This window comes from Carettochelys insculpta, chromosome 17, assembly GCF_033958435.1.
Source record: "Carettochelys insculpta isolate YL-2023 chromosome 17, ASM3395843v1, whole genome shotgun sequence".
Classification (NCBI taxonomy): domain Eukaryota; kingdom Metazoa; phylum Chordata; order Testudines; family Carettochelyidae; genus Carettochelys; species Carettochelys insculpta.
Window position 1 is genome coordinate 29972508 of NC_134153.1, and position 254366 is coordinate 30226873.

General features: G+C 51.4%; 7 protein-coding genes across 14 annotated transcripts; 4 read left to right on the plus strand and 3 right to left on the minus strand.

Moving 5' to 3' along the window:
• Positions 1-83255: 83255 nt before the first annotated feature.
• CHMP4B (charged multivesicular body protein 4B) lies at positions 83256-107315 on the minus strand. Its single transcript, XM_075011589.1, has 5 exons — positions 106915-107315; positions 87945-88122; positions 85949-86063; positions 85468-85594; positions 83256-84068 (listed from the first exon to the last, which is right to left on the minus strand). The coding sequence occupies exons 1-5, from the start codon at positions 107102-107104 to the stop codon at positions 84001-84003; spliced, it is 678 nt and encodes a 225-aa protein (XP_074867690.1). The 5' UTR covers positions 107105-107315; the 3' UTR covers positions 83256-84000.
• A 5579-nt stretch (positions 107316-112894) lies between these two features.
• On the minus strand, positions 112895-143543 carry ZNF341 (zinc finger protein 341). 5 transcript variants are annotated; one of them, XR_012647955.1, is made up of 16 exons: positions 143502-143543; positions 137735-137845; positions 136534-136721; positions 134191-134343; positions 131790-132020; positions 130078-130273; positions 129615-129699; positions 128585-128775; positions 127172-127365; positions 125115-125323; positions 124352-124448; positions 122303-122435; positions 121095-121206; positions 120809-120914; positions 119209-119279; positions 117597-117732 (listed from the first exon to the last, which is right to left on the minus strand). XR_012647955.1 is itself a non-coding variant. In XM_075012235.1 (15 exons), exons 1-15 carry the CDS (start codon positions 143530-143532, stop codon positions 117221-117223), a joined length of 2514 nt encoding a protein of 837 aa, XP_074868336.1. In that variant the 5' UTR covers positions 143533-143543; the 3' UTR covers positions 112895-117220. The 5 variants fall into 5 exon arrangements, 4 of the variants coding, with proteins under 4 accessions (XP_074868336.1, XP_074868337.1, XP_074868339.1 ...); XM_075012235.1 differs by lacking the exon at positions 120809-120914 and having other exon boundaries at positions 112895-117732; XM_075012236.1 differs by lacking the exons at positions 120809-120914; positions 130078-130273 and having other exon boundaries at positions 112895-117732; positions 131790-132015.
• A 2020-nt stretch (positions 143544-145563) lies between these two features.
• On the plus strand, positions 145564-156131 carry PXMP4 (peroxisomal membrane protein 4). Of its 3 annotated transcripts, none has more exons than XM_075012240.1 (4): positions 145564-145661; positions 150783-150845; positions 151837-152035; positions 153343-156131. In XM_075012240.1, exons 1-4 carry the CDS (start codon positions 145579-145581, stop codon positions 153604-153606), a joined length of 609 nt encoding a protein of 202 aa, XP_074868341.1. In that variant the 5' UTR covers positions 145564-145578; the 3' UTR covers positions 153607-156131. The 3 variants fall into 3 exon arrangements, with proteins under 3 accessions (XP_074868341.1, XP_074868342.1, XP_074868340.1); XM_075012241.1 differs by lacking the exon at positions 145564-145661 and adding an exon at positions 147128-147177; XM_075012239.1 differs by lacking the exon at positions 145564-145661 and adding an exon at positions 147184-147387.
• A 4459-nt stretch (positions 156132-160590) lies between these two features.
• E2F1 (E2F transcription factor 1) lies at positions 160591-184470 on the plus strand. The gene is made up of 7 exons (XM_075011606.1): positions 160591-161026; positions 170867-170957; positions 171923-172142; positions 173924-174076; positions 176809-176923; positions 177381-177585; positions 180782-184470. The coding sequence occupies exons 1-7, from the start codon at positions 160799-160801 to the stop codon at positions 181030-181032; spliced, it is 1263 nt and encodes a 420-aa protein (XP_074867707.1). The 5' UTR covers positions 160591-160798; the 3' UTR covers positions 181033-184470.
• Positions 184471-185980: 1510 nt separating this feature from the next.
• Positions 185981-234760, plus strand: NECAB3 (N-terminal EF-hand calcium binding protein 3). Of its 2 annotated transcripts, none has more exons than XM_075011654.1 (13): positions 185981-186173; positions 198122-198146; positions 199451-199559; positions 207631-207656; positions 208722-208819; positions 221533-221669; positions 224496-224617; positions 225356-225435; positions 226061-226114; positions 227068-227180; positions 230453-230530; positions 231714-231805; positions 233609-234760. In XM_075011654.1, exons 1-13 carry the CDS (start codon positions 186072-186074, stop codon positions 233635-233637), a joined length of 1065 nt encoding a protein of 354 aa, XP_074867755.1. In that variant the 5' UTR covers positions 185981-186071; the 3' UTR covers positions 233638-234760. The 2 variants fall into 2 exon arrangements, with proteins under 2 accessions (XP_074867755.1, XP_074867756.1); XM_075011655.1 differs by having other exon boundaries at positions 207634-207656.
• On the minus strand, positions 210228-211349 carry ACTL10 (actin like 10). The gene has a single exon (XM_075012195.1). It carries the CDS (start codon positions 211347-211349, stop codon positions 210228-210230), a length of 1122 nt encoding a protein of 373 aa, XP_074868296.1.
• A 2971-nt stretch (positions 234761-237731) lies between the features above and the next one.
• Positions 237732-243193, plus strand: LOC142022208 (interleukin-17C-like). Its single transcript, XM_075011801.1, has 3 exons — positions 237732-237922; positions 240585-240832; positions 241883-243193. The coding sequence occupies exons 1-3, from the start codon at positions 237911-237913 to the stop codon at positions 242103-242105; spliced, it is 483 nt and encodes a 160-aa protein (XP_074867902.1). The 5' UTR covers positions 237732-237910; the 3' UTR covers positions 242106-243193.
• The last annotated feature ends 11173 nt before the right edge of the window (positions 243194-254366 follow it).

Sequence of the window (254366 nt, forward strand, 5' to 3'; positions counted from 1 at the left end):
CAGTGTTCCCTCTATTATTTTCCCATCCATGTGCATGACTAGTAGAAACACATGGATGGGAGCTCTGCTAATCAGCTGGGAGGCACCTGAATCTCTCCTAAGCAGCTGCCCAAGCGCTCAGCTTCCAGGGAACACTGCTGGACAGACAGACTGGTGCTAACGGGGCTCGTGTGGGTGCATTAAATGCGTCTAATGCACTCTTGGCTGTGGCACCCGATACCCACATGGACACGGGTGCAATGAGAAACATGCGAAGAGGCGAAGAAAGAACCAGCAAATGAACATAACGCTTCCCTACCCCCTAACCGGTGACTGCGAAACTAAATCTCACGTAGCATGTGCCTTGAGCACACATGAAAAATTAGACTAAATCCTAACTGGGGATGGAGGCATTAATCTCTCCCCACCCCGACTGCCACCTCCAAAACAAGTCGTTCAGCCACCTCCTGACCTAGATTGGCTGCTACTGGATGCAAAGGCTGAAATTCCAGAGAGAATTTCCAAACGTAAAAAAACCCTCCCTATGACCAGCTTCCAGAAAACCAGGAACTGATTTCCTCTCTGCTCCACAAGACAGCAGTTTTCTTTCCGAGAGTTTGGTTCGGCTCCTCCTCCCGCTCTTCCCTGGAAAGCTTTTCACCCCTTGCACTACCTTGCAGGCAGGCAACGCCTAGGCTCCCAGGAGGAGAGTGCTGGAGCAGAAGCGTGCTAAGGATGCGGTTCTCCTCCTAGGCAAGAGAAGATGTAGGAAAGCCGCCCCCTTTGGAGGGATCAGCCGCTCCACCAGCTGTAACATTCCATTTTACAACTAGCCACTTGTTTAAGCTGCCAGCAAACAAAGCCCTGGAAACCACAGCAAAGAGGGCTGTGATTGGAAAAGCCTTATGTGTTTTGGCTCCCGCCAGGGATGGAAGAACTAGCTGCTAATTAGAAAGCAGGCCAGGGTGGGCTCTGTCCTGGAAACGCCTTTCTGGAGAGCCCAGCACTGGGCTGGGGGTACAGCAGAGGGTTGGGCTCTCAGGTGCTGTCTCATCAGAGGAGGAAGGGAGCATGGGGCTGTGACAGATGTCTCAGCCCTGTGCATAGACAACTGTTCCCACTGGTTCTAGAGAAATGGCTAATTAATTGTGACAGCTCCCCTGGCACCCTGCCCATTTCACAGCTGAGGAGCACCCAGCAGAGGGTTTGGAAGGCCACCTTTTCAAGAGCACTGTGTCACTTTTGGTGCCTCCCTTTTTGGACACCTCCCTGGAGGCACTTGGGGGCCTGATCATCAGAGGTGCTGAGCCCCCTTGACTTGGAACTGGACAGTGGAGGCACCCCAGCTTTGGAGAGGGCTGATCCTAGGCCCTGAGTTTTCAGGGGACCAAAGCACCTGCAACACCACTGCACATCAGCAAAACCCTAGCCTATAACTTCCCAGTTACCAGCAAGGGCTTTGAGACCTTCAGTTCCCAGAGACGTAGAAGCCATTTCCCATCCCCCGGCCCCATCCATTGCTGCACGGACACCTCACAGGTTGGTTGGCAAGGGCTCTGAGCATCGGGATGTCTCTGTCCGGGGAATGGGGTACTGCTACTTGCTCATTAGTCTATTTTCATTGCTCAAAGGATAACAACACCCAGAGCTACAATAGAAAGGGTGAAAAAACCCAGGACTCTGGGAAGAAGCATAGATTCTGAGTCTTGGTGGTATAAGCAACCCCCCGTACTGGGCTAGGAAGACTTTTTCTCTGGAGAAGGTCCAGAGAAGAGCAATAAAAATCATTAAAGGTCTAGAACATCTGACCTGTCAGGGATGATTAAAAGAAACTGCTTAGAAAAGAGAAGGGTGAGAGTGGGACATGATAGCAGCTTTCAAGTACCTAAAAGGCTGTAGCAAGGAGGAGGGAGAAAAATTATTCTCCTTACCTCTGAGGGTAGGACAAGAAGCAATGGGCTTAAACTGCAGCAAGGGAGGGTTGGGCTGCACATTAGGAAAAACTTCATAATTATCAGGGTGGTTAAGCACAGGAGTAAATTGCCTGGGGAAGTTGTGGAATCTCCATCGCAGGAAATATTTAAGAACAGGTTAGATATACGTCCGTCAGGGGTGATCTAGAAGATGGTGCTTGGTCCCACTGTGAGGGAAGGGAACTGGACTGGATGATCCTTCGAGTTCTAGTGTTGTGATTCCTTGTCGACAGGTTTGTCTGTTAATGCCTAGTGCAAGGCTTCTTACCTCTTCCTCTGAAGCAGCTGGTACTGGTCACTGTCAAAAACAGGAGACTGGATTAGATGGACCATGGGTCTGAATCATAGATTCAGTCTTGAAGGGACCTCAAGAGGTCACCTAGTTCAGTCCCCTAAGCTCATGGTAGGGCTAAGTATTACTTAGACAGTCCCTGACAGGTGTTTATCTAACCTGCTTTTAAAAATCTCCAGTGATGGAGATTCTACAACCTCCCTAGGCAATTTATTCCACTGCTGAATCGCACTGATAGTGAGGAAGTTTTTCCTAATACCCAACCTTACCTCCCTTGCTGCATTGTTTCTTATCCAATCCGAACAGATTACAGGTAACAGATTTGCTCCCTCACCCTTGGAACAGCCTTGTATGTACATGAACACTGTTCTTGTTTTCTTATCCAGACTAAACAAACCCAGTTTTTTCAACCTCTTTTCATGGCTCGTGTTTGCTAGACCTTTAATTGTTTTTGTTGCTCATTCCTAGGCCTTCTCCAATTTCGCCACATCTTTCCTAAATGTGGTACCCAGAACTGGACACAATGGTATATCTGAGATCTAGTCAGAGCAGAGCAGAGTTGAGTGGCTTCTCACGTCTTGCTTACAACAGTACTGCTAATACATCCCAGAATGAGTTTGGTTTTGTTTTTTTTTTTGCAACAGTAGCACTGTTGACTTATATGTAGCTTGTGCTTCACTCTGGACCCTGGATCCCTTTCTGCAGGACTCCTTCCTAGACAGTCACTTCCCATTTTGTGTGTGTTCCTTCCTGAGTGGGGTACTTTGCATTTGCCCTTATTGATTTTCATCCTATTACTTCAGATCATTTCTCCAGTTTGTCCAGGTCATTTTTCATTTTAACCTGAAGCCTCCAAAGCACTCCCAGGCTGGTATCATTTGCAAACGTTAGAAACGTACTCTCTCTGTGCCATTATCTGAATCACGTGAGCTAGTGTGAGCTATTCAGGCAGCTGGCATGGCCTTCTCTGCGATTAGCAAAACAGAAAATACCCGAACAAAGGTACATTCAGAGATTTACTGACAAAGACAATCCGCTTATCACTGCTACAGTTTCTACCAGATCATTTAGCCCCTGAACATGATACTGCATTACTGGCCATCGTGCAGCACCAGACCAAGAAGCAAATATACAGCTGTATTAAGCCGACCATTTGGCAGCATTTTGTACAGGGGAAATCTCAGCAAATGTTATAAAATCCACATAGAACTGCTTAGATAATTACATTGCTGTAAGCCCCGAGATATAAATAGCCCAAAGGATGTCTCCTGGCTTTGCGAGGCTGTTCATCTGACTGTGTGTCTGAAAGTTTTGAGGGGAGGTGGCTCTCGGAAAGGGAATAAAAGTCACCGATCGAAACATTCTCTGGAGGTTCTAGACTGCAGCATTGATATATTGCTGAATATAGGATTAATATATTGGGGGAAATGAACTGAAGGATGACATCCAGGAATAGTTAATGCCCACACACTCTGGAGGACAGGAGAATTCAAATCTGGAGTAGGGCATTTTCTTGGAGGCTCTTCATTTGATGATGCAGAACTGCTTAGATTTCTATCCCCAAAATGGCAAAAATGTGTTTGAATTTTGAGCATAAGAACAGCAAGATTGGGTCAGACCAGCGGTTCCTCCAGCCCGGTGTCCTGTCGTCCGACAGCGGCCAAAGCCAGGTGTCCAGAGAAATGAACAGAACAGAGAGTATTCACGTGATTCCTTTCCTGTCATCCATTTTGAGCCAATGACAAACAGAGGCCAGGGACACCATTCCTACCCATCTTGGCTAAGAGCTGCTAATGGACCGAACCTCCATGAATGTATCTAAAGTCCTTTTTCGAACCCTGTTGAAGTCCTGATCTTCACAAAATCTTCTGGCAAGGAGTTCCACAGGCAAGGAGTTGCACTTTCTTGTCCCTGGTTGTAGTTGCTTTCCATATACAATTGTGAGCTTGAGACTAACAATTACAGATAGCGGCTGCTGGAGAAGACCAACTTTTGAGCCCAGGAATGTGAATACTCAAGAACGGTGATAGAAACACAAGCTTTTACACCAGAAATCCATGTCTAAGAATGAATGGTTCCCTGGTACATGTTATGCTTAACAATTTCTTCCACTACTGCCACTACTGCCAGACAGAGTCTCCCCAAAGGAAGATGGGACTTTTTGGAGGACTCTCCGTTTCCCCTGGAATGGGTGGGTTAGTGACTTGGCCAGAGTGCTAGGCCGCCAGACAAAGAGAATGACCACAGGTTGGAACGGCTGTTTGACTGAAACATGGAGGAAAAGGCCCTGCAACACTACACCTGTCCCGGAGGGGGAGGGCTGGCGGTGAGTCACATTGTCACGTTCGGTCCAGAGAAAATGAAGGCCCAGCACTTTCAAGATGATTTTTTCTCTTTCCCTGGCCCCCTCCTCCTTTCCTCAGCCACAAGAAAATTCCACCAAAGCCCTAATCCTCCCTGGAGAGGATGGGATTGTGCATAATCAGCGAGGGACAAAGGAGACATTCTGAGGAGAGACCAACTGAACCAGCATGTGATCCACCAGCCTCTAACCTGATGCGTTTACTGCCGTCTCTGAGACCAACAAGATCAGGACTGCTGGGTGGGGTGGAGGGGGCGGAGGGAGTTGAGGGACCAGAAGAAACTGCTTCTTTCTCCTGCCCCACTAATGGCTCTTCAACAGTCCTCTACCTACCTCTTCGGCCCACCTGTTTATACATCAGTGGCTGGATCCCTTCCTACAGGGTACACGGAACTCCCTCTGCAGCCAGCGCCTAGGGAGTGAAATCCCAGCAGGCCTCCCTGACAGAACTATCTCAGAGCTCACTCTGTGAGGGACAGAACAAAGCCTCCGCCCCAATCAGCAAGCCCCTACTCACGGAGCTGCTTCTTCAGACCCTGCCCTCTAGCTTGGAGGGCACCGGGGGCCTCGGCTCCCTTTGGCTTTTCCGAGCAGCCTCCCTATCCAGCCATGATATCAAATTTCTCAGAGCACCTCGCCATGTGTCCAGGCCAAGGCACAGAAGCCCACCTGCTGGTATCTCCTATTCAATCAATCCCACCCTGCCGTATTGCTGTTTCCACACCAGCTCGGTTGTTCTCAGTTGTACCCAGGCTGGAGGAGGGTCGGGCTTGGATTTGGATGGCAATCCCTGGGAATCAGTGTATGGCACCTGCTGGGAATCAGACAATACTGTGGGTAGCAATCTTCCAGAGATGGAAACCTGCTGTTCATCTGATCCAGAGAACTTCGGACCCTCACTCACAGTGACCAGGCTGCCAGGCTTGTGAGGGAAGAAGATAAGACATCCTGGTCTCTATTCCCCTGACTAGGTCTCAGGACCACGCAGCCTGTGAACTCGTCATGTGGGGCTGGCTAGGGCCAAATCCCATGGCTTAGCTGAGCTGATCGCATCCCAGGACTAGAGCCACAGAGGGCAGGAAGGGGAATCTGGTCAGACCGTCCATGTGCTCCAGACAGGTTCCCTGTACTGCATGGAGGATCTGCTAGGCAGCTAGCTGGCGGGGGACGGGGGGGGGCAGGAATCCCCAAAGGACTGGTGAAGCTAGATCTGAGACTGGGGCATAGTGGAGTGGCCAGATGAAGGTTGGCATTACAGCCCACCAGGCTGTCCTCCAAGGCGTAGCCATTTCTCCCCTGAAAGAACTCCCCGACCTGCCTTTCTTGTTGGGCAGCTTTTATGCTACTCTAGTCCTCATGGGCGTTGCTCCTGACTTACCCCAGCAGAGCTGGGATCAGAATCCACCCCAGCTGTGTACATGGCCCCAGCCAGCAGCTGGCCTGATCCAACTGAGAAAGTCCCGGGCCACCAGAATGCTCCTCCTTGGTCTGCTGATCAGTTGTGAGCAAGGCCCTAGAATGACAAAGAGGGAGCTGCTGACAGGGCGTTTGGTGACTTTAATTTTCTCCCCCCTCCACGCCTCACTCCAGTGTCACCAAGGGGCCAATGCCTCTCGCCCCTCCTTCTGCTCCAGTTCTGACAAACCCGGGAGGATCTGGGGGGCCCCTCGGGGGATCTTTGACTGGAAGGATGCCTCAGTTCAGTCCAAGAAGCTGAACCCTCCTTGGTAAGGCACTTCTCATAAAGGGAGGGCAGCTGACTCCCATCTCTGCAACAAGGACTCTAGCCATCCCTGATGATTTATTGTGGAGAATTACTGCCTGGCAGATGGACAGAAATAAATGGCTTAAATATTAGAAGAGGAATCCAGAGCCCGGCACTTATTCTAGACAGATACTGCAGGCAGTTGGGTGCAGCCGCCAAATGCCGGCGTTGCACAGACAGCTTTCTCCCCCTGCGCGGCCGTCTGCCTGCGGCCCAGCCAGGCTCAGCATTTCAAATAAATATTTAAAATAAACATAAACAAAGATCTCGCGCAAGAATGAGAGGGGGAAAGCGCTTTCATTTCTCCCGGATGCTGTAAAGCTTCTCCATGTGGCCCTGAGGCTTAGACAAAAATTAATGTGCCCAGAGCTTCCCAGAGCAGCATCAGGAAATTGGAGAGAAGTTAGCCAGTCACATAACCCACGCCAAGACCCTCTGAGGCTGTAGCATGTGGTGCCTCATCCTCTCACCAACAATCAGCCCATGCCCCTAGCAGACAACCAGGCCTGCTGACGGGCGGGGGCCCTAAAGGGGGAAGTTACCCCGGGGCCCAGCTGTTCAGAGGGACCTGGAGCTCCCAGCTGATGCTGAGCCGTCTAAATGGCCACTGGTGAGTGGTGCAAGGGGGCAGGGGGCAGTCCTGGCAGCCCTGTGGGTTGGCTGCCCCCAGCCCTGCCCCTTCTGCTGAGGCCACACCCCTTCCGGAAGCGTGGGGACAGCCCTCTCACACAGTGCCTGGGGGCCTGTGGGGGCTGTCAACTCCTCAGCACACAACTCCCCCAACCAACAGCCTCCTGCTGTACCCCTCCCCCACACCAGCAGCTCCTGCTCTGTGTTTGTACAGTGCCTAGCGCAATGGGGCCACGTCTTATTTGGCACCACTATGATAAACATTATTAATAATAGACCCTAGCCCAGGAAATCTGATAGCCCCTTTTCCCCGTAAGTGACGCCCACCCTCCCCGAACCAAGCTCACCTACTTTGCCAGCACCTCTCAATTTCCCCTGCCCCGGGGTGAGCGCACTTTTTACATCAGGCCCCACTTTTCATCCCTGCAGATAGCAGGGCCCCAGCCTGTCTAATGTCATCCAAAGGGATGGAAATTTCGCTTATGTTCATATGGGAACAAAAAGCCCTTTCAGGACGTGTAAGAAAATAAGTGTGTAGAATGTAAGAACTTCAGGAGCCGGAATAGCAGTGTGAATACACAGACATTAGAGCAACAACAGATTTCAACATTTGTAACGAGATGGATGAGCCTCAGACTCAGCAGCCGATCATGCTGCAGCTCCCCCTTACGAAATTTCACACACACATATCCCAAGAGGGCCTGCTTTGCACACCCTATCCTACCCATCTCCTCCAGACCCCAGGCACCTCCAGTCCTGGCCCACTGTGACAGGGTCTCTTCTGTTCCCTCCAACCACAGCCCTACCTACCTTTGGGCTGAAAGGCAAAGGCCCGTGTAATGAAGAGAAGGAGATCAGACTTACTATGCTTTTTTATTTATTTATTTTTTCAGAACAGTGCTTTATTGCTCTCTGCAGTGCTCACTATGCTTAGAAACCCCATTTTTCCTTCCAGCACACGGTGGGGCAACATATTTTTAAACCAATCGCTTCATTTTTATGAGCCCAGAGGGCTTAGGGTTATTACACACAGGGGGTGGTGTGCGGGGACGGGGGGGTGGGTGTTGTTCTTGACTGAGCTATTTATTTATTTATTTGCTTTATAGGATATTACCTAATCCCTTCTGTTTTCCATAGCTGTCACATTCCCAATACCATGCCTGGGACATGATGGAAAATAAGCTTGTTTTAATTCCTGGCAAAGGATTTTTTTTGCAAAGTCCAGTGATCCGTCTGGCTTTTTATTCCTTCTTTTCCGTCCCGACCCTGGGCAAGAGAGTAGTTGGCAGGCCTCAACCTGGCTTCCTACCAGTTGGGCTGGGGGCTGGGCCCTTGGCACAGTGAGCTTCTTTTGAGGAATAAAGTGCAGTACTTCAGAATGTGTGTCGAAAAGGAAAGCTATTGTCTTCTGTTTATTGGCTGAACATCCCATACTGCCAAGAGGGGCAGCATCCCTCCAGGGGTTAGTCACTGGAAGCCAGAAACAGTTTTTTTCTCCCTCTTAATGAGATGATCCAAGGTAATTAAGTTTGTCTCGTGATTTTTGTATGATCAAACAAGCAAAAACATCTGTCACACTCTAATTCAGGGTTCCTCTCTTCAGCCTTTCAGAAAAAATTAAAACAAAACAAAACAAAACAAAAACCCTCTCTCTAATGTTTTTCCCTGTGAAATCATGGCTGTCCTGTGCTGCCAATGGGCTGTTCTGATTAAACATGGAGGGCCAGATCATCAGCTGGTGTAAATCAGGGTGGCTCCAGTCACTTCACCAATTTACACCAGCTCAAAGCTGGCCCTGATGGCATAATATGGACCCGTCTTTCTACGTTTTTCTAAGTGTAGTAATTTCATGGCCCTGTTACCATCAGAGCATCTCCATCTTTAATGGATTTGTGCTCATCTTTCTGTGGCTGGGCAGTGATGTTATCCCCATTTTACAGATGGGGAACTGAAGCACAAAAAGGCAAAGAGATTTGACCTCGGCGAAACAGGAAGTCTGTAGCAGAGGATGGACCTGATCCTAGCTCACCAAAGCGGGCTCCCTAACCACTGGACCATCCTGTCTCTGTTTTTCAATGGCACTGATTTTGAATTTTTGCTGTCAAACAACAGCAGTCACTAGCTATCACTTGTCGCTATAACTGTACTGTAGCGTCCACATGCCTCAGCTCCAAGGGGCATCTGAATTGGAGCCTAACCTTGTGCTGACTGATGTCTGTGGCGGTTTTGTCAATGGACTGCAATGGGTGACACTGAGCTCCAAGAAGGCATTGCTTGCTTACTCCCACTAATTCAGAAATTATATGGGGCTCTTGCTGAGAGAGACGTACCAGCAATCTGCTCTTCCAGGCTAGGTTTACGCTGTGCCCTTAACTCAAAATAAGAGCATTCAGCTGGGAATCTGCTGACAGCACTCTGCCGGAGGACTCATAATCAAGGTCACAGCGCGTAGGTAGATTTAAAAAAAAAAACTGGTATGAACTTTAATCGAAATGAAACCAAACCCATACTGTTATTATGCCTGATAAGGATAATGCCATTTATTGAAAGTAACAGAGAGGTAGCCGTGTTAGTCTGTACTTCAACAGAACAAAGCAGCAGAAATGTAGCACTTTAAAGACTAACAAAATGATTTATCTGGTGATAAGCTTTTGTGGGACAGACCCACTTCATAAGGTCCGAAGAATCTGAAGGATCTGAAGAAGTGGGTCTGTCCCACAAAAGCTCATCACTGAATAAATCATTTTATTAGTCTGTAAAGTGCTGCATTTCTGCTGCTTTGTTTTATTTATTGAAAGTGTGATTTATTTTTCCCTTCAAACGTTTGTGACTTTCGGTCAGCCCTAGTCATTTACTTTGAAAGTAAACAGATGACAGAAGATGTCAAAACAAAACTCAGCATTTTGGGTTTCCATTTCACTTTCCCCCACCTTGTCTCCATTCTTATACAGGCCATGAACAGGGGCTCCCCCACTCCCAAGCCTTTGGGTACCACACAGGGAATGTCTCATCTCTGAATCTGGCAAAGTAATGGACTGAACAGGTACCCTGCCTGGTTATTTTTGCTTTTTGATGGCATCTGTGAGGAACCCAGGCCATTAGGAATTTGTAAGCAAATAATTGCTGGATAAATGGCCTGAACTATTCATCTCTTTGTATAAGTAATTTTATATGCCAGTCAGGGGCAGAATTTGCTCACCTACCACATTGGAAAATCTGGCCTGCAAAAAGCTCACGCTTCCAGAAGCTGTACTGGTCCATCTAGTACAATGGGTACCCCATCACTGGCAAGAATTCAATACAAATTATAAATCATACTACTGAGGGCAATAGACTATCTGCTCGCTCTCTGCGTGTCCATCCATTGAGCCATAGACTTTAGCCTTTCGTAGCCAAGTTGTCCAAATTACTTCCTAGTAAAAGCCAGCAAATTGAAGGAAAATGTAGCAACTGTTATGTATTTGCTGCTAGATGGAACTCCACCTCCAGCCTCGGATGTTAGCCCCTCTTCAGTCTGGTGCTTTATCAGCTCCACCTACCACCTAAGGTATTTTAGGGCACCCAGCACATTGCCAATCTCTCAGTTCATGTTGGCTTTCAAGCATCTTGCCTCCACACATCCACTCACCCCCGACGCTCACACACTGTGTTCCTCACTAACTGCTCTAGTCTCTCATTTGTATATGTAAATGAAGATGCAAATACAAACCAGAAAGCCCAGGCTTTATCTTGCTTTTTCACCCAGCACAAGGGAGGTTGCATGGATCTGAAGATTCCAATTCCCATCCTCACATCCAGTGGGGCATGCATTCAGATGTAAGGAGGAGCTGAAGGAGTGTGTCCCTGGCCACTAGCTGGAAGTGGGGAGAGACCCTGAGCGTGTGTCAAGGCTGATCCCCACTCTGACTCTCCAAGTGCAGAAGGTGGGGGCCTGAAGAGACCTGAAAAATACCTTGCCTCTGTAGGCTTCTACTTAAAGCTTCCCAGACTCAGACTCCCTGGCCCTGGGAGGTAGCTTCCACCACCCAAGTGGGAAAATCCCTGTTAAGACCCAGAAAGACACACTTGGGATGTCTCCCTGTGAGGCAGCCCCAAGCTTTTAATCCTCCCTTAGGAGAGAGAGCTTGAAACCCAAGAGGAAGAAATTAAGCCGCAGTCTGATAGCTGGCCTTTCAGTCTTAGACATGCATATACACAGAGCCATCTCTAGCACACAGGAACCAAATCATTGCCTTTAAACAAAAAAGGCGATTAATTAACAAAACAAAAGATAAAGTATACCAAGAAAGCAATAAAACTTACTTGGTTGCTAGGTATTACAGAGCAACTAAAAGAAAGGTAGATAAGAGCACAGCGAATCACTTCCCTGGCATTCAGTTTAGAAGTTACAGGGTACAGGGGGAACACCAGCCAGCCTGAGAAGACCCACACCAAACCCCAAATAAACAACTACCTGATCTTGTCTGATGAAATGTTTCCTTTCTACTTACATATCTGTATGCCCAGATCTTGTGGCCTGGCCATTTACTGAATTCATTAAGCCTGCTCAGGATTAAACATCTGTTTCTCTCCTCCTGCCACATGCAAGAAAGACCCCTCCCACTTCAGGAGGTAACTGCTTCAATTCAAAGGATCCCTCTCTCGTCCCATTGGCTCTCCTGGCTGCTTGCTAATAGAGAACTCCCTCTCTCTGGGTTTAACCCTTTACAGGCATTCGTTCATGACATCATGTCTATGTAAATGCAGCTGGCTCCTACTATGTTTAGATTTGTTAGCTCTTAGCAGATATAATGGTATTTTGCTCATTGTGATCAATTTAATGTGTGACCTAACACCAGCTAGGTTTGTATTACTTGAAGGGATGGCTGAAATAGGGTTACCAATATTTGTAACTTTGGTGGACTACAGAAAAGCAGAGCTGTGCTAAATTGTCCTACGTGGAAGGGCCCATCGTTAGCAGAAAAAATCTTGGTAATGTAGGGGCTTGACTTTCCATGTCCTACAAGAGAGAAGAGTGAGGCCCAAGGGAAGATTATTCTGGTTAGGAGAATGTATGGCACAAGAAGGCCCCAAAAGCTTTTTAATGTGGCTGGCCCCTCAGCACAGAGCAGTGCTGCTCCCTGGGGCTCTCTGCACTGCACGGGGTCAGGTAAAGCCTTTGTCTGCTGCCACAACACCGGGCTGGGTGCCCCTGGGCCCTGCTGCCTGCAGGCTGTGCATGGGGCGGGCTGGCTCCTGCTGCTGTCCCAGCTTCACTCTGGTCAAGGCATTGAAGCTGGGGCTCCAGCCCTGGAGACTGCAGCCCTGGCCCTGTGTTGTGACAGAGGCCTCCTGGCAGGGGCTCTGGCCCTGTGCTGCTGCAGAGGTCTCACAGCCGGGCTCCAGCCCTGATCCCACAATGCAGTGGAGGCTCAGGCCTGGGGCTGTCTGTATCGGGGAGGGAGGGGCGGGGCTCAGCTCCCACCTCACATGCCAGGAGTGGTCCACATGCTGGGGGTTGCCAAGCCCGGTTTACAGCCTCTGCTAAAAGAGATTCAAAGGAACACAAGTGAGGGGCAACGGGACTGTGCCCCCGCATTTAGCTTGTCAGTATGATGCCTGAAAGCTCCGTCTGTCTTTGCATCCCCTCCGTTCTTCAGCCAGGGCTCCAGGGTATCGCGCCCCATCCTGCTCTGCTCTGAGAGGCCTGTTCGCTCATATGAGTTGAGTCACCCAAACCGTCACCTGCTTTGGCTGACTTCAGGAATGCTCTGACTTCGTTTGGAAAAACACTTTAAATCTTGGCGCGTGGACGGCAAGGTACTTTTACAGCCTGTGATGAAGGGCTGTGTCAGTGGCCTAATGTCACGGCAGAGATCTTGTCTTCTGGCCACCAATTACCAGGTATTACTGCAAGGCACCTCGGACCTGTCCTTGTAAATTACTTGCTTGGCACATGGTTTTGATGACAGCCAAGTCTCCAGAAATCAGTATCTTTTAGATGCAATGGTTTAAGGCTGATAGTATCTACTCATGCTAAGGCAACATCCTGCCCAGTTCCTCACCCTACTCAGGAAAGCATAGGACAATTGACTGTTTGCATAAACACCTTCAGGGTGGTCCTTGTATTTCCTTTCCCATCCCAGCTGATTATACCTGATGTGTCTATAAAGACCTTGAGCCAGCTCCTGAGCTCAGTCACCCTGCTTTGATTCGGGAGATTCCACATCACTGGAATCTCGTGGGTGGAAGGGCTGAGAATCTGGCCTCTATTTTCATATGCCTGGGTTGCTTTTGAAGCTCAGTCCCCCTGTCTGAGTGCAACTGTTAGCCGTTCAGCCCCAGGGTGTGTGTAAGCATTCTCCAACATTCCCGCTGCAGGCACCCATCACTGTGCTTCTCAACAAACATGGTAGGAAGGGATTGCTAAGGGATTGAATTGGGCCTCCCTTCAGAGCTTTCAGACAATACCAGAATCTCTCATTTCTTCCCTGGAGCCAAACAAAATCCCAGTCCCACTGGCCAAACGGGGGCTTAGGTTTCCATTCACTGGGATTCTGCAGCTGGGAACGTGGAGCAGGGAGATTGCAGGAGGAGGGTTTGTGTCCGGTTACATGTGAAACTCAGACAATTTCTCTGCTGCTGATTGAAAAGCAAAGGAGGGAGAGAATCACTGACCGGGGAAGAACTGTCTGGGTATTTAGCAGCTGAAGGAAAGACGGAAACCTCTGGGGCATTGAGAGGCCTTGCTCTTTTCTTTCTCAGGGTGAGTTACCCCAGTGGGCTCTCCTGGGAGAGGGGTTTTCTCCTCCCTGCAGACAGCCTAGGCAGGGGGAAGAAATAAGGACTGGGGTGGTGGGGAGTGGCTGCTTTGTGAGCTGCAGCAGCACCTGTTTTTCTAAAGTAAAAATAGAGAGTTTAATCCTGTTTTTTCCAGTTGATTGGGGACTGGGAGAGTCCATCAAACTCCGAGGCTGGGGAGGGAGACAAAACACATTCCATTGCTGTGTCTGGGTTACGGGAGTCACTGATGTTCAACAAAGAGTTTGCAATGGAAAGAAAGAAAGGAAGAAAGAAAGGGGGAGAGCTGAGAGAGAAAAAAGAGCACCAGGGATGTCAGAAGGGATGGGGTTTGGGTCCCTTTGTTCTCTTCAGTTAAGTGGGTTAAAATTAAGCCTGGGTTGTAGATGTAGGCAACAGGGGTAGGAAAAACAAGGACTGATCTTTAAAATTCATTGCAATGGACAAAAGGCAATAGTCTCGCCAGGCTCTGTGTATCCCAGGAGTCTCTGGAGGTGGAATTTACCACCCTGTCTTTCCCTGCCTGCCGAATCCTGCTGGAGTCCCACAGCCAAAATCTGTGCTGGGAGCTGTCCTCCTTGTAGTGCAAGTCACTTTAAAAATAAACTGGGTGCAAAGCCTCATGTGTTGAAGTCACTTGCTCGTTGAGCAGCTGGGACTGAATGCATGGGGCAGCGTGGGATGCTTCTGTCACAAACCCCCATTTCATCCTGGGCCATTGGTAGCACCTACTGCTGATGTATCCAGGTGGCTCATCTAAATACAAACAGATGATACTAAGCTGGGAGGGGTTGCAACTGCTTTCAAGGAGAGGGTCAGAATTCAGAATGACCTGGACAAACTGGAGAAATGGTCTGAAGTAAACAGGATGAAGCTTAATAAAGGCAAATGCAAAGTAGTCCACGTAGGAAGGAACAATCAGCTTCATATATATAGAATGGGAAACAACTGTCTAGGAAGGAGTTCTATGGAAAGCGGGCTTAGGGGTCATAGTGGACCACAAGCCAAATATGAGTCAACAGTGTGATGCTGTTGCAAAAAAAGCAAACATGATTCTGGGAGGCATCAACAGGAGTGTTGTGACGAAGACACGAGAAGTCATTCTTCCGCTCTATTCAGTACTCATTAGGCCTCAGTTGAAGTGTTCTGTCCAGTTCCGGGGACCACATTTCAAGAAAGATGTGGAGAAATTGGAGAAGGTCCATAGAAGAGCAACGAGAATGATCAAAGGTCTAGAGAACTTGAGCTATGAGGGAAGACTGAAAGAAGTGGGCTTGTTTAGTTTAGAAAAGAGAAGACTGAGAGAGGACATGAGAGGGGTTTTCAAGTACCTCAAAAGGGTCACAGGGAGGAGGGAGAAAAATTGTTCTCCTTGGCCTCTGAGCACAGGACAAGGAGCAATGGGTTTAAACTGCAGCAAGGGTTGCACATTGGGAAAAGCTTCCTACCTGTCAGAGTGGTTAAGCACTGGGATAAATTGCCTGGGGGGGCGGGTTGTGGAATCTCCATCACTGGAGATATTTAGGAGCAGGTTATACAAATATCTAACCGGGATGGTCCCTAGATGGTGCTCGGCCCTGCTGTGAGGGCAGGGGACTGGACTCAATGACCTCTCGAGGTCCCTGCCAGCTCTAGGATCCTATGATTCTGTGAATCTCTCTCCTGGCAGATGTTCCTTCAAAACCAGCGGTGGGCAACACGGCTTGGGGGGGTGCTCGGTGTGCCTGTGAGACGTGTGGTTCACCGTTGCCCATGTGCAGAGTTGCCTGATTTTGCCGGTTTCCATCCCCATGGGGCTGGTTTCCTCTACTGGTTTTACCGAAGTGCGGCTTGCATGCAGGGAGGGCCTGTGGGGCGAGGTGCGTGCAGATGGCCCACAGCAGTGCCTACGTACGCCAGCGCAGTTATCAGACCGGCCCTGTGCCGGGGCACCGTCTTGGTTCCGGCCCAGTGCGATGAAGGAGGACCAGTAATGCAGCCCGCTCGCCAGCCGAGGCTCCCCACTGCTGCTCTAAATGGACGTGCAGGTTCTCGTGAGAGTGCTTTTGACAGAGACGCTAGTGAGCCAGGGCTACGCCCCGCTGCCCGGCCGGAGCAGGAACCATAGCAAAGGCGACATGCCGTAACTTTAGCAACCCAAGGACCCTCATTTTGACTCCAGCCCTGCCCCTTCCCTCAGGCCCAGGCCCTTCGTCAAGCCCCCACCCCCACTTTCTCCAGTCCCTGGCCTTCCGTTGCTCCATCTCCCCTGTCCTCACTCACTTTCACTGGGCTGAGGCAGGGGGCTGGGGTGCGGGAAGCGCATACCACATTCCCAGGAAGCAGCTGCCAGCTCCCTGTGGGCCCTACACTCTTGGGCAGCCAGAGCAACTCTGTATGCCGCCCGCACGCCTGCAGGCATTGCCTCCTGCGGTGGCCAGCTCCCAGGCAGTGGGAGCTGCGGAGCCAGCACTCAGGCAGGGGCGGTGTGTGGAACCTCCCTCGCCCACCGTGTGCTTAGGGGCTGCAGGAACATGGTGGCCTCTTCTGGGAGCTGCGCAGAAGCGGGGCAGGTAGGGCTGGGCACCTGCTTGGGAAGGAGTCAATGGAGGCAGGAGGAAGAGTTGCTAAGCAGGGCCTGCAAAGCCCCAGAAGGTCCCTCGCCGTTTGAGAAATGCTGCCGCCAGCGATCAGAGATGGCAGATGTCATCCGTCCCTCACCTCCCCCCGGCCCAGGCGGGTTCTCTAGGATGCGCTGGCACCTCCAGGGTATAGTGTTGTTCTTGGCCCCACAGAGCAGAAGTTCGTGTGTGAGGAGGAAGGGAGAGCTTGTGTTCCCCTTATTGTAACTGTGACCTGTGGAACAATCCCTAATCCCTGCAGCGGGGGTAGCAGGGCCTGCTTGGTGTTCACCCTTCACTGTGGTCTGTGGCCTGGGAAGTCAAACATCCCAGAGCTCAATAATCCCTTTTCCGCATGGGTCGTCCTGCCCACTGTCCCATTCAGACCCAGTTACACAAAAGCAAAGCAAAGTGTGTCTCTCCTTTAGCAGCCCAGCTGAGGCCCCAGATGTCTCTTCACTTGTGACCCTTACAGCAGCTTTTGAAGGTCTAACACTAAACCTTCCAACCCACGCGTGGCTGAGGGCAACTCCCTCTCTATGGGGGTGCCCCCTGGCACAGAGGGAAGAAGGGGATTTCTGGCTAGCTTAAGGGGGAAAATGTGCAGATACTTTTCTCTTTTTTGCAGCTCCTGGCCAACAGCTGTGCACAGCTCCGCCAACATCTGGAGCCTCTTGGTGGCTGCTGGGGCAATCAGAGGATCTCAGCCATGCCCCAGTCCCCAAATGACGACAGCACTCTGGGTTAGGAGGTGGCTGAAATCAGAAATGGCTGAGTGTTCAGCACACATCCCAGTGCTCTCGCATCAGCCATCTGGGTTGGGCTGGAACACAGCTCAGCCAGAAAGCTGCTCTTTGAAGGCTTTGTGCCGAAGCAGCCTTCTGGAGTTCCCAAGGCAACGGACCTTCTTCCAGGGCCTGCAGGACACGGACCCGTGAGGCCGACTAGCAGGGACCAGACCAAGTTTCCATTCCCTCGCTCCATTCCAATTGCACGCTCCTCCTTTTATGGTTTCCTTTCTTTCTCGTGGTGCCAGAGAGTTGCTGCCGTATGTTGGACAAAGGGTGACTCGGACAGTGTGTAATGAGCACTTGTGTACTTCTGGGCTTGGGAGCAGCACGAGGGCTGGATAATGCAATGCCTGGGGACAGGACGGGACGGTGGGCCAGAGCACTTCTGCCATTTCCGGCATCCCCTGGAGTGCTGCAGCAATTCTGTGACTGTCCTCTGCTAATTGCTCTCCAGGGACTCTAGTGATTTCCCTAGACAATCTAAATGCAGGGAGGGGGGAATCCGCCCCCCACTGTCTGGGCCTCTGCTGTCTTTCATTGGCAGCAAAGCTCTGGAAGTATCTAGTCATGTGAACACAATGCAACATTCCCATAGACCTTCTGCATAAGCCCAGGCAAATCCTCTGGCTGTAGGCAATGACTGGCAGTACTCCCCACCCCAGAATAACAGCCCAGTGCCATAGGCTGTGTCTACACAGCAGAGCTAGTTCAGGGTGCCTCCTCCGCCCTTGCAGCACGATTGACTCTGCCATGGAATTTGAATGAGAGCCTTCCGGTGACAGATCTGCTTTAAAGGCCTGTGGCTAACTTCAGCCCTGCCTGGACAGAGCCATGCAAATTGCTGCCAGGGAAAGGGCCTGCAGGAATCTATTGCTTTGCAACCAACACAAAGAAGCCTCAGCCAGCGTGGTTTGTTACAAGTCTGCAAGGCAAGGTTGGGGGTGGCTGGCAGGCCAATGGCTTTCTATGCTAACTGGTGCAGGCATCACCTCTCTGCCTTCCCCGTTACCACTGCGTCCAAAGAAACGCTGGCCACTTGAACTTTGGCTGGGGCGTGGGACTGGCTTTAGAAGTGCTCGAGCCATCCAGGGAGGGAGAAAAGGAGACTCCCTTTTCTTTGATTCACAGATAAGGTTGTCTTTATTTTATTTTATTTTATTTTATTTACAGTGTATCACTAGCTCTAAAAACTCCCATTTGGAGCACCTAAATAAGGACCAGATTCTCAGACATTCTCTGCCACTGTCCTTTTGCACAACCCTGAGCAAGTCACTTTTCCTCACTGTGCCTTGGTTTCATCTCCCAGCCTTTGTCTGTGTTCCCTAGCTGGGTTATAACTGTGCTGTCACCCTCTAGTCAGGGACAGCAGAAGGGGACAGAGAATGGAGGGGCCTGATTTCTGACCTCATGCTGCTGTCAATCAGGGATAGCTTAGTTACTGCCAATGAAATTACACAGCAGGTAAAAAGGTGTCAAGTGAGACCGGAACTAGGCCCCAGTCTAGAGGGTTTTCCTGAGCTGTCCCTTGTGCATGTGCAATGAGTTAACAAAACCACAGCAGTCTGAGTAGTTTACACACAGATGGGAGGGCTGAGCTGCTCTTCACATAGGCTGGCCTGTCGCCAGGCCATGGAGTTTCTTCTGATTTATACAACTGTGAGTGGCAAGCCAGGCCCTCAGAGCCTGAGGGAGTGAAGAATGGATTTCTCCATGCTGTCTAGGGGTGGCTAGTGCCCAGAGCAGCCCAGGCAGCTTTCCCTTGCTTGTTTCTCCTGCTAACGTAGCGGTGGCGTTTCTCTCAGCTATTCCTGTCTGAGTAAGCGCGGAGGAACTTACAGCATTTCTCGCAGGCGCAGGGGATTAGCTCAGGCCTGCTGGCCATATTCCACCCCCCTCATTTGCAAGCAGGTAGTTGGGCTCCTCCTTTTGCTTGATTCTTTCATGGGCGTAGGATTTTTCTACAATTGACATCCCACCCTGCTGGGTGGCGCAGCTGTGAATTGCTATGCAGCTGCAGTGTTCCAGCCCAGAGGTGGCTGCACTTGCGGAGCGGGGTGTGATCCCTGCCTGCATGGACTGTATAGAACCAGGAGATCTCTAAGGGAAGATGAGTCTTTAAAGATAAACCTGTACCCAAGCGCATTAGGTAGGTGTAACACCTGCAGGTGGGGGGTGTAGGTACATGTCCTGGGGGGGAGGTGCTGGCAGACTGGACTGTCCCTAGGGGGAGTACAAGGCCTAGGGCAACCCCCGCTCAGTGTCCAACCTTCAGGCTGCAGGCCCAGATGCCCCACCCCCGCCCTACCTCTTCTTCCAAGCTCCAGCCATGAGCTGCCCCCACCCGGCCCCGAGCAGCACAAGCCAGGGGATTACCTGGGGGCCTGGCAGGGGGTGGCAGAAGGGGTCAGGCCCCTTTCGCTCTCCACGCTGGCAGGAGCTGGAGTGACCCAACAGCCTGCTCTGCTGTACCCTATCCCCCCCGCCCAGCCGGCTGCACCCCACTTCTGTGCAGCAGCAGGAAGCAGAGAGCCCTGGGCGGGACACTCTGCTGCCCACTGCCGTGGAAGGGCGGCGTTCAACGGGCTCAGAGCAGATGGCGCGACAGAGCAGAGCATGCTGTTGGGGCACCCCGGCTTCCGCCACCATGGTGAATGTGGGGGGCCTGACCCTTGCTGTCACCCTGTGCCAGGCCACTTCCACCAGGCAATCCCCCCGCCCATCCTGGGACCCAGCCATAGGACAGTTGAGGTGGCAGCTGTGGGGGAGCCCAAAGTGCAGAGCTTGGGGCAGCTGCCCCGAATGACTGTCTGGACAGAGCAGCTCTGCTGGCTGTTGTGGGCTGCAGCCTCTCCAAAAGGAAAGGGCAACAAGAAATGAGCAGTGCTCTGCGCAGATACAAAATGGGTATCTACACCCACATCGGCAACTGCCAAAACGATCCATGAAGATCTGCATCCACCGCCGGGCTCAGGCTGCTCACCGGGAAAAGAGCAGAGACCCACAGGTTTGAGATAGAAAATTTGTATCTGCATCAGCAATAATGAGCCACTGCTCCTTGCATCCAGAGCCGCAGATGTGGATACCTGTGGCTCTAGAAGGGATATTTGCAGATCTCCGGGGCTCTAGCCTTAAGGCTCCCCTGTTCCATCCCCCAGAAGAGGACTGTGTGACACACTGAAAGCGTTTATTTCACTGCATGGAAATGGACAAACAGCCCAGCCCAGGCACTGGAACAAACCCCCCAAAACCTCTGGATGGGAGGTGCCAGCTGATTTCCACTCTGCTTCCGTCCCGCTCACCTCACCTGTGGGGACCACCCTTCCAGCTCCCCCGAAGGCGTTTGCAAGCAGGGGATGAGGAACAGGGAGGGTCAGGCATGAGGGTGGGGAGGGGGAGGTTCCTCCAGCTTGACACTGGCGTAATGGCGAGTAGAGCTTGGCCCTGGGTAAGGACAAGGCTGACAGACTATTGGAATCTGACTGTGTCGCAGCACCAGTGGCCTGGCTGCCGCATGATGTGTGAGCGCTGGGCTGTGTCTGACTTTGGCCTGGCCCCAGGTCTGGCGGGCCATGTGCCCCAGGCCAGGTGGCGTTCTTGTGCAGCTCAAGCCACTTCCTGCACACTCGTGGACCTCCCCGGCAGCAAACGGAGGCCAGACAGGACAACCCAGGGTACAATCTACCTCCCCCCCACAAAGCCTGAGGCAATGGGGAGGCGTAATGAAGGGTGTGTCCCCACTGCAGGCTGAGGTGGGACTGGAGCTGGGGTAGATATACCTCTGCTAGTTTTACCTGCACTGCCATCACCAAGTGGCACATCACACCTGGGCCACTGGGTCCATTTGAGACTTCGCCTGTGCCCAGACAACACCCTGCAGAGCAGGCCAGGAGGACCCCAAAGTAAATTCCAGCAGCTGATCTTGCCTGGGATCACAGCATGGGCCGAGCGGCTTCCCAAACCTAACTGTGTGCGTGAATGTGAAAATCTCCCCTGAATCTGAACCTTACTGCGTTCTTCCAAGGGCAGAGAGTGGGGACAGGACATGGCAACGAGCCTGCAGGGCAACAGCAGGAACAAGCGTGGAAAACTAACAGCAAGCGGGGAAAGGAAAAGAGAACAATGCACAAACACCCTGAGCCCTTCTGTGCGAGCTGGCATCCAGCTGGAGTAACTGCACAGAACTCAGTGGAATCATGGGCCTCAGTCCTCAGCTAGGGAACCAGACAGAGCTCTACTGAAGTCAGGGGAGTTGGGCACGCTTGCACCAGGAGTGTTGTAGTTACTGGTGTAAGAGAACAGAATCTGACCCATTGCGTACACCAGCTGCTGCTCCAGCCAGCCTCACTTTGCAACCTCTGTCCCCAGTGCAAAGCCCAGATGTTTTGTTCGTCTGTCTCTCTGATGGGGAATGGGAAATGTAAGAGTTGTTCTGCCACTGTCCACTGCGTCCTACGCTCCACTGCATGAGGGATACGCTCGCCATCCCACACATGACAGGGCCAGGAAGGGGAGCCAGAGTCCTGGAAGCTCCTCATGATAGATAGCAGGCTAACAGGGCTTTCACGACTGAAGCCACCCAGGACAAACGCAAGGGCCAAGCACGTGTGGTCTGGTCTCCACAAATTAAAACTATCTGTTGGTTTTAAAGGGCTTTTCCATGGAGCAAAATAGGGACTATTTCACTGAGCGTGGTCAGGTAGGCCCCAGTGCTGAGAACAGAGGATGCTGGCATTTAGTTAAGTTGTTCATCAGTTATAATAGGATAAGTAGCTAAGTAAAATCTTTCCTGACATGTTCTCTGGAGATTTCCCTCCTGCTTCCCCCTCAATTCCCCCTAGTGATAGATCCCCTGTCAACACACACACTTGTCCTGACGTCTGCTAGCAAAAGAGAAAAGTCTCCAGAAGTAGCAGGTGTCCTTAAGACCTGTCAAAATACATCACTGCATCTTTGGAGCATGGCTGGCCCTCAGCCTGACCCCTGGCTCCAGCAGCGCCAGCCTGGTCCCTGCAGCACTGAGGTAATTAGGGCTTGGGAATGAACAGGGGGTGGGGGCAGGGAGGGACTTCTAATGTCAGACCTAGTTAGAAATGTCTTCCCTACCCAACTCTTCCTCAGAGGATGTCCCACCCTGCCTCTTATTCTCAGGTGTATGAGTCAAGAGTTGGTGCACATAGTCTTAGTATGGTCTTGAAATATACTCCAAAGGCTGGGGACTGTCCAACGATGACCTGAAGTAGGGGGTGAAACAAACCACCCAACTCTTCCCTTTACAATAATACTAGACTAGATTCAGGTGTAGCCTGGACAAGCCCAATATATTTCACTTCTTGGTACCTGGGGTCCTTCTCTGTGTCAGGGCCTCACGGACCCTCTCAGATACTCCCGTGTTAGTCTGGGAGGATCACCCCACCAAGAAAGGTCTGATGGATGCAATATTAGCAGCAAGGTTCATGAATTCAAATGAATCCACTGACACAAGACAAGTGGCTAGCCCTGTTACATGCTCTACTGTGCCTCAGAGAGGGTGGCTATTAGACAGAGCAGCTCATCGGAATGTACTGGCTTGAAAGGGGTCGCATAATAGGCCAAATTCTTCTGTTACCCTTGTGTCATGGATGTCAAGGGAGAGTAACTGAGTGGGGGACATGGGCCACCCACTAAAAGGAGCAAACCATGTTAATGATTCAAATGCTCCCAATCAAGGAAGTCGCAAGCTTGCCTTGTCCTGGGAGACAATTGTCCTGATTGGTATGTCTTTGTGGGGCCTGGTGAATGCAGAGGAGCCAGGCTGGCCTGGAATGGCTGGTGGGAGGCAGTCTGCTCGCAGAAGCAAGGGAGAGGGAAAACTCAGTAGTAAACCAGAGCAATACTACCTTGGAGGTGGGCGGGGGGTGAGTGGCAACCTCCCGAAGTCAGTCATCAAATGGCTGCTGGAGGGTCTCACAGAAAAGCCTCACTGCTGGAAGAGAGCACACTGGAAAAGGTCCCTCTATTAAAACAGTCCCTCTGCACTCGCACGCTGATGACAAGGAAGCCAAAGGGCCTGAATTCTCCCCTCTCTGAGACCTCGGGACTCTGGTGTAAATGGCAGGGAGGTTTTCCAAAGAGTGAGCATTTTAAGACTCTGGGATGGTTTTTCCCTATTCAGTTGCTGGTATCATGTTTATTATATCAGTGTTTCTCAACAATGCTATGCCATGGACTGGCTCTGCAGCCGGAGATGTCTCTGACACAGTTTAAGAAGGTAGAAAGCCAGTCTCTACTATCGTAAAGGCTGAGAAACACAGTATTATTATATTAGCAGACTCCGGATCACTTTCTGACACATCTTCTGCCTCTAGAGTAATACCACCACATCTGTCCAGCTGGGAGTAAATCCTAACTGAGCTTCATGGAGACGGGCCACTCCCACCTGTTTTCTCCTCCCAGCCAAGAGCCGTAGAGGGGAGCATCAACAAGACACAGAAGGAAGCAGATTCGTGTTAGTGTTATCAAATGAAAGGCACCGATGGCTTCAGTTAGGGTACAATTCTGTGCTGAGAAGTAGAGTTAAGCAACCCGTGACATGAAGGATGAACAGCTTGAGCCAAAGCTGCTTCTGAGTATTATTCAGCAGTCTAGAGGTCCCACAATTTCCCCTGACTGAAAGCTCGTTTTTAAAAAAGGAACATTACTGTAACAGTGTTCAGGCAGCTACGTTTGCTCAGCGCATCAGGAAGATTTTTAAGATCCCTTTGGCCAGAATAGCTCGTTTTAGGGACAATAGATTGCAGGCGAGCACAATGGGTTGTGTAATGTTCCAGTACAGACTGATTTTTCGCAAAGCTCAGGCATGGCCGTTCTGGGAGTGCACGCACAGATTGACGGTTGTGTTTGCCAAAAGGGTAACTACAGAGACACATGGCTGAAGCTGGGTGTTTGCAAACACAGTTACCATAATGCCATGTGACAGGGTAATTGCACACACAGGGCCAGTATTTCTCAACCTTTGCAGGCTGACGACCCCGTGTTCAAAATCAACAATTATTGCCACCCCCTTACATTTGCTATTAGAGTGAAACTTTATTAGTGACGACAGTGAGAGCGTGTGTGGAGTGGCTGAGGGAGAATGCCTGACTTCAAAGGGTAAGAGGATGTAGGGTGTGTGGGAGTGAGATTTTCTTTGCTTCAGATTGTAATAAAAATGTCAACGCCTCGTGACCTCCCTGGCTGATTTCTGTGCCTCCTTCAGGGTTTGCAACCCACCCACGAGCGACATCAGGCCAAACTGTGCTCTCACTTGCATGTGTACAATATCATTGCCTGTCCATCTTTACTCAACACCCCTTTTACCAGACCACCCATCTACGCCCCTTCTGTTAGCTTTATATAGAAGTTGTTCAGTGTTTTGCTGATGCTTCCTCTTTTATAGGCTGAGCTCTGCTTCTGTGAGCAGCATGCCTGTCCTTGGTGGCTGACTCTCTCCATACCCGTACTGTGCCACTCCGGCCTCCTTGCAGCACCGCGTAAGGGTCGGAATCACAGCCCTTCTCATTCCTGACCCTTCTGCTTCTTTCGGGTCAGTCGGTTTTTTTCTCTGCCTAATTAACAGGACCCCTGAAGAGTGATGGATTGCTAGATTCAACAGCTTGATCACTCTCTTGGAACTGTGTGGCAAATTCTTGGTGGAGTGTCAATTAAAAACACCTCTGGTTGGATGCTATGCCTAGACTTGCACGAAACTGCATGGAAAGATAATAGATCAACTTCAGTCTTCCTTTACGCTGACACCAATTTGGAACATCCCCACTTAAATTAATGGCGAATTGGGTCCATTCACCTAGAGCATGGCCAGAAAAAACCTCAGTTGAGTCTCACAGCCTAAAGCCACATCTCCCTCAGCCAGCCAGCAAGGCCAGCCTGGGAAGTCCCAGGTCATGTTCTCGCGGACTTGTTCGACTTGTCAGCTTACATTAAACAGCATCTTTCCTAATTCCAAACCTATATTTATATGCGGCGGTGGTATCATTTCCAAACCCAGTCCAGCAGGTTTGCTTCCCAGATACATAAGCTTCCTACTCATGTCTGTCTCTCAGGGGGTCAAACTCAACCGTCCTTTACACGGGTGAAGTCCAATGTGACTCTACTGACTTTGTTAGTTACATCAGATTTAAACTAGAATAAAGGGAGAATTTGGCCTATCCTGTAGAGAATGGGCTGAGTATAATCCACAAAGAGAATCTAATTCTGTGCACGTGAGCACCAAACTGAGCAGGAAAAATGAACTCACACTCTGGAAAATGATTCACAATCAGCAATTAACGAGGAAAACTTTTAGAACTCGCAGGTTCTTCTTGACGAGAGAAGTGAGGAAAGGATGTGAATATTCCTGGTATCTTTTAAAACATCCATCACACTCCCAAATAACTCGACCCCCCTCAAACTGTGCTTATCCCCAAAAGTTTGTTGATTGAGCAAGTTGGTTAGTCTGTCCGTGCCTCAGTTTCCCTATCTGTAATGGGGGGGGGTAATATTTCCTGGCTTTAACAAAGCTTTCACCCCTTAGAGGAGCGTTCTAATGTAAAGTGCCAGCTAGTATCACCAATATGGAAAAATTCATTTTTCATAGATTTTTCTTTTCTGTTTGGAGACGGGTTTAAACCACAGCCTTCAGAACCAGAACCAAGCGCCTGTCAAGGTCAGTGCTGTTGTGGGCCTAGGCTTTGAGCTCCTTTTTGCTATTACACCTGTGAATGCACAAATGAGTCCCTCCCTGATACTGCTTTCAAGGGCATTGCCTTGGAGAATTGAAGGACAATGTCTGTGTCCTTTGTAATGGTGCAGACCAAGAAATGCTCATTATATACACAATGATTTCAGTGGCACACGTTCCCAACCTGTTCAGAACATCTCCAAAGCACAGACTACCCCCGAGTTAAAGGGGGAACTCAGCTTGCAGCAGTAGTACACTCTCATGCTCCACGGGAACCAGCCATTAGAGGGGGATACAACATGCTTAGAGTGTGCCTTCACCACAGGGAAGATCACCCCTGCCACAATCAATCCTCTAGAGTTTGATTTAGCACATCTAATAGGGACCCCTATGCTAGAGAGGAAGACCTTGGACAACGTGGGGAAGATCTACTGAAACTGAAGGAGAACTGGGGTACTTCTGGGGTTAGCTAGAAGCTTTGTCCCAAGACAGAGTGAAGTGGAGATGACCTCTGCTCCACCTGGAATACAAGGGTTTAAGTCAAGTAAACCAAGTCAGTAGAGCTCCCATATTAGTGTCCACGTTTGGTGCTCACCTGATTCTCCGGAAACTGAAGCTCTCTGTTTATCTGCAGAACAGGCACTGCAAGGGCATCAGCAGCTAACTTCCGTGATTCTTCCCCACAGGGGTACCACAAGGAGAGCAGCTCACTCCTTGGCCTCTCTGCAGAGACTGCTAGCAGTGGGGCCCCTTCGGTGCAATTGCACTGATGGCTCTGATACAGTGGCAGCTGGTCGGCATTTCTGACGCCTTCGCTCACCTGTAACCGAGGGTACACAGAGGCTGCTGTGGGATGAGTTATCTTCCTTTTCACTCGATAATTAGAAAAACAAATCTAAACTTAGTTGCCTATAGGAATAGTCTGAAGTACAGGTTGAACCGCTCTTGTCCAGCACACTTGGGACCTGACTGGCGTTGGATGAGAGAAGTTGCCAGACCATGGGAGGTCAATATTGTCTAGCAGAATTACCAACACTTCTGCTGTTTACTGGGCTCTTAGAAGACATTTAGGGGTAAAGAGCAGCACAGAGCACTGAGAGCCAGGGCTGGTGGCTGGAAATAAACTTGATGGGACCACAGGAAGCTTGGCCATGCCCATGATAAGTGGTCATCCAGCTAACTAAAATTATGGTGGGTTACAGATGTTGCTGGAGGAGGGCGTTCCAGGCTAGAGAGGTTCAGCTTGTACTTGGTTCTCAGATGTGCCCATGAGAAGATGGTCATCACGCAAAATGAGTGAATGGTTTTGTGATTCTTGGACCAGAATGGGATTAGGAGCATGGCCAACTGATGTACTCACCTTCTGAGTGGAGTGGCCAGGGCTCCCCATTGGTGAAAACTCTCACTCCCCTATATGAAGGGGCCACCAGAGCAATTCAGGAGTCACTGATGAGTCAAAATGAAGGTGGGGGATCTGGCAGCCCATGATTAATCTGGGACTCCTCTGGTATCTGCAAGGATGGTGGCATAGGTGATTGGTGCCGGCAAGGGGAGGAGTTGCAGGGAGGGGACATAGGGGAGCACCCCATTTAGCTATCAATATGTTGGCAGGGATCCGGGGGGCAGTGTACCTCCACAAGTTGCCCATGCACAATGATGAGAAGAGAAAGCAACAAGCTACTCAGCGGGAGCAGCTAAGCAGAGAGCAGCTTCTCTGCGCTCTGGAGAGAACTGGAGCTTTGCTTGGGCATGGATTGAACGCAGCCGCAGCCGGATGGGACAGCTGTGCTCACATCACACCTCTTGGTCTGTGACAGGCCCAGGGGTAAATAAACAGCTCCAGCTTCCTGCCGGTACTTTAACCTTTACAGGCAGAAACTTTTACTCAAAGTAAGCAAACACTCAGCGGCATTCTGACTCTTTAATGTCTTACTGCAGGGAAAACTTGGCACTGGAGCAAAGAGCAGCTGGGACTGAGCCAAAGCCAGCTCTTGCCTGTATCCGGAGTAACTCTACTGAAGGCAATTCATTAATTCAACTGCATTGAAATGGCTGATATTGGCCTGGTGTAAGTGAGAGCAGCAGTTGGCCCACTGGGTTCAAACTCATACAGCTCCTTTTATACACAGGGCTTTGTACTCCACAGCCCTGGGTTGGCAGCCTGATTCCCAGCTCGCTGACTGCCAATGCCTCTCCCACCAATGGAATTGCGCTGCTTTCTGCATGAGGGAGAATCCGTCCCTTCGTGATCCGTAGCACTACTCTGCGAAGCACAAACTTGAACTTGCCACCCTTGGAGCAGGGATGCTGCCCAAATACAGTTGTGATAACATTTAGAGACCCTTCAGAAGCCAGGGCTCTATGCAGTCCCCTGGTTTAGTTTGGCACAGCTGTACTTTTAACCCCTCAGTTACTGGCTTTCCTGTTTCTGTGGCTGTAGCATGCTGACTCCCTGTTGCTTGTGGCAGACTCAGTGCCTCAGAGGAAGCCTCATTAATGAATGTTTTGGGAGAAGCTATGCAGGTATTAAAACACTCCAGGCCCACCAGCGGGGGAGGACTGACCATGGAGTGGAGGGCATACGCTTGGTCTTGCTGCACTGACGTCATGATTTTCGGTTAGCTTGGTCGATTAAAGCAGGGGACAGCAACCCCTGACACGAGTGCCAAGAGTGGGACACAAGCCGATTTTCCTCAGCACGCGAGGCAGAAGCTCAGCCCCCCTTCCTTCCCCCAGGCAGCTGGGAGCTTGCTCAAACCCAGGCCACCTGTGGATCAACAAAAGGCCAGCTAATGCTCCTGACCACCACCTCAACGGTAAAGCTCTGGATCTTCATTTATTTATTAACGAAGCTGTTGTAAGTAGGACTGTTAGTGACTTTTAAAAGTATCACCGCCATTCGGACTGTACATACAGGCCAAAAGGTCAAATGCTGGCACTCCACCTCAGAAAGGTTGCTGACCCTCTGGATTAAAGCCTGAGGTTTTGCTTTGTTTTTGTTCTCAGAGAGATAGTAAAACTGAGATACTCCAGATAAATGCTACGAGGGGCAATCTTATCAGCGTCTCCATTCCTACAGTCTGAATGGAGGTTGGGAAATTTTCTGTGGTGAGTTCTACCAAGACTGAAGGCAAAGAATAAAAATAATCTTTTTCCAGGGTAAGGCTGATTCTTGTTATGCCAACATAAATTCAGAGTAACTCTATTGAGTTGAAAATAACTCTAGATTTATGTCAATGTAGCTATGTCCCTAGAGCTATGTGAAAACCGGAAACTACATGAAACATTCAAAGCTTGACTGGTTTTGGGTTTCATTATAAATTCAAACCTTAGACCAGGCTCATCAAGAGATTCCTTAAGGTTCATGAACCTTTCAGTCAAACTTTGGCCAAGATTCAAGCCAATTGTGGACTGATTTATGGCTTTGTGTTGAAATGATGTGAAATCTGTGGTTTTATTTACTCTTAATGCTGAAACTTGATGGGTTTTAGCAGAGCTTGGCTGCAAGATTTTGCTTTGGCTTGAACATGAAGCTCAAAACCAGATTCGTGGTTGTGGGCTGGCCACAAGAGAACCAACGCAGATGAAGAGTGAAGGAACTCGTTTCACAAACCTGTCTCCAGTGAGAAGGGTCAATCCCTCCCACTCCTCCTGAGCCTATGATGAGGATGGCCCACTAGGCTGTGACCCTGGCCTCTAGTGAATGCAAGGCTGTGTGGAGGGTCACAGCGAGCCTCTGAAGCAAGCACTACCCACCAGACGCACAAGAGCTTCAGGGTGTGGCCAGAGCTTTGCCACAAGGTACTGCCACTGAGCGGAGAGCCACCCAGTGATGGCTGGACCTCCCAGGGGCTGACTTGAGAGGCCCCACTGCCCCAGCGCAATGATGCAGAACTTTTCCTTAATCTTGGGGACGTGGAAAAGTGGCCCTGGGCCCACAGGCTGTACTAGGCCAGCTTGTCTGAGCAGCTAGTCTCCCCTCCTCAGCAATTCATGATCCTGGACCAAGCACTTTGCCTCCCTGGACATCAGTCTTCCCGTCTGTAGAGTGGGGCTAAGGACACTGACATCCTCTGTAAAGTGCTGTTGGATCTACTGGCGAGTGATCTATAAGACATGGATGTCAAACATGCAGCCCCCATCAAATTTTTTTGCAGCCTCAGGACTGAGAACCAGCCGGGGTGTGGAGTCCACTGGCAGCTCCAGCCCCCGGGAACCGGCCAGGGCCGGGGGAACCCAGCAGCTTCAGCCCCAGGGACCCATCCCAGGGCCGGGGGAACCCAGCAGCTCCAGCCCCAGGGACCCATCCCAGGTCCGGGGAACCCAGCAGCCCGAGGGCTGGGAGCCTGCCAGAGCGGGAGTACCTTAAATTTATATCTAAATTAAATGTTTTATACGTGAGCAAATAACAATTTTACACATCAAATGTTATGAACTACTAATAAAACAATACGAGTCATGTTACGTATTAAATTCTCAATCATAATTATTGTATTACAGTAAACCCTCCATGTAACGGACCCCAGTATAAGGACTTCACAAATAACAGACGCTGTCTGCCAGCCCCTCGGCCCCAAGTAAATGCTGAAGACTCACCAGAGCCGCCGCGGGAGCTGGAGGAGCTGTTGGACCCACTGGGGCCAGAGGAGCCAGGTTGAGGCAGGGCCCAGGAGCTCTCCTCCCCCAGCCCCGGGTGTGTGGAGCATGTCGGCATCCGGCCACCTCTGCCTGCAGCGGTGCCGAGCAGCAGCTGTGGTGTCTGCGGCTGGTGCCCATTGGCAGGCTGGGGGCGGCCACGCTCTCCCTTCACGCAGGCGGCTCGGAGCCGGGGGCTGGGGGAGCCGCAGCGCTGAGAGCTGCAGGAGGTGGAAGGAGCCAGGCCGGCATTCAGCTCCTCCCCTGGTAATTGGGAGAGGGAGCCGGAGGTGTGGGGGAAGAATGGGGCAGGAGGGGGGAAGGGAAGTGGGGGCAGAGGACAGGAGTGAGTGATGGGCTGGGAAGGTCAGCGCATCGTTATACAGTATAACCATTCGGATATAACGGACTTTCAGCATTAACGGACACCCCTTCCCCCCACTAGTCGGTCAAATGGAGGGTTTACTGAATATTTAAACAAGACCTGAAAACATATTATAAAATACACCTTAAACGTAATCTATAAGAAATAATTACGATTTTCCCACCGAAGCACATTTTCTTTGGTGGCCCTGAAAGCGCTCGGTCTTTGAGCTTGACAAGCCTGCTATGAAGAATCATAACATCACAGAACGCTAGGACTGGAAGGCACCTTGAGAGGCCATCGAGTCCAGCCCCCTGCCCTCATGGCAGGACCAAGTACTGTCTGGACTGTCCCTGATAGTCACTTATCTAACCTGTTCTTAAATATCTCCAGAGATGGCGATTCCGCAACATCCCCAGGCAACCTCCATACAGTACACGGGGACAGGAGCCGTCAGCCCTAGAGGCTGGCTGAAGGACCGGTATTGCCTTAGGACTCTCCTTCACCCCCGGGGATAAAATCCCTGCAGCAGACTAAGACAAACAACCCCGGGGCTGGGCCGCCACTGAGTGGGCAGCTCCTTGGTGGAGGCAGCTGATAGCTACCAGCTCCCTCCTGTACCGTTCAAACAGCACCTTAGCTCTGGCTGCAGCCCTTCCGCTGCTGGGACAGCTGCAGACACAGGGTGGCCCTCACAGAGGCACTGTGTCGAGTGGCCACAGCTGTGTGGCTAGGAATGTTTAAAACCCAGCTACGCCAGCCCTGGAGCGTGACCTGCCAGGGCAGCTGCCCCCACCCTGAGCTATGGGGAAAGGGCTGTTTGTACTGCACCCCACTCGCCGGAGTCATGGGCCTGGCAAGGAAAGCAGCAATGCAGGATCTCTGGGTCTTAGACCCAAGCCGAGCAGACTGCAGCCAAGGAGGTGGGAGTGGCAGGCCAGGCTGGCACTGTACCAGGCTTTAATAGTGTTTCTCTTACAGCTCTCCTGAGTTGGGCACCAGTTCGATCTAGTGTCATTGGTACCGATTATTACAAAGCAGCGGCAGCGCCCCGAGCTCACCCTCCTCCCAGCAGAGTCCAGGCCTTGCCCACGCAGACCTGCTGCAGGCACCTGTCCCGCCATGGCTCGAGGTCTGGTCCCAGCCGGTGAACCTCCCCGGCCCACATGCACCCAGCCTCGCTGCCAAAGTAACGGCTGTAACCTCCCTTTCCACAGGAAAAACTCTCACCCTGGAATACGGCCTCCCACTCGGCTCACCATATGAATGTCATCCACTGTGGTTCCTATTCCCCTTCCTGGCACGCACAACCCCCCCGAAGTCTCTCCATCAGCTGTGCCCTTGGGCAGCTGCTCAGATGCAGTTCCTATGCTGCCCAGCTGATGAGCAGAGCGCCTCAGCTAGGGGGTTTGTTTTACGGGTGGTGCACAGTCACACGTATTCTACACCTGGATGCCAAAGCTTAGCGGGAATGTTGCTCAGCACTGCTCCGTGTCGCACAAGAGCTCAATGTGGCCCAATGCGGGGGGGGGGGGGCGTGACAAATGGTGCATCTTGCCAGCAGGAAGCTGGAAGGAGCCCTGCAAGGAGGAAGCCTCATCCCCACACCAAGCAAAACAGCAGTGACCCCAGTCCAAGGCTGCAGGCTCCCCTCAGAGGTGCCTTTTCACCGAGCGTCGTGGAGACAAGCAATTCAGCCTCCCCTCTGGGCTTCCTCTCCAGGGGATGTCACGCTGAGGGGTGGTCAGCTTTTGACTGAGGGCTGGATTACGTGGTTCCCTGGGGAGACCTGCATGGCACATTAGACTTTTCTGTTGGCCGGTTATGTCTGTTCTGCCAGTTGGCCGCATGAAAGAACGCCATGAGGTTAAAAACCGTACATCTAAAAAGCCTGACCTGGGGGTTTCCTTAGCTAACTGTCTGTTTGCTTGTCCTTTGCTCAGATGTTAATTGACTTGGGCTACTTAGTCACTGGTTAGTTATCTAGTCTGGGGTTTCGTCCTCTTGCAGTTGTATCATGGGAGTGTCTATGAACACCAGCCGAGATCAAGACTCCGTTGTGACAAGTATCATACAAACCCAGTGAAAAGCAACCACTGTCCCCAAAGAACTCACTGCCTAAATAGACAGGACAAGTAGAAGGTGGGGAGAAGGAAGTGCTGTTTATCCCCCCTTTGCAGCCAAGGGATGAAGTGACTGGCCCAAGGTTACCGAGGAAGTCTATAGCAGAGTTTGGAACTGAACCCAGCGCTCCCACACTTGAACTGCAGAGCAGATGTTCCTCATTCTTCCTGACTGTGCAGTGGGCTATTTATTGGAACAACTTGTTTATTGGCTGGTTAATTAGTCAGTTTGCTTGACTTTTTGTTTGAACAACATAGTTATTATATCCTGCTCGATTAATGTCTCAGCTGTAGTGCTAGGTGAATTGCTTAGTCATGTTCTCTTTCTGCAAGCATTTCAGTGATTTGAGGTTTACTGGCAAAATAACGCTTATCCAGTCAGAACAGAAACAATAACGTGTAACTTACCTGATGAGTCACAACTAATCAGCACAGTGCACATTGTAAGTTCCTGCCATTAATAATAAACAAGTCAAAAATACTCAGAAAATCCGTTCAAAGGACTCCCCCTTTGCCTACAGATATGCCCTGAGCAGAAAGAGACCAAATTTGTCAGAGAACTAACTCCTTGTGAATTATTTGTGCAGTTCTAGTTAAGTGGTTGATTATGCGGGTCTTTGGTTAATTGACTTATTGAGCGCCTGGCATAGGGTTTTGGCTGCTCATTCGCTCACTGCACATTTTTGCTATTAACTCAGCTGTTGGATGGAACAAGGAGTCTATTGTCAGTTTTGTGCTGGCTAGCCTGGTGCTTAGCTGGATATTGGCCCTTGGGCTAATTGACTACATCTGCTGGATGGCTGTTTGGGCTGTTTGGTTCAGTGCTGGCTGACTCTTGGTTTTGTTGCCTGCCGGATATCGATGGCCCCATTTGTCACTCAGTGATCAGATGCTTGTTTGGTTCGGTGGTCCAGAGTACAGTCACTCATTGATTTCCTGGTTTTATCTCCACTCCCCTTGGTAAGGCAACCAACATCTCATCAGCAACCTTCAGCCTGATAAAGGGGAACACCCACTCACTTCACCTCTCCTCCCATTGCCAAGCTGGATTCAGTGCACTGTCTCCAGGATGCTTGGAAAGTGGGGGCCAATGTCTTCCCACTTGCAGCTGAGCCTTAGACCCTGGTATTAACCCACCTTGACTTTTTTATTTCTCTGTTAAATTCTCCACTCTCTCATCCACCGGGAAATAGGGCACGAGAGCTCTAGGTTTAGAAACAGGTGCGCTGGTAGCTCAGTATTCAGCTTGAACTCAGACCCTGAAAAGTGGGGAGAAGAGGGAGAGGCAGAAGAACTGGCAGAAAATGGTCTTTGGAAATCTATTCAATAGTTTAATCGATTGCAACTGGCCTCTTGCTGCTCTTTCTTTGTCTCTGGCCAAGGCCTAGCTTTGCTTCGCTAGGAAACAGATTTCTCTACGGCAGCATGACCCTGTCTCTCTCAGTGTTGGACGGCCCAGAAATTCGCATGGTATGGGAAGTGGTGTCTTAGAGAGTGGAGATTGAAACCATAGTAAGTGACCTTATGATGGACCAGTTTTGCTTGTGTGCCTGTGTGTAGTCTCCAAGCCCTCTCCATATCCGCCTGGCCGAAGCACCTGAAAGCTATTTAACACTCTCCTCCCACAAGGCGGGAATGGCCTGGCAGTTCTCTGGTTGACAAGGGAGGTGTTGACTGTAGCTGATGTTGGCTGACAGAACCCTGGGGAGATGCTCAAATTAGCTTGTTTACAGCTCGCCTGTTCTTTCATTTCATCTGGCGCTGGTTGTAAAACTTTCTCAAAGAAAACACACTGGAGCATCTGTCCTCTCCAGCTTCCTGTTTATCTGAAGGGGGGCCTTGCCCAGCTGGATGGATCAGGGGATACTGGACAGAGCTGCTGATGGTGTCTCTGTTCAGGCAGGCGGTGGGTGTTCCAAATGAATGGATGGTGCAGCTCTCGGCCCTCCCAAAATTGTGTCCTTGTGTAACCCACAGGCTCTGCAGCCCCCCTGTCCCCAGAGTCCAGGCCACCAGCCCCCTGGAGGCTCTGCTGCTGCTAAGGGTCTTGCCACCAGCCTGGGGCTCAGCAGCTGCCTCCAGCTGTGGCTTGGTTGCCAACTCTCCTGGACTGCACGGGCTGGATACCATTTGTGGAAATGGCCTCCTGTCTGGCCAGTCCAGGAGAGCTCGCAATGGTAGGTATGACCTCCCAGCCTGGGGCAATGAGGTGAGTGGGGCAAGGAGGGGTGCAGCTTTGCAACCCCACTCTAGAAATAGTGCCAGCGCTGCTGTCTGCAAAAGGTGGTTGGTCTGGCATTACTGCATTCGTTTTTGGCAAATCCATACTGGCCATTCCTTATAATCCTTGTAAATTGACTAGCAATTTGTTCCAGTGTCACTTCAGTTTCAGACTTATTCTAATTCCTTGTGTCCTCTTTGTTTCCCTTTGCAAAGCTAGATATTATGTTTGCCTTCTCAAGTCCTCTGGGACCTTACCAGTCATCTACTAGTGCTCAAAGATCATTAATAATGGTTCTGTGATTGCTTCAGCTAGTTCCTTAAATACCCTTGGGTGAATTTCATCAGGCCCTGCTGATTTGAAAATGACTACCTTATCTAAATAGCCTTAACCCTGTCTTCTCCACTTCTCAAAAGAAACCAAGCAGTGCTGCAGCACCTTAAAGACTAACAATATTATTTATTAGGTGATGAGCTTTCAGGGAAAGACCCACTTGTCCCAGACACTGAAGCTACAGACTAACACACCTACCTCATGGAGGCTTTTCCTACTTAGTTTGTGTTCCTCCCCCTTGTTAATGTTAACAGTGTTAAGTCTTTCGTCACAGTTTACCCATTCAATGCTGATTGATGCAAAACAGGCATTAATCAGCTCAGCTTTCTTGAGGGCCATTCGTAGCTCTCCTTCCCCACTAAGCAGAGGCCCCACATTTTTCCTTCATCTTTCACTCGGTGCCAATGTATTTATAGAATCTCTTCCAATTTGTCTTTTCTGCCTCTTCCCAGGTGTGACTCCTTTTGTCTCTGCCTGTCCGTCTTTGTCCCTATGCGGCTGCACTGCTCATGTGGTCATGCTTAGCAATTCATCCATGTTTTCTCTTTATGTAGGGTTGCTTTCTGACCTGGTCATTAGAGGGCTCTTGACAGAGCTGTATCAGCCTCTTGCTGTCTTTCCTTTGTCTTCCGTCCCAGGTGCCTGGTGCTTTAGGCATCACAAAGCAGTTCTGGGATAACCCAGCTGAGATGGCAGAGTTCTTCTATGAAGGGAGAGGAGACCCCATGTTTCTCTGGTGGAACAATCTTCTGTGGGGTGGTTGGGTACCAGCAGAGAACCCCCAGGACAGCAGCAATGACCTTGCTCTCTACAGTCGGAACGCCTTCCCCGCCAAATACCATTTTTCTAAATGCAAAACACAGGGCCTGCTGCCTTGCTGAGATGAAATAAGCTAGGGCTAGAATAGGCCAATGGTGTTTAGTACTGACCCAGTGAGGGGAAGGATAACTCCCTCGGATAACTCAGTGGCAACCTGATGCACTTGAGACAGAAGACCAGACTGAGGCCAGCGCCAGCTGTGGAGCTCTCCAGACGTGCAATGACCCCAGTCTTCTGGCCAAACAGGAGGAATGAGGACTCAAAACTGATTTCTCCCTAGGAGCTGGGTTCCTATTGGGATTAGAGGTTTACATTCCTGAGCAGAGAATGTTTAGGCCAGAGCAGTTTGAGGGTAGCTGATTTCTAGTCTTAGCTGCTCAGAAATCTTCTAAATGCGTCATGCCAGCTTCTGCACCTGAACATGGGCGTCTGGCACAGACATGCTGCTTATATTTGCATTTAGCTGGTTCGTTCATTCTTTCTCCTTTTCTCTTCTGCACTTTTTTGGCCTTGTTCTGCAGCCATCCAGCTAAGGTAATTGGTCAGGAAGCTCTCCCAGGGCATAAAATGAGGTGGGAGTACACACCACTAAAGCTCACCAAAGGTCACTGAAAGATGAGAACAGAACAGACGGAATTCTGTGCATTTTTGCCGTTGCCTGAAGTTTCTCCTGTAGTGGAAAAGGCCTGCAGGGATACTACATTGCAGTCCTGTGAAAAAACAAGGGACTTTGCAACTGCAGAGGAAAGTTGGAGTGGGAGGGCACAAGTTTGGAGAAGGAGATAAACACCCCTTCCGGAAGCGTGGGGACAGCCCTCTCACACAGTGCCTGGGGGCCCGTGGGGGCTATCAACTCCCCAGCACACAATTCCTCCAACCAACAGCCCCCCCGCTGTACCCCTCCCCCACACCAGCAGCTCCTGCTGTGTGTTTGTGAAGTGCCTAGCGCAATGGGGCCACGTCTATGATAAACATTGATTAAACGATGATAAACAGTATTAATAATAGACCCTAGCCCAGGAAATCTGATAGCCCCTTTTCCCCGTAAGTGATGCCCATCACCCCCGAACCAAGCTAACCTACTTTGCCAGCACCTCTCAATTTCCCCTGCCCCAGGGGTGAGTGCACTTTTTACATCAGGCCCCACTTTTCATCCCTGCAAATAGCAGGGCCCCAGCCTGTCTAATGTCATCCAAAGGGCTGGAAATTTTGTTTACATTACAGGTTAGATGTCTATCAGAGATGGTTTAGAGAGTACTTGGTCCTGCCATTGGGGCAGGGGGCTCGACTCGATGGCCTCTCAAGGTCCCTTCCAGTCCTAGTATTCTGTGATTCTACATGCATATGGGAACAAAAAGCCCTTTCAGCATGTGTAAGAAAATAAGTGTGTGGAATGTAAGAACTTTAGTAATTGGAATATCAATGTGAATACACAGACATTAAAACAACAACAACGTTACAAGGCAAGTGATTTCTGGACACCCTACACTTCCAGCTTTTAGCATGTCTTGGCCTTGGTAACAATGGTAAATATCAGTTTATTTCTGGGAACCAGAAGTCCTTGGTGTAAAATTCTCCTGTAATATGTTTTGCAAATAATGAGCTGTCTGTGGTGCCAGGCCTGGGCCTGACTGCAAATGACAAGCACCATGAACAATGTGGGTTTCAGTGCTCACTAGACCAGCCCCTCGCATGTGCCAGAGCTGCTCCGAGTGCAGCTGCAGTAGAGGTGAAATCTGACCATGGAGAGGAATCAGCCCCCATGGAATCTATGGTAGTTTCAAGGTGAGACTGCAAGCTGCAGCCACATTCTGACCGCTCCTGGACACACCCCTGACATTCTGGCTGCACCAGGTCTGGGAAGACCTGGGCTGTAGTCGCCAGCTGACAAGTTACACACAATTGGCTGGAGGAAGGGTGAGCGGGCAGAAACAGAGGCAAAGGAGACCATGAAGAGCTTCAAAAGAACCTGACAAAAGTAGGCAACTGGGCAACAAAATTGAAAATGAATTTTAATGTAGATAAATGCAAAGTAACATGCTTTGGAAAACATAATCCCAAACATATGTACAAAATGATGGGAAATTAGCTATTACCATTCAAGAGAAAGATCTTGGAGTCATTATGGATAGTTCTCTGAAAACAGCCATGCAATGTGTAACAGCAGTCGAAAAAGCAAACAGAGTGTTAGGAATCATCTAAAAAGAGATAGAGAATAAGACAAAAAGTATCTTATTGCCTCTGTGTAAACCCATGGTGTACGCACATCTTGAATACTGCATACAGATGTGGTTGCCTCATCTCAAAAAGGCATCTTTGCATTGGAAAAAGTTCAGAAAAGGGGAACAAAAAGTGAGGATTTGGAACAGCTGCCATATGAGGAAAGAGTAAAAAGGGACTTTTCTTCTTAGAAAACAGAAGGCTAGGCGGGGCTATGACAGAGGTCTATAAAATCGTAATTGGTGTAGAGAAAGTAAATAACTAAGGGTCACGAAATTAATAAGTAGCAGGTTTAAAACAAAAGGAAGAATTTCTTCATGTAATGCACAGTTAACCTGTGGAACTCCTCGCTGGAGGATGTTGAGAAGACCAGGATTTTAACAGGGTTCATAAAAGAACTGGGTACATTCATGGCGGTTCAGTCCATCAGTGGCTCTTAGCCAGGATGGGTAGGAATGGTGTCCCTGGCCTGTTTGTCAGACGCTGGAAATGGATGACAGGAGAGGGGTCACTCAATGACCACCTGTTCTGTTCACTTCCTCTGGGGCATCTGGCATTGGCCACTGTTGGGAGGCAGGACACTGGGCTAGATAGACCTTTGGTCTGACCTGTTCTTATGGTTTCTCATGCGTCTGACAATGCGGGTCTTTGCCCATGAAAGCTTCTGCTCCAATAAATCAGTTAGTCTATAAGGTGCCACAGGACTTCTCGTTGGATTTGCAGATACGGACTAACACAGCTACTCCTCTGGTACTTGTTTGCTCAAAGTAACTGACACTCTCGCACCAGTGAGCAGGGCTGATGTGACTGGAACCGTACACACGTAACTGGAGCAAAACTGGCTCCCACCTGTCAGACTTCTGAACCCACATATTTTGTGCTGTGTGTCCCCTTTGTACAGATTAGCACACCATATGGCCAGTTAGGAGCAAAAGACTCCTAGGGGTGGCCTTTAATTTTAAGACTCACAGCCTGACCTGGTAGGCAGGCGAATAACTCTTCGTAACACTAAATCACAAACAGCGGAGGGTGACACTCCGAAGCTACAGACATTACTTGGCAATGTCCTTTACAGCACCTGGGTTCCCGTGGAGGCAGCGATTTGTCTGCAGTGCCCTCTGGCGGTAGGTAGCGTGTAGTGGAGGTGAGCCACATCCACCCAGATTTAATTAACCCTGATGTTACGCTCCCCTCTCTGTGTCACTCTCTGCCTTTCGCTTCAAGCACCTGAGGAAGTGAGTTGTATCTCACGGAAGGGTATGGCCTAATGCACTTGTCAACCTTCCGGGGGCCCCTGGCGTCCTTGTTTCTTCAAGCAGTGCAGCTCTTGGGCAACCTTCTTCCTTCCACCTGCAAGCGTGCCGGCTGTGATGCAGAGATACTGCTGCGAAGTCATGTGAGAGGATGCCATAGGTGAAAATCTACTCAGATTTGTGTCAAGCTGCCATTTACTGCCATGGAGAGGGCTGTAAAGCTATCCCCTGAACAGGCTCCAGACGTGGCAGTGCGGTGTAGTGGGTGGGGCACTGGATGGCAGAGATAGGTGGACTCGGCAACCTGGCTTCTCTTCACAGTTCTGCCAGGAACCTGCTGGGTGACTTAGGACAAGCCACTTCTCTCTCAATCTCCGCTTTCCCCCTCCCATGTAGTGTTCATGTCACCTGTGCTCTCTTCAGGACGGGCCTGCCTCTCCGTGGGGGTCACAGCTGCCCTGAGCGTGTGGGGCTTTCAGCGCAAATGAAACCTAGGGGCTGCTGTGATCTTGCACCTAATGATGAATGCAGGGGCCTAAGGCACCAGTGCAGTTTTCCTGCACAGATGGCCTCATTGATTTGTTCTCCACAGCTGTGGGCTCCCAGCCTTCCCAAGCAGCACAGCAGTAACAGCAAGGGCGCGCCCTGCTCCTCCCCGCAGCCCTGTCCCCTCACTGAGTTCATGGCTCGTTACAGCCATGACCTCCTGTCAAAGGCCCCGGCTGAGAGCAGGGAAGGGAACCTTTGCTACTCGCCAGTCGTTGGCGGTGCCGGGCACTGCTCCCGTCAGAGGAAGCGAACAGCTGAGCGTGTGAAGCAGCAAGTGTTGAAATGAGGCAGGTGGGTGGGGGTGATACCCTGTCTCATCTGCCGGTGATGCTAACGGTTTGGCTCTGAAGTGCCGACGGTGGGGCGAATCCTGGCGTCGCTCCTCTGCCCCAACCCTTCCCTTTTGGGCAGGTAGGCTGCTGCAGCCATTTTGACTCTAGGGGACACGGGTGACTGACCACAAGCTTCATTACGTGCGTGACAAGTCGACACGCTAGACTTGCTTGTGCGGTCAGGCAGTGAGATTTGGTTCTCAGAGCGCTGGGGGAGGCTGAGACAAGCCGGTTTTGGGGCTTTTTAGCCCAAGGGAAGGGTGATTGAATGTGATGTTTCAGCGAAACAAGGGCCCTCGCCCCACCATCTCCACCCAGAACTGCCTGCGTGGAGCAGGGCGTGGTAGCAGACTGGGGCGTACCTGCGACTGTCAAAGGGAGCGCGAGGGGGAGAGAGGCCCTATGAAGCTCTGCTCGTGGATGGTAAACCTTCGTCCCAGCAGCGCTGTCTCCATGGTATCACACATCAGAAAGTGACTGCCCCAGTTAGACGTGCAAAGGCCCAGTACTCCTCTCATGTGGGCCCGGTTCTCCATTGCCCCCAGGGCAGAGCAGGCGCAGAGCACCACCACCCTGCTTTGTTAGCCTGGCCCAGACACTGCCCCGGTGGAAATGATCACACACCAGGCCAGCCGATGGGGGATCAGGCCCACCCCTCATGTCAGAGAGCAGAGCAGCCACCCCTTTCCTTCAGGCCCCCTCACTGCAGCCCCCAGCGCTGGCCTGTGCATGAGAGGGGAGGGCCACGCAGAGGGAACCGTGGCAGGTCTGCCTCAGAGGGGGGAAGAAACCTTTGCCGTTAGCCAAATATTCCAGGGGGTGGGTTACTTTCTCGGCCTGTCCGCTCTAGACACTTCTCAGGTTTCCATTCCCGCTGGCTCCGAGCACCTCGCAAATGCTCAGTACCAGCAGATGGACCCGGCGCTGCTCAGCTTGTTAACTGACGGGTTTTCTGAACACGACCCAAGAGTGGCCCTGCTTTGTTCAGTGCCCGTACTTGTCAGAGACGCAGACAAGTGAAGGCTGGAGGGACGCTCAGGCTGAGGAGGGGCCAGGTGTGTGGCTTGGCACAGAGGATTGGTGGGGGCTCAAGGCTGTGGGGTGGAGCAGACGTTGGGGCAGGGGCTCAGGTGGGGTCTGGGAGGTGGGGTGGGGTAACTGGGGCCACTTGTGGCAGTGAGGGTGATGCTGCTACTGTGGGAGCTCCTCCTGGGGGCCAGGGCAGTGCTTCCCAGCCAGGGATCCCTCCTGCTGACTGGGTGAGGGCTGGGCTGCCCCCCAGGCCTGCAGTCTGTGGGGTGGCAGCACGCTAGGGGCAGCACCCAGCCACTCTCTCACCCCCCAGGCCTGCAGCTTCTCCAGGGGGCTTTACTTAGGGTAGTGGCTGACCCAGCCTGCAGCCTGTTGGGGTGGGGCAGCACCTCCAGCTGCCCTCGCTGTCCCTGCACTGGGAGTGCTGGGGCGGTTACCCCAGTCTCCAGTAGTCGCCTCCATGCTGCAGCCAGCTTGGTGGGATGGTCCAGGGGCTGATCAGACTCCAAAGGATGCCCCCCACCTCCAGTGCTCCCTGCAGCCTACAGGCTGTTGGGGGGAGCTGGGGGAAGACCAGACTCTGGGACTTCCCTTCTGCAGACCCTCTCCCACCGTCTGTAGGCTGAAGTGGGGATGACGCTCTGGGGGCCCCGTTTGGCCTGCAGGTTGTCTGGGAAGGGCCTGGCTCCAGCTTCCCTTCCTGTGGCCTGCAAGCTCTCCGTATGGGGGGGCAGGCTTTGGGTTTGGGACAGGGGAGCTATTTACCTGGTCTTTGCAGTGGCAAGACGGTGGAGCCCCAGCCCTGCTGGCCTCTCTTTTGGTGAAGCAGCTGCCCCCCAATGGCCATTCAGTATTGCGCCCCTCCTGTCCGTGATCCTCCCTTTCCCCTCCCTCCTCCTTCTGCCCCCTCCCGTCCCACGTTCTGGGAAACCTTGGGAGTTCAGGCAGTTCCCACTTCCCAGGCACAACCAACCCCTGGCCTTGCTTTAAGTGAGGGTCAGAGGAAGCTGCTGCCGAATTCTGTGGCTGCAGCTCTTTCATTTTAAGAGGAGTTCTTGAACAAATGTAGCACGGACAGCTCTATAGCCTGGGCCAGCTGACTTGGGTTGCCAGGCTAAAAATTGCTGTGTAGACATCCAGGCTGAGGCTGGAGCCTGGGCTCTGGGACTCTCCCTGTATGTCCTGGTCAGCTGACCCAGGCCAGCTGGCTGTTTAGTGCTGTGTTCACACACCCTAAGTGACCTACCAAAACTCATATGGGTAGAACAGGGACTTCAAGGTAGATCTGTAAATTCCTAGGTTTGGGCCATAACCATCAGGCCAGCGGAGAACCAGGCCCAGCCAAGAAAAGAATCGGGCCCTTCCACATCTAAAATGGGACAGTCAGCTTCTGATGTGAGACACCTTAACCCCTGGGCCATCCCTAATGCTTATCCTGTTACCGTGGCCAGGCCAGGAATACGTACCTTGTAAGGATCTCATAGAATGCTCCACACCCCTTGGCCAGTTTATAGCATCTCGAGTTTAGCTATGCCTCCCGTTCGTTTGTTGGCTGAAGATCATGGCTGGCTGGATGCAAGTCAGAACCCACCTGTGGCCTTTGCCAGGAAATTCTCAAATGCACCTTGAACTCCATTGTCTCCAGGTGTGTCTGTGGAAGTTGGTGCCATAGGCACCAGGGTAGAGCCTAATGGGGGAGGAGAGGATCATAGACCTCCCATTGCGTCTTCTCCTCACGCCCCGCTGGGAGGCATTCCTGAGATGTTTCACGGGACTTTTCTAGGCCGGCAGCATCTGAAACCATTCTGCTGCAATGACCTGGTCTGCTCTGAATTAAGTAGTGAGCGTCTTTGAGTTCAGAGCCATCCAGCAGGACAGCTGGAGTGAGGCAAGTGGCAGCAGGAGGAGAAGGAAGAAGAAGAAACTGCATGATTTGTTAGGAGCCTGAGTGTGCTGTCAAACAGATGCCAGCCTCCCGGGTGAACTCTTAATCCCCCTTTTCTGTAGATGCAAATATTGATAACCCCTTGCAATTACATAGCATCTTCTAGCCACGTCTCACAACCCTTCAGAAAGGAGCAGTGAGCAGTAACATCCTTCTTAGAGAGCAAGGGACCACTGTGTTCCACCAAACCTGTGAGGAGGTCGGTTTGGCTTGTGGCCACCTCCCTCTCTTGTGTTCGCTCTCTGCTAATAGGTCAGTTCCCCGGCAGGAAAGCTGGTGCAAACCTCAAAAGTAGGGCCAGCTCCTCCCCTGGGGTCGAAGAGTGGCGCAGTACTCGAGGTGGCCGAGCTCTGCTGGCTGATAGCAGGTGCACCCCTGGCTCTGTCAATGGATGTTGGCACAACGGTCAAGGAAAGGGAGCTTTGGAGTAAAAAGTTCCAGCACAGACGTGCACACACGACCCAAAGGCAGGGGCCCGCAGGCCAGATCAGGCACACCAAGCATTTGGATTCGGCCCTCTAGGCTGCTAATGTCCCACAGCTCAGCAGGGTGCTCCGGCTGCCTGCAATGGCCCCACAAGCCGTTACAATAGGCCGGCTGCTGGGGCAAGGTGGGGAGGCAGCAGGGCCCTGTGTACTACCCCTACCCCCAGCACCATCCTCACAGCTCCCCTTAGCTGGAAACTGGCCAATGGGAGCTGCAGGGGTGGTGCTTGTGGGCGCAGGTGGCGCATGGTGATTGGCTACCCTCCTTCCCCCAAGGGGGCAAGGTGAGCTATGCCAGCCAGAGGAGCCAGACGCTCTGAGTGGTGAGTGGGGCCGCAGCAAGCAAGCAGCCTGCCTGCCTCAGTGCCCCACCTCTGGTGAGTGCCTCCTGGCCGGGGCCTGCACCAAGCACCTCCTCCTGCACCCCAACCCCCTGCTGCAGGTCACAGCCCCTCCTTGCCCCAACTCCCTCCAAGGCTCTACAGCCAGTCCTGCACCCCTGCTCCAAGTCAGAACACCCTCCTGCACCCCACCTCCCTCCTGCACCCTGCTCCCCTCTGAACCTCCATCCCCAGCCCTGGGCTCCCTCCTGCACCCCACCTCCCTCCTGCACCCTGCTCCCCTCTGAACCTCCATCCCCAGCCCTGGGCTCCCTCCTGCACCCCACCTCCTTCCCACACCCTGCTCCCCTCTGAACCTCCATCCCCAGCCCTGGGTTCCCTCCTGCCTCCCACATCCTGCACCCCTCTGAACCTCAATACCCAGCCCTGGGCTCCCTCCTGCACCCCACATCCTGCACCCCTCTGAACCTCAATACCCAGCCCTGGGCTCCCTCCTGCACCCCACCTCCTTCCCACACCCTGCTCCCCTCTGAACCTCCATCCCCAGCCCTGGGCTCCCTCCTGCACCCCACATCCTGCACCCCTCTGAACCTCAATACCCAGCCCTGGGCTCCCTCCTGCACCCCACCTCCTTCCCACACCCTGCTCCCCTCTGAACCTCCATCCCCAGCCCTGGGCTCCCTCCTGCACCCCACCTCCCTCCTGCACCCTGCTCCCCTCTGAACCTCCATCCCCAGCCCTGGGCTCCCTCCTGCACCCCACCTCCTTCCCACACCCTGCTCCCCTCTGAACCTCCATCCCCAGCCCTGGGTTCCCTCCTGCCTCCCACATCCTGCACCCCTCTGAACCTCAATACCCAGCCCTGGGCTCCCTCCTGCACCCCACCTCCTTCCCACACCCTGCTCCCCTCTGAACCTCCATCCCCAGCCCTGGGTTCCCTCCTGCCTCCCACATCCTGCACCCCTCTGAACCTCAATACCCAGCCCTGGGCTCCCTCCTGCACCCCACATCCTGCACCCCTCTGAACCTCAATACCCAGCCCTGGGCTCCCTCCTGCACCCCACCTCCTTCCCACACCCTGCTCCCCTCTGAACCTCCGTCCCCAGCCCTGGGTTCCCTCCTGCACCCCACATCCTGCACCCCTCTGAACCTCAATACCCAGCCCTGGGCTCCCTCCTGCACCCCACCTCCCTCCCACACCCTGCTCCCCTCTGAACCTCCATCCCCAGCCCTGGGTTCCCTCCTGCACCCCACATCCTGCACCCCTCTGAACCTCAATACCCAGCCCTGGGCTCCCTCCTGCACCCCACCTCCTTCCCACACCCTGCTCCCCTCTGAACCTCCGTCCCCAGCCCTGGGTTCCCTCCTGCACCCCACATCCTGCACCCCTCTGAACCTCAATACCCAGCCCTGGGCTCCCTCCTGCACCCCACCTCCCTCCCACACCCTGCTCCCCTCTGAACCTCCATCCCCAGCCCTGGGTTCCCTCCTGCACCCCACATCCTGCACCCCTCTGAACCTCAATACCCAGCCCTGGGCTCCCTCCTGCACCCCACCTCCTTCCCACACCCTGCTCCCCTCTGAACCTCTGTCCCCAGCCCTGGGCTCCCTCCCACACCCCGCACCCCTCCATGAATAGAGAAGTAAAATGTGGTCTGTGATCATGTACCAAACTCTTGGGAATGCTCCCCCTGCAAAAACCATTGCCCACCCCTGCATGGCGGCACTGCAGCTGTGCCTCTAGAGTGCCTATGCGGATGGGAGTGGTTGCTACATGGATGTACATCTGTAGTCCACCTCGCCACCGTCTGAGTGACAGCTGGAGTCCTTGGTTGACCAGGTGAAGGTTAGATTGGCCTAACTACATCCCACAGCGCATGGCCTGTTTCGCAGCCTGGAGCAAGGCAGCTGGATCCGTCCAGGGTTAGGTGCAGACCGGCTCTGGCTGTTGCACGGTTCCAGGCAGCGAAGAGGATTGTACAGTGTGAGCTCTGTATCCAGTCTAAACTGATCAGCACGGCTCGACCGCTGTCAGCGAGCTGCTCCCCGTCACCCTGCGCTTCACTGTTAGCAGCAAGAAAGACTTGGTGGCTCATTTGCTCTTTGCAATCCATCTGAAGCTGCTTGCGGACAGTTCACAATATGAAATCAATAATTTGGGGTCCAGGGCCTCAAACCCCCTAAGCGCCGAACTCTGACTTCACAAAGTTATGTGCCTAAAGCCCGTTTGAGCGCTGGCCCTGTGTGATTGATGAGGCACATTTGCCTTGCTGTGACTATGCCCGTTTTATATGGGGAACCTGAGGCAGAGACACGCGTGATGTGACGCTGAGGCCATGCAGTGAGTCAAGGTGAGAGCTTAGCTCTTCTGACCACTAGTCCTTTCTCTAACCATTAGACAATACTGCCTCTGGTTGCAGTGGCTCGTGTCACCCACTTAGTCCGCCAACCCTCCCACCCACCAGCGGGCTGACTTTGAGCTCCGGATCATTACATTTGTTTCAACAGGATCTCAGCAGCAGGGGTGTCTGACAGCTTTTGTTCTGACCAAGTTGCTGCCTCTCCCCCAAGGGTCTGGTTTCCCCCTGCATCCATTCCTGGACCACTGCTGGCAGTGGCTGGTGCACCGTGGTCTGTGCGGTGTGTCTGGCACCAGCAGCAGCTCAGGTGCTTTACCAGTAAGGAGAAGGCCCTGCCCCAAGGAGCTGACAGCCAGAGTCGTCCTACCAGCTGGGGTCACGTTGTCCAGCTCATGTTGCTTTAAGCAATTACCCGTGCCCTGCCAGTGCCCCACCCCATCAGCAGGGGCTGAGCACAGCCGAGGCCCTCCGTGCCCACCCCAGCGCTGCCACTGCCATCTGGGTCTGGACTGCCTGTGTGAAAGCGAGCACACAGCCATTTCTCCCACCAGTCTGTGGCACGCGCTGGCTGTGAGCCTCTGCCCTCGCTGTGCTGCTGTTTGGGCTGGGGGAGAGGTTTTCAGGGCTGGAAAGTTGGGGGGAACCTCCAGCTTCTCTCTCACTCGGTCGCGGATGGTTTGTGACTTAGGATTAAACAGCAGGCGCCGGGTTGCTGGCACAGCCGCCTCTCCAATGGCGAGACTCTGCTGGATCCCTTTTGACCTGGGGGACCTCTTAAACTTTCCCAAGTCTGGGCTGTCTGTGAGCCAGGCCTGCCCAGGCTGTCTAGTCCCTGGCTCCTCTCGGCTTGTGGTGGCACCAAAACCAACAGCTTCCTGCCAGTGGGGAGTGAGGGCCACTTCAGCCAACGCTGGCAAACCGGCAGTCCTGGGAGCACCCAAGTCCAGAGGCCTACAAACTACTAAGGCTCGGCTGAGAGTGAGGGGGAAGTGAATTACCATGAGTGGAAGGTGGATGCTCTGAGGGGAGCATGATCCTCTGGTAGATTCAGAGCCTCTTCCCCAGCGAGGTCCTGTCGGGACAAAACTCCTGGCCATGATCCTTCTAGCACTTTCCATAGGCACCAATTCTAGACACCAACCTCTGCTTTCTTCTAGGCCACTTGGCACCCAGCCCCTGTCCCACAGCCAAAGGGCCTGTGGTGGGCAGGGAAGCAGGAGGAGCAGGTTTCACACTGGATACGGAGCCTTGCTGCCCTGAAACCCTGTAGAACATCTGGGCTCATGGTCCCAGGTTTGCCGCGTGGAGCCCTATGTCACTGCTACCTCCAGAGGAGAGCGAGAGGACACATTGCCAGCACTGGGCTGCCAGGATGGGCTCAGCCACCCTGGGCCTTCAGCACTGAGAGGATAGGGTCTGGAAGTCCACCAGGGATCTCTGGGAAAAGGGGACATGGAAAAGGAGGCAGGGTGTGAGGAGGACTGCAAAGGAGCGTCAATGGGGCTTTGGCAGCAGGGCCCCCAGAAGTTGGGGGGAAGGACAGGGCAGCTGACAGACAATGGCGCAGGGCCAGTGAGAGGAGCTACAGGGCAGGGTACTTGGAAGCAGAGAAAGAGCGAAGGGACGCAGACCCGGGATGGGAGAGGCCCAGCACTTGGACACAGTGGAATTGTCCTTGCTCATCAGCGGTGTTCTGAAAGGAATGACACCAGAGAGGGGCGCAGGGCTGGACACCCTTATGGCAGGAGCAGTGGGATACGTGACCATGGAGCAGGAGCAGAGGCTACCACGCACTCAGTTCGAGCAAAAGCACAATGTACGATTATGTTAAATTGCTGACGAAAAACCCATCTGACAACGGTTGCCTCCTCCCAGCTCTGAGCCTCTCCTGCCAACGCTGCGAAGCCTGAGACTCCAAGCTAGACAGGTGGTGAGTGACCTTCCTAGCCATCCCCAGGCATTTCTCCTCCACGGTGACGTTGCCTGTAAATTGCCGTTTACGGAGCAGAGCAAAGCAGAAGGCCCCAGTGGATTAGCACGGCAGCCTGCCACCTCGGAAGACGAGTGTATGTCTTTAGTTGAAATGGGCACCACCTGAATTCCTCTTGCATGCCAGCAGGAGTGCGTGCATGGGTCCAGGCGCAAGTTCAGCCCGGGAGCCTGCAGAGAATCCAGGCACAGCGTCCTGTTTTCTGGGCTACAGGCAGTAGGGCTGTAGGGTGGGTGCTGCAGTGGGGTCTGTGCATCATTCTCCCTGCCAGGGCCAAAGAGCCCAGAAAGAAACCATCACATCGTCATCCGTGACACGAGAGGTTTGGCTGTGTAGCTCTAAGCACGCGTGTGTCTGCCGGCCCACGTGTTCCCCACACGGGTTATTGTCTGTGTCAGCCCACGAGGGGGACAGATTGTTTATCTTCACAACAGCTCTGCTCTGAGAGTGCAAAATGTGAAAAAACCACATTTACATCCCCAGGGAAACCAAGAAAGGGAGTTCAAGTTGCTGTTTCCTCCTGAATGGGAGGCTGAGCTACAAAACACAGGGGAGCCAAAGCAGAGAGTGGTCTGCGTTCAGAAGGGGACAACGCAAAGCTTGGATGCACAGAGAGGGGGTTCTCATCCAGAAGAAGAGGTTTTACTCTAGGCAAGTTCACTCTAGGCAAGTTCAAGGTTTTACTCTAGGCAAGGGACAGGGGCCTGTTCTGAAAATGCTCAGATGAGATCCATGCTGGAGCGGTTAAATCCAGGGATTTGGTTGAACCCAGATCTATTGTTCCTGCTGTCTCCTGCTATTGTGGTTGGAGAGGGCTCACAAGTTCCCACCAATGCAAAGAGTCTTGTTATGTAAGCCCTTCGCTCGGCAGCCCAAACCAGCCTCGGCTCATCTACCAGCCAACTTATTATATGTGAGGGCGAGTTGCAGGTTTGCAAAGTTTTGCTTTAAAAGCAGTTGAATCGCCGTCGGCTTGCTTGCGGTACGCTTGGAGTTTTAGGGTTCAGCCTCTGACCTAAACTCAGGCATGTGATTCCCTGGGAACCAAAACCAAAGCAAATAGTTACACAACCTCTGCGGCTTTCCTGATGCCTCATTCTCCTCCCCACCCCCACCCCCCCTTTTCTGATGGCCACCAGCACGTGGGGACAGAAGGTACCATTCCAGGGGGTTCCAGTGGAATCCTGAAAATGGGATTTGACATGGAGTAATGGGATGAAGTTAAGAATTCGGCAGGTTAGGGTGAGTCTCAAAAATGTCCTAACAATGACTCGTGACCAGCTCTGCAGTACCTCCCAAGGGACGTGATGGGCACTGCATTGCTTCAGCCATTGACAACTGGACTAGCTAGTGTAGTGGAAGGAGCAGTCCCTGACTGGCCGTGGGGGTGGCAGGGGAGGGAATAGAGGGGACCTGGCAGTGCTTTTCCTACTTTACCCCACCAAACGCCTTTTCTCCTGGCCTGCCTCAGCACAGCAGCTTGGTTTGACTCACAATGCCTGTGGGTGTGCACTTCTACTTGGGGGCAGGGCTGGTGGGGAACAGGAAGCCAGGTGTTCCATGGACTTCTGCTGGGCAGGTTACAAGCAAAACTAAACTGGGGCGAGTAAAGAGGGGAGTGCTCAAAGCACAACCCCCAGGACTCTAGCCTGGAAAGCAGCCTTTTCACAGCAGGCAGTTAAAAGAGAGCTCAAGGTTGACTAGGCAGGGAGATTAATGGCCTGTCCCCCATGCAGAAGGGCCTTCCAGGTCAAGCTTGAGTTGCATTAGGAGGGAAGGGGAAACCCCGGCCTGTTGGGCAGTTTATGCACAGACCCCTGCGAACTCTAGGAATCCGTCTCTCTCTGTCCCCTGCCATGTCTAGAATCAAGGTTGAAATACTGTGACGGAGAAATAGGATTGAAGCCAGGCCTGGATATAATGTGCATAGCAACAGGATTCCCAGAGTCACCTCTCCCTCCCTTCCCCATCCCCATCCCCGACAGGGCCGTGGTACAGTACGTTAACACTCCAGTGTGTGGGAAAGTCTCTGCCTCCCCAGCCTTTACTGTCCCCCCGGCCGTGACCTCTGCAGAAGACAAGCAGGTGGGATTAAACAGAGATCGGCCAAATTGCAACTCAGAAGCTGCCAAGGTTTGTAATTTGCCAGTGCTCACGTTTCTATTTTCTGACATGTCCCTGCAGGTTCCTGTTCCTGATCTCTGTTACACTTCAGTGACGCTACTCAGGGGTGACTGAGCTTGGAAGCTGGCCCAATGCACTCAGCTTTTCAGGCTTCCGGGGCACAGTTCTAAGCCAGATGGGAAGGAAAGACCGTGCTGTAATCATGTGCAGATGTAATAGGGATTTAGGAAGGTCTCTTTTTGTGTGACCCTTTCCTTCTGTGCTTGGAAACAGCCACAACAAGTTGACTGTCACAAGGCTAAGTTCTCTGCTCAGTCACGCTGAACTACTTCGCTTGAGATACAGCTGTGGAAATAGGCCCAGCAGTGAGTGGCAGTGTAAAACCCCAAGATATGATAGAAATTAAGCCTAGCGAGACGTCTTTGAGAACTACCTGCATGCTCCCTGTCTCATCTTTATTGATATAGCTGTACTCAACCTAACAACTAGGTGCTGAGATGTCAGATCCAGCCCCCTCTTATGCGAACATGCATACATGAGGGGATGAATAGTTTGCAGAAGACATGCCTGATTTCTACAGGGTAGTGGCCTTTGGGTGCGGGGTCAGGGCCTGGAGAAGCAGGCACAGAGAAGTACCCGGTGGACACAGAAATCCAGGCCAGCACCTGCTTGTCATTATCCATCACCAGGAGAAAACAAAATGGGCCCTCGAGTCAGAGGGGTAAAGGACTCCAGTAGTCTGTTCAGTCACACAGAATAAAAAGAAGAAGAATGTGGAGTTGATTTCTGAGCTGAAGGGAAATAGATTCGGGGGTAACACTAAGCAACAGAGGCGGGTACGTTGAAAAATATCTGCATCAGAAATAATTGTGTGGTAATAATTTGGGGGTAACACTAGGCAACAGGGCTGAACAGGACATACTATAGACAATGAGAAACCTAAAGGCACCATTCTGATACCAGCTTCACTTCTCCCTCCCTCCCACCATCCCCAGACCCAATAATAGGAGCCATTGACTCTGTTTTCTTTTGTATTTTGGAAAATAAAAGCTGTATCGGAAGAGCTGAGCTCCAAAATGAGCTGCTGTAGAGGGTTTGTGGGACCATATGGAAGCTGGTAGGGAGAGGCTGACTTACCCAGGCACAGAGCAACAGATCGGCATGCAGAAGAGCTGGCCTACGAGGGGACTTTGGGTAAGTCATGGCCCCTCCTTTGTAAAGTGCTTTGGGATCTACTGATGGGAAGTGCTGTATCAGAGCTGGGCATGATGAATGGAGCAGAAGCCATTGGGAAACTAAGGACAAGCAGAAGGACTGGGTGTGGTATATGGGGTTTTTTGTTTGTTTCCCCTGGTGTGCTGTGGAACCTGCAGCTGGTGTATTTGGGTGATGACTTGTCCAGCATGAAACTCTGCCCCGATGCTGATTTTAATGACATTCTATTATTTTCTCCACCGCATATGTTCGTAGTGGTGGGGTGGGGGGTGGGGGTCTCAGCACTGTCACACCAGGCACTGCACAGCTGCAGTGATGCTCTTCAATTCAGACAGGCTGGTCCTGCCCCCAGAAACGGGTGCCACGGCCTCGAACAAGAACAATCAATAATATTTTTGGCCACCTAAAGTGCCTCCATCTCTGGACAAGCCAGGCAGGTTTAGAAAACCTTCAGCTGCTGCCAGTTTTGCCCCTGAGTCACCATGCACAGGTGTGTGGCCTAGAAATCTTCAGGCTGACTTGTCCTGGGCTGTTTGATGGAACAGGTAGGCAGCCAGTTTCTGGGGACTGGGACACTGCACCAGACCAGATGGCCTTTGCACACTAGTGTTGCAGCACAGTGAAACTCTGGTGAGTTCTGGAAATTCAGCCTCTTGGATTTCCACAGTAACTTCTTGGACTGTCAGGTACCAGGTGGGTAAGTGCTAGGCCTGTCTGTGCATTTCTACCAGATAGATGGATGAAAGCATAAAAAAGAGGTTTATTTACAGGGAAAAAAGACTGACCTTCCTAATGGTAGCAGCTTTGAGGCTGTTGGAAACTCTCTCAAGCTCCATTACTTCCGAGATGCTCAACAGCTAGTCGACAAGCTCCATTCTCAAATGTTTGCCGAGTGCCATTAAAAATAATACATGCTAAGGACCAAATTATGAAGAGTTTTTCCACACTGATGAGCAGTAACTTAAATGGGTGACTCCAATGACCTCAGTGGGTCTGCTTGTGTGAGAAACTGCTCTCCAGTTGGAGTAACATGATGACTATCTGGCCCTAACCATTTAACCCCTTTTATGGTGAGTGAATTGTCCTGCTTGTCCTCTGCATGTGTTTAATGGGCAAATAATTTTCAGCACAGATTGTTTAAAGGCTGCTATTTCTCTCCACCATTAGTTGATCATGTGGTGTGATTGATCCCATAAATCACATGGTAGTTTTGCTCCTTGATTGGATGGCAGCCATTATTAAATGGAAGAATAACAAGTAACAGAGTTTCCAGGTCTAATTTTCACAAGCATCCTTCATGTAAAATTTATTAAACTTTTGGGAGCACAGACACCCTTGTGAACAGCTGCTGGTTGATGCTTTATGAATAAAATTTGCAAATCAAACTCCTAGAACCGCAGAAGCTGAAACTGAGACTTTTTTAATCACAGAAACATTGACCAATCTTTAACAGCAACGAAGGGTCCTGTGGCACCTTATAGACTAACAGAAAAGTTTTGAGCTTGAGCTTTCGTGAGCACAGACTCACTGCATCAGATGCATCTGATGAAGTGAGTCTGTGCTCACGAAAGCTCATGCTCAAAACTTTTCTGTTAGTCTATAAGGTGCCACAGGACCCTTCGTTGCTGTTACAGATCCAGACTAACACGGCTACCCCTCCGATACTTGACCAATCTTTGTTTTCCCTATCTGACCAGCTGTTGGGTAGAAGTGATGTTGCAGTGACGGCAAAGTAAGGCCATAAGGGTGACCAAATAATTAGTAAGTCGTTTGCAGCCCACTCTGTGTGGGATTGCATCTTTAATTGGTGCAGCAGTGCTGATTTCCATCAACTGAGAATCTGTCCCTATTACGCTAATCAATTGCAGTTTCTTCTTTGGTGTCTTCTGGAAGATCAGCCATTTCCTGCCTTTCCCAGCATCTTTGGCGTACTGAGTGCAATATTATTTTCTCATTTCTAATGTACAGCCAGAAACAAAGCAGCTGTGAGAAAGTGTTATGTTGGAATCTTCAGCCCATTGACAGTTTGGGGATCCCTGCAGCTGTTGGTTACTGAGTCTATGGTGAATTTGCATGAATCCCCCATCATTTTCCTTCTTGGTCAGTGTTTGGCTCCGTCCCCGGGGTTTCCTGTGTCTGGTCAGCATTTGGTTGGAGCTGGGGAATGAGACTGGAACAGTTCTAAAGACACGTACGAGACTGACACTTAGAGCCAATGGCATCTGCTGTGACCCCAAGGTCGACAAGAATGGAAAGAAGCCTTTACAAACCCTCCCAGGGCAGCAGATTCTTCAACAGCTGGGAGGAAAATGACTGTATTCATAGAGAGAAGTTGAGTTCATGTCATTGTATTCCATTAATAATGGCAGGCACAGAGAATTCAGTTTTGTGGCTTCCTACCACCGCAGTCCTGCAATGAGTGTCTGGGGTCCTCAGCTGGGGTTGATTCAGACAGGGCAGTGCCATCTAGCACTTTAATCAATGGGAGCTTGGCAGCCGACATCAGCCAGAGCAGCACTGGACCCTTTGGCAGCATGGCATGGTTCTGCAAAACCTTCTCAGACAAATGCCAGGGGCCGAACCTCCTACCATGTGCAGGAGGAAGCTCAAATGGGCAGACCTAGGGTGGGGAAGGGACTTCAGTGGCTCAGCTGCATCGTCTTCTTTTCTCCCATCCTACAAAATGCCTCTGTACAGGTGCGTGGTAGGGTCAGGTTCCGTACATTAGGGCAGCAGCCTGACAAGGGGCCCGGCTCCTCCGCACCATCCTCCACAGCAGGGGGAACGGATCCACCAGGTGACATGACTGCCAGCATTCCCCTGTGCTGCTGGCATCTTTACACACTGACTCCCCCGTAAGGGTGCCAGGGCAGCGACGCGTGAGTGTGACCCACACACCTCCCGGGGGTGGTATATTGTCCTGGGGCCAAGACCACAGACTGAGGGAATGATGAGTCTTCTCTACAGCCTTAGCATCGCTCTCCTCCCCAGGGAACTCCAGCAGCGGGGAGAAGTTTAAGCTGCGCCTGGAGTCCTGCTGGCAAAGGTGGATGGCCTACAAGACGCACCGAATCCAGTGCGTCGCGTGGGCACCTGGGGGGCAATGCCCTTCTCTTGGCCAGGACTGCCCCTAGGAAGGCAGCCTGTGCTCCCTGGCAGAGTAGAATTTGCAGGTGCTGTGGGCCACTGTAAGCTCCTCGATAGTCAACTTTCTCCTGGTGGGCTCTCCAGGCCCTGAGGGGTAGCCCAAGCCGACCCGAGATATACTCGCCCCACCTCTGGGGTATTTGTCAGGCAATGACAGTACTGGAGGGCACAGCCAGGCAATGGTCTATTCCAGGTAACAGCAGGTGACATTGAGGCATGCAAGGGAGATACAGAATCCATGAAGGGCTTAGGCTGCCACTGAGTACAGCTACTGTGGCTGAAAACCTTCCTGCTCCCTAGGCTGGGACTCCCTATCCTCCTTCAGCAAAGCATCTTTGGTTTCCAGCCCTGGGACTGCCTCGTGGGGGGGGGGTCAGCGTGGGGAAGGGCTGGCAGACAGCACACGCAGCCAAAGCCCAGCAGACGGACTCTGTCTTGTCAATCACCTCACATTTATTTTATTGTAATTATTTTCTCATTTCTCTGAATGTTCCCTGGGGACCTTTCCCGTGTTTCTGAGCTCGTGCAAAGCCCCTGCAGAAGAGCAATATCACAGGCCAGGCAGGGTTATTTACCACCTGCAGCAGTTTTATGGAGGGCTCCCTCTGTCAGCACCCACCCTTTCCTCCTCACTCACCATTGCTGTTCATCTTTTTCTGGGCCAGCCCTGCTTCCCTTGGTAATCGCGTGTTGGGCAGCGGGCGACAGCTCTTCGGGGAGACGCTGATTCAGAGTGGTGTTGAATCTCCACAGTGCTAGTGGGTATAAGCTGGTGCTTTCGCTGAATTGGGGCCCTGCTGGCTGGGGACGCAACCAGGAAAAAGGCTTATTCACTGTGGTTAGCCCTGTGACACCCAGCCCTCCAGCCACAGACCAAACATGGCCCTGGCTGGGGCCACTGCACTGCTGTGGAAGGACCACCACTGGCCAGAAGGGAGTTCAGTCTCCAGAGCTTTCTCAGTCCTTGGCCTGTCAGCTGCCAGCCTCAGTACCAACAATGGCAGGGGGCTCTGGGACTTGGACACCCATCCACTAGGCCGGTGGTCCCCAACTTTTTACCTCACCACAGTCAGGGCTGGGGTCACAGCTGGGAGTGGGGCTGTGGTCAGGGCCGAGGCTGAGACCAGGGCTGGGGGCTGATTCAGAAGGCAGACTGGGATCACAACCAGCGGCCAGGGCTGCAGGTAGGTGAGTAGCCAGGCCAGCCCAGGAGTCAAGACCGAGGCCAGGGCTGCAGCCCATGGCAGGACCAGAGCAGATCTGGGGGGCAGAGTGGGACTGGGTGGTGCTCCCTCACTGCCTACCCAGTGGACTGGCCTGGGTCCAGCAGAGCCCCTGCTCTGATTGTTCCTCTGCACCACTTTAGGGGGGGCACACCCCAGTTTGGGGGCCACTAGTGAGGCACTGAATTGGGCCCCACCAGCTCACTGCCCAGAGGCAACCCAAATCTGTGAGGTGATGTGAGGGGCATACCAACCCATGGTAGCGCCCTGCTGGAGGCCTCACAGCTCCACCACACCTTGCCCCAGCAAAGGAGCCGCGAAAGTGGCACCGTCCATGGAAGCAGCCAATCAGAGCCCAGCAGGCACAGCTAAAAGGAGCTGCAGCACCTGCTCAGGGCAGGCTCCAGGCAGAGGAGGGTTGAGGAAGGGTGTGTCTGCTGGTCTCAGGAACTCAACCGGCTGCGGTTATTGGCCCTGGGAGAGAGAGGATATGAGACTGTAACCTTAAGGTAATGGGCAAAGGAAAAAGGCTCAGGGAAACAGCAGCAACTAATTAAAGGCACCTGCATGAGGTGGCTGTTTATAAGGTCCCTGGGCTGGACCGTAGTAGGTGAACGTGGGTTCTCCCACTGGCCGCTGCCGAAGGGCTGGATTTAAGGGCCCAGAGATGGGGCGGAAGACTCCAGGTGAGAGCAGAGATTTCATTGAACTCTTTGCTACCCATGAAGGGGTGCTTTTTTTTCCTGGGATGGAGGGTGGAGCCACAGGGAGTGGGGGGAAGGGGGTCCCCCATCACAGATGGTATCAACTGTTGAGCATGTGCTGGCTTGGAGCCATTCAAGTCTTACTTCCGACTCCCTGGTCCAGTTCCTCACTGTATTGGCTCTCTAGGTTAACGCTGGGGACATTCTTGTTATCAGTCCAATTTACGAAGGTTTGGCTCCCGAACTGTGTGTGGCTCCAGCTTCCTGGACCTTGGAGAGCACCATAAGAGACCCTCTGCCTCAGTGAGGCCTTTGTTCAGTGACACCCCATGGCTGGGCAGGACAAACAATTCCGCAAATCACCTTGTGAGAGGCAGCGTGGTGTAGTGGCTGGAGAGACGACTTGGGAGCCAGCAGATGTGTTTGCTTCCTGGCTTGGCTTCTACTTAACTTGCCCAACGTTACCCAGTGACTTAATCTTTGCCTCTGTTTACATATCTGCACAGTAATGATCGCGGTCTGAGGTTTCCTGACTCAAAGGGTGAATGCCTTGAGACCCCGGGATGAGCACATCAGGAGTCTATCCATTCATCTGAAACATCTCTCCATGCCCTGGCCATCTCCCACCTTGGCTACAGCAACACCCCCCTTGTTTCCTGTCTCAGTTACTCTCCACCACGTAGCAGCCAGAATCACCTGCATCCCCTGCCATGTGGACTGGACCGCCCCACTCCCCGTGCAGATTTCTTGCATCCCTTCCTGGGCCCCCGCCCCTCTGCCTAGTGAATCACATACAGGATGCTTGGCTCTGAACGGCTCTGCCCCTTCCTCCCTTGCTGCTCCTGTTCCTGCTCCGCCATGGACGCCTCTCTCTCATCTCTGCTCTAGTCTCCAGATCTCATTTTAGCACTTTCCAAACCTGCGAGCTCCTCCCTCTGCCTGTTGGCCATCCTCCCACCACCTTCACGCAGATCCTTCCTGAAAACAGTCTGTATCCACAAGGCCTGCAAGCAGGAGCCCCTAGTTATGCAGAGCCACCACCATCTCCAGCTGTCGAATGGTGCTGGTCGAAGTTACTGCCAGCCGCTGGCTCGCACGGTGCAGCTCAGCTGATCTCTGAGTCCATCCTTGAGGGCTTTGGAAGCTCCCATCCCAGATCTGCTAGGCCGTGAACTCAAGCAGCTGCGCTCAGAGGTTATGTGTGGGAGTCCCAGCCCCTTGGAGCGAGAGGATGTGGGTTCCTGTTGATTGCCAAGTTTTAGTGCATCTAGCGCAAATCCCAAACTCGTTCTTGGGTTGGCTTTTTGGCTCAGAGTCCCTCCTATTCCCAGCTTGTCTGTTTAGCATTGGGCAGGCGCCTTGGCCAGCTCCTGAGCGCATTCCCCAGCCAGCCTGGGCCTGCTGCTGCTGGCGCCATGTGGAATTTCAGTATCTGGGGAGGAGAGTAGCTGCCAAGGAGTCACATGACTAGGCCATGCGGGGAGGGCCGGGGAGGCGGCCCAGGAGGAATCGGCCATTGCTAAGCGCAGATTCCTTCTGGGTGAGGGTGTGCTTGCTGTCTTCTACTGCTTCTGTCCATGTCTGGGCCTCTGGGCTCCCTCCTTTCACCTCTGCCCATGCACAGACCTGAGCAGGGGCCCTCCATCTTTTGCCTGGGGTCGGGCATGAGTCAGCCATAACTCAGTCGTTGTGAGTGCCCAGCCTGGGCTGCGGAAGTTAATGGCCCAATCAACAGACCAAATGTGGTGGCTAATCCTGATCACAGGCCACCTGAGGCCATGGCACATTCACTGAGAACCTTTTCCCATCCACCAGTCTCCAAACCGTTCCACTTACTCTTTCCCAGAATCCTTTGTGTCGCATCCCAGAATGAGGCTTTGGACTCTTTCTGCCAATACAGAGTGATGTAGTTCAGATTATTCTTTTAATCCCTTTTGCAAAGGATGCACTCAGAGCCTGGTCCAACCTCAGCTGACAGCTGTGAGCACACAAATGCACAGCTGCTTTGTGCATGACCCTCTAGGTGAGCCTGGCCCAACTGCAGATTTCTGCACCCGTCTGGCTAGGTAGGTTTCTAGCCAAACGCACATCCGAATTGGGGATTTGTGTCTGCGTATGCACAGGGCAGGAAAGCTCCTGAACATCTGCAAATGCACATCCCCACTGTTCAGAAAAGAGGCTCTTGGTGTGTTTAAGAATGTATATGTTCCTACTGGAATTGCACATGTCCCCATCGCTATAGATTCAATTAATCTAATTACTGCAGTTGTTCCCATACCAAACATCTTCTCTGAAGCTTCGAAAGGGAAAGTCTACAGGCACTAACTGGGGAGTAATTTGCTTTGCTTAAGATATTGTTTGATTGGATTGAGTCTTGGGTCTCTGAATGAGTCTGATTCCTTGTACCCAGAAACCTCTGAGAGATGGAGGCCTTCCAGTCTGTCTCCTGCTAAGGAGCTGAGACCAAGAGTCAGAATGCAGTCTTACGGCACCCTCAGCACTCTAAAAGGGAAGTTTAAACTCTGCAGATTCCACCGCTGGAATCTGTCTTCATGTTGCACATCAGGGTGGCGATTCCTCAGCTGAGATCCCTTGCACCTGCGAACTATGGAGATCTGTAGGAGTCTCTCCCTGGCGCACAGAAGAATAGAGGTGGGAGTGAGTCCTGAGGCCCTTCATCTTTTCTCATAGATCCTGGTCTGGTCCACAGAGGCGGCAGGGTGATCACATTGCTCTCCTTGTAACACAGGGAGACTAGCTGTTAGCAGGACCTCAGGACCCTGTAGAGTATCTCTGCAGTTCTGGGGACTTGCTTCATCCTGTTCTCTCCCATCTGCTATTTACTTTGCTGGCCTGTTCACAGTTACAAAAAATAAAACCCAGAACTGTTAAACTTTCAACAGCTGCCCTGTCCTGGGCAAGTCCCCTCCTTTCTTGGGGCTAGAAGAGCCAGGGGAGGGCTCACAGTTAGCTTCTCCATGACCAAGTGATCGTTCTACATCTCCCTACTGACACATCTGCCTGTTGAGATGCCTTAGCCCCAGATCCCACAGACTGGGCCCAATACACTCCAATATTCAGGGCTGAGTCTCATCTGCACAAGAAGCCCTTGCCCCTTGTGCAGGAGATGAGCAGAGATGCCCCCTTTGACCTGGGCTTTGGCATAGTGGAAATGAGAATGAGGCCCACAAACTAGCCTACATCAGAAAAACCCCGGTGCACCCTCAGAGTCTGTGGATGGATGCACGTCCCCACAGCACACGTGAGCTCCCCTGCTCCCAGCTGCTGCTCTCACAGCCAGCCCAGGCTCTGTGGAGCCCCTGCCTCCTCCAGAAGGCAAGTCCATCTCTCCCAGGCCTCCGGGGGGCATGCTGAGGAGAGGGGAGGGGAGGCAAAAGCTGCACAAGCTGGTTTCAATTTCCCTGGGCTGCCAGCTGGTCTCTGATGAATGGGGCAAGCTCGAATTCCTTTCTGAGGGAAAAGAAGTCACCTGTGTCGCAGGCTGGGTTGGAGATGCAGGAACCTGGGCCGTGTCCCTCCCTCCCTGCCCCTGGTCCATCTACGGAGGAGGCAGGCAGGGATGTGCAAAGCCAGGGTCACACCTCCCAGTCACAGCCACGCGCCTGGTCTAGCAGGAGACATACAGGGCCACTTTGCAGCCTGCAAGCCCCTGCAGGCTGGTGCTCTCAACGCATTTGCAGAGGTCTGTGAACTGAGGCTCGCCGCACCCTGGTGAGTGTTGTTACCCCCAGGAGAGGGGACGCAGAGGGCCTGAGTGGTTCAGGGCCTGAGCACCTCCATGGTCCAGGCATTCTAGTTACCCTGACGGGGCAGTTGGTCACCCAGGCGTGGAACACCAGCTGTGAGACTCGCCACTGCGGCGCCTCCTGCTGGTAGGTGGGGGAATTAGCTCCTCAGCCTTTGGCGTGCCCTCCTCTGGCCCGAGTCTCACCTGCTGTTACCTGCCTGTTCTCCACCTCGTCCCAGGACCTTCATCCCTCCCAGACTGCAGAACCCTGCCCACCCCGGTGCCCTCTCTCTCTGGGGTAATCCCCTCCCAGGGAACCCCAAAGCCCCCTATATCCACCTTGCCTTGGTGATCCACCACTCACCCTGGCCAGCCATCTCTTTTATAGAGGCCCCCCTGGGCTCTGATTCGCTGCCACAAGCCGTACTCCTGACTGGCTCCCAGACAGCCCTGGGAGAAGGCTGCTTTTAACCTTTTCTGTACCATGTGGCGCAACCACCCGGTCACACAGGCCCATGGGTGGACAGCTGCAAATAGTCTGATTGCCCACACTTGTGCAAATGAAATTGGTGGGTGTGCAAATGAAATTGGTGGGTGTGCAAATCTGGAGGACTGGGCTCAACAGGAGGATTTGAGGGGTGTGATGGCAGAAGGGCGCCTCTCTGGCAGCTTGGGGTTTCTTCCTCATGCGTGTGTTTTCCTTGCGTTCGCACCTTTGTTCTTTCTGAGCTGCTGAAGAAAATCGTTAGCATCTCTGTTCAGGCTCTTCAGCTCCTTCCTGTCTGGTAGCCCCTGCGGCAGGCCTGCCCACCCAAGCCTGGGTGTCAAACTGCCAGCATGTGGGGGGGGCTAGAGCCTGTGAGGGTCCCATGCAGCTCAAAGGCTGTTACACGGAGCTAAGGCAGAGGGCTGTTCAGAATCGTACAGCCTCTGGTGCTCTTGGCCTGCCAAGTCTCAGCTCTGGGGGGATGGAGAGATGGAGACAGGGATGTGAGGAAAATCAAGTCTGCAGGAAGCTGCACAATAGCTGGAAGGAGTTTTTTTCACAGGGCAATTTCTGTCACCTCAGTTTCCTGAGTGAGTGGTTCCGCTGGGAGATTGCGGATGCGACTGGACACTCGATGAGTACGAGGTGTGGGTACGAGCGTGAGACCTGCTTCAGGACGATGGTGTGTGCCAAGGCGTGGCATGCTCGGAGCAAAGAGAAGGGGACGGTCACCCAGCACAATGTCAGGGGGTGACTGAGCCCCAAGAGGACTATGGAAAATCCAGCCCGGATGAGGAAGAGATTGGCTCAGCTGCCCCGTCCATTACACACGTTTGTCTGTGTAACTGGTATGTAGATCAGTCTCAACAGGTGCAGTGGGGGGGGCAAAAGTCAGAGTCGTCTTCTGACTCCTGTTACTGGGTACTGGCAGGAGACCTGGTGAATCACAGCTGGGTTGCAGTGGAGGCTGGGTGGCCTGCTAGATAAACAAACTCTGCCCTGAGAGCTGTGCTAGCTTCACGTCAGTCGGCCTGAGGTGCAACAAGTAGGACGTTCTTGGCTCTAGTGGAAACCAGTCTGCACATCAGTCGCCTCATTCAGGGAGCCTCGAGGCAGATTCTCCTCTGGGTACTCTTATTCCAGGGCACAGTAGGAACGGCAACATCCCAGGGCAAGATGCCTCGGCTCTGAGGGACCTCACGGGCAAACTGGAGAACCCTGGAGCCCTGGTTTTCCACCTGTTCAGGGCTCGTGGTCAATGAGCAAAGAAGCAGTCAACATACCCCTGTGATGTCTCTTTTCTTTGTCCCTCTCCTGTTCCCTGCTGAAATGGGCACCAGTATCGCTTGTGGGTGCAGAGCTGGGGCCTGTGTGCTCTAAGGAGGTGCACGCCCAGTCGGGTGAGAAGGAAATGCCTAAAATGTGGTCCCAGGAGCTGCGCCATGGTGGCTGGAGGCAGGACTTCAGCAAGTTCAGCAATGAACAGCTTGTCGTGCTCGTGCTGGAGAGCCTCTGATTCCACCCCTGAGCTCCTCTCTCTGCTCTCCATCCTCTCCAGAATCCCTCCAGCTGGGAAAGGCACCATGGTCCCTTTGATCGCTCCAAACCTGTATTTATTTTGCTATCAGCCCCTCCGTCACACTCCTTCCCAGCTGTGCAGGAGGGAGGCTGCCGAAGCACAGCTGACTTGGCATTGTGGGTAAAAACAGGAGCCTTTTGCAAATGGCTCTAGCCAAAGGCCGTCTACCTGTCTGCAGGCCCCCTTTCATCTCAGCAGGCGCGCTGGGAGTGTCAGCCTCATGCTGCTCCGTGGAGCGTCTGGGAAGGGGAGCAGGCCCCCCAGCAAGGCACGTGTGATGTTTTCCTGCAGCGGGGAAAGTGAAATAGAACACCGAAAGGCCCTCCCCCCTCTGGTGCGCCCCAGTTCATTAGGCAGGGTGGCAGATGTGCAGCAGATGTTAGCAGGTTATCTGGAAGACAGCCCGGGCGTGCTCGGGCAGCGGGTACTGGCAAGGAGGCTGCTGTCTTTGAAGAAAAGGAGAAGCTGGTGTGGTGGGGTGAAGAACGAGCGGTTCGCCGCTGGCCTGTGTGCGCTGTGCTGAATTCCTCCCGAGACGCATAGCTAATCAACCAGGCCCCCGGCTGCGTGTGGCTTGCTTGCGTTGTGGAGTATGGTCTCCCAGTACCATCAGCACTGGCAATAGAAACACAGGCTACAGACCCCGCCTCTTTGGGCCTCCTTGGCTGGCAATGACATCGGTGCCCCAAGTGTCACCTTTCCTGGGGCAATGCCGGACTGCATTTGTGTTACTGAGGCCAGGCTGTGACTGAGAATGGGGAAGTTCTCTGAGGTCCCCCGTGGGGGAGCTACGATCTGCCTTGTCCCCCTCCCAGGCTTCCAGTGAGCTGGGCTGGGCCCTCACCAGGAAAAAGGAGATGGTGGTGGCTCTGTGCTAACTTCAGACACGGGCCAATTCCAAGGTCTCTTCATCCCACTACTTGCCCATGCGTGGCTTCCAGTGGGGGCCATCTAGAAGGCTGTGTGGTGTGAGTGTGCCTGGACCTGGGACTTGCGATCTGGTGTCTCTTGGAATGGCCGCAATTATGGAGTGCCTGGGACAAGTCCCTTCTCTGTACAGCAATTTTCCCACCTGTACAAAAAGCTGAGACTGACCTGCTTTGCGATCCCTGCTCTGCAGGCCAGCCTTGGGGGGCGGGCACCTAGCTCTTGGAGTGCAGGGGATTATGCACCCTTGTCACATGGGTCCACGTCAGGGCATGTGTTGTGGTGTAGCCGGGCCCTAATCACTTCCCCAAAACACGGCTAAACCCACGGTCACTCCTTGGACTTCACCTGCTGTTTGAAGTCTGACATTTGAACTCAGTCACAGTTGGTCCTGTCTGTGGTAGCTCTTTAAGTGTGCGGTAACCAGACCGCAGAGCAGCCATGCTACAGCCAGGGCTCCTGGCACGGGTGGAGGCGTACGGCAGGCTGAGTTTGAGAGTGAGCTGGTAGAAGCTATTGTTGGGTAACGCCAGTGGCAACTGACTTGCTTTTCAGCAAGACAGCCCATTGCTTCCCAGCTGGTGCTGGCCAGGCAGATTGTCACAGGGCAGGGTGACCTTCCTTGGGGATTCCAGGCCTAGCTGGGATGCGTGTGTGTGACTCACAGTCAGTATTCCCTGGATGGAAAAGAAATGACTGCGCAGCACCACCAGACAGACACGCTGCCCTCCGCGGGCATGGTGCATTCGCTGCTGATCAGCTGCTGGGCACCTGAAGTCCTCCTGGGCGGTTGGCCGCTTGCAGGGAACATGGCTCATAGTCCAGAGGGCTTCAGGGAATCCGGGGCCAGCCAGGAAAGCTGGGAAGGGTGCTTGCTATGTATCTGAGCCTTTCCTTGGTAGACAGGGAGCTTGGTAGAATAGAGGTTGTGGGTCTTTCCTTACCCTGGGTGACCCGTGAAAGAGGTGTCGAGAGCTGGCTGGACAGAGAGGGGAAAGCTGCTGGTGGGCGAAGCTACCGAGGCGTGGATGCTAGAAAGGATGGAGCACTGGGAGCAAGGGGCAGAGAGGAAGCAGAGGGGCTAGGATAACAAGACCAAATGTTTCCCTCCTTCGCTGGGGACCAGCATGTGTGTGTGAGACGCCCCCTCCCGTACCCCGAGTGAAAGAGTAAAATCCTCTGAGCCACTGGGTGATAGCTGGTGGCCAGAGCAGGGTGGATTCTTGTTCCCATTTCTCCTGACTGGGTGGTGTCTGAAGTTCTGTTCCCAAAGGAAGAGGCAGTTTAGCAAGAGAGCTGCACGACCAGACCCACCAGAGGAAACTGAGGCAGCAGCTGACTTCATGCAGGAGCAGCTAAGGGCCCCTTGCAGAGGGAAGCAGAACTCTGCACAGCTCAGGGTGTGCAGCTTCCTTTGCCCTGGTGTGAGCGCCACTGTAAAGTAACCCTTCATGTAACTGTCCCCCCTCTCCTGCTCCCCATGGCACAATAAACCTCTGCTGCAGGGCAGTGTCTGACTCCAGCAGCATTTCTGCCTGCGGCCAGGGGCTGGTGCATTCCTGCTGGCAGCGCGCGGAGCCTGGGGGTATTGCTGCCCCTTCTGCCTTCCCCAACAAACCGAGCCAGATGCCTCCAATGAGGCCACAGGAACAATGAATCCTTTCTTCCCGTTATCCGCTCCCAAAGCCATTCCAGCCGGCTGCATTGCTGGGATTCCAGCCCCCCGACATGAGCCCTCATTACTGCCCTGGAGAGAGATGTGGGGCCTCTCACACAGGAATCACAAGGGGTCTGGGCCTTCCTTCCTACTTATTCCGCCCCCGCCCCCCCCTGCAGCACCCCACTTGGAAGGACAAACAGCAGGCATCAGAGTAGCTGGGATGGCTTCCCTTAGGACGGTGACTGTCAGGCCAGCATCTGGGAGGGAGGGTTCTCTTGGCAGCTGAATTCAAGCTTTGCGCTGACCGTGAGCATGGGGAGCTGCTTGTGCTTGGCCATGGGTGTGGAGTGGCCACTTTAGAGTAACATCCACTTGGCATGAAAGCCAGACGCGGCTCTGGCGCATGCTTCTGCCTGGCACTCACTGCATGGGAGCTGTGTTTGCAGGCGCACCATCTCCACTCTGGCAGGACAGAGGCTGCCAAGGCATATGACTCCGAAGGTACATGGCACTGGCCACTCCTGGGCATTGGCTGCTTAATGGCTGAGTTGGCCCAGGTCTTCGTCTGGCAGGGGGTGCACAGCGGTCGTGTTGGCACAAGCGTCTCTCTGGCACTGGGCTTCAAGCACCAACTTCAACAACCTGCCCAGGGCGCATGCGAGTACAAAATGCATGTGTGCACTCACAGATCTGACTTCCGAACCCCTCCGAAGGCCGAAAGGGGTGGAGCTCAACAACGCAAACAGGCAGCAACAGCAGCTTGCTCTAGTTCTGTGTGCGAACAGATCAGCAGCCTTCCTGCTTCCAGACTGAGCTGACTCTAGCTGTGGAAGGGGTATGGCCAGGAAAATAACTTCACACCTAATCAGTAGGCAGTGAGTCATCAGGAGAATCTCATGCACATGTTCGGCAGGGAAAGCTGGAAAGCCCTCGACAGTTATTAAACCCACCACCTTGGCACTCCTACCACCGCGCCAGCCCTTGCCGTGAATGGAAGGGCCAGTTGTCCCCTTGGCACGATCCTGCAATGGGAAATAATAGCAATACCAGCCCAAGCTGACACAGCTCACAAGACCAGCCGTCAGTGCCAGAAACAGCAAGAGGCCGACCAGGTTAATTCATTAGTAAGAGCGGGAGGGATTGAGGAAGGAGCCCTCCAAGGTGCTATATCCAGGCTGAGTCTGATTCTCTTTCCATCTTCCTCCTCTCCCCTTTCCCCCTGTACCTTCCATCAGAAACAAGACTCGGGTTAGCGAAGCGCTCGGAGCCAGCGTCCCCCAGCTGACATCAGCCCAAGAGAGGCAAGTTTCAACATGTGCGACGGGAACCGAGCAAACACATCCCATCTGTTTGAGTCCCGGAATGACTTCCTGGCCCCACTTCCAGCTCTGCATTTATCGTGCCGAACACAGGGAGGAGTTGGATAAGATCCTTGCTGCTTCCCTCCCCTGCCTGCTGTAGTGGTCTTTCCGGGAACCGCAGAGAGCTCGGGCTGGGTGGGATCAGCCCAAGAACTCGTTCGATAGCGCCAGCTAATGGGATGAGGGCACTGGATGCAAGGAGCTCACGGCTAATTCAGTCCCCTATGTCTCCCTGTAGAGGACAGCACAGAAGCACTAGCTGGCCGGGGGGCAAGAGTGGGTGTACTGGAAGCAGCAAAGGGCTTCAGCTCTTTTCCAGTTCCAGCTTTTCCCAGCACAAGTTGCTTTAAGGGGAGTTAGAGGGTGCTGGATTGACTAGAGTAACTCAGCTGCTCAGCAGGGGTCACTGTACGAAATTGCCCTGTTCCTCAGGGCCTGGCTGCAGCTTGTCTCTCAGTAGCACACAGCGCTGCCTCCTGCCCGGAGCAGACTTGCGTGCGTGAAGCTCACACGTGGCACTTAGTTTCCAGCACAAGTACAGGTTGAACCTCTCTCATCCAGCACCTTCTGGGACCTGACTGGTGCCAAACGAGAAAATTTGCCAGGCCAAATATTGGCCAGGGAGGTCAATATTATCTAGCACGTTACCAGCACGTCCACTGCTGGCTGGGCTCTTAGACATTTAGGGGTACGTTACAGCTAAATAACAGCCCAGAACGTAGAGAGCCGGGACTGGTAGCTGGAAACAAACTGGATGGGACTGTGGAAAACTTGACCACACCCATGATAAATGGTCATCTGGCTAACTAAAATCAGAAGCTGCCGGACAAGAGAGGTCCAACCTGTAGGGGAAGCAGTGATGGAGGCTGGGGGTGCTGGAATCCAGGTGTCCTTAGCAGATCTGATTCTCCTTTTACACTCCAGGGGGCCAAACAGAATTTTAAAATAGCAAAATGTAAACGATTGCCTCAAAAAAAACCCGGCAGCTGGGATTCATCACGGAGACGTTCCCTGTGTTGTAACACAGCGAGCCGAGTCAGGCCAGTGCAATAAAACCCTTGTGTTGGCCGAGAAAAAGGTACAGTACCCTGGAAAATGGGTTTAGTAACATGACCTATAGTGGCAAAGCATTAGGGCTGCCTGCGAACAAAAGGTGTCTTTCATAGCCCCTTACATGACAGAAAACACATTGTCTCTGTCTCTTTCCTGCCCTGCCTCTTAGGTAACTACAGTTGCTTACGGTCTTGAACCCACTGAAGAGGCCAGGCCAGAGTCAGTGCCTGAAGCCCACAGGCGAGCACACCCTGGAAAATGGGGGTCTTGAAAACCCATTTGGAGCCTGTCCTGGGAAAACTCGGTTACCCCAGCAGCAAGGGTGGCTGCGTGCTCTCTGTGCACGCGCAGCTCTTCCAGTGCCGGAAGGGGACTTCGGGTGGGGCGGGGGCTCACATTCCTTCATGGGACTAGTGTTATTGAGCCTAAAAAGGGAATTGTTGGAGGCTTTCACCAAGCAGGGCCCATGTTCTGCCTGACCCACTGTGAGAGAACGGGGAGGGAGCTATAAAACGACACATTCCAAAAGATTTGGAGCCCAGTTCTGCACTCCTCACTCAGGCAAAGCTCCCAGTGAAGTCAGTGGGGCAGGTTCATCCCCAAGCCAGTGCTAAGGCCAGAGCAAGGCCTGAAGGGCTGCAACTCTCCTGGTCGGGGACTGCTAGGGGCAAATTCAGCCTGTCACACGTTAGAACAGCCTGGGGAGCTGCTGTAACTCGGTCCCCAGGAATCAGTGACTGCTGCGGTTCACTGGAACCCTGCAGAATTGCCAGGGGCAGGCCTAGTCCATCCACACCCAGGCGTGCACTAGGACACGCACTTACATGGGGCTTGCTGAGGACAATGGGCTGTAGACCTGACCCTGTATGTGTCTGATCCTACAGAGGATCTGCTACATCTGAGACGCCCCAGGGATTTAACATGGTTTTGGCCAGCACAAAGGGACGCTGGTGTGGGGCTGGAGTCCCTTGAACGGGAGCTCTGTCTTCTGCACGCAGAACTCCCTTTGGCTTCCGTGGGCTTTCTGCTTGTGAAGGGCTGCCGTCCTCCTGCCCCCACACCAGGACATCCTACTGGCTTATTTGTAGCTTGGGGAAGAGGGGACAGAATAGGACGCCAGGAGAATTAGCCAACGTAGGTCTGGGAAGGGCCTGCAGGAAAAGGTCTGTGTGGGTCACTGCAGTGACTTGGACTCATTTCACTTCTCTTCATTCTTCAGTCACTGTCACTTGGTGCTGGACACCCAAATACCTCAGCAGCATTCAGGGAGGAGAGCACTAGAATTCAGGCAACCTGCGAGTATCTATGGCCAGTAAATCAGGGTGGGCAAGTCAAGACTAAATTGAAACACAGCTGGCAAATCCTTCCTTCTGACCTGTGGGCTTCTTCTGTCCTTTGAGCGTCACGTGCAGAGACCGCAAGGCAACGAGCATGTGGGGAGAAGTTGAGCTTGAGAAACCTACTTCCAGCAGGAAAGGGGTGAAGCGTGAGCGTGGGAAGTCCCCAGAGCTCAGAGGGGTTGAGTTGGGAGGGTCAGTTCAGGTTTATCCTAATTCATCCCCTTGAACAGGCAGCATTTTTTTCCATAGATCCCAGCTAGACAGGGCCGAACTCAAAGTCATTGCCCAGCATTGCTTGGCTCGCCCACTGACTTTGGGGTCTGCTAAAAGAGCCCGAGTTCAACCAATCCTGGATCTGGATTGCGTGTGGCAGAAAGAAATTCCAACCAACCAAGTTTTGTAAAATTATTTAAACCCTTGGTCTTTGCTTAGCCCCGATCCCAAGCTAGAAATGCTGATTATAAAGAATGTAGGAGGCACCAAGCCACCATGCACGGAGATGCTGAGACAAAGCACATGCAAACAGGCCTCTACTCCACTTTGGTCTGGCCCAAGCCTTCTCTGCAGTCCTGTCTCCCTGTTTGTGTGCAGTCATCGAGACACACAACAGCATCTCCAGTGGCATGCAGTTCTTCTAGACCACCGCGTTCCTTGACAATAGGCATCATTGTCTGTGTTGTGCCACAGCTGCACAGAGGGCTGGTGCAAAGGCCCCAGAGAGACTGGCTGACTATGGAGAAACCGCGCCTGGTCCAGAACTGTTCATCAGGGGCTATTGGTGAAGGGTAGGTACAAGGCAGGCGGGCAGATTATGGGATCAGTGACAAGGGGTGGTGGGGATTGTAACAGATATCTATTCTTCTTGCCAAAATGCTTCCGCCCTAAGATCCGTAGGTGGTGGATGAGACCATAATGGGTGATGTGATGGCAAACTGGCAGTTTAGAAAGGTCATTGTGCAGCGGCAGGCTTGGGTTTGCTGGCTCGTACTGTCTCCAGTGACATGCTAGTGGCAGCCTCTTGTTAGATCTGAGGAGGAGCAATTTTGCTCAGAACCGGGAGTGGAGTTGGACACAGGGTGTCGGGGATAATGCATGTGACAGCGCATCTCCTTGTTGGCATTGTCCTTCCACCTCCTCCCAGCCACACTGTCCTCTTCATAACCACTTCTTCTCCTGGATCCCGCTACCAGCAAGAAGCTTTTCCACACAGATCTGCACTCATCGCATCTTCTCTGTCTCACCCTAGAAGAGTAGGTGGCCTGTTCAGTGAAACTGGGCTCAGTGCTGCTGTTCCAGTCCAGGAGCTTGCCAAGGACAGTGGGGTCGGGGTGGAGTGTTGAAACTTTCAATGCAGTCCAGCCACCACCCAAAACCTTACCTACAGAGCTCTTCCTGCCCCTCCCACAGCACAATAATTCAGCCAGTACTCCATGCAACATCTTAATATGGCAGTAACTGAAGAACCTAGACAGACAGTTGAAAGCAACTCAGGCAATTAAATTTAATAATGTACAGCATCTTCAAAGAGCTCTGCAGCTACTTATTAAACTTCACCAGGTCTCCAGGAGGCAGGTGGACATTAGCATCCCCATTTTACAGCTAGGGAAAGTAAGAGGTTAATGTTCTGACCCTGCAGCCACAAGGAGGTCTGCTGTACTCTGGCTAGCTTTGATCTTGCTAGCCCACTGAAGCTAGCAGTGAAGTTATGGCAGCACAGGCCAGACCCCTGAGAACAAGTCAGCTCAGGATCAACCTGCTCCTGTCCTGTTGGGGCTTCATGGATATGTTAGTGAGCTGGATCAATGCTAGTTCGGACATGCCCACAACCATGCCATAAAAGTCAGCATAAAAGACGATGCAGTCCCCAGCAGCACCAGGCTCCTGGTCAGACCCCAAGACCACACTGTACCTTGAGGGAGGGTGTAAACAGGAGGCAGACGGCAGAATGACTGTAACAGTGATGCCCTGGCAGTGCACCGGGCAGGGAGTGATGTTGTGATTATGAAGTGAAAGGTAAGCACACTGAGACACAATGAGCTTACTGGGTATTATTGCCATGGGTATGACCTCATCAAGAGCCAATCAGAAAGCTCCAGTTGTGGGCCGGGCGCAGAGGCTAGTCCGTAAGGAGGTTTAGCAGCTCTGTAATAGACTGCAGATAAGTAATGTTATTAAAACTTAGTAAATAAGGTTTTAACAAGCTGGCACTTACTTTATATGCACTCGCCATCCCATTACATCAAAAGGAAGTCTGCATTTGAGGCCCTTGATTGCACAAGTGGCCTTTGGGTTTTTCTCTCTCAGCTCATAAAAGGCTCCGTTCACGCCAGGGCGGGTGGAGGAATGCAATGGTGGTATTTTTTTTAAATCCCCCTCTCATGCATAGGCCATCAGCTCATTTGGCACTTGTACCCAGCAAGGAGCCCCAGCTGGACTGCAAGAATAGGAAATGGATTTAGAGGTGACACACACGTCACCCTCCTGACAATACTGCTGCTTTCAGAACTCAAGGTTCATCAAAACCCAAGGCCCAGCTGAGGAGAGGTCGTGCGTGTTGCAGACTGAAGCTTTCAAATGAGCGCAGAACTGTGTGGGTGTGTTGTGGGGAGGGGGTGTCCTATTTTAATAAACTGGGGGGGTAGATGTAGTTAGCAGTGATGAAACATGCTGGAGTAGCAGTCGTCTAGACTGCGGTTCTCACAAAACAGCTAGCCAGCCTGCAAGTTCACGTAGTCTGCACCCTGCTAAAGGGTCTCAAAGCCCAGCTGAGGCAAACAGTGCGAGAGAGCAGATTTGTCTGCATGACCAGCCAGTCTGTTCCCTGTGTGCTGAGACTCCTAGCAGCAAGGCTAATGCTCACTGAGTGGGTTTTGTGGTTGTGGACGTCTAGCTACTAAAAAGAGAGCTGAGACAGCTCCCTCATTTCACACAGTCTAGTGAGCAGCACGCAGCTGATAAATCTGGCTATCTACTCCCTTAGCGTGGGATCAAACTAGTGTCTAAAACCCTAGTTCCCCATCCCAGTCAAGCTATCACATTGCCAGAATGGGATTTATTAAAAATGACTCCAAATCAAAGTTGAGCTTTTCCAGTTCTCCTCCTGAGTGGCACCTGACTGCAGGCCCACCTTGGATAGCACCGTGAAAACTTCTCTGGCAGGGCCTGAGACTGAGTCAGCAAGGGTGGAAAGACCACAGCTTATGTCTCAGATCCCAGAGCTGTATGGTGCAGGAGACGCTCCACTTGGACAGAAGTTTGCAGTGAAGAAGGAATAAATATGGAACCTGACGCTCTCCCTCGGTGGAAGTGTAATCCCCTGCAATGGGTTTACCACCCCCATGCTGGGCAAGGACAGCAGGAAGCAGAGATCTACACCCTCCGATACGTCTGTGCCCCAGGAACTTTGGGCTTGGTTCAGAGAGGGTCCTTCACTGTGACATAACTATGCGGCGTAGTTTTAAGATGTGACACAGGTCAATGAAAGTGCATTGCATCAGCAGCAGCGGGAGAGAGCCCATCAGGAAGCCAGTCTCTCTCCTCAGTCTAGCCAGGTGAACGATCTGTGAGGCAGAAGAAAAGTGGAGCAGAATAAAGTTAGGAAAAGAAGGGCTCTGCCTTTCCCACTGGCTGCGTTTCACACTTGAATTACTTCAGGGCCGTTTTCTAAAGGAGCAAACGCATCATCCACCGTGCCGAGAGTAACAGCCTCTGGAATCTGATGAAAGGTAGATGCCTTTTAAGCTGAGGGCACATGCGAAACAGGCATTTGGAACAGTAGGTCTGTGAATAAATAGTGTGGGAAACAACAGCAAAAGATAAAGGTTCCAGCGCCCTTTGACTAGGTTGTGTTCTGCAGGGCTCTCTGTGATCCTGTCCCTGAGTCTGGCTCACTCCCTACAATCCCATCTTAGAGACAGGCTTGTTCTCTGAGCTCCTGTCTCAGACGGTCTCCTTCCCTGTAGTCAGTCCTGTCTCAGAGACTGCGTGCTTCCCTCTGGGGCTCTCTCTGCCTGGCTCGTTCCCGGTTATCCAGTCTCAGGGACTGGCTTGCTCCCTGAGATGCTACACAGTGGGTGGTGTGGTCAACATGCAGTGAAGCAGCCCTAATACTGAGCTTTCTCTGCAAGTGTGCAGAGGTGGAGGGGGAAGAGGAGGCAGAACAGAGCTACAGCAGCCTCATGTTCCACGGTCTCAGCAGCAGATGATTCCTGCTCTGTCACAGGGCCTGTGCTCCAGGCACCATCACTTCTAGACCAGGGAGACCAGCATGGCGTGGCGGGATCGCATTGTCCTGCAGGTATGGGGTGATGACCAGTAGCTACAGAACTTCAGGATGCAGAAAGCCACCTTCCTTCAGCTCTGTGAAGAGCTGTCACCAGAACTGTGCCACACGGACACCCGAGTGACAGCTGCTGTCTCCGGGGAGAAGCGAGTTCCCTTTGCTCTGTGGAAGCTGGTGACCCCGATTGCTACTGCTCAGTCACCAACCAGTGTGGAGTGGGGAAGTCTGCTATTGGGACAGTGCTGCTGTGTGTGTGCAGGGCAGTCACTCGCCTTTAGCTGTGCCAGGTTGTGACGCTGGAGAATGCGGATGAGATTGCGGCTGGCTTTGCAGCAATGGGAGTTCCCTAAATGGGGAGAGGCGATCAGTGGGACTCATATTCCAAACCTCACCCCCTGCCACCCTGCCTCCGAGTACATCTGCTGAAAGGGGCACTTCTCAATGGTGCTCGAAGCACATGCACATCCCCATGGCCATTTCACAGACATAAAGGCGGGTGTCTGGGAAGGTGCATGACACACCCATTTTGAGACACACTGCCCCACACAGAAAGCTAAAGGAAGGCACTTTCTTTGCAGGTTGCAAAATAAGTGTGGGAAAGGGGGTGGAAATGCCCATTGCAATCCTAGGGGGACCTTGCCTACCCCTTACAGCCCTGGCACATGAAGCCTTACACCAGGCAGCTTCATGCAGCAAGGAGCCATTCAATAACACACTCAGCAGATGCTGCATGGTTGTTGAGTGCACTTTGGGCCGTTGAAAGTCAGGTGGCGTATCTTATATGGGAGGATGGACCTGCTTCAGGGCCATATTCTCATGGCCCTAGCCACTGTTGCTGCCCTCACAACCTGTGAGAGAAGGGGAAAGCATTTTCTCAAGGCTGGAGTGTAGAGGCAGAGCATCTGGCCAATGAGTTTGAGCAGCCAGACATTCGTGCTGTCAGGGTAGCCCATAAGGTGGCCCTGAGAAACCAATCTGACAAGGAGGAACATACTGGAGCAGCAGTGGATTAGGGAGGATTGTTGGAAGCCAAGGGTGGGGGTGACGAAAACACCTGAGTTTTCCTGGTGTGCAAGCTAGAAATGGAGCAGCAATGGATACGGGCAGTGGATGATGGAAGCAGACAGGTGAGGGACAGCAGCTCAGCTGTGTCAGGGAACAGCTCTCACCCTGGCCCTAGCTGGGGTGAGGTGTGGAATAACAGGGGAAACGCATGAGGTGGGAGAAGCCAGCATCACGCCACGGGAGGCTTTGCACTGGGGCACTAGGAGGGGCCATGGCAGCAGAATTACGCAGGTTGTGCATGTGGCCAAACCTTTGGCAGTGAGGGAGGTCATTGTTCTGAGCTACCAGGCAGCATGTGATGGTAGCCTGGTCCTCTACACCACACCAAAGTTTGTCTGTGGCCTCCTCTCCCCTGCGCATGTGCACTGCCCTCATGGCTCACTTGGAATCTCTTCCTGCCCTCCAGTCTTCTCTGTCCTCCTTCCACATCAGTGACACTGCCTGGTTCCTGCTCTTCACAAGGTCCTTCAGGAACTCTTCCTACGCTGCCTTAGTCTGGCCAAGCAGCTACCAGGCTCTGTGGTGGAACATTGGACAGCTGAGCATGGAGCTGGTATAAAGCAAAGTTAACCCACTAAATTCAGAACAAACTCTGCCTGTTATGGGAGATCTTGGAGCCTGGAGAGACTGTCTTTTCAAGACCCTGTTCCAGCCCTCAGCAGACAGGCTAAGTTCACATTTGAGAGAAAAAGCCATCCTTTAAGATGGTGAGTACTTAGCCCTGCTTTTGGGGGGGGCTCTGGGGGAACAGGAAGAGATTGGGGTTAGGCTTGCTGAGGTTGGGGGGGTACAGGGGGATGAGGGGATTTGACTGGTGTTAACGCTGGGCAATTCAGCAGTCACACACCAGCCACTAACACTCCGCGCCCCTTCCCATTGTCCACAGGCTGCTATATCTCAGGGGGATGCTTTTATGCTGAAAGTTGCCAAGAGAAAAATGCAGCATCACCTTTAGACCAGTGAGTTGAGAATTGCCAGCTATGTTGCTTCACTTTGTGCAGCCCTGGTCCCACCATGGCACCTGTAGGAGGGGGTTGGCATGGTAATGTACCCCTGGGAGACCCTTGCACTCCTCTGGAGCGCAGTGCAGGAGCTGCTAACCTTTGAGCTAAATGCCAGCTGGCACTCAGCAGAGGCTGTAGAGACTCTTTCTTCCTCTGGGTGCCCCTGCCTGGGACAGTGACCCACAGCCCTAGCTGCATGGGTCACATGAGCACAGGGAAGTGGTTTCCCAACCTGAAGTGCAATACCACAGGAGTTGCTAGTTAGCATGAAATCAGTGTGTGAACTGAGACTCCGTTCACATTACTCCCTTGGGTTTAGTGCTGTGAAAGGGCAGCTGCTTGCACTTCTTTTGTTGTATAGTAACAGAGAGGGAACCGTGCTAGTCTATATACTACCAAAACAAAAAAGCACTCAAGTAGCACTTTAAAGACTGACAAAAGAATTTATTAGGTGAGCTTTCATGAGACGGACACACTGAAGAAGTGGGTCTGTCCCACAAAAGCTCACCTGATAAATTATTTTGTTAGTTTTTAAAGTGCTACTTGACTGCTTTTTTTCTCTCTTTTGTTGTGGTGTGATGCAGCTTCCTAAACCCCTCGGACTTCCATTATTGCACTGCCACCTTCTGGTGAGTGTGGGGAATCAACTCTTCCCCTTGCATGACAGGCAGCACAGCGCAAAAACATTAACAAAAATTGTCATAAAAAATGAACGTTTTTTGCAGTTTGGGTCAATTGTGCTGAATTGTTTTGGTTGGGGGAAAAACTAAGATCAACATTCAGAAAAAATGTGAAATAGCTCGTTTCAACAGATTAAATCCAAAAGACTGAATTATTTGAAACGGCTTCTCATTTTCAAATTGTTTTCGAATCATTTTTTAAAATTTAAAAGGAAAAATAAAATCATCAAGATGCCAAGTTTTGTGTCACCTGAATTGATTTTACTTTACTTTATGATTTACCAAAAATATCAAAAAGCATGTTTTGGATTTGACTCAAACCTATGTTTTTATTTTTTGGAAGCGCCAGCAAGCTGAAACATCCAGTCTTCTCCCAGGTCTGCTTATAGCCTTGCAACACCACCGGCTCTGTTAAAGAAGAATGCCTCTTGCTCCAATGGAGGATTCTTCTCTTGCTTGCGTTGGTCCAAGTCCACATGCTGCTGGGGTACATAAGAGGAGCAGCAGGCTGGGCCTGCAATAGTAATGGGCACTGCAGAACCTCGCTTTGGGGCACAACATACAAGTGTTCAGGTGTTCCTCTGTTCCTTTTTGAACTAAAACTCATAAAATCAAGTGCCTGTGTGAGATCCCCTCATTTCAGCCAAGCCACAAGTAGGGGGACAACAGCTTTCTTATACTATGCTTTACACTATTAGGCCTCTCAATGCCCCTTTTATGTAGTAGACTGTTTATTATCTTCATTTTACAGCTGTGGAAACTGAGGCACAGTGAAGGTTAAGTAACTTGCCCAAGGCCATGTAACAGCAGTAGAGCAGATCTTAGGACTTGGGAGCCCTACACTCAGCACTCTCAGTGAATGCCACTGTGACAGCCTGAAAGCAGAAGGGTAAAGGGGAACCATTTTTTATTGAACTGAACTTCCCTCACAAGAGATTGCAGGTTCAAGGCTGTCAACAGCAGGGTTCAGGATGTTAGCAGATTCCTACTCCAGCTGCTTGTTAGATTTCCTGATACAGGTCTGCTAAGATGCTAGGCAGGATGGCTCAGCTCAGACAGCACCTGTGGACATCAGATCAGGCTGGAGGGAAACTGCCAGGATACCAGTCTTACAGGGGTAGCAGTGTTCGTCTGTAGCTTCACAGAAAGAGACAAGCAGTCTTGTAGCACCATAAAAACTAACCCTTTTATTTATGAGGCAGTGAGCTTTCATGGGTAAGACTCACTTCATCACTTAGGAAAGTGAAGAACTAGTCTCTCTCCTACACATTAACCACAGACAGGCTGAATCCAGGTACAGCTCAGACAGTTCTTTTTAACTCAGCTAGATCATCTGCCTCTATTACTCAGCAGCAGAACACAACTTCTCTGCTGGAGCCAGGGGCTGTCACACAACTGGGGCTGGAAGGAGAATCAGAAATGGAGGTAGAGGCACAGGGCTTGCATGGATAGCGACAAAGGCTTCATGTTGGATATATCAACAAAGTCTGCCCAGCCTGCTGAACTCAAGTCAGTTCTGCCCATATATGGGGGAAGGGAGAAAAGGGGAACACCACAAACTGGGGCCACCAAACACTGTCTCTACCACCCAAGCCCACAACTGCAAAAGTTTTTCTACAACTGTATTGAAAGGCCGAAAGCCTTCCTCTGTAGCCAGAATGAAGAGCAGATTCCATTAACTGTAAAACTGGGAGTCATATTTCATCTAAATGTCATTACAATAGTGCCACACCAGGCTGTAAAGGATTCCCTGTCCTAATGCCACCCACTCTCACCAGATAAAGAAAGAGATCTCAAGATGGGTAGAGAGAACTTAGTTAACAGCAATTCATCTGGCAACAAGCTATTTAGCAATAGCTGAGGTTGTGGGATCCTCATTCTGTGAGGCTACGTCTACACAGAGCCCTGTTCCAAATACTGAATAGTCTGCCAGCCTGGTGCTTATTTCAAAATCAGCACTAACCTGCATCTTAACAGTGCCTATTTCAAAATAATATTTATTTCAGAATAGGCACTATTCCTCCTGCAATAAGGTTCTGATTTAAAAACGCATCCGCTATTTCAAATTTATTTCAAAATTGCATGTGTGTACTGTAGACAAAGTTATTTCTAAATGACATCTCGAAATGACTTGGCTGTGTGGCTGTAGCTCGAGTGTCCTCACTTTCCTATTATTTGTCTGTATGATCTTTGTCCGGTTTGTAATTGTTTGTCTGCTGTATAATTAATTTTGCGAGGTGTAAATCAACTAAGGTAGTGGGGTAGAACTAGTTAAATAATTCTGTTACAGTAAGTTACAATTGGTTAGTAAAATGACACTAAAATAATAGCCCAAGCTATAGCTCAGCAGGACTCGTTTCAATACATAAAATGGGGTCTAAGAAGGAAAACAGCAGAGAAGGAAGGAACAAGAACAGCAAGAAGAAGGAAAAGACCTGAAAGAAGAACTCACCTCCAAGACGCAGCTTAAGACCAGAGCTGATAGGACTCCTCCGTACGACCTTGAGGTGCAGCAACCAGCATCCAGAGAATGACTTTGTCAGGCCAATGGGGGAAGTCTGCCTGCTTTTATCAGGATTGGTGAGCATGATGCTGTGCGCTTACATGTGTTCTGCTTGCCTGGTAATTGTTAGGGGGTTTTGGAGGTGGGGGGGGGTCTCAGGAGTCAGGACGGGGTGGGGGACTGAAGGCAAAGGGTGAGGGCAGCCAAAATCTGCTCCTGAGAGCCAGCTCAGGGTGGCTGGGGTCATGCAGGCAGGCTGCTTCACAGCTCACTGGGGCATTTGGGGATATATTTACTCTGCCTACCTGTGGTCATTCTGGAGTAGAGTTGTCCCTCATACCAGACCCCTCCCTTTTCCATTTGATGAGAAACAATCGCATTCCAGGCACATCCCTTTGTCCTGGTACAACCCAACACTGAACTTGTTTGAATTAGAGGAGGAAGTGGCATACCAAATTTGGTGGTCCTATTTCTAACTGTTTAGGAGGCAAAAAGCAGTCAAGTAGCACTTCAAAGACTAGCAAAATAGTTTATTAGGTGAGCTTTCGTGGGACAGACCCACTTCTTCAGACCATAGCCAGACCAGAACAGACTCAATATTTAAGGCACAGAGAACCAAAAACAGTAAGCAAGGAGGACAAATCAGAAAAAGATAATCAAGGTGAGCAAATCAGAGAGTGGAGGGGTGGGGGGGAAGGTCAAGAATTAGGTTGAGCCAAGTCTGCAGACCTCCACCCCTCCACTCTCTGATTTGCTCACCTTGATTATCTTTTTCTGATTTGTCCTCCTTGCTTACTGTTTTTGGTTCTCTGTGCCTTAAATATTGAGTCTGTTCTGGTCTGGCTATGGTCTGAAGAAGTGGGTCTGTCCCACAAAAGCTCACCTAATAAACTATTTTGCTAGTCTTTGAAGTGCTACTTGACTGCTTTTTGTTTTGATAGTGTATAGACTAACACAGCTTCCTCTCTGTTACTGTTTAGGAGGCATTCTTGATCAGACAGGTGGACACAAACTCTCTCAAACAGTCAATGTGGTTGAGTGTAATCTGAATCTCTGGCTTCACTGGGGGAGCAGAAGAGAAACAAATTTAGTCACGGAGAAAAGGAACCCATCTTTTTCAAAAAGCTGTGGAGCCAGCATGGAGATGGGGCTTCCAAGTCTCTCAGGAGGAGCAGTAATAGCAGGGGTTAGCCTATTACATTGATTAGTAGGATCACAGCTCTCTGATTAAAACAAAACTCACTCCAAAAGGCAGGCTAATTTCACAACTATTCGGCAGACAGAGCTTTCAAAAGGCTGATCAGTTTTAATAACAGGGCTGGGGTTTAAACATGCAGCTGCAAAGAGATTAGCGAGAGCTACATGGGTAAACAATCTCTGCTGATTCAGTGATGTCGGCACAGTAACCAGCTCATTCAAAAGAGAAGAAAAAAGACAAGGCTTTTTTCAGACAACTAAATAGAAGCTTCCAGATCACAGACCCTGGTTCTCACAAGACACTTCAGCCACCCTGACTTCTTCTGGGAAACCAGTACAGCAGTACACAGGCAATCCAGGACATGTTTGAAGAAAGTCGGGGACAATTTCCTGGTACAACTGTTGAAGGAACCAACCAGAGGCCGTGCTCAAAAACCAGGAGAAACTAATAGGGGAAATAGATGCAGGTGGCAACCCAGGCAGCAGTGATCATGAGATGGTTGAGTTCAAGATCCTGACCAAAGTGAGAAAGGAGACCAGCAAAACACAGACCCTAGACTTCAGAAAAGCAGACTGACTCCTCAGGCAAAGTTACAAAGAGGAGGGAGAGTGGCTGTTATCGGAGGTGACAGATGACAGAATGAGGCACAATGGTCTCACATTGCTGTGGGGCCGGGGGGAAGGTCTAGGATGGATATTTGGAAATATCCTACATTGGTGAAGCTCTGGAATGGGTTACCTAAGGAGATGGTAGAATCTCCTTCCCATGAGGTCTTTGAATCCCACCTAGATAAAGCCCGGGCTGCAATGATTTAGTTGAGATTGGTCCTGCTTTCAGCATTTTCTAATGAAAAGCGCTATGAGGGAAAACATCAGCCATCTACCATTTTGGTTCCCCTACTGCAAACCTTGGTAGGTTCTTTGCTGATAGTGTGTACATACAATAAAGCAACTAAGCTTTAGCTAGTTCAACTGTTTATATTGGAAAAATTGAGGCCTAAATTGCATACTTAAGGAGAGAATCAATGTATTTAAACAGCATTCTCAGCATGTTTGGCTACCGTAAAGTAGTGCAGTGGATACGCAAGGCAAAGCTGGCACAAGTCTGCTAAAATTTCAAATTCTTCTAAGACAAAACATGACCCTCATTTCAGATTACAAATGGCGCGTTTTGTAACTAGCACTGGGAATTAGCTTTGTCAGGAAAAAAGGCAATTACGAGCATCTTGTTTACAGCCACAGATTAACACTCACTTGGCTGATTTTAGAGAATGACTTATCCATAGAATGAGCCTGGACTTGTTAATAAAAGTAGAAGCAAGTGATGTCGGTGTCCTTGTTTTATTCTTTAAGAGCCTTGGTTTTCAATTCTGATGGAGGCAGGAAAAAAGGCAAGAAAAGTCAGGAATACAACCCAGAAATGAGGCTACTGACCAGTAACTAAAAAACCACACATGCTAGATCAGGGACAGGCAAGATCTAGCCTGCCAAGCCATTTAATCCAGCTTGTGTCCTGCCCCCCAGCTTCAAGAGGGGAGAGCACTGGGTGCTAATAGCTGAGATTTTTGCTTGTGCAGGGGCAGTGCAGCACAATCTCTCAGCTCCCATTGGTTTCCAGCCAAACACAACCTAAGAGGTTTTGCTGGGGCAGGAGCAATACAGCACAATTTCTTCGTTCCCATTGGTTGGTTCCTAATGGGAAAGGAAAAATTTTTTCCTGGGGTGGAGGCAGTGCCCAAAGCTCTCCCCAACTTCCAGCAAAGAGAGCCAAACAGAACAAGCAGGTGGGCAGTGGCTGCTGGAAGACTGGGAAGCCTGGACTCAGAGTGCTGCATGCCAGGAGCTGCTTAGGGGTAAACTCTTCCCAGCCACAGCCTGCTTGACACCACACTCCAATTCCCTCCCAGACCCTGCACCCACTCAACGCCACTCCTCCAGGTCAGAATCCTCTCCTCTCCTGCACCTAGACCCCCTCCTGGATCCTACATCCCAGTCCCCTGTGCCAGGTCACCTCTTGCCTTCAACAAAACTAATTCCCACCGTGCTATCCTGCCCCAAGGTCCCTTACACACCCAACCTCCATCCCAGACACCACACTTTCCCCTCTAGAAAGGTGCAGCCCTTCATTTACCAAAATCTTGGACCGGCCCCTTATCAAAAATTGTCCCCCACCACCCCAACCCCTCATGCTAGGTAGAGACATAGTAATGACCAAAAAAAGGCTTCAATAACCTGTTGTCCTTCAGAGAAGGCTCCTCAAGGTGAAGGCAAATGTGCATGGCTGCAAGAGAAAAAGCTGCCTGACTAGCAAAAAAAAACCCAACAAACAGGAGTTGTGGTGGTCCGTTCCAAATCTTTGTCATTCCTTATTACAAAATTTGTATTCTTGTCTTGTCTGAAGAAAGAGGGTGGTACAGACAGGAACATGATACTGACTCAGCGCCACCCTCCACAACCTTGGGAGCAGTGAATAGTTCTGCCACCCCATGCCTCTTCACCTTCTTTCCAATTAGGATAATTGCATGTGAGTGTCAGTAACTGAGGTAACAATACTGATAAGGTTACTAAACTTTGAGACAGGCTTGCAGATTACCAGCAAGAAGTTTCACTGCATTTCATGGTCAAAACAAAAAAAACTAATGGAAATCACAGTGCTGCAAAATACAGTATCTTCTTATTAGCACAAAATATGCAAGAAATTGTGACCGTTAAAGATCATTTCTCTGATAATTTACATTAGGGTAGGCAGAGAAATACAAAAATGAATGCTCAGTTGCTTCTACCTCAAATACAGCACCTCCTAGGTCCCACTGGTTGGAGTCTCAACCTGGTGTTCCAGTATACAACTGCACTAAAACAGAGTAACAGGAACCTCTCCCCCAGCATTCTGCTCTGCTAAGATTGGAGTGTACACAGTAAATGACCTGCCCATACCAGTAACCCTACTGGACATAGCTACAATTGTAGACTCAAAGATAAACTGAAGCCAGAGTTGCTCTACTCCTCTAATCAGGCAGGAGTAGAAATCAGATTTAATATAAATTAAATTTCTTTTAATCAATAAAAATAATTGACAAGACTACCTGAGACTGAAAAAGTAATCAGTATTTAATACAGTGCAAACCATAATTTCTTAATTAAAATAGATGTGCGCGTGTACCTGAATGGGTTATTAGTTATCACGAATAGCAATGAACACTGCACTGCCACACAGAAAAAATGTACAGCTGGATTTTAAGTGTAACTCCTCCTTACTTTCAAGGTAGTGCTTCTCGATTTCAAATCGGTTTCACTAACGAAAAGTGGAAACAGTAACTAGGTAAGTGCAGTGATAGAAAGGTGATCACAGTCAATGAAAATAAATACAGATCGCAATGAACTAAAAACCTAACACAGTCTTATACCTAAACATGTGAAGCCAGTGGTGGCTTAAGACTTTTCCTTTTTACAAGACTACTGGACACACTGTCAAATGACTTAAAATTACAGGCTGCATTTCAGGTCATTTAGATTAAATATGCTCCAAACCCTAGAAGAGGAAGATCCAGCAGTGACATTAGCATAGTCTGGAACCTGAACGTTGGATTTTGCAAATATATTTTATTTTACAGAAATTCAACATTATCAACTGCAGGCAACTTTCTCTGGCCTCCTTTGTTTCCTTTGTACAAACCATGCTTTGCAGAGTACAGCAATGTAGTGCCCACTGCTATGGATTAAAATGAAAGAGATAAAGACATTTTGCTTAATGTTTTGTCCCAACACACTACACGTGCACCTGTAACAGGTGACCAAAGTCCATGTTATTTTTTCCTGCCAGGGGCTGTTGTAGTTACATGTTTCCAGCCCAAGCTTCCAGCTCTTTCATGTCATCATCATCTTCTTCTTCTTTCTTCTTGGCTGTAGCACAAAGTGTTAAAAATTAGCAGCTGATACCTTGATGCAACCCCATAATGTCCCACTTACACCGGACAGGGAGCCCTGCACCACACAAGGCATTAGGTCCCACAGAAAAGCCAATCTGCTATATGTGGGTTTCCATTACAAGAGTCATACGCCTTTTTAGAAGCCAGAAAGGTTAAACTTCCTGAGGCCATATTCCAAAATGAAAAAAGAAAATGGTCTTGAAAAAAGCAAATGTGCATTTTAATCAAATGGATACACAAGCATTGTCCGTATTTGTGTCAGTCACCACATCTCAAAGCATGGGAAGATCCAGACCTAGTTTAGGAGCCCCTTTGGAGCCATGTAACGCTTACTTAGCTAAGTAGTGGTATGTTGACAATGGATGCAAATACCTGTTGCTTTCTTGTTGGTCAGCATGCTTAAACCAGTCGTTGTGGATTTAGATTGATTTCTAATAATACAAAGCTGGAACAAATGGGAACTCTAAGTACAACCCTCAAAAGGGAAGGAACCAAGGAATGTTGTTTCAAGGTTTCTCCTCTCTCTCTCTTTTTTTTTTTTTTTTTTTTTTTTTGTGCAGAGTCCCCCATATTAGACATGGCAGAGTAGAAATCAGAACAGATAAAAACTGATTTTTAAAAACAGAAACATATATTTAAATATATATTCTCTTTTTAAAATAAGTCAGTTAAAAGTAAACATGAGACTGGAAAAATATAAGCCTAATACTATAATCTATTAAAATAATTTAAATGTACTGCAATCATCACTCAAACTGTAATGAATTAAGGTGCTGCTTCTTTAATGATATACAAAATTGGGTAAACAACTTTTACGTTCAGCTCAAGCTTTTATAAATATGACATTAACTATCTATATCATTTTCAGTTTTGATAATGGACCAAATGCTGGTACAAGCCGATCCTCTCTAGTCCAGCACCCTTGGGACCTGACTGGTGCAGAACAGGAGAATTTGCCAGACCACAGGAAGTCAATATTGTCTAGCAACATTACCAACACTGCCACTGCTTTCTGGTCTCTTAAAAGATATTGCTTCCAGTTACATCAGCTACCATTAGTACAAGCTGGCACTTCCTTCTCTTCCATCTCCATTCTATGCTGAACCTTATTTTTAAGATAATATAACAATGTAACATTCCTGAAAGTGCAAGAATACATGCGAACTGCTCCCGTTACAGCTATTAATTTTCATAGATCTAATGACAGGTCAGAGCAGATCCCTTGAGAACATGTGATTCATGAAGCAATTCCGTCTAACTCTGCAAGCTGCTCATAGCAAGAAAATTCAAAATTCAAATTCTCATTGAGTTGCTGATTTGATTGATGGACATGTTAATAAACCAAGCTAGCTTTGACAAAGGAAGACAAATACCTGGCTTTGATGGTAATGATATTGATGGCACGTTTGGTAGTGGTACTGTCTCGGGACCACTGATCTCCAGCAGGTTTTTGTCTAATTCCTCCTGTTCTAGTTCCTCCAATTCTGCCATCAGTTCATCCTAATATTAAATGGAAATAGAATTATGCACATCATACTTGCCACCAAGTAGCACAGAGACAGATTTGGCTAGGTGCATTATTACAGGAGCTGGCCCAAATGACCCCAACACATGACCCTCAAACTGTGACTAAAGAGTCTGGATCCATTACAAAAGTCACCAGAACATTGGAGATTTGAAGCCCCATGAGAGTTTTGCAGCTGCCATATACACAATTATCTGCAATGAAGACATCTATTCCTAGGCAAGATCTGTAAGCTCGACCTTGCACTGTGTCTGAATGCATGCAGCACACAGATCACTAAGAGATGTAAAAGAGTAAATTGTTAACTGTCTGACCTCCTGCACCCTTACCTCGTCAAAGTCTTCCCCAAATCCTACAGGCTTTGAAATAGCTGTTGAAATCTCATCAGCCAGCTCCTGCTGTTCAGCAATATCCTGCATCAATTCATCTACTTTATCGATATCCCTGCAAAGAGACGAACATAACATAGTAGGTCATTAACCTGGCTTGCAATGCCTACTGACTACATTTGCTGACTCTGTGGGAATACAAACTCCACTCTGTGATGGCATTTGAGCTGTGCATAATCTCACATACCCAGCTAGGACAGATCTTTCCCGATCTCCCTTCCCTGCCAATGAACTGCTGTCATTCAATTTCTTGGCATTTTTATCCATTGCAGGAAAGAATGAAGCTTCCTCTGCAGCACATGCCATTTCTGCTGAGTGGACTGGGCAGGAGGTAGGGCTTGTTTCCTTTCCTTCCTCATTTCCAGCCTACTGCCTCCCTAATGATTCTAGAAATCACGTGTAAGAAAAGCAAACTTTTCTCTTCAGCAGAAATTTAGGGCTAAAAGATGGTCTGAGAGCCCCAGAGGGCAAAGGAGTTCCATTTACTCTCAGAACAGTCATAAAACACATGGCAAGATGGACTGGTCCCACAAAAACATTTCACACAGGTAGCCAAGCAGCCAACGGCTGGCAACTACTTTCGGTTATTCCCATAGATCAGTTATTCCCATAGGTCAGCTTCAACTTGTTAGGGGTGAAAGACTCCTTATCCTATAATCAATCCCTTAAGCCATCAAGATCCAACGGTCAGTGTGTTTTGAACTGTAATTCTCAATGCAAGTCAGACGTATTTGTTTTAGGCAAGGTTGGAAGAAAAAAATACCTGTACAGAACACAAAGTTATCGCTGTTAGTGCTAACTCCACAGTGCACCAAGGGTGAGGCGAATTTTGCACTTGAAGTGGGGATTCAACCTCTTCTATAAGAAAAATCCAAGATGTTTGTGCCAAAATTATACTGCTTACTCTGAGCACAGAATGACTTCTAAAATTTACAACAAATTGACTAATTACTGGACAGTGGCTGCTCCAGCCAGGCTGGAGTGCTCCTGCTCACAGCACACCAGGGCGAAGAAAGCTACTTTGGCCCAGCCAGAGCGCTCCTACCTGCGATGACCCTGCCGGGCTGGAGCAAGCTCCTGTTCACAGAGGGCGAGGGCTGCTCCAGCCTATACCAGTTACTCTTTAATATCCCTAGTATCCATCTCAGAAATTGTAAGGGATAAGGGAGAGAAGAGAAATCTAAGGCACATGTGACATCCTGAAGGGTAAAAGTACCTCAACAGTCTCATAGCTTTTAAAAAAAGATGTTAATTTAATCTAGAACTGCAAACACTGAAATACCCTAATCACATGGGGTCACTCTATGGCTGAGTTAAGGCTGTTCAGGTGCTTAACTAAGCATTCCTATACCCAAACTGATTTGGATTTCTTTTCAATTTAACTTTAGTTCAGCTTTGTGTTGACTACAACATCTCTAATGTAATTTTTCTTTAAATACTGATACGTAATCTCGACCATAAATGCCATCTTGATGTAATTCTGGCTGCAAATTACTTAGAGCTAAAAAAACTGAAAAGAAAAAATCTTTTAAACAAGGCTTTTAAAAAAATTGAGCAGGTAGTAGGATGGATCTCTGACAGGTGTATCTCTGAAGTCACTGCAGACTGTTATTGAAACTATACTTTAGCTTGACAATTGTGTGTGCTATTAAGGGCCTTGCCTTGTACCCCATGAATATTTCTGAGATCAAAAATCCCAGTCTTTTGTAGCTTGATCAAGAAGCAAATGAATCTAGTGTTCTGTTTTAAATGTTATTAAAACTATTTCACTGCTTTGTCTGCAATCTCTGCAAAATAGCAGTTTTTTCCTGGCAAGATGATATAGAGCGATTTAGCAGATTGCATGGGACTCAGTTCCTTACTCTCTTTATATAATTTCTGGTTTTATTTTGATAGTGTGGACACTCACTCAGGGATACAATATGTAATTACTTACATGTTGTCATGAGCCGCTTTCATAGCTTTAGCAGCCAAACCCATATTCTTGAGCACTTCAGTATTGGTATTGGCATTTTCCAGGGCTTCCCTCTGGAATTCAATTGTTGATAATGTGCCATCTATCTGCGCAAGCTGCTTCTCGTACCTCTTCTTGCGTTTTAAGGCTTGAAGAGCAGCTAGACAAAATAAAAACAAAATTGGATGTATATGATATGTCCAAAATAGTCATTCAAATGTGTACAAAATTCCACTCACAAAACTATTGCTCATACCTTCTGCTCTTCTTTCTAGTTTAAAATCTGTTACCATTGCGTGTTCCTGCCTCAAAAAAAATGTAATGGTAGCCAAGTCTCTGATGTCCACTTCATGTCAAAATACAGATTATATGACAGCAGCTACAACATTGGCAGTCTAGATTCTCAGCATAGATGACACTATTTACCACGGTTTTATAGCAAACACGTCTTAAAATGTTAGTATACCTATTTCAAACAGTAACATCTTCTTCCATCTTTTCCCATGAAAGATGCTGTGGGCCATGTTACAGTAACCTTCAAAGATAGAACTACACTGCAGGCTCAGGAAGCAGACCCTGGGAGAGATCATGTGTATACAGTGCAACACTGGAATTGTGAACAGGTCAATTAACCACATGCCTCATTTGGAACCAGAACTACGTAATGAGGCAGCTGCAGACTCCCCCCACCTCCCCCCACCCAAAAAAAAAAAGGCAAATACAGTAAAGTACTTAACATAAGTTACTGAAAGAAATAAAGGGAAGGCACCATTTTTCTTCTGCACAATAAAGTTTCAGAACTATATTAAGTCAATGTTTAATCATAAATGTTTGAACCATAACATTTCGTTCAGAGTTACGAACATTCAGAGTTAAGAACAACCTCCATTTCTAAAGCGTTCGTAACTGAAGTTCTACTACATATCTCACTCCTGTTTGACTAAGAGCAGTGATAAAGCAAACTCATACAAACACTCTTTGCATCTTTTCATGTAAGGCAATGGCCAAATGGAGCCTTCTAAAGATGAGTTGGAACCTTCTAAGCATCATGGTCTTTGTAACCAAGGGAGGTGCTGTCTCCTTATGTGCAACCCTGCTCAGTTTGAGTCGGCACAGCAGTTTTTCTGCCATGTTTGTTTCTAGGTCTATGGAAATATGAATAGTTGTCAAAGAAAAACTACCTCAGTTAGCAGTTGGTACATTTAGCAACAGTGCAGCAATTAAGCATATTTAAGACAACAAGGTATAGGTAGCAAGCAAAAGGTTTCAATCATCCCATAAAATCACCACCACAGATGGGTATGTAATAAGGACCAGCAAATACCAATAAGACAGCATACATGAAAAGATCACTCAGATCATTTATACCACAAATACTCCTTTTTGCATTGTTAACAATAAACACCTTCACTGACACGGCTCAGTCATTACAACAAGAGTCTCAAATGCCCAGCCTGCATGCCACACCTGGATGAATCAGTTTTGCAATTCAACGCAGGAGTACAGTTAGCTCAAAAAATTATACAAAGTACATAAACTCTTTCATATCTGGCAGCCCCAGGACCATGAGTTTACTGGCTATTCAAAGATTCTGGACAATAAAAAGGTATACCTAGCAATGCATTAACACTAAAGAAAAACAGGATTAAACATTAAGAAACAAAAATGTTTGCAGAGTATTTTATTTACCAACAACAGTAGTATTGTATACTAACTTAACACTGTATTTATCTGTATTTACCTTCTACTGTACTTATGGAAAACATAACTAAAGTTTACTTATGGTTAAAATGTCAGTTACCCGACAGATCCAGATGATAGAATGCCGGATACGGTGCAATCTCTCAAGTAAGCTTTAGTGGACACTTTGGTTCTGTTGGCAATCTGTAATGTCCTGATATGGGACAGTCCATTCCCCAAGCATTAGCTCTACTTTCCCATATTACCCCTTGTCATTTTGTTTAACAGCATGACTGTTCTTATACCCAGTAGTGGTTATGACCTTGTTTTAAATCTCACTACCTGAGTTATCCATAGTTCCTTCCATTTTACCTGCTGCAGGATTACACTATGGCTATATCTACACTAGAGTTTTGTAGACAAAACTTGTGGTGCATCTACACACAAAATATATTTTGTCTACAGAAATTGTTGACAAAAAAGCTGTGTAGACACTGTGGGGGGGGCCCTTTTATCAGAGCGTGTCAAAAGATCGATCCGCTTTTATGTGTAGACGTGATCTGTCAACACAAGCTTTGTCGGAACATCTCTTCTGACAGTAACGTCTGCAGATAGATGGTTCTCTAGTGTAGACACAGCCTATGAGAAAAAGGTATAAAAGCAGCACTTTTTTGTGCCAGTATGTGCTGGTACTGCATACTAGTGCCTTGGCAGCCCCAGTAGCAGAATCCCCAGCTGGAGGGCAGGGAGCTGGCTGAGGTGACCTTGGCAGCAGGAACCCCAACTGGAGATCCCCAGAAGCTCTGTGGTCAGAAAATGGCTGAATACTGACTCCTCCTCTTCTAGAAAAAATACCCTGTATAAAAGACTTCTATGTTTAAGTGATGTTAAGGTTGGAAGGAATACCTAAAAGGCTACTACTACACACACCTCTAGTGCCAGCAGCTTGATGCAAATCAGCAGTCTTGAAAATGCAAAATGGACACTCATTTGCATATTTACAGCAGAAAATAAGCACGGAAGACGTGGTTCTGCCAGCAAAAGCCTGCTCTGTCGCCAGCCCCTTATACCTGGGAAAAAAAATCCCGCCATCAGGGGCTAGAGACAGAGGAGGTTTTTGCTGGCAGAACCATGTCTTCACTGCTTATTTTCTGCTGTAGATATGCAAATGATCCACTTGTATAGGCAAATAAGTGGCCATTTTTTATTTTTGGCACTGCTCATTTGCATCAAACTGCTGGCACTAGCAGTGAGTGTAGCACTAGCCAGAATGTAAGAGAAAACATGCTATCCTACCCATATACAAATGTACCACACTTTCTACCCGTCGACAATTCAGAGTAATATTTACCTAGTCAATTAATTAATGTTTTCTTGAAATGAAAACAGATTTTCTACAACTAATTAAATCTTATTACACCTGGCATTAAAAAAGTAACAGAGACCAAAAAAAGAGAGAATATAAATTAGGGATATAAAAAAAAAAAAATCACATTTAATTAGTTACCTGGTTAATCAAGTCACACAAGTCAGACTGCGAATACAAGCAAAAGGGAACATTCTGTCCTATACAAGAATATCGCCACCAGATATTTCATGCTATTATCATTGCAACTTCCAAGCAGACATGCTCACCAATTATTTATCTTGGGTACTGAACGAAAATTTAGATGGAATTAAAATAACCTTATCACCTCTGATCTGAATTGAGATCTTTTTACTTTTGTCCTCTAACATACAAATAGCCATCAAGATACAAATGAGCCACTAATCTTTTTTACTTGATGTTCCTGGGCTGCTTAATAGCTCAGATGCAGTGGCAGCCAAAACTTAAGTCTAATTCACAGCACACTAAAGTTCTATCCTGTGCCCCAAATCCATTCAGAAATCTGTGTACTGTGAATAGGAATACTTCACTTAGAAGTGAGAGGCAGCAAATGAAATATGGCAGCAAGGGAGGCCAACTGTTTGGCTAGTCATTTTCCAGTAACTCCATATGTACGTTTATAGGACAAAAATACAAAGAAAGGAGATGACTTGTTAGACTAGTAAAAACGAAACAGCAGAAATGTAGCACTTTAAACGCTAACAACATTATTTATTCGGTGATGAGTTTTCGTGGGACAGGCGCACTTCATCATAATCAGAAGCAATTAGAAAGCAACGTGCATCTCAGAACAGTTTCCTGACCTTAAGGTCCACAGATGTGTGGTACTGGGGTGGTGAGAGGAACAATGTGTGCTGCCTGCACCATAAGTACCAGCTCCACAAAGTCAATTGGCCAGGAAATGCAGCCAATATGAGCTAAGGAGGCAACGCCTGCAGGCAGGGGCAATGCATGGGGCCACGTGGCCATCCCTTCACCTAGGAATCAGAGGGAGAAGTCGACACTTCCAGGAGCTGCCTGAGGTCAGTGCTAACACCCTTGTGCACACCAGCCCCGGATCCCGCTTCCTGCACTCTGAACCCTTTTGTAACAACACTGAGCCCACTCCTATACTCCAAACACCTTGCCCTCAGCCCCATGCTGGGGCTTGCATCCAAGCTGGAGCCCTCATTCCCTCCGGCACCCTGGCCTTCTGCCCCAGCTTGCAGCTCCCTCCCCCACACCAAACTCCTCATCTCTGGCCTCAGCCCAGAGCCCACAACCCCAGCCAGACCCCTTACCATCTCTTGCAACCTCTTCCCAGGCCAGTGAAAATGAGTGAGCAAGGATGAGGGAGAGCAAGCGACGGAAGAAAGGGAGATAGAAAGAGCTGGACGAAGCCTCAGAGAAGGGACAGGCAGAACAAGGGTGTTGAGTTTTCTGCAAATAGAAAGTTTGCAACCGTATATACATGATATGATATACAGCTGCCCTTTTTACTCGTGCTCGAGTGTCCCTCCTCTTGAGATGCCTTAATAGGTTCTATGTCCCTTTTGGGGTTTTGTACTTTTAATGTTTTATGTATGCTTGTATTGTTTTTAAAAATTCTGTAAGCGGTCTTGAATATTTTAAATAGAGGGGTAGGGTAAAAATATTTTTTTAAAAATTAATAAATATATGTATATGAGATACATGGTAAGCTCTTTGGGACAGGGACCTGACATGTTTTCTAGGAAGTGTTTAGCACACAGGGGTTCTATACAAAGAGGTAATATTAACATTTGCTTTGTAGATTATAAAGCTTCATGATATGTGCTTGAGTGCATAACTGCGTTAATACAGCAGGTGGGCCTGCAGACATAAATGCAAGATTAAATAGGTTTGTAAATCCAGTTGGTTTGGGAAAGCAGATGCTGGAGCAGAGGGTGTTTGTTTACACGATTATCACTGAGTGGTTTTGTTTCTGTGCAAAGATTTCTGAAGAAAAATGACATTTGCATTTACTAACAGAGCAATGCTTCCATCCTTCTGCACGCAGAGCTTCCACTGACTTCAACTGCTCTGTGCACAGAAGAATGCTGGGAACAGGCTTAGAAAGATGCTATAACACAAATTTGTTTGGTGACCATTTTAAATAATTTTTAGCTTAATGTACCACTATCACACTGAAAGCGCTGACAGATTTCCATATGCACCTGCTGAAAAAGAGGCCTGGGCTACTCTGTGCAGATATAAGAAGAGCTGGTTACTGGTGGGTTTAGAATTTAGCTATTTACACACACACACACACACACACACACACACACACACAACCAACAACCCACAGAACAAAGTCAACTGAGATCAAAGATTCATTCACATGGCCATGACAGTTTCTCTTCACAGAGAATTAAACCAAAGAACAGCAAAAATAATCTAATTCTATGATGATTCTTGTGTGATGTAGAGGACCATAACAGCAATCCATCTATTAGGGTCTTATTTCAGATAGTGGCAATTGCTACAGAAAAGTTTTGCAGCCTCCATAATTATGTACCAACAATGCTTACAAAAAACATTTCTTCCTAACCCTTGGCAGTTTGTGCTTTGGCTTAGGATCTAATGCAGGAGGACTTTGATTCTTTGTAAAACTATCCCATATAATGGTAAATAGAATTCAGATAAAATCCTTATCATTCATACCCAATTCTTTTTAAATTTTATTAAGTTCCTTGGTTCAGTAAAACTTCACAGCAACAAGTGCCATTGGTTAATTATGCAAAAAAAGCATGACCTCTTGTTTTAAATGTACAGTAAACCCTTGATTTAACAGACCCTGATATAACAGACTTTGGAGGAGCTGCTGGAGTGGCTGGGGCTGCTAGAGCTGGAGAAGTTGCTGGAGCAGCTGGAGCTGCCAGAGCCAGAGGTGACAGGGAGAAGGACTGCATCGGGGTGCAATAGTTTTCTTCCCCCAGCCCTGTGTGCATGGAGTATGTCAGCACCCGGCTGCTGCTACCTGCACTGGCGCTGACCTTTGCACTGGCGGTTCAGAGGTGCGGGAGCCACTGCGCTGAGAGCTGCAGGAAGTAGAAGGAACTAGGCTGGCATTCAGCTCCTCTCCTGGTAACTGAGAAAGGGAGCTGGAGGTATGAGAAGGGAAGGGCGGGGCAGAGAACAGGCATGAGTGATGCATTGGAAAGGTCAGTGCATCATCATACTGTATAACCATTCGGATATAATTGACTTTAGACATTAACGGACACCCCTTCCCCCATTAGTCCATTAAATTGAGGGTCTTCTTTCTTCCCTTTAATTTAACTGGCTGACTCCCTGCTCTTATTATGCTACACAGTAAACAGGAGCAGTGACTTTTTTATACCATTATTTTAACATATCTATCATCCTGTTACCTCTCCAAACTTATTAAACATAAGGCCTGCATTTCATTCCCACGGACCCATTTACACTGATCTCCCAGAGGGAAAGCAAGACCAATGAAAAAGCAGCTGTGTCAGAGGTAGCTAGATTTGAAATGTCAGTTTCGACTGCTTGAAAAAAAAATTTTTTTTAAAAGAGGCAGGTCTTTAAATGTGAAGTCAGATTTATTAGTATATTATTAGCTCTACTTTTTTGGGTTTGAAATTGCAAAGCAAACAGTTACTTTCCCACCTCTGAAGAGAATTCCAGTTTCTACTACTATAATTTTTTCTACTAAAGTTTCTCATTTAATGCTCCATGGTGACCAAAAAAAAAAAAAAAAAAAAGATGAATCCAGGACCTCATCAACAATCTCGTCCAGTGATAATGCTACAAAACTGATAAGCATAATGCTATATTATCTCTGCACCCACCCCTACCTTGTTTCACTACAGAACTTTCCACAAAAAAAAAAAACATACACAACAAGAAGTGCTTCAGTCAGGCTACCCTCTTCTACCCAGCGTTGCAGCTGGAAGTTAATACAACAGGTGATTCTCTGTCACACAGGTACTTTCAAAAACCCCCCCTTTAAAAACCTAAATGTTGGCCATGTGCAAAAAGTTTACAATAGCTTTTTTTTTTTTTTTATCATAACAGAAATCTCAAGTTTCACACCTATTTTTTATGTGGAAAAGAAAAGGGTATTGATAAACATAGTTTGAGCCCCAGATGCTGCAAATATTGATCCACAAAACTTGCCTGTGACTGAATAGCCCCACTGCACATGAAGTTAGGGGCCTGCCTCTGCTTAGCATTTTAACTTTTATTTTTTGTACACAGCAGTTTAAAACTACCTTATTTGAATTTTATTCAGTGTCCCATTGGCAGTATATTACAATTTCCAACAAAAACCTGAAGAATTTAAGAATATACAGAGTTCCACATACCCACAAATTCCAAGTTTCATATTTGAAATGAAAATGTATCAGGATTGGGGACAACAAGATCTAGCTGCATTAAGTACAGTAAAAAACCTGGAATAAAATTCTATTATTTTAATTAAAACAGAAACAGATACACTGTAAAAAAAAAAAAAGTTCTAAAGCCAACTTACAGGATTCTCGCATCCCACCCAGTCCTTCATGATTTTATCTGTCTTCTTGTCATCCAAGTTCCCACCTCTGGCTCTACAGCTACCATTCTTTACCACAGATACTTGATACAAAAACTAAGTCATCTGGCCTGGCAGAAACCCAAGGTATAAGAGCTCTAGTCATCAAGAGAAACTGAAAACTTGAACCTATTTGTTACTTCACTTTAGGAAGAGTGTTAAATTCACTAAGCCATGTCTACGCTTGCCCCCTCCTTTCGGAAAAGGCATGTTAATGAGGCTGTTTGGAAGATGCTAGTAAGGCACTGGCATGAATATGCAGCGCTTCATTAGCGCAATGACAGCCACAGGCGCCTATTTTGTTTTAGGGAGAAGGGCTTTTTGAAGTCAGGGGCTCCTTTCGAAAGGCCGCTGTCTGCAGGGGGCGGTGTGCACTCTGAAAGAGGCGCTTTCGAATTGCCCGCAGCTGCTATTATGCCTCCTTCCAAAAGGAGGGGACAAGTGTAGACACCACCTAAGAATCTTATCACAAACAGCCATCCCATTAAAGGAAAGGAGGGGAATGTATATAGATTTGGAAGGGAAAAATATCTAAAAGCAATTTCAGGAGTATAACAACTGTCATACATTCAGAAAGAATATAAGGTGAGTTATTTATGAAACTAATTTATCTGATTAACCTGTCTTTTCTGGACAGATACTATATTTTCTATAATCCAGATAAGCCTCAAATACTTGAGCAAAGAATACTTGAAAAAATATCTAAAAGACTATTGATAGTTTAAAATATCTGACAATTATATTGCTGTATGACTGCCTTCTACACAGATACTTAACCTAACTTAGGCAACTGAAACAGCGCAAATTAATTTAGCTGTTTCAGCACACGTGTGTCCATATTCTGGGTACTCACATCACATACAAGAGCCTGAATCATCAACAGATTAGTATTTCAAAGAAAGCACGGATAAACAAGTGTGTGTGTCTCACACTGTGGAGGTCTGATGGAGTTAAGAGCATGTTTTAAAATCTCAGACTAATATCCTGGATCTCTCACTCTAGCAAGACCCAGCAATTTATCTTCAACATGTCAAAATCCTGAGAGGAGATACAAATTAAAACAAATCTTGATATAATCTCCAACACAACATTAAAAAACAAATCAGATTCCAAGACCAAGGGGAACACTGGAATCATGTGGCCTAATCTTCTGTTCAACAAAGGCCACAGAACTTCACCAACGTTGTATAAAACCCAAGAGCAACAAGTTATAAACAAAGTGATTGGATTGGGTTGATTTTCTCTCACCCCCGAGAACAATCCTTATTTAAATATGATTTTATAGGACACCAGATGGCTCTGGGGATTAGTAAAAGAGACACAGAACATCCACTTTGGCATAACTGGTCATTCAGTGACATACTCCAATCAGTGTTTACATAGTATACAGATAGATCAACTTTAGAATAAAGCTACAAATTCTAAGAATATAAAGACAACTCTAGCACCGAAAAGCCATGTCACTTTGTTTAACTGCATTGTTGGACACAAATATTCCTTTTCCCACTGCTAACTCAGAGTGAGCTACTAACTACTGTGCAAAAGAAAAGTCCTTGCAAAGAAATGAAGATTGTTTTAAATGAATCCTATAAAAACTTCTCGTCAGAACAAACTGCAACATAAATCGCAGACAATTTTAGTACTTCACTCTTGTATACCTTCCAAGGTCTGCAAAGCATTTCAAACCACTGGTTTAATTAAACGTAACATTTATTCTTATAGAAGGCTTGACAAAAAACCCTCATCTACTGGATGGTCACCCCCTCAAAATCCCCATGGACATCAACAATTGCTGGGGGTGGGGAGGGCTATTTTGAGACCGTTCCAAAAGTTAAGGACTTAGGCAACCTGATTAAAGTGGTGACTTCCTAGGTATGCAGAAGCCAAGACAGTGTCATCTGCTGCTCCCAGCCTTGATAAAAAGCAGGAGGGGACTGGTCCATTTCCCTACTGCATCTGAGAATCCAATGTGTAACAGTGCTACTAATTAGAATCATGCCAATTTTGAACCCAGCAAATCTAGAAAATAGCAACGTTTGTCACTAAGGCTATTTAGAGGCGACTACCACCCTAAAGGCTAGCTAGCAGTAGAGCAGCAGATGCCCAGACTCCTCAAACAGCAGCCAAGTAGATGTGCACTAGTAGGAAAAAAAACTCTCCTCCTTCCAACTGGCTGGGGCATCTGTCTATCACTCTATGCAGAAGGCCAATACATGAGAATGCCCCATCAGGTCCCAGAGACAGCACTTTTGTAAGAATCCAAGCAAGCACAGACGCTCCCCCACCTTGCAGCTACAGGAAGTGCTAAGCCTTCCCAAGGAAGCTGCTAATAGCATTTAGTGGTGGGGCCTCGATTTTTTTTTCACTTCGCTTTGGTCTACTAAGATTTTCCACAGACCTTCCTTGTAAGATAGGCAATGACTGCATTTCAAAGAAATTAAGTAATTTGCCCAAGACTAAACAGTGAGGCTATGACACCACAAATATGGGGAGAAAGGAGAGTTGGTTTCTAATCCTGATTATGAATACCAGATACTACTGTAACTTAAATACACTAGAGCTCAGTCAGAAGTTATGAGCCTAATGAAGAAACTACTGGCTGAGGTTCTTCAGTTTGTTTTATGCAGAAGGTCCTTTTTGGACTTAAGTTCTACCAATCTACAGAAAAACAGTAAAGCAATATAAAAATATGTTTGTGAAGTACTGACAGGCATCAAAGCTTGGACGCATAGGTGGGCAGAAATGCTGCTAAACGAGAAACTTCCTCGTTTCTGTGTAGTTCCTCTTTCTGAAATTAAATGCTACCATAGCAGATGGTTATGGTGTTGTCCTCCCTTCCTTTCCCACACTGCTGGCATGGTCATTATTACCAGGCAATTCAGCCACATTAAGCCCTGTGACCAGATCCTGTGCTCGACTTAAGTCAAAATCAGGAACTGCCTCTAAGCTAAGCAGACATTTAGCAATATTGCCCAGTTTCCCAGTATGAGCTGTTGAATCTTCAGCTGTCTGACATGACTGTAGCAGATTCTTATAGCTCTTATGTTTGCTCCAAGTCAGACGTAAACACATTCATTCTGTAACTCCTTAGTACACACACTGTTAAGCAGTGAACCACCAATTTACATACCAAGGACAGAAAGTTTGTTCCTGAGGCTACAAATTATGATTATTCAGCTATTATTAATTTCTGACATATACTTGGTGGTTAAACCACCCAGGCCTTATAAATCCTAAAGTGTAATATAACCACAAAGGTCAACTTAGTAAATGGAATCACTTTTTCCACTACAGCTAGCTGCCTATAGGGCACTAGATGTGATGCTTTCACGACAGAAGAAAGTCTTCTGCACCAAAATTCAACTCCTGTTCACTAGAACGAAATCAACCCTCTCATCCAGTCTGCTGATCTCCAGATCACCTCTGGGACAGTTGTGTGAGAAATTAACCGGCGAAGAGGACAAAGAAACAAAGGGAGAGAACATAGTTATGCAGAAAGATTTGGTTGCAGAGTATTGAGGAAGTCTGTATACAAGAGTGAAGCTAGCCTATGATGTCTCAAATTCACATCCAGCCTGGAGAACTTGTGCTTAGGTGGGTGAGACAACAGAAATGTTAATAGTTTTCCCACACTGGAAAAAAATGAACACAAAAGTATTCATGCTGAATCTGTGACAACGATTAGAGCACTGTGACTCTGTACACCATGGAAGCACTGCACTAACCATTTATTAAAACTTCCTCACATCCTTGTGAAGTAAAGTCAGCATTATCCCCATTATGAGGATAGGCTGAGGGATTTGGGCTTGTTTAGTTTACAGACGAGAAGACTTAGAGGTGATTTAATAGCAGCCTTCAACTTCCTGAAGGGGAGCTCTAAAAAGGAGGGTGAGAAACTGTTCTCAGCGGTGTCAGATGGCAGAACAAGGAGCAATGGTCTGAAGTTGAAGAGGGAGAGATGTAGGTTAGATATTAGGAAAAACTACTTCATCAGGTGGGTGGTGAAGGATTGGAATCTGTTGCCTAGAGAGGTGGTGGATTTTCCGTCCCTCGAGGTTTTTAAGTCCTGGCTGGACAAGGTCCTGGCTGGGATGACTCAGCAGGGGTTGATCCTGCTTGAAGCAGGGGGCTGGACTAAATGACCTCCTGAGGTCCCTTCCAGCCCTGTGATTATACAGATAAAAAAATGGAGATGGGCAAACATTAAGTGCTTTGACCCTCAAGTCAGTGGTTACAGCTGGGTTTAGAAATCAGTCCTTCCCACGTCCCAGTTCTGTGCTGTCCCCAGGGAACATTTAATTCGTATGTGTTCATATTTTAAATCTCACATTAAAACATAACACTTCCTAAACTGACTGCCTGCTATCACAAAAACCTAAGCCACAAAGCAGTTTTGCTCTTTCCATAAGAGACTTTTGGAGTACATACCTAAAAGGAGATTCAGGGCAAGGATGGAAAATTGTAATAAAGATCAGTATTAAAAGCATATTGAGCAACACAAAAAATAAAAAAAATCTTCTTAATGATCATCTTAATACAATTCTATCAAAACGTCTCAATTTTGGCACACTAGCCCCATCCCAGTCACAGCACTAATTATCCATATTAGCACATCCTCGCTCAGCTGGCTGGGGTTATTCCTGTAAAGAGCTGAACACTTTGACCTACTGACTTTAACCAGAATGGACGTGGTCAGTACCTCATTGGATAAAGCTCTCAGTTTGCACCATGAAAAAGTGGTTTTGTGTGGATTTTCATCAACTAACCAGCTGCAAGCTTGGGCTGTTGACACAAGGATGAGGGGAGCACAGCGCCAGGCTGAATGCCAACAGGCAGCATAAATAATCCAGTGTCTATAGTGCGTAGTCAACGGGCAGACTGTGGTCTGAATTCAGAGCTCCAGCTCCTTTCCAGTGGTTTATGAAGGAACAAGTAACGTATGAGCAGGGCATGCAGGGGTGACACCCTTTTCACCCCTCCTCTCCCCCGATTCCCTGGATGTTTGTGGAGTTACACTCAGAAGCGTAGGGAGCAGAGTTGTTCTGCCTGGCAGCAGCACTCTCCATGCTTGGAGCTGGCTGAACTCCTTACCTGCCTCCATGCATATATGGAGCTGGTCAATCTTTCTTGTTGCTAGAGTTGCAATACTGCTGCCTGCTTTGCAGACCATCCACTGAGGTCAGAGGCAAATTGGCAATGAGAGGGACTCCAGCAGCAGCAAAGCCAGAGGAGTAGAGGAGCAAAACCAGCCACCTTGCTGCTTCCTTCCCATGGTTTTTGGGATGTTGAGAAATTGGGGGTGAGTGGGAGGGGGCACATTCCCCATTGGCCAAAGTTACAGATCACCTCTTCATGAGGGCTGCAGCTGGAGGTATGCAGAACTGTGTTTGTGATCTTAGCAGTACCCACCATCCCATCCTGTGCTCCCACTCCCCAATGCCCAGTCACCTCAGTCTCTTCTCCCCTGCACCTGAGCCATTCCCAGAGCCCATTTTGGGCTCTTTCCCTACCACCATACTGCGCCCCTGCAGCTTCCTAGCCTGGCCTCATGTCCTCCCTATCCCTCATCCTTCAGGGCCAATTCAAAGAGTCACAGAAGATTACAGTTGAAAAAGACCGAGGAGTCATCTAGTCCAATCCCCTGCTCAAAGCAGGACCCCAACTAAATCATTCTAACTGGGGCTCTGACAAGCCCGGCTTTTAAAGCCTCTAAGGATGGAGATTCCACCAACTCCTTAGGTAACCTATTCTAGTACTTCACAACTCTCAGCAAAATTACTTTTGCCCACAGCCAACACAGACTTCACCCACTACAACTTGAGACCATTGCCTCTTATTCTGTCATCTATCACCAGTGAGAATAGCCTTGTTCAATCCTCTTGAGAAACCTCTTCAAGTAGCTGAAGACTGCTATCAACTCCCTCCACTTCCCCAATATTTCTCTTCTGAAGACTAAATGAGCCCAGCTCCCTCAGCCTCTACTCATAAGTCATGTACCACATCCCCAAATAATTTTTGTTACCCTCTGCTGGACTCTCTCAAATACGTCCACATCCTTTCTGTAGTAGGATGCCCAAAATTGGACACAGTACTCCAGATGTGGCCTCCACAAGTGCTGGACAGAGAAATAATCACTTCCCTTGTTCTGCTGGCAATGCTCTTACTAATGCCAAGAAAGCGAACATCATACTAGGCTGCAACAAGGGCACACCTTTATAACAAATCCTGCTTCTTGTCTATTGTAATCCCAAGGTACTTTTCTGCAGAACTACTGCTTAACTCAGTTGGTCTCCAGCCTGTAGGACGAGCATGGGATTCTTCTGTCCTATGTGCAGGACTCTGCACTTGATCTTGTTGAACCTCAGATTTCCTTAGGCCCAAGCCTCCAATTGGTTTAGGTCACCCCCATGCCTACCCTCTAATGTATGTATCTACCTTTAGTTCCAGTTTAGCGTAATCCGTGAACTTGTTGAGGGTACAGTCCATCTCACCATCCAGACCATTAATGACGATGTTGAACAAAAACCACCCCAGGACCAAACACCCTGCTTAATATGGGTTGTCGACTAGACATTGAGCCATTGATCACTACTTGTTGCACCAGACAATCCAGCCAGCTTTATAACCATCTTCGAGTCCATTCATCCATACCATACATATGTCTTTAACCTGATGGCGAGAATCCTATGGACGACCATATGCAAAGCTTTGCAAAAGTCAAGGTGCATCACATCTACCCCTTTCCTCATAGCCACAGAGCCAGTTATATCACAGAAGGCCTTTCTCAAATTATGACTGAGGTTAATGGAACCGCAGAAAGTTCACAAGGTTATTTCAGGGGGGTTGTGGTATTGCCACCCTCACATCTACACTGCTTTCAGAGCTGAGCAGAAGAAGAGTAATGGCTGTTGGCAGGGCACCCAACTATGAAAGCAGTGCGCCACCAGCAGTGCAGAAGCAAGGGTGGCAGTACTGTAATCCCTCCCACAATAACCTTGTAACCCTTCTCACCCTGCCCCCTCTGTCCCCCACAGACAGACAACTCCTTTTTAGGCCAGGACTTCTACAATTACAGTACAATATGTGGTGTACCTCATCCACTGCCTTCAGTGTCCCAACAACACAACACGGATGAAACCAGACTATCACCATGCTTTTGAAAGAACCCACACAGGAAAAAAAAAAAAAAAGACATCCTGTCATCCATGGACCAAAGACCACTCAATAGCTGACTTCTCAGCCCTCATCCTCAAAGGAAATCTGAGCAACAACCTCAGAAGATGAGCCTGGGAGCTTAAATTCATAACTCTGCTAGACAACAAAAACCATGATCTTAATAAAGATACTGAGTTTATGACTTTTTGAAACACTGGAATCAATTAATCCCTTTTTTTGTCCTGTGACTGCAGGCCACTTCATCTTGAATGATCCCTTAATAATTTGTGCCTACTTATGCTCAACAATATGTTTGACCTTATATTTAACCATAACTCTGAGTACTCTCCCCAAAGAAGAGCTCGGTGTAGCTCAGAAGATTGTGTCTTTCACCAACATGAGCTGGAACAGTAAGAGATGTTGCCTGACCCATCTTACCTCTCTAAGACAAAATTTTAGATATATGTTCCTGGAAGCACTTTAAACTGCCAATAAACACACTTAAGCTAGAAACAGACTTCACATTTGCTGTCTCGTTTGTAACATTCCTAGCAGGGCCTACTCCTTTGCGGGGGCTACAGCTGAAGCACTTATTTGCACAGGTTTAATTGGCTGTTTCTAATATGCAAGCCAATGCATATCCTGTTGGTTTTTCAATCAAATGTTATTTTGTCCCATATACAAGCACTACATCAATCTTTCCTATAAGCACTCACTACATCTCTATAAATTTCTGTATACACAACATTTCAGAAAAGCACATTCTTAGACCTAACTTGTCCATTCCGCTTTGGTGTCCTATGGAAAGGTTGCTGATACTCATACATCTTGAGGTTTCCAGGGTTGCTTAACCTACTCACAGCCACATAATAGGCCATGAGAGAAAACTGATCAGGTAAACATATTCCACAGTTCTCTAGACTCTGTCCCTGACTTTTGTTTATACTCATTGAAGATGCTGGCTTGATGGGACACTGTTGGTTCTGCCTGACAAATGGGAATATTCTAGAACATCGCCTCCCCATCCTATGACTGGACAGCTGGAGACCAGCAGCAAAGTAGTGCAACTCCCACTCCAGGGGCCACCACAAAGGTGGGAGGGAGGGACTGCTCCTCCTTCTTTCCCCAGCTATGGGACCCACTGCCAGCAGCTACTTCCCTGGAGCCACAGTGCGGGGGCTGCCCTGCAGTCGGGGGGCAGTGTGAGGGGCCAAGAAAAGAGGGAGGGAGCAGAGAGGTGCAGTGAGAAGACGGGAAGGGGGAGGAGCTGCGGGGCAGAGGAAGTGCGGTGGATGGGCAAGAAGGCTGTGAGAGGGGGTCCCTACGGTATGAGGTTGGTGCAGCATAGGGACTGCAGGAGGGAGGCATGGGATGGGGACAGTTCCTTTCCAAGAACTGCCACTTCAGCCCCACAGTTTCTCTTTTCCTTTCTTTGGTAGCCTCCTTCCTTCCTGGGGTGTAGAGAGGTAGGCAGGGGATCTTCCCTCATGCGAGTCCTGCCCGGGCACAGAGGTGGAGTCCCCCTGCGCCCACTGCTCTGTAGCCTTGCATGCAACAAGACAGCCCTGAGGATATGCATGACTATACTGGGCTGGACAGACAACTATTATAATAGTATAGATTGTTCTCCAAGAACACACAATCCCACTTAGCAAACAACTTAATGATAGCCCAAAAGAAGCAACAGATACCTGCAATTTTTATTTACTTTTTAAAGTCTGTTCTAAAGGAGCAGGGACCTTTATAATAGTAAGATTTGTACTTTTCTGGATACTTGAGATTAAGTTTCTCAGCTGTACGATGCTGCCAATAATGCACCTAAGCATAAACTCTGCCTTCTCCCTCTGACATTCCAGTAAGCTATCTTCTACAAGGAAATTGAAGTCAGCATTATACCAGCCACACCCACCCACCCATCATTACATAATCATCATGTGACAAAGCATATACTTTACAAAAACTTCCCACATAAAAACCCTGCCCTTTCCTGGTCACTGTTACAGAAGAAAATCTATTAATACACTGGCTACATCTACACGTGCACCCAACTTCGAAATAGTTTATTTCGATGTTGAGACATCGAAATAGGCTATTTCTATGAATAACGTCTACACGTCCTCCAGGGCTGGCAACGTCGATGTTCAACTTCGACGTTGCTCAGCCCAACATCGAAATAGGCACAGCGAGGGAACGTCTACACGCCAAAGTAGCACACATCGAAATAAGGGAGCCAGGCACAGCTGCAGACAGGGTCACGGGGCGGACTCAACAGCAAGTCGCTCCCTTAAAGGGCCCCTCCCAGACACACTTTCATTAAACAGTGCAAGATACACAGAGCCAACAACTAGTTGCAGACCCTGTATATGCAGCACGGACCCCCAGCTGCAGCAGCAGCAGCCAGAAGCCCTGGGCTAAGGGCTGCTGCCCACGGTGACCACAGAGCCCCGCAAGGGCTGGAGAGAGAGTATCTCTCAACCCCCCAGCTGATGGCCGCCATGGAGGACCTCGCTATTTCGATGTTGCGGGACGCGGATCGTCTACACGTCCCTACTTCGATGTTGAACGTCGAAGTAGGGCGCTATCCCCATCCGCTCATGGGGTTAGCGACTTCGACGTCTCGCCGCCTAACGTCGATTTCAACTTCGAAATAGCGCCCAACACGTGTAGACGTGACGGGCGCTATTTCGAAGTTACTGCCGCTACTTCGAAGTAGCGTGCACGTGTAGACGCAGCCACTGTGAGTTTTATACTTTCAGATTCTCCACCTCAAGCAGAACCATGGCAGTCTAACTTACTTCCCTCTCCCTTAAACTCTTAGGTAGGGAGTGGGGCTCTTGTACAGCTTTATTTGTCTATTACAGCTTTATAACCTCCTAGTTATTCACAAATTAAAACAAGTTGAAAAATTATTAATAAATAAGAACTCAAGGACCTACATAGTACCCTTGATCACAGAATCTTCAATCATGTTATAAGTTTCATGATGCTTTTATTAGGTTCTATCCCCATTTTCAAGAAAGGGAACTAAAGCAAGAAGAGGGAAGGTTACTAGCTCAGGATCACACAAGACAACCAGAACTAGGACTAGACCTGACAACCAGCCTCACAGTGAAACCACTAGATCATGCTAGTCACTGTGGGTTTTACACCTACCATATCAAAAAGGGATGTTTACACCTGACAGTTTTAGAGAACAGCTATCAGTGAGCTGTAAGTCACATTGCACAGAAGATAAATATAATTCTGTCTCCTTTTCACCAGTGGATAATGTTTGCAGAATCAGGTGCAGGGAGACCCACCGCTGATAACTTGTGTCAGCAATAGGTCTTCTGTCAGAGTATAAATTTAACACTTCCACTAGTAAGGCACATATAGAATGATAAGTAAAATGTACTGAATGCAAACAGTGTTTGATGCTGCTCAGAAAGACAGTTATACATAATCTGCAACAGAAACTCTAACTTACTCCTTCATGCCCTCTACAGAAAATGGGTCCAGTGAACTCAGGGTAGACTGTGGTGCGTTTTGTTCTGTCTCCAGCCATTGACAGCAGGGAAAACAGCCTATATAAACTGAACTTACAGTCACCACTTGATAGGGACTGCCCACCCGTGCTGCTCAAACGAGCTGCTCTTGTAGTTACCTGAGAGGACTGCCAACGGCAACAGTATGTGGAACTTAATCCTATAACCCACTAGTCTGTTCAGCGGATCAAGAGCCAAGTTAAGCCTAACCAGGGCAGAAACAAAGCTAGTCTGTCCACCTTCCCACCCGCTGAAGACAAAGCATTCGTTCCGCAGTTCCCCGAGCTGAGCCTTGGCCAGAAAGAAGTGACAGAGTGGCAGGGGCTTCAGCCGTGTCAAGGGCCTCGGGAGCCACAGTCCTCACCCCCCCGGCCCATTCTACTCCAGGGCATTTGGTCTCATTCATACAGCCAACCCGCTCGGCTCTCGCCGCTCGCCCGCAGACTCACCCCACCCCAGGCCAGGCCCCTCAGCCGCAGGCTCCCCCACCCCACCCCGCGCTCCAGGCCCGGCCCCGGCCGCGGCCCCCCAGCCGCAGGCTCCCCCAACCCACCCCGGGCCCTCGCGCGCAGACTCCCCGCGCTCCAGGCCCGGCCCCGGCCCTGGCCCCGGCCGCGGCCCCCCAGCCGCAGGCCCCCCGGCCCGGCCCCTCACCCCGCTTGTTCTTGGTGCCGTGCTTGCGGGCCGCCACCAGCTCCTGCTCGATCTTCTTCTCCAGGAACTCCTGCTTCTTGCTGAGCATCTCCTCGGTGTCGCGCAGCCGCTGGATGGCCTCCTGCGGGGACGGGCCCTTCCCGGCGCCCTTGCCGCCCGTCCCGAAGAGCTTCCCCAGCATGCCCGCCATGGCCGAGCCGAGCCGGGCCGGGCTGGGCCGCGCCGCGCGGCAGCGAGCGGGAGGAGAACGGGGCAGGCCCGGCCGCGCGAGGAGACAGGCGGAGACCGACGAGAGCCTGGACCGAGACCTGGCGAGAGCCGCTCCCCGCACCTCAGCCTGGGCTGCGCCCTCCTGACTCACCGCCTCGCCCGCAGCCGTCACCTCGCACCACGGCAACGGCGGCGCCCCGCCCCCCACACGCCACGTCTCCCAGGCCCACCCGCGGCCCGACCATGGAAGGGCATGCTGGGAGCTGAAGTCCGCACCTCCGCTCTCGCCTTAGGGGTGTAGTGCATTCTGGGAGCCGTAGTCCTCACTCCCCGACAGCAGTGCATACTGGGAGTTGTAGTCCTCACCTGAACGCTCGCCCGAAGGCAGCAGTGTATGCTGGGAGTTGTAGTCCTCACGGCAGCTCTCGCCCCGAGGCAGCACTGCATGCTGGGAGCTAAGTGTCTCAAGCTCTCCGCTTGCCCTAATGGAGCTGAAGTTTTTGTTGACGCATGACATCATCGCCACGCGCTGAGCCTACCTCAGTAAACATCGTGACGTCAGCGGTGGAGCCATAGCAAGCGTCACTGGCCGGAGCTCTTCGTCACGGGCCGCGCCCGGCCTAGCCCTCACCGAGCGCCCGCCTGGCTAGCAGCGCAGCGCAGCCCCGGGCCGGGCCGGGCCGGGCCGCCTCTCACTCCAGGCCTCTCCTCAGCCCTGAACCATTCCTGCCGCCCTGGCCGCGCCCGAGGCCGGGGGCTCGCAAGCCGGGAACCCGGGCACCCCGCCAGGCAGTGCGCGCCGCCCGGCTGACTGCGGGCCACCACTGGGCTGCGTCACTCGCTCCCTGCTGCAGGAGCGATTGCTGTCGTCTTGTTCCTCATCCCACCCTCTGCCTAGGACAGGGCTCGGCCACCTGCAGCTCGTTGAGGACTTCTTTGGGGCTCCCCCCAAAAGTAAAAAACCAGCCCCGCTCCTGGTTATTTTTAATATATGGTGCACGCCTCAAAGCCCCCCTTTGAACAACTCACATCCAGACAGCTAAGGATATGTGCTCTCACAGCAGCAGCTAACCCCCGCAGCATCCTCCAGAGCCAGGGAAGGTTCAGGAGTAAAAGTCAGGGAGACAGTGGGACAAACTGATGTGAAGCATGAGGACATAGAACGTGCACAGAGTTTGTGAATGTCCTGCAGGAATCATATATTACATTACAGATCACTGTGTGTGCACTGTTCTTAAAATAGGGGTTATAAAAAGTATGGTTTGACATTTATTAAGGACCTGCTCATAGTCACGTGCATTGCAGCTGTTGAATTATTGAGGTTTTTACCAAACTGGAAAATATGGCTCTTCTTGCTACCTTGGTTGCTCACCGCTGGCCTAGGACATCGTAAGTGGTGGCTGGAGAAAACAAGCAAAGGATTATGTTCAGACAACCCTCGCTGGTCTGTTTCATAGTAGCCAACACAGGAGATTTAGGAAAGAATAGATATCAAGTAGCCACATAACTGACAGTGATCACTCTTTCATGGGAGCTATGGATCCTCAGGTGCCTGACAGGGCCTCTCCTTGAAACACGAATTCTGTTACAGTGAAAACAGATGTCTAGGTGTGACAGGAGGCTGTGGACCATGACTGAAAACCAGTCTCTTCTTCCTCCTGCACTTCTTGTCCTCTTCAGCTTCTTGACAGGCAAGCTCAAAATGCAGGGGACCATTGTGTAGTAGTTCTCTCCATTTTGAGCACTCCTGGGTGGGTATCACCCCCATGTCAATGTCAGTATCGCACTCCTTTAAGTCTTTCAGTAAGTCCTTGCTTACTGAATGCTTCCATTTTCCTCCTACATTACATTATCTTCTTTCAGCTGAGGGAACAAGACCTGTTTTTGGGAGCTGATGTTCTAACATTTGGACAATGTGATCAGTCCTGTGAAGCTGCAGAAGGATGATCATTGCTGTGATACTGGTGGTTTTTATCTCTTCCAGAACACTAATGTTGGTGTGTTTGTTTGCTATTTGAAATTCAAGATCTTATGAAGGCAGTGTTGGTGATACCTCTCAAAGACTTTCAAGTGATGTCTGTAGGTTGTCCAGTTTGCAGACCCATACAGCAATGTTGGGAGACTAATGGCTTGATAAACAAGATGCTTGGTGTCTGTTCTAATGTCATCTTCAAAAAATCCTGTGGTGTAAATGAGCAACAGCTGCCCTGGCACGGCTGCCCTGGCACAGCTTAGATGCTGTTGGATTTCTACATCAATATCTGCCTCAGGTGAGAGATGACTTCCAAGGTAGAGGAAATGTTCAGTATTCTCCAGTGCTTAGATGTAGCATGTGGTACCTCAGTCACAGAGGGTTCATGGAGCAGGTTGGTCTTCTTAATGTTGAGCATGAGACCAAGGCAGTTGTAAGCATCAGCAAACACATCCAGGATAGTTTGAAGATCTTTCTCAGTAGGCAACAGCTGCATTGTCATCAGCATACTGAAGTTCCAAGATAGATGTGGTAGAAATCTTGCTCAGCTTTCAGTCTGCTAAGCCTGAACAGCTTTCCTTCTATTCTGTACATGATTTCAACATTAGCTGGGAGCTTCCCAGCAATTAGGTAAAGAATGCTAGCCATTGTGGCACAGATTTATCCCTAAATCAGTCTGGAGCCTAACCCTGCCGCACAGAAAAGACCGAATGGTAGGTAGGGAAAGGTAAACCACACCATCTCTGGAAGTTCACCACCTAGTTATTAATATATCCTTCAGGGAGTGGGCAGTTAGTTCTTTAAACTGGTTCCTGTTTTCATTCTAATATTGCCATATTAATAACATGCAAAAGTTAGATCACTTACCACTCTGGTGTTGGCTATCTCAATAGACTGGGGCCAAGTCAATAATACCAAGAAAAACTTCCCATAAAGAAATGCATGTGCTAAAAAAAGTGATCCAGGAAGATCATTGTGACTCTCTATTGAACTGGTGCCCAAACATGGTGCTAAGTAGAGTGGCCCTCCTTCACCTCAGTTGTTTGCAGCAGCCCCATGGCCCATTGGGGTTCCACCTGCAGCCCCACTGCACCCTCTATCCCCCACATCTCTTGTGCACTGGGGCACCAGAGCCCTGCACTTACCTGGTCCTTCCCCTCCTTTCCAGCACTTTTAGTACATGTGAATCACCTGATTTGTGCTGCATCCCTGCTCTTCTCACTCACTTCCAGAGCTGGAACAGCTATGAACAGCTGACTCATGGCATTCCAGCTCTGGGAGGGTGGAGCAGAAACAGCATGCAAAGTAGGTGATTTCTGTGCTCCAAAGGTGCTGGGTGGGAGCAGGAGTAGCAAAGAGGTGCAGGCTCTGGTGCCTTGGTACGCAAAAGGGTCCAGGGGCCACAGGTGGAGCACTAATGGGCTGCACGCAGCCCACAGGCTGGTTACCCACCTCTGGGCTGGGGAGCATTGGTGGTGTAGGATGGGACCATCCTTCAGCTGTGATATAACACTGATGCCCTGCCCCAAACTGTCCTGTCCATAGGATGATTCAGGGTGGCCACCCCAGGCCCTGAACTTTGGGAGGCCCCACAGCATCCACCTCAACTCTCCTATGGCCAGAGGGGACCTGAAGGATTGTGAGGGATTGGGGTAGGGTGGCCGGGTCCAGAGTGGCCAGGCAATCTGCTTGGTTCTACCATACTGCCCTCTCCCAGCCTGCTGCGGTCTGTTTTACTGTGGTGGCAGGAATCATGCATACATATACACTCATCCCTCGCTATACAAGCACAATTTGTTCACAAATTTCTGCTTGTAGGTGAAAACTCATAAAAGTGACATTAAATTCCCATTAAAATATATGTAAAAGTCTCCAATTCATTCCAAGTGCTTGTAACTTGACATAAACCATTGAGTTTAGGTACTTTTCTGATGTATTTGAATAGTTTGGCACCAGAAATAGGATGTAATATATGTATGTAGAGCAGGGATACATGGGTCCCATTAGATTTGTTAGAAGGTCACCAGCTGGGCAGTTCCTAGCTGCACGTGGCTGTTAAAGGAGCCATTTGCAGTTTCTTAACACTGCTGCCTCAGGCAGGTATCAATAGAGATGGCTGCTGGAGATGGCAGCTATCACTATCACTAGGAATAGCAATTACCTTATGCCTAGGTGCTGAAACCTTAACACGAGAGTTAATTGGTTTTATTGACTGTTACCGTCTGGGAGCAGGAGGGCTGGGGGAGCCACCCAGCCGAGTAGCCACTGCGAAGAGTCTGCAGGAATAGGAGTGTCTAAGGCTGGGGCTGTTTAGGGATGCAGGGGGGCCTAAGACTGGGGGAGGTTTGGGGCTGCAGGCAGGGGTGTATGGCTGGAGGCAGTTTGGGGCTGCAGAGAGAGTCTAAGGCTGGGGGTGGTTTGCGGCTCCAGGGGGGTGCAAAACTGGTGGCAGTTTGGGGCTGCTGAGGGGCTCTAAGGCTGGGGGTGGTTTGGGGCTGCTGGGGGGAGTTTAAGGATAGGGACAGTTGTGGGGGGGTGTTAAAACCTGGCCAAGGGTGAGGTCTGCAGAGTGGATGGGGGGACTAATACAGTAAACCCTTGAGTTACCCAGGGGTTGTTCCTGCACCCCCTGCATAACTTGAATTTTCCTGCAAGGGGAGGGGAGCCAGGAACCACCAGGGCTGGTCAGTTTCCTGGCTCCCAGAGTGGCAGGCTGGTTCCAGTCTCCCCATGGCTTGGGGGACCTGGAAACCGACCAGCTCATGGCTGGTCAGTTTCATGTTTCTGCCAGCCCAGGGAAGGGAACCAGGCCAAGAGCCTTCTCCCTCTCTTCCCCCAGCCGCAGGCCTGTCAAACAGCTGCACGTTTGAGGGAAGGGAGTGAGAAGGCTCCAGCCGCGGCGCTGCAGGTCTCTCCGGCCCTGGCCAGGGACCCCATGGATGGCTCCGCTCCAGTCACGGGACTGCGGGTTTCCCTGCCCCCAGGGCCAGTGACCCCACGGCTAGCTCATATAAGTGGAGGAAGTTCACTCATTTAGTGAACAACGGTTGGGTATGTAAGTCCCTCGTTTTAGCAAGTACTCACAAGTAAAGTACTCGTTAGATGAGGGATGAGTGTACATATCTCATAGAGCTGGAAGGAACCTTAAGAGGTCATGGAGCAAAGTGCTCCTTTGTTTCCTGATGCCACAGGGAAGCAGGGCACAGCAGACCAGGAGATGGTGGCAGGTTGGAGTGAGCAGGCTGCCTGGCTGCTTGTGATCCAGCTGCCATGCTGAATGCAGGGGCAGGGGGAGTGAAACCCCACTGCTGCATTGTGCTAGGCGGCTTTAATTTCCCAAGTTGCATTGCTTGACGGAGGGGGCAAAGGGCCAGAGCAGAGGCAGGACATAGGAGAGCAATGGTGGGGCTTGGAGAAGAGGTGGGTGCAGGGCAGAGCATAGAGAGTGAGGGTGTGGCCTGCTGTAAATTTGTTGCCCTGAGCATGTATAATAAAGTGCCCCAGACACTTTTCTAGGAAGGGAACTAGAACAAGTTTTGTGATCTAATTTAAATTTTTATGAATCCTTAAACTTTCCTATCACATTCTTCAGATATCAAAACAAAAAAGCAGTCAAGTAGCACTTTAAAGACTAACAAAATAATTTATTAGGTGAGCTTTCGTGGGACAGACCAACTTCTTTAGACCAACAGATCACCTAATTATTTTGTTAGTCTTTAAAGTGCTACTTGACTGTTTTTTTGTTTGATAGTATATAGCCTAGCACGGCTTTCTCTCTCTTCTCTTAGGGCTTGTCTATACAACCGCCCTACTTCGAAGGAGGAGTAAAGGGACTTCGAAGTTGCCCAGGCACTTTGAAGTACCGGTGAGTTAGCTGTGGCTACACGCAAGCTGGCACTTGGAAGTTTAACACTTTGAAGTTGTCATGGGGGAGAATTAGCTTAATTAGCACAGCACTTCATTAATAATCTCCCGACACCCTACTTACCATCCTCCCTTCAAAGTAGGGAGGTAGTGTAGACAAGCCCTTAGTGCCTTACATTATACTGCTAAACAGCGGCCGTGTTCCACACTAGAGGCAGATGCATTTCAAGGATGGATGACACAATTCTGGTGTACATTTAACATTTCACTTTCTTCAGTGTCTTTGGGACAAAAGACAATTTAAATAACAACAATACATTGCATTTGCTTGGTGCTTATGCACAATACAGATATTAATCTGATCCTCATGCTAGGCCTGTGAGGTAAGCATCAGTTCCATTTTGCAGATGGAAAGTTGACAGAATGGCTCATATTCATCACTGCTAACTCCAGAGAAGTGTGAAAGCTTAGTTTAAGAAACTTCAGTAGGGCCACACACCAAATAAGAGGTTATTGGAACTGAGACCACTGTGTAGCATGTTGTCCATAGCGTTGGTTTCTTGTACCTCCCCTAAGTATTTAGACTGTTAAGCTCCTGGAGCTGGGGACCAGCTTTTTGTTCTTGTTTGTAGAGCACCTAGCACAATGGTCTTTAAAATGCTATGGTTATACACTGCACTGTGCCAGCCTCTCTCCTGCTCTACATATTTGTGGAACATTATTAAAAATAAAGATAATTAGGGATTACATTTTCCCTGTAGCAGCAGCAGATTTTTGTCAAACCAAACCATAGATCTCTTCTGGCAGACCTTTTTCAGTGTCTGAGTTTAAACTTCAGGCAGCAGAGCTGGAGGCACATGCGACTGGTTTTTTTTTTTTTTAAATCACAACTCAGTCATTTTTGTAAACCCCTGTCTACTAGAAAGAAATAGGATTCACCTATGTCTCAACAGGGCATTACAGCAGCTTATGGAACCAGCTGTTGTAGATCCTGCTTGCTACCATGCAGCCTGAGACATGACAAAGACTGCTGCTCTGCCAGCCACTCTTTGTCTCTCCTGAGATGTAATGGGATTTCACATGCAAGATATTCACATGCTCAGAGCTTCCAAGACAGAAGATCCACCATGAACGCAGCTGCTTTTCTATCTTGCTCCAAGACCTCTATAAACCCCTTTATCTTTTCCAGCATTTAGACGTCCCCACTAGAAGAGCAATCACGCCAGCCAAGCTAGGTGGGAGCTGGTACATGGAAGCCAGTACTAGTTTTTGGAAGTAATAAGGCAGCTTTCCAAAATGCAGGCAAGTGAAAAATAACGAAGAATCCCTGAGCCTCTGACTTTTCAAAATCATGTTACTCAAAATCCTGTTTATATTGTCTCTCTAAGACCTGGATTACTTTTCAGAAGGCAGAGTGGAAAACTGCTTTTATCATCTCTCTGGACAGGACTGGGTACCCTATGATCCCAGTGGTTGAAAATAGAGATTAAAGTGGAAGGCCATCCCCAGAATGCCATAATACATACAGCAAGAATGAGATGCCCACACAGCAGTCTCACACTAGGGATGAGAGTAATGCTGCAAAAGGTGCTAGCAGCCACATAATTATACCTTACAATGTAGGCGGATAGAGGGGGAAGGTGGGAGAGGTATATTTAGCAAACCATTTCCTGGTGGTTGTTCTGCTGTCTGAAAAGCTGGGAGTTTCAAACAAACTTTTAGGCAAATAAAATCTGGCCCTCTGAAATGGATGAAAAGTTTCATACAAAATGTGTAACGGCAGTATGACCAAAGCAGCAACATATACTGAAAAGGTGTGGTCTGGGAGTACTTCAGAAGGATGGAAACAACAAAGGGGACCTGTAGGATGAGAAGCAGGGAACACTGTAACAGGGGATGCATTAGATTGTTCAAGTCTGCCAAGGGAGCAGGTAGAGGTTGAATCATCTCATGCTGCCCTGGAGGGACTGTGATGGACCAGTCTTACACAGGTTGCCCTGAGACGGACAAGACATCTGTGCTCTATCTACGATGCCAATGCATCATTGCATCTGGTTTCACATAACACATTACAAGGAGACAGGAAGGATGTCTCTATACCACTCTCTGTGAGCAAGCTGCTGCATGCAGGACAGGATGCTTGCGGTCAGCTAGGTCCAGAGACCATTGCACCATAACATTATTACTGCACTGGTTGCCAGAAACTGGTGCACAATTTCAGCATGTTTTCTAAAATGTATAAGACATTTTCTTCTACTGGTATAAGACAAGAAGGGGGCAGGAGAAGGAGATTTTCTGACCACTGGACAGCCCCAGAATGAGAACCTACAACACCCCAGCTTTCCTACAGTATAACAGTGAGCAGCTACAGTAAGTGCAACATCTCAGGCTCTTTGGTACACTGCAGCACTAGAGAGGGCAAGCCTTGCTGCTGCAAATGCTGGCCATTGTCCAGTTCACTTTTACTTTGACTCCAGGGCCCATTGTTAAAAAAAAAGATATCCAGGAAGGAAGCTCTAGCACTGGAGTGATTTAAAATGGCATTAGACAAAGTAATGGAGAACCTGGTGTACGAGTTAATCCCAAAGGAAGCTCGGGTAGGAGGTAAGAGGGTGCTCTTTTTCAAGATTCCCTTCCTAATGATCAAGTGTCTATTTCAGGTGTGTGTCGCCATTGTCAGTACAAGGAGGCTGGCGACTGGCTGAGCAATGGAAACTCATCTGCAGAGGACAACCCAGCAGGTTGGGGAAGGAGGGAGTCGTTGCTCTTGCTGCCAAACTCCTACCTGCTCCATGGTGGCAGAACTTCAGTTTTCTGCACTCTCCATGTATAAATTTTTCACCAGCACTACATAAAGTTCATTTCAAATTAATTTTCCACTTGCCTGCACTGAAGTTCTCTTTGTCGGGGAAGGATTGCCAGGAGAATCCCTCTGATGCCCATCAATCCCAATTCATTATCATAGCATCAGATGGGGGGGTTGGGAGAAGTTCAGTTGCCACATAAGGCACTGAGAGGATACACCTGCTCCAGGGTTTCACTGACCGCTACACTGAACTTCCAACAAGCTGCCCTGACTCAGTACTGACTGTGGAGTTTGGTCACTCTGGCAACAGCAGTGAATCTTGCAACTCAAATAGTTAGCAAGGAAAGGAAAGCAGAGGTGCTGGAAAATTTGTACAGCAGGAATGCTGAGAGTCACTGAACCAAACTGTAAATCCTGTCTCTCACAGAAACCACTTCCAGCCACGGGGCGCAGGAACACTCTAAGTACCCTGAGCTCCAGCACGTATGAGAAAAAGTGTGGAGAAACACAAGTCAGCACATTGACATGCAGACTGGGAAGCAGGCACTCTGGCTTCAAGCCCTAGCTCTGTACATCCTGTGTACGCTGTGATAGTTCTCTCAAATGCTGTGGTCATGGTTTCCCATGAGACCACAAGAGAAATATTTAGCAGCTGTGAAGATTAACTCATTTGTGTCTAATGCATTTTGAGATCTTTGTGACATAGAAGAGCTAAAATACAACAACCCTCCTGGCAAGAACGTCATATGGAAGAGAACACACATGTACCGCCGCTCAGCCACACAACTGTCAGCACAATGCCCCAGCTGCTAGCCACCCCGATTTCATACAGAGCAACTGCAAAATCAGGGCCATTTTGTTTATACACACACACTGCAGATAACACAGGCTTTCTGCTAACATATACAGATGAGAGAGAGAGCCTGACAGTTTCTGTGAGGGTATTTATGAGCAGTGTCCCAAAGGATATCAAGATGAACTTGCTTCCCGTAAGAAGACCCATGTGTTTGCACTTGAACATGCTCCTCCCAATCTATGGGGCAACATGAATTTTAAAATAAAAAATTGGATGAGGCAGAGGGTGATTTGCAAAGCCTCCTGCTCATGGAAGCATTTAGCATTTGTTGCAATGGTCACCATTCTTCCAGCCCTGATTCAGGGCTCCTCATCACCCCTCCCCTGCATAGATAAGTACTGAACGGGGAAAATAAAATGTAAACATTTCCCTCCAGGCCTGCTGGACATCACTGGGTTCCATGGAATCATGTCTGTGGGTAGGTGAAGATGAAAGCCACTATCCTCCTACCCATCTCCATCCTTCAGAATTTTGGTCTCTGTACCACTGTGACCCAAGCACATCTGCCCATCTCACCTTGAGTCTGGCAACACTACCAGTGCATGAGGAAAATGTAGCTCCCCTACCACTCACCAAGCACACAAAGGTCACAGTATTGTCAGTCTGTAGTCTGAATGTAAACAGGAACAGCCAGCATTGTGCATGACACATCTGTGCCAGTCTGCAACTCTGCCAGGGCAAGACTAGATGTGATGCTGCTGGGCTGACTGGGGACGACAAGGTCTGAATCTGCAGCTGCTGACCCACCAACTACGATGGACAGGACTGCGTCTGACTCCCGAAATGGTTCTTTGTTGGGGCCACTCTCCTGGGGGTTCTCCCCCTCTGCACTGTCCTTCAGCTCTGCCAGGGTCAGCTGGCTGGGAAGAGAAAGGCCCCCCTTCCGTCGAGCTCCCCGCTTCTTCTGGGTCTTTCTGATCTGCAACTGTTTGTCCTTGGGTGAGTTCAGCCGGCACTTGTGGTCCTTCATGTACTTCTGACGTGTGAAGCCCTTGCTGCAGGTGGGGCAGCGGTACTTGTAGTTTCCAGTGTGTGAGCGCTGATGTTCTACCATGTGGGCCCTCCGACTAAAGGACTTGTTACAGTACTGGCACTTGTGGATCTTCATCCCTATGTCAAACACAATAAGAGAAAGAGGTTAGTTACCAGACCCCAGGGGGTGGGGAGGGAGGAGGAATGGACTCATACTGCAGTGGAGCTCGACAGTTACACCTGCTCTTCAAAGCGAAGGCATTTTTAAATTATTACTTGGTAAAAACAAGACAGAAATCCCCACCCAAAACTCTCAAAACATTTCTGGTGCTGTTTTACTGCTTAAACCCATCAACTCCCCAAGAGGTCAGATTTCTTCATTTTTGATTTTTAAAAAATTACACATTAGCAGAGTGTGTGTGTGGCAGGTAGGAGCCTGAAGTGATTTGGAACCCTAACTTCAGGGTTTATCATAAGGACAGCATTGTCCTTACCTCTAAAGGGAGTTCTTAAAAGCTAAGCAATGTACCATGAAAGCAATTTCAGGAGAACACAGTGAAAAGTGGAACGCGTGCTCTTTCACTTCTAGTTTAGAAACTATAAAAACAGTGAACTGGTTTTTTAAAACTCCCTAATTTCATTGAAGGTACAAAGTGATGGCCCCCATCAACTGCATCTTGAGTGCTTACTCCTTCCAGCTGCTCCATTCAGGGCTCTGGACCTGACAGAGACAGGAGGAGAGATCTACAGTTGTGCTACTTGTCAGAAAAAAATTGCAGAGCCCTCACGGAGCTTGTTTCTAGGAGTGTGGCTGTGGAACTCAGACAAATGCTCATCGGAATCCCAAGAGATTACTTTTGACATGGGCCATTGTTGGGTACAAGGCAGAAGGGGCATTCTGGCTATGCGTATGCAAATGAGCACACCTCATATCCTGGTTCTGCTTCAGAATTCCAGTATCCCAACGTGGCCACATTATTATTTACACAGCCTCAAATAGGCATGGATTTTAGAACTGCAAACTGTGAGGGCTGGGGATTGGACTTGATGACCTCTTGAGGTCCCCCTGTTCTAGTGTTCTCTGAACGAGAGCACTTCCAGGTAGGCCCACAGTAGCAGACAGAGAAATCCCAAAGCCAGGGGCTGTTTGCAGAGCCAGTGAGTGACACTATTAATTTTATTGCACCGGAAGATCTTTATATTAGACTGCAGAAAATCTGCTGTGGGAAACGATGGACCTGTCATCACTTAAGTACTAGCTGGGCAAAGCAGGAGAGTATTCCTGAGGGAGGAACCCTGCAGTGTGAGGGGAAAGGAGCAGGTTGATTAATTCCAGGACAACGTACTTAGTGGATAGAATCAATGTAAACAAGTGGTAACCAGCAACAGGGCAAAAAGGGTGAGATTCTTATTAATCACAGCTGTAAGTGGGGGTGGGTAGTAATCCGCTCACTTGAGAGTTCTTAGGCATCTTACCCCTACGGCTGCTCTACTTGGAAAATAAAGCCAAAAGATGCATGCTGGCCTCTGGCCTAACAGCACTTAGGCTGAACTGAAGCAGCAGTTTCACTCACAGCTATGGGCAAGCAGGGGTAAACCCACAGTCTCACTTACCTGAATGGGAGAGTATATGAGCTTTCAGCTTGTCTGGCCTGTTGAACTCCTTGTTACAGCCGGTGTGGCTTCTGTAAGAAAAAAATCCCAGTAACCAGCCTGAATCAGCTGTGGGGGAGGGAGGACAGAAGGAAGTACACACATTAGCTCTTAGGCACAATCTCTTACCACCTCCATGCCAGGGACAGCTCTGAGTACATCCACTGGGTGCCACGACAGGGCCCCGCAGTTTCAGCCTCCTGACTGTGGTACAAGGTGAGTGCACTGCAAGGTGGATGCACATGGCTTCCACTGGAAAGTCACATGGCCCACTCACAGAGTGAGACTGACAGGGCTTCAAAGCAGCCGCCTGCAGGAGGTGTTGCAAACTGACTGGGATGGGACAGGAGTGGAGAGAAGTCATGTGAATTGAGGCCAGGGAAGAAAGACAAGGCTATGCCAACAGCCGTTCTCTTGTACGTGAAACATGCCCATTGGTGCTGGGATGTGCACAGGCCTATGGCTGGAGTTCTGGCCCCAGCGTTACTAAGGCTCTGAGTCCATCTTGGTCCATATTACCTGGGAGATAGGCTCTCTCTCGGTATCGAGTGTCATGTGCTAGTAACTGATACCATTTTAATTACCGTTCAGGGCATGGGACTCCTCCAGTCCATGCAGTGAGCATACCTATTCCCCACATTCCAGCCAGACACCCCGCACCCCAGGGACCTGGAACAGGTATTGAGAGGCTCTACATTTTTTAAACAGGGCTGTTGTGAGCAAGACAGGAGAAATCATTCTTCTGCTCCACTCAGCGCTCATTAGGCCTCATTTGGAGTGTTGTGTCCAGTTCTGGGCACCACATTTCAAGAAAAATAGGAGAAATTGGAGAAGGCCCAAAGAAGAGTAACAAGAATGATTAAAGGTCTAGAGAACATGAGCTTTGAGGGACAACTGAAAGAACTGGGCTTGTTTAGTTTAGAAAAGAGAAGATTGACAGGGGACATGATAGTGGTTTACAAGTACATAAAAAGGTGTTACAAGGAGAAGCAAGAAAAAATGTTCTCCTTGGCCTCAGGATAGGACAAGGAGCAATGGGCTTCAACTACAGCAAGTAAGGTTTTGGTTGCACATCAGGAAAAACTTCCTACCTGTCTGGGTGGTTAAGCACTGGGATAAATTGCCTGGAGAGCTTGTGGAATCTCCATCACTGGAGATATTTAGGAGCAGGTTAGTCAGTCACCTATTGGGGTGGTCTAGATGGTGTTTGGTCCTGCAGTGAGGGAAGGGTATTGGATTCGATGATCTCTTGAGGTCCCTCCCAGTTCTAGTGTTCTAGGATTGTATGCTCCAAAACAGAAGATGCTTTCAGAGAATGCACTGCCAGCTAAAGGCATTAGACGGTTCCCCAAGGTCTCAATCTAAATAGAGAGCCAGGGGCAGCTTGCCCTCCCTGTCCTGCCAAGACAGTGTAGCCCTGGGTGTTGCAGGCCATATCCCAGATAAAGGTTTAAAGGAGTACTGAAGTAGAACTAAGAAACCTTCCCAAGTGCCTCATGCAGTAGACAACAATGCCTTTGAGGGCAGAGCACATGGGATTTCTACATATCCAGGCACACACCTTCAGATGAAGGGACTTTGGCAAGCCAGTGACAGGAACTGGGATGGAACACGGGACTTGCTGGTTCCCAGCTCCCTGCTTGTAATCAGTAGCGCATGGAGCCTCCCTAGAAAACAGTGGGTGGATTGGTAACACATGACATGGGCTGTCCATGCACTCTGAAAACCTATAATAGCCCTTTCCCTGGTCAGACAGAGGGAGACCTTCCTTCTCAAAGACCAGTGGGTTCTCAGGACCAGACAAAGGCAACTCTGTGTCTGGCTGCCAGGGACCACTTGGTACATACGAGAAGGGACATTTGTACTTCTTGAAGGGCTCGTGGATCAGCATGTGTCGCTTCAGCTTATCTTTCCGGTTGAAGGCTGCGTCGCACACAGAGCACTTAAAGGGCTTTTCACCTGCGCAGGACAGGACAGAAACACACGGTCAGGGACGTGCAGGCTGCATATGGCTCCACAGCTTCTCATTGCTCCAATAAACCTCCACATGACCCCCAGCATCAGTCTCCGCTCCACTGCTCTGTGACGTCCCCTGCTTTCCCTACAAGTTGGGTTACCCCTGTTGGCTCAGGGACTTTATGGCCTTTCCTGTAGCTAAGTCTCTTCCAGTAGCAAAAGGATGGCCTGCTGCTGATGGAGCCAAGCGTACTTCCTCCTTGCTGGGGCTGACAAGTGTGCCCAGCCCCAGACGAGGAGACTGCAGGAGATCACCTCTGGCCAGAGGACTCAGGGTAGGAGACACCATAGACTACGATGAATCTCCATTTCCCTCCCCAAAGGGCATGTCCACCTGCCACTGCTGAAGACAGCCCAGCTTATCCAACCTGCCAGCATCACTTGCTCCTCATGCTGACTGGACAAGCAGAGGAATCACAGGAAAACACCATCGTTCAGTCCAATCAAAACAGAGGTAAGCCTGAGGCGGCAAATCACCTCCAGCCTGCCCCCATGTAGCAGTGCTCCCCAGACAGAGCCCCCAGGGCCAAGCATGATTAGGTGTGTTCCGATTCTGAAGGGCAGGAAGGCCCAAATTATGAGCAAAGGAAGTTGTGACATCTTCCCACTCCCACAACTACCTCTGCAAGTCCTCCCTGAAAGGTCCCATGTCAGCAACACTCTCACTGGCCACTAGGTAGATGGCCACAGTGCCCGCTGAGCGCTCCTCACTAGGTCAGCACAGCTAGCCCCAGCAAGCCTGAGAAGGGACGGGGCCAACTGTGCTGCACTCCTGTAGCCCAGCCAGTGCCGACAGGAGATGGCCAAGCTGGCCTAACAGCTGACGCTATCTCAGCAGCATAGCATTACTCTGAGAAGCATCTGGTACCAGAGGGTGTGTAATACATAACTTACACTGGCTGGACTGGAGTGGAATCAGAAGAGCACCCAGTGCTGATCCGTGCTAAATCCTATCCAGGCAGCTCTGCCCCTGGGGGGATTGCCCAGAGAGAGAAAGGCGGCCCAAAGCAGTGGAGAGGACACAAAAGGAAGCATGTACCTGAGTGGATATGGGCATGCAGCTTGAGGTAGTGCTCCCGGCGGAAGAACTTCTTACAGATCTGGCACTTGAACTTGCCCCCTCCTCCGTGTGTAGGCAGGTGTCGTCGCAGGTACCGCTCACAGGGGAACACCTGTGAACATTGAAAAGGAGGGTACTGTACAGGATGGCCCACCACAGACAGCCTGGTTCTGTGGCAGAGCCCCATTAAGAAGATTGAAGGTTGTCAGTGCAAACAATGAATGGTGCCCTGAAGAAATGCGTGACCAGACTGAGCGTAGAATTAATCCCTCCTGGGCTAGGGGCCAGGCCAGCAGCTCACAGAGACCCAGAGCCAGCTGGGAACACTCTTAGGGCGTGCAAGCACGTGCAAGGGGTGAGGGATTTTTACCTAGAGAGGTGTTCTACTGCCCTCAGTAACAAAATCCTATAGTGAGGCTCTCTGCTCAGGAGAGAAGCTTAGAAGACGCTTGTAGAACTTCATGAGGAGGACATAACTGCAGCTTTGAAACCGTTTCAGGTGCTAAAGCAGCACAGGTTGCTACCTCTGCACATAGCTTGTATAACAAGAAGGAAACGTCAGAGACACATGCACTCTAACCACTTCCTGGAGGTAGGATGGAGACCAGTGGTGGGAGAAGCCCATTGCACATTGGACTAACAGTACTGTGCATTCCTCCCTCCCCATACTGGTCGTAAGTTTCCAAAGCACTTGTCCATGAAAGGGCGACGTTTGCCACGTCGACATTAACAACACTTCATTTCACACAGGAGGAAGCTAAAACACACTGGTCCAATAATTTGCTGACGACAGTGCCACCAGTTCGCTCGAGAGCTGGGCAGAGAACTCTGAACTCCCAGCACCCAGTGCTGTGCTCTGACCACTATGTTACACTGCCTCCGTACAGAAGCAATCTTAGTAATGCTCAAACACAGAAGCAAAAACCAGCTTCCCAACTACAGTGCTTTCTTAGAGCAGGAGACAGGCTGCTGTCCCCGCAAGTTGGGAAGTCCCCCACAATCAATGGGAGGAGAGAATAAACAACCCGACCAGTAGGTGTAAAAATCAACATGCTTAGCCTAACACAGCTGTACCCTTGCACAGGGAGCGCCTGTCTCTCTGGGGGACTAGACAACATGTAAAGAGATATGGGTTACTAACCATGGAGGGAGTGCATTGCCCCTTCCTGAGCTACCTCAATACAAAGTGGTCACTTCGCTGAGACTGTTCCTCCCCCCACTGCAGGATTTTCACCTCCTTAGCTATAAAAAAGGAGCCAGGGTCCATACTTTCATCTAGATTGTCAAACACAATGTGTTAGAATTCAACGCCTGCAATTCTGCCCCTCAACCCCGAACATCCCCAGCCAAAGGCTGCCCGCTGTCCAGCTCCAGTCATGCTATCAGGACATGTCTTTACAGCTTCCATCCAAAACAAGAAAGGCAACAGTGGGACTGGCACACAGAGAGTTATCTGGATGGGAGACAAGTAATGGGGTAGCAAAGTGGGAGGCTACAAGACGTGTTAGCAAGGCTGGGGCTCTCCATACTTCCTGTAGGCAGCGTGTGCCCAGTAGTTCCATGAGAGAACAAGCTCATGGTCACAATGGGGGCTGAAGTAGTAGTCAAGGAAACACCAAAACCACCCCAAGGCTGGCCTTGCTCCTCTTGGCATCCCTGATTCTGGGAGGTGAAGCAACCCACCCTGATGCCCAATGTTCCTGTTCTGTAAAAGGGCCAGATCCTGTCAGAATAACTGGTCTCAGGGTGCTCAGCACTCTGTGGGACTGGGGCTGAGGAGAGGGAATGGCAGGAAATTGTAGAACATTTATCGATTAGTGAATGGGGCGCTGGAGGGAGGACAGACTCGGCGCTAGAGACAAAGGAGCCAGAGGCCAGAACACTCCCTCCACCCGTTTTGAGACGTTCCAGTGGACTTGCCAGGATGTAATGAGGTAGGAAGGGAGAGAAAAGGGAGACACATTCCCCACCTCCTTCAGAAGCGCAAACATCTCAGCAGGGACAATCTCTGTAAAAAGCCCCACCCACCTTCTGGCAGTGAGGGCAGGGGAAGTTGTGTGTTGCCGTCTGCAGATGGTATTCCAATGCTTCTGGGGTGGAGTATTTATTTACACACTTGACACACCTGAATGAGGAGAGAGAGGCAGGAATGTGAGCATGGACCATCCTTTACACTCAGACCTCACTCCTTGCAGACAGTGATTCACCACGTACCTCCTCTCTTCCGGTTTCCCCAATGTTTTTAAAAACAGTAACAAACTGCAGTGTTCAGAGAACAGAACTAACCTTCCCCACCCAACCCCAGGAGTTTGCAAACCCAGATGTTCACTTAATGGCCTCTGCTAATTTACAAACCCTTTCCCTAGGCAGTTACAATACAGAACGTGGGAGTGAGGGAACTGAACCCTAACGGAGCCCAGCCAGCTCAGAAAATTGCTCCTCTCTTAACTCCCGATGAATCCCAGCCTCTCTACAAGTGCAAGGACTAGCAATTACAAGCCTTTCTCAGGAGCAGCAGTCACTTCATAAAACAGCACGTAATCCAGGAGCATCTCCCAGGTGTGTCACAGGAAGTCACTGTGCTCCTTAATCTACTTGCAGTCTCCCCCATCAGCAGCTCCCTAGCACTTACACAGAGAAAAACCGAGTCTTCTCTGCAGCCTGAGCTGAGAGCCAGCTGCCTTCTAGCTCAAACCGTAGCAGCTCCCGCACTAGGCTCCAGAGGTCCCAGGTTTGAGCCCACCTGTGTGACTCGCATGCTTAGTAACCACTGTTCTGATTGCTACCATACTTGTACACGGCCACCTCCTTCTTGGGACTGTGCTGGGGCAGCAGGCTGTGGGAGTACTGGTGGACACCCAGTTCATACAGGGAGGGGAAGTCCTTGCTGCACAGGTGGCAGCGATAGCTCAGCTCCTCCTGGTGGTTCTTGATATGTTCTAGAAAGGACTCCAGCTTCTGGAATGTCTGAGCACAGCTTTTCACCACACACTTGTACACCTGGAGGAAGAGGCAGGCAGAATTACTAGAGTGATATGCATTGGCCAGTGTGATTCCTCTGCCAGCAGCCAGAGTACACTCCATAGGACTCAGAGCCAGGACTTCTGTATGCTGTCGCAGGCTCCAATCCTGCCTCCTTCAGCAAGCCAGTGACTCAGGAGTTCAGATTTCACCCAAGATCACTATGAATAATGCTCCTAAATCACCAAGGCTCTTTTCAATACCCCACCTTGAACCTCAGCTTTCTCCCTCTGTAACAAGGGAGTGGTGACATTTACTTACTCCTTGGCCTGGGAAGGGGGCGGCTGGGGGGAGGTGTTACTTAAATCAGTGCACGATCCATGAATTAAAGAGAGCAGAGTAGATTCCAGAGCCACAAACAGCAGTCAGGTGCCTAATCCTCTCTGACTTCCACAGGCATCTGGGGCCCCTACCTTCCCCCGTCCCTTTGAATATCTCTCCCCCTTGATACATGGTTAAATTATTATTGTTACTCATCTTGTCCTCTCTCCCTGGACCTATGGCTTTGCCCCTATTTTGAACAGTGCTAAATTAGCCTGGCTGTCTTTACACACAACAGCAGCAACTTCAGATGCCACAGTGTCTCTTTGTACCACCAGCTGCCGGCTATGCACCATCAGTTAAAGGAGCAGCACTCCCAAAGCAGCACCCATTTGTCAACCCCTGTCTGAAGCCAGCAGCAGGCGCACACACCATTGGTAAATGTGCTAACTTCCTTGAGCTGAGAGGTTCTTAGATGTGGTGGTAAAAGATTTTCTCCTATGTATTTTAGAAACTGTCTGTCTGTCCATCCGTGAGTGTGTTTGTTCAAGAACTCCTCCTAAATGGTAGGTTCACCAAATCTGGTATGCAGCTGCCTCTTATCACAGCTTTAAGCTAGGTAAGGGGTTGGCTGTGCCAGAACAATGGGATGTACCTGGAATGTGGGTGTTTCACAAAAGGGAAAGGAAGGGGTCTGGCTGGAGGGACAGGTATACTGCAGAATGCCCCGGGGGCCAGCAATGGGCCAGAGATGGGAACCAGGACTGCTCGAACCCTACTGGCCCAGAAGGAGTGCAGAAAGGGAAAGCTGTCTATTCTATATTTCAGAGGGTTTGTCTGTCTGTCTGTTACCCAGCCAAGGGACATAAACCCCTCCCTCACCCATGCCTGCTGGAGTTGCAGGGGCTATGAAAGGTGCTTCTCACCTGGCCTCAAGCTGCTGCAGTGAGAGAGGGTTGGGGATGTCCCCTCTGCCCTGGGGCACCAGCATACTGAACCCTTCACATCCCCAGCTCCTGTCAACCTCCCTCTGTGAAGTCGGCCCAGTACGTCGATTGCAGATACGTCAGTTCTAGCTACGCAACTGCCATAGCTAGAATTACGTATCTGCAATTGACTTACCTGCCTAGTGTAGACCAACCCTTAGAGTAATGGAAATAAAATCACATGGCTCCATAGGCAGCTACTCCACAACTCGACAGTCGCTGATCATGTTAATCATATTCTGGATTTGATCTTTCCAGCTCTCCCTGGGTGTCAACTAGCCCACTTTTTGGTTGACTCTTCCAGGCAACACAGCAGGGCTGGGGCACAGCTGGCAGTTGCTCTTTTCCAATCCAGACCAAGACAAGGAGGGCGAAGAAGCACAATGGGGAAGGTTTAATTATAACAGAGCCACAGACGCACTATAAAGACAGGCATCTCTGGGTGCTGGGAAGAGCCGGCCTCAGAATCCACCATATTCATTCCACATCTCCCTGACCCTCACCACTCAGAGCCTAAGTAACATCTCGGTCTGATTACCAATGCAGGCCCCCCAAGCACGAGCGTCCACATGTCACTCACCTGCTCATTCTTGTGCTGCGTCATGTGTGATTTGAGCTGGAAGTAGGTGTTGAACTTGCTGGAGCAGAACTGGCACTGGTAAGAACTATCAATCAGGACAACCTGCTTGGCTTCCAGTTTGCCAACCTCACTCTCTTCCGAGGGGGCCATGGCCTGAGGCTGCGGGGGAGAGTTTCTGGAGGCCTGGCTTAAGCCTGGAGGAATAGGCAGAGGCAAACACAGAAAGACAAATCGAAGCATCCCAAGGTCAGTTGCTGAACAGCTCTGACAACTGACCAAGGCTGTGTGACCCCAGTTTTGATCCTTGGGCCAGCCTCCTGGTCCCATCCCAGGTGCCAATTCTGCAGGCTAGACAACTCCATTCCCCTGACCTTTCCTTGGCAGCTGATTATCAAGGGCCCCAATTACTCCAGCTGCCCTTCCATGATCCACTGTTCTTACCTGTCATGCTTGTAGCTATGTGCCTGCCATCTCACTGAACAGAAAGCTCAGCAGGTCCCTGACAATCTAAGGCCACAGTCGTGCCTCCTTCAACACTTGCTCAGTGCAGGAGATGAGAGGCATCAGCAAAGCCAGTTATGCATCCCTGATTCAGTTGCTGCCTCACTTCAGTGTACTTCAGACAAGCCCCTAGACATCTGTAACTTATGGGATCATACACACTCATTGAGAACCAGCAGAGTGGAGTCATGCTCCACCCCACCCTCCATGCCACGCTTTGGGGGCAGTTGGTATAAGCATCAGCTTCACCACCGGACACCGTAGCACGAGAATTCTGAACTGGCCTGCTTACAGTGACCATATGGCCCACTTTGGCCAGGGCACTCGCTTTTCTAAGCCCTGTCCTCACCTTTTTGACCTAAGTGGGTGGGTGTCTTGTGTGCTCTTGCCAAATTGATCAAATGGGACAAATAGACATTTTGGGCAGAAAAGCGAGGTGAGGAAGAACACATCAACAACAGTGATGCCAGCCCCTTGCAGGGAGAAGGGCAGGGCTCAGGCAGAGGGCAGCAGGGTTCAAGAAAGCAGCAACACCAGCTCTTGCCCTGTGCAGGGGACAGACAGGGCTTGGGCAAACAGTGGAGCCAGCCCCATACGGGAGGCGGGAGGCAGCTTAGGGGAGCAAAGTGAGCCAGTCCCATGTGGTGTTCTGTTTTATCTTTGGGAGCTACAGTCCCTGTAGGCCTGTTAGACCAAACTTCAGCACCCTGAGCAAAGCAGAATGGCCAGAGCACACAGGTTGCATTAATCTATTAGAGGCTGCTAAAGGCTCAGTCTCTAGAAGGTGGGAGCACTGGTGCTAACGCTAGAGGACATTAACATGGGAGAGACCTGGGTGGGAAGGAGCTGGGAAAATGAGGAGCATTCAGAGATCCTGGAACTGATATTCCATCTTCTAGAATGGCAGCACACCTGTGTTCTCCTCGTCCTCCTGCTGGTTGGGGTTCAATGCCATGACCTGCACAGTGATGGAATTGCGTGAGATGGTGCACCCAAGCCCTGGCGGCCACACCTTATGGGTCTGCATGTGCTTCTTCACATTGGACTTCTGCGCAAAGGCTCGGCCACACACGATGCACTGGAATGGTTTCTCACCTGTGTGGCTGCAGGGCAGATGGCAGCGCATCAGGGACACCGCAAGACAAGAGCTGATGGTCTGCAAGCATGGATCACAAGGGGCAGCTGTCCTATGAGTGAACTAAGAATCTTGCTAGCCCCTGGGCATCTTCAGCAAAAGGCTGGAAACATGATCAAATGGCACAATGGATTTTGTGGGCCAGCAGGAGAAACAGGAGTAATTTGGGGCATGGGGAGCGGGGAGCAGCTGTGCAATGGAGTCTGAACATTCATCATGTTTTTCTGCACTGACCCAACAAGTCACTTAACCATTTTTGTTTGACTTAGAATAAAACCCCTTTCTTCTGCTTCAGCATAAGGTGGATCTCGTCTTGTGTCCTCACTCTGCTTTCAGCCTGGCAAGAGGAGAACCCTGTTTTTTTCATCTCTCTCTTTCCCCCACCCCAAATTACAGAGATGGAGATCCTTCCACTCTCCCTTCCTGTTCCAGGCCCAGAAACTACTTCTGATGCTAGATGGTCACCACAAACAGGGCCTCAGGATGGACTTGGCATTTAAAGGACTCCTACTCGCTGCTCATCAGGCTATTACATCTTTGCTCAGAGGCTGAGCCTAGAACTTCCTCTTCAGGCATCACTCTGGATTTTCACTCCCACCGGTGGGCGGGGGGGCAGCTGAGAAGATGAAGGTGCTCAGGCATCCGGACAACAGGAACCACTGAGGTTATCATCAGCCACTGAGCAAAGAGGACTCCAAAACCAGCTTGCACACAAGAAAATGCAATGACAGCTCACACTTCATATACAGTCAGCAACCTCCCCACTCAGCCATCCCCTTGGCATCTGGGTTAGCATCTCAATATTACCTTCTGATGTGCTGCTGCAAGTCAAAGTTCTTGGTGAAGGCCTTGTCACAATACGTGCACTTCAGTTTGGGAGACTTCGGTTTCCCTGAAACAGACATGCATAATAAGAATTAGCTCCCTCCACTTCAGTTGCACTGAAGACCAAAGAACATTTGGTGGGATAGGACACACCACAAAACAAGAGCTTGTCCCAGAGGACAATACAGATGCCAGTCCTACTGTATGTGCTCATTATGGAGGATTACAGAATAGTACAGACAGATGGCAATATGACAGCTTAGGTGTGTCTATGTTTCAAAGTGCTATCAGTCCTGGTCTGAGTAAAGTATTTTTGTGTAGCAGGGTAAGAGTACATTGCTATGTGTTTGCTAACAAGGCCTCAAGTGCTTCCTGTTTAAAAGTGCAATGCAGTGGAGGCACAATGGGCTAGGGGACTGAGCAGGCAGGCTGTAAGGAGACCTACCTTCTTGCAGCCCACTGTCGTTTTTGGAATGCTTATTTTTGGCAGTCGAGGTGGAATCAAAACTGGCCACGTTTCCTCCTGCCACATTGGTCAAAGGAGCAACAGTGCTAGCGCTTTTGGATTTGAAGCTCTGCTTCCCGGGGCTGTACACTGGAGGGGAGGGATACACAGGACTTTCCACACACTGGCTTGGCACCTGGAATAATGCAGTCACCAGTGAGAACATGCTTGCTAATTCCATGCCAAGTGCAACCCCCTCTGCCCCGTCACTTCTGATGAAGCAAGATACACATGTCTAACTGGAGAAGTGGCCATACCAGATCATTAGTCCGCTTAGTACAGCTCCTGCCTAACTTGGCCAAGCAGTCAATGGTTATTAACAAGACCCAGACACCAAAGTACAAACTTTCATAACCAAGAGCTAGCTAGTCCCCACTTAACCCCTGGATCTGCATTTCTGCTCTCCAGAGCTGATCACTGTCAGCCTGGTCTGGAAAGCTCTATCTCCTGTTACCAAACCCAAGGACGCTCTGCTGAACAGGTTCGTTACACACCCTAAGGCTGTGGCAACACTTGGCCAAAATTTCGAAGGGGCCATGCTAATGGCCAAATCGGAGAATACTAATGAGCTGCTGAAATGAATATTCAGCGCTTCATTAGCATGCTGCCAGCCGTGGCACTTCGAAAGTGCCACGTTTTGATCGCACACGGCTCGGCTACATGGGGGCCCTTTTCGAAAGGACCCCGCAGACTTCGAAATCTCCTTATTCCTATCAGCTGAAAAGGGTCCTGTGTAGCCAAGCCGTGTGCAATCGAAAGGTGGCACTTTTGAAATGCTGTGGCTGGCAGCATGCTAATGAGGCGCTGAATATTTATTTCAGCACCTCATTAGTATTCTCCAATTCGGCCATTAGCATGGCCCTTTTGAAATTTTGGCCAAGCGTGGCCACAGCTTAACAGTGTTACTGGAGCAGTGAAGGGGGCTGTTAGCAAAGCAAACTGAGCCATCAGCATGGACTAACAGTCTGAGGCCTTTGCGAAGACATGCCCTGCAAAAATAACATCAGTGACTCACCTCTATTTACCAGCACATCAACAGAAAAGGGCATCTGGAGAAGTTCGTCAAGCCCTCTCCGACTGGGTAGTCTCCAGGCCCACTTCTAGATGCTGCCACCATTTCACCTGAGAGACTATTTAGCTACCTGATGAATCTCACTGGTGGGTTTTTTTTTTTGATCTTCAGATGAACCTTCCCTGTGCAGAGTTTCACCCCACTGCTCCCAGCTTGATACCTTTGTGAGGTTCTTTGTTGCCAGCTCACATCCCTTCCAATACTCGCAGGCAGTTACAGATCCCTCCTTAATCACCTCTACGTGTGGTCAGCTCTTCTACTCTGACCTCTTATATCAAACTCTCCAGCCCCTTAGTCTTTTCACATGCTCCCTGGATTCCCTTCAGCTTGTTGGCATCTTTCCTATCATTACTGTCCTGCAGAGGAAATGCCCTGTGATTACGAGACAACCTAACACATCTTTGCTTGACTCTCATTTCTATGACAAACTACATTTCTAATCCATCTGACTCATAGGTCGCATCTTCTCCCCAGCTTGTGCAAGAGGCTTGCAGGAGTCTTAAGTGTCAGACAGCAGAGCAGCCTCTGAGGGCTGACCCCTGGCCATGGCTGCAGTACAAGGCCAGGGACACGGCTTTACCTCTATGGGCGGATAGGGCTGCATTCCCAGTGTCTGCATCTCCACTGTTCCATTTCCTGCTATGGGAGCCGGTGTGCTGTACACTTCTACACCCCGGCTGCTGCTGGTGCTGGGCTGTCCTGGTGCTCCCAGGGTCTGAGCAGAAGGAGGTGGTGGCTGAGGTGGGGGCGGCGGTGGTGGAGGTGGGGGCTGGGAAAGGTACCCAGTTCCAGTGTGCATACTCAAACTACTCTGAAAGCAGGAACAAGAGACAGACAGCGAAAGCACTGAAAATGCAGGATGGGCCCAGCAACCTCCAGCTGGAGCTGCAGAAGCCTCACTTGTGACATCATTTATGATTCATTGTCAGATCAGCAGGCAAACCACACTCTGGGCAAAACACACTTTTAGAACACAGATTCGAGCACCTGACTAAACACAGTAGCTAATCTCTAAGGAAAGAAAGAGCAATCCAACCACCTTTGTACCATGCAGGAATCAGACGGGGTATGCAGCAGCTCAAAATACTGCCACATTTCCCCGTCAATAGTCATCTTAGACACAAGAATCCAAGCATTTGCTTCATTTTCTTTGTAGCCCTCCAGGGTACAAGAAAAATCCTCAGAATATGAAGGGGTTAATGAGTGCAGGAACACTTGCCTAAGTCTGCAAAGAGCATTAAACAACAGTTCAGAGAGAGGTGTACCACTGATTTCCCTGCTCGTTACATGGTGCCTGATGGTTACACTGCAACATACATATTATTTCACAAGGAATCACAGCACACAATTAAGAAGCAGTCTCAGAGGGCTAGCCATGTTACTCTGTAGCTTCATGAAAAACAAAACAAAACAAAGCAAAAACAAAGCAAAACACCCAAGCAGTTCTATAGCACACTCACTTCATCAGATTCTGGAGCAAAAATGAGGAAATGGGGTAGGGGTAGGGCGGCAAAGAAAAGATGAAAAAAGCAAAAGAAAAATGGGGGGGGGAGTCATCCCATTAATAGGACCTCTGGAAGAGTAAATTAAGTGATGTGGGATGGTGCCATTCCTGTGAATATCAAAGGTGGTGAAATTGTCCTTGTAATGTGTCAGACAGTTGAGATCCCTGTTAAGCCCCAGGTTAAATGGATCAAACTTGTAGCTGAATTCCAATTCAGATGTTTCACTCTGTAATCTGGTGGTAAAATCCCTTTGTAAGAAGACTTTGTTTTATATATATGTATCTCTTATAAGGTCCATTATTGTATATCCTGCCAGATTAAAGTGTTCCCCTAAAGGTTTATGTGTATTCTGATACCTGATGTCTCATTTATGCCCATTTATCCTTTGGCACAGAGACCGTCCATTTTGTCCAACGTACATGACAGAGGGGCATTGCTGGCATATATCGCATTAGTGGATGTGCAGGTGTATGAGCCCCGATGGCGTGGGCTGACATGGTGTAGGTTCGGTGATGGTGTCTCTAGCACAGATATGTGGACAGAGCTGGCAATGCGGTTTGTTGCAGGGATAGGTTCCAGGTCTAGTAGGGTGACCATATTTCCCTATGCCAAATACACGGACACTTGGTAAACTTGCTCAGATTGCAGGGAGTTCAAGGGAAACCAATCAGATCTATGCAGTACAAATGTTCAAAATCACATTCTTTACTGTAGCCCTGCCTGGGGGAGGAGCTCCCCAGCTGCGGAAGGTGGCTGCCCCACAGGGAATTCCCTGGCTCCGTGGGCGGCTGGCCTGAAGCGCTGCAGGGATGGAGCTACCTCTCTGCAGTGGTCTCCCTGACTGGAGGGGCACCAGGTCCCCTGAAAGTCTTAAAGAAGGAGTGAGTGGGGGGGCACACACTACCTCCCTCCCCGCCCCAACATATCCTGCCTTATCGTATGGCAGGGCCCCAAGTTCCCTGCACACCTGGCCAGTCAGTATGTGTTGCACATGCTCTCCAGCCAGCACCTGGTATTTGCAACTGCGGCTGCACTGACGTGGTGGGCAGGTCAGATCAGTGGGGGGTGAATATGGGACAATTAGCCCTTTTGATACAATAAGTCGGGATGCCTTCTCGACACCTGAAATACGGGACTGCCCCGGCAAAAACGGGACAGATGGTCACTGCAGGGGCTAGTGTTTTTGTGGGCTGTTATAGCTGTTAGACAATGAAGAAGCAAGAAGGATTGCATTACAAATTGCAGCATGATTTGCTATGAGATGCAGTCTGAGGGCAGATCTGGGCATAAGTCAGTCACTTTTTTTCCCCCCCCCCCAACCTGATCTCTGCTGTTGTCTTTAAGAAGCTGGCCATGCCCCACTATCAAAGTAGCTCTCCGAACCGTGCAGGCAACACTGCCACCCAGAACTCTTGGCTTGCTCTGCTATTCAGTCACTGTCTTTTGGGGCCTGTTTGAGAAGCACATGCCCCTTACCTGCACAGACGGCTGGACTGCAGGCATGGGTTGGTCCAAGGATGTAAAAGCAGACATGGCTGACATCAGCACCTCATCACTGACTAAGATATTCCCCTGCACAAGCGTCTGGATCAGCGGAGATGGGGGGACTGTGATATACGTGGATATTTGCTGAAAGAAGAGGAAAACAGCATTGGGGCTCAATACTAGAACAACAGAAATAATCTCTGAAATGAGCAGATATGCCACAAGGATGAATCATAGAATCCTGGAGGGGACCTCAGGTGGTCATCGAATCCAGCCCGCTGCCCAAAGCAGGACCAACATTGACTAAATCCTTCCAGCCAGGGATTTGTCAAGCCAGGACTTAAAAACCTTTCATCACCTCTCTTGGTAATGCATTTCAGTGCTTCCCCCCACCTCCTAGTGAAATACATTTTCCTAATATCCAACCTAGACATCCCCCACTGTAACTTGAGACCATTGCTCCTTGTTCTGCCATCTGGCACTACTGAGAAGAGCCTCTCTGGAACCCCCCTTCATAAAGTTGAAGGCTGCTATCAAATCACCCTTCTTCTATTATAAGGTGAGTGGAAAAACTAGCTAAAAGAGCAGTTATCACTGGTTCTCTGTGAGACTAGGAAGGCATAGCTAGTGGGGTTCCTACTGGGGTCAATTTTGGGTCTGAGCCTATTCAGTATTTTCATTAATGACAGGATTGTGGAGTAAAAAGTATGCTTCTAAAATCTGTAAATGACACAATACTAGCTGGGAAGGGTTGCAATTATTTTGGAGGACAGGATGAGAATTTAAAAGGAGCTGGATAAATTAGAGCAATGGTCTGAAATCAAGAAAATGAAATTAAATAAAGACACAAGCAAAATACTTTCAGAAGGAAAAATCATGTGCACAGCTATAAAATGGGAAGAAACTGAGTAGGTGATCATAATGCTGAAAAGGATCTGGAGGTTTTAGTGGTTTACATGTTCAGTATGAGTTAATGTGATAAAGTTGCTAAAAAGCTAATAATATTTTGTGGTATGTAAGACAAGTAAGTAACTGTCCAACTCTACTTGGCTCTGCTAGGATTTTAGCTGGAGAACTATGTCCAATTTTGGGTGCCACACTCTAGAAAGAAGAAATGCCATATAAAGAAAGATTAAAAAGCCTGGGACTTTTCAACTTAGAAAAGAGGAGACTAAAGGGAGATATGACAGAGGTCTACAAAATCATGACTGGTGTGGAAAAATTGAGTAAGGAAAAGTTATTGACTTGCTGAAACAACATAAGAACTAGGGGCCACCAAATGAAATTAATGGGGAGCAGGTTTAAAACTTACAAAAGGCAGTATTTTTTCACACAGACACCTGGTCGGCCTGTGGAACTCCTTGTCCGAGAAGGTTGTGAAGACCAGGACTTTAACAGGGTTCAAAAAGGAATTATATAAATTCATGGCAGGTAAGTCCATTAACGGCTCTTAGCCAGGATGGGCAGGAATGGCGCTCCTGGCCTCTGTTTGCCAGAGGCTGGAAATGGATGACAGAGGTGGGATCTCTCAATGATCACCTGTTCTGTTCACTGCCTCTGGGGTATCTGGCCCTGGCCACTGTTGGAAGACAGGATACTAGATATTTGGTCTGACCCAGCACGGCCGTTCTTATGTTGGAAAGATGTGGACAAACTGCAGAGAGCCCAGAGGAGAGCAACAAGACCAATAAAAGGTTCATAAAACTTGACCTATGAGAAAAAGCTAAAAAAACTGGACATGTTGAGTCTTGAGAAAGGAAGATGAAGACTATTATCTGGACCCTCCCTCCAAATGCTGTTATAAAAAGGGCCATGATCAATGGTTTTCTGTGTGTGTTAAAAGTAGCACAAGAAGTAACTGGTTTAATCTGAAACAAAGGAACTTTTGATTAGATAATAGGAAAAACTGTCTAACTCTACTGGTAGGTAAGCGCTGGAACTGGTTTCCAAGGGAGGTTCTGAAATCCCTTTCATTGGAGGTTTTTCAGAACAGGTTCATTTGGTCCTGCCTTTGTGTGCAGAGAGCGCAGAAGGGGGCTGCACTTTGTGCTCTCTTGAGGATGCTTCCAGCCCTACCTTTCTACGATTCCATAACAAGAGATCCAACTCCTTCCTGAACTACTGTTCGAGAACAGTGACACATTTGTTTTGAAGGAAAGCCCATAATAAATGGATTATATAGACTTCACAAATAGATTCCAAGAGGTAAGGACAGGGTGGGTTGAACCTTGGCCTCCTTAGGTGAGCTTGCTAATTAGGTGGAACTGGACTCAGTAATTGTTCACCCCAAGGCACTTTTCTTGCCCTCCAAAGTCAATGGCACAGTGTAGCTACCTGCCGACTGGCACTCTGTGTCTGCTGCACGGACGTAATGGAGGGTGTGTACACACTGTTGGTAGCCAATGAGACGGTGGCCAGCGAAGGGGTGTTTCCCTGGCATTGCTCCCTCTTGTGGGTCATGAATGCTGGCAGTGAGTTGAACTGCTTCTTGCACTTTCCACACAGGAACACGTCCTCGTCATCTGCAATCAGAAGGGTTCAGATCATTACTCTGGCTTTATGATCCTTCTCCTACTCAGATTACAGAGTGACCTTCACCTATAGTTCAAGTCAGAGAAGGGATGATACAGAAGGGAGCCTTCCTGCTGCTAGCCCTGCTGAGTTACCATAGCTAGATGACCATGAGCTGAATTGTTCTGCCTTATGCAGCTTTACGTACATTGTCAGCTGAGCTGTAGCTGCAGCTGCAGGCTGATTTACTGAGGCTGAGAAAAAAATAGCTGAACTCTGCATGCCCCAAGTTCCTTCCATTTGAGTCCATCAGAAAAGCTCATATGCATCAGTCTGGGCTCAGCCTTTAGACAGAGGAATCAGCTGCTAGGCATGGAGGAGGGAGAGGCTGACCGCCAAGTGTTCACTTGCATGCATGTGGGGAAAGATCATAGAAAAATTTGGCATCTCCCAAGTGAGCTCAGATAAAGTACTGGCTGGCCTATGCCTTCCTGGTCTGGGGAGGGTGGCTTCAGAGAAGGGTAAGCCGACGAAGGTCTGAAATGAACAGCCAGACTTGCATGAGCTTCTACGCCAGCAATTACCATAATATGCTCACCTAAATTAGCTACACAATGATCTGATTGAAAATTTGTCCTCAAATAACTGAGTTAACCTTGCTGCAGCCAAGGGACATTTGTGTGAAACAGAAAGTGCTCCCTCCCTCCTGCTATAGTTTTATTGATGTGCATGGCCTGGGCCTGTTTCTGAGACCAGCTCCAACCCACCCTCTCTTGCTCTGGGCAATCACATCAAGTTTGTAACAGGCGGCAAACAGTACATACGTTCTTCTCCTTACATTCTGCCTGGTTTAACTAAACATGCCAGGAGCCCTTTGGAATTAACACACAACAGTGACTGTCCACCAAAGGACAACTGTTCTGCCAAACCATTTCTGATGGTCTCTGGGAGTTAGGGTGCAGCAGGAAAGTCCATCCGCAAGAGTCTACATCTACTTCCACATGCAATGACAAGAGGCACTCACCCATGGACTGAATGGGGGTGGAGGTGTTAACATTTTGAGCAGATGGATCTGTAACTGCTCCTTGGCCATCCAGCAGTGACTGAACAGCCAGCACTGTCTGATTGTCCATTCCTGAAAGGGAGACAGAAGCAAGAGTTAATAGGCAAGCATACCCCTACCCTGAGGCATCCAAGCAGGTGCACCAGGAGAAGAACTGGGCCACTAAGGGTATGTCAATACTACGCAGAAGATCAATCTGGTCAGGGTCAATCTTCCAGGGTTCAATTTCATGCACCTAGTAGGGACATGTGAAATCAAACTACCTGGGGTCAGCAATCAACCCCTGTATTCCTCAGTCTTACAAGAAGTAAGGGAGGTTGAAGGGTGAGTTTCTCCCATCAGTCTCCCTCTCTGAGGACACCAGGTAAGTTGACTATAAATAAGTTGATTACAGCTATGCAAGTGCTGTCGCTAGAATTGTGTATCTACAATTGACTGCAATGTCTAGAGTAGACCTGGCCTAAGTCTGAAACTTCACTCTGTGCTACCTGCATGTCTGTTATAGTAAACACTTCAGCAACTCTGAAAAGTGGCTCTCTCCTCAGGGCCCACTGCCTTTTGTTTAGTTCTTCCTTCACTGGCTTCCCTCCAACACACCTACGCCATGTGCCAGTCATCCTAACAGAGACACCAGATGCTAAAAGCCAAAGCCAGTTTATCTTTCTTTATATCAAGGGTTCCCAAACTCCTGACTTATTTTGACTGGCCCAATATGTCCAGTGCCATTACAATTGCACAAGGCCAATCCGAGAAATCCACTGGGGGTTGCAAGAATTTGTTTACCTTGACCACCTGTGGGTCGCTGTTCCCTGCCAATGGGAACTGCAGGAAGCAGTGCAGGCCACAGGGAAGTGCTGGTTCCTGTTTCCACAGCTCCCGTCGGCTGGGAACAGTGAAGTATGGTCATTGGGAGTTGCAGGCACCTGTGCCTGCGGACAAGTCAGGACAGAACTCTGGACTTGGTGCACTCCAGAGAGATTCAGAAATTGACCTTGTGCAAGCTGGGTTTGCTTTCTGGAGTCCAAGCTGAAGACAACTCCAATTTTAAAACACACTGGTGCATTTCATACAACTTTTAATCACTGCTCACTTGCCTTTCAGGATAGGCTGCTGCTGCAAACACTGTTTTCACTGTCCACTAGAACCGCAGTAGTAGGACGTGATGCTCCCGCAAGGAACACAATCAAACAAGTGTGTGCAAACATCTACAGAAAAGCACACTCCAGGACATGACACAGCAAAGATGAAACTAACCTGTAAGATGGACTCTTCTCCATCTTCCTTCCTCTGGCCCTGTGCTACTCCCACCTCATCTTCCCTCTGCATTGCCCTTTCCACCTATCTTCCCACCACACCACCACTACCTCTCATTCTGCTTTTCCCTGAGCTCCTACCTACCTCACTGTGCACAGTCCTAAAATAAAATGACTACACACACACCCAATCTCCCTCTCGCTCTGCTGTCTTGTCTATATTAACTACAGGGTGCACCTTGCTTGTCTGGTACCCTCGGCACCTGACAGGCCCCAAATGAGGGAATTTGCCAGATGAAGGGAGGTCTCCCTGCACCCCCCAGCCTGCTGTTCCTCTCTGCTGGCACCTCTGTGCCCCACTGCCCCCCCACCTCTCCCCACACCTCAAGCCCCTGCCATCCCCTTACCTATACAGGCTGGCCAGCACCAGTCCCATCCCAGATATGGCTGGGCTGCTGACCGTGGCCCCAGGTGCTGGCCCTGCAGAGGTGATGGACAGACTCACTTCTTCACATCTGGAAATTCTGGAAATCTGAAGAAATGGGCCTGCCCCATGAAAGCTCATCACCTAATAATTCATTTTGTTAGTCTTTAAAGTGCTACAGGCCTGCTTTTTTTGTTTTGTGAAGATACAGATTAACATGGCTAACTCTCTGTGACTACACACAAATGAGAAAGGTAGTTAAACAGAAATAAAAAGGTACAATTTCAAAAGTAAAATCCTTACAAGATGCATGGAAACTTTTCAAAGACACCATAATAGAGGTCCAGTTTAAATGTATGTCCCAGATTTGGGGGGGGAAAAAAAAAAAGAGAGAGAACCAAAAAAGTGCCACCTGCAGCTTAACAACAAAGCAAAAGAAGCAATGAAAGATAAAAAGGCATTATTTAAAAAGTAGAAGCTAAATCCTAGTGAGAAAATTAGAAACAAGCATAAATTCTATCAAATGTAGGGCAAAAATATAATACAGAAGGCCAAAAAGGAGTCTGCAGGAGAGCTAGCCAAAAACTCAAAAAGTAACCGCACAATGTTTTTCAAGTACATCAGAAGCAAGACAACTGTTAAACAGTGGGGCCACTGGAAGACTGAGATACTAAAGAAGCATTCAAAGACAATAAGGTCATTCCCAAATCTGAACCATTCTTTTTAGGTGACAACTCTGAGGAACAGTCACAGACTGAGGTGTTATTAGAGGAGGTTTTGGAACAAAGTGATAACAAAAGAAACAAGTCACTGGGACCAGATGATTTTCAACCAAGAGTTCTGAAAGAAATCAAATGTGAAATTGAAAACCTATTAACTGTGGTTTTTAATCTATCCCTTCAATCATCTTCTATATCTAATGACTGGAAGATAGCTAATATGATGCCAATATTTAAAAAGGACTCTAGAGGTGATCCTGGTAATTAAAGACTGATAAATCTAATGTCAGTACTGGCAAATTAGTTGAAACTATAGTAAAAAATAGAAATGTCACACACACAATTTATTGGAGAAAAGTCAGTATGGTTTCTGTAAAGGGAAATCATGCCTCACTAATCTACTGGAGTTCTTTCATAAATTCATAGGGTTGGAAGAGACCTCAGGTCATCAAGTCCAACCCCCAGCTAAAAGCAGCACCAACCCCAACTAAATCATCCCAGCAAGAGCTTTGTCAAGCTGGGACTTAAAAACCTCTAGGGATGGAGATTCCACCACCTTCCTTGGTAACCCATTTCAGTGTTTCATGACCATCCTAGGGAATTTTTTTTTCCTAATATCCAACTTAGACATCCCGCACTGGAACTTGAGATCATTGCTCCTCGTTCTGTATTCTGTCACCACTGAGAACAGCCTCTCTCTATCCTCTTTAGAAGCCCCCTGCAGGTAGTTGAAAGCTGCTATCAAATTCCCCCCACAACTCTTTTCTCTAGATTAAATTAACCTAATCCCCTCAGCCTCTCCTCGTAAGTCATGTGCTCCAGTCCCCTCATCATTTTTGTTGACTTCCACTGGACTCTTACCAATGCAGCCACATCCTTTCTGTAATGGAGGGCCCAGAACTGGATGCAGTACTACAGATGTGGCCTCACCAGTGCCAAATAAAAGGGAGTAGTCACTTCCCTAGATCTGCCAGCAGTGCTCCTACTAATGCACCCCAGTATGCCATTAGCCACCTTGGCTACAAGTGCACGCTGTTGACTCATATCTAGTTTCTCATCCTCTGTATTCCCCAGGTCCTTCTCTGCCAGTTGCTGTTTAGCCTGGTGGCCCCCAGCTTGTAGCAGTGCTTGGGATTCTTCTGTCCCAAGTGCAAGACTCTGCACTTGTTCTTGTTGAACCTCATCAGATTTCTTTTGACCCGATTCTCCAATTTGTCTAGGTCACTCTAGACCCTATCCCTACCCTACAGTGTATCTACCTCTCCCCAGCTTAGTGTTATCTATGATCTTGCTATGACTGCAATTCATCTACTCATCCAGGTCATTAATAAAAATGTTGAATAAAATCAGCCCCAAAACCAACCTTCGGTGACTGGTATCAAGTGGAGTGTCCCAATCAGACTTCCAGCTGTCGACCACCACCTGTTGAGCTCATGATCTATTGAGCTTTCTATTCACTGCACAGTCTATTTATCCAATCCATACTTCTTTAACTTCCTGGGAAGAATACTGTGGGAGACTGTGTCAAAGGCTTTGCTAAAATCAAGGTATGTCACCATTTTCCTCATATCCACAGAGCCAGTTACATTATCACAGAAGACAATCTGGTTGGTCAGGCATGACATGCCCCTGATGAATTCATGTTGACTATACTTGATCACTTTCTCTTCATCCAAGTGCTTCAGAAAGGATGCCTTGAGTATTCCCTCCAAGATTTTTCTGAGGACTCAGGTGAAGCTGACTGGTCTGTAGTTCCCCATATTCTCCTTGTCTGTGTGAAACTGATTGTGACCCCATAAGTGGAGTACTTTGCATTTGTCCTTACTGAACTTCATCCTATTTTCCTCAGACATTTTCTCCAGTCTGTAAAGGCCATTTTGAATTCAGACTCTCTCTTCCAAAGCACTTTAAACCCCTCCCAGTGTGGTATCATATGCAAACTTGATAAGAGTACTCTCTATGCCAATATCTACATCACTGATAAAGCCTAATGAACAGAACTGGCCCCAAAACTGACCCCTGTGAAACCCCACTTGTTATTCCCTTCCAGCATGACTGTGAACCATTAATAACTACTGTCTGTGAAGGATTCTCCAACCAGTTATGCACCCATCTGATAGTAACCCCACCTAGACTGCATTTCTTTAGTTTACAGATAAGGATTACTAGAGTTCCTAGATTAGTGAATATAATTGCTGTCATGTCACAAATATATCTAAATTACCTGAAAATCTGACTCAAAATTTCATCAATAATCTTATTAATACCCAGTTGAATCTCTCCTGAGAGACCGCCCAAGCGCTCAGCTTATCGGGAACGCTGCTAACGTCATATAACACATCAGCATCACAGGAAAAAATGAAATGAAAGATCACATTTATTATTAAGGGGCTGAAAGGGAACTGGGTCGCAGCCCTGCCGGGAGAGAGGAGGTACATCTCCGGGGGTAAGTCCTGTTCTCGGCACCCCAGTAGGTCTTTTAGGAAGAGGATGGGGTGAAACCCCACTGGAAACAAGAACTCCCCTGGGCAAGGGGACTGGAAGGAGGGGCAAGAGGAAGCCCTGGGCCCTGTCGGCTGGGTCCATCAGGAAGTGAGGCTGGGAAATACAGGGGCAGGGTCTCCCTCTCCCTGGGCTGTTTCGGAAGAGGAAAGGGTCTGCCCGGCCCTGGGCGCTCCAAGGTGCAGACGCGCGCGCGGGGGTAACTCTTATTTAACCTGCTGCTACGTAGGAGGGGGCACGAATCCGGGCAGGGGAGGTCTGGCTGGGCGTTCCCAGAGCGGCTCTGCTCCGGGCCCGCTGGGTCTCTGGGGGGGTCACTGCACTGGGCAGCCAGGTGGATGGGACCCCGGGCGCGGGGGCGGGGCCCGCGCGAGCCAGGGCAGGCGGGCGGGAAAGGACCCCGGGGCTCGTCCCGGGCGGGTGGGCTGTCGGCAGTGGGGGGCAGGGCTGCGCCCTGGGGTGCGGGCCCTGCTCCGGCCGGGCTCTCGGGGTGGGTCCCCTGGCAGGCCGAGGGGCACTCGGGGCGGGGAGCCGGGGGGCTCGAGGCTGACGGGGCTGCGCAGCGGGTTCCCCTGACGACGGGGGAGGGGGGAGCGGCTCGGGCGGCTGCGGAGGGAGGGCGGCCCTGCCTCCTGCCTGTGTGCGCGGCTGTTCCAGGAACCCTCCCCCGGCCGGCCGGTCGGGCTGCCTGGGGCGGCCCCGCGGCCGCCGAGCCCCTGTGCAGCGGAGGGAGGGGAGACGCCCGGCGCGGAAGAGCCCGGCCCTGCCTGGCGCTGCGGCGCCCCCAGGACGTGTCGGCCCCGCGCCCCGCCCGGCCCCGCGCCCGCTACCTTCCAGCGCCTCGAAGATCGCCTGCGCCATCTTGGAGCCGCGCGGCCGGGCCCGAGCCCCCTGAACGGGCATTGTGGGAAGGGAGGCGCCGGGCCGCCGCCAGGGGGAGCTCGGGCCCGGGGTGGGCGGGGGAGCGGGGCGGGCACGGGGGGAAGTGCCCCGGCGGGGGTAGGATGTCCCTCCCGCGGGGGGAATGTGCCCGGGAGGGTGGGGAGTTTATCTGGGGGGTGATGCCCCGTCAGGGGATCGGGTGTCCCCGTGGGGGGTAATTACCGGGGGAGTTCCTGTGGGGGGTGATGTCCCGTCAGGGGATCGGGTGTCCCTGTGGGGGGTAATTACCGGGGGGAGTCGCTATGGGGGGTGATGTCCTGTCAGGGGATGGGGTGTCCCCGTGGGGGGGTAATTACCGGGGGAGTTCCTGTGGGGGGTGATGTCCCGTCAGGGGATGGGGTGTCCCCGTGGGGGGGTAATTACCAGGGGAGTTCCTGTGGGGGGTGATGTCCTGTCAGGGGATCGGGTGTCCCTGTGGGGGGTAATTACCAGGGGAGTCCCTATGGAGGGTGATGCCCCGTCAGGGGATGGGTGTCCCCGTGGGGGGGTAATTACTGGGGGAGTTCCTATGGGGGGTGATGCCCTGTCAAGGGATGGGGTGTCCCCGTGGGGGGGTAATTACCGGGGGGAGTCCCTGTGGGGATGATGCCCCGTCAGGCGATCGGGTGTCCCTGTGGGGGGAATGTACCGGGAGGGTGCGGAGTTCCTATGAGGGGTGATGCCCCATCAGGCGATGGGGTATCCCTATGGAGGAAAAAGCCTGTAAGGACTCCTGGGCTGTCCCCATGGGGGTAACGCCCCTGTAGGCAGTGGGATGTCCTGAGATTTGTGAAAGGTCCTATGTTGGGTGGGGTGCCTATAGGGAATAAAGCCCTTTTGGGGGTAGTAGAGTATCTGTATGTGGGTAAATACCCAGTTGAGCGAAGTAACTGTGCTGACAGTAGAGCTGAGCAGACCTTTCATCTAGGAATGGTCACAGCCATAGAACTCTAACTTGTGTAGAAATCCACAAATTGCCACAGATGTGACCAGCAATGGCCTTTCAGTACCATGGAGTCAGAATGCAGAGCACAGAGTGGGAGTGAGGTCTCAGATTTGTATTGCTACTGTGGTTACAATACAAAACATCTGCATTAGAGATCTCAGAGGCTCCAGAATCCAGCTTTTTAAAAGATGGTAGGTTGGCAGAATGAAAACACAGTGGTTCATGCTGAAAATAGTTGAGAGTGATGCCTTCATAGGAATTGGAACCAAATACAAGTAGGGGTAAATAAACGTGTGGACGTTTTCTCATCGGACAAAGCCTCCTCCAATTTTTAAACGTTCCTTGAAAGTATTCAGTGTCCACAGCTTGAATTCTTACTTTATTAAATTGGTTTACTCTTTTTACTAATAGCTAGTGTATAGGTCCAGCTATGGAAGCGTGTGTTACAACTCCATAGTTACAGTTGAGTAAAATAAGAGATTTACACTCCTTGTTTTGTGCAGAAAAATAAAGCATCTCTCCTCCACAAACTCACTGCACTTTTTAAGAATGAATTTGCTGAGTATGTACATGATGAATCTGTGAATCAGTTTTACTTATAGCTAATTAGAAACTTGATCCTTTAAGAAAGAGCTTTAGCATCTCCAGTTATTAGGACAGATGTTTAAGGTATCAGTCAATGGGAGTTAGATCCCTAGGTAACTTTGAAAATCACAGTGGTTGCCTGTCTGCATCCTTGTGCACCAAAATAACCTTCAGAAACAGACCCTTTGTCCTAAATTATCTTAAAAATGGGATAACAGACTTCAAAGGTTCCATATGATTTAACAGAACAGATCTTGTGGACAGAATGTATGTCAGGAAGTTAGGGTATAAATAAGCTAAGGGTATGTTCCAGATATGTACCTGATTTCTGTTATTGGGCACCAGTGCAATCCACAGAACCCCCAGTCATTGCTCTTTAGCTCTGTATGTACCTAAATTTACCTATGCTTTTTGTAAGTAAAACTCCTTAACTGCAGATGTTTCAGCTTCTGAGTATGATCACTGGAGTCCCATTGAAGACATCCCACCCTAAGTGTTTAGCAGTTGATTATAATTACAATAACCGTGTTGACTACAGGCAAGTGCAAAGACAACTCTAGTATTTTGAATTGGGCTTGTTTAGCTTGGAAAAAAGAAGATTGAGAGGGGACATGATAGCGGTTTGCAGATATCTTAAAGGGTGTCATAAGGAGGAGGGAGAAAACTTGTTCTTCTTGGCCTCAGGAGAGAACAAGAGGCAATGGACTTAAGCTGCAGCAAGGGAAGTTTACGTGGGACATTAGGAAAAAGTTCCTAACTGTCAGGGTGGTCAAGTACTGCAATAAGTTGCCAAGGGAGGTTGTGGAATCTCCTTCGCTGGAGATATTTAAGAACAGATTAGATAGATGTCTATCAGGGATGGTGTAGATAGTGGTCGGTCCTGCCGTCGGGGCAGGGGACTGGACTCGATGGCCTCTCGAGGCCCCTTCCGGTCCTAGTGTTCTATGATTCTATGATTTTTAATTGGGGTCAGTGTGATAGCCCAGGTAGCTCAACCCGCCCTCCCGCCTCTACAGTTAATTGACACTCAGTAAGTCTAATGTCTTGGTAATAACTCAATGCTAGGAGTAAGATTTGACGTGTGTTAAAAGTCTCAGTGACAGATTGAGGCTCATAGTATGGCCGCATCAGTATCAGTGCTTCTAATGTTCTGTGCCCTCTAGTGATAGCACCAGGGGACCGACAAACACTAAGGAGTCTATAAGGTACCACACGACTTGTTGTTTTTGGAGATACAGACTAACTGAGCTACCCCTCTGATACTAAAGAGTATAAATGGCAATCACGGTTCCTGCATCATGTCACAGTAGGGCAGAACTAAGGCTGTATGTATTACCCGTGCCTCGCTTACTGTAACATAATAACAGAGAGATAGCCGTGCACGTCTATATACTATCAAAACAAAAAAGAAGTAAGTTTAAAGACTAACAAAATAGTTTATTAGGTGGTTAGCTTTCCTAGGACAGACCCACTTCTTCAGACCATAGCCATACCAGAAGAGACTCAATATTTAAGGCACAGAGAACCAAAAATAGTAATCAAGGTTGACAAAGCAGAAAAAAAAATAATCAAGGTGAGCAAATCAGAGTGTAGAGGGGCGGGGGGAGGGGAGTCAAGAATTAGATTAAGCCAAGTATGCAAAAGTATGATTTAGCGTCACGTGTGTGAGTTTCTTTAAAGGTTAATTGTGAATCATGCTAAGGCTTAGGGTGGCTGCTGTAATCCGTTCCTGCCCAGCCAAGGCTTTCTGTGCCGCGGACCGGAGCAAACAGGCCAAGAGCCGGGGTGCCCTGGTGAAATGACCAGCGCATCCCCCGGGCAGCCAGAGAGCCACCCACCACCGTCGGAAAAGGTGACTCCGGGCTGGCCAATAAGCACCAGCCTGCAAGGGGGGAGCCTGCGATTGGCTGCAGCCTAGTAAACCCCCCCCAATAGGAAACGGCTCGCGAGTCACGCTTTGAAGAGGAAGGTCAGGGGCTCCTATTAGTCAGGGGCTTTGATGGACGGTTGGTGCCGCCTATGGCTGCGGGACGTGCAGAGCTCGCGGTGGGCTGGTGCGGTACCGCTCGGGAGTGTGGGCCTTGCACCCGGACCCTGTTTGCCCGCGGCCCGTGCGGGCCTGTGCGCTGCCGGAGCTGGGCCGGGGCGGCTATGGGCCCCCGCGCGGCGCTCAGGGCCGTGCTGTGCACCGTCAACGCCCTGCTGCAGCAGCGCAGATACCACGCCGCGCTGGCCGTGCTCAAGGGCTTCCGGAACGGAGCGGTGTAAGCGGTGCGCGGGGTCCCCCTGGGCCCTACGCTCCCCGCCCCCCCGGGCCGGGCTTGTGGGGGGGGGGTTCCCCAGGGCCCTACCCTCCCCGCCTCCCCCGGGCCGGGCTTGTGGGGGGGGCGTTCCCCAGGGCCCTACGCTCCCCGCCTCCCCCGGGCCGGGCTTGTGGGGGGGGTTCCCCAGGGCCCTACCCTCCCCGCCTCCCCCGGGCCGGGCTTGTGGGGGGGGTTCCCCAGGGCCCTACGCTCCCTGCCCCTTGGGCCGGGCTTGTGCGGGGCACGCCCCATCTCCAGGCCGTGTACTGGGTTCTCAATCTCCCTGGGCTGTGCCTGTGGGGTGCCCGTCTCGGGCTCCCCACTCCCTGAGCTATGATGTTGGGGGACTCTACTAGCAAGGCCCTATGTTCCCCACTCACTGGCCTGTGCCCGTGGGGAGGGAGCTCTGCTCCCAGCCCTTCTCCCCTCTCTCACCTCACTAGCATAGATCTGGAGCATTGGGGTGTTTTTTTTTCCGGGCAAATACACGGTGTTGCTGGGATTGTCCGTCTCTCCACCTGGGTTGGTAGGGTTTTAAAAGTGGCCTTCTGAACTGATTGGGATGGGGATGCAACAGAGCTCTGCTGCCCTTCCTTGACAGAAAGGGACTAAAGCAGTCTAGTCTCTTTGGCTTTCCATAGGTGGGGGGTGAGTTGCTACTTTTTGAACATACCCAGAAACCAGCTCTTTGATTTAGAGTACCAAGGAGTATTGTCAGGGGCTGCGTACTGTGGGTGAGGTGCTTTACAGACAAGTAGGGAATTTTTTTTTTTTAATCCAGACAAAATAATTTCCAGCCGGTGTTTGTATCTTAGCTGGTACCTTTTTAGAGGCACTCTAAAAGCATTCAGTTGAGTTGTGACTAAAGACCAGGGTGGGCAAGATATGGCCTGCCAAGCCCATGGTCTGTCCAGCTGGAGCCTTCATGCACAGAGCAGCTCTGTGCTGCTTTAAGTGGCCTCCTGCTCTAGTGGCTCTGTGCTCTGGACATGGGGAGGTGGGGAAGAGAGGGAGACTTTGTGCGCTGCCACCACCTCCTAGCAATAATGCTCAGCTCCCATTGGCCAGTTTTTGGTTAATAGGAGCTGAGCAATTTTGCTGGGGGATGCATGCAAAGCGTCCTTTCTCCCAGCACCCAGAGCAGAGAGCCACATGGGGCAGGCAGCTGTTTTGAACTGTCTGGGGCTCCAGGAGGCAGGGAGCCTGCCTCAGGGTCCTGAAGAGCTTATGTGTGGGAGCTACTTAGATGAACACCTCCTGGGTGGACCCTGATTCTTACATCCCACCCCTGCCCTCCTCTAACCTCCCTGCCCCAGGTCGCCACCCAACTCATCGGTACTCCCCTCTTCCAGGTCACAACTCTCTCCCAGACTCTGCACCCCTCCCCCAGGCCAGAATCCTCTCCTACACCCATACTCTCTCCCAGGCTCTGCCTCCCAAGCTCTTGGCCCAGGTAACAACCCCTCCTTCTACCAAACCACCTCTGAGACCTCGCACCCTATTCTGCACCCCAGTCCTTACCCCAAGCTCCCTTCTGCACCCAACTGCTGTCACAGACCTTGCACCCCTTCTACAGGAAAGTGCAGTCCTTGATCACTTATCAGAATCTCGGTGTGTCCCCCACATCATAAATTGTTGCCCACCCCTGCTAAAGACCATTCATTGTACATCTGTTTTAATATGCTCAAGAAGAAGCCTTAATTTCTAAAGGGTGGGAGGATTTCAAGCCTGCTTGTGTTCACTTCAGTGGGAACAGAATTAGACCTTTTATCTTTATTAGGGGAGAAAATACATTTGTTAGTTTTGTCTGAACGGTGCCAGCAAAACACACGCCGAGGCACTGTGAAGTGCATGCATGCATTGTGCTCTAAGGGCTCTGTGTGACTCTGCTGGTGCACTCTGCGGGGTAGTTACTTCAGGTTAAGGAACTGGGTATACACAGGGCACTTAGAGTACAACATGTTGGTGCACTTTAGAGATCATGCCACCCTCATGTGCTTTGCCAGGTCACTTAAGCAAGCCCTACTTGTCCGCAGTAACTGAGTGGATAGGTAAGTCATGGTCAGGTAGCAAGACTCGGTTGAAATGTGTCAGTGTGATGGGCAAGGCAGTGAAGAGGAGTTTGTGGGAAATTTGAAACACCCATGTTTAAAGTTAGACAACTAGATGTGCATAAAGCACCCGATTTTCTGAAGTGTTGGCTTCCTGTCATTGGCTTCAGTAGGACCTCACGGTTATCCACATATCTGAAAATGGGGCCACTTGTTCAGCTAGTTAATTTTTAGGCAAGAGCAATTGAAAGCTTTGTTCACACTCCTCATGTGTTTGGTTTTTTGTCTGAGGAAAATTAATGCAAATTAAGGGGGAGTATCGTGCTGCCTTGGGAACTTAAACTGAAGTGAGGACTAAAAAATGTTAATTTCATGACTCGTGTTTTTGCTGCAGTCGTTGAAATCATTCAGATCTTAGGCCATAAAGCCCAACTCCATCACCTATTGAGATTTAAACTTGGAGCAGGAGAATAATAGTAAAAAAAAAAAAAAATTGAAGTTAAAACAAAAGACGTTCTGTGGCCTGTCTTCATGTTTTCTCTGTCTTTTGTGTTTGAAGGTTAGCATTTCAAACTCAACATGCAGAGAGCTGTGTAGGATTCTGGGATGAAGTTAAACTTTAGTGAAAATACAGAAGATGGAGAAGACCTTAAAACCTACTTTTGAATTGCATTATTTCAAACAGAATAAACTGAGTACTTAGTTGTGTGGTTCTGGGCCTTTAAGAAAGTTGACTAGCTGCATGACTGATGCAAAGAGCATTGCAAATCTGTGGCTATCCACCTTATACCCACGGATATTTGTGGACCATTTGTGTGGTTTGTGGATGAATATGTACTTGAAGCTCTGCAAATTTGTGGTTATCTGCTTTATATCCATGGATCATTAGCGCAGATCAAAACAGCTATGGATTTTTTGTTTGCACAGGCTTCTACTGGTGCTTTCATATCTTTTTTTATTTTCAAGTGCTTGATGCTAGCGTTTTTTTATTACTTCATTTGAGGTTTTTTATTCACCTTTGGAATGTGTTAGGTCAAATTACCTTAGTTACTGTATTTTTAAATTACAATCTCTTAACCTGTGGCTATTTAGTTGTAAATACTATATAAATAATTCAGTCAAAAGGTAAGTAGATTTTTTTTTTGTTTTTGATGAGGCAATATTTTGAAATTGACTGCAACTGCTCAACCAGTTACTTTGATTTGTTTCCCCTATACTTTAAGGATTAAGAGATCAACAGTTGATGTTAGTTATAAAAACCCTCTGAAAACAATGTGTGTGCATATACTACTTTTTCTCTTGCAGCTATGGAGCAAAGATCCGTGCCCCCCATGCTCTGGTGATGACCTTTCTCTTCAAGAGTGGAAGGTACAATAGCTCTTCCTTTCTGGCATTCTGCATAAGGATGGGTGCATGAGCCATCCATTTTTTAAAAGCGAACCCTTTGTAAACACCAGGCTTGTTCTGAGCAGATACAGGTTGGATGTCTCTAGTCCGGTAGTCTGGCATGATTTCAGTTAGCTGGATGTCCACTTATCATGGGTGTGGTCAAGTCTCCTGTGGTCCCATAAAGTTTTACAGCCACCAGTCCTACCTCTCAATGTTCTGTACTGTTGTTTAGTTTTAATTTACCTTTAAATGTCTTTGAAGAGTCCAGTAAGCAGTGGAAGCGTTGGTAATGTGCTAGGCAATATTGACCTCCTGTGGTCTGGCAAATTCTGTAATTAGGTCCCAAGAGTTCTGGACTAGAGAGGTTCAACCTGTACTTATTTTCCTAACTTAATGAAAAAGTCTCATAGTGTGACTTTTAAAACACAAATGACAAGCAGACTGCAGTCTCTTGTTTCAGGAACTTGGTATCTCACCACTGAGCTAGGCCTTAGTTATACTGTAGATTTTCCCAGAAGGCCAGCCTCCAGTGTCAGGGCAGTCAAGGAGAACTGCCATTTGCCCCAGTGGGCCTTATCTTGTTTCAAGCAGGGTTAAACGCCACCTGTGCAAATTGTGTAGACAAGGAAAGCCACTGGATGGTTGTACTGGTGCAGCTACTCCAGTGCAAATGGCGACCTAGACTGGATTCTCATCCGTGACCTAGCAGTGAAATGAGCCATCTTCTCATCTTTGTTTTTGCTGAGCCCATTCAGAAAAGATTATTTGTGTTACAGTAGTACCTACAGGCCAACAAAGAATGGGCCTCATTGTGCTGTGTGCTGTATATAGAGTGTTCCTGACCCCAAAAACTTAACGTAAGTAGACAAGTTGTGCACCAGGAGAGAGATGGGGAAGCAATGTATCAGTAGTATGTACAATGCGATGTCATCTTGCTGCTTTGCTAATTCTTGTTTGTTCCTTTGCTCAGCTTAAGAGAGAAACTGAAAGCGATTGCCCAGGCCACGTATACTCATTCCCGAAACCTGGCGTGTTTTGTGTGCACTTACAAGGGGCTGATGGCACTGCAGTCTCGACTACACGGAAAGAACTTTCAGTTGCACTCCTTTATGGCTGCCTGTGTTGGGGGCTGGTTGGTGTTTGGAGAAAACAATCATATAAACAGCCAGGTAAACAAATGTGTTTGTGGCTTTTTATCTGTCTGGGTTTTCCATAAAAAGAAGAACATGTTCTGTAGCAGCTAGTAGGACTAGGATTTAAACAAACAAAAAAAGACATGCTGTAGTGAACAATAAAAAAAAAAGAAAGGGTGGTCTACCAGGGTTAGTCTCTGGCAGGCCGTTGCTGCTCTGCTTATCTGCACCTCCGCAGATATCGTACCACTCTTGTTGGCTGTGGATTGCTGTTTGTGGCCAATGGGAGTTGTGTGAAGTGGCACGGACCTGGACACCACTTCCCGCAGCTCCCATTGGCTGCAAATAGTGATCCACGGCCAATGAGAGCTGTGATCATCTGACACCTGCAGATGTGCAGGTAAATATACAGGTGGGGCCCACCAGGGACTGACTCTAGTGAACTAGGTTTGGCTGACAGGCCAGTATTTGCCCACCCCGGCTGTAATGTGATATAGAAACTTTTCATATTTAGCTTGTTTACTGTTAAAACTTAGAGGGAAACAGTTTGCATCAGGGGTAGACCATACAGTACTGGAAGTGAAGTAACCTCCTTGTAAACCCAGGTCTGTCACTGACTCGCTGGGTAGCCCTGGGAAAGCCACGTAGACCTGTTCCATGCACAAATTTTCACTGGTTTAACTGAAGTTGTGATTTGAAACTGATGCCGTTTAACTGCCGTAAAACCCTCTTTGAACACACTTAGTTTGATTTTTAGATCTGCTAGCACAACTGATCTTCCATGGGGGAGAATGTTGTACCAGACGAAACCTATTGCTTACCAGAACTAGAGTGCCAGTGAACAAAAGCAGGAAAATAGTCATGTTGGGACAATACAAACACGTACAGGTTGAATCTCTGTAGTCCCGCTCTCTCTTGTCTGGCAACATCCGTAATTCGGAATGGTTTTAGTTAGCTGGACAACTACGTATCATGTGTGTGGCCAAGTTTCCCACAGTCCCATCTAGTTTGTTTCTAGCCACCAGTCCTGATTCTCAGTCTTCTGTCCTGTAATTTACCCTTAAATGTCTTCTAAGAGCCCAGTCAACAGTGGACGTGTTAGTAATCCTGTTAGACAATACTGACTTCCTGTACTCTGGCAAATTCTCTCGTCCAGACTTGGTCAGGTCCCATGGGTGCCGGACGAGAGAGATTCAACCTGTACTTCAATGTTGAAGGCAATTAGGTAATAAACTATGGTACAATATTAATCTCTTTTCTGTGTCCTTCGAAGTTACTTGATTTGGTCAGGTTTGCTAGACATGTTACAGGACTAATATTCCTTGGGTTTTCTCTTTATGCAGATAAACATGTACCTGCTGTCTCGTATTCTGTTTGGCTTGTCACGACTGGCTGTGGAGAAGGGTTATATCCCAGAACCTAAGCAGGACCCCTTCCCAGTCTTTGCTGCTGTGACTTGGGGGATTGTTCTGTGGCTCTTTGAATATCATCGGCAAACTCTCCAACCCTCTCTGCAATCTTCCATGACTTACCTGTATGATGACAGTAACATCTGGCACGACATTGCTGACTTCCTAATTTATAATAAAAGGAGTGCTCCAAAGTAATTTGCTAATCACCAGCAATATTTGAATCATGGCACTTTCCAGCAATAAGTCAAAGGAATTTTCCGCTGTCCTCAATTAACATACGTTTTATTATTAGCATCTGTCAGACAAGTTTCCCTTTTTTGTATTTTGGCCAAAACGTTGAGTAACCTAATCTTTTCTTGGCTTTCTATTGGCCACACAGGCACTCAACAGAAACCTGTCCCAGTGCCACACCGTGTACAAAGTTCTCGGATTAATTCAGTTTCAAAAAAGCTTTTCTACAAGAGATCTTACATCAACTACATTGTAAGCATTAAATATTTTTTAACAAATTAAATGCACTAGTGTTAAACATTGATAGCTGAAAAGTAAATTTTGACTATAATTTATATTATGTGGAAACAAAATATAGTGAAGGGAACAAATGGAATGCTCATGACTTCTCAGAGTCACCATGTTAGCAGTTAAAAAAAAATGCAGTGATTTGTAGCCATACCCCTCTGTGTTGAGTGTGAGCTGATAAATGTGTCTGGTTCTGTGGTGAAATCAGTCATGTCAGAAAAAGGTCTGGATTTCCATGAAGTATTAGAAATGTAGACTAAAAAGGCTGCATGTGTCAGTGAGTTTTCTGTGAATTTTTTTCCTCCACAGAGATAATAGTAGGTTTGAGTGTAATAGCACTGGGCTTTGGGACTGGCATGGTACCAGCAGTTTTGAATGAACATTTTTGCTCAGTCTTTGTCATTCCTGTGAGTTGTCTAATGCAGGATATTTCACTAACTAGTAAACCTGCTTAATTACTAGCGAGTTTAAAATGACTTTAGACTTTTTAAAAGGATGTTAACACTACAAAATAAAGACCTCTAAATACATAAATGTTAATACAAAATATGCCGAAGCTTGTGACCTACATTCAGATAGCACGATGATGGGAGCTTGGTAGACACAAAAGAAATGATTAGCAATACTAATGAAGTCTTTTATATAGGGAAAATGTGTAGCATGTTCTTTAAGGATTTTTCTCAGCCCCAGCCTTTGTCTCCGCTGCAGATAAAGCCATCCAGCTACACCCATATTTAAACATAAATCATAGCAAGCACAGTTCTGCTCCTAGTACAGTTGAGACCTTGGATTAAAATACAGTTGATTCTTCCTTTTTAGTGATGTGATGTTGGACTGCTCCTTAGATTACATGCTGGAGCAAAATTCCATTTCACAGATTGTTAGAATGGCTATTTCATTGCATGGCAATGTATGTTACTGAAGTTGTAGCAAAGTTTTGACTAGGCAGATTAGAAAGAGACCTTCAGTTTAATCAAAATAAACAGGAACTTTTAATCTGGAAGTTCTCATTAGATGCTTACAATCAGTTGATGGTTTTAAACATCTAGCAACATTTTTGAGATGTCATTCCCAAAATGTAACACCACAGTTGTATTTATGATAGCTAAAGAATTGCTGCTGTAGAAAAGTGTTTTTCAGCTGGTTTGTGTGGCAGTTTTAGAGTTGATTCCTTAAGCTGCCTGTGCCTGCCATTTCTCCTCCATCACTGGAAGACTTTCTGTAATTCACAGACCAGTGCTGCTAAGGATTCATCTGCTATAGACTATCACTCTTTTTTCCTGTCAGGACTTACTGCACTCGTTTTCCTTCCCAAGCTGTTCTTGAATCTTCAAGTATATTGACAGAGTTTCACTCTGCTTCTCCATCCAGGTCAGGCTGCTTGTGTACAGCTGTTTTTCCATCTCCCGAATAAATTTATTCACCATGATTATTTCCATTCATTTGGTTACCAGTTTACCCCAAATTCCATCCGTCACATCTTTATGGTACCAGTGAAATGGGACATACGCTAGAGATCTTCAGACTGAGCTGGTAATGAGACTTGATCACTCAAGCTGCATGCCAGGGCTATTTCCCCTGGCTCTTTAACCCCTTTTATTATCTTCTTTTTTGTTTTGTTTTTTTCTCTCAACAGGGAATCAATTGAGCCTCTTTTCCCACTTAATTATGCAATGACTTACATTGTAACCTAGCTGCTCTTCCAGACTGCAGCCGAGTTTGAGTGATACCAGTGATACAGACCAATCTTTTTAATTTATGTGCCTTGAATTAGGATTCCCTTACTGGAGAGAGAACTGACCAAATCCACTGTAATAAGGTTTTACAAGTTAGACATTGAAAAGAGCTTCAGCCCATCTAGTGCAAATCCATGGGGTTAGCATTCCCTCCTGTCCCCCAACGGAATATACATCAATGTAAATTGAACCTGTTATTGATCTTGGCCAAAAGGTTAATATTTCCTACTGGACCTAAATTTGATTGTTCAAACTACTAGAACATATACTAAACACTTGAGTTGGACCAGTCACTTGTGTTTCGTATGATTTATGTCTTGCAAAAAGTATAGTTTCAGTACATTTCTCTATAAAATCTGATACTCAGAGATGAAGTTTCAAGGTGTATTTTCATTTCTCAAATTACAGGCAAATTTTTGCTTCTTTAAAATCACTACTGTAATATATGGCTCTGACTGATACTTTTGTATTGTTTGTATTTTGACAGCAAATGGCTGCACTTCAGTTGTAATTAAAGCACTGCCTTTGATAATGGTCAACTTCTTAGTGTAGAAAAAAAGATTGCAGATTTTCCTAATTCCTTGTGTCATGGTGTCTTCGGCAAGATTTCAGAAAACCATTTCCAAATATATGAGCTGGCCGGTATGATATAATAAATGAAGCTCTTCAGAAAAAAAATCATATTTATAAATTAATATTGTTTGTCTCATTAATTACACACACTTGCCTAGGAAGACACAAAAAAGCCAACCACTTGAGCTACATGTTAGAGTTGGTAACTTTTGATACTGTAAGACTGTAGCATCTCAATGAAAAAGTCACACTTATTCCCCTATAAAAAAAAGTGAACTAAATTTCAGTTAGTGATAATTCTATCAGAGCTAAAGCTCTGTATTAACTGCATAACACTTTTCAGGGAATTGCTTGTTATTCACCTGGTCATTTTTATTCTTTGGCATTACCTCCATCTTTTTCATGAATGCCGAATTAAAATGCAGTCAGCTAGAATTCTAACATCACCTCAGCTGTACCTGCAAAATCTCTTCTCCTCAGGGATCTGTCACTATAAATCAGGCATGAGACTGATTCATAGAGGCAGCTGCTGCCAGCAGAAACCAAATTGGAATATCACCACAGTAGCAACTTCTATATATCAGTGGACATTAGCTGTGCCTTCGAAAGACAGTTGTTTTCCTGTTATGTGGAGATAGAACATTAGGCTGCAGTTCACTCCCTTTTCCAGGGAAGTAATTGGAATTTCTTCGCTGGTACTAGCACACATCAGTCTTACAACAGCCAAAGACATGGGGATGAAGCCCTTATGCTCCTGATGAGACAGAACAATACCAGTGTGTAATAGGGAAGTGAACTAGAAGTAATTTCTGTTTGTTGCAGACTTTGGAACACATTCATTACATTCACCACCCTCCTGCCCAAGGTATTGTCTGGGCAATTCAGACTTCTGTTTGTGTTCTTTTTATTAGCATTGAAAGCAAACAGAAATAAGGAGACAGTTGTGAACCCCTCTGTAAAACAGACAACCACCCAAGAAAGAGAAAAGCAGACATTTTTCCAGCCCTGATCTCTGAAAATCAAAAGAGAAATGAAAACAATTTATGTTTATGTGAACCCAAAATTGGATTGTTGGTTTCTAACCAGGGGCAAAATTCTGTGAGGGGCTAAGAGCCTTCTGAGCAGAGCTTACTGTGCCACTTGCTGCTCAGCAGTGTGGGATGAGGCCTTGCTTTGCCAGGACTCTTGCAAACACAGCTGTGCAACAGCAGGCTCATGGCTCTCCGAGGTATCAGCGTTTAGAACAAAGAGAATCTAGAGGACACTTTCAGTATGCTACTTTCACACTCTTCAAAGATGGCTCAAATCTTCCACAAACTGATTCAAATAATGAAGAAAGCTAAACATCTGAGCCACCTAAAATGCTCAGGAAAACTGACTATCCTACCATGACATGATTTAACAATGTTTCGTAACAGACCAAGCTTTCTCTAAGAATGCTTCCTTTGACGTGCCTACTTGTCTAGGGAGGTAGCGTTCCAACCATGATGGAAAAAACACTTCAGAGTGAGCTGTGTCTACACTAAAGGTTTATATCAGAGTAAACAGTGCTGGGGTTATACCAAAGTAGCTCCAGAGTGCAGACACAGCCTTAATATTGCAGAGGGATGTGTTTAGGGGTTATATGTGAGTAGGGGAAAAATCAAAATGAATTCAGGATATTTGAGTGACTTTGTGCTACTGACAATGTCCCTGGTCCCTGGATTGTACAGTACCTAGGGCAGAAGGGCACTTCTGAAAAGGAAGATCTGTGATGTCATTTGTCACTTTAAATCTTGCTATGTTAGAGCAGGACAGAATTCTAAGAAGTGTTTACAAACATTGCAATTGATGTAACATGCTGTGTGCATAGCTAGAGCCATGCAAATCTGAATATCCATGGGTAGCCATGTGTGCAGATGGCAATGCAGATATCTGCAGCTCATTTTTAAAGATGTAGCTGGAGATACAAATTTTATATTTAGAACCCTGCAGATTTGCAGATATCCGTTTTATAGCCATGGATGTCGGTATCTGCAGATGTCAGTGTGAATATAGATGTGAATACAATTTTTTTAATCCATGCAGAGTTCCATGCATAACCTATAGGTACAGTAAGTGGTGGGAGTATCTATCCAAATACTAAATACAGGTTGCACCTCCATCAACTATCATCCTTGTGACCTGACTGGTGCCAAATGAGAGAATTTGTCAAACCAGAATAGGTCCATATTGTCTAGCACATTACCAACACTTCCACTGCTTACTGGGCTCGTAGAAGACATTTAGGGGTAAATTACAGCTAAATAACAGCCCAGAACACTGAGAGCCAGCACTGGTGTCTGGAGACAAACTTGACTGCGCCCAGAAGTGGTCATCCGGCTAACTAAAAATCATGCCCGATTAAAGATGTTGACAGACAAGAGAGTTCCAGATTAGTGAGTTTCAACCTGTATTGTTTTGATGGACTGAACTGCCAGAGACCCAGCTCACCCTCTGCTGAAAAGAATGTGAAGACCAAAAGACACATCATGAAAAACTCTGAAGAGAATGACTTGCAACCAGTTCTGCCCATGCACATGTAATGCTGTCTCTTATTCGTATCTTTGCACCTACACACACATTTTTTGAAGTTTTGCGTTTCTTTATTGACCAGAATTTCTTGGAGACTATAGCTGCTAGCATGCTACCTCTGAGTGGAGATCAATTGCCTAATCCAGCCATAAAGGACACATTTTTAGGAAGCAATGAGTTTTGAACTTGGAGAGTGGGCATAAAATGTGGGGACAAGGACAGCAGAGGAAAGAGAGTAAGGGTATGTCTGCACTCTGAGGACTTTGCCACAGTGACCTCAACATAGCCCATATCCATGAAGGGGTTTTACCGTCATGCAGAAAGACCACATTCCCAGGCAACAGTTAGCTTAACAGAAGTCTTCTGTCAACCTCACTGCATGGACACCAGGGTTAGGCTGGAAGAGCTACACGCATCAGCTGAGTGTTTTTCACAGCCCAACCTATGCAGCTGCACCAACATAAAATGTTATGTATAAACCAGGCCTAATGTGGGGGGGGGGCAGGTTAATAAGTACTGAGTGTGTAGGATGGGTGTATACACAAAGGGGGCACCTTATCTTTGTCACTCAGTGAGGCTGGTTGGGATGTACACAAGCAGGTGATTCTTAGCAAGATGTGGTCCTAGCAATCTGTGCATGTGCGGTTTATGATCTTCCCCTGGGAGAGGTGGGAGGCAGGCACGCAAGCTGTGCATGCAGGGATGGCGGTGTGAGGGGGTAGGCATAGGTGATGTGAAGGCAGGGGATGGGTCTGGGCAGGAGGAAGGGCTCAGTGGAGACAGGAATTGGGTGTATGCAGAAGAGGAGCACAGTGTTGTTTGGGGGCGGGGAGATGTCCAGGGGCAGGGGCAGGGGCAGGGGCGGGGCACAGTGCTGTTGGGGGTGGAGGGGGCGCAGCACTGTGGGGGGCAGGGGGCAGATGTCAGGGAGGGCACAGCGCTGTTGGGGATGGGGGCAGATGTTAGGGGCAAAGTGCTTTTGGGGGTTGGGGGCAGGGGGCAAAAGGCTCCATGGACACACGGGGGGGCCTGCGAGGGAGGCGGACGTCCAGGGACGGGGGTGAGCAGGAAAAGTTCCACAGACACCGAGGGATGAGGCCTTGTGGGGGGCGGGGGGCAGATGCTCAGAGCAGGGGGGCTCTGTGGACACACAGGGAGGGGCCTGGGCGGAGGGCGGATGCCAGGGGCAGCACAGGGCTCTGTGGGTAAGCGGGGGGAAGGGCGAGGGGGGCAGCATTGTGACGGGCGGGCGGTCAGGTGGCGCTCCGCGGACAAACAGGGAGGGTGACCACGGGCGGGGGGGCTCTATGGACACGCGGGGATGGGGGCGGGCCCCACGAACACGAAGGGAGGGTCCCTGGGCCCAGGCGGGGGCTGCACACCCGGCGGGGGATGGGCGCGACGCCCTGGGAACAGATGGGAGACGGGCGCGGCGACGGGGAATCCCGAGGCTGTGGACTCAGCCCCGCCCACCCCGCCGTGCTCGGCGTCCCTCAGCTGCGCGCTGATTGGCCGCGCTCCGCCCCCTCCCGCCAGCGCCGCCGCGACCATTGGACTGCGGACAGAACGCTCTCTCCGTCACCGCGCCGCCTCACAGCCGCCCTCGTGGTGACCAATAGGAGGGCGGAGCGGCGCCTCCCTCGGGGAGCGGTGGCCAATGGGGAGGCGGCTGTCCGCCGGCGTGCGCCTGCCGCAGCCAATAGGAGCGCGGCCGCGCCGCCGCGGCCGCTTTCGCGGCAAAAAGGATTTGGCGCGCAAAGGCGCGCGCGGCCGGGCCCAGCTGGGGACAATACCCGGGGCCGGCCGGGGCCGTGGCGCGCGGGCAGCCGAGGGACCTAGCGGGGCGAGCAGCGGGCCTGGGGCCGGGCCGGGGCTGAGGCTCCGCCTCGGCGCCGCCCCGGCCCTCCCCGAGCATGGGGCGCGCGCCCCGCGGCCAGCCCCGTCTCCAGCTGCGGTCCCGGGCCGGGGCCCCCTGAGGCGGCGCCGGGCATGTGAGCGCCCGAGCCATGTCCCTGCAGGGCCTGGGGGCGGCGCCGGGCGGGCCCGAGCTGGAGCTGCTGCTGGGGGGCGCCGGGGCCCTGCACGTCATGGAGCAGCAGATCGTGATCATCTCCACGCCGGACGCGCTGCCCCCGCCCGAGGCGGAGAGCGAGGCCGAGCTGCTGCTCTTCGCCACCCCGCAGGCCCCCCGGCCGGGCCCGGCGGCGCAGAGGCCGGCGCTGGGACGCCCTCCGGTAACGCCCGCGCCGCGCTCGGTAGCGCTGCGCCGCCTGGGGCCCCAGGCGTCCGCCGCCGGGCGGCATCGGCTGGCCCAAAGCTCGGCCCTTGGGCCCGCGCCGCCCGGCCCCGCGTGTGCGGCTGAAACGTGGCGGCCTCGTCCCGGCCCTGCCCGAGCTGCGCAGGTCCCGGCAAACAAAGCCCGGCGGGGGCTGGGCCGGGCTCCCTCCGACGCCCCCGCGGCTCTCGGCGCTACCCCCACCGGCGCCCCGTGCCCCGGGGTCGCTCGTGGCCACGTGCGGCCGGGCCTTGGCCTTGCAGTCCCGGCCGGGGAGGAGCTAATCGCGGACGCTGCTCTAGATACAGCCGCGCCCGCGGCTCGATCAGGCTGCCGGCGGGGGGGAGGGCACCTCTCTGTCTTCCGGCCTCGTGTGACAAAGCTCCCCGGGAGCAGTACGTGCGCCAGGCCCGAGCCAGGGCTTGTTTTTACGGTGACGGGTTTTCTGAGCGTGTCCCCGAGCCAGCGTCTTTGGCTGTCGATCGTTTATATTGTGAAGCGTGGTGGGGGTGGGGGGCAGATTCACGTGGGACAGGACAGATACGTCTGGGGTCTGTCATACCATAGCCTAGAACCCCGGGTCAGTGGGGAGGAAGGGTCATTGCTCATAAAAATATGCAAATAAATCGTTAGTGGCAGGGGAATGTTCTGCGAGTGACATGCACAAGTCAAGGAAATGTTTTCCAAACTCCGGAGCTAAATCCCCTGAGAGGAGTCTGTGTTCACGCAGGTCTCGGTTTGTTCTGTAGTGTCAGTAGGTTGTGGTGATCCTCTGACAGCCGTGGCTGCAGTCTGAAGGGTTATAGATGCAAGGCTTATCTTCTGCTTCAGGGATATCAAGCCAGGATCTTGCAAAATTTTGCTTGTCCCTGGACTGGGTCAGGGTGTAACAGGCACCTAATTTTTAAATAACATTCGAGTAAGTTGTGGAGAACATGCATTGTCTTCTGTTGTAGCTACATGAGAGGGCTTTCATTGTGTTTGGAGACTCTGGATGCTACTGTATTATAACAAATACAGATGGTGAAATGTTCAGGGCTGAGCCTTGCACCCGTTGTTTTCAGCTGGGCCCCAGTCAAGACTGTCCTTGCAATTCTTGTGACAAGCCAAGGATGAACCAGAGCCTTCCCTTTCTTCTAGTCTCCTGTTTTTCTTTCAGAAGGTTCACTTAGACACCGAAGTGACTTTTGGTGCCAAAGGCAATAAAACTGAGCGTATAGTGAGGAGGACTTGCAGCTCTGTCATGAGGGCACAAGCGGACGTCTTTGTGGGATCCATATGCATTCTCAGCATGGGATTTTAAGTCCTCCTTTGGCATTGGGCCAGTGGATCCTGGGCTTGATGGGTCATTGTCCCAGCATAAAGTCCCAATGCTCCTAGTTCAGCAGAAATGGCCCCGAGGGCGGGGGAGAGCAATTGTGGAAAAGACCACAACAGGTTTTGCTGGTTAAGCACACTCTCTTCCAGAGGTGCCTCTCTCTCTGGTTTGACGGGCCTGCAGCAGGTGTCAGCTTTACACCTAATTGTTTGTTTCAGCTGCTTGGGTCAGGAATCCATAATGGGTTTTCCCTGTTTGGTGTCTCCCTGCTTGTGGGGGGTTTGTGTGGTTGGACTGTGGCTTCGTGGAAGCTCCTTGACTGTGAAACTTTGAACTGTGAGCTGCTTTTCTCCTAGCTGTTTGAAACAGTTAGTCTCTTCTAATAAGGAAAAAGAGCTCCCGCACACTTTGCAGTCAGCAGCCTGGTATCCCTCGGCCTTTCTGCACCTGCCTCTCTGGGGACACTGCAGCCTGGTGTCTGTGAGCAGTGAAGGTTTAAAGACTCTAACGTGAGTGTTTGGAGTTCCTATGAATGCTTTCCAGCAGCGCACTGGATTTAGGTGTCTTAATTTGATTGATGGTCAGCTGTCTAGGGTGGTGTGAACAACAGCTCGCTCACTCCCCGTTGCTGAAGTTGAAATGCTTCCCACACATAGGTGTCAGTGGGCTGTGGGGCAGGGAGTGCGTTCTCTAATTCGTCCATGTCTGCAGTGTCAGACTGTTATAAGATAGGCCTCATCTACTGAGTCTCTTTTCCCAGTGTCTCCTTCATGAACCAGATAATCTTGCGATAAATGAGGCTAGAGGCAGGACAGAAACTATGTACAGCAAAGTCTTAAAAATACTCTTGAACGTTCAGCTTCTCCTGACCAATCATGTGAGTGTGGGGCTGAGGTGGAGCTTTGCCTGTTCACAGCATTGGATGATCATCAGGTGCTCCTCTTGGGGTTATCCTAGAAAGCTGTGATCTCCACTTTGTGTGGAGAGTGTACCTTTGCGTGGATACCAGTTAAAGACCCCCATTTCCTACCCCGGATAACCAATACCATCCCATTAGTAACTGGGTGCAGAATCTAAATAAGGCACCCAGGGAAATATGTGCGGAGAGGGGCACAAAGATAACTTGTTCTTGCATCCATACCTTTATGATGTATGCAAAGAAAAGGGGTTATGTTATGAGAGAAGGGCAGAAAATGTTGCTGGCTGCTAGGTGGGTGACTCAGAGTGGGCATGTGCAGCATGATGAGTTATAAAATATTGAGCGTTCATAACTGCTCATTCGTGTAAATCCTGTTTGCGTAAAGCAAGTAGGTAAATGCACCCCACCCGTATTAGGGCTGCTCTCCTGGAGCACATCTGCTTAGCAGTGACTCCTTGGCTTTAAAGGTTTCCCAAATGACTGGTGGCAAGAATACTTCAGTGGTTTTCTGAGGCATTGGTGGAATAGTGTAACCTTTGGATGTGCTTAGAAGACAGGGATCTTTAGTGTGATGTTGCCACCACAACACCAAACATGTAAAAGCAGGGTGAAGGGTGAGGGTAGCTCCTTACCCCACTCCTCTGCCAGTTGCGCATTGAACTCTTGGTGCGTGTAGGTGTGGTAGAACCCTGCCCCTTGCTTCGTCACTGTCCCAGGGCTTTCTCAGTGCTCATTATTTCTGCTGAGAGGCAACCTAAGACCAAACTGAAGGATGGATTTATCATGAAGTGTTTTAAGAGTGCCAGTGTTTACTTTTTAATGAAAGAGATGCTGTGGCTCAAGCTGGGTGGCCACAGAGCAGCAGCTGCTGGTTGAGTGCCCCCAGCTCTGAAGACCATCCTGCTGCTGGCTGTGGTCCTGTCTTCTGAGCTGAGCAGCTGTTGGCTGGGAGTGCAGAGATGCTTGGACTGTGAACTGCCAAGCCTTTGAGCCCTGGCACAAATGAAGCACTGAACAGTGCCTAGCACCAGTGTGTCTTAGAGGCAGAGTCCACAAATAGGCAAGACAGCAGGATGAAGGTTTTCTGAATTCCCACTTCGCACATGGCACTTGAATGCTCTGGTGAGGGATGCTGTAGAAATACCTTCATCTGGGTGTGAAACCAGCTTGCAATGCTAGATGCTGGTGTCAGTAGGCATAAGGTGATCCCTTGGAGTCAGAAAAGCAACCATGTCCCCCCGAGCAGTGAGCACCAGGGGAGACAAGCTGCCGAGTCAGTGTCCCCATGTGTTCATGGTGCCTTATGTTGTTGAGCATGCAACGAGTTTTGGAAACTTACAGTCAGGAGGCCTGCAACACGGCAACCAATTCTAGAGCCCTGACAAAGGTGTGCCAGAACACGGGGCAGAGGGAGGCCCAGAGTAGGAGGAACATGGAAGGACAGCAGAAGTGGCCTGACAGAGAAGGGGATGACTCCCCTCACAATCCTTCGTGTCCCTGCTTTCCCCTATCTGTTTGGCTTCAGATCCGCATGGGGGGCCCTTCTGCCAGATTCCCAACATGGCCCTGCTTTGGCTGAGTCCTGCACTTTCCGCAGCCCTTGCCTCATGCTCCCCCATTCCAGCTGGTGCTTCCCCAGCTCCTTTTGCTGTCCTAGTACTGTTAGTCTGGGGGAGTCTCTGCTGCCAGGGAGCTGGCACTGGTGGGTGTTCAGGCTCCTAAAGGAAATGCTGGAACGCCATTCCAGAACAGCCCCTACGTTGTTAGCAAACCAGTACAAGGGGGCAGTGGCCTTCCTGGGAGATCAGTCTCAACACACCAAAGCCATGCTAATTCACATGCTCTCCCTACGTGCAGAGGTGGTGTTGCTTTAGCCTTACTCTCATTGGTGGGATTTCTTTTCCATTAGCTTTGTCTATCTGAAAGGTTAAATACCTGTGGTTCAAGGCTCCCTTGGTCCTGCTCCAAGGGCTGGATCACCTGATGATGACCTGTTCAGTTCATCCCTTTGAGGCACTGTTGAATCATAGATGATTAGGGGTTGGAAGACGCCTCAGGAGTCAGCTTGTCCAATCCTCTGTTTAAACCAGGACCAAACCCAACTAAATCATCCTAGCCAGGGCTTCGTCAGGCCTAACCTTAAACACTTCCCTGGGTAACCCATTTCAGTACTTCACCACCCTCTAGTGAAACAGTTTTTCCTAATAACCAACCGAGGTCTTCCCCATGCATCTTCAGACCATTGCTCCTTGTTCTGTCATCTGCCGCCACTGGGAACAGCCCATCTCCGTCCTCTTTGGACCCCCCACTTCAGGTAGTGGAAGGCTGATATCAAATTCCCCTTCACTCTTCGCTTCTGCAGACTTAGTAAGCCAAGTTTCCTCAGCCTTGCTTCTTAAGTCATGTGCCACAGCTCCTAATCATTTTTGTTGCCTTCCACTGGACTCTTGTCTCCAATTTGTCCTCATCTTTCTGTAGTGGGGGGCTCAAAAGTGGATGCAATACTCCAGATGTGGCCTCCATCAGTGCTGGACAGAGGGGAATAATCACTTACCTCGAAATGAGGTGAGGCTAACTGGTCTGAAGTTCCCTGGATCTTCCTCTTTCTCTTTTTGGAAGATGGGCTCTTCATTTTGCTTTTTCCAATAGTTGGGGACCTCCTTGGGTTGCCAAGAGTTTCCAAAAATAAAGCCCAATGGCTGCAATCACAACAGCCTACTCTCTCAGCACACTCGAATGCATCAGATCCAACCCCATAGCCTTGTGTACATCCAGCTTTTGTAAACAGTCCTTTCCCGTCTGTGGGCTGCCCACCTCCTCCTGATACTGTGCTGCCTAGTTCAGCAGTCTGGGAGCTGATCTTGTCTGTGAACACTGAGGCAATAAAAACATTGCATACTTCAGCTTTGTCCACATCATCTGTCACTGGATTGCCTTCCCCATTCCGTAAGCGCCCCATTCTTTCCCTGACTACCACCTTGTTGCTATCATATGGTAGCAGCCCTTCTTAGTATCCTTCATGTCCCTTGCTAGTTGCAACTCCAGTTGTGCTTTGGCCTTCCTAATTAGGTCCCTGCATTCTGAAGCAATGTTCTTTATACTCCTTCCCAGTCATCTGTCCAAGTTTCCGCTGCTTATAAGCTTTCTTTTTGTGTTAAAGACCACGGAAGATTTCTCCGTTAAGCCACACTGGTCACCTGCCATATTTGCTATTCTTTCTGCACATTGGGATGGTTTTTCCTGCCTCCTCAGTAAGGCTGCTTTAAAGTACAGCCAGCTCTTCTGGACTCCTTTTCTCCTCATATTAGCTTCCCAGGGGATCCTGCCCATCAGTTGGGAAGCAAGATTAAGGAGAAAAGAACTGAAGAGAGTTGGCAGTTTTTCAAAGGGACATTATTAAGGGCCCAAAAGCAAGCTACACCACTGCATAGGAAAGAAACAAAGTATAATAAAAGACCACCTTGGCTTAGCCAGGAGTTCTTACATGAGCTTAAAATAAAAAAAGTCATATAAAAAGTGGAAATGAGGAAAAATTACAAAAGATGTATAGAAGCAAATAATACATGTATGCAAGCGTAAGAGTAGAAAGGCCAAGGCACAGAACGAGCTCAAACTAGCTAGAGATGTAAAGGATAGCAAGAAGTCATTCTATAAATATATTAGAAGCAAGAGGACGACCAAGGACAGGGTAGACCCACTACTCAGTGAGGAGGGAGAAAACAATATCAAGAAACTTGGAAATGAGAGAGGTGCTTAATGACTTCTTTGTTTTGGTCTTCACCAAGAATGCTGATGCAGAAATGTCTAACATAATGTATGCTAGTGGGAAGGGGAGGGTAGGTTTAAGGGACAAAAGATATAAAGAACAAGTTAAAAATTACTTAGAAAAATTAAATGTCTTCAAGTCACCAGGGCCTGATGAAATGCATCCTAGAATACTTAAGGAGCTGATAGAGGAGGTTTCTGAGTCTCTAGCTATCATCTTGGAAAACTCCTGAAAGTTGGGAGAGAGTACAGAAGACTGGAAAAGGGCAAACATAGTGCCCATCTATAAAAAGGGCAAAAAGAACAACCCAGAAAACTACAGACCAGTCAGTTTAACTTCTGTGCCGGGAAAGATAATGGAACAAATAATTAAGGAATTCATCTGCAAACATCTGGTAGAAAATAAGGTGATAGGGAACAGCCAGCATGGACTTGTAAAGAACAAATCATGCCAGACCAATCTGATAGTTTTTTTGACAGGATAACAAGCCTTGTGGATAAGGGAGAGGCAGTAGATGTGGTATACCTGGACTTAAGTAAGGCATTTGACGTGGTCTCACATGATCTTGTTACCAATAAACTAAGAAAGTACAACTTGGATGAGGCCATGCTAAGGTATGTGCGTAACTGCCTGGATGAGTGTTCTCAGAGGCTAGTTATTAATGGTTCACAGTCATGCTGGAAGAGCATAACAAGTGGGGTTCCACAGGGATCTGTTTTGGGACAGGTTCTGTTCGATATTTTCATCAATGATTTAGATATTGGCATGAAGAGTACACTTATTACATTTGCAAATGATACCAAACTGGGAGGGGCTGCAACTGCTTTGAAAGGTAGGCTCATAATTCAAGGTGATCTGGACAAACTGGAGAATGGCCTGAGGTAAACAGGATGACGTTTAATAAAGACAAATGCAAAGTATTCCGCTTAGGAAGGTACAATCAGCTTCATACATATAGAATGAGAAGTGACTGTCTAGGAAGGAGTACTGCAGAAAAGGGTTTAGGGGTCATAGTGGACCACAAACTAAATAACTACGAGTCAAGAGTGTGATGCTGTTGCAAAAAAAAGCAAACATGATTCTGGGATGCATTAGCAGGAGTGTTGTGAGCAAGACACGAGAAGTCATTCTTCTGCTTTACTCAGCGCTCATTAGGCCTCATTTGGAATATTGTGTCCACTTCTGGGCACCACATTTCAAGAAAGATGTGGAGTAATTGGAGAAAGTCCAGAGAAGAGCAACAAGAATGATTAACAGGTCTAGAGAACATGAGTAATGAGGGAAGACTGAAAGAACTGGGCTTTTTTAGTTTAGAAATGAGAAGACTTAAAGGAGAGATGAGAGCGGTTTTCCAGCACCTCAAAGAGGGTTACAAGTAGGAAGGAGAAAAATTGTTCTCCTTGGCCTCTGAGCATAAGACGGGAAGCAATGGGCTTAAACTGCAGCAAGGGAGGTTTCGATTAGACATTAGGAAGAACTTCCTAACTAACTGTCAGGGTGGTTAAATGCTAGAATAAATTACCTAGGGAGGTTGTGGAATCTCCATCACCGGAGATATTTAAGAGCAGGTTAGACATCTATTGCGGATGGTCTAGATTGTTTGGTCCTGCCAAGAGGGCAGGGAACTGGACTCAATGACCTCTTGAGGTCCCTTCCAGTTCTAGTGTTCTATGATTCTGAAGTCCAAACTCCATGTTCTGCTTCTCTTCTTTCCTCCTTTTGTCAGGTTTCTAAACTCAAGCATCTCCCAGTCACTGCTGCGCAGGTTGCCACCTATTTCTGCTTCTTGTACCAGTCTTCCCTAATTAGAAGAAGGAGGTCAAGAGGAGCAGGACCCCTGGTTGGTTCCGCCAGCACTTGCACCAGGAAGCTCTCCACAGCACTCTCCAAAAACATCTGGATTATCAGTGCACTGCTGTATTGCTCTCCCAGCAGATATCAGGGTGGTTGAAGTCCCCCATGAGACCCAGGACCTATGACCTGGAAACTGGTTGTCTGAAGAAATCCTCGTCTCTCTTATCCTCCTGATCTGGTAGTTGACCACCATGACATCATGGTTGTTGCTCTCATCTCTAATCTTACTGTTTTCTTACATACAGTGTAAATCCTCCACCTTTTCTCCCTGCCTGTCCTTCCTGAACAGTTTATATCCTTCCATGACAGTGCTCCAGTCACGTGAGTTGTCCACCAAGTCTTCATTATTTCAGTTGCATCATAGTTTCTTGACTGTGACAGGACTTCAGGTGTTAGTTTGTTTTGCAGGCTTCTTGCATTCATGTACAGACACCTAAGATGACTGCTAGTAGATTGAGAAAATGGAGCAATATAAATCATGAGGCTTCCCCATTGCACCTGCCTCCTTGTAGTTCTTCCCAGTAACTCACTTCTGCACTTATCTAAAGGCTTGGCTCGCCATCCCCCTGAAAAACCTAGTTTGAAGCTTTCCTCACTAGGTTAGTAAGCCTGCCTGCGAAGATGCTCTTCCCTTCTTCGTTAAGTGGATCCCGTCTCCTCTTAGCAATCTTTCTTCCTGGAACAAAATCCCATGGCCCAAGAATCCAAAGCCCTTTCTATGACACCAGCTGTGCAACCTTGCATTTACCTCTGCGATGTGATGGTCTCTACCTGGGCCTTTTCCTTCAACAGGAAGGGTGGATGAGAACACAACTTGCTCCTCCAGCTCCTTTATTCTTCTCCTCGGAACCACATAGTCTGTGGTGACCTGCTCAAGGAAGTTCTTGGCAATGTCCTTGATGCCCACATGGAGAAGTGGGAATGGGTCGTGGTCCCTATGGCTTGATTAACCTTGGCAGATACTCCTTTGCATCCTGAATTCTAGCTCCAGGCAAGCAGTGTACTTCTCAAGTTTCCCAGTCTGGCAAGCAGATGGATGGCTCTGTCCCCCTAAGGCAGGAGGCCCTGATCACCACCCATCTCCTCTTGGAGGCGGTGATCGTGGCACCCCCACACATAGGACAATACATCCCTTGCCTTCCATTCAATGGGGGTCTTCTTCCGATCCCTTCCTTCGGATAACTCTTCCAAACCATTCTCTGCCATAGTACCATGGGAGCGAGACTAAAATCGGTATCTTACCACTAGCTGCACCGGGAGTGTATGAGTTCTCTTTTTCTTCTTCTGGAGGTCACACGCTGCCAATTTTCCTTCCCACTCTGCACTGCCCTGTCTGAGTCTTCAGTGTGCTGTATTTGGTGTACCAAATGCTGGCATCTATCCAGAGATCAGGTTGAACTTTGTATGTACAAAATCACTCCTGTCCCCTGGGAGTAAGACAAACATGGTACATCCTGTGCTGGTCACAACAGCTCTATCACCAGTTCACTATCCATATTGTCGTCCTCCTCCTAGGAGCCTCTTCATATGTTCTCTGTACTGCTCGCAGAAACCTTCTCTGCTGGAAGTCAGGTTCATGGGCTAGATGGACCTTTGATCTGTGTGGCTTTAAGTTCTCACTGCTATGGGGGTGGTGGTTTGGCTCTACAGTGCAAATTCTAGTGGCACCCAGTTGTCAGCATTTGACACCAAAGGTATATTGATCTCTGATGAGCCCACCAGCCCAACTCCTGATCATGATGGTAGGTTTTGCTAGAGATGCTTGCTGGGAGCTAGGCAGAAACTAAACTCATGTTTCCTAGGCTACCCTATGTCTGACTGGCCATGACTTTCAGTTGAAGTGACATAGCTGTCCCTGTTGGTTCTCTGCTCCGGGGTTACCTGCAGTGGGAGGTGCTCTGGGGCATATGCTGTTCCTTCACAAGCCTTCCTTCTCTTGCAGGTGAAGAGGAAGTTAGATCTGGAGACTGATCACCAGTACATAGCAGAGAGTATCCAAACATCCCGGAGCAAAGCAAAAAACCTGGTCAAAGGTACAGGTACCACCTCCTGCTGCTGCTTCTCAGTCCTTTCCATTCATTGCATCTCCCCCACCCCAAGTGGCCTAATGGGATGACATCCCCAGCTTCACGGCTGAGCTGAGTGATGCTGGTTGGGACCGAGAGGCATGTAGTCCATTGCTCTCTGAAGGAGGTATGGGCCTGCAGTGATGCAGCACCTACCTCTTCCCCCACTGCAGCCTATGAACTGCTTGATAACCCCGTGAAGAGCTGGTTCTAGGACTTCCTAAGCTTGTCCAATTTTAGTAAAAAGTGCTGGGTGTAGATGCAAGCTTCTTGGGTGCCCGGTCCTGCTCTGCCTGCCCTTTGCTCACCGGCCTAGGCATAAACATACATGCCCTCGATGGTTGAGTCCCTGCGCAGCCTGTTCCAGTAGCCTGTCAAGGAACGGGGCAACAGATTCTCAACGGTGCGTCACGTACCTCTGGGATTTACCTTGGCCTCTTGAGTTGTCTGGTGGCAGTGATAGGGCTAGGGCACTTGGTAGCCAATGGGAGCATTGATTTCATGCCACGGGCACCAGCATTAACGTACTGTGTGCAGAGCCAGTGCTGGCAGGCCTGGCCTGGACTGACAGGCTCCCAGATCTGTGCCAGGCTCCCCTGCAGAGGGGCAGAGACTTCAGTGTTGGATGTGCAGCACATGGGGGCTAGGTTTGTGGTGCTCCATTTCCAGTGGCTGTGCAGGGTGTGGAGCGGATTGAATGGGCCTGGACTGGGTTTGTTAAAACAGTAACTGATTTGGCTGTGGGCATTGTCTCAGGGACTGTAAGCAGAGGATTACGAGGACAGTGAGATTTTGGTACAATGGGGTCTGTGTCTGGGTAGCAAATGGAAACTTCCTCATAAATGATCAAGATTAGGGAGCAAAGGGATTAAAGCCGCAGTGGGCTGTCATGTCCATGTAGCTCTTAAACAAGCAACGTCAATTGCTTGCAGGTGTGAAATCTCCTGGGGAGAAGTCCCGCTATGAAACCTCTCTGAACCTGACCACCAAGCGGTTCCTGGAGCTGCTAAGCCAGTCGCCAGACGGGGTGGTGGATCTCAACTGGGCAGCAGAAGTCCTGAAAGTGCAGAAGAGGCGAATCTATGACATTACCAACGTCCTGGAGGGCATCCAGCTAATCACCAAAAAATCCAAAAACAACATCCAGTGGCTGTACGTACCCAGGCCCAGCTCATCGTCGTCCCTGGCCACTAGCCAGCCCAGCCAGCATGGGGGTGACTGGATGGTGCTCGTTAAGAACATCTGTGTGGCAAGCAGAATCCATGGCACCTACAGCGCTAAAAGTAGCTATGTAAACGTTTGGGCTCAGACTGGACCTCAGAGTGTAGCCCAGGGAGCGGCATGAGCTCTAGCCTGAACATCTAAACAGCCACCTTCAGCACTGTAGCACAATCCGAGTCTGCGGGCCTAGGCTCTGGGGCTTGGTGCCACAGGCTTCTGCTCACCATGTAGACATGTCTTTCAGCTCCTACCTGGGGAGCTGGACTTCAGAAGGGGTCAGGTTTGTATATAAGTCAACCTCTGTCAGAGGCTGCAAAGAACTTCCCAAACAAGTCATGCAAGTTCCAGGGGCACTGAGCCATTTTTAGGTGTGGAAACTGAGGCACAAGGGAAAGTGACTCATCTAGGGTTACCCAGGGAGTCTGTGATCAAATCTGGAACTAAACCCAGATCCAGACTTCAGTCGAACACCTTAACCCCAAACATGTTTCCCACAGAGAACACTCTTAAAAAAAGAGTCCTAATTTCCCTCAAAATCAGAAATTCAGGTGTGGTGGCAGAATGGTTGAGGCACTTGATGACGATCCGGAAGGTTGTGGATTCAAGGCTTCCTCGACCCCATGGGGAAAGTTCAGTCGTGTTGTGGGGGTCAGACCCGCTCACCACTCCCTTGTGTACCACTGACTACGTTGTGCTTTAACCAAGGCACCTGATGAGCCATTGGCTCTGGGTGAGGGAGTAAAATTACAATAGATGTACTGCCTGCCCTGAGCTGTGCAGTGGTGGTGGGTGGGGAAAGCCCGTTGAGCTGTATTGTAAAGTAATGGGCCATGTCTGTTGCTTACAATAGTGGGGACAGGGGCGTGGGTCCTCTGTCTTGAACACTCTGGAATGGCTCTGTTGAGCCAGCCTCTGGCTGCAGAGCACCTGTGGGTGGTGTTAGGTAGGCCAGTTCCAGCTCTGGGCCCCAGCTTGCCTGCATCCTATGTGGCTGGTGTATTTATACCTGCAGCATCTGATTTTCAGGGCTAGTTTCCGCCTGTCTCCTTAGGTGAATGTGGCTTGGGGCATCAGGCCTGCAGAACGGGCAGGTGAGCATCCACGGTCAGCATCCATAATGGCTGACGATACTCTCCCCTGCTCCCTGGGCTGAATGCTCCATGGAGGATCACCTCCAGCAGCCTGCCAGCGGGTTGGGCAGGGAAGGAGAGGCTCAGTAGAGAGGCTGTAGGGCAGCCCCATTGTGCGCAGAGCTGCTGCCCCTAGGGGTAGGCAGGTGCTTGAATGGGTAGGTATGGGAGACCCTGCATGTGGGTATGTGAGAGGTTGCAGTGGTATGGGCAGGAGGGGAAGGCAGACCTGTGCTTTAGGGCAGGGCTCTGCTTTCCTTTGTGTTGAGTGGTACGTAGGACCCTGTGTGCTGCTAAAAACAAATATGGCTGTGGCCCTTGGGGTCCTGGTAGGCCCAGGCAGCTCCTGGGGAAGGGTCTCCGTCTGACTGGCACCAGATGGCCACAGCTGAAGTCCTCACATTCCCTGTTTCATAGCTTCATTTCCTGGCTTGCCAGCTGACAGCACAGCCCCACTGGTCTGTGTGTGAGTGGGGACGTAGCTAGCAAGGCAGGTGGCTCCAGAGGGGCCCCGGATCACTTTGCACAACACAGGGGCAGCCTGGACCTGAACACAACTGACCTGAGTGCTCTGATTCCTAGGGGCAGCCAGACTGCTGTGGGGAATACCAGTAAGTACCAGGGGCTGGAGAAGGAAATCCATGACCTTCAAGTGGCTGAGCAGCAGCTGGATGACCTCATCCAGATGTGCACCGTCCAGCTCAAGCTCCTCACCGAGGACCCTGAGAACCAACAATATCCTTGTCTGAGTGGGGCTGTGGGAGCTGCTTTGCAAGTGGGGAGATCTGGGAGCTGCAGTGTCTGTTCTAATTGCTGCACAGGTGAGCCTTACCAGGCCAAGGGGTGGCTGGTTGTGTCCTGTGTGGGCTGCCTCCCCTCTGAGCTGACACAAAGCACTGTATGTGGCAGAGAGTTCTGCTAGTTAATCTGAGGCTGGGCTGCAGGGCCCACCTCCTTAAGCACTGCAAATGAGTTGTGTTCCTTTCTCCATGTGACGGGAGTGTTGCGAGCAAGACATGAGAAGTAATTCTTTGCTCTTCTCTGTGCTGATTAGGCCTCCACTGGAGTATTGTCCATTTCTGGGCCTCATGTTTTAGGAAGGGTGTGAAGAAATTGGAGAGGGTCCAGAGAAAAGCAGCTAAGATGGTTAAAGGTGCAGGAAATACAGCCTAGGAGAGAAGATGAAAAGAACTGGGATTGTTTAGTTTGGAAAAGAGAAGGCTGAGTGGGTACATGGTAGCTTTCAAATACCCAAAAGGGTGTAACAAGAAGAAGGGATGGAAAATTATGCTCCTGGGCCTCTGAAAATAGGACAAGGAGCAATGGGCTTAAACTGCAGCAAGAGAGGTTTCGGTTGGATGTTAGGAAAAGCTTCCTAGCTGTCAGAGTGGTTAATTATGGGTATAAGTTGCCTAGAGTAGTTGTAGAATCGCTATCACTGGAGATATTTAAGAACAGGTTGGATAATAAATATCTAACAAGGGTAATAATCTTGATGGTGCCTGGGCTTGCAGTAAAAGCAGGGGCTGGACTCAATCTCTTGAGGTCCCTTCCAGTTCTATGATTCTCTCTAGTGGTTATTACTTTGGCCATGACATAGTCTCTTCTAGTCATCTTGTTCAGAGCAGACAGAGCTGCCTGTGGTCACAGTTCAGGTGATACCAGCCGGTCCCTGGGTTGGGGGAATGGGAATCTTAAAGGGGGCAAGAGAAAAAGTCTCAGTACCTGCATCTGTTACTGGTGTCCCCTGAGCGCCTGACATGGGGAAGGGCTTTCCAGCTCAGACCCCACAGTTTGTCCCATTGATTGACTCACTGGACAAATCTTCCCAGATTTGCTTTCTTCTTCAGCGACACCTGGGCTGTGAGCTCGGGGTGGGGGGCAGGTGATATTTGGCTCAAGCCAGAGTTGGTTATATCTAAATCTCTAGTGGTATGGAAATGTTGCTCTTTGCACGGAGGCTGCGTAAACCTTGTAAACGAAAATCGCTGGGGCTGGCTTCCTTCTTTCTGCTGGCCAGGTTGCAACCAGGGTGCAGTTCCTTCAGGCTTTGTCGATCTGCTCATGTGTTTGTATGCACCCCACAAACCACATGTGGCTTCTGCTCTTCTCTTTAACAACTCATGATTCTGACGTGCGTATGCCGTGAACCACACGGCTTTTGTGTTGTACGCCGTGGTGTTGGAATCTGGCTCGTGGGGCTGGCTGACGTGGCAGCACCAGCTTCCATGGGGCTAGGTACTGTAGAGCCCTAGCAGCTGGGGTGCGGAGCCACTGCCGGCTTCAGGGGCAGAGCCCCTCTGGGGCATGAGGCCAGCACCAAAGCAGTTTGGGGCTGCAAGGGGGAGTTGAGCTTCGGGGGGTGGGCGGGGGGGGGTCTTAGGCTGGGGGTGGTTTAGGACTGCAAGGGATCTTAGGCTGGGGACAGGGTGTGGTTTGCAGCTGTGGGGGTCTAAGGCTGGGGATGGTTTGGAGCTATGGGGGATCTTAGGTTGGGATGGGTGTGGTTTGGGGCTATGAGGGGTTTGAGACAGGGTGTGGTTTGAGGCTATTGTATGTTCACCCCCCCAGAACACGTCAAAAGTTGCTGTGTGGCCCCCGATGCGAGAAGGTGGGACACCCTATTGTAAGTGGTCCGCGGGCTGCCAGCTCTGTGCAGAGGAGTCCTTGTCAGTGAAAGCTGGGAGGAGGGATGACGCCATTGCGCCAGTCCCTGACAAGGATCAGCTGTTGGCATGTGACAGATCACTTCAGTTCAACCCTTGTGAGCAAAGAGCAGTGAGCCCACGGGCCTGTGGTAATTCCCCATCCCCCTTCTGCTACCTGATTTCTTATCTACTGTGCAGCCCCAGTTCACAGCTGCAGCTGAGAAGTGCACTGCACGAGTGCTGCCTCTAGGCCTCTGCTGATGCCAGTGTTCCTAAATCACTAACCCTCCGCCCTAAGCGGGTGCTGGAGATTCGACTGGCTGGGTACCTCGGGCGTCAGTCCTGAGTTACGCACACCGGGAGACAGTGGCAGATTGTCTCTTGCAGGGCTGTTGGAGGGTTTAATGGCTTTGGATGTGGACACGACTGGGGCTAGATAGCTGTACAGCTTGGGTGTGGAGAGGCCATAGTAATCCAATGAATATCTGTAAGCAGTTAGGACCACCAGAGCATCGAGTGGTGCATGGGACAGATCTACACGAACATCACTAACCTCTCCATTGTTAGACTATTCCTGCCTTGGGTTCACTGTACAACATGCAGTGCTGGGATGCTCAGGTGTGCCCCCTCTCCTGGTCACTGCATGTCCTGTGCATTGGTGAGTCGAGTGCTTAGGCAGCTGCTTGTGGTTAGCGTCTGATGCATCCCCAGCTCCCTAGTCCTAGCTGTTGTATCTGACTTATCGAGCTGTGTCTCGTCCGGAAGGAAGGGCGCAGCTGCCAAGCCGCCGTCCAGTGAATGCTCCTTGACCAAGCGCACCTCTGCTTACGTGACCTGCCAGGATCTCCGCAGTATCGCAGACCCCTCTGAGCAAATGGTGATGGTGATAAAAGCCCCTCCAGAGACCCAGTTGCAAGTTTCAGACCCAGCAGAGGTAACGCTTCCTGCAGGGCCCTCTCCCATCATAGCGCTTCCTGGTGTGGTGCCCAGTGATCCATCTGGGCACATGGCTGTGGGCAGGGCTCCCTGTTTCTCAGTAGGAGAATTGGGAGAGCAGGGATTCAGTGCCAACCCCTCAAACTCAGTAGTCTGGGTTGCTTCACACCACCCGCCTCTGGGCAGCGACTTCTGTCGGGGGCTCCCGTCTCCCCTCCCCAGGAGATGGTCTCTGAGCTTGCTGGGCTGTTACCCCTGGAGGTTTCTTGAGGGCTGACTGCCTCTTGGGGGCTGGTGGCAGCTGGGAGGTGTGTGGTGTCTGATGTACCTTGTCTTGTTCTCTGGGTCTGTGGTGAGCTGTCGCAGCGCGGAGCTGCCAGCACTCTGTGCCCTTGGCAAGCCCATGGCCTCTGCCTTTCCTTGCTGTTAATGGTGCTCTGTGTTCTTCTCTTCAGGCTTTCCAGGTTTCCTTGAAAAGCACCCAGGGCCCCATTGACGTGTTTCTGTGTCCAGAAGACAGCTCTGGGGTTTGCAGCCCAGTCAAGAGTCCTTTCAAAGCAACTGCCGAAGAATCATCCCCTGGCTCCACTCAGGCAGCAGCCTCCCCACTCATGCACCATTCCCAGGACGTGAACTTACCATTGCTGCCTAGTGAGCAAGGTGCGTCTGGCCGCAGGGCATCCTCCCTGGCTTTCAGAGCCCGCTCCACAGCTACTTCAGCCGAGGGTATGGAGGGGCCTGGTGGGCTCAGCAGTAGACACAAGTCAAAGGGACCCAGTGGTGGGCGCTGGCGGAGCTGCAGGCTTGGACGGTTCCAGTCGCCCTGCTACGAGCCAGGCAGTGCCTCAGACCAAAAATGCAGAGAGGGGAATATTGTCTGCCCGGGGTGGGTGGTGACTGTTGCAGATGAGTGTTGCATAGTGTCGCTGCTGTGATACTGCTGGTGTGGGGAGAGTCTGACTGACTCTGGGACGTGGCTGCCCTGACTGGTAGGCTGCTTCTGGCAGACTGGTTGCAGCTCAGGGAAGAGACCTGGCAAGCAGCTCCGTGCCCACCCGTATGACTTAACGCCAAACAGGTTTAGTCAGGGCTATGAATCGCGGCTCCTGCCAAGCCTTAGCTGAGGAGCTGAGTTTCAAAGTCAACTCTGAAAACTCCCTCTGGAGCTGGAGGCTTGAAGCAGAAGTGAAACCTTGGCCGTAGCATGGCTGGCACATTAGGTACCCAGTGAGCAAACCCAGCCCCCTCAGGGGTATTGCTGTTGCCAAGGCCTGTCTGCGTAGTGGGGGAGAGCTTGGCCCTGCCAGAGCCACCCCTTGTACGTGGTGGGGCCAGGTTTCCCCTAGGCCACAGTCGCTCCCAGGTGGAGTCCCCCTACCTCGCCCTCCGAAGGACAGCTGGGCTTACCGCAGGAGTAGGCTGGAGCAGAGCTGCCCTGGTGGCTGAGGTGTACATGGCTGGGTCAGCAAGGGGCAGAGCCAGACTAGTGAAGAACGTGGATGGTATTTTGGGGGTGGGGGAATGGTAATAGTCTGGGCCACGTACCTGAGGCTGCTCTAGCCTCTCCGCTTCAGTGTCCTTCTCCCTGGCCAAACTTTATCCAGTCCCAGGGTTACAAGGTGTAGGCAGCAAGGGTGCTTTTCCTTGGGAGGAAGGCCCCAGCCTGGGGACTCTTAGTCCTGCTGTCACATTCCGCCCTGGCTGAGGGCTTGTGCTGCTCCTCTGGGGAGTGGCAGGTGATGCCCCACTCCAGCGCCTGTGATAAGGGAGGTAATGATCCCCAGAGGCTTGGGTCACAGGGTCTGAAGGAATACCTCAAGCTTTCCCCACACATGGGAGCAGATGGAGCCGGTCTGGAGTCAGTACCGTAATGTACTGCTCTCTAGTGTCTGCCCACTTTGCTGGCTGGGTGGCTGCGGCCTGGAGCAGAGCTGGCTGTGCTGGGTTGCTGCTGGGGCCTGGCTTGCAGGAGGGAAGGCTCCTGATCGCCCTGCCAACCACAGGAAAGCCATTTTCAGCCAGTGTTCTCAAAGCAGCCATTGGCTCCACACAAGATTCCTTCCCAGCCAAGAGCTGTGAGAACCTCCCCCACCTGTGGGCCAAACGTCAAGGCTGGTGTACTCCACTTAGGGAGGAGCAATCGGTTTCACACAGACAAAATGGGAAGGGACTCCCTAGGAAGGAGTACTGCAGAAAGGGGTCTAGGGGTCAGAGTGGACCACAGGCTGAGCATGTCAACAGTGTGATATTATTGCAAAAAAGCAAACATGATTCTAGAGTGCATTAACAGGAGTGTTGTGAGCAAGATGCAAGAAGCCATTCTTCTGCTCTACGTCACTGATTAGGCCTCAGTTGGAGTACTGTGTTCAGTTCTGGGCACCACGTGTTAGGAAAGACGTGGAGGCATTGGAGGAGGTCCAGAGAAGAGCAACAAGAATGATTAAGGGTGGAGAACGTGAGCTGTGAGGGCCGACTGAAAGACTTGGGTTTGTTTGGTTTAGAAAAGAGAAGACTGAGCGGGCTTCAACTGCAGCAACTGTTAGCGACTTCCTGACTGTCTGGGCAGTTAAACTCTGGGGAAAAAGTGCCTGGGGAGGTTGTGAAATCTCCATCACCGGAAATATCTAAGAGCAGGTTGGATAGATGTGTCTCGGGGATGGTCTAGACAGTGCTTGGCCCTGCTGTGAGGACCGTGGACTGGATTGGATGACCTCTCAAGGTCCCTTCCAGTTCTAGTGTGCTGTGATTCTGTTCTGGGTGCTGCCACAGCTTCTCCATCTTACCTGGATGGAGTCTTGCCCAGGCCCCAATCTTAGCTACTGTGGAGCCCAGGCGCTGCCCCACAGATCCACTGTCCCCCCGGGGTTTTGCTCACACGGAGCTGGGGAGGAACCTCACACTCTACCCCAACAGGAGAGTATTTGAGGGGCAGAATAGCAGCTGCCCATCTCTGAGGCAGCACTCTGCAGAAGCAGTTCTGCTTATTGCCCTGGGTAATGCCAAAGCAGCCTGTACCACAGCTTTCTCCATAACCTTCCTCTGGCAGAGGGGAACCACATGCATGACTGGCACATCCAGTGTGGGGTGCAAGAACTGGTCCTCCTTCAGAGCTACTGGAATACAAGCTAGGAGTGGGCCATAGGGTGGAATGACAAGCCAGGGCTGAGCTCCCAGTGCCAGATCCGGCCCCTCGGTAATTAAACCCACTGCCCTGCTGCGAAGGAGCTGCTGGCTCTGTTAGAGCATTAACAGGTGCTAATAATAGACAGTTGCTGTTAATTACATAGCAGGCTCCTGGCTGAGCTCAGGTCTGCAACTCCTCAGCTCTGTCTGTTTACTCTGTTAAGATCCCAGACTTTTGCCGTAGCCTTTTGCTCCAGCCCCTGAAAGTTCTTCTCTGACACTTTAAACCGAAGCAGTGTTCTTGGCAGACTCCACACGCGTGGACCCTGGGCAGCGTATTCCCTCAGGAGCAAGTTACAGACCCACGTGCAGGCAAACAACCACCTCCCACGGCTCTAGTGTCTTGAGGGATTTGGCTTCTGCTCGCTGTCCTCTCTTCTGGGCCCGCTTGTGGGTAGTGAGCTCCTGGGGATGGAGCCGGCAGGGCGTGTTGCACTACACTGAGCATGCTGGGGCACTGACCTGGCAAGGCAGGGGGTGGGCGGCTGGGGGGCAATGCAGTATCCAGGCAGTGTGGTGGAGAGGCCGGTGGCCCAGTGGGAAGACCTCTGGTGGGGGACACAGCAGCAGCCCGGTGGGATGGGGTTGGTGGGATGGGGGATTACAGGAAACCAATGCCCTACAGTTTGGTTTGGCACGCACTGCCTCAGTGCCCCATTGCTTGTCTCTGCAGAGCCCCTGCTGCCTGGGGAGCACTCACTGCCGATGAAGTGTGCCGCTGACGAGGTGAGTCTCTCTCCGCTGGCCTCCGTGGACGCGCTGCTGGAGCAGAATAAGGATGACTTCTCCAGCTTCCTCCCAGCCGAGTTCATCAACCTGTCCCCGCCCCAGCCCCAGGACTACCACTTTGGCCTGGAGGAGGGCGAGGGCATCAGCGAGCTCTTCAACTGTGACTTCGGGGACTTTGCGCCCTTGGACTTCTGATGGGCTTCTGTGATGCTGCTGTGGCTGGAGTGCATCCAGATAGGGCCACACCTGCATGGTGCCACAGCTGACTCCTCCTCTTTACCTGCAGGAGGAGCTGTGCTCGGGAGCTGACGCATCCGGGGTTTGTGGGTAGTGATCGTTCTGGGAAACAGCTGCCTGGGTGGGGTTTGCTGGTGGGCGGGGGGTGTATGTGGGATGCCTTGCGGCCTCCCCTGGCTGTGCTCCGCGCCCTCCTGGGAGTGTGGGGTGCTGCTGGCATCTCCTCCCACCTCATGCATGTGCCTTTCCACCACGAGCCCACTCCCCTGTGGGGAGCTCTGCTGTGTGGCCCGTCCCCCTTGCAGCCACTGCCATGGTAACCAAGGCCACTTAACTTATTCTCTCCTAGCCATCAGACTCTTGCCTTAGAGCTCCTCTTGTTGAGCTGGGGGCCTCTCTCCTGTTGGAGGAGCCGTTTTTCCCCTCTCGTCTTAGTGAGCGTGAGCGATGTTGATTTTTGGGCTGAGGAGGGACTGCCTGGCCCCGCAGGGGCAGTCCCTTGGAAGCACCAGGGCTTTGCACTGCTGGGGTTGGCAGCAAGAGACATACCCCTCCTGGCTTAGCTGCAGCCTAGCATGGATTCCCTGCTGCTCTGGTTTCCCCCGGCAGCTGGGTCTTGGCCTCTGCCTGGCCAGGCATGCCCGCATTCAGGAATGTAAATAGTAGCGCTGAGGAGTGCCGGGTTGGGGGTACCAGGGGCCTGCTGTCTGTCCATTGAGCAGTGCATGTGACCAGGTTCTGGCAGGGGCGAGGGGGGGGCTGTTTAAAAGCCTGGCAGCTGTGGCTGAGCCCCGCTCCCGGCGCCCCATGCAAGAGGGAGATGCACAGCATTGCCGTTCCCACCCTGAGCGGGGAGGGACATGTGGCAGGCAGGCAGATCCAGCATGATGCTGGCTCCGGGTTCTCAGTGGTTCCTTCTTAGAGGCTTTAGAGCAAGTCCTGTGTAGACTGAGTTTATTTATTCTGTGGTTTTGTTCACACGGGGTCAGCTCTGATCGCCCAGGTGTGAGCTGCAGGAATGGGCGCTGTGCTGGGCGGCGGCTGTCCCAGGGCAGAGCTGGTAGTACTGGGGGGAAGTGGAGCTGTGGTCTTGTTGTCCCAGCACACAGCTAGGAGTCCAAATTCCCAGCTCTGATAGACATTTGCTGAGATGTGGGGCATGTCACTTAACCTCCTGGTGCCTCTGTCTCCACTGGGCAGAGACCAGGAGCCTGCCCCATATGGCAAAGTGCTGCTGGCTGTCCACATGGCAGATGCAGCTTATTATTTATTATTTATATGGGCAATGTGAGGCTTCTGGAAGGGGTGTGTGTGTGCGTTTGTGTGTGAGGTGTGTGTGTGTCCATGCCCCCCCCCCCAAGCAGGTGACTGTCAGAAGTGGGAGCTGTGGATGGGCAGGTGGCCATTTTCTGTTCAGTTAGGCTAGAGAAATCCAGAGACCCTTTCATACAAGCCACTTGCAAAGCCTGCTGGGAGGCGGAGGGGCCCAGCAGGGCTGGCTAGCTGGGCTAGGGAAGCTTAGGTGTTGGACCTGGAAGGGAGGCATTGTTGCTTCTCTGTGTGGGAGAACACATGGCGGGTGGGCAGGACAGCTGGTGGACTGAAGAGGTATTTATTGTAGACCAGCAATGAGTAGCAGGCATGTCTGATAGCAGGGAAAGGCAGGGAGCAAATCTGAGCTGGGAGGGGAGTGTCTACCTGGAGACGCACAGTGTAAGCAGGGGATGGCAGCTCCTTTGTGCTTCTCTGTCTCCTTTAGCAGAGAAATCCAGCAGGCCAGGCCCTGGTGTGGGAGCGGTTCTCACGCCTGAAGAGGGATCCTTTGGGCAGGGGTAGCGCCAGCCAGTCTGCCCTGCTTTGCTCACGCTGCCTGCTGCTGTCAGCAAGCCCAGGCTTGCTCTCCAAATGCTTCATGTGGAGGAGAAGCTGCACAGACCTGGCCCTTGCTGAGAGTGGGCCCCATCTGCTTCTGCCGGCCAAGCTGGAGGGAGCCACTGATTTGGTGGCTGGGTGTGAGCATTCCAAACTCTTGCTAGACATAATGGAGACCTGGTTGCTGCAGGCAAGATAACTGAACCAGGTTTGATCACGTGAGCCATTCCTCTTGGTCTCTCCTGTGCCTTAACTACCCTGCTACCAGTTTTCCCCAGCAGGGCTGAAAGGCTACAGCACCAAAGCTTCAGCAGCTAATAGCCAGGTCTGACCCCTCCAGTGGCCTGGCCTGCTTGAGTCCCGGAGCCATCCCGAACTCAGGAAGATAGACCACTTCCCCGTGTAGGGGGCTACAGCTGACCCTGCCAGCGGCTCTAGTGAGCAGCGTGCTCAGTGGGCTGCAGTGACTCTTGTGGTGGGGTTCCCCACCCCCTTGCTTGAAAAGTGGGACCCTGTGTATGGAGTGGGTTCTGGGAGGGGCTGAGGCAGAGGATGTTCTGGAGCAGGTCCTTAGTTGACAGGGTTGGACCAGCCAAGAACCAAATCTCTGTGGTGGGCAGAAGGGCAGCGCTGACTTTGCCAGCTGGTTAGTGTAGAGGTGGGCAATCCCAGGAGGCCAGACAAGCAGGCATGTACTTGGGTTCTCATGGGATTCCCGCTGGGTGGCAGGACTGGGGATCTAAGCCAAAGCCTGGACAGCAGCTCAGAAAAATGGGGGCATTGGACCGGACCAAAGTTGACGTCTTCAGGCTGCTTCCATGTGGGTACTGGGGAAGCCTAATTCTTCCTGAGCTGTTGCCTGTGGCTAATATTCTGTCTCCAAGGAGGGCCAGCTGGGTCCCCTCCCAAAGCAAACCCAATGCAATAGCTGACGTTCCTGACATGCACTGGACCAGAAACTGACCAAACCTCAGAGGGTGATTTTTGGGGGGTTTAGGGCTGGGGAAAATCCAGGGTGGGCTTTTTCCTAAATGTCTGGAGACTTGCGCCAGAGCCCTCACTGCCCCAGGCAGGCTTAGCTAAGAAGCAGTTTGTCACATTAAATAAAATTGAAAGCACAATAGGCTGAAGGATTCCTCTGGCTCTGGTTCCCAGCCCAGAGGGAGGCTGCCCAGGTGCCTCTGCCACCAGGGATTGTAGAACTGGACAGGTGTCAGCGTTGCAGGTTGGAGAACTGGGAAAGGGAAGGTCTGGGGGAGGGTAAAGCCCCAAACGTAGGTGTTGGGGGAGAAGAAAGGACAAAATAGAAGTGGGTCTTCCTACTGCCGCCTGCTTCTCTCTCAAGTGCCTCTCCTGCTCTGGCAGTCAGTTTTTTCCTGTTCCGTCCACGAATGCAGGAGCTCTTCTAGTTCCTGGTCTTGGAACGATTGAATCCACAGGTGGAAACGCACTTTCATCTACTGCCTTTACATGAGCTTTGTGTACTGTTGTGCTTTGTGTTTTAATAAACATTTCTACTGAGTCTCTCAACTCCTGGCTTGTGTCATCTCTCAGGTATGCCTGGCTGCCGGACCCGAGATCCCCATCAGCTGAGAAACCAGGGGGCTGGCTCACAGTGATGTTTCTGCTCCTCGCGCTTCTAGTGCCCAGCCACTGGGTCTGAGCTGGGGGAGCAGCAGGCCAGAGACTGAGGGCTGATCCTTTGGCACTTGGGCTACGACCTGTGAGCACCTCTGTAGTTACCAGCCTCTTCTGAAAAACTCTTGTCTGTAGGCAGGGAGGGGCAGAGAGAAGTTCCCATGGACATAAGCAGGGCCAGGCTCTGCCATTGTGCACTTGAGCTTGACCTGGTAGTCTAAACCACTTCCCTACCCCCATCTCACTCCCTCCTCTGAAGCAGCTGTGCTGTTTCTCAGTGGTCAGTCTCACGGGGCTTTACAAAGGTGACTCAGCTTCATTATTTCCATATGGTCAACTGCATCCAGGTGTCATTTCAGATTTAGGGGAGGTGACCCAAGCAGGCTGTGATGGTGGGGGCAGAGGGAGGGTAGCAGCTTCAGCAGCATGCTCAGTACACACTAAGCAGCTAAGGGGGTGGGGCAGTGACTGTCCACCTCCCAGCACCTCTCCAGTGGCTACTAAGGTACTTGACAACTAGTTTTTGTGACACAGAACCTTGCAAGGAGCTGAGTGCCCCTGGCCAGAGGGTCCTGGCTCTGTGGGAAACAGCAGAGACAGGTGCGCAACAAACCGGTAGTGGGCCGAGGCCTCCCTGGCTGCTCTGAACTCCACAGCCGAGGGAGGAAGAAGCAGCCAGCGATCACTGCTTAGCTGCCCTGTGGGATGCTCTTTGCTCCAGCTGCATGCTAGGAAAGCTGCGAGGGTGAGGACTATTCTCCTGGTTAGGTTCCATGTGTTTCCATCTGTCCTGTAGCAACCTGAAGTGGGTGCCTCAGTTTCCCTAGGCACCGCATCAATGCATAGCAATGATGACTCTTCACACAGGTAATAGCCCTCCCTGCTCTTCGTAACCTAGGCAGCCAGGTGCCCCCCTTCCTTCCCCGGAGCAGGGGCCTGGCTGGTTTGAAGGAGCGCTTGGCTGTTGGAGTGGGGCACGCTGGCGTCTAGCTGGAGAGGGGGAAGGAGGCCAGGCCCCAGCTTGGGGACCCCTCTGGGCCCCTCTCCCCGAAATGGATGGTACTGGCGGCTTCTGGGTCCCGTGCTGGCCAGGCTGTTCTGCGCTGTGTCCCAGTCGCCTGATACCCTCCTGCTCTCCCTGCGGTGTCACCTCTGCCTGGGGCCGGGGTGCAGGGCCGGGGGCCCCCACACTCTGCGACATAAGCGCAGCCCAGCTCCCCCGCCCCACCCGCAGCCGCTGCCCCTGCGCTGCGCTGTCGGTGCCGGGCGCTGGGCGGCGCTGCGGGGCGCGGAGCGGCGGACAGCGGCGGGCCCGGCCCGGCTCGGCTGCGGCCAATCAGGCGGCGGCGGCGGGCGTGGGAGGCGGAGGCGGAGGCGGAGGCGGCCGGAGGGGGCGCAGAGCGCGCAGCCTGGCCCCGGCCCCGGCCCCGGACCCCGACCCCGCACCGCCGGCGCCTTCCCGCGGCAGCACGTGCGGCGGCCGGGCCATGCTGGGCTGTGCGCCGCTGCTGGCTGGGTGCCTGCTGCCCGCCCCGCGCCCCGGCCAGCCCCCGCCGCCCCGCGCCCCGGGGGGCGCCCTCCTGCACGACGTGAGTGGGGCGCGGGGCGGGGGGTGTTCGCCTGTGTGTGGGGGTCCGGGCGGGGGGTCAGGGTGTGGGGAGGGGGCTCTGTGTGTGTGTGTGGGTCCGGGCAGGGGAGTCAGGGTGTGGGGAGGGGGCTGTGAGTGGGTGTGGGTCCGGGGAGGGGAGTCAGGGTGTGGGGAGGGGGCTGTGAGTGGGTGCGGGTCCGGGGAGGGGAGTCAGGGTGTGGGGAGGGGGCGGTGAGTGGGTGTGGGTCCGGGCAGGGGGATCAGGGTGTGGGGAGGGGGCGGTGAGTGGGTGTGGGTCCCGGCGGGGGGGTCAGGGTGTGGGGAGGGGGCTGTGAGTGGGTGTGGGTCCCGGCGGGGGGGTCAGGGTGTGGGGAGGGGGCCGTGAGTGTGTGTGTGTGGGTCCGGGCAGGGGGGTCAGGGTGTGGGGAGGGGGCTGTGAGTGTGTGTGTGGGTCCGGGCAGGGGGGTCAAGGTGTGGGGAGGGGGCTGTGTGTGTGGGTCTGGGTCGGGGGGGTCGGTGTGTGGGTTGTGGGGTGGAAGGTTGTCAGCTTGTGAGAGTCCGGAGCAGTTGAGGGGAGGGTTGCAGGTGGGTGCGAGGTGTGCGTGTGGGTCGCAGGGCATAGGTGTGTGCCATGCCCATAGGGCTGCCCTCCTCTGCCCAAGGGGTATCTGCAGAATCTGCCAGCCAGGCCCAAGTGCGCAGGGTGTTGGCAGCACAGGTGAGCGAGGCCGAGGGATGAACGACTGCCTCCACTCCCCTGTTCGTCTGTGCAGCCCCCGGGTTGGCCTCGAGGACCTGTGTGCCCAGGACTGGCAATCCTGGCTGGCTGGTGTAGAGCCCTGCTTGGGACCTGACCCGACCCAGGACATGTGTGTTGTCTCTGCGGAGCCGGGCACAGCTTCACAAACTGCCACTGAGGTTTCTCCCCACCCCGGGGGTGGCTGTTGCTTGTGGCTCGTTGTGCAGGCACACTGCGTGGAGCATTTCTCCTTTGGCCTGGGCCGGGGGAGAGCAGATTCTGGTTTTTGGTCTGGTTTGTTTTCCTGGCCACTTTGCACAGCAGAAGCCCCCGGCTGAATGGTGCCATTTAACTGCGCCTGCAGCTGCCCTGTGGGAAGGCACCAGCGCCTGGTTTGCAGTCACAGCTGGGGAAGTCTATGGGAACAAGGCTTTGCAGTAGCTGGCAGTCACGCACGGAATGTGGGTAATGATGGGTTTCCCAGTCCAGCGCCGGAGATGACTGGCAGCTGGGCGACATTTGAAATGTCTGTGCTTTTAATGCGCTGCATTTGCTGCAGGCTGGTGGCTATCACCTGCCCACTGTGTTCACGGTCTCTCAGAAACTAAGAGTTAAAAGCAGCTTTGAAGCAGTGCTCTGACTTAGGGCTTCTGGCACACCGATGCTGGGAGCTGGCTCAGAACAGCTGCCAGCACTTCCTGCTGCTCTAGGTGCAGGGACGAACTTTCAGTGGCTGGCTTTCATCTTGACATTCAAAGCCCACAGCCCATTGTGCTTGTTGCTCCCCTGAGTGTGTCCGGGAGACCCTGGGGTTAACTCTCTAAAAACTGACTGGATGAAATGTTTATGAAGCCAGATGCTGGTGTCTCTCGGTGCCTCCGGCGCCTTGTGAGAGGTTTCAGTGCCCTCATGCAGCCTCTGCTGCCACAAGAGTCTTAAGGGGCACCAACTGGCTGGTGGATTTGTCTTCTATTGAGTATGCAGAATTGCTGCCTACTTAGTACCTTAGAATTGTGGAAACCCCTTTTCAAGGCATCATCTCCTCCCAGGGGCCGGGTGGGGATCCCCAGAATCAGCTGCTCCCAGCTGACTCTTAGCGGGTTACCTGCTGGACTTTGTGTGACTGAGTCCCCAGCAAGAGACCTCTGACATCTGGCCAAAGAAACCGTTCCTGTTTGCACCAGTCAATGCATCTGCAGGGTTTCGCTTTGACAACACCAAACGGAGGATGAGCAGGGCTGAGGATGTGTTATTACACTAGGAGCAATGTCAGCCTGTCTGTGCTGACTGGAGCAGCTACACTTGCGGCTAAGAGCGGCATAGACAATTGAGCTGGGATTTATAATGGACACTAGCAGAGTTAGGTGCCCCAGTCTCAGCTCAGCAGGAGCTCAGTGCCCGATTCCCAAGGCTGCAGAGTCGATTTGCAGAGTTAGGCACTTGCTGCTGCAGGCGTATTGTTCGCAGGAGTCTAACTTCTCAGGTCAGGTGACTACTTGTGGGACACGGGTGCTCAGATACCCTGGAGATGGGACCAGTGGGAGAGCCTGCGTAGGGTCTCATGAGTTAGCGCTGGCATGGAACTGTCCATGCTGAACTTTGAAAATCTGTCCCTGCGCCACAGGGAAATAAAGTGGCAGAGCGCAGCAGGCAGCAGTTCTGCGAATCAGGCCCCCAAATAGGGTGTGTAAATAATAATGGTAAATACTGGGGTCATTCTTAGTACGTATTCTAGTGTCTGGGCCTTTAGGGATTGTGTTTTCAAGCTTTTCTCTGCAACCATGTGCACAAGAAACTCACTTAAAAACAGTTGAGATTGTCATGACTCCGGGAGCTGGGGCTTTGAGTGAAGCACCAAGTAGCATGAGACTGATGATAAAATGGTGAGAGTTGTCATGTGCGGTAGTTAAAGGTGCTGTGCTGCCTGTTTATCTGTTTAGCTACGACAGATCAGGAAAGGGATCTTGGAGTTATAGTGGATAGTTCTCTGAAGACATCCACGCAGTGTGCAGCGGCAGTTAGTAAAGCAAATAGGATGTTAGGAATTATTAAAAGAGGGATAGATAATAATAATAATAATAATAATTAATAATAATAAATAATAATAAAAAGGGATCGATAATAAGACAAAAGATATCATACTTCCCCTATATAAAACTATGGTACGCCCACATCTTGAGTACTGCGTGCAGATGTGGTCTCCTCACCTCAAAAAAGATATATTGGCATTAGAAAAGGTTCGGAAAAGGGCGACTAAGATGATTAGGGGTTTGGAACGGGTCCCATATGGGGAGAGGCTAGAGAGACTGGGACTTTTCAGTCTGGAAAAGAGGCGATTGAGGGGCGATATGATAGAGGTATATAAAATCATGAATGGTGTGGAGAAAGTGAACATAGAAAAATTATTTACCTTTTCCCATAATACAAGAACTAGGGGACACCAAATGAAATTGATGGGTAGTAGGTTCAAAACTAATAAAAGGAAACTTTTCTTCACACAGCGCACAGTCAACCTGTGGAACTCCTTGCCGGAGGAGGCTGTGAAGGCCAGGACTCTATTAGGGTTTAAAAAAGAGCTTGATAAATTTTTGCAGGTTAGGTCCATAAATGGCTATTAGCCAGGGATAAAGTATGGTGCCCTAGCCTTCAGAACAAGGGCAGGAGATGGATGGCAGGAGATAAATCACTTGATCATTGTCTTCTGTTCTCCTTCTCTGGGGCACCTGGCATTGGCCACCGTCGGCAGACGGGATGCTGGGCTGGATGGACCTTTGGTCTGACCCAGTATGGCCATTCTTATGTTCTTATGCTGGAACTACGTGCTCTGCACGAAACGTGGCACGGGCCAGTCGAAGTCAGGTGGGCATGTCTGACTGAAACCTCTTACACCATGTGCAACCCAGGGACTTCCAGAGCTTCTGCTGGCGGCCGTGCTGGTGGGTGTGACAGATCCCAGCGTGCATCTCCAGGTGCAGCATTGTGTGCTGAGATGTGTAGTCTCCGAGGAAGGCAATTCAGATGTGCTGCTGAGGCTGGTTGTCCATTTGGTAAACCATGAGCATCTGGGCAGCCGTTAGGATGAAATCCGTCACTCCTGTGCAAAGCGCAAATAAGCTTGTGTTGCACATGGGCTGCAACCCTCCCTTACCCCACAGGCAGGGTACTGGATGCGGATTGAAATGCCATCGGGGTCTGTGCCAGCTGCAGCTCTCCCCTGTCTGCTTGTCCTTTGGCGGCTACTCTCCCCGGAGCTCCTGGGAGGAGAGCCCCAACAGAACTCCTCATCCTTGGGGAGCTGCTCCGTTCCCTGCCTGTGCCGCAGAACATGGTGGTTTCACAGCAATTTGGGTTCTTAGGAATCGGAGGACTGGGAGCACCTAGTGCTGGCCAGCACCAGGGTGCCCATGGAGGGGCCCAGCCTGGGCACACCTGGCTGCTCATTTCAAAGATGTCATCTCTGCAGGGAAGATTCTGCAGTGCCTGTCCATGCTGAGTGGCAGCATGCTGCGCCAACCAGCAGCGTGGGCGCGGCTACTTGCGTAGTGAGCAGCTCTGCGCCCTGAGGGAGGGTGGAGGAGCCCAGCCCAGTCCCCCTGTACTGAGACGAGAAAGTCTAGCACAAGGCTGCACAGCTGATGAGCAGCCCCCAGCTTTCCAGCTGTGGGAGCTTATGGCTGCATTTTCTGCCCTGGCGAAGGGGTTGTCTGAGAGCACTGCCTTGGGATAACCCTGGGCATTGCATGCTTACAGGGGGAAGACATAGACCTACCATAGCTCCCCACCCGGAAGAGTATTTTTCACTCCTCTGTCCATTTTGCTGTGGTTTGTGTTAGTGCTTGTTGAATATAGCCCAGGCTGTGCCTTGTACCTACACAGGTGATAGCTTCCCCGTTGTTTCTCCCATGCAGGGACTGGCTGCAAAGGCAGTCCTTGCATGCCCGTGAATACAGGACTGAAAAGCTTTAGCACACCAGGAAGGATTGGCAGGGGGAGAGGTTCATGGCTGTCCCTCACACATTGCAGCAACCTAGAGAGAGAGAGAGAAGACTCTAGCCAAAACCTACGTTTGGCTCCCAATGCTGCCACAGACTGCCTGCGTAAACTTGGGTAACTCACTTAGTCTCTCTGTGCCCTGGTTTCCTCTTGGAATAATAGCCCTGCCCTGTCTCTCAGGGTGTTGTGAGGAAAGAGCTATTGGGGGCTGCAAACGTTCGACTTCTCGGGTAATGGAGCCTGTCCCTTGGTAGTGTGCATTGGGTGTCCCCTTCAGGGGCAGGAGACCCACGCAGCTTACAGCCCTCTCTGTGGCTTCCCTGCAGCTGGGAGCGAGGTGGGCAGCCCTGGCCCCTGTGTGGACAGGAGGGCACAGCACTGGTCTGTCTGTTTCTGAACCTGCTGATTGTTCCAGAGCAGGCGTGATTGGAATCAGAGTGACAGATCTCAGGGGGTGCAGTGGCTTGGCCTAGTGCTTTCCAGCTCATTCTGTTCCTGCACTGCCAGACAGCCCCGAGCTCACACAATGCAGCATCCGGAGCTGAGCTTCCCATAGGAGAAGGCACCTAAGCAAAATGGGAGCCACACCTCTGAGTGGCTCTGGCTGCAGGAGCGACCCCAGGAATAAAGGGGAGCTGCGCTCAGGGCACTTCTTGCCTTTAGATCAGCTACTTCCTACTTCTTATCCGTGTGGGGGCTTCCGTGGGCTGGAACAGTTCACGTAGTGGGGGTGTGGAGCCATTTAACCAACTATGTGAACCCACCAGGAACTCAGGGTCCTGCCCACACACGCACTGGGAGTGGGGTCTGACCCACCAGCTTTGCCTGGCCAGGGTGGGAAGCAGTTCCGCGCTGTCCTTCGCCATCCTCCCAGCTGGGGGCCTGCAGGCTGCTTCCCCTGCTGTTCCCATTGGCTGGAATCACGGCCAATGGGAGCAGCAGGGCGTGCAGAGCCGCGTGAGCCCCGGGGAGTTGAGCAGGTAAAAGCTCCACCTCCATCACCCTCATGCATCCCCCCAACCAGAGAGCACACTACCACCCTGCTCCGGCGCCCTGCCCCACGCCCTTCCCCCAACCCTGCTCCGGCGCCCTGCCCCACGCCCCTATCACCCCGCCTGCTCCGGTGCCCTGCCCCGCGCCCCTATCACCCCACCTGCTCTGGCGCCCTGCTCCGGCGCCCTGCCCCACGCCCCTCCCCCAACCCTGCTCCGGTGCCCTGGCCCGTGCCCCTACCCCCACGCTGCTCCGGCGCCCTGCCCCAGGCTCCTACCCCCACCCTGCTCCGGCGTCCTGCCCCACAACTGTTCCGGCACACTGTTCCTACACCCTGCCCCACGCCTGCTCCAGCACCCTGCCCCATGCCCAGACCCCACACGTCCATCCTGTTTCCCAGATGCCCCCCTCCTACAAACTAAATCCCTCATTTTTGGCCTCACCCCAAAGCCGGGGGTGAGGGGTAACAAAATCTTCTAGCCCTGGGCCCCCAGAAGATTTGTTGCAGCCTGGAAAGGAAGCCCTGAGCCTCAGTCCCCCCCCACCCCCGCACAACCATGTGGAGCTGGAGGGCGAGGAGGGGAGTGAGGTGTCTTTTTTTTCCTACTCAGTTGGGGGCCACCTCCGTGAGGGGATTGTAGGGGTCAGGGAGGGGCCTTCTCACTTGTGTGGCCCCAAACCAATTTTTCTGGGGGTCAGTGTCTCCTGACCACAAAAACCCCCACCCCTGGTTTCCATGCCTCTCCACAGCCTCAGACCCGCTCCAGCCGCCCGGGGCCACGCGCACGCCCTGAGTAAGGAGTGACGAGCGGGAGCGGTTACACAAGAGGTGTGCAGTAGAACGTCTCCCCTCTCCCTGTGCGCCTTCAGGCACTGTACGCCGCCGGCGGAACTCGCGGCGTGTCCTGCCCGGGAGGTAGACTGGTAGCACCAGGGTGCCGTGTAGCTACACAGAGGTCACTAGCTGTGCTTTGCCGGTGGGGAGAGCTGGGCGCGGCGCAGGGCTGGCTGTTAAGGTGTGTGGTGTTAACGGGTCTCTGCTTGTTTGGGTCCACGCGCCCCTGTGCAAGCAGAGTCGTGCTGTGGAAGTTGTAACTCATGTGCACGTGCTTTCAGTTGGCCGACGCCTGCGGTGCAGAGCCGCGCACTTGTACCCACCGAGGGCTTCAGCTGGTGCCTGGCCATGCACGACCAGCGCGCGTGGAGAACGGCCTTTGAACATGGGCCCTGCGGTAGTTTGCCCAAGGACACCCTGGCTCAGCTGAGGAGAGACAGGAGAGGGACCCACAAATCTTCGTCTCCAGCTGGCGTTACTCAACAGCCTCTTGCTTGCACCCCGGGCTGAACGGACCCCTCTGGAGAAGGAACTCGCCTCTCCGCCATAGCCTAGTTCCTCCACGTCAGGACTGAGGCCCCTGGAGCCCGTTTCGCTGGGACGTGCGCCTCAGTTCGACACGGTGCGCTTGTCTCCAAAGGCTTCCCAGTACCCTGGCGATCACTATAGCCCACGTGTCCACACGAGAGTTCTGCCTCCTGCTTGCTCGCTTCGCGCGGGACCTTGTTGGTCTCCATGATTTGAGACAATGGAAAGTAGAGGTCACCTCTGGGACTGTGAGGGCAGCCCCCTCCGCTTCTCCGGGAAGTGACTCGCTGACTTCCATCCTGCATGGGGGGAGCTCCCCTGGTTTCCCTGGAGCAGGTGCCTGCAGGGCTGGCTGGAGATGGGTACAGCCGGTGTTTCTGCCTGTTATGTGGGGGGCGGGAGGTGGAGGCCAGACAAGGCAGAGAGGACTTTGGAAAGGCAGGTGACAGAGAGCTCCCCCCACACCTTAGCCTGCCCTGGCTCTTGGCCAGATCTGCTGTTTGTAGCTGTGGGACAAGGTGTGTGGGGTGCCCAGGGAGGGGTAGCACCTCTGGTGTGGGGACTTGTCATGTCTCTTCAGGGGCAGTTTGTGCAGCTTTGGTCCCCACCTGGCACCCAGCTCTCACCTGTGGCTCCAAAAAGCTGTAGCATGCAGCAGCCACACCCCAATAAACCACTTTGACCGGCGGGCTAAACCAGGTGAGTGTAGCCGGTGGGTCTGAAACCTGCGGTGAGATAGGGAATTGCCTATCCCAGCGTGCAAAGCCGGCCCCGGTGGATTGGACAGATGAGATCGACAGCAAGATGCGCCAACCAGGAAGTTGGTTCTGCAACGCTCTGTGGAGAGCGAAGGGCATGACAAGGCACCAAAGACGGCATGGCCATCCACTGCAGCCTAGGAAGTCCCAGCCGTGATGACTTTTCGTACCACTGGAACCAGGCTTCTGAGGTCGAGAGAGTGGAACTGCCCCTGTGCAACAGCTTTTTCCACTTTAAACATTCTCCCGCACAGGTTCTTTATGCATTCGCATCACTTCTGTCTACTTCAAAGTCCTGCGGCGATGGCGGAGGGGCGAAGTGACAGGTGGAGGTGACCACTGGGAGTCGTAGCTCTAAACCTGCACGTAGGCGGCCTGTGAGCTTTGGTTGCTCAACTCTGACCCTGAGACAACAGATGAGTTCAGCAGCAGCCCAGGCGACTGAGCAGGCCTTTTTTTAGGAGCAGCTCACCCTCGAAATGAGGGAGGCGACTAGAAAAGGTGTCCCAAAAATTGCGTGTCCCAACCAAAATGGCCAGCATGTCGCAGCTGGGCTTTACCCTCACAGCAGTTGAAAAACAGTGACAAGAAAGCAAAGCTTGGACTCCTCAGCCACATGCGAGTCCACAACCGATGAGCCTGTGCAAGCTCAAGAGGTCATCGTCGGACAGGACGGACTGCCTACAATACAGCTGGGGGACAGTGGGGGCCCCACAAGGGCCCGGGAGCCTGTAGGCTGCTCTCTTGCTGTGAGCCTGCTGGTGCCCGTTAGAGAAGTGAGACACCAGGGCAGACCAGTGGGCTGACACTGGAGGGTTGTGTTTGCCTGGGGGATCTGTGACTAGCTGTTTAGTCTGGTTCTCTGAGCAGCCTCTGCCTCATCCCAGGCCTCCGACATCGGGGCTTGTCTCTGAGGCTCCCTGGAAGGTCCTGGAGGGAAGTGGGCCGCTCCTGGCCCTCAAGGAGATGCCTAGTGAGCGCTGGGAACCGGAACTGGGGGTAGGCGGAGCTGTGCCACAGCAAGGGAGTGCCAAGGGTTTTATTATTTAAATCTGATCTCAGTTTCCATCTTTGCTGGTGGGTTATTGGAGCATTAAATCCTCTTGCATGTTCCAGCACAGCATGGGGACCACATGCCAACCAGCAGCCAGCCTGCGTAGCATCATCCTGGCAGGCCCCTGTCGGGCCTCAGGGTGAGGTACGCTGGGTGTCTGTGCCGACACATGATCCCGAGGCATAGTGCAGGTGGGGTGCACCCCACGGCAGGAAGGCTAGAGTCGCCCTGACTCTGCGTGGTTGGGGTTCCAGTCAGTCCCTGACCCTAGCTGCCTGTCTCATACTAATGCATCCTCCCAACCCCCTCCCTAGGGCTGGATTCTGGCCCATCTGCTGGAAGGGTGGATGAGGGCTGTGAGTCAGCCCAGTAAGCCCCCTGCTGCCTTGCAGAGCGGTTCCCCTCCAGTCCCCAAGCTCTGCCCTCTAGCGCAGAGAGAGGCAAAGGCAGTGCCCTAGCCTCACCAGGCCACCTTGAGGTGGACCTGCTCTGCAGAGGGCATCTCTCCTGGTACCTCCTCCTTCCCTGGGTCGCAGCCAGGGCCAGTCCTGTAAGTCTTATTCACATGAGTAGGTCTCGCTCATGCAAGAAGTGGGGGCAGCACCTTGTATGAGGCAAGGCAGCAGGGTTTGGCCCCTCTGGGGAACCGGGACTGAGCAGTCAAACCAACCATCCATTTCTGAATGTGGGGGAATGTACCTGCTCCAGGGATTTCAGAAAAACTTAACTTCCTTTAGCAGGGTGGCCTCTCCCAGGGTGCTGAAAATAGAACGGGCCCATCCCTACCTGCCGAGCCAGGGGCTCGCTGGGGCTGCAGGCAGAGGGTGGCGATTGCTGGTCACTAGGCTATTTGGAAGCATAGAGACAGCACTAGTGAGGATCCCTGTTCTGAGCATGCACCATTCTGGGGGAAGGTCTCTGGGGCAGGCTGGCAAGTTACCCTTTCACCTGTCGGGTTTCAGCACTGCCGTGCTCACGGCAGCCACGACCTCATGCTCTGCACTGGCAGGGTTTGGTGCTCACACGTGGGCTGCATGCCGTCTAAGGCATCGTCAGCTGCCAGGTGAGGAGAACGCCAGTCTGTGATTGGTGTTATTGACCTGCACGTGGGTTGACTGCCCCGGGGGCTCCAGGTAACATCCCGAGAAGCCTCAGGAGGCTTCCAAAGCTGTCACTTGGTGCTCCTTTTCGGAAGGAGCCAAGGAAGGGGATGAGGTAGAAGAGCTCTTTCGGATGCTCCCCAGGTCAGCACCAGAGGATGGATTTTTGCGGGGTGGGGCTGGCTGAATTTACAGCAGGTGCAGGTCGGTGCTGCTCCATTGATGTTAGTGGTGCTCTGCCGTTTCACACCCTGGGAGCATGTGGAGATTTGAAATAGCCACTTGCCCCAAACCTTGCTCCTTGTTGTTCTCTAGGGGCATAGCCCCTCCCAGATGAGCCTTCAACTCCTACATGGTCACTGGCCTGATGTGAATTCCAAATGTGCTGTGCAAAGAGAGACCTTGCAGATTCACAAGGCAAACGTCTTCCTTCCTCCTCCAGCTTCCCCTCGGCAGCTGTTTGGAGCAGGACAGGGTCACTGGAAATTGCAGTCTGAGAGGGGCTTTGTCCTGTGGCTGGAGCCGGGAGAGACCAGCATGCTTGATTGTAAGCAGGCCGAATGCATCCAGTAAATATCCAGGCCATATAATCAGAGCATAGATATCTAAGCAGAAAGGAAATGGGTGGTTAGAGGCGATCAGGTTATGTATTTTGGGTTTGCTGTGGGACTTTATAGGCTGGTTGATGTATTTCCCCTGTACGCTGTAACTTCTACATTGAATCCCAGAGAAGTAATTCTCTGTGCCCAAACCTTGTTGTTTTTAGTTGCTTTTACTACATCCAGCAGCCAAGTACGCTTGTGCACTTGTGGGTGTTTTTCATCTTTTGTTTTGTGAATAAATGACGTTTTTAAGGCAACACTTTGATCCCTGTGTCCTCAAGGAGTGTCTGTGCATTACATGCCTAGACCTTGCTGACTCCCAGACATGCAGCCCCAGGGCTCTGCAGATTGGAGGGGAGAAACTGCTTCAATGGTTTGCCAAGGAGAATCTCCTCGGAGTAAATCCCTCCGGTGGTGGCCTAAGCATGTGAAGTCGGGAGGTGGGGGGAGGGGGGTGCTGCAGGACCCACAAGTTTTGCACTCGGGTTTCCTGCACCTGGGGGCCAGCCCCGCTGCCAGCTCCTCCAGCCTTGGTTCCTGAGCTCTAGGTAGCCCCTGTGGGATCATACTGGCCCCATGCGTTTTGCCAGCCCCAATGGTCCTGCTAACAGCCAGCCCTGGGGTCTTGCCACTCATTAGCTCCTAGGGCTTTGCCAGTTCCCTGAGGTCCCACCACCTGCCAGCCTCACAGGCTCTGCTGGTCCTTGGGGCCCACTGCCCCTCAGCCCCGCCAGCCACAAGGGTTTCACCACTGCTCCAGGGCTCTGCAGCTGTCCCCTGCTGTGGCCCCAGCCTGGGGTGGAGAGAACTGCCAACTCTTCCAGGTTAGATGGACAGGGGCCATTTGCAGCAATGGACTCTGGGTCATCCAGTCCGGGGGAGTTGGCAACCCAATCTCAACAGGTCTAAAGGGGAGCTAGCTGGTGCACCCCCACCCCAAAAAGAGTTTGTGCCACCGCTTCATGGTAACTAACACTCTCAGGGTGTTACTATGCAGCACCTAGCAGGCTGCTTCCTGGCAGTGGCAGGCACACACCTGTTATCTCTGCTCGAGTGGTGTTCTACGTACAGTCTTATGGCTACAGTGGCGTGGGTCACGGTTGAGTTAGCCTCCCCAGCACAATCCTGGCCAGCCTCCAGCACCTACTCCCATGGCTAGCCTGACTCCCAGCCCTTGCCAGGGCTAGGTAGCATATCCCTAGTCATTTGCATTGATTAGCATCTCGTTAGTGGTCTGTGAATCAAGTGCAGCAGAGATTGGTGCCTTTGCCTCTTTCAGGAAATGCCCTGGCGATTCACTCTCTCCCTAGTGGTGCTACACACGATGGTTTTTTTTCTCCTTTTCAGGTTTTTCGACGGGCCAACAAGAATGGTGAGTACTCGTGAAACTGTATCTTCTCCCAAGTAGGTTTCATTCTGTTCTTTCCCGTATCAGTGGTTGGTTTGTGCCCTGCCTGTATGAAGGTCTTTGGCTGACAGTCTTTGTGGGGGGTACCAATGTATTTACCCAACTGCTCCAGAATAACACATGGCAGCTTCATGTTGTTAATTGTGTGAGCCTGGTAAATAATCAACTGCTACCAAAAATCGCTTCCCTTCTGCAGATGTAAGATGAAATAAGATGCTCTTGGGCTAAGAGCCCACTGGAGCAGTGATGGGGCTTTGGTAGCTTCTTTTGTGAGATTAAGCTTTGCTTGGCAGGCAACATCAGGGATTTGGTGCTTAGATTTTTTTTTTTTTTTTTCTTAAAACAGGGTGCTAATTCTGAGCCACTGGAATTTTGTGAGGCCTAATTAACGCTTGCCAACAGTGGGCTTTCAGGGCTGTGCCTAGAAGGAGCTAGAACAGTATTATTATTAGAGCTGGGCAGAAAACAGAAGTTCTGTTTGGGGGATAGTCCCAGTGAGGTAGTCGTGTTAGTCCGTATCTTCCCCAGACAAAAAACCAGTCTTCTAGCCCTTTAAAGACTAACAGAGTAAAGTGTTCCTGGGAATAGCCCGCTCTGGAGAAGTGGGTCTGTCCCACAAAAGCTCATTGCTTAATAAATTATTTTGTTAGTCTTTAAAGTGCTACAGGCCTGCTGCTTTGCTTGGGGAAGAATTTTGAGACTGCAAAGTCTGACTTCATTCTGCATGGGAGAGAGAACTATGAGCTGTGTACTTTGATCTCCTTGGGGTTGGTGGGTTTTAGTGCATGGTGCCAGGCAATACTGGGGGCCTATGATGATGGAAAAAATTTGAACACCCTGAAGGAGCCTCCCCCACTTTCACCTCCCAATTTTTCAGAACAAAACATTTTCTAAGTGAATAGAAACAAAAATACGCACTTTAAATGTGTTTGTATTATAATGCTAACAAATAGGAAATGAAAAGTTGTTTCAGAATGACAAATGGACACCTTCCCTTCCCTAGATGTTGCTCGCATGTTTTGTCGGATCTCTTTCTCCTGGCTTTTCTAACCAAACGAAAATGTAGAGCAATTGTCTCAATTTCTTCAAGTAGTTCTGTCTTGACAGACCTGTGTGTTTTAATGGAATGAGGCTTCATTGAAGGGTCTGGGACCATCTCTAGCCATTACTCGGGATATTCCCAGTCAGCCCACACTTCTCGTTATGTGGCCTGATTCGCTTCTCCTTGCAGCTGTATAAGTATCCCCCCCGCTTTTATGTCCATGCAGATGATGGCAAGCTGTCATTTGAAGAGTTTAAGAACTATTTTGCGGATGGGATTCTAAGCTCAGAGGAACTGTGGGAACTCTTCAGTGGGATTGACAGGCGTCATTCAGAGTAAGTACTGTGCTCTCCTAGATGAAAGGACAAGCAGCAGGATTTAAAACTCAGTTTTCTGTGAATGAAGTGACATTTGCGGATTGGTACAAATAAAGCTTTTGCAGTCAGCATTAGCCGTGAGAGAAATCCATGTGTTGGAACTGTCGGGTATTAAAATCCCATTGACTACCATGTCTGAAGGTGATGCAGAGTGAGACATTTGGGACAAATGCTGTCAGATTTACATAAGTTCTTTCTGGTAAACATCCATTTAAAACCATGCTGTGGTGGTTGGCAGTTGAAAAGTCTGTTTCAGAAACACGGACCACTGTAAAACCCTAGAGCAACGAAAGGTCCTGTGGCACCTTATAGACTAACAGAAAAGTTTAGAGCATGAGCTTTCGTGAGTTAACTCACGAAAGCTCATGCTCTAAACTTTTCTGTTAGTCTATAAGGTGCCACAGGACCCTTCGTTGCTCTACAGATCCAGACTAACACGGCTACCCCTCTGATACTTGTAAAACCCTAGTGGAACCAAGGCAGAAGTATACAGAGATCAAAACTATGACAGTTAATGTAGGTTTTGGTGACACATGGACCTACATTCTCCGTTTTGGGAAGACGACTCTACCCCAGTCTGGCAGGGTATAGGGCCTTCAGATGGGACTTAAAGTGACTGAGAATTTAGGTAACTTTTGATGAAAATCGTGAGCCAAGTTCTCACCTCTGTAGGCTGGTGATACCCTAGAGGAAGAACAGTGTTACTCCAGAATTCCACCGTGAATGAGATCGTTCTGCACAGCGCAGTACCAGCTGGCACGGGAAGGCTGTATTTTACGTTTGAATCAGAACAAGGGCAAATTGTACTTTTTAAAACAATGAAGGCCAGTTTTATCCCTGGCACATTTCCATTTAAATGAATGAGAGGGATTTGGCTCTAGGCTTATTATATCACCTGGGAGCAGCTGAGCTCTCTGCTTGTTTGTGGTGAGGATCTGCTCAGATCAGAGTCTTACGCTGCTGGGCAGAGTGACCAGGACACCAGTCGTGTTTTTAACAAGGCTGTCGTTGTCATGGTATTTCCATCGCTGGCAAAGATTCACTCCATTCCCCTGCCCCATTGAGCTAACCCCATTGCAAGTCAGGAAACTGAGGCACAGAGAGGTGGAGACCAGATTCTCCAAGTTAGGTAGGCACCCAACTTCAGGTTTGTTGCCAGGCCTAGGTCTCTGCGGCCTTAACTGCATTATAGGCTCTAAAACCAGAAAGGACCATCGTGATCACCTAGTCTGACCTCATGCACACTGCAGGCCCCCAAGTCTCTCCCACCCATCCTTTACTCGACCCATCCCATCTGGGTGAGCTACTGAAGTGGTTGAATCATGTATTAATCATGTGTATGGTCAGACACCTTGATGAACATAAATTGTTGGGGAAGAGTCAACACTGCTTTTGTAAAGTGAAGTCGTGACTCACCAATCTATTAGAATTTTTTGAAAGGGTCAACAACTGTGTGTACAAGGGGGATCTGGTGGATACAGTGTACTTGGATTTGCAGAAAGCCTTTGACAAGGTCCCTCACCAAAGGCTCTTAAGCAGAGTTAACTGTCATGGGCTAAGAGGGAGGGTCCTCTCTTGGATTGGTAAATGGTTAAAAGATTGGAAACAAAGGGTAGGAATAAATGGTCCGTTTTCAGAATGGAGAGAGGTAAATAGTGGTGTCTCCAGGGGTCTGTGCTGGGACCAGTCCTATTCAGCATATTTATAAATGATCTGGAAAAAGGGATAAACAGTGAGATGGCAAAATTTGCAGATGACATAAAGCTACTCAAATACTCAAAATACTAAGTCCCAAGCAGACTGTGAAGAGACACAAAAGGATCTTAATAAATTATGTGGTTGGGGAGCAAAATGGCAGATGAAATCCAGTGTTGATAAATACAAAGTAATGCACTTTGGAAAATGTAATCCCAACTATACATATACAATGATGGTGTATGGCTTAGCTGTTACCACTCAAGAAAGAGATCTTGGAGTCATTGTGGCAAGTTCTCTGAAAACATCCACTCAGTGTGCAGCGTCAGTCAAAAAGGCAAACAAAATGTTGGGAATCGTTAAGAAAGGAATAGATAATAAGACAGAAAATGTCATTACCTCTACGTAAATCCATGGCATGTCCACATCCATAATACAGTGTGCACATGTGGTCGCCCCATCTCAAAAAAGATATATTGGAATTGGAAGAGGTTCAGAAAAAGGCAACAAAAATTATTAAGGGTACGGACCGTGAGCCCTAGGAGGAGAGATTAATAAGGCTGGGACTTTTTAGCTTGGAAAAAAGACCATTTAAGGGGGGCTATAGAGCTATATAAAATCATGACTGGTGTGGAGAAAGTAAGTAAGGAAATGTTGCTTACTCCTTCTCACAACATAAGAACTAGGGGTTGCCAAATGAAATGAATAGGCAGCAGGTTTAAAACAAACAATAGGAAATATTATTTTCACACAACACACAGTTAACGTGTGGAACTCCTTGCTGGAGGAAGTTGTGAAGGCCAAGACTATAGCAGAGCTTCTAGAAAAGAATTAGAGAAATTCATGGCTATTAGCCAGGATGGGCAAGGAGGATGTTCCTAGCTTCAGTTTGCCAGAGGCTGGAAAAGGGCAACGGGGAATCGATCACTTGATGATTACCTGTTCTGTTCATTCCCTCTGGGGCATCTGGCATTGGCCATTGTCGGAAGACAGGATACTGGGCTTGATGGACCTATGCTCTGACCCAGTGTGGTCATTCTTATGTTCTTAAAGACTTCACATTACAGAGAGCTACCTTTTATGCTGGTGTAAACCTGCCAGTAGCCGTGCTCCAGGCTGCAGGGGAAGGCAATACCTGCCCCCATCCTGGGCTGTGTTAGTGGCAAGATCGGGCTGCCTACCGTCTTTCCAGATCCACCATTTGGGTCGCTAGCATACGGGAGAGAGGGATCTGGCATGGGCAGTGACACCGGTCACCGCAGTGTTCCTGTGAGCAGAGATTATTAGCGTCTGTTCAGATCTTTGCCTAGCAGGTTCATGGGTCTCTGAGCTCGGTTGTCAGGAGCCTGAGTGCCGTCTGTCTGCTGCATTATCCCCAGCAGGCTTTTTCCCCCTTAGTCATGTTGCAGGGGGAAATAACAGCTTTTGCATTAGACCAGATTGCCTTGGATGTGAGACTGTGAAGCTCAGAGTGAGCGACCAGCCTTCAGGCTGTGTCCCTACTGAGACCCAACGTGGCTGAACCTCTGCAGCGGATCAAATTGTCTAATGGTTCCTGTGCTGGTGCAGAGGCCTGAATCTGGAGTGTGTTGAACTGTCAGAGCTCAGGAAGCTCTGCTCAAATACCTTTTGAGATGGTGTTACATATTCTGGAGCAATGAGATAGGAAAGGAGCTCAGATTCCTGATTATATGGAGACAGGCAATATTGGGTATTTTCTCTCTCTCTCTCTGTTTCACTCACAACTGGATAGAAATGAAGTCGCAGAAGTTTTCTCCGAAGAGACGACAGCTGTCTAATCCAGGCAGAGGTCTCCCGCTTCAAAGTTGGATGCAACTATGGAAAATGTTTCTTTTGCTGTTGCTCCTTGACCTTTGCTCACGTAATTTCCGGATGTTTCCTGACAAAATACCAATGGTGTAACAGTGACATCGCTGGGCTAATTAGGGTTAATTACTCATTCATGAATGGTCAGAGTTCAGCCCTGTAGATGCGCAGAGACGCTTGCTACAGAGCCCCGGATAAGGGCCCTAGATGCAGGGTATGGATCTGCTCTCTGGTGCAGGTGAGGGGATGGGAGAGAGAGAGACCTGCAAAGCCCATGTGCCAGGCTGTCATTCTCCTGGGCAGGCTGGAAGAACAGTGGACGTGGACTGGATTCTGTGGGGAGACACGGGCTATAGGCAAAGAAGTCTGTGCTGGCAGCACCCTTGAAAGCTCCAGCATAGAACTAGCAATGCTTTTACATTCTAGCCTTTCTGTTTGTGCTGCAGGAGTATTTCCAAGTAGCATATTGCATCATAGTAATGTATGGCTGGAAAGGACCCAGGAGGTCACCTGCTCCAGCCCCTTGCACTGAGCCGGGGCCAGCTAAACTGACAACATCCCAGAGAGGTGTTTGTCCAATCTGCTCTTACAAACTTCCAACAATGGAAGTTCCACAGTCTCCCTTGTTAATGTATTCCAGAGCTTAGCTACCCTTGAACTTTCTGCCTAACGTTTAACTTACATCTCCCTTGCTTCAGGTGAAGCCCATTGTTACTTGTTGTACCTTCTGTGGCCTTGGAGAAATTGGTCATCATCCCTTTTCTGACACTTCTTACGTATTTGACGATTGTTATAAGAATGGCCACACTGGGTGAGACCAAATATCCACCTAGCCCAGTGTACTGTCTTCCAACAGTGCCCAAGGCCAGATGCCCCAGAGGGAGTGAACAGAACAGGTGGTCATTGACTGACCCCTCTCCTGTCATCTGTTTCCAGCCAATGACAGATGCCGGGGCGCCATTCCCACCCATCCTGGCGAATAGCTGTTGACGGAACTAATCTCCACAAATTTATCTAGCTCTTTTTTGAACCCTGTTACAGTCCTGGTCTTCACAGCATCCTCAGGTGAGGAGTTCCACAGGCCGACCCTGCGCTGCGTGAAGAAAAACTTCCTTTTGTTAGTTTTAAACCTGCTCCCTATTAATTTCATTTGGTGACCCCTAGTTCTCCTCTGATAGGAACAAATAACTTTTCCTTACTCACTTTTTCCATATCTGTCATGATCTATAGACCTCTGTTGTCTCCCCGAGTGTCCTCTTTGCTAAGCTGAAAAGTCCCAACCTTTTTAATCTCTCTTCACACAGCACTCGTTCCAAACCCCTCATCACTTTTGTTGGCCTTTTCCAATGCCGAGATCTCTCTGTTGAGCCGAGGCCCTGTGGCAGCACTGCGGTGGAAATACCACCTCTGTTTTGGAACCCTCCAAAGTGCTGAGCCTTGTTTTAGCTGCATGAATCATCTCTGGTTTGCCTTGGTGTTAAATTATTGAGTGTTTCAATTGTTAATTCATGTTTGCTAAGTATTTGGAAGATGCCAGCTTTTTAATAATTCCAAGCCTCTGCTGAGAAGCCCAAAATGGGAGTTAATTAAGATCAGTGGGGACCAGTGACACTGGAGCAGTTTCTGTAAGCGGGGGTGCTGAGAGCCACTGGACGTTACTGTAAACTTTGTATATGATGGAAACAACTTCAAGCCTGTGGGTGCAGCATCACCCCTGCTGTGGTGGTGATGGTGGGATGGGGGCAGTCACAGAAGACCCTTTGGGATGTTCCCTGTTGTGCTGATTAGGCCACTATGACCTGTCTTCTTGTCTCTGGAGACCCCCAGCACGCTGTCTTGAGGGGCTAGATCCTGTGGTCTCCCCAGCCAAGGCCCAGAATTGGGTCTACTGCCCCCCTGTAGAGCAATGCAGACACTGATTAACTAGAGCTATGGGCTGGAGCAGGTCGAAGGCAGAGCACCCTGGAAATCAACCCCCCAGAAGGGATCAAAACCCCCAATAAATCTGTGTCTCTGTGTGCAAAAGGGTTTGCACAGGCAGGGCTCATTAGGTAAGCCCCTTTGTCAGTGAAAGGGAGACATGCACAGTGGTAGCCCTGCCCAGGTAATAGCTATTTACAGAGGGCTCGATACGTCAAAGAGAAGGGTAGAGACCTGCACTTGGGATGGAAGAATCTCAAGCATTGTTATAGGCTGGGGACCAACTAGCTAAGCAGCAGTGCAGCAGAAGGGAATCTAGGGGTTATGGTGGATGAAAGGCTGGATGTGAGTAAACGGTGTGTCCTTGTAGCCAAGCAGGCTAATGGTATATTAGGGTGCATGAGGAGGAGCATTTTGAGCAGATCTAGAGAAGGGGTTGTTCCCCTCTGTTCGGCACTGGTGTGGCCACATGTGGAATATTGCATCCAGTTTTGGGCCCCCCAGTATAAAAAGGATGTGGATGTGGTGGAGCAGGTTCAGCGGAGGGCAACAAAAATGATTAAGGAGCTGGAGCACAAGACCTATGAGGAGAGGCTGAGGGATTTGGGCTTGTTTAGTTTGCAGAAGAGAAGACTGAGGGGTGATTTAATAGCAGCCTTCAACTTCTGAAGGGGTTCTCTAAAGAGGAGAATGAGAAACTGTTCTCAGTGGTGTCAGGTGGCAGAACAAGGAGCAATGGTCTGAAGTTGAAGAGGGAGAGATGTAGGTTAGATATTAGGAAAAACTACTTCACCAGGCGGGTGGAGCAGCAGTGGAATGTGTTGCCTAGAGAGGTGGTGGAATCTCCATCCCTCGAGCTTTTTAAGGTCCTGGCTGGGATGACTTAGCAGGGGTTGATCCTGCTTGAAGCAGGGTGCTGGACTAAGTGACCTCCTGAAGTCCCTTCCAGCCCTAGGATCCTATGATAAACAAAGGAGTTTTTATTAAGGAAGCAGTAGGGCTTAAGGGGTTCCCAATCGGGAAAAGCAGCTCAGAATGAGTTACTGAACTGAGCAAGAGAGAGAACATGGATTGTACTCTTGTGAATTCTTACCTGTAATTGTAGCTTTTATATCCAGTCAGAAACGGTCTTAACCTGACCTTAGGCACCAGTAAAGTTCTTGGTGTTCCTTAGGGCACAGCAGGAGATTTCCCAGGCAGTCTGGAGACAAAAGATGAAGGAACCCCAGGGTCCCTTTTTACCCTACCCGCTGTGCTTGGCCTTGGCACATGCAAGGCTTGGCTCCTGGCCAGCACCCCAGCACAGGTGGTCTTGGGCTTTCCCTGGGTACCACCCCAGCCAGAGGCAGCGGGGGGAAGGCAGACAACACCTGCCAGCCACACTGTCAGTGAGCTGCGTGCTCTGACCAGGGGCTGGCTGTCCACCCCACACTGGGGGGGGGCTTGCCCTGCCCCGGGGTATGGAGGAGCAGAGTGGGAAGGGGGGCTTTGAAGGGGCAGAGCAGGGAGAGGACAGCGAGAAGGGAAGCAGAGGCAACGTGTAACCTGCTGCTGCCTGGCACCTGCCTGCACCTCCCAACCACTGTAGCCAGCACCAGAAACGAGACGGGCCGAACCGTGGGAGCTGCGCTGACGGACCTGTGCAGGGAGCTGCCAACCCCGTGTGCTGCATCTTCGTCCTGCCCCCTCCATCAGCCACTGAACGCCCCCGTCCCTCTCACTCACTACAGCGGGCAGGTGGCGGGTGAGCCGGGATCTGGCCGGCAGCAGGACCCGCCTGTGCTAATGAGGGGGAGACAGAAATGATGGGGAATTTGCCCATTTTAAAGAAAGAGTAGGGACTCCTGCGGGCGCTCTTAAATACGTGACTGTGCCTTCAAGAGTGGGACATCTGGTCACCCTCGTCATTTCCCTCTGCTTACGGCGATCACTGATCAATACCTGCCCACAGCCACCACCCATGAGGGTTCCCACTGGGGACAAAGATCGGGCCCACTGACAGGCCCAGCCGTACTGTTTAAATGAGAAGGCGGCATGGGGCATTGCCTTACTATGCTGAGAGGCTTTCCTGACTGACAGCTGCACTGTCCTCCCCCGGGTACTTGATTCTGGCTCTGACCCCGGCTTGGTTCCTGGTTTCCAGCAGTGACTCCTGGCTTGGACTCTGGCTCTGACCATTAGGCATCCCTGCTGTGCCCGCTGTGTCAGACCACCCACATCCTGCTCTTGACTCACAGAATCCTAGGGCTGGAAGAGACCTCAGGAGGTCATCTGGTCCAGCCCCTGCTCAAAGCAGGACCAACCTCAACTAAATCATCCCAGCCAGGGCTTTGTCAAGTCAGGACTTAAAAACCTCGAGGGATGGAGATTCCACCACCTCCCTGGGTAACGCACTCCAGCACATCGCCCTGCTCTCCTGTAAGGCATCGCTTTTATTTGGAATCGAGTTTGAAAGCATGCTGGTGATCAGAATTTGATCGAGAGATCTCAGTAGGGCCTCAGATCGGCAGCTCTCAGCTGTGTGCAGCCATTGTTTCCCTTGAGACCAGATCTGTCCTCTAACAAGACGTCTTTCTGTTTCTTACAGCAGCCTTGAGACAGAGAGGTTGTGTGGTAAGTAGGATTACTGCTCCGTGTTGCTGCATGCCTCAGCCTGGGGGATCGTTTGAGTTTCCCAGGATTCTTGCTGTGCAGCATCTGGCCCTAGTCCCTGGGGAGCTCGGGTGCTGGGCTAGAGGGACCTCAGACCAGTGCCAGTCTGTATGTGTATCTGTTATGCAGTGAGTGGGGATGGAGGGGACACCAGGCCCAGCACCCCCAGCCGCAGTCAGAGGTGACTCTTCAACAGGGAGAACAGAAGGTTTATTAGGCAACTGGGACACAGCGTAGAACAGACTGGTCAGCACAGGAACCAGAAGCTGTCAGTACCATCCATCCTGGGGAGAGAGGGCCCAGGTCCCTGAGCTGGGGTCCTGGCCCTTCTTCCTCCCTCTCCAGCCAGACAAGACCACCTCACTCCACAGCCCTATTCCAATTCAAGCCAGCCAGGCCCACCCTCCTTCCTTTGTCCTGTTTTGTTTTGGTTTGGTTTGTTTTTTTTGGGGGGGGGAGGTGTCACCTGGTTGACTAGGTTACAAAGAGCAGGGAGGGCCATTGCCTGTGGGAGGAGTCATCGCACCAAAACTCCCATCGCCGCTATGCACGGATGCTGTGCCTAGGGAAACTGAGGCACCCTCCTTGGGTTCCTAAGGGCAGGAGGCAACACATGCAACCCAACCCGGGGAACAAAATCCTCACACATCCACTTTGTCACAGGATCTCATCCAGCAGGGGTAGGCTGATCTTACAGGAGCTCTGCCAGTTGCAAAGCGTGGGGTTTTCCCCTGAGCTGCACATTTTGATCCCTAGGAAGGGAAGAGTATTCTGCACATTATCACGCAGGTGTTTATCTGGACTCATTGCGCCTAATTTCAATGGGATTAACATGAGCTACCTGAGAGCAGAGTTTGGCCTTGCTTCATTATGGCTGGCACTGCTGAAATAAGCCACAGCTGCCAAACCAGGGGAGGGCAGAGGATAGAACCCTATTCCAGCAGCTTTCCGAGAACATAGCAGGATGGAGACAAGCCTGGAAGGGATTGCTTTGAAATCTAACGTTGATCTTCTGTCCCATTCCAGAGTATTTCTCAGAACACATAGGTGAATACAGACATGTGCTTTCTGCTTTGGAAATTCTGAACACTGTTGTCCTGGCTGCCATGGACAAAACCAAACTGGTAAGGATGGGGCCCTAAGAAATCCGGGTTTGCAGTGAAATCTGTGTCATAAGAGCTTCTGTGCCCATAGCTTTTTACTTAATGCCCCTCGTGGGGAATGTCAGGCCTTGTGCAAGTGTGTTAATGATGATGTAATTAACCAGCAAGTGTGGATGTGTTGCTTTCTGCTAGTGGGCGGAATTAAGACACACAGCGGATGAGTTTCAGGCCCTATGCTACTAGCTATGGGTGCATCCAACACAGGAACAAGCAGGAGTGTCTGAGGAGGCTGGAGTCTTGCCACAATTTAAAAAACAGGCTGTTGCAGTGCTGAGCTGGCTGCAGGACACAGGGTCCGTGGACACAGCAAAACATGCTCCCTACCTCGACATGCAGGCAATAGGGTATCCCGGTAAGTAAAAACAGCCGTTTTCAAAAGTCCCAGCAACATACCCTGGTACCTGCCTGGTTTGGAAAGCCCAGGGGAGCAGGCAGGCCGGGCCCTTGCACATGTTTAGCTAATGGCATCTGGCTCGTGCACGCTGAAGAGCCTTGTTTGGATGTTTATTCCCGAGTCTTTCTGCACCAGGAAAAGTTGATGATGTGGGCTCATGCACTGTGCGTGTGTGTGTGTGTGTCTTTTGTGCTGCTCAGTGTCCCTTTTTAAACAACATGACAGGCTGGGCTGGGACTGATCCCAGTTCAGCCTCCAACCTTCCCTTGCGCGCAGCTCTGCCCCTCAGGTAAATGACAATGAATCATCCCTCCAGAGCGTTTCCTGACCCTGGTCTACATCCACTTGCCTTTCTGTCAGTGTTTTCCCTCTGTTCTTCGCGCTCAAGCCCTGCTGAGCCCACCTGTGTCCCCAGCTCTTTCTAGAGAGCTGCCATCTCTTGTACTCTGTGTGTGAGTACCCAAGTGTGCCCTGAAATGTTGTCAGTTTCACTGTGGTGGTGATGGGGGAGTGGGGGTCAGGGAGGAGGAATTGTTGACCCCGCGCCAGCTGGGGCTTAAGCAGCAGGTCAGCCTGTCCCCCCCCCCCGTCCCCCCCACTGGCGCAGTGGCTGGGTGCGTGAAATCAAACCCCAAAAGATCAACCCTGACCGGGTCCATATTCCGGGTAGTGAAGACGTACCCGGAGACTCCACTGAACTATTTAAAAGCAGTTTAATTACTTTGGTTCCCGTTTGTGTGGCCAGCCCCAGGAATAGAAGATGCAGGAAATCCAGGGAAAAGGTGGTGTTTCTCAAACAGTGCGCTGAGAAACTCTCACGTGATGACAGCCTTAACTCTGTCTCCACAGAGACAACAGGACGCTGGGATGCCAAGTGCATAGCATTCCTTTGCATTCCCACCTGGGCTTCAACTGGACAGACAGAACTATGCCATGCTGGGGCAGGCAGTGGTTATTTATTATTATTATTAGAAATCAGTTGAACTTCTTGTGCACATATGCTGCCCCACACTCCTGGTACTCGCCCTTCCTCATCCACATATGCCGGAAGGACTTAAGTGAGGCTGCCATGGACCCTCCAGCCCAGACGGCCATACTCCTTTTTGGAGCAGCCAGGATTTTAGTCCTGTAGCCTTTGCCATGTAACAGGGCATCCAGCTCTGAGCACATCCTCTCGGGGAAGCAAGGAAACATCGACGAGCCCCCTGACAACACGGTGTTCCCAATAATATCCCCCTGGCACTCATCTGGCACTTTCCAAAGGCTTTGGAAAGCTAGAAGGTGAAGGCCTGGAGAGTTGTGATCAAGCAGTTTTGGCTGGAAGAGCGGTTCCGGGCAGCAGAACCGCTCCTTATCCAGAGTTATCCAGTGCCCATCAGGGGTCTTAAAACCCAAGGGGAACTGGTGAGCTTTGTCCTGGAGGTCTCGTTCATAGTCCATTGACACGTAGCAGCACTGCCTCTTCAGCTGCGTCACCGTTGTCTTCTGCAAGGTGTTCAGGAGCAGTGGGTCATTGGTGCTCCTCAAGAGCAGGTTATGCATGTGCTTGGAGAGGGAAAACCCAGCCACATCCAGGCGATAGGTGGCCTCCCTCCAGATCTGCCCAGCACAGATGGCAGTGACATGGGACACACCAGCCCCAGCCTCCACAGCCAGACCAGTGACCCTGCCGCAGGAGCAGAGGGAGAGAAGCCCCGTGTTAGCCACATGCAAGGCTGGAACGCCAAGGGCCTCAAAGCACACCTCAGCCATCTTCTCCCGATTGGTCGTGGGGCAGGAGGGCGAGTCGGTCATGAGCAGTGGGCGCTCTTCAGGGGACAGACGGAGCCCACAGAAGAAAAGATGGCTCCACAGATTTTCCATGGCTTCCCAGTCAGTGATGATGCCATGCCTGAGTGGGTGGGTTTTGGGCACCCTGGTGTTGCCCATTCCGCAGCAGGTGGTGGTGGTGAGGTGGCCTGGGGTGTCCCTCATCACAGCTGGGCAGGTGGGAGGCATGGATGTAGTCTTCAGCATAGACTTTGGCTTGTCCTCTCCAGCAAAGCCGGCCCGAGTGAAGCAGCTGCCATTGTCAATGACCACTGCACCTTTTCCCATAGTGTGGTCTGCTCTGCCCAAGCATCTGAGCTTTATCCGCCTCCGACGTCGGGATGGGGGAGATGTGCAGTCGGGTTACAGGGAAGGCAAACTCGCCTCATCCTACAAGAAAACAAAGCAAAAGGTTTCCCTATAGCGAGCATCAGATCACATTACCGGTTCAGTACAAACCCATTGTTAATGCCCGATGACAGCTGAGAAATGCAGTGAGGAGGAGTCAGGACACGCCTGCAGACCTGGGGGAGGGCGTGTCCCTCAGCAGCCATAACTTGGCTGTGCTGTGGACTTGCCACCTTCAGGAGTTGGTCTGGTGGGGTGCATTTGGCCCTCTGGGCCTGTGTGTGTTTGTGACCAGGTGTGATAGTATTTCACATCTTCAGCACATTGAATGGCAACATCCTCACATCACAACAGGCTGGTGCTCCCACAGCCAGTAGGAGAGGCAGTCCGAACGGCGGCTTCGGTGCGCCGAGGCTGAGACTTTTCATAGCTACCTGGGGGTTGGATGCCCAGCCTCCTTAGCTGTAAATCCTGGCTGTAGTAAACAGTCAATGAGCTGGGCCTGGTGTTCCTACCCCCAGGCTGCTCCTAGGGCATTTCTGCTGGAGCTCAGCTGCATGCAAATGGTAGCTCTCTGTGTGGTGAGACACCCACCAGCCTGGTGCAGGTGCTGAGCAGACTGTGCACCAGGCAGGATGACATGGGCTGTGCTGATACTTGCCTGCCGAGGGCTAGAAACACAGGTTCTGCACCCTCCAGAGGATGTTGCCAATGCACTTGCCTAGGAGGGTCTGGACTGTGCCTTGGTACCACTTCACCCTAAGGACTTAGTGCTTGGACCCTGTGCAGGGCCCAGGTACTTGCCCCTCCTCGGTGTGCACATTGGGGAAGGTGATCTTTAATAGGTGCTAGAAGTGACACCCCATGTGTGCTCACTGTGACCTTTTCTACTGTGTTTTCCCAACCCAGCCAACTTGCACCTCACTGGGCGAGGGCTGTGTCACTTCTCTTAGCCTGTCCAAGGGCCAGGAGCCTTCCCACGCAAGCTCCCTGCTTCAGACAGGAACAAATGCATTAATGTCAAACAAAACCAAATGCCCAAAGCCCCTCCTCTCCCCCACCCCGGGGCTCTGCTGGGAGATTTTGCTCCCAAAGGAAATTAGTGAGCAGCTGAAAATTGGGGTTTGGAAAGAAGTGATCTTCCCCACAGGACGGTGGAGACTTCTGAGAAGTGAACGGTAGCAGAGAGGTGGCTGTGTTACTCTGCTTTCCAGCCAAACCAACCCGCAGTCCTGGAGCGCTTTAAAGACTAACGACATGATTTATTAGGTGATGAGCTTTTGCGGGCCTGATCCTTAGAAGTGCGTCTGTCCCACAACAGCTCATCAACTAATACACTCACTCCTCAGAAGAAACGATTTAACACCTCTGTCCCAGGGCTGCCCGAGGCCACTCGCGGCGGTGGGGAGATGGGGCCACGTTGCATAGCGCAGAACAGCTCAGGCGAGGGGCATGACAACGGACGTTCTGGTGAGGTGGGGGAGGTGCGCTGCTTGGAAAAAGGCCACCTGTGTATTTTTCATCAGATTTTCCAGATTATTGAGATCAAAAGGTTTTGCGGAAACAGTTTAATTTTGGTAAAATTCCTCTGGAAACCTGGCGGGATCCGTCCTAGACTTGCTCGCTCTCCTGTCTGCTCACCCACCCTCTTCCGCGGCAGCCCATCTGGCAGGTGGTGGGGGTCAAAAGCCTGGAAGCCAGAGGTTCTCAGGGTCTGTGGCACGAGGAGAGCCATGGGGACAGACTGCCTTGGGCTCAGGGTCTCAGACGGCTGCACAGCCAAAGCTCGATTCTCTTTCATGGTCACCCTTTGAAGCTTTCGATATCTCATTCACCACTGACCTTTTTCTGCTGGAAGTTCTGAGCCTGCCCACCTTTGGGGGTAACCTTATCTAACGTGATAATATAGGTGAAGCCGCTGTCCTGCTCTCTCTCCCATGCTGGCCCTTTCTCACTTGTTTCTCTGGTTTGCTTCTCCCACCCTACGTGGGAGCAGCGGCCCCAGCATGGCATTGCTCACAGCTGCCCTGAGCAGCTTGACAGTTGGCAAAGAAATGTTTGTGCGCTGTTGTATTCCAAGCCAGATGCACCCAGCCATGCTGGCCCTAGGATCCCCTGGCGCTCAGATTCTCCAGCTATAAGCCCTTGTGGAGTTCTGTCACAGGGCACGCGTGGCCATGGGGTGCCTTCCAGAGTTCCAAAAGGGCCTTGATGTTGGGGGTAGGGCAGCTCTCCTAACAGAGCACCGCTTTGTCTGGGAGAGATGTGTGGGAACAGGAGTGAGGTGAGCAAGACATGAGCCTCATTTTTCCACTCCACTCGGCACTCATTAGGCCTCAGGTGGAGTTGTGTGTCCAGTTCTGGGCACTGCATTTCAGGAAGGAGGTGGAGAAAATGGAGGTGGTCCAGAGAAGAGCAACTACGATGATTAAAGGTTTAGAAAATATGACCTGTGAGAGAAGATTAAAAGAATTGTTTGTTTAGTTTTGGAAAAGAGACGTCTGGAAAGGGGACATGATCGCAGCTCCTGGGTACCTAAAAGGGCGTTACAAGGAGGAGGGAGAAAATTATTCTTTTTAGCCAGTAAGGACAGGACAAGAAGCAGTGGGCTTAAACTGCGGCAAAGGAAGTTTAGGTTGGACTTTAGGAAAATTTTCCTACCTGTCAGGGTGGTTAAGCACTAGAATAAATTGCCTTGGGGGGTTGTTGAATTTCCACCACTAGAGACAGTTAAGAGCAGATTAGACAGACACCCATCAGGGATGGTGTAGATGGTGCTCGGTCTAGCTGTGAGGGCAGGAGACTGGACTCGATGACCTCTTGAGGTCCCTGCCAGTTCTAGTGTTCTGTGATTCTATGAACTGCTCCCCACGCGCAGCCCCACGCAAACCCAGATTCTGGCACCTCCTTGCAGTAATGGAGTCATGTAGGTACAGCCCCCTCACCAGATGATTTCCCCTGCCCTCCGGACCCTCTTGGAGCGCGCCGAGGATAGAACACCAGCCGGCCGGGATGCAGCGTGGACCTGCTAGTGAAGGGAGGAGATGCCATGCGAGGGCTGCTGTGCCGGAGTTCTGGAATCTTCGTCTGGAATCCTCAGCTGGCTCCTGTTCCGAGGAAGGGAGTGTTAGCTCCATGACCTCATAGACGCATGAGTGTGCGCGCGCCGTGTAGTACGATTGCCCTGACCCCATGTGGCCCTCAGAGCCAGGCAGCACTTTGCACAGGTAGGGGTGACGTGGCTGAAACCCCGGCCTGCGCTAAATTGTGGTGTGTCTCTAAGTGCTGCTCAAACAGCTGCTGTGCTCCCTGCAAAGGGAGGGGCCACCTGGGTCCCATGCTGGCCCTTTGGTGCAGTGGAGTTGCTGTTCACCAGTGTCTAGCAACTACACCCGACTCGAGGGCGGATGGGAAGCTGCTGGGGAAATTTTAGGGGCGTCAGATTTTCCCAACTGCTTCACACCCCGACTCCTGCCTCCAAGGCTGGTTTCTTTTCTGCCGCGTTCCAGATCTCTTGCGGAGCACCTCTGGCAGCTCAGCCCCAGCAGGATGAGGCCATCAGCTGAACGCTGTTGGTGATCTCGGAGTCCACCACCAAGAAGTGGAGAAATGAAGAGCGTGGAGGGGGCTAAATCTGCCACTTCTGCTGCTGCAGATTAGTTTGGAAACAAATCCTGCAAGGTGCTGCATGCCAGCAGCGCCTGTTGACTTCAGGAGCATCTCTGGTGGCTTAGCACCACCCCAGCAGAACACAGCACCTGGCAGAGACATGCCTTGAGGAAGGCACGCCGGACTCAGCCCAAGGAGAGTTATCTGCATAAAGCAAATGTTTTGGCAGAAACCAAACCTACCTGCTTCTAGCACTGCTGCCTATTAGCCGGCCTGGAGAGGGTTGCTAGAAACGAATGGCAACTTCAGTGGGATGGGACACTACTGGGGAGGTTCGGTGGCATTTGATGTGCCTCAGTGGGTCGCCAGTCCATGAATTCTGCTCTAGATTTCAACCTTAAACTGAATCTGCAACTGAAACCAAACAAGTTTCACCCACAGCTTGTCAGCTTTCCAAGCCCCATTACCCCCTTTTCCCATTGCTAAGGTTTCAGAAATCCTGTCCCTCTGTCATTGGAGACCCAAACCACAAGGCCCAGTAGGAAGAGGGGAGCTTGCCTACCCAGCCATCAGCTGGAAAAGCCATACAGCCAAACACCACATTACCAGTAAGTTCTTGGAATGTGTTGGGGAGAACTTTTCATTCCCCAGAGTGGAGGAAGGAAGCAGGGAAGCAGCCTGACTGACCGGGAGACATTGATGGAGGCTCTGAAGGCAGGTGGAAAGTGACCGTGGAATGACACCTTTCATGATTCTGTGGAGAGGGAGGAGGGAAAGCAGCAGAATAGAGACAAGTGAGCTTTGGAAAAGCAGACGTAAGCGAACTCCGAGAATGGAGAGGTCTCAGCCAGGTCTACACTAGCCAGATAAGTCGATTGTAGATTGGCAATTCTAGCTACAGCTGGAAGTGACTTATCTAGGATTGACTTACCTGGCCGTCCTCACTGAGGGAGGTCAATGAAGAAACCCTCCCATCGACCTCCCTACTCGTCCAGGAGATTGAGGAGTACAGGGGTCAACTGCCAACCCCAGATAGTTCGATTTTATGTATTTCTACTAGGTGTGCAAAATCGAACCCCGAAAGATCAACCCTGACCCTGCATGGAAAAGACATACGCTAAGTCTGCTCCAGCCCATGAATAACGGCACAGATGGACAAGGGGAGGAGAGAACAAAGGGCAGCTTGTGACAAGACATGAACACACAACATAAAAAAGCAGCAGTCCTGTAACACTTCAACAAAATGATTTATTAGGTGATGAGCTTTCGTGGGACTGACCCACTTCTTCAGACCTATAGAATTTCCAGTCCAGACCCAGATATATAGCAAGAGGTCCAACAAAATTGCAGTACACGTGAGTTTCACATACAGGCTAGGGTTCACTGGGTCGGCAATGCTTCTGTTGCTTTCTGAGAGTCACACCAAAGGGAAATTATAGGAACACTGACCCTCCCATCTTGCTACATCCCCCACTGTAACTCCTGATCTCAGGCTGCTTTCCAGTCTACTCTGGATGCCAGCATTTCCTCAGCCTCAGCTTCTCTTGTTAACAACACTCTAGGGCAGCTTCCAGAAGGTGGGCTCTAAAGAGGATGAAGAGAGGCTGTTCTCAGTGGTGGCGGATGCCAGAACAAGGAGCAATGATCTGAAGTTACAGAGGGAGAGGTGTAGGTTGGATATTAGGAAAAACTATTTCCCCAGGAGGGTGGTGAAGCACTGGAATGTGTTACCGAGAGAGGTGGTGGAATCTCCATCCCAAGAGGTTTGGGAGTGCAGGTTTGACGAAGCCCTGGCTGGCATGATTTAGTTGGGGTTGATCCTGCTTTAGGTAGGGGGTTGGACTCAATGACCTCCTGAGGTCCCTTCCTGCCCTTGGATTCTGTGGTCTCTTGATGCAGAATGGGTGCCCCTGTGAATCTGTCCCCCAGAGGTTGGCTCCTGGAAGCTCTTGGCCCTGCATTTCCCACTGCAGGGGAAAGTCGGGAACCCACATCTCCTTGGCTCTCAGCTGATGGGGGGGGCTCAGTGTACAAAGGGAATTTTGCCCATTTTGCCTTGTCACCTGCCATCTTTCTCACTGGTCGATTCCCCTCTCGGACCCCCCTCCCCCAAAGGCTGCAATGGGAGCTCTGCCTCCAGGGTTAGCGTGGCAGCAGTTGCTCTTCAAAGCCAATTTCTTTCTCATCTCCCCTCCCATCCCCACCCGCTGTACAGCCTCCCGCCAGACCCAAGCTCCTGTCAGCCCTCTCTCCAGCCAGGGACTGCAGGGCGGGGTAACTGCTGCATAGCCTTTGTACAAAGTGCTAATTCTCCTTGGCATCCTCCAGCACCCACCACCGCACACCAAACACGGACGGCCATTTGAGATGCTTGAGTTGTTTTATTCCCCCATGTTCCTCCTTGGTTCCAGTTTGCCCTGTAGCGTTGCTGGAGACAGCAACTCTCTTGGGGGCTCATTACAGCCTGGGCCATCCACTCTCCACACCTGGGTGTATCGTGTACCAGAACCTCACCCCATTCTTGGCGCCTGAGGAGTCTCCTTCCTCAGCCTTGTCAGTCTCCACCAGGAAAAACAGGGTGAGGACTCTCCTCCTCTTCTGGATGTGTCCATCTCCAGCTCCCAGGCGCGCTGGTGAGGGGAGCGGCAGGGGTGGCTTGGGAACCTCTCCCCTCGTGCTGTCCAGCTCCGGTCTACCAGAGATGCTCACCTTGCTTCCGTGAGGGACGGTGACCAGAGAGAGGGTCTTTGGGCTGTGGGACAGCTTCCCAAGAGGAGGCAGCAACACCACCTTGACCTGTGAAATAAATTCAGGCAGCAAAGCTGTTGGTGCCATGGGCCAGTGCAGCTCTCCAGCCTGAGCAGGCACTCCTCGAGAGCAGACGTGGTCATGCGCGGTGCTGACGCTCCCACAGACAGAAGCCAGACTGCAGCCACTCAGGGAAGTGCCCTCCTGGCATTACTGGCCCCTTCCCAGTCCCCCCAGGGGTGGGCGTTTGCCAGCTGACTGGTGAGAAGGCCCAAGGCTTCTCAAAGGGGGTGATGGGTCTTTGGAGACTTTCCCTGGATTAATTATGTGTTTTAGGAGACCCTTCCCCAGCCCCGTGTCCAGGGCTGCATTTTCCTGTTTTCCTGACAGTGAGTGGCTGGCCTAGGGGCTTGAATTCCAGTTATTTCAAGAAGGATTAATTACAAATACACTGTCAGTTAGGAACTTATGATGGTTCTTATCTGCATTGCTGGGCACGGTACAATGAGGTGAACAATGAGGTCTCGTCTCTTAACTCACCAGCGTAATGGCCTCCTCCCCTGGAAAGAACCTCCTCCCCAGGCCAGCAGAAACCTACAGGAGGGGCCTTGGCCCAGGCTGATGGTTCTAGTTTTGACCCTGGTGACAACAGCGCCAGCCACCGGGGGCTTATCTATGTCCCACGTATCTCAGCCTCTTTACAGTCACTCTAGAGGAGCGATGGAACACGATGACCACGGTAGGGGGTGGAGCCTGGTCTGCGTGCTCGCCTCTGGCTGTTGCGCAGGGAGCCGCGTGTGGGGTGAGGGGGCGTGGCCATGTGGGGTGTAGCTGACGCCGTAGCTGGGGCAAATCCCTGACTAGCACTTACAGTGGCCTTGTTCTTTTTCAGGTAGATAACCAGTTGCCCTTTCTCCTTTTCCTTCTCTGGATCAGGGCCCTTCTTCTTCCTCTCTTGCTTTGCTCTTCTCACCTTCTTTCTCGAGTTGTAATTGCCCATTTGTGACTTTTGCAGAGTGAAGGCCCCTTCCTTCTGAGCCGGCTGCAACTACCCCCTGACCCCCACCCTGCGCTAGCTGTGTCAGAAACCAGAGAGCTTCTGTGATGTCAGCCACAGGCATGGATGTGACAGTACAATGGATGAGGCACCTCTAAGGCTGCCTGTCCCCTGGGAACCCTGGCCTGGCCTGGCCTGGCCTGCGGAAGAAAGGGTGCTGCGTGTGGCTTGGTGTGAGCTCACCAGGGCGTGGGGATCCATCCAGCCCAAGAGCCTGTCTGCCGACAGTGGCCAATGATCAAGCGATTTGTCCCCTGGCCTCTGATTGTCAGAGGCTGGAGATGGAAGGCAGGAGACAAAGCTCAATCATTGTCTTCGGTCCACCCCTTCTGGGGCACCTTGCGTTGTCCGCTGTCGGCAGACAGGCTGCTAGGCTGGATGGACCTTTGGTCTGACCCAGTGTGGCCGTTCTTATGGGTGGCTCTGAATGATGCAGAAGTGACCCTCAAATTGGCGTTTGCCATGTGCTGCTTGTTCCTGCTCTCATCCCAGGAGTGAAGTGGACATGGCCCCTTGTTTTCGAGACGGGCCACTCACGCAGGGATCACCTACGTGCAATGCCGCCGCCGTCCGTGCCTGTAACGTGGCAGGCAGCTATGGGCACCACCCGCACAGCACTTTGGGACAAGTCCCCACCTGACCCACTGACGCCCATGGAAGGATTTCAGGAAGGACGCTGGCCTAACGCCCCTGCTCATACAGAAATTGGTACAGGATCTGCAGTGACCAGCGCGGATCAGGGAGACCTTCAGCATCCTTTCCAGCCCTCTCCCGCCACACTGAGGCTGGGTCTGCACTAGGCATTGCAGTCGACTGCAGGAACGGTTCTAGCAGTGGCAGTTGCATAGCTAGAATGGATTTATCTGCAATCAGCTCACCTGACCGTCTTCACAGAGGGAGGTCAACGGGAGACGCTCCCTGTCTCGTGATACCAGGGTGTGCAGGGGTTGGCTGCCGACCCCAGAGAGAGGCACAAAATTGAACTCTACCAGGCATGTGAAATCAAACCCCGGAAGATCCACCCTGACCAGGCAGATCTTCCGCGTAGTCTAGGTGCACCCTTAGACTAGACTGAGAAGGCAGAACGCGCCCGGTGAGTGACCAGCATGAGAACTCACAGCATCCAATGTCCCTTGCAGCTCTGCCATCCCAGGAGACGCTATGTACCGGTGCTACTTACTTGACAAGACCACGTCCCATCTGCTCCGGCCGCAGGCAAAGGGTGGCCTGTCCTTCTCGCTGGGGCCCTGATCTTCGGCTGACTCGCTCCACTGAGAAAACAGTGTGGTAATGCAAAAGGCGTACAGCTGCAGATGGGGAATGCTGCTTCCATGCAAAGGCCCCACAGTCAGAGGGCTTGTAACTATCTGCCTTACCGGCCACTATTTGTTCTGTGGTTTGTTTTGCTTCTTACTTGTGTATGGCCCCTAGTGGATTTTTCTGTGGGTCAGTGACCAACCCAAAAAAGGCTCCCTCCCCACTTGAATAACCATTTCCTTGCAAATGCTTTCCCAGCTGGGGCTCAGGAGCAGAGATGCAGTGTCTGCAGATTGTTAGCGCCTCAGGTCCTGGGTCCTCTGGCTTCCTGCCCCCTTTGTGTTTCCGCATCAAACTGCTGGTGCTGCTTTGGCAAGGCAGAGCCCCCAGCTGCAGCCACCTGCAGCCGACAGTGTTACAGGGCTTGGCACGAGGCACGTTCATGAGGCCTCAAGCAAAGGGCATTTTGGAAGAGGGGGGATGTGGAGGAAATAGTGTTTATTGAGGAGAAATTGAATAAATGGGAAGCTGCTGTAGCTGGTGTTAATGTAGGATGCTGCTCCTCAGCAGCACCTGGCTCTGTAATTAGCCATCAGTGTCAGCGTCTGGGAGTGCTGGTGACAGTAGCTGCCCAGCAGCTAGACTGACTCAAAGTTCATGGTGCGTTTGCACATTCAGTAGTGCCCTGCAGAATCTCACTGTGCGGTAATTGTCCCGGGGGTTCCCAGCCTTCCGCCCATGCACCACGACTGGTGCTTCAGATGCTTTGGGTTGATGCCTGGGCTTCTCAGCCCAGAGCCACAAATGTGACATGGCTCCTTACAGCCACTGATTTCAGGGTAAGCCAGAACTCTGTTGTCGTGGCTCTGGGCCTTCATCTCTGCCCTGAAGCTGAGCGTCTTTGCTGGATCTCGGTGCCTGCATTAACTTCCCTGCCTGAGGGCTTCACTCCAACGCTTGTCCAGTTCCTGGAGCTCCTTGGACAGAAGGTGCCAGGGGGGCAGCCCTATTGTTGTGTGGGACAAACTGGTCTCCTCACGTTGCTCTGGGTTGCGTATAAAATCTGGCCTGGGCTTCTCATCGGCTGCTTCTGCCAAATCCTGGTGAGCTGCTGAGCAGGAGGGAGATAGGAATGTGAAAGCAGCCACATTAGGTCAGACCAAAGATCCATCTAGCCCAGTGTCCTGACTCCCAACAGTGCCCAAGGCCGGATGCCCCAGAGGGAGTGAACAGAACAGGTGATCGTTGAGAGATCCCTCTCCTGTCATCCCATTGCAGCCTCTGACTAACAGAGGTTAGGGGCAGCATGCCTACCTAGCCTGGCTAATAGCCGCAGATGGGCCTGACCTCCAGGGCTGGACCTGGAACATTGCGCGGAGCACGAGTGGAGGCTGCAGTCCAATCAAGAGCTTTTCTGGCCTCCCCACGATCCCTCCCTGTCCTTGCTTGCAGGTGTACGAAAGCTCCTCCAAGGTGGAGCAGTTTGTGACCCGCTTCCTGCTGCGGGAGACGAGGAACCAGCTGCAGACCCTGCAGGCCTCGCTGGAGTGCGCCTCGGACACCCTCGAAGAGCAGGCTGGGCGGGAGAGGTAATGCTGAGGCAGCTGGTGAGGCGCAGCCAGAGGTCTCAGGGCTCTCACTTAGGACTGATAAGTCCTCCCCTAGCTCAGGGAGGCCCATCACTCCCCTCTGGTGGCGTGGTGGGGAGGTGGAGAGCACAGCCCTTGGTGAGCTGTGCCTTTGGGGCCTGCCCTTTTCTGCTGGGCTCCCAACGTGCCTTTGGTTGATGGCCTCCCGAGAGAGCCCTCCTGCCGTGGGGGGGTTAATGTGACAAACCCTGGCCCCCAGTGCTGGTGTGTTAACACAGCTGAGCCGCCCCCGAGCCAGCAGGGTCGGCAGTGTGCAGGACCTGGCGTTCCTGTGTGTCACTGTGCGTCCTGCTCCTCGGTGGGCTTGGTCCTGAGCCCCGGGACCCGCTTGGCCCCTCAGTTCCCAGCAAAGAGGCCATGCCGAGAGCTGAGGAAACGCAACTCTGATAAGGGCCAGAGGGTGGAGGAGTTTGCACATAGGGGCGGCCATCACCCTGTTCTGTGCGCTCTGGATTGGACTTGTGCCTCTTTGGGTCTCACTGCGAGCTGCACGCCCCAGGGTGGCATTGGGGATGTGTCGGGCAGGCTGAGTCTACATGGTGCTGAGGAGGCAGCGGAGGGAGGTTCCAGTAGCAGAGAGCTGCTTTCCCCAGGGCCTCCTCCATGGTGCCAGTTTTCCCCACTGCCGGAGCCTTTCCCCACCCCAGCGAGCTGCTGGAGCCTTTCCGGCTGCTGGAGGGAATTCAGTGCAGGGCTCCAGCAGCGAGGAGGAAGCAGGCCGGACGTTCTGTTGCTGAACTAGCGGAGCTGGGCGAGGCGCTGCTTGGATGTGCTGAGAACCACCTCCAGCACATAACCAAAGGTTCTGGCGTGTCCATACTCTGCTCCCCTGAGCAGTGCCTCCCCAGCTCCACTGCGGTGTTCAGGGCTGGGCAGGGTCTGTGCTCTACTCATCACTAAGGAGTGGGCATCGCAGTTAGGCCCTGAGAGGTGCGCAGAGCACAGGGGAAAAGCCAGGTAACGCCTTCATGATGGGGTCAGTTCATCTAGTCCCCAGCACGGGTACTTCTCAGCCCACCCCTCAGGCCCTGCTCAGGATGCTGCCGGCTCCGCTCCAGCCCCTGGCTGTCTGCAATGGGAGTTCCTCTCAACGAACATCTAGGCAGACCTTGGGATCGCGTCTCAGATGCTCCTAGTTGTCCTTCAAGCATTCATGTGCCGCCCCAGGAGCAGGCGGGGATTGTGCTCGTCTGCAGTGTCCGAGAGCTTGGGCAGAACACATGCCAATGTGTGGGACCTGGGCCTTGTGCTTTCACTGAACAGTCAGTGTATGGAGGGTCTTAGCTGGAGTTGTGTGTCCAGTTCTGGGCCCCACATTTCAGGAAAGTTGTGGAGAAATTGGAGAGGAGCCAGAGAAGAGCAACTAAGATGATTAAAGGTCTAGAAAATATGGCCTGTGAGAGAAAGGGGAGGGAAGAACTCAGTGGTTAGAGCGTTGGCTGGGTAAACCCCAGCTTGTGAGCTCAACCAGTGAGGAGCCTTTCCAGGGTCAGGGCAGTTTAGATTGAAAAAAAAAAAAAAATCTGTCAAGGATGGTGCTCGCTTCTGGGCAGGGGACTGGACTTGATAACCTCTCGGTCCCTTCCAGTTCTGTGGTATGAGATGAGGTTTACCGGAATCAGAAGATTAAACGAATTGGGTTTGTTTAGTTTAGAAAAGAGAAGACTTAGAGGGGACATGATAGCCGTGTTCAGGTACCTAAAAGGGTGTCACGAGGAGGGAGAAAAATTATTGTTCTTGGCCTCTGAGGACAGGACAAGGAGCAATGGGCTTCAACTGCAGCAAGTGAGGTTTAGATCGGACGTTAGGAAAAACTTCCTACCTGTCAGGGTGGATAAGCACCACAATAAATTTCCGAGGGGGGTTGTGGAATCTCCATCACTGGAGATATTTAGGAGCAGGTTGGCTAAATATCCACGAGGGATGGCTTAGCGCAGGGCTCTGCAACCGAAAGAGCGAGAGGAGCCATTTTTTCAAATTCCGTTACAGAGTCCATCCCTCCAGAGCCGCAGTGCCTGTGAATGAGACCAGCCTTCGTCAATAGCGTCACACCGAGCTCTTTGTCCCCCCTGTTTTAAGAACAGCCACGTACAAAGATTTTACCTGTTAGAAAGGTGTTACCCCATCCCCAGGCTTTATCCACTCAGCCCCCAAGTCCTCCCCCTATCCCCCGGCTGAACCCCCAGAGGTCCCAAACCCGCCCCCCATCCCTAGGATTTACCTGCCTGAGACAAGGAGCTCCATGTGCTGCTGCTGCTCCTCCACAGCCACCACCTCCCCTGCTGTTCCCCCTGCCACCGCCTTCTCAGTGCGGCTCTGGCAGGGCAGGCTCGGCTGCCTCTCTCCCCAGCTCTCCTGCAGCCTTAGAGCTCCCCTCATGCAGCGCATGCAACTCCCTGCCCTCTCCCAGGGCTCCCTGCCACCACTGACTCCTCCTGCGGCTCCAGAGGCGACCACCGCTTAAACAAAAGAACAAAATCCAGCTTTAACCCCGGGCTTTGTTCAAGCGGTGGCAGCACTCACAGTGGCTCCTTAGAGAGCCGCAGGTTGCCGACCCCCACCTAGTGGTGCCTGGTCCTGCCGGGAGAGCAGGGACTGGACTTGCTGTGCCCTCGAGGTCCCTGCCAGTCCAGTGTTCTCGGGTCCTGTGCTACTCTGGGCAATAGGATTGTTTTGCTGGTTCCCCCACCCCCGTGTGGTGCCTCCGCACTGCGCTCCTGCGGGGAAGGAGCTAGGCTGGGCTGAGTTCCTCCTTTTGGCCTTTAGGAAGGACGAGAAGAAACCCAAGGCCTTCGCTGGTCTGAGGCCTGGAAGGAGAAGTGGTCGGCGTGCTCAGAAGACCATTCGCCTGTCTCCAACAGACCCCTATTCCGGGATGCTCACTACAGGTACTGGCAGGGCCAGGCAGAGGGTGGGGATACCCTGGCCACTGGGTGACCTGCCTGTCTCTGGGTTTGTTTCTGTGAACGAGCTCTGATGGGGGGAAGCTTGAGCCACAGTGGGGCAGGGCAAGGTGTGAACAATGGCAGCAAGCCAGCTTTCCCGGGGGGGTGGGACTTTGAATGCCTGAGTTCAAAGCAGCCTCGTGTCCCTCCCCTGGTTTGGCACAGGTGGATGGCCAGGGAGATGCCCGAAATGGCGCTGGGGGGGAAGTAAGCTCAGGCGATTGTTCTGTGCACGGTCCCGCCCAGCAGCAGGGCCGGTGTTACGGGCTGTCCTCACTGTGCTAAGCCGGGGCCTCTCAGTCTCCTTCCGAGTGAGGCGCAGAGTCTGGGCCTGGCTTAGCTCCAGATGTTCAGAGGATTCTCTGTGATTCTAAGCCTTGCCCCTGCCCCATACCCACCCCACCACCTACCCACCCCACTGCCTCAACACTCTGTTCCTGTCCCCACCCATCCCCAGCGCCTTCCCCCCAGCAGCCCCAGAGTGAGCGCAGCACCTGCACTCTGCTGAACCCAGCCCATGAGCGTCACCGGGACCAGGCCCGGGCTGGGAGCCGTTGCCTGAATCACAGGAAAGCCGGCAGCATCCAGACATTGCCCCATGCTTTAGACAGTAAAATGTCCCCTGCCGCTTGCTCGGTCCGAGGCTGCTGACCCTGGGCTCGCCTCTCACTATTCACCTAGGGCTGGGCATGGACGCTGACAGCCAGTGGGCAGCTCAGGTTAACAGGCTGCAGCAGCTGATTGACAAACTGGAATGCCAGGTGAGCGGGAGGGGCAGGCCCCTTTCCCACCCAGTAACACAGCTGAGTCCCAAATGTGGGCTGGGCTTCCCAGCAGCCCTCCCAGGCGTCTCCCTCCTCTTTCAGTTCCGGGTGTCTGTCTGTCTGACTGGCCTCGGTCCTGGCTGGGTCTGGGCCCCCTTGCAGCCTGGCAAACGAACCCTGCTGCTGAGCCGAGCGTCCCAGGTTTGGGCTCTCCAGACACAGCTCTGTGGACCTACAGCAGCCCTGACCCACTGGTCCCCTGATACCCTGCTTACTCCTGTCCCCTGCCTCCCGAGCAGGCGGCTGTTCTGGCAAGTCCCACGCTGGTTTGGCCCATGGGCTAATGGCCAGTGGGGTCCCCTGCTCCAGAGGAGTCCCCTGGCTGGTCATCAATGGGCCCCTGCAGCTCAGGGCCTCCGCCCACTCCGTATGCTGCTGCTCACCTGCCTTCCATCCTGCCTGCCTCTTCCACCAGGCCAGCTGGCACAGCATTGCTGTCCTGGACAGACCACCCTGGCCCACACCCTGGCTGTATAGATCCAAGCCCAGCCTGGCTCCATCTTTGTTTTCCCTGTAATCCAGTTCTTGACTCGGTTACTGTTTTGCTTTTCTACAAATGCAGAGCCCAAGGCTAGAGCCTCTGAAAGGAGAAGCTGTTTGCAAAGGGAGAAATGCTGTAAGCTCCAGTCCTGCTGCTTTCCACTGGTGGCTAGCAAAGAGAGACAGGTGTCCCACCATGTCCCAGCCCTGCGGGTGCAGATGGGTATAAACATCCTGTCCCTGTGCTGGCAACGGGATCTGCAGTCCGGGCCTGGCGCAGACCCTGGGCTGACCACCCCAGGAGAGCCCCTGGCTTTGTTCTGAAGCCCAGTTTCTTAGCCCACAAGCTCACGCCCCAGGCCGGCAGGGAGGGCAAGAAGCGTGCTGGGCAGATGAGGGTGTAAGTTCCATCAGCTAAAGGGCTCTTCTAAGGAGAGCATGTGTCCAGCCAGGGGTCTGTGTGTGAGTCCAAAGGAAGCCCGCAGGCTCAAAGGGAACATTATATTCCCCATGTAAGTCCCATGAGACCTGGGGCCAGATCCAGGAAGGAGCCAACCAGTTTAAACCCAGATGGAAGGGCCCCTGCGGGGGACAGTCCACTCTGATCCCCCTGGGTGCAGCAGCCACATCCACCCTTGCACCTGGGAGCTGGCACTGGGGGCCAGGGGAGCCCACCAAGTGGTGCGTGCTGACCAGAGGGGTTGTGAGCAGGTGGCTGCAGAGTGCACTAATTCGGCACGCCCCTAGACTGGGAGAGGCGGTACTTGTCTTGCTCCCTGTAGGGCCCATGGGGCACCTCCTCATTTGTTGCTGCAGTTCTGCAGCTGCAGCCTTGGCAGCAGTCCACGGCAGAGAAGACAGCGCCTCTCGCACATGCCCAGCACCCATCCCGTGTGCATTTCATCGCTCGAGAGGCTCTGGCCTAATGAGTCACTGGGCAGAGAGGAACCAAGGGGATGGCAAGTCTAGCGCAGAGGGCATCCCCAGCCAGCCCCTGGCAGTCCCCATAAGTCAGCAGTTGTGCCCCAGCAAGGCACGGCAGGCTTGGCTCAGGGTCCTAACCCCCGGCTGCATCCTCTCTCCCTGCAGCACATCCTGGTGGCTCAGAGACAGCTGTCGGTGACGCAGAGCTGCTTAGAGAGATTCCACCAGGCGCTCCAGTCCTACACTGAGGTCACAGCCGGGCAAACCCACTGCCTCCAGTAAGTGCCCCGCACAGCTGTGGAGTCAGACAGTTGGTCGGGGAAATACGATGTCCATAAAACTGCTGGCCACAGTGCTCCACGCTTCCCATCCAAAGCGTTCAGGAGTCTCACAGCATGAATCGGGGGTTCCCAACCCTTTCACTAGTGTGAACCCCAGTCAGCCCCAGAATCATTCACAGACCCCAGCAAAGGCCGTTCTGGCCGCGGCGTACGCTTCATGCAGAGAAAAAGGAAACCACCGCGTAGATTTTTGGACAGCCGCAAGTAACACGGTGGGAAGATATTTGATTGAAAAATCATAATTGATTGTAACTTTGCTATTTATTTAAAACTTATTTTCTAGGATAATTTTTTATTTTCCCTTTTTTCCCCCCACGGGCCCCCTGCAGTGCCCTCACAGACCCCCCGGGGTTTGCAGACCCCAGGCTGGGAACCGCTGCTGCACATGAGTTTGGCTAGCACCTGTATAGCACTGCAGAGACACCGTGCAGACATTGACCTACCCATCCTTGCACCACAGCTGCAGAGGACAGAAATGCTACAATCAGTGTCCTCGAGGGATGTATCACTGCTGTGCTGGGAAGTGTTATCAGTTCTCTTATAGACTGGAAAAAGAGCAGCTGAGGGACCAGCTTGAACAGGAGACCCCCTGTGCTCCTCATTCTCCCGAGGAGTAAGGGAGGTCGATAGGAGAGTTTCTCCCATTGGCCTCCCTCAGTGAGGATGGCCAGGTCAGTCAGTCCTCGATAAGTCAGTTCCAGCAACACAATTGCCGTAGCTGGAATTGCGCATCTAGGATTGACTGTCAGGTCTAGTGTAGACCTGGCCTGAGCCACTTGGCCAAAATTGTACCCCACAAGTCAGTGGCAGAGCTGAAGAAGACCCAAGTGGCTTGACACTTGAGGCAGGTTCACACTAGACCTGAAAGTTGATTGTAGATACACAATTCCAGCTCCGGCAGTTGTATAGCTGGAATTGACTTTCTGGCTTTGACTTGACTTATCTGGCCAGCCTCACTGAGGGCAATTGAGAGGAGAAACTCTCCCATCAACCTCCCTTAGGAGTAAGGGAGATTGAGGGGTACAGTTGACCTTGATAGTTTAATCTCACACGTCCCCACTAGGCTCACGAAACAAATCCTGGAAGATGGACCCTGAGGCCGCTCCCCCCAGCCCCGGCCCCACGCTCTCCTCCCAGTATTGTGATGCTCTCTGCTGCTGCAAAGAGCAATGGAGTAAATTCTTTTTTTGCCAAGCAGGAGGGGAGGTGCTCCTGTGAGGAAGTCAGGCCGGTTTCCCAGAGGTGTGCAGGCTCCTCATGAGCAAAGCAGCACAAGTGGGATCAAGAAAAACCTCCAAGGAAGGGCAGCTTTGCATTGCCATTGAAGCCAATAGAAGTCGGGCTGTTACATACCTTTGCAGACCTGGGCCTCAGCTCCAAACTGCTTAAGCACCTTGGAAAATCCCACGTAGGCACCTCAGTACCTGCAATCTGTTGCCTCGGGGCCCGAGCTGCCTGTCTGCGTCGGTGTGAAGGAGGGAGGCCTGCAGAAACGGGTCTGGGGTCAGAGTGGAGCACAAGCAAAAGATGAGTCAACAGTGTGATGCTGTTGCAAAAAAAGCAAACGTGATTCTGGGACGCACTGACAGGTGTGGTGTGAGTGAGACATGAGAAGTCATTCTTCCGCTCTCCTCAGCGCTCATTAGGCCTCCAGCGTCTAGTTCTGGGCACCACATTTCAAGAAAGATGAGTAGAAACAAGAACGATTAAAGGTCTAGAGAACGTGAGCTCTGAGGGAAGACTGAGAGAACTGGGCTTGTTTAGTTTAGAATAGAGGAGACATGATGGCGGTTTACAAGTACCTCAAAGAGTTACAAGGGGGAGGGAAAAAAATTGTTGTCCTTGTCCTCCGAGGATGGAACAAGGAGCAATGGGCTTAAACTGCAGCAAGGGAGGTTTAGGTCGGACATTAGGAAAAACTTCCTACCTGTCCGGGTGGTTACGTGCTGGGGTAAATTGCCTGGGGAGGTTGCGGAATCTCCATCACTGCAGATGTTGAAGAGCAGGTTGGAGCGACACCTCTCAGGGATGGTTTAGAGACTCTGGATGGAGACTCCATCCTGCTCCGTCCCCTCTCACCCTGACAGGAGAATGTCAAGTAAGTTATTTCAGAGAAACCCTGCAGTCAGCACAGCTCAGAGCTAATTGCTCTGCTGTGGATTGTGCTGCTCGGTTTGTTCTTTCAGCTGCAGTAATTGTTTCCTTTGCCACCAGGGACTGGGCCTGTGTTCCTCAGTGAATCAAAAGCAATGACATGACAGTGGAATGGGAGAGTCTGCTCCCAGGTGTTGCACAGTCTGTGCGTGCTCTTACCCCCTCTCTGCCCCCGTGCAATGTCAGGCACTTCCCGCTCTGACTTCCAGGCCCCTTCCAGTGGAAGCTGGTGTAGTTCAGAGGGGTGGGCATCACAGGAGGAGCAACTGGTGGAGCTCTGGACTCTGCCCCTCTCTTACAGTGTGACTTGGGAGACCTCCTCCAGCTTCCTTCCTCTGTAAAGTGGGACCAGTCACACTGTGAGGGTGAGTGAGTGAGTGTGTCTGCACAGTGTGGGATCTCGCAAAGTGCTGTACAGCTGCTAAGTGTTCTGAGCGCTCCTGTTCCAGTCCCATGCCCCAGGTCAGTTCCAGACTCGAAACGTTTTTGAAGAAGAAAAGTTTGGAAGGAGTTAAAATGTCCATTTTCGTCCACCAAACTTCGAGCTAATTACCGTAAAAAACAACAATATTTTAAAATGAAATGTTGCCAGGACCCCCCAAAACATTTTTTTCTGGTTTTCACTTTGTGATGATTTTCAGGCTTTTGACCTTTTATCACAATACGCTGAAAATGTCTGTAGGGTGGGAACTCAGGTCCTGCCCTGCTCTAGCTGCCCTGGTGGAAGGCCTGGAAGGTGCTGCCTGGTTGCCCAGCTGTGCACGTCAGCCCTTCTCTGGCAAAGAAGAGCCGATAGCATTGGTGGCCGGGTTTGCAAGCGCAGAGTGCCAGCGTTCAGTGGAGGACGTGATGCTCTCCGTGCAGGCTGTTTGCCTTTCCTGAGGCTGCAGCACTGGGAGGTTTTGCATGCGTCTGATGCTCTTGAAGGTGCCTGCAAGACTTATTTTTCTGTACGAGATAAAAAAAAACCCATTAATGAGTCACTGCAGATAAAGCACAAGAGCCATTTCTCCCAGGAGCTGCCGTAGTGAGAACATTCCTTATTGTCCCTGCAGCGTATCTTCCTGCAAGCTGACGAGCCAGGCCTGCTTCATCCTCTATGAGTTCTGGCAGGACATGGCTTCGTGGAGAAGGTTTGGGGCTAATTGCGTTCCTGGCAGTAGGGGCCTGGGGCAGGCAGGTTTCTGGTCAGGGCGCTCCCCCTTTCTTGCCTCTGCCTGCCCCTGCCCCCCTAGTTCCACCCGTCTAGTGAGCTACCAGTCCCTGTGCAGGGCAGCAGGACCGCTGCCTTCCCACTCACAGCAACCCTAGCCCTTGCCCCACCTCCTGCCCCATCCCTCCTCTCAGGCCCTGACCCTCTTCACAGCCCCATCCCCACTCACTGCTCCCCCCACCCCGTTGCGAGCTCTCCTCTGCTCACCCCCTCACTCGCTCGTGCTCACCAGGTCAGGGTGCAGCAGATAGGGAGTGCTCTGCCTGGAGGTGCGAGCTTGGGGTTAGGGCCGAAGGGTGCGGGGGAGGGCTGCAGGTGGGGTCGGGAGTGAGGGGGCTGGGGTGCAGGAGGGAGCTCTGGGTGGAGCCGAGGGGATTGGAGAATGGGGGGCTCTGGGCTGAGGCAGGGGGTTGGAGTGGGGGAGGGGGTGCAGGTTCCTGGGGGGGCCAGGAATGAGGGGTACGGGCTGGGGGGGCTCAGGGATGGGTCATGGGAGGAGGCCTGGTGTACGGGCAGTGGGTACCTCGGAGCCCTTCCCAGAAGCGGTGGCATGGCCCTCAGCTCCTAGGCACTGGCATGGCTGGGTGGCACTGTCACCGCATGCTGCTGCCACCCACAGGTGCCGCCCCGGCAGCTGCCAGTGGTTGCGGTTGCCAGGCGATAGGCACTGCAGAGCCAGTGCGCAATGTGGGGCTGCGAGCAGAGCCTCCCTGGCTGCCCCTTGGCCCAGGGGTTGGACAGCTGCATCCCCACCAGCTGCACAGCTGATGGCCCAGTCAGTGGTGCTGAGCAGCGCTGCCAGGGCCCCTTCTCGACATGGTTTTCCGGTCCCAGACCGCACCCTTGCCCACCCGGGCAGCGCCGGGGCCCTTGTGTTCCGGGGTGGGCGGCTGTGCTAGCAGCGCCCGAGGCAAAGCATTCTGCTCTGGGGCGTGCAAGGACTGCCCGTCCTCTTCCGGATGGGTGTGGGGTGGCAGCTGTCCACACACACTTGCGGTCTCTTGCACGTCCACACAACAGCTCTGCCCCGCCCCGTGTAGCAAGGTGTAGGCTGGCTCGGCCACGGCCACACTGGGTTTGACACTAGCCACGTTGTCTTGCAGCCACCTGCAGTCTGACTGCACCAAGATGTTTCAGGGCACCATCAGCAGCTTGCTGGACTCTCCCGAGCTCGTGACTACCATGCTCGTCCCAGGTGGGTGCTCGTCAGCCCAACAGACTGAGATGAGCAGCTGAGAGGAACTGCAGACTGTGGACTCCATCCTGCTGCTTTACTCAGGAATAACCCCCCTCACATCAGTCTGTACCACATGCCCCTACCTGTGTAGGGCTGTAGGGAGGGATAGCTCAGTGGGTTGAGCATTGGCCTGCTCAACCTAGGCTGTGAGCTCAATCCTTGGGGAGGCAAATAGAGTTATATTTATTTTTAAATCTGTCAGGGATGGTGATAAGTCCTGCCAAGAGGGCAGGGGACTGGACTCGATGACCTCCCCAGCTCCCTTCCAGCTCTATGAGATTTGTCTCTCCATATTTAAAAAAAAGCGGGGGAGTCCATTCATGCACCACTGCACTGCAGCCTGCTCTGGGGTGGAACGCAGTAGTTATTTAACAGCACACCACAACACTACCCAACGGTTTCAGACAGGAAGTTTGGGTGTACACTTCGCTGCAGAGGGAGTTTAGGGAGACGATGTAACTCTTCAAATTTGAATTTGGCCAGACCATTGAGACTAACACCCCAGCTTGGGCAACGTTTATTCTGTGAGGACTAAAGGAAGCAGGCGAGAGAGAAAGCTAAGCAGCTTGGTGGATTAGTTAAGGCTTGTGAAGAGCCGTGAATGTGCCATGCCGATGAATATGATGCATTCCTGGCTGTGAGCTCACTACATGCGGCGCTTGTGTGCGCCTTTGCCTTTGCGTTTTGAGTCAGCTTGCCAATGGCCATTCAGCCGCTTCTGGATCATGGATCTCTCCGCAGGCATAAAACCCTTCTGCCAGCCTCTTGGCTCCTGTCTTAAATCGCTGCATCGTTTTGTTGTAAGCCTGGGCTCCCCCTGCCCAGCCGTCCGCTCCGAGGTGTGGCCCTGGTGGGAAGCTCAGTCACATTTGTGCGCACACATGGGGACCATGTCTCCCTGCCCCCAGGTCTGTGTGCAGAGCTCAGACCTGAGCCTCTTTCATTGCAAGGTGCCATAATGTGGATAAGCTGGGAGCTCATCCTGCTGTGCAGCCCCCAGTCCCAGACGTGCTCCCTGGGGGACGACTGGGGTTCTGAGTGCGGCTGCATTGCGCCCTGTGCTCTGCTGACCTATGGGGAAGGGGCAGCGACTGGCCCTGTGTTACTGACTTGGCCAGCAGGGCAGTTGCCAGAACTGGCCCAGGGGAGCAGATGGCAGGAGGAGCCCTCTCCCAGTGGACCCCGGCCTGGCTCTGCAGGGGCGATGCCCTTTGCACAGCGACTGTTCTTGGCCGAGACGGGCTGGGCTTGGTGCTGGACTACTCCAGCTCAAGCTGTGAAGTCCATTTCGTCCCAGGATTTCTGCCCTGGGGAGCACAGCCCAGGTGTGCACATCCTGCCGGGCGTGAGCCCCACAGGGCGGAACTCACTGGGACGCCTGGGCCATTTCAGCACTGTGAAACCTCGAAGCCAGGCTGTGGCCTCGCTGCTTATCCAGGGTATAAGATTCTTGTGGCTGAGTGCCTCCGGGCAGCTCATCCTGGAGGTGAGTGAACAGAGGGGCTCCCACCTGCCCCACTACTGCCTTACCCTGCACTGAGCACTGAAACACGGCATGAACCAATCCCTGCATGCCTGGGGTATTATACCCATTCTGCAGAAGCGGAAGTGAGGCATACGGGGTCAGGTGCTTGCCCAGGGCGGGGGGGGAGTCTCGGGGGTAGAACCCATCCTTGCCTGTCTTTCCCATGTGCACTAAACAATAAACAAGGTCCTCTTAACTCTTTGTGGCTCATGCTCTTTCCCTGTCTGTTTTCCCAGCCTCCTGGTGGATTATGAATAACAACTGACTCTCTACTGCCCTCTCCAGAAAGGGGCCAGCGTGTGGCCAGAGGAGGAACCCTAACGCCCAGACGCCTGGCTCTCCTCCCCGGCCCGCGCCCGAGCTTGTCTGCAGTCTCTCCTCCTATTGCATGCAAATCCGTCTGCCCCCACCCCGCCCGTGGGCATTGCCTGGCAGCACCAAGCTGTTCTTCCTATCACCTCTGCTGGCTGGGAGCGTTTAATCCCTCTTCCCATACCTGTGCCACGTTGCTACCAGGCAATCAGCCTTTCCAGCCACGAGGCACTGCCCCAGAGCGCACTATCATTGCAGAGTGATGGGGTGGCGTGACCATGCCCCTTGGAGTCAGTAAAGAAGCAGCAACTATGAGCCTGCTGTCGGGCTGGCCTGAAGTCCCATGTTGTGTGAGGGATGACACGCACAGGGGCTGCCCTGTGGGGCTGGAGGTGCTGCAAGGACAGCAGTGCTGCGCCTGGGCTGCATATGGGGAACGGAAGGGCCATGTGGTGGTCTCCAGCACTTCCCTGGTGGTGAATTCCACCTGATACCCAGCGGTACCTGACATCAGCCGGGCTGTAGCGCACCCCCTCAGAACACCCCGCCCCGCCCCGCCCCGCCCCGCCCCGCCCCTGCTGGCAGATGACAAGGCACCAATGGCTTTTGCAAACAGCAGCATGGGGAGTGTAAACCCCCCTCCACATCCAGTACCTTTCCCTGCCCATGAAAGCATGGCAGCCCTGCACACCTCCCCACTCTCTGTGCTGGAGCGATGCCCAACTTCCACTGGGCATGAGCGCGTACTCCTGCGGCCAGGGTGCCTTGGTGCCCCACCAAATCCTTTGCATTCCAGAATCAAAATGAAAAGTCCTTCCAGAGCCCTGCATGGCGCCTCTGAGCCTGACTCTGGGCTCTGTGTCTTTGCTGTTGTGCAGTGCGACTCCAGGGTTTAAAGCAAAAAGGACGAGCACCAGCCGCCCCAAGCCAGAATAACAGTCGTCTTAATCATTACACGTGGCTGCTTAGTGTTAATTCTTTTTCTGTGTCTGCAAGACTGTCCCTGTATTAAATGGTCAGACTCGCACTGTAGCTACGTATGCCAATTATCTTGTCTCTTAATAAAGCGTTCCACACTGGTGCTGGTGCATTTCCCGTGCGTGGTTCTGTTTTAGGCTGGCTGTTGGGATTACACAAACCAGCAGTCCTGTAGCACCTTAAAGACTAACAAAATACTTTATTGGGCGATGAGCTTTCGTGGGGCAGAGCCACTTCTTCAGATCTGGAGATGGATAGTGCTGTGCTGCAAATAGTCCGTATTCCCAGTACTTGTTTAGTTTGGAAAAAGGAAGATTAAGTGGGGACATGATAGCGGTTTTCAGGTATCTAAAAGGGTGTCATAAGGAGGAGGGAGAAAACTTGTTCTTCTTGGCCTCTGAGGATAGAACAAGAAGCAATGGGCTTAAACTGCAGCAAGGGAGGTTTAGGTTGGACATTAGGAAAAAGTTCCTAACTGTCAGGGTGGTCAAACACTGGAATAAATTGCCTGGGGAGGTTGTGGAAGCTCCATCTCTGGAGATATTGAAGAACAGGTTAGATAAGTGTCTATCAGGGATGGTCTAGCCCATGGGCGTCCAACCTTTTGGCTTGCCTGGGCTGCATTGAGTGAAGAGGAATTGTCTTGGGCCGCATATATAATATAGTTAATGTATATAAATCACATAATAATGTTAAACGTTTACGATCTTGTGAGGCTGCATTACTAGCTGTCCAGGGCCGCATGTGGGCCGCGGGCCGCGGGTTGGACATGCCTGGTCTAGACAGTACTTGGTCCTGCCATGGGGGCGGGGGCTGGAGTCAATGGCCTCTCAAGGTCCCTTCCAGGCTTAGTGTTCTATGATTCTGTCTATGCTAAGCTGCCAAGTGACTTTTGACAGTCCTGTCCCAGAGGGGCACAACCAGCTCCAAAGCTAAATGTTCCTGCAGTGCAAAAGTGTGTGTGTGTGTGTGTGTGTGTGTGTGTGTGTGTGTGTGTGTGTGTGTGTGTAAATCACTCCCCACCCTCCCCTGTTCCCTTCTAGTCTCAGGGTGCAAACGCAAAGCCTGCATCTGTTTGAAATTTAGTGCTCTGCCCCACCCCCCGAAAGGTTGGGGGTGGGAGGGGTCCAGGTCACTTGTGACATCAGTGTAGGAGAGCCACAGGCGCAACTAGGTACCACAATGGTCTCTTCCCTTGGGGGCCTATTTATGCTCCAGTCCCTGGCTGTGTAATTGGACCACTTGGTGACCATCACCCTGGTAACACAAACCTGATACGGATAGCGGCCTCGGCACAGCGGGACCTGCCACGTACCCTGCAGCAAACGCATTTCTGGTCACAGAAATAAGTACAGAAGTTGCGTTCCACTTGCTTTAGTTCTAGCACATTTACTCGGCCTTCCTGGGGGCCTTAACTCATCTTGGTTCAGTCTGGGGCGGGGGAAGAAGCATCAGTTTCTTACAAGCACGGGGGGGGGGGGGGGGGGGGGGGGGGGGGGCCCCTCTGGCTGCTTGAGCAAACAGACAGCCAAAACCAGACGGCCGGCCGTGTGCCCCACTAGCGCGTCGTCAGTAACAATGAGCGTGGCAGCAGTGGGTGAGGAACAGCGTGGCTGTGACACTTCAGCATTTTTAAGCCTGGTTTTGGAAGTTTTTCAAGTGCGGTGTAAGGGTGGGGGGCAAGACAAATCAGACTCCAGCGTGGGGTACAGGAGGCAGGCAACACTCAAAGCAGCTGCGCTGGACACCTGCAGCTCTGGGCAGGTCTTGATCGGCCCACGAGAGGGCAGAGCAGTGCTTTTCACACACAGCTGTACTCAATGCCACCAGGCCCTTAGCTGCCCAGGCAGCTCTCGAGAGGCTGGGCACACTAGACAGTGAATACTGCCCCCGCCGAGCGAAACACAATGTGAATGTTATTTTTACTTTCACCCCCCCACACAGCTGCAGCCTTTCGCTGTGCAAACGCCCTTGCCAGGGAGGGGTGTGGCTCAACACGCTGCAAAACTTAGCAAACGCCAGAAAGTGCCTAAATCCGAGGCCCCCGTTGAGCTGAGGCCACGGCCAGCTGGCTACGCGGCTGTTTCGGCCTGCAACCCGTGAGTAGCGGGGCCAGCACAAACCCGATGTGCCCCCTGCGCCTCCGTGGCTGCCCCACTTGCTGAGTTGCATTGGTTGGGGACTGTGGGAGGGCTGGCGGGGTGCAGGCACAGGACAGCGCTTACCTCAGGGTGCGCCCCGGACGCTGAAACACATCCATCAGTCCCTGGGGCGGGCAGCAGGAGCTGGCTCCCAGCCAATGGGAGCTGTGGAGCTGGCACACGGGGCAGGGGAGTGCACAGAGCCCGGCTGGCTGTCCCGCTGCCTAGGAGCCAGAGGGAGATGTTGCCATTGCTGGGAGCTGGGCAGAGCCAGGCAAGGAGCCAGCCAGCCTCACCAATGGGCCTTGTGATGCCTGGTCGGTGGCACTGACCCAAACTGCCAGGGTCCCTTTTTCATGGTGTTCCGGTAAAAACTGGGTACCTGGCAGCCTTCCCCAGGAGCCGTGGCCCAGGCTCTGCAATGAGCTGCTGCAGCTGCAGGGTCGCCCTAAGCCTCAATTCTCCCAGCTACATCCCGAAGGCTGCAGCCGAAGGAGCAGAGGAGTCGCTAGGGGCTGCTTGTCTGGCTACACTGGCCAGGCCTTTGGGCTGGAGTGAGCCCAGTCCCATACAGGACAAGGGTGGCCATGTTTGGGCCAGCAGCAGATGGGGGAGGCCGGCTGGAAGCAGGCACTGCTCTGCCCCACCGGTGCTGGCAGGACACCGGCTCAGGAACTGGTGAGTGGCCACCTTGGCAATCCCACCACCAGTACCAGACCAGCGTAACCACCTCCCACCGGGGCTGTGCTGCGATCGCTGCGTTGGTAACCTGGCTAACACTGCGTCCATCCAGCCTAACCCCGTGGGCAGCGCCAGCCACACACACATTCCCCTGCAGTGAGTCACCGGGGCTGGCTGCAGTGCCAGGTATCAGCTGAGTGGGAGGTGTGGCTGACGGCTCCCAGAGAACCTGTTCGAGGGCAGGGCTCCTGAGGGGAAGGACACAGAGCGATTCTTCCCAGCCTTGGGACCGGCTGACTCTCCTGGCCCGGCCCAGCAGAGTCACCGTCACAAAGGCCTGGTGCGCCAACCCCGAGTCCCTCAGCAGGACACCAGACCCTCCCGCCACCCCCGTCCTGTGGGAACTCGGCAAAGGTGGGACCGGCCATGCAGCTAAACGTGAGTATCTGGACTTCTCTGTGGCACCAGCCAGAAGCACTGGCATGCTCAGGCCCCCCCAGGCTCAGCCCCAGAGAGACGGGGTAAATGGGTAGGACTCAATGTCTCCCCATACGGCCACCTTCCCCCCAGCCACCACCACCCCCCATTCCAGGAGCCCCATTCCTTCCCTGCCCAAGGGAAGGGGGCCTGCCTTTGCCCCCATTTCCTCTTCCCCCCCATTCCTGGGTCCTCCCTTCTTCCCCTCGCCCCCCCACACCCCCCCCGGCAGGGGCTCTTGTGCCCCCCGTCCTCTGCTCATTTCAGGGTCCCCAGTTCTTTCTCCCATGGCCAAGGCAGTCACTCTTCCTCCTCTGCTCAGGCCTGCGTTTTCCCTTCTCTCCCTCCGGCCAGGAGCTCTGACGCTGCAGCCCATTAATCATCCAGCCTTAGAACGGTGCACCAGAGAGCGAAACCACCCCAGGGGAAATCAGAGAGCAAAGTTCCCCGGCTTTGCAGGCTGGCACTTTCAAGGCTGGGGGCGGGGGGGTTGGGGGGGGATCTCCCTCAGCAGAGGCCAGGCCTGTGGAGCGAGTGTCTTTTTCAGCCTGCACTTGTAAAGCCCGGGAAAACCCATCAGGCAGTTACCAAAGCCACTAAGCAGCATACTAAGGTGCTGCCCAGCATAAGGGGGGCCAGAGGCTGGCACAAGGGGGCCCTCATGCCCAGTAGGGTTATTCAGTGCTAGCTGCCCCGCAGAGAGGGCAGGTACGTTCTGACCTGACACCCACCAGCTTCGCACTGGGCTTTCTCGTTTGTCATTTGGCCAGTGCGGGAGTGCCTTGCTCCACCCCTGCCACTGAAATGAACAGCACCGGGCCCAGTAACGGTGCTGGCGTGAACGAGTCTGCTGCCTTTCACCCCAAAGGGGAGGCAGCAGAAAGAGCCTGTCCAGCCCTGTGACGCAGTTTTGGTCCTCACTGTGGCTGGAAGATCTCTCATGACTGCCAGAGAGGGGCTTCGCATCCCCCGCATGGGTTGCATTGCACTTTTGTGGCTCTTAGCCCACGCACCCAGCGACAGACGCGGGCTCCCCTGTAGCCTGGGCAGCAAGCCTGCGGGCTTTTTGCTCAAACGAGAGAGGCTCCTGCACTGAGCACCAGTGAGCCCTGGTCTCGGTCTGCCTGTGGGCACTTACACTCGCATTGGCCTAAACTGCAGGCCAGCCTGGATCCACAGCACAGGTTAGAGAAACTGATGCACCTGCCCAGCCAGCTGCAACCTGTTTCCGCTCCAGGAAATAGCCTTTGGCCATGCAAATTCCCTTCAGAGCGGCCCAAGCCCACTGCACGGCAATAAGGAAACGCCCGCAGCGGCTCCCCACGGAGAGCTGGCCTAGCTGCTCTCTGGGCCCGTATTAAAGCGACGACCCCGTTCTGCGCTCTCTGGGCACTCTGCCCAAGCTTGCCCCAGCCCCAGCCCCAGCCGGCCTTAAAGCCACGTCGATGGACTGACGCTTGTGTTCAGCAAAGGCGAATCCTGGCCCTGCACGCAGCTGCCCCTTGCTTGCTGCTTGGGCCTGGCCCACTGGCATGGGGGCGTGACTCGGGTGGAGCTGTCACATGTGGGCTCGCACAGCTGTGCATCACCACACAGTGCCGGGGACATGGGAGGCGCTTTGCCAGCTGCCCCTCTCATGGCCCTGGTTTGATGCTTACGTAACCCAGGCGTGCCCCGCCAGTGACCTTTCCTTTGCTCAGGACTGTGGCATGGCTGCGTCAGGGCGCACGGTCTTTCCCAGCAGGGCTCTCTCCCTGAGCTGAGCCCGCTCACACCTGTGGCTCGCCCAGCTGGGGACCATCAGCCAGAGACGGGGGGGGGGGAGAGACATCCAGATCCAAGCCTGGCACAGGTGAAACCTGCCTGGCTTCATTAGGAACATGAGCCGTGCTGAGCACTTTGGGAAAGGGCAGGGATACCCTGCCAGCTGCCTGGGCAAAGCCCTGCCCTGGGCTGCCTGCAGGGTACACGGCAGCTGTTGGGGGGGTGGCACCTCTGGGGTCCACGAGGCGACAGCTGTGTGCTGTGAAATGGGCTCGCTGACATCCAGGGACGAGGAGCCACGGTGCAGATGGCAGCGGGGGCGGCAGGGGACAAAGAATTCCCACCCCTCTCTCCGCCTGGTCAGCCAAGTGCCCCGTCTGGGCAGAGACTTGGCCAGGGTGAGCTGCTCCTTCTGACCTCCAGGCCTCTTCAGCGGCTGCTGACAGACTCGCGGGCCTCAGGGCAAGGTGGGGGCGGCCGGATCCACACTCCCCGAAAGGGCAGGGCCTCAGGAAGAAGGGGCGGGGCTGAGGCGGCCCACGCTCAGCACCGTCTGGAGCGCTGTTCGCCCCCCGGCAGCCCTTCCACGTCGATGACGATTGGCTCCGGGAGCACTGGCCCTTTAGACTCGCCAGGCCCCAGGCACCTGTTGGCGGCAGGCCTGCTCTACCCTGCAGCTCAGTACCACCGTAGGCGCAAGTGCCCCCCCCCACCCCCCCCGGCCTTCAGTACTGACCACACAGCCCTACAGCCTAGCTCAGCAGGGACCGACCGCCTTCTGAGGGTACAGGGGGCACCTCCTGGCAGCAAGCCACACAGCTCCCTGGGCCAGGGTTGAGCGTCTCCATTTGTTCCACAGCTGGAAGTGGCTGCCCACCTTCTGCTGGCCTTCGCCTGTTGCCAGACATTGGGTGCCCACCTTCCCTGCCGGGAGCCCTCGGATGCAGAGCTGGAAGCCATGCTCAGCCACCAGCTAGCTCCTGGGCTCAGCATACTGGCTCCACTGGAGGGTGTTTGGCCTGACCGGGACCTGAAGCCATGCCCTGTGAATGTCAGTCAGACCTCGCCCCATCTCCGGGACATGAGCACCTCGCCATGGTCTTACAGGTAAGCAGCATGTACAGGAGCCAGGGCGGTCTCAGCAAAGGCCCTGGAGATGGTGGTTTGCTGGGGCTGCAGGAGTACAGTGCTCCTTGGCACGTTCAACGTTGGCCAGGGCACACTCCATGCTGCAGTCAGACACCCCATGGAGATGGAAACCAACCATAGCACACTAGAACTGGAAGGGACCTCTAAAAGTCATTGAGTTTAGCCCCTGCCCTCATGGCAGGATCAAGCACCATCTAGAGTTTCTAGCCCACCCCTGCCAGGTGTCTTTCTAACCTCTCTTTAAGTATCGCCAGTGATGGAGATCCCACAACCTCCCCACACAATTGAGTCCAGTGTTTGACCACCCTGACAGGAAGTTTTTCCTAATGTCCAGCCTACACCTCCCTTGCTAGAGTTTAGCCCATTTCTTCTGGTCCTGTCCTCAGAGGCCAAGAACAACTTTCCTCCCTCAGCCTTGTCACGCTTGTTTAGGTACTTGAAACCTGCTGTCATGTTCCCTATCCGGCCTCTCTCTTCTGCATACACAAGCCTGGTTCTTTCAGCCGTCCCTCACAGCTCATGCTCTCGAGACCTTTCATCATTCTTGTTGCTCCTCTCTGGACCTTTTCCAATGCCTCCACATCTTTCCTAAAATGTGGTGCCCAGAACTGGACCCAGTACCCCAGCTGAGGCCTAGTCAGCACAGATTAGAGCAAAACTACTATTTCTCATGTCTTGCTCCCCACACACCACGAACCAGCTGGCTCCGGCTTAGCGGGACACTTTTGTGTTGCAGCTCGTGCTCAACATGAGAGCGCGGCCATGCGCCACAGGCACTGACGTGGCTGGTGACACGGTGCCGTTTGCCCACTTGATTCCTCAGTTTTCCCTCCTGTGAGCTCATTGTAACACTGCCCAGCCACCACCACCCAGTGCCTGAGTGTTGGCGCAGTGGTGGGGGCAGTAGTATTAACCCTGTCTGAACCACTCAGCCAAGCTCTCACAGGATTGTGTGGGCCACTTCTCTATGTTATTGGGTGAGCTCATTCAAGCTCTTTGGTCCAACAGGGTCAATGAAGATCCCCAGAGGTACCCCCGGCAGCTGCTGGAAGCCTACTGCCTGTGTGAGGGCTGCCTGGTAGACAGGCAGGAGGACCGGTCTGGGCTCAGCAAGCCCTTTCTCCAGGAGGTGCTCGTGCTGCAGAAATCTGGCCTGTGCAAGGGAGGCCGCTACGTTTACCAGCCCCACCGCCTGCAGGTCGCGCAGTTCTGCATCTGCATCTTCCCTTGAGAGCTGCAAACCGCCCCCCTGCCCCCCCCCACCAGCCATTGATCCATACCTGCATCACGGCCCCTGCCAGCTCAGCACTGTCATCCAGCAGGGGGAGCAGGACCAGCGCTGGGCCCCCGAACTTGGGGCTGGCTGGGGTACAGCTCTGGCTAAAGGAAGAGGGAGTGTCACAGTCAGCCCATGGAATGACCCCCACATCCTGTGCTGCTGCTGTTCACCAGGGGGCGGGGGGGGATACTCTGTGGGGCACTCTCCAGTGGCCAGTCCCAGTGTGGGCCTGGTTTCCTCCTGGGGGCAGCTAGGTCACAGCCAAGCTGGACTGGCTGGTTTTTGACTTTGCCAACTGCTGCAGCCCCCGGAGCGCCGCAGCGCAGCTCGCGGCTCACCCCCTTGCTGATGCAGGCAGCGACTGGGCCAGCTCAGAATTCTCCAGCTGGACCCGGGGGGGGGGGGGGGGTGTTCCACCAAGAAGGGGCATCACATGCTGTGACCCGCCATCTGCATGAGCTGTAGCTTCACATTAAAGGGGAGGGGGCGGGGGCTGCTCTGCAGGAAGTTATGGGGATGGCCCTCAAGCCTGGGCCCTGTTTGTGGTCAGACGGCTTCGGCGCACACAAAGAGCAACCTGCCCCCACCTGCGTCTCCTGGAGCGGCTCCGCGGGGCGGACACACTCGGCGGATTGCCCTCGGGCTGATGCGAGGTGATGTGCTCGGGCTGTAGCACTGCTGGCCGCCGAAATGCCTTTGCAGCCTGGGGTGCGGCAACGGCGCCAGTGGGCCGAGCAGCGTCAGACTTCGCACCGGCCCAGCCCCTGGGAATGCTCCTTTCGTAATCAGATACGCTCAGATAGTCCAGCAAGGCCTCATGCAGGGCTTCCAGAGAGAAGCCCTCATCGCGGTCAGTGGCCCATGCAAACCCTGCAGCTTCGGTGCCGTGCGGCTCGGGAATACTGCCGCTCTGCTGGGTTAGCCTCAGTGAGGAGGAGGAGGGTGGCTCCCTGCCCAGCCCTGCAGCCCTGTCTTTGGAGGGCAGGAGCGGGAGATGCTCGTTGCTGGTCCTCTCCACTAATAAATGTTACTTGCCTCGCCACGGTGCCCTGCTATTGGTGGGCAGGACCGCGTCCGACTGAGCTTGTTCCGGGCCGCCTGTACCCACGACATGTCTGCGGCCTCCTGCTAAGGCTACTGCAGCGCCTGGGCCCATGCGGCGCCGCCAGGGGGCTGCAGGCTGGATACAGGCTACAACACGCTCCCTTTGCAGTTCCCACAGGGCCTCCTAACTGCTTATCTGACCTGCCTAGTGCCCTTACCGCCCCCTTCAGTCCTGCCAGACATCCCAGCATGCACTGCTGGGGCGGCTCTGGGTGCCTGACTCCTGCTGAGGCACTATGGGATAGTGGCCCAGCCTCTTCCCACCATTCCCCAATACAAGCAGTTTGCAGCATCGCGTGGGGTGGGAATGCAGAAGAGCTTGGGGGCAGAGCGCCTCTGTACACAACTCAGCTGCGTCTGGTGTGCCCAGCTGGAAGCAGAACTGGTTAGAAATCTCAGTCCTATTTATGGGCTGGATGGGGCCTTAATATTCTAGAGGTTCCTAAATCACCTGGCCATTTCCTCAGGGTTCATGTTCCTGCTGCCTCAGCACCTCCAGGCTCCAGCTGCTGGGGGGAGGGGGGTTAGCAGAAGAGGTGAAATACCCGGAGAATCTCCTCCCAGCTTTTAGGGAGGGGTTCATCCGGGCTGAGCCAGTGCAGGAGGGCCCAGACCACTCCCGACGGGCCTTATTCCGTTGCAGATCCAAGAAAACACTTGGGTGCTAATCACACAGCAGCTACACCGCGGAGCCCCAGCATGAAGCTGATGTGCTTTTCCTCATCTTGCTCCCAGTCCTAGTGCCTTAGCATCAGAGGCAAGTTTGTCTCCTGGGTCTTGAGAGCAGGAAGCTGTGGAGGGGGATAACCTGGAGATCGTAGAATCACAGGGTTGGGCAAGACCTCGGAAGCTCATCAAGTCCAACCTCCTGCCCAAAGCAGGACCAACCCCAACTAAATCATCCCAGCCAGGGCTTTGTCGAGCCAGGACTTCAACACCGCTAGGGATGGAGAGTCCACCACCTCCCCAGGTAATGCGCTCCAGTGCTTCACCACCCTGCTGGGGAAACAGTTTTTCCTAATATCCAACCTAGACCTCCTGCTCTGTAACTTGTGACCATCGCTTTGAGGTCTATCATTGGTCACCACTGAGAACAGCCTCTCGCCATCCTCTTTGACCCTGAGTGCAGGGAGTTAAAGGCTGCTCTCAACTTTTCCCTCACACTCTCTTCTGTAGCCTACAAGAGCCCAAAGCCCTCAGCGTCTCCGCTTCGGTCCATGCACTCCAGCCCCTCTGTCATTTTTGTTGCCCTCTGCTGGACTCTCCAATGCGTCCGCATCCTTTCTACACTGGGGAGGCGGGGCAGAAGCAGTCACAATATTCCAGATGTGGCCTCACCAGTGCTGACTAACCAGCCTCCATCTCCCCATTACGAGTCCCGTAGATTTGACGGGGAAGGAGTACCAGGCGCTTCCTGGCTTTGTCCGACCCCATCTGCTCCTTCCCCGCTAGGCCCTGTCACTGTTCCAGGGATCAGTTGGGCCACACAGCTCACCTCAGCAGTGGCCTAGCTGGGGAATTGGACCCTTCTCAGCCTCACAAAGCCCTTCCAAGCCAGTGTGGGGCGCACACCCCAGCACACAACTTTCCAAACGGAAGGGCAAGCAGCAGTCAGGGTAGTGGAGCACCCGCTTGCCAACTGCACGGCTGGGGTCACAGCTACGGCCATGCCCTGTTATCAAGAGCTTCACCTCCAGACTGAAAAGACCATGAGGGCCCGTCTCCCACCTTCACAACACGGTGTGTGGCAGTCTCTGCACTGCCCTCTGAGGCCCCCAGAAGCTCTTACCCACTGGGCAGGGACATCAGGTCAATACCACGGTGCATTCTGCTGTCTGGCCTGTGGCACTTGGACAGGGAACACCAGTTTGACAATGTCCATATGTTTCACTGGTGCTCCTCACACCCTGCCTTGGTGCCAACAGCCAGTGATCAGGCCCATGTTGGTGCCATTTTGTTGTCGCTAAGACAAGCCCTGGGGTTGATTGCTGAGCCCCTAAACCTGCAGAAGTTTTGCATGGCAGCCCAGAAGCAACCCTTCTACCAGCATCTCCAGGACAGGAGCCCCTGGCTGCGGTGCTGACCCGATCATAGACACAGCCAATTCCCTCTGGTACTGCAAAGATGGTCGGGAAGTGCAAAAGCAAAGGTTAGTGTTGAAACGCTGGCCCCAACAGGCCAGAGCAGGCCTTAGAACCCAGAGCGTCCTGCTAGCCCGTCCCCATCCAGGGCACAAGGCCACATCTCCCTCTGCCAACCAGTGACCTTGCCCAGTGCTATGGGCCACAACATGGATTGCACGCTGTACCACGACTCCCTGGGATGCCGCTGTGGTGCTGGGCTGGCTAGCCAATGCCTCACGATTGATCCCATAACCACATGCTGGGTCTGAGCTGCGCAAAGGACACAGGTGAGTGGCAGCCCGTCAGTTCCCAGGTGACCAAGGAGGACTTAAAGCAACACAGCGGAGAGGCTGGTGCCCTGAGTGACTGGACATCACCAGGGAGCCAGCCAACAGGTGAGCGAATCCAGACAATTGGGCTCTCGCCACCACTGCTGCTGTGTCTTAGTCGTTCCTTCCCTGTGGGTCACGCACCAGCTCATTCCTCCGCCTCGCTCCCCCTTCTGAAGAACGTCCTTTTCCTCAGGCAAAAATCCTCCCTTTTGCTCCCTGAGGAGGGGGAAGGTGGGGAGGCCACGCAGGGGTCCCAGTGCCCCCAGGACGCCCATGGAGCAGAGGAGGGTTTTCTGCCGCTCCAGATGCCCCACGAGGCCAGGCACGTTCTGTGCAGTCACATGACCGCCTGCCAGGGTGTTCGGCTCTGAGGGGCCAGGAGGTGGGTCCAGAGCCCCATCCAGGCCGGCCCATTGAGGAAGCCTCCATCACCCCAGCTCCCAGGTGGCCTGGGGGTTGCTGTGGTAACACAGGGCTATGGGTCTGTTGTCCCCACTCGTCGTTTGCCACCTCCCCAGTACAGAATGGCAGCTGGCTGGGCTCAGCGCCTGGGGCACCTGCTGAGTCTGCCGGCCCCAGGGGTGCCCTGCGAGGCAGGGAAGGTGTGGGCAGCAGCCACAGACAGGCTGGGGAGCAGAGCGGGGAGGTGCCATGAGCTCTCCTGCCCGCCACCCTTCCAGGAGCAGCCGTGGTAGGAGGTAGCGAGAGGTCCCTGGCTGCTCCCAGCTCTTGGCACCCAGAGGGGACACCAGGCAGGGCACTGGAAAGCGGCTCCAGAGGCCTCACATTGCGCGCGGAAGCCACACTCCAGAGCACAGGTCCCAAAACCCGCCCAAGTGAGGGAGCAGCTGGCCAGTGCTGCCAGGCTTGCTGCGTCCCTGGGAGCCCCTCGGGCTGTCCTACCTCCTGCTGGTGGGGCGGCGAGCAGCCCGCCACAGATTCCTGCTTGCTCGGGTGGGGCAGGGCAGATGCTGCACTCTCCAGGCCCCCCTTCTCCCGCCACAGACTGAGCTCTTTGTACTCAACCGGCAACAAGCCTGCTCCCAGCTGCCGGGGGCAGAGCTCAGTAACCTTGCTCCAGCCCGCAGCTGGAATCGCGGGATAAATGGCAGCATTCAGCAGCGAGCGTGTTACCAGCCGCCGTTGAGCTGGAGCTGGCAAACCCTGACCGCTCAGCCCGGCAGCTGGCGAAGACTGCGACGGCCCCAGGGAGCGCGGTGGGTGGGCCTCCTCCTCTAGCCTGGGAAAGGCCACTGTAGCCTCCTGGGCAGCTGCCTGCAGCAGCTCTCGGCTGGAGAGACAGCACAGTGGCAGGTGCCCCGCTCGCCTCTGGAAGCTGCCCCCAGGCGCGCTTGAACCTGGGACCTCTAGAGCTCAGTGCAGGAGCTGCTACCCTGGGAGCTAAAAGGCAGCTGGCTCCCAGCTAAGGCTGCGGAGGAGCCTTGCTCTTTCCCTGGGTGAGTGGTCTAGGTGGGACAGGGACCGCAGGCCGAGGTGTGGGGGTTACCCCCAGCCAGCTCCTTCCCCCAGTCTGTGTGGGCCTCCGTAGGAGCTGAGCTGCCCAGCAGCACAGGACCCCTCACTGGTGACACAGGGGGGCATGTGGGGGTCCTGTGCTCCCGTGGATTTTAATCACTGAAGGCAGGTGCCTTCCCTTTGCCCCCTACCTGCAGGTACATGTTGCCTCTCCTGGTTTAGAGCAGGGTTCAGACCGTGGAGCTCAGAGAGGGACAACGCCAGCATCTGGAGCAGCTGGGTCAGCTGGTGCCCATCTCAGCCACACACAGCTGTCCTGCCAGCCGCCCCCCAGGAGCTGCGGAGCCAGCCTGCGACATGGTACAAGCAGGGTGTGCCTGGCTGATCCCCAACAGCTGGCTGCATGGGAGCAGCAGCTTTCCCTGCACCCCTCCCAGGCCTGAGCACAGGGCGGAAGGAATAGAACTGAATGGCTGGGCGAGAAATTGATTGGCACAGAGCCAGCCCTGCCGCCCAGGCTTCCCCAGGGAGGGAAGTCCGGCACCGGCACAGCTGGGGTGCTGGACAACCTGGAGAGAAGCCCACGGGAGGAGGGAGCAGAGCAGGCTGGAAAAGGCTCCCCTGACAGGCTGGCTAATGACTGGGGCAGAGAGGCTCTCAGCAAAGCACAGTGCTGGGTGGAGCATGTGTTCACCTGGTTACCTCACCTGCAGCAGAGCCGGGCTGCCCGTCACGTACACAGAGGCCATAACCCCCTATCTCAGATTGCAATCTGGGCACCTGCAGCCTCGTCCCCTGGAGACAAGGAGCAAAGTAGCCCCTCATGCAACAGCCCTGGAGCCTGGTCTCACCTGCCAGCCCCTGTCCTCTCCTGAGCACACGCCAGTTCTGCTCCCAGGGAAGCCTGTGTCTCGCCCTCTCCTCCCCTGGAGCTGGATCAGGCCTGGCTCCCTGAGCTTCATTTCCAGGCTGGGCTGCAGACTCCTGTCATGGGCCCCCAACAGGACTAGGAGGGCAAGTGTTGGGGGCGCTGGAGGTCCAAAGCTGAGCAAACACTGGCATTTGCAGGCAAGGGGCCAGCCTGCCACCCTACGCCCCATTCCTTTTGGTCCAGATCAGAAATGAGACGCAGATCTGTGGTTTCTCTGCGACCTGTTGGGTCACTTTCCAGGTGTTCTTCACCCGCTTTGTTTCTGGAAGTAGGAGAAGTTTTCCCCTCAGCACCTTTGGAAACAAAGTCAGACTGTTTGCTGGTGCAGTATATCCAAATCCTGCTCCTGGATTCATGCAGCGGAAGCCACCTGTGGCACCTAACTGGGACTGAGGACTTGCTTGACTGCCTCTAAACCCATGTGTCAGCGAGAACGAGCCCCGTCTGCTCACCCTCTGGGTCCGTAACAGGTCATAGCCCCAGCTCTACCACAAGTTCAGCTGCACCCGACCCCTGCGGCCCTGACCTCTGATCACCACCACTGAGCTCCAGGGACTCAGAGCACAGATGAGTTACCCCCGTGGTCTGGCCAGGTCCCTGGGGGGATTCCTGCAGGCCTGCTACCTAAATTGCCTGGGGTTTTTCTTTGGCTCCCTTATGCTCCTTTTCCTGTTCTGAACCACTGTCGCTGTGACACTGTGGCAGGTCAGTGCCCCAAGTGTCTGACCCCTTCTACACCCTCCCTGAGCCCCAGATCCTGAGCCCCCCCCCCAACCTCTCCCTGCACCCGCCAACCGCATTCCTGCACCCCAGCTCCACCCCCACCCCACTCCTGAGTCTCTTCTGCCTAGCCCCCACCTCCCAGCCCCTCCCTGGCCCCCCCCACTCCATTCCTGCAGCTAGTGGTGGGAGGCTGTTTCCAGCCCTTTGAGGTCCCCCTCTCTTGCCAGGTCACACCAAGTCTGCGTGAGCGGAGCGGAGCAGCAGCAGCAATCGGCAGGTGGGTCCCAGAGCCGGCACAGCAACTCGCATTAATGACGCCTGTTCCCACACGAAGGCTTTCCCTCTCGCGTAGAGCGCGGGGCAGGCTCTGAAAGCAGGCAGCCGTGAAAGCAGAGCGCCCTTAGTGAGTGGCTTCTGCAGACCATGAAAAAAGCCACCCGGGGCTGGGATTACGCAAGAGACGGGTGTGGTAATGACCCCGCTGAACTGCCAACCCCGCCGCTCTCAGCACCTCTTACCCCCCGCTAGCTCTAACGACATTTACCTCAGGGAGACGCTGGTGGAGCCAGCCTGGATCCCTGGGCCTTACTGCTTTGGGCTCGTCACTTGTGGTTGCTAACTGCTGGGGCTCTCAGGAGGGGCCTGGCCTGAGAGAAGGAGGTCAGATCAGGATCCCCGGCAGCTGAGCGCTTGGTGGCCCTGCAGGAGAGATGCAGAACAGCGCCCACAGCCGGCAGCCCGTGTTTCCAGGGTGGTGCAGAGCTGCAAATGTCGGCACCCAGAACAAAGCTTACTCCAGCCCTGGGCTGGGAAACATTGAGGAAACACTGGCCACAGTGGATCTGTCTGGCCTTACAAGCTCTGACTTGTTAGCTATTTTATCCCAACAAGGGTACCGTAAGGTGGGAAGTGCAACGAGCCCTTGGGTGCAGATGGAGGGCCGAGGCCCCGAAGGACTCAGTTTGCCCAAAGTCACAATGAGAGTCTGTGATGGAGCATAGACCTGAAGGCAGGTCTGCCATCCTAACCCCGTCAAGCCTCACTGTACTGTCTTGATGCTCTGGGTGGCCCAGTACAGTGGTGCTCCAGGGAGCTTACCCTCTATGAAGGCAAGACAAACAAAAATCATTATTCTCCCCATTCTGTATATAGAAACACTGAGGCACAGAGATTTGTTTAAGGTCACCAGGAAGTTAGCACCAGGCAGAGCTCCTGTGCCCCAGCGCAGTGCCTAAACCACAGGCCCACTCTTCCTCTGCTGGGACGAAAGCCATCATCACCGCACAATGGCATTTCTATTGGCCTGGTCAAAAGGACGTTGGACACAAGGAAGACATAGGGCAGTTACAGTCTGAGAACGACGACTGCTAGGAAATCTTTACACTGCACGCTAGATCCAGGGAGAGGCAGAGAAGGTGCTGGTTCAATCAGGTGCCTCTCAGGAGTAATTGAGGGTCTTTTTCAGAGCTGTGCACCATTACAAGGCTAGCTAACATGACTGTGGTAGCAAGAGACAGGGTCAGTCTATACTTACTGGATGATTGACCACACTGCGATCAATCCACCAAATTCGATTTTGCCATGTCCGTGAAGATGTGGCAAAATCCATCTCTCTCTGGGCTTGGCCATTGACCGTAGTACTCCGTGCTGCTGCATGGAGTAAGGGACTTTGGCACAAGCCCCAAGAGCCCTGATTTACATCAGGCTACAAAGTCAATCCTGATACGTTGATTCTAGCGATGCTAACAGCATGGCTAGAAGTGTGTATCTAGGACCGACTTTGATCCCTAGTGTAGACCAAGTCACCAAGTGTCTGAGGTGGTGTCTTTTATAAGACCACCTCTCGATTATGCAAGAGACAAGCTTTGGAGCTATACAGACCTCTTCTGCAGCTCTGGGTATGGGTGAACAGTTATGATCCCAAATGCCATCATGCTGTTGTCAACCAGTGAAATGAGCTGAACCTACAACAGCTAGCAGCCACATCACCACACCATTGCTGAATCCAGCATCCTTGGGTCGTGCCTGCAGATCCTAAGGACCAAACATGTAAAGGAGACCAGACCGGTCGTTAAGCCCGAGAGATGGCAGGACTTGGGTACACTAGCAGGAACGGAGGAAGCCTGTGGGCAGATGAGAACTGCAGTAGGATCCCAGCCAAGAACTGGCCAGCTTTGCATTGCTCAGCTTGAAGTTGAAAAGGCAGTAGGCCAGTGCACATTTCTCTCTTGTAAGAGGGAGTATGGGCAAATGGAGGAGTAAATTATACTTGCAGGGGATCAGGAAATCCCCTGGGGAAAGCATTATTCTGAGCTGGAGAAGTCTCTTAAGATAGCTCAGAGAGCAGCAACTGCTGCCATGTTTCCAGCTCGTCAGCAGTCTCTGTAAAGACTCTGTGACATCAGGACTTGCTACACAACCACAGTTATGTCAACTCTCTGTATTGCATGGCAGCAAAACACAGGCCATGAAAGAGGCTGACGCGTGGCTATTGACATCTTTGACACTCAGTCTGTGTCAGCTGTTCTGTACCAAGCAGAAGGACGCAGTGTGCATGGAGGACATTTGCAGCACAACCCCGTGAGTACCTTCATCAGCACTGGTTTGATTTTGGCCCTTTTCATTGTCTGGACATATTACAAGACCAACAAATTACAAAGGCATTTACCAAGGAATGGTGCTACATGGCTAGTGTGTGGTAGCCAAACACCTTCGACGTTGTGATGAGCAAATTGAATTCCTAGCCAGAGCGGTATCAGGACCTAACTAGAGACTGTTCTCTAGAATGAGCACTCACAGCTTAATATTGAAGCATCATCCAAGACGACATCTGACCAGCTGCCTGCTGGAAGATCAGCACTGAAGCTCGCTGGCATGTAGGCTGGATGCCAATGGTGGACTTTTGGCCACATATAAAGGTCCCCTTTGACCTTGAAAGAGGCTTCTGCTCTTAGCAAGCATGGGGGAGCAGCACCTGTGTCTGCCTCCAAATGGTGCCAGGGCTCCAGTGGCATGCCGGAGATTAGGATGCTGGGTCAGGTGGGGCTTGTCCCTAGACTGTGCCAAGGGACCCAGTGCCTGGAAAGCATCCAATGCATCCAGGTGTCCCAGTGGGATTGGCAGGACTGGACGAGAGAAGGCTCCTAATCAACTGAAAAACCTCTGTGGTCGACAGCATCATCAAGCTGCCGGCACCACAGAGGCTTCAAGGGACTGGTGGAGGGTTCCACACTGGGCTCCATATCCTTGGAAGAGTTGAGTTAGTGTCAAGGCAAGTCTAGAGCAGAAGAGCGACTCAGCATAAGTCTCACTAAACTGCCCTCTCCCTGCTTATTTCTCTTCTGCACTTGCAGATGCTCTGTCTTGGTGGGCCGCTTCCAACAGTTCTTCCTGGGTACAGGAGACGGAGAATGGTGCCAGGAAAATGCTTCACACGATAGCAAAAGCAATCGGTGCTGACTCTGAGCAGTCTGGCACTGAGACAGGTACAAGAGTAGCTCTCACGAGGACAGCCATCACTCTGAAGTCCCTGTCTTTTATCGTGCAGGGTCTGAAGTCCCAACACATCTGGCACTTGCCCTTCACAAGAGTTTTGCCCAGGCACTTTAAGCTGCTGGAGTGCAGGTTTCTCATGGACAGAGGCTTGCCAGAGGAGACGCAAGGCAAGAAGCTGAGGGCTGGGGCGTGCCTGGCCCCTATGACAGATTTCTGCTATGGTAAGAACTCTTTATATGAACTGCAGGCACTACACCATGTTAACTACACAGAAAAATCCAAAGCTCATTAAGCTGAAGCAAGAAGGGTTGTTGCAACAACTATCCTCGGCAATATGAACTTACTGAAATGTTGTGGGTCTGGCAACACTGGCACATAAGCACATAATTCAAGGGTACTAGAAGCATCCATTGGGCTCTCTCTAAGGGAATTATCTCCGGCAATGGTGAATTTGGCTCACACCAGGAAACAGACATGAGCAAGACTCCCAGAAGAACCTCTCAGAGCAGTAGCCAGTGACTTTATGCCGAGGAGAAGAAAGGTGGATCACAGACACCACAGCATAGTGAAAGAAGGCATTGCAGGCTAGGCCACAGGCTTCTGGTTGGAAAGCAGGCTACGGTTATGTCTTCACTACCCAGAAGATCAAACCTCACTGGGGTCAGCAGTCAAACCCTGTACTCCATCTCACAAGGAGTAAGGGAGGTTGACAGTGGAGTTTCTCCCCTTGACTTCCCTTAGCGAGGGTGGCCAGGTAAGTTGATTGTAGGTAAGCTGATTCCCATTATGCTGTAGTGGGAATTGCATATCTATGATTGACTTTAAGGTCTTGTGTAGATCTGGCCTAATTTGCTGTTCAGACAGTTGGGTTGCTTCACAATTATAAAGAAAGCCAGTGAGCAGGAATGAGCATGGCACTCATTCTAGCAAGCACAACAGCTTAATATGCAGACATGATCCAAGAATAGATGCAAATTCGCACTGAGAATCTATGATTAGAACAAATTATAGTCTCAGATATTACCGTTGTGAACAATGCCGTCTGCCCAGCAGGGGAAAACACTGACTGCTAAACACAAATGCACGTTTTCCATCACATTTAGAATTTCCTTTAAACAAAATTAAGCGTTTGGAAAAACTTCCTGACGGAGCCCTGAAGGTGGAAATCCTGGGATTATGCAGCATCTCAGAAGAGTAGAGAACTATCTAAATCTCATCCAGACTGAGTCTCAGTCATGGCTGGAACCTAGGTCAAGACAAAGCACACAAAGATCGTGATTGTGGCCTCCCAAATCTTCTCCTGTAGTACCTGAGAAGAAGCCCAAGAGAGAAACCAGTAGAACACCACTAGCCATCACCTACAGTCCTCAGCTAAAACCTTTACAGAGCATCATCAGGGATTTACAACCCATCCTGGCCAATGATCCCTCACTTTCACAGGCCTTGGGAGGCAGACCAGTCCTTGCGCACAGACAATCTGCCAACCTGAAGCAAATCCTAACCAGCAACTATACACCGCACCACAGTCACTCTAACTCAGGGACCCATCCATGCAACAAACCTCGTTGCGAGCTCTGCCCACATATCTACACCAGCAACACCATTACAGTACCTAACCAGATCAGCCACACCATCGTGGGTTCATTCAGCTGCACATCTACCAATATAATTTATGCCATCATGTGCCAGCAATGCCCCTCTGCTATATACATCGGACAAACTGGACAGTCTCTACGTAAAAGAATAAACGCACACAAATCAGATATCAGAAATGGCAATATACAAAAACCCGTAGGACAGCACTTCAATCTCCCAGGCCACACAGTAGCAGACTTAAACGTAGCTATCCTACAGCAAAGAAATTTCAGGACCAGACTCCAAAGAGAAATTTCTGAGCTACAATTCATCTGCAAATTCGACGCCCTCAGCTCAGGCTTAAACAAAGACTGAGAATAGCTGGCTAAATACAGAAGCAGCTTCCCCTCCCTTGGTGTTCACACCTCCAGATCAACTGCTGGTAGGAAGCCTC

Excerpts from the sequence above, each read along its gene's own strand:
- PXMP4 (XM_075012239.1), top strand. The coding sequence starts at position 147,275 with ATGGGCCCCCGCGCGGCGCTCAGGGCCGTGCTGTGCACCGTCAACGCC. Across the intron at positions 147,388-150,782 it reads GGCTTCCGGAACGGAGCGGT|CTATGGAGCAAAGATCCGTG; the intron begins GTAAGCGGTGCG and ends TTTCTCTTGCAG. Across the intron at positions 150,846-151,836 it reads TTTCTCTTCAAGAGTGGAAG|CTTAAGAGAGAAACTGAAAG; the intron begins GTACAATAGCTC and ends TCCTTTGCTCAG.
- ZNF341 (XM_075012235.1), bottom strand. The coding sequence starts at position 143,532 with ATGGCGCAGGCGATCTTCGAGGCGCTGGAAG. Across the intron at positions 134,344-136,533 it reads CACAGAGTGCCAGTCGGCAG|CAAATATCCACGTATATCAC; the intron begins GTAGCTACACTG and ends CTCTTCTTTCAG. Across the intron at positions 124,449-125,114 it reads AAGGAGGTGGCCGTGTACAA|GTGTGTCAAGTGTGTAAATA; the intron begins GTATGGTAGCAA and ends CTCCTCATTCAG.
- CHMP4B (XM_075011589.1), bottom strand. The coding sequence starts at position 107,104 with ATGGCGGGCATGCTGGGGAAGCTCTTCGGGACGGGCGGCAAGGGCGCC. Across the intron at positions 86,064-87,944 it reads AAAGCGGCTCATGACAACAT|GGATATCGATAAAGTAGATG; the intron begins GTAAGTAATTAC and ends GTCTCTTTGCAG. Across the intron at positions 84,069-85,467 it reads ATCATTACCATCAAAGCCAG|CCAAGAAGAAAGAAGAAGAA; the intron begins GTATTTGTCTTC and ends TTTGTGCTACAG.
- NECAB3 (XM_075011654.1), top strand. The coding sequence starts at position 186,072 with ATGCTGGGCTGTGCGCCGCTGCTGGCTGGGTGCCTGCTGCCCGCCCCG. Across the intron at positions 224,618-225,355 it reads TTCCGGGATGCTCACTACAG|GGCTGGGCATGGACGCTGAC; the intron begins GTACTGGCAGGG and ends CTATTCACCTAG. Across the intron at positions 225,436-226,060 it reads TTGACAAACTGGAATGCCAG|AGCCCAAGGCTAGAGCCTCT; the intron begins GTGAGCGGGAGG and ends CTACAAATGCAG.
- LOC142022208 (XM_075011801.1), top strand. Across the intron at positions 240,833-241,882 it reads ACCTCGCCATGGTCTTACAG|GGTCAATGAAGATCCCCAGA; the intron begins GTAAGCAGCATG and ends TTGGTCCAACAG.
- E2F1 (XM_075011606.1), top strand. The coding sequence starts at position 160,799 with ATGTCCCTGCAGGGCCTGGGGGCGGCGCCGGGCGGGCCCGAGCTGGAG. Across the intron at positions 170,958-171,922 it reads AGCAAAAAACCTGGTCAAAG|GTGTGAAATCTCCTGGGGAG; the intron begins GTACAGGTACCA and ends AATTGCTTGCAG. Across the intron at positions 172,143-173,923 it reads AAAAACAACATCCAGTGGCT|GGGCAGCCAGACTGCTGTGG; the intron begins GTACGTACCCAG and ends TCTGATTCCTAG.
- ACTL10 (XM_075012195.1), bottom strand. The coding sequence starts at position 211,349 with ATGGGAAAAGGTGCAGTGGTCATTGACAATGGCAGCTGCTTCACTCGG.